This window comes from Carassius auratus, chromosome 8 (assembly GCF_003368295.1).
Source record: "Carassius auratus strain Wakin chromosome 8, ASM336829v1, whole genome shotgun sequence".
NCBI lineage: Eukaryota > Metazoa > Chordata > Actinopteri > Cypriniformes > Cyprinidae > Carassius > Carassius auratus.
The window spans coordinates 14,815,523-15,100,045 of NC_039250.1; the positions used below are offsets into that span (position 1 = coordinate 14,815,523).

Below are 284,523 nucleotides of genomic sequence, written 5' to 3' on the forward strand. Positions count from 1 at the left end.
GCTTGTTTCTGACGCTTCAAGCAACAAAAGGTTATAACTGAGATTTGGGAAATACAGTATAATTTAAGAAGATCCTCAAGGAACTGTGTAATTGATTTAGTTGGGCAGTTCTGGGCCGAAAAACATGTTTACTGCTCAGGCTGAGGAAAAGGTTTTGTGACACTCTTTACCAACAAAAAAAAAGACCGAAACACACATGTCAAACTTAGTGACTCAAGGTCTCTGGGAGAATAATCTAAATATATCAAGAATCTAGCAAGCAATACACTGGCCAGAAATGAAACTGGTAGGGCGTCCAAATCCAAACCATTCTATGTGCACTTTATTTACAATGATTCATTATTATTACAATCTTTAATCTACATGTCACCATCTGCATACAGTCCTGTAGCCTCATAAGTGAGTGCAGCGCATTGGCAAGCCTGGAAATACAGTTTCGTTTTTAACTACAAAAGGTGCTAAAATAAAATCATTTAAAAAAAGAAGAGAACATAATACAAATGAACATACAAAAAAGATTTGATCCATCTTGTTAAATTGTCATATTTTGCCATAGGTCTGCTGTTCTCTCTGTCTTGGCATTGTCAAACCAAAAGAATGCGAGACATCCTTTGTTATGTAATGACTGATGTGTTGTGTTCAGTTAGGTTTATGTAGCAGTTGTTTCCTGGCTCGTACTTGTCTCTATTACGAAGGCAAAAGGGTGAGTTCAGTTCGCACACATTGATTTGACTATGCCACTTCCTTTAAAGCACTGTCGTTTAGCCGCTCCATATAGTTTCGTAGTTCCTTGGAGTCACCAAGCTCAACATCCTGACATACCCACTTAATGTCATTGTCAGAATCCACTCCCAACTTTTCCTTAGCCGGACTAACACTTTCCACTGGGATGGTGGTGAATGTGGTAAACTTCACGCGTTTTCGTTTGGTCGTTGGCGAATCGCCTTTACTGTCTTTCCCGGTGCAGACCGTAGCGGTTTCGGCTCCTCGGTGCACCTGGCCTTGAACGTTCTTCTGCAAAGAGCCGCCATTGAGAAGGTGGCTCCCTTCCTCTAACCCTCCTAAGCTGGAATCCATAATGGTGATGTGTTCATCAGTCTGCGGAGACAAACTTACGTGGCTCTCCAGAAGTTCGGCGTCGTTTCCCAGCCACACCCAGTCGTGGGCGTGGTTCAAGCTCTCCTGGCCTTCAATCGACATTTCCTTGTGTTGGTACTTGAGGGTATATGAGATGCAATTGATTAGAAAAACCAGAATAGCCAAACAGAAGACACCTAATAAAGCGTACATCCCAATTTCAAGGTCAGTAAGTCCATGAGGTATTTGGAGGTCGTCCTCATCCACATTATGTCCTCGGGGAAGGTCTACTTGAGCGGGGAAGTCTGAGAAATCATTGGGAATGCCGGGCAAATGGCTCCCGTCATCTGAGAGCTTGTCTCCGTCTGGCCTCCTGATGATTGCTGTTTTGGTTGTAGTGGTGATTCTTCTCATGATACCGTCTTCCATGTCTGAGATGGAGCTTCCATAGTAGTGGATGTCCATTCCGGTCCTATCCGGGAGAGACGGATTCTGTCTACGGTCTCCTGGTCTGTTGTCCATGTCCTCATCCTGGCCAAAGTCACGTGGTCTCAAGGCGCTTTCGCTACTACCGAACTTCACGCGGATGTTGCAGTTTCCAGCCGCCAGGACGCTCCGGCGCTTAAATTTCTGACACACTTCAGATACCGTCATTTCCACATGCACCAGCAGACCTTGACCCTCGGCTCGTGCAGAAATAACGGGCCACCAGCCTGCTGTGTCTTGCCGTACGGACACGACATCCTCATCCAGAGAGGTAGCGGTCAGAACAAAGTGCTCCGGGTTGTACAGGTCCAGAGGAGCCATGGAGCCGTCACTGAACTGCAGCCATGCACTGATCAGCGCCTCCTACAGAGCGCAAGGAGAAAAACAGAAGATATGTTTGAGTGTAGCAACTATAAATGCATGATACAATCTAAAAAAATATGTTAAAGTAGGGCACGACATACTGCAGAATTTTAAGGATTTTTTTTTTTTTACAGGGGTTTTACCAGTATTTTGAATTTTAAACTTCATTGCATTGTGTTTTAGAGTTAACAGATTGTGCATGTTAATTTGCTCTTTTCTCACTTGGATGACTTCGTCATCATCTAATGTTCACCTAAAGGTAATCTTTAAATGCTATCTTTAGCAGACCTGAATATGAATATCCATTTTTTTATACTGTAAATTGATTAAAATGGCTGATTGTAGGGTTTATTGTTATTTTTAACCTACTTAGACAAAATAGTATTCAGTACAAGGGCATAACTATCAAGTCGAAAATCTCAATGTCTGTCTACAGTGTTTTTAGCCATTATAGGCAAGCAATGCAAAAGCTGCTTGGAATAAATGTCAAACCTCATAAAATGCCTTATTTTGGCCAAATTTATTAGCAAGTCTATTATAAACATATTGGCTGTTTATCAGTACTTATGAAGCACATATTGTGCATGACCTTATTCTACATCCCAAATCTGACCTTGCTTACTATTAATAAGCAGCAAATTTGGAGTTAATTGTTGTGAAAGTCATAGTTAATTGTTTGTTAATAGCACAAATTGGACCTTAAAATAAAGTGTACCAACCTTATTACTAAAAAGTTCTATATACTATATATGTATATATCTGCCATATTGAACATTATCATTTTCATTTGAATAGTCTGTCTCATGAAATAAAAGACATACCAAATGTCTACTAAAGAAAACATCTGCCATTACTTTTTTTCACCTATTAAACTTTTCTAGCATAAAATCAGTAAAATAAAAAAAAGGAAAACAGTTTAATGTCCAATAATGCATATGTACGGACAGTGGATTTTATACATTTGAATAAGTTTAACTGTACTAAAGCCGTGTGAGTGGCTACTCATCAGGTCTATGTAGTGTGCCTATGTAGGCAGTAAACCATAAGTTACTGTAGCTCCTTCATTTTGTTGTGGAGCCCATGTGTCACTGCATGTTACTCTGCTAATATACTGTGTCTGACTCCACACAGCAATCCTTTAATGTAGGCCGTGAGATCAGAGTGGTCTCTGCTCCACTTGGTGGGTCAGAAGGAGTCAGATTAAAAGATATGAGCAGATAACACAAGTGCTATTATGGATATGGGGCTGTATATAGGGATTTGCAACACACACGCATCTTAAGCTCTTCACTTACCAAGACATCAATGCTCGCTGTATGCGAATTACATGCTACAAATCCTTCTACGGGGGAGGGAAAACTCCCAGAGCACTCTAATCATGCACTGAGATGGCAAATGAGGGAGGTCAAAATAATATCTGTAATACTTTAAAAGCATACCGTGAGCTCCAGAGGGATTTTGCAGTGCTTTATAAATTCAGGAATGCAATGTGTTTTAAATGGTTTCTTTTTTTGTTGTTGAAATATCTGATTTTTTTTTTATATTTGAACCCTTTTGATGGCCAGCACTATTGGAAGATGGACTTGTTTGGTATTAATTAGTGCAAAGCTTTATGCCAGCAGCTGAACTGCCATTTTATCACTGGAGATTCCTATGCTGACATTTGCCTTTTCAAAATTCGCCGTCTGCAACTTATATTTCAAAGTGACTTGTATAATGCAATTAACAGCGATTATGCAAAACATGCGCAAAGCAAACATATTTGGTTTCGAGAGAGGTACTTGAGCCCAAGTTTGTTTGTATGGCGCATTTCCCCCATGCAAGTCATTTCAATTTATTTTTAATTTTAATTATTTTGTTTTTAATTTACTCTTGATTTTTTTTTTGTTATCAGAAATGTTTCTTATAATGAATGGCACTATAATTTATGTTTGTTTAATACTTGTACTGTATATTTTTTGGAATAATCTTCCCACCTCCTTCCAGAAACCTCATGTCACATATAATCATTTGTGAGTTGCATCTCCTGTGTGCTTAATATGAGGAACACTATTTGTGTGATGCACTTGTTTATAGCAGACACACTACCTATGTAAGGTGTAACAAATCAGTCATTTATAAGGCTTCGTTTCAACTACAGACATTTTAAACACGTTTTACATGGTGCACACCATCTGGGTGTTCTCAGTTCATTTTCAATAGGAGACACGTGGCAGATCACAGATCAGGGACAACACTGCACACCATGAAAGATAACCGTTACAGCTTGTTGCTCACGTGTCATGGCGAGATCACAATAAAAGCTTACAAACAATCACATACAGTGTAAAATACCATTTAGGTTTTTGAAACCGTTTTAGTGGTAATTGTGCATGAGGATGAGGAAGAATTAATTTCTCTTTGTTTGAAACTTGAAAACTTGAAATTCATGTGTTCATGAAAACAGCTCTGGTACTTAATATCCATTGTTATACCAAGTTCCACTAGAATTAATAGAGCCTCTGAGACACACAAACACATGTATGTCTTACTTAATTGAAAGGATTGAACTAACAACAGCACTGCGCTGATGCTAATCTGAGGTATGTCATATTGATTAAGACTGTCAACTAGAAGATAATTATATTGAGTCCAGGTACTGAAGCACTGCACATTCACCACCTCTCCTGAGACCATTAACAAAGCCATAATTAAGCATGACAGATGTAACCATGGGCAACCGTAGTTACTTTCTTCCATGGGTTATCCATTACACTTGTGCAACAAATGACCAATGTAGAAAAACGCTCCTTAATAGGTTTTTATAGAAAGAGGGAATTGCAGTGAGTTTCAAAGGCGTCATTATATAATGGACTACAGTTTGTGTATTTTCCAGAGAAACGTAGACCAATCGGTTTTCCAAGAGAGTATATCCTACAATGAAACAACATAATCGAAAATAAAACGAGCTAAAAGATGTTTTACATGAACAAAACTTCTGCCCTGGCCATCATTTCACACCGGTTCATCCCATTCCGCGTAATTGTTATAAGAGTGATCAATTAAAAGGGTTAAGTTCTATAGCTTTGTTGTCAAAGGAATTGTGTCTTCAGCACAAGTCATAGACTTCTTTCTCTGATTTGTTAATTTTCTATATGGTTATTTCCTTTTAGAAACCTTATTTGTGTGGTGGGAAACGTCACATACTGAATCGGTGCTCATATTTAAAGGGTTAGTTCACCCAATAATCAAAATTATGTCATTAATAACTTACCCTCATGTCGTTCCAAACCCGTAAGACCTTCGTTTATCTTTGGAACACAGTTTAAGATATTTTAGATTTAGTCCGAGAGCTCTCAGTCCCTCCATGTCCAGAAAATTAAGAAAAACATAATCAAAGTAGTCCATGTGACATCAGAGGGTCCGTTAGAATATTTGAAGCATCGAAAATACATTTTGGTCCAAAAATAGCAAAAACTATGACTTTATTCAGCATTGTCTTCTCTTCCGTGTCTGTTGTGAGAGAGTTCAAAACAAATCAGTTTGTGATATCCGGTTTCGTGAATGAATCATTCGATATAACTGGATCTTTTTGAACCAGTTCACCAAAATCGAACTGAATCATTTTAAACTGTTCGCATCTCTAATACGCATTAATCCACAAATGACTTAAGCTGTTAACTTTTTTAATGTGGCTGACACTCCCTCTGAGTTCAAACAAACCAATATCCCGGAGTAATGCATGCACTCAAACAGTACACTGACTGAACTGCTGTGAAGATGAACACCGAGCCAGATAATGAACAAAACATTGACTCATTCACAAGTCAAGAACCGGTTACATCGGATTTCGGATCACCAGTACTTCTTTCAGACAGTTCGATTCAATAAACCGGTTTAAGAAAATGGATCACCAGTTCAACGTGAACCGTTTCAAATGATTCAGTTCGATTTGGTGAACTGGTTAAAAAAGATCGGGTTACAACGAATGATTCATTTGCAAACTGGATATCACAAACTGCTTTGTTTTGAACTCAATGCTGAATAAAGTCGTAGTTTTTTATTGTGGCGAGTGGGGCGGGGCCGAGAGGCGTGGGAACGAGGAGTGAGGCCAGGTGTAGTGATTGGAGATGAGCTACACCTGCGCCCCACCGCCGGTCTTGAGTCCCCCCACTGTAACAATAAAATCTCCATATACATCGGGAAGAAGGAGGCGGGAACCGGCGGACAATCAAAACACTTTAATATTCAAAATAAACAAAACAGCGCGTCAGCCCCTCACGGCGACTGACGCGCACAAATAAAAGCCAAACACATAAAATAATGTCCCAGGCCTGGTCCTCTCTCGTCCTTCACGGTCGTCACTCCAGTTTTATATCCTTCCATCTCCTACGTGGGACTCAAGACCGGCGGTGGGGCGCAGGTGTAGCTCATCTCCAATCACTACACCTGGCCTCACTCCTCGTTCCCACGCCTCTCTGCCCCGCCCCACTCGCCACATTTATATTTTTGAACCAAAATGTATTTTCAATGCTTCTTTTGGGTGAACTATCCCTTTAACTCTTGTAGCTTCTACAGTGATATTTAATTAGATTTAAGCAGTATAACAGTGGTGTGTCATAGTGGCACCCATTGGTTGTTCAGGAAAACAGTGAATATTCTGTTTTTGTGATGGGAAATTACCTGTTTAGGTTTGCTTAGCACTTCCTGTGTGGTAGCCGTGGCGCTGATGGCTCGGTTACTTCCTGTGCTGAGCTGCAGGTTGAGTGCGAGACCACTGACCAACTGCAGGCCCAGTTCAGTGATGGTCACTCGATCATCCACAACCCTCACCGTCTTCTCTGCCAGGATGGAATCTGACAGCGGGGACAGGACCTAGAGCAGAGCATACACACAAAAGCACATTATTAAATACAAGCATCATAACCAATCTGGGTTGGTGGAGACAGCGCTGCCCACAGGGATTACCTCCAATTACAGGCTGAAACATCAAAAACACAGAGCTGTAAACCCGTCTAGTGATTGATGCAATAAAAAGGTGTTACAGACAGTCTCCAGCCTGCCCACACTTTCACTGCAGACGAGCACATATTAGGTATCTGCTCTCAAAGCAGACAGGAAAAACAAAATAAATCCAGATGACTAACGCCTCCTCTGACACATGTACGCTGCAATATCAGCCCACTTTACTGTAGGAAAGTGAGCTGCGGAAAAGGTAACATCTTAGTACTGGCTGTGTTCAACCTTGTAGAAAAGGTATGCTGGGAGTACCACGGTACAGTGATGGTACTTGATGTACAGAATACAGAGTCAAAGACAAAGAAAAGTAAAAATCTAGTTTAAAATGTGATAAGTCCTTAGAAATTTGCCTTTTGTATTCACGCTGGTTTCTATATGAAAATCTTCAATTTAAAAGAATAGAATAGTCCACCCCAAAATTGTAATTTTTCTGACAGTATACTCACTCTCCGGTCATCTAAGATGTAGATGAGTTTGTTTTTTCATCAAAACATATTTGGAAAAATGTAGCATTGCATCACTTGCTCAACAATGGATCCTATGCAGTCAGTGAATGATAAAAACATCACAATAATAATCTTAAGTATTAATAAGTATTAAGTGACATTTACAAATGAAAACAGTTCTAAGCAAACATATTGGTAGATTTTGATGTGAGAGGACAACATTGGACTGACTTTATAACTAAAGAAAGAGTTATTATGGATTATGGACTCATATTTTGATGACAGTATAAAGTTACAAGTATGTTTTTTTAAAAAAAAAACAGCTTTTCACTACACAAGAAACTAACTGATGGACTGGAGTTGTGTTGATTACTCGTAGAATCATATTCTGACGGCACCCATCCATGGGTATCAAGTGACAATGCTAAATTTCTCCAAATTTGTTTTAACGAATTACATCTTGGATGGCCTGAAGGTAACTTTTAGGTGAACAATGATGCTATAAATGTCGTAACCATCAAATAAAAAGTTAAAACATATTTTCTTTTCACCATGAATACACATTAGTGTAAGTCTTTAAGTGTTTTTTTTTTTTTTGCAAAAACATATTTTACAAATTATAATTTAAAAGAGGTGTTGACTTTGAATTGGCAGACGTGGGGTTTAAAATTATTGAAAATATACAAACCTGAATGCTGGTCATGCCTGTGTCCATACCCTCCAAAACACGTCCCTCTCTCAGCCTAGCGATTCGTGGATTCTCTACTTTCAGGAAGTCCCAGACTAACTCCGTAATATCCACCTGCCAATCGCTGCCCAGCATGTGAGTCACCTGACCTCGTGTCTCTGAGGATTCAGCCACAAAGTGTGTGAGCACACGCACCATGGCCCTCTGGTACTGCAGAGTACATGTTTTTCCTCTCCGCTCTTCATCATCGTCATCTTCACTGTCCCGCGTTGACCTGGGAATGGAAAGGATAAAAGTTGGGATCTGCACCAAGAATACAGTCATTAATATTTGTAAATTCAAACATATATATTACCCAGTTGTGTTTTGTTACATAATTTTTCCATCTGTAACTGCAGGTTAACTGTATCCATGCCCCCTCTGAGATACACAAACTGTAAATATACCTAATGCTTTTTCAGATGTAATGTCAAATGTTTTCTTATGCTGGAATGAAAGACACTAAGTACAGATGAAGTGCTTCTAATTCTTATCCAAAAATACAAAATGGATAACAAGAGTTAAAGCTGAACAAAATCGTGTTACTCAAGCTGTGTATGAATATATATATATATATATATATATATATATATATATATATATATATATATATATTTCCTTCTTTTCCATTTTGCATTTACTTTTACTTTCAATACTTCAGTACGTTTCAGATAAAAAAATAAATACCTTTTGTACTTAAAGTACAATAAATATCACATACTTTAAGATTTTTACTCAAGTAATATTCTAAATGGTGACTTCAACTTCTAATAATAGATATCTGTACTTTACTTGAGTATGGCTTTCAGGTACTTTATACACCAATGAATCAAAGTTACTCCTTTCTTTGTGTGAACATTTGAGCTGTGTTATGCAAATATTTCCACATAGTGACGTAGACGTGGGGGTGTGTTTAAATGAGGTGTTTTAGGAGGGCGTGGTTGACTCTTTACTTTTATAAAGAATATCTCTTTGTGTTTGAGTCTTTGCAACTTTAGGGATCTTATCTGTTTACAAACAGCTTGTAACACTCCAAAGAGAATGGAAAAATTTAAATTGCATCAAATGACCCCTTTAACATCTCTATGAAATTTTTTATTAAAGGTCCCGTTCTTCGTGATTCCATGTTTTAAACTTTAATTAGTGTGTAATGTTGTTGTTAGAGTATAAATAATATCTGTAAAATTCTAAAGCTCAAAGTTCAATGCCAAGTAAGATATTTTATTTAACAGAATTATTCTTAAAAGATGGAGCAGTTCCCTCTTTGTCTGGAGAAGGCGTTGTTTCCAGGAGGACAGCGTGCGCTAAGCTGCTGTCAAATCACAACACAGGAACCGCTGGCCCAATCAGAACTTGTTATGTATTTCTGAAGGAGGGACTTTATAGAACAAGGAAGTCATCAGCCCATTTTTATGACAGTGAAAACAGCGGTATACAGATAGGAAAAGATAGGAAAAATACTGTTTTTTTACACGCGAAACATGAACACATGTTATATTGCACACTGTAAACACAATCAAAGCTTCAAAAAAGTGAGAAAACGGGACCTTTAACTTTTAGTTTTTAGCTCATTTAGTTTTCTTTTTTGTTCTTCAGTTTAACCTGAAGTACAAAAAAGAAAACTAAATTAACTAAAAACTAAATCTTAATAAAATATGACATAGAGATGTTAAAGGGGTCATTTGATGCGATTAAAATTTTTCCATTCTCTTTGAAGTGTTACAAGCTGTGTGTAAACAGATAAGATCCCTAAAGTTGCAAAGACTCAAACACAAAGAGATATTCTTTATAAAAGTAAAGAGTCACGCCCTCCTAAAACACCTCATTTAAACCCCCCCCCCCACGTCTACGTCACTATGTGGGAATATTTGCATAACACCACCCAAAAATTTTAAAACAATAAAAGTATATAAAAACTTAGTTTTTTTATACTTTTATTTTTTTCAATTAATTAATTCAGTTAATGTTCATTTTATTTCAAGTGATGGCATTTTTTTATAGATTTAGTTTTAGCTAATGAATTTGACTGCACTGTAAGGTAGTAACTTTCAAAAACTTCTATAATTATGACTTCCAGGTCCAAAGACCTTTTGGGGACATTTTACATTTAATTATTTTTCCTCAGACTCCAGGTAGTCAAAATATATTGGCTAGTTAAGAACAATAACATTTGCAAAATGATCCAAACACTGCTCTGCGTCTTCACAAATCCTTCTATGGTCTTTACATCACTAAAAAGGCTTCACGAGAAAGGAAGAGATATTAACAAGTGGCATTTTGTGATTTAGCCATCAGTTGTTCTGGGTGAGATCCCAGTGTCAGTGCTCCGTTATTACCTACACAGGAGGTCTGAAGACAATTCAATAAACAATATTTTCCACATAGAAGACATTGAAGTCCCTTAAAGGGGCAACCAGCTCCACATATCTCTCTCACACAGCGTCATTCATTGATATAAACTGGAATAGTCAGACTTTATCATGCCTGCCTGGTGTCGAGAGAACACTGTTAACACCAGGCTGTAAAGTGTGGGCATGCCTGGCACTTTACACACTACAGGTTTGGCACAAGCACAGAAACACTCTCTCTCGGGTCAGTTTCTCTCTCTCGCACTACACGGACCAACTGGCAGCGCATTTGGCAGAGGACGAAGAGCCTTGCGATTCTCTCTCTCATACACACATATAGCGGTAAACAAATGGATCATCAGTGCCCACTAGCAACAAACAGTAATGCTGTTACATCAGCAAGGTCATGCCTGTTATGCCATGATAAATATAAATGAGAATGTGTGGAGAGGGAAATCAGTGGTGAATGCAAAACACACACGCTCCTCTGCCACATTTTCAGACGATGAGCCAAAATTGACATTTTCTCCTCTCTTGCATGAAAAATGTCTCCGGGTCAAGTAAAACAAACGTAAGGTGAATTTGCCGTTTTTAACATGCTCGTTCATCCTTGCTAAACACGTTCACATTGTGATAATCACAGAAAAGATGAATGTACTTTGGCATGCGCTGTGTAGACCGGACTGCAGCTGTGAGAGCCAACTCTAGCTCTGGCTAATGAGCATCTGGGCCGCCGAACACATGTTCATAAACTGCTGACAGAGGCCCTTGACTTTCTGTAGTGCTAGGTGAGCATGGCTAGTGGAGGCAAGCTAATTAGTCGTGATGTGCTGACGATGAAGTCCTTCATTTAACAGCATGTGTTTTAGAGGGTACATGTGGAGATGGAGTCATTTGGGTAAGATTTCAACAACATTTAATGTCCTGATACCTCAAAACAACCTTGCTAACAAGAAACAATTAACAGGAGGCCAAAAACCGATTGGAGGCTCTAAACCAGACTTAGTCAGCTAAAAAAATCCTGCAAGAAATCATGCAAGAACCTCTTCACCTGCACAATTCTAATCTGCCTGAAATGAAAGCTACTTTATTGGCTGAACTTTTTTTAAAGAGATATTCCTTCATCACCATATTCCATCATCATTTACTCACCCTCATGTTGCACCAAACCTGTATGAATCTTTTTCTGCTGTTAAACACACATCAAGATATTTCGAAGAATGTTTATAACCAGTTAGCCATTGACTTGCATCGCATTTTATTTTTCATATTTCTGTCTATCCCTGCTGATACCATTACAAACATTACAATAGATTGACTTTTAACCATTAAAGCCAAAATGTAGTGTGTTTTGGGACATATTCCAGTAGGATTTAGTGTTTTAACAAGCCACCAATAGGTGACCAATTACCAGTAGAAACCGGCTCCATAACAGTTTCCATTAAAACCAATTCAAGTCCCAATAATATCAGTAAAACCATTACAGATTTTGTGTTGGTGTCTGCTGTTTTTAATTTAATATAATATGACCAGAACAAGATAATACAAAAACATGTTACATTTTTGATCAGACATTTCCTGTCAGACTCCTATTGTCCTATGCAGTAGAGACAAAGAAAATATGGTTGATAAAAATAGATATTTTTTTAATGGCTTCCATTTATTAATTTCCTTACTAGAACATAAGAATGTAACGATTAACCATGAGCTGGTTGAAAATCGATTCAAATATGTAATGTTTCAAATCGGTTGAGATGCTAAACAAATCACTATTCAATTAGGATGTAGGAGTTTATATGTATGTATGTCTGAGAGGAGCTTACTGTCTTTAAAAGTTTAGATGGTATTTTTTCTTTTCATCTTGCCTCTGTATAATGCATATTAAAGTTCACAAGGGCAGCACTGCTTTGTTTAAAGCGGAAACCAAGGAAACGCTTTAAGCGCCACCTGCTTGCAGAAAGTGAATCTTCAGCTCGTCTGATGTTTATGTTTCATGCAGATATTTTTATTTATAGTCAAACCATTCAGTTTTTTTCAAATTGTGAAATTATATAATCTAATTTAGATTGAAATCTGCTCATGTTGCATGTATGCAGCATCTTTGTTTGGATCATGATTAAATGCAGTGGTTGCCTCTCATTTGAATGGAAAGAGCACAGACAAAGCCTTGTTTTGTTTATATGAAAATATTTCATTAGATCTTACTTATTTATTTGATTTGGGACTTGTTTTAAAATTTCAATTTAGTTTTGTTATTTACATTTGCATTATATTTAAAATTTGTCATTTAGCAGACGCTTTCAAATTGGGACAATAGAAACAATCAAATCCAACAAAAGAGCAATAATTTGCAAGAGCTGTATTAGTACACAGTATTATTATAGTATTATATTTCCATTTCACAAAAAAATGGCCAAGCAAATAGACACATTTAATTTATAATTTCTGAAATCTCATTTTTTAATTGAATCCAATCGAATCGTGAGTTGAGTGAATCGTTACATCCCTACTGGAAAATAATTTGATATAGCTTTAGCATAAAGAAATCGCTTTCAAACCAAGTTGGTTTTTGTGAATCTTTGTGAAAAACTTGAATCTGTTGTGAAATCTGAAAGGAGATATATTTTGCCTTAACATGAAATCACACATGAAACCATGCATTGATTCCTCTTGAATGGTTAAAATTTTCCCACCCTTATGTGCCAAACAATAGTAAATCTGGCTGCACCAATTGTTTAATTGTGACTTTAATGGGACATTTTATCATTTAAACTCTTTCTTGACATTCAAGTAGTTGACATTCATTGGCCAGGCAATTAAACACTGAGTCAAACATTTCCAAACCCTATACCTAGTAATGTCAGCATGGCCGAATTCATATTCATAAGAAAAACTTGCCATGCCATTTACACTGAGGCCCCCCATCTTCAAAAACAGTGTAAATTTAACCACCCATTTTAAATTATTGTTTGACTGAACTAGCAACACCAAGCAGTGTGTGGGTGCTGCTGAATAACTAGTGTGATGAACACTAGAACGTGAGTGAGTGGGTTCTTGAGGTGTCACCTCGGCAATGTGCATTATTGCCACAACACTGCGACATTAGGATGGACTTTGTGTCTCTGTCACTGAATCAAAATATGATTGCATCAGGTGGCCATCTTGTTAGTGCTTTCCGAGATTGAGGCTGTCTGGAGGACGGCAATCGAGCCCCTCATTAGAGTCCACTCGATCCACACTGACAGACAACCTCCCACTACCAGAGACACAGATCTATGAAGATCCTGCTGGTGTAGGGCTTGCTCGCTTGTCACATTTAAGTCCAACTTAACAAGTGTTGTCCAAAAATCATCATTATACACTGATCACATGCACCTTAATTTCAACAGAGATTTCAAATCCATGCATGACATATAGTACATAGTCGGCAAATACACAAAACACTTTACCATTACAAGGTATCAGCAATAAAACAAAAAACGAAAAACAATCAGAGAACAACTTTCTCTTCATTTGCATTTTTTGGGTGTTGTTGTGGTGTTGCCAGCTAGTTACTAGCTGCTCCAAATTAATAGAGCATATTCTTAAGTTTCTATAATATTTAGATGAATGAATGAGTTATTATATGAGCATTTGGAAGAATTATTTTTAATACTAACTAATACTAATCAACATAAAGTACGAACAGTAATAACAGTGATATCTACTAGTGATGTGCGGGTCGTCTCCTAACTCGGGGGCCCCACGGGTCGGGGCAGGGCGGGTTAAGAAATGGGCACTTTATTTGTGGGGCGAGTTGGGGCGGGTCACTAAAAACATTTTTTTTTTTTTTATCCATTTATGTTGCGTGTAATTTAGTGGTGGACATTTTGATTATTTCAAGAGATTTGTTTATTTCCAATTCGTTCACCAAAATGATTAATTCACTGATTTGTTCAGTGACCATTTCTTCATATTACACAAATACACCACAGCAGGTGGCAACAAAGAGTGTCTTGTGTTATGTCTTAAGTCAACGAACGTATATACTTGTGACAAAAACTGATTTGGCTTTATTAAAGTGTGTGTATCATCACATTAAATAAATAGTCTAAATAAGTTGTTCCGATGAACAAAGCACAAGGTGTTCTTGCATAATTAAAAATTGTAATTATTTCATTAAATTTTAATTTCGAAAACTATTCGTTCACCTAAAATATTTGTTCACGTACGAACTATCACTAGTGTAATTCCCTATAGCCTACAGGTATATTAAATATTTGGAATATATATTTTCTTATTTTATATTTTATCTTTGATAAGGTCACAATACGAAGGTCTAAGCAACAATGTAACAACTTCCGTGATGTCCCCGATGCGCGGGGCAGATCGGGGCGGGTCAAGAAATTTTACTTTATTTGTGGGGCCAAATGATTTCAGAAAAGCGGGACCTGCGGGTTGGAAAAAAAGCCGACCCGCGCATCACTAATGTCTCCCAATTAAAAAAAAATATAACTACAAAACATCAAATCGAAATAAAAACGAAAATGAATAATACATTTTATATTCAAAACTAGTGATACATAAATCTATTTTGTTTTGTAGTATAATGTGATGTTCTTCTGGGATGTTTATTGTACTTAATATTATAAATTCATAAAGTCTGTGATAAATACATCACCTAGAAGGCCATCAGGAAAAAACCACGGGAACCAGATGAGTCCTCTGCACAATCTGACTTTGTTGCAACCTAGAATGAAACTGCTGGTCTCGTCTGGCCAGAGAAGAACACTATTTCTCTGTTTAAAACTGTAAAGCTGCTTTGACACTTTGTGCATTGTAAAAAGCGCTATATAAATAATCATGACTTGACTTTAAAATAAAGTGTGTAAACAGCAGAACTGCAATCATATTTACTTCAAAAAGGCTTCCTGAACCCTTCCCTTAATTGTGATTAGACGATCAAACATAATAGCCCCACCCCAAACTCAAACCATTGGTTTAGCTGTCACAGTGTCGGAATGGGCTGGATGCTCAAAACAAAAAGAATTATACAAACACCTATACCAAACAAATAGCACCACGGAGACACAGTGTTATGACTTGGTCACAATGGTGACAATCCAGTGAAATTGTGTTCATAAAAATATATAAGTCCATAAAAAAGTCAATTTTCCAATATGTCCACTGTCAACAGCAAATTATGAAGCACAAACAGTGGTAAATCTGACTGCACATTTACACTTTTCTGAGAATCCAGCCTACAGTAGGCTTACATTGCATATATTGTCTCTGCAAATTAAATTTAGAGAAAATCTTTACCATAAAAAAATACAAATAAAAACATCCACTTCAGCTTCAACTGTGCTTGATGTTTAATATAAGGGTTGTTTATGAGTTACATGCACAAACCCTTCGTTTAATTGTAATGTTAGAAACACACACATAAATCAAACTGCGTAACAAGCAGGTTGATGCAAAAAAAAAGAAAGAAGTATAAAGCAATCAGCATCCAATATTCATTCTGTGTGTATATATATATATATATAGAACACCTCATTAGCAGTAAACAGCTTTAGAGAGCATATCCATAAATAAACCACAAAACGAGTTATTATGAATACATGAACTTAATCTAACAAACCAGTATACCATGAGTTAGAGCCGTTATCGGGCCATAAGTTAGGCCCGACAGGACCCGAGCCCGACCAGTACATTTTGATTGACAGCTTTGTAAAAGCCCGAACCCGTTTACAGCCCGACATTATTCAAATGTGCGCACACACACAGCTCTTTTGCCTTTTGTCAAGAATGATTCATTTATACATGTTTTAACATAATTTAGTCATAACTAACGTAGACTAGGCCACTTGGAAGTTGGAATACAGAAATAAAATAAGTCCTCTGTGACATCTTAACATCTCAGCACTCTAAATAGACATAGGCTCATTTAGCCTATAAATAGACCATCGCACCAATGAAAACAAGTATTTTTTAACAAATTAAATTAAGATACATTTTAAATTAAGATGGGTATTTGGCAATGATGAATTTAAGATAAAGGCTCATCGGGTCCCGTCAGGGTTCGGACAAAGAGCTTCATATTTTACATTCTGTATTCTCAGCTTCTCACACACGTCATGAATCATTGTGCCACATGGGACGGACGGAAATGGAGGCATAGAGGAAACTGCCTTCATACCTTTAGGAAATCGTATATATTGACTTTATTCTATTTTGAATTCACAAGCCCAAGTGGATCCTTGTAGATTATAAAGAGAGATGTGAAATGTATCCCGACGATATATGACGACAAAATATTAGAGGTGCATGATGGGAAATTGCAGCCAGGAGCATTTGCAATAAGTTTAAAATGATCAACCTCCTGTTTCATAACTCACAGATTTCCTACTTTTACAGATTCACAGACTTTTCACCAGTCCAGGTTCCACCCAAAGCTAGTTTTTCTTTTTACGCATAATTATAATTAGAAATGGTTCGATTAATACATTTTCATACGCTCATTTGAATGTAATCTCATATAGATATGGATGAAATCAATATGAATGCTTGATATGAATTTTTGTTCTATAAGCAAAGGATTATATGATGGTTCACTGCATTGCTGTACTGTCCGACAGAGAGTTTGTTTCATGGTTTCACATTCCAGCGCTGCATCTGTTTCTCTGTGATTGTGTGGGGCTTCTTATAATCCTGCTTCACCACAGGATTTCAGTGCATTTCCACTTTAAAGGTTTAACTTATTTTCTTTTCTAAATGTAATTTTTTTTAATCCCAAAAAATACTAAATTTGTATTATGTGTCTTCATATATCTGATTATTTTGAGTTTTCATGTGTTCGTTAGGGATAGACATCTCCTTTTCTGTGCACATCATTCACACATTTAAAACAATGATTGCAGCATTTTTTTTATTTTTGCCTTTTAAGTTTCTAACTGCAGGATTTTCAGCCTCTGTATTTGTAGAGATGTCAATATTTATGAGCTGGTCAAAGAGACCAACCACTGATGTAATTAAAGGTTTCTGCTCTTTACCCACCAAACATATTGAATAAATGATCTGAATCTATTTACTTACTTATTTAAATAATTTTTTCTAGGGCTGTCAAATTTAATATTTGACCATTCAACTTGACACTGGTAACAATGATAAACATATAATTATATATGAAAGCTTAAAAGGGCTTGTGTGATGAACAAGAACTGCTGAGGTTTGTCCTCACAAGTCAAGCAAGTACAGTTGAGCTTCCATTTTCCATTTTTAATATGTGATAACAAACCTAACTAAAACCCGTTCATAATATAAAGCAATCCTTTCTCTTCAGAAGACTTACATTAAACCACTCAATTCATATTGATTACTTGATTATGATGTCTTTATGAACTTTCTGAAGCATTAAACGTTTGGTGGAGTGGACTTTAGGGACAGAAAAATCTCTGGTGTCATGACAAATACCTTGCATTTTTGTTTTGAAGTTGAATGAAATCTTATGGATTTCGAATGAGAAAATCATGACAGGATTTTTAATTTTGGGTAAACTATTCCTTTAACGCATTTGTTCAGTCTGATAATATAACTCCTTAATTCTTTTTGTTTTTGAAGACCGGTCAGTTCAGGATGACCCTTTAAAGACCATTACACACACATACACACACACACTTACAGAGAAACCACCTGGTTGAAATCTTGCCATAACAGATTGCAAAATACTACAATTAGAGTATGTTTTGAGAGGTACAGAACTGTGAGTGACAGATGTTTGAATTCTGTGGAAATCTGCTTTTCACATGTAGATTCAGCGCAGCTCTATGATCACTCAATATTCTCAGAATCCAACACAAAGGTTCATACCTCTGGGCATTACTGTTTACGGCAATCCTCCAGCCTTTGATCTGACTGAGTTCGGTATCTGAAACTTCGATGTGCAGAGGCAGTTTGGGAATCCAGACCTTCACCTCCAGCTGGGCCCTCAGGTAACCATACGTGAAGTTCAGCAGCATTCGGACCCGTCCTCTCATCTCCTTGCCATTCACGTAGACGTAATCACACCTGTCTGATACCTGAGATCAGAAAAAAGGGATGTCAGTGATGGAGAAGTGAGAAAAGAACAGTGGATTGATCTTCTCAGGACACAACTTCACATTACCAAAATCAACACAATGCATCTGAGCAAAAGACAAGGCATACAGTAAGAAAAGGATTGGCAGTGAAGTCTGATGTTATTGGAAAATATAGCCTTGACTTTATGTCAAAAGTTAATGTTCTGGTATAAGTATTTTCTTTTGTTATGATTTAAAACAAATAATTGACCACAACATTCACCTACACAGATTTAGGTCATGATTAAGATTCCCACTTCTTAACATTTCTGCGGTGTATTTTTTATCTTGGCTCCCACAATCTCTCGATAGAGTTGTTCACTGAAAAGTTGTTCTCATCTCTTTCAGTTGCTCTATTGGTTTGTACCTAAAGGTAAAAGCAGTTCTGCCTCTATCACATTTATCTAACTACAGATACCCATGATGAAAACAGCACCTGTTATCTTGGTATAAAAGACTGAATGTACAACTGCATGTGTGTGTGTGTGTGTGTGTGTGTGTGTGTGTTTTGTTATGGTATGTCAACTAGATCTGATATCACTTTAAAATGTCCTCAATTCAAATAAAAATGATTCATACATTTTTATTCTAAAATTGTCAAACATTTTCTTTCTGGGTTTGGTGTATAATCTAGTATAATATAGTGTTTTTAAAGAACTATGAAATGTCAGTTTAGACAGCCAAGTAAATGTTAACAGGTGATAAGGAAGACAAAGGTGAAGGGAATGAGAGAAAAGTTTTGAAATATTTACAGTAAGACACCACAGGCTTAGCTTGTGTAGATATGTCACTGTAAAACTTGAGTTCAACAGCTCACTGTATCTCCGCTGACACCTCTGCAACTGTCTGTCATATTCACAGGGTGATCAAAGATTACCAGCATGTAAAATCTTTGGAGTGACTCCCATCAGTGCAGAATTATGAAGAATGACAATCTAGAGTGACACATGAATTCTGATATGACTATTCAGACTCAGATCGCATTGCAAAACATATTTGTTATGTGACAGCATTTATGAAAGTTTCTTAAGGGTCAAGATCATGTTATCTGCATGTTCTGCGCTCCATCAAGCCAGTTCCATAATAACTGTCATCACCCGAGCAGGTTTAAGCTTACGGACCTGTTGCTATGACAGCAACTCCGGGATGAGCTTCAAAGAACCAACCAATCCAAGATCATGCCAAATCGTCAACAATCAAATCCAGCTAAATGAGTTAGCGACGTCAAAGAACAGGTCCCTGGTCTGACAACTTGATGGAAACAAAATAACAGCATTACTTTAATTCGAAATAGAAATCTTTTTAAACATTTTATACGTCTGTTCTCTCACTTTTGATCAATATGCCCATGCTCGATAAAAGCATGCATTTTCTATTTATCAGTAAATAAATACAAATAATTAAATAAATATATCTGACTGCCCCGTCATGAGAGAAAAACAAATGTTTGCCTGTTAGTGTCAGTGTGCATGAGTTGGCAGTAAACAGCTGAGCCAAGGCCCAAACATAACCTTTCTTTTCCAGATGGCTGCTGGAAAAATGGGTAGCAGTTTGGTTAATAATGATGAGTAAATAGAAAAGCCCATCACAAGACAGAGAGGACAGAAGGGCGGCCTCATCCTCTTGTCAAGGAGTTATGAAGCTGCATTCCAAAAAGTTGGCGAAATTACTTGGCTCAGTGTTCCCTTCTGATGCGGGCCTCAAATCACTATGACTGACTCGGTCGGACTTTGATTCCTTTAACCAGGATCTGACAGGGATGGAAACTACAGATGCAACACACACCATCAAAGTGTGGCCAGCAGCAGAAAGATAAAAGCATGCAAGCACACACATACTCACACACACTGAAACATGGCTGCAAATCCAAGTGCATAACCCTTTAATATTAATAGAGCTCCTAGGCTGTTTTTTTTTATTTGTCAAAAACATTTATGTTCCCATTTTTTTTTCTCAGAAGGTATATTAGATCTCAGTCTGTCAGGGTTTGAGAATTGCACAATCATGTTATGCTCTCTGAAGAGTAATTAGAAGATCCAGATATCTGCAATCAATGTTAAAATGAAAATAGGCACTTTCCATGTTTAGAGTACACTGACTTTTTTTAAAGCATTACAGGCACAAATCTGACGATATTCCCATGTTAGAAAAAAAAAAAATTATACAACTTTATATTAAATTGTGACACTCAAAATGAAACATGGTTTGGAGCCTTAAATAAATAATCTAATACTTTATTTAATTTATTTTTCAGCCATTTTGACTGCATTTGTCAGTTGTAGTGAGATTTTATTTAGTTTAATGCTACAGAATCATACAAATAATTGATTTAAATTATAGATTTTATCAACAGAGTTAAAAAATAATAATTTAAAGGGTTAGTTCACCCAAAAATGAAAATGAATTATTCCAGGTGTATATAATTTTCTTCTTTCAGACAAATCCAGTTTGGGGTTACATTTAAAATTTTCATTGATTTTTCAAGCTGTTTAATGTCACTCAGTAGGTGTTGCATCCATCAGTCCAAAATAAGTTTCATAAAAGGCACCCATTCATAAAAAAAGTATCTCACATGGCTCTCGGGATAAAATATAAGCCCTCCTGTAGAGAATAATACTGATATTTTTTTTTTTTTACAAAAACATATTGATTCGCTAGTGACACACTTTTTTTATGGATTGGTGCTTTTTATTAAACTTTTTTTTGACTGATGCATGCAACACCCGCCGAGTCCCATTAAACAGCTTGAAAGAAAATCAATTTTTTTTATACAACTCCGACTGGATTTGTCTGAAAGAAGAAAATCATATACACCTAGGATGACTTAAGGTGAGTAACTTGTAGGCTGATTTTTATTTTTGGGTGAACTAACCCTTTAAATTATAATATTTAGTTTTACCTCCTGTGAATTCAATGCTTTCTGAAAAAGTTAAGAAACGTCTTTTTAAAATACATTTGTTAACAAATAATCAATTTCAAGCCTGTTTTGTGCTCTATTCATGGAAAGTAGCAGTTCACTAGCAGAAGAGACTGCTGAATAATGTCATTATACAGTAACTACTAAAAAATTCAAAAGCCATATTCCTGGCTGTGGCTGAACATTACACACACTCCCAGAGCTGAGTGAGACATCTAATCCAGCATCAGAGCATCATGGTGTGTTGCTTTCTACACTTAAGGGCTGTTAGAGCCTTGAGAGTTTGTTTCATGCTTGTCTGATTGATAGAGTTGTCTGCTGTCAGAGTTTCCCCTTGCTCTGGTTCCAAAGCTTTTATCTCTGTTACTTCAGCAAAGTCTGAGCATGAAGATGCTTAGAAAGTTTTATAGGGCTACCAAAGTTAAACTGTTGACATGATGAATTAATAGATTTAAGATTTAAAAGTATTTGGACACTTCAGCCGGACTTAAAAAAATACAACACTTCATTGCCACATTTGTAATTATTTTTAACATTAATTAAATGCAGCTTTTATCATTGAAATCTATGTTTACAAGTACAAATACATTGGAACCACTGTAATAACTCAACAATAACACAACAAAAAGTTCTTTCTCCATCATTTACTAACTAATAACTTCAGGTTCATAAACCAAAAAAGTTTAATTTCCTGGCTTTTTCACAATAACTGATGTCTAGGGGCTATTTAACTACTATTTAAATTTCAAAACAGTCGGTCCACAGTAAAATGCATACAGTCTGCTTAAAGTAGCTGTGATTTTTCACGAACCGTTGTGATTTCCGTAAAAAGCTGACGTCAGTACTACACAGTCACCTCCTTCAGTCATCACCCCGTGCATTGCCAAGCACCCCACTCTCCTTTTGTCAAACCCCCAGACAACATTGCGTCTGTGCCATTGCTGAACAACAGCACTGAAACATGTCGAAAAGGTTAACTTTAACCCCGAAACCAGATCGGCCGACCTGTAAAGTTACATTCTCACTCAAAGGATGGACAATCTGACAGGATTGTTACTATGAGGTGGATCACATCTAACGTGTATCGTAAAGACAAACTCATTGTGTCTATCTAGCACGTCAAGATGTTGAAGATATATATACATTTCAATTTCAGCAGGCAACTATTTTTACAGCTACATTATTGTTCCAGCCACAATAAATCAAAACAATGTATATACAATTACAAATGATTATATATTATACACACACACACACACACACACATATATATATATATATATATATATATATATATATATATATATATATATATATATATATATATATATATATATGTGTGTAATATATATATACTCTTCTGTTTGTTGTTTTACACACATGCACAGACATTTATTCATACACGATATTATGAGATGCAAGAAACGTATGGCAAGAAATCTGTAGACTCATCCATAACAACAAAAGACAATACTTTATTGAACCTTTTCAATAAATGTGTGCTGCAAACACAAGCATTTTAACAAATGTTTCTGTCCAGTCCGCTTGTTTTATCACATTTAACCATAGCTGTCATCAGTTTGTTTGTCTGCCAGTTACATCACATATGCGATCAAATTCCTAATTTGGTGCTGTATTACGTAGATTTTGCCATCCAACATCACAACAAGATGATATTTTAAGCTCCTTGAGTAGCCGAATCTGCTCTAGTTTGAGTGGGCCGTGTCCAGTTTCCCCCTTGTTTTGCTGCCTCCAGCTAGCGCTGTGATGTCATCTGACCCTAGTTACCTGTAGTTGGCCTGCCCGTGCATCACTCAGAATACAACAGGCCAATCAGAAGAGAGGCTCATGAATATTAATTAGACAGGCTAAAATCAACCTGTCCCGAGAAAGGAGCTGTAAAAATACAATGAGATGTTTTTTAGTAATTATCAGACATGGGGACTTGTGACTTGATGACTTGGACTCGAGTCGACTCGAGTCGCTATTTTTAGGACTTGAGACTTGACTCGGACTTGGAAGTTAAAGACTCGGGACTTGACTTGACTTGAATGACTTGATTGTTAATCACATCATGTTTTCATTTTGAATATAAAATATATAAATTATTTTTTTTAATAAAGTTGATTACTCAGCTGGAGCGCAGGCTGAGAATAGCGTCGTGACTGGATCAGGACACAATTTTCAGATATCACATCCCATCAACATGTCAGCCTGAGAGGTACCGAGGGTCATCGCTTTTGTCTTCAATAGTTCGCGCCTAAAAACACGTGGAAAACGCTAGTCGCGCCGCTTTCTACTTCTTTCCAAAACGCTCGGGCAGAAGTGCTCCTGGGGCGTCTGTAGTCGCTAATCATCCATGACACGCTCTCTCTCAATGAAGACATTTCAGCAAAGGATAAATGGATTTGCAGCACTAAAAATCGCTCGCAGTAGCTCTGCTACTAAATTCATTTCAAAATGGCAATCCATATACAGCTATGAACAGCTGTTCCTTCATCTTAGCTGAGCTTTCAACGTTGATACGAGAAAGGATGAAGCTGATTGGTTAGTTATTGTCACATGACCTGCGGTGCGCTTGCGGCATTCTGAAAAGTTTAGATGTTGAGCGCGTTGCTTCCATTATGAGCGCGCATACCGCGCGCCTACATTGGAAATAACGAACTTGCCCGCACAAAAGACGTGATGTGAACAGCCCCTAATGATCCGCTAGCAGGCCGTCAAAAAAACGCGGCGGCGCTAGGGTTGGGCTAAGGGGGCATAACAATTAATCAGAAAAACAAATGTAGCTGCCGCGATTACCCAATCATGACAAGTGCATATTACATATATATATATATATATATATATATATATATATATATATTTATAAGGTAAATAAGGGTTCCAAAATAGGGGTTTTTACAGCAATGCCATAGAAGAACCATTTTTGGTTCCCCAAAGAACCAGTGAACTGTTCAATAAAAACAAACAAAAAAAAAAAACATTTTAATAAGCTGAAGAACCTTTTTTCCCCCCTAAAAGTACCTATTATTCATTGGAAAGGTTCTATGGATGGTGAAGGTTTTGCAATGTCAGCATTGGACCTTTATTTTTAAGAGTGTTGATGAGCATATGTTGATGAGACTATGTTTTACTACAACTTGTCTTTTACTAAAAAGTTACATTTTAGAAGATTCACCGGAACTACTTTGATGAATACAGCACATTTAAATTTTGCTATGTCACTTACTCGTTCCAATGCTGTACAGCTCAAATCTATTGTTACAGACACACAGGCACACAAACACACAACACACAGTCATCATCATTAATCACTGCCATAGGCTGGGGAATCTCACACCACAATACTACAGCCATGACTATTCAGTCTGTAAAATTAACTACCTGTCAGACACACCGAATCAAGCAGCCATCAGAGGAACCAGAGAGCCGGACCATGAACAGGCAGCTCGTGACTGAGCAGGTCTGACAGCACAATTAACCGGGTCTTAAACTACAACTGTGTGGGTCCTCAGCGAAGGAGTTATTCATTATCAAAGGTGAAATATATCCAAGAAAAGTACTTCCAACGTTTACTTCCTCTTATTTTTAACACTTCATCTGCTACACTGGACATGGCTGGACTACTAATGTAGCTCCACATCGACTGTCTGCGTCACTCCTTTCGGGAGAACCTGCATTCTAAACTCACCCTTTTATGCGGTCATCAGTTTTACCTGACTGGCTCCCAATAGTGCTTTACATCAAACAACTCACTGGCTGTATTGAAAGATTCCCGGATAACACTCCCTTGTGCTCCACTCTATACAGCATCAAGGTATATGGCCCAAGAATCATTGATTCCTAATACACACACATACACAAACCCACTTGAATACACACATACTGCTTTCACCCAAAGGTTTGGTCAATAAATGTAAGTTTTTATTGCAGACTTTCAGGTTTAAATGTATTCAAAGATGCCATCTTAAACGGGCGCTATTATTTTATGTGCCCAATTTAACACTACTGATACTGCACACGACCATCACAAGTTTTCACTTCACTGTGTTGACAGAGAGCATTATCAAATGTTCTTGCCATCTACTGTATACATGCATTATATATATATATATATATATATATATATATATATATATATATATATATATATATATATATATCATGTCTCAAAATCTAAAGAGTAGTGTATCTATATTAAGTGGTGGTGCCTGAGTGCTCTCTTGACTTTAAGAGGCTTTTCTACTCTTACGATAAAGCAGATATTAGTCATATTTTTCTGCCTTATAAAGTTCAATATAGAAATGCTCTACAGCGGGTCACACAAAGGCTGTCCCCTGTATACCACACTATTTACTGATTCTTAGCAAGAATATACATATTTATGTTTTATGAATATATATATATATCTTTAACTGGGAATGCTGTCTAATTTGCTTTTTCAGAGATGACAAATAAAACTTTCTTTGTGCATGGCATAAACAAACCAATGAGAATCTCTCCATAACTGGCACAGATTTACTGTTATTTCATATTAGTTTCTAATTCAATATATCATTTGCAGACGGCTACATATATATTTCATTATCTTAAGTTTTATGTTACACCTCAAATTACAAATAATTTATAGCATTGTTAATATTTATCCGGTCCTCAAACTCTTTTTCTCAAATGCTTGGGTATACAGATCACTCACAACTTATATGGACTAAATGCTCCTGAATATATATCAACATTTAAAGATAAACACATATTCACCAAAATGAGTCCATCCTGATTAATGACAACATTAGCATGGGTACAGTATTTTTGACATGTAAAGAAGTTCATATGTAAATCATAATTTAAATCATTTGCATATAAAAATTGTATATTACTGTTATTGATTCATTCCTAAGGTCAGACAGACCAATATAATGACCGATTTGTTTTGTCTAAGTGAACTTACAGGAGAATTAAATACTTTGATTATCATACACTATCATACACCCGGCGCAATGCAAGTGTGTTTGCTAGTTTCAGTCTGTTTCAGATCCGAGTTTCAGTCTCGTATTTTCCTGTCCAGCGCCACGTCGTTTAATTAGCAAATGCATTTGCATTCATTTGTGCGCCCATGGGTGTGCTGGTCTAAAAAAGAGGTGTGTTCAGGCACATTGCTGACGCAATTGCTATTTTAAAGAGCTGAAAATAGACTGCGCCACTCAAACCTGGTCTAAAGTCTAAAGTCAATGGCGCAATATTTTTTTGTTATTTAAAGAGCGTGTTGGTAGAAAATGCACCTCTGGGCGGATTCACAGTGCGCGCTGACTTTGCGCTTTACACACAGGGATACGCATCACACAAACATGCCTAATATTAAAAACAAAATGATTACAGTGTAAAAGAATATTATTGTGTAGGCTACATAAATATAAAAATAGCTGTAGCTAGAGCATAGAGCATTGCGTTAGCAAGCGCAAGGTTGGGGGTTCGAATCCCAGGAAACACATGTTAATAGAAAATTGTTAGCTTGGTTGCAATTTAAGTCGCTTTGGATAAAAGCGTCTGCTAAATGCATACATAGAAATGTAATGATTATAGTCATTATGATGAATGAAATTCTACTTCATCCCACACCTTCTTCACCTCAGGAAGTTTTGGTGGATTCCTGCTTGTCTGATAGATGATCTGCTCGCATTCTTTAACTTCGCGCATGAACAGATTGGTTTCTTCGCTTGAGAAGCATTCAGCTTTTCCGCCAACAAATTCCGCCATGTAAATAGCGATCTGCCATGGCGCGGATGCAACTCACTCTTAAAGGGAATGTGAGATTGCACTCTGATTGGTTTATTGAACGTTACGCCCATTACTTTTCAAGAGAATAGGGACAACCCATTCCAGAAATGCGCCCCGGCACACGGACCATTTTTCCATCGTTAAAATATCAAAAATAGATTTGGACACGCCCTGAGTGCACCTGCGCTGTGCGCTTTACACTTTAAACTTTAAAATAGGGCCCTTTAATTCTCAAAATAAATAAAATACTTTATGTAGTCTAAACCTAAATGATTTCAGTAAACGTTAATAAAATTAAATGCATCAAAGTAACTCAAATGAATCTTAGGCACTTAGCAATAGCGGACTTGAACATACTAAATGCAACTCTTTTTAATGTACACAACAAAAACAAAACTGCCAAAAAGCAATTTCTCATTAAAAGTACAACATTAATCCACCCTTCCTTGAACACAAGCTGTACACATTAACTCCCCAAACCCTACATAACAGAAACTTCCAAAGACCAACATAACGGAACATTAAACATTAAGTGCAAAAAAGTCTCTCCTCTTTCTCATCTTGCTCTAAACCCCCTAAAATAATATTTCATTTTAAGACTAACTCCTCATGCAAAGCATGCTGGGAATGTGAAATCCCAAGCCCAGGTTTAGTTAATGCCAACAATATTCACATGGTCCCAGCACAATTAAAGTAAGTAAACTTCCATTTCACACATTTAAGTGGTTTGCATGGAATTACAAATAATGTGACCAAAACTTTATTAATCGAAAGTGTTGTAAAGTGAATTAAACAAGCAGTTCACAAAGAAAAAGTGTTAGAAAAATATTAATATTATGCTAATAATATACAAAACCTGTTCAAAGGTTTGGGGTATAAGAGACTTCTTTCAAAAATATTACAAATCGTACCAACCCCAAACCCCCAAATACAAAATTGTTCTGGATTTCATACATCCAAGTAAAGAGGATCCAAGTTAACTTTTAGCAAGCACCAAATGTGATTAATAATTAGATTTGACAGGTAAATAAAGTAGCTTTATTGGCCAGATTAATGTTTATGAAGTTTCACAGTTAATTGATTAAATGTAAGTTTTTTAATAACAATAACAATAACAAAAATAAGCACCTGAACACACTGTGTTTCGGATGTTTAGGAAGTGCTCTTCTTTGTACAAGTGCAAATGTCGAGTGCACATAGCTTCCAGGAACTTCAAAACTGAAATATGATGAGTGAGAATGACATACTTTAATCAAGGTCAACTATCAAACACTCATATATGCGCTTGAAGTTCTCAGAAGTTGGAAATTTATCCAGCTGTTTGTGACAAGATTGAAAGAACTTCAGTCGCTTTGATTTGAAGTTGTTGTCAGAATGACCTTACTTGCCAACATTCTCACAATTTGTGACAAAATCAGAAGAGATGTACTTACAGTCTGCACTTCAGACATATTGAGCTGTGTGGCTAGTAACTCAAGCAGGTTACATCAGTAAAACTGATCAAAAAAAGCCAACAGCTAGTCTGGAAACATGCAGAATGTGTGAACCTCATGTCAGCAAACAGCTGCTTCACTTTTTTTTTTTTTTTTTTTTTTTTACATAAAGACCTCCTATTTAAGTCTGCATTTCAGAATAGTTGAAAAAAAAAATGAATTGAACAACTAGCAACAGCACAGAAATGTATAAATAAGTGTGCTTTGACCAATTTTAAATCACTAATAAAGATAAAAATGCTAATGTTTTCTACGTAGCATGTACTAACATGATATAATGCAACACAATATAGCTATTCAAAATGTTGCCACTGGCGCTTAAGCTAAAAAGATTGTGTAATTTAGTCTATTATGCGTTGCATTTATTTTCCTTAACTATTGTTGTGGCTAGGGGCTGGCTGATGGGTTTCTGTATTAAATTAATTGGGAGAAAATGATACAAAATGATCCAATATCCACATTGGTGGTCATGATAGGAAGAAAATTGCTTTCCCCCCCTCTCTTCACTCTCTGGGGAAACAAAATATTTCGAAATCTGAAACACTCCTTATAACCATTTAGTTCCAAAGAATGCAGAGAATCAGTCTCCAAGGAAATGGAAAATTCATATAAAAATGGTTATCTTTCTAACCCACTACAGTGACTGTGATCCAAGCAAATGTATTATGCACTAGCGTGTACACCCAGTCATCCATTATTTAGCTACGATGACACACTTGTCTACATAACATTAATCCCCATCAGTTAAAATGATTTGACATTCTACAAATGTTTCATGGATAAATTTTCACATGATCAGCTGAGGTTTGATTGAGTAATTGCAACACATTATTATATGCCCCAGTTTCCATAGCATGTTATTGTAAAAGTAAGTGAACTACTGAAATAATTTGTTAAAATTGGGACTGTGGGCTGAAAGAAAGGTGATTGTGCATGATGCACATTTCTTTTGGAATTATTTAATGATTTGAAGACATCAGATGAAAAATCTCAGCAAAATGTTGAGACAAAAGTAATAGAAAACCACATTTTAAAATCATCTTAAATTTACAGTAAACAAAAGGGGGGCTGTATACAGTATATACAAGGCTGACACTAAAATATTGAAATTAGCATTAATCAAATAACATTAAATGTCACAAAACATAATATTAATTATTGATAACAAATTGTAATTATAATTCAATTAATTATATAATTTGTAATGCCCTTTAAAAACATAAATGTTAAAGTTTACATATAATACAATGTTAAACTATTTATATTTTCAATATACATATGGTAAGGTAATTTACAGTTAAGCAATTAACAATTTTTTTTATTACTGTAGCATTTTTACATAGTAGGTGATAAATGTTGTGTTGACCTTCATTGTTCTAGTCAGGCCACATAAAGGAGATTCTGTCTCTAAAAAAATGACCGGTTTAAGAAACTTTGGTAAAGTTAACAGTTCAAAGTTAAGTTTTAAACTGGAGGGACACTCTGACTTCAGGCTAAATATGTGCTTCACGTGGTGACATCTAAATTTCCTGGTTTTATTACCTGGATATTTAATGAGAGAATCAGCCTGACTGCATTAGATTTAACCAGCGGAAGACATTTTAAGGATCATATCAGGTAGAAATAGCTCCTTAAGGTAATAACTGCACATCTTCCATTTCCACGGCATATCTGAAGTCATTTTCATCTTCAGCTATAGTCTGAACTGGAATAAGCTAAAACTTTTACTCATAAATATGAATGAAATGTTAGGCTGAATGTTGGATTACTGCAGTCTATGTAAACATATACAACGTTTTGATCATTTGCATTCGACCAGGGCCTTTAATGCTTCTAAGAGAGAGCTTTAGCTGAAGCACAGCTGTGTTTAACTGTGGAGAAATACACTGAAATTAGCAATGAAAAACATTCTTACGAATATCCTCAGCATTAAATCACTCCTGCAGTGGAGGCTGATTGCGTATAAGTCTTTTGGGTCATTTAAAATGAGAGAATTTCATGTCTAAACAACCTCAACTTAATAGGCCCGTCAAACACAAATTACCATCTCTAGAAAAATCCAGTCTTGTTTCGTCTCATGCGTAATCAAACATATCATAATTATATACGCTATGATTGAATCTGAGCTCATACGTGACCGAGACCCAGCTGGAGGCATTTGAAAGAACCCCCCCCCCCCCCCCCAAAAAAAAATTACAGAAACATCCATAATATTGTTGTTCTGTGAAAAATGGTCTTGTCTGAATCAGAAGACAATGGTTTTAAATTAAGATTCCTTATGAGTATGGGTTACCATACATGGCAAATGTCTTGACTTCCATTTTTCACTTTCTTTAATGATGGAGGTGATTCTTACAAATATGCAACTTTTTGATTTACAAGATGTTAAATGATGGACTGGAATTGTCTGGATTTCTTTTGTATTATTGTGAAGTTTTTATCAGCTGTTTGGTCTCTCATTCTGACGGCACCCATTCACTGCAGAGTATCCACTGGTGAGCAAGTGAATTGTCAGCAAATTTTCAAAAATATTACATTCAGTTCACACTTACTGTATATGATTCCGTAGTAACTCTTTTTACCAGTATGCTAAAGTATGCTTCTTTTTCACAAGGGACGATGCATTACTTCTTGCCAGCTTGTTGAAACATGCTGATACAGAAATAGAGAAATGGATCTCTATTAAACAAGTGTCAGAGTGAGAGCAGACAGGTGGAGGACTGCCACTGAGATGCGTTTTCTTTCAAAAGAACTTTCAAACAGATTCGTTCAAGTTCAGATTGATTTTTGAAGCATTTTTACAATTCTAGTAAGTATAATTCTCACCTCCATTAATCACTGGACAAACCTCGTTCGGTTTGAATGAAATTTATTGTGAGCTTCATTTGAATCCTATTATACTGATTAAAAGTCAACATGCTATGGTTTGTTTGTTCTTTTGAGTGGATCAGTATGATTGAATTTCACTCAACGGACTGACCTTAACCACGTCTTGATCGGTGGACTGGCACTGCACAGCGTCTGACACGTCTGTAACCGTCCCGTCTGTGCCCACCGTCACCACCTTCACCGGCACCGCCACCGTCTTCCCGTTCAGCACTGCAGTGTTCAGGATCTCTGTTTCCTGTGACACACACACACACACACACACACAACAAATGTCTGAACGTTCTTCCCGACTTCATTCCATCAGTCTTTGACTAGTTCACTCCTTCCTTTCTTCATTTATGCTTTGATTCATTCTGTCTGTTCTTTTTTTCATTAGTTCAGCCATTCATTCATTAACCAATTTGTTATTTCCTTCTTTCCTCTCCTTATTCATTCCATACTTCATTTATTGGTTTAGTTATTCCTATTTGTATTTCTTTTTAATCTTTACTTCATTAACCCATTATTGATTTGTCTGTTCTTTTCTTCCCTTCATCAATCACTCCTCCTTCCGTTCATCACTCTCATTCTTTCCAATCATTTATTTGTTCTTTCACTTACTCCTTTTTTCTTTCCATCCACCCGTCATTTATTCACTGGTTTAGTGCTATTGTTCATTCATTCCTATTCACTCCTTCTTTATTGATTTTATCCTTCCTTCCATAATTTATTTATCTTTTCTTTCCTTTTTAAGAATGTACTCCTCCTCCTTTCCTCATTCCTCCTTCTGCATTCATTCAATCCTTCCTTCTTTCCATCCAATCGACCAACCATCTGTCCATTATTTATTGTTTCAGTCTTTCATTCATTCATTGGTTCAGTCCTATTATTCATTAAATCCTCTTTCTTTCTTTCTTTCTTTCTTTATTTCTTATTCCACCCTACTCTCTCCATCCATCATTACTTCATTCTTTCATCTGTTCCTTCCTTGCGTTATTCATTCCTCCCTCCTCCTATCCTTTCTTTTTTCATTATTTATTCAATTTACTCCTTGAATTTTTCCATCCATCGATTATTCTTAGTTTTTCGGTCTTTCATTCCTTAATTCACTCCTTTTTCTATCCATCTTTCATTCACTGTTAACTTTTTACTTACACCCTTTATTCATTCTTTCTTTCCATCATTCACTCATTTCTTCATTCCTTCGATCTCTCAGTCATTCTTTATTTCCCTTCCTTCATTCTTTCTATCATTCACTCATTCTTTGGTTGAAACAACCTTATTTTCTTTCCATTCTTCCCTCATCTATTTTCCACTCATTCAATCATTCCCTCAGTCAGTTTACATATGTCCTTCATTTATTGTTTCAGTCTTGTTCATTCATTCATTCATGCATTCACTCCTCCTTTCAGTCCATCCATCATTCTTTTTTCGTCCTTCCTGTCCATTGATTAATTCTAACCTACGTTATTATTTTTTTCACCTCTTCCTACATTTGTCCATCCATCCATCATTCGTTCCTCTTCTTCTCTCCTTTTTAATTTGAACTTTGTTTCATTCCTCCTTCCTTCCTACTTTCCACACTACATCCCCAAGTGAAGATGACATGACGTGAGAGAGAGGCTGTAAAATGACTTTACAAAAGGAGCAGAAGAGAAGAAGTCGAGGAGCAGAGGATAGAGGCAGTGGGGCAGAGTGGTGCTGTTTGACGGTTCGGGGAGGGGGTTCATTAGAAGAGAAACAGTCCGAGTCCTTAACCTTTCAGCCACGGAGACACACTGTTTCAGACAACCACATAATTGAGACCATTACAGTCAGCATGAGAAACTCAGCCCCCATTGTGCCATCCCTGAGAGACAGGCAGATGTGGGTAATGTAGTCAATTTACCTCATTAGCAGATCACTTTCAATTAACCGATCTGCTTGCCCTCAATGTCCAACAGCGGCAGTGCGGTTACTGCAATCAGATGCTATTCATTCACTGTAAGCGCCGTCTATCCATCCTCATTTCTTTCTCTTTATTTTGCTCTTTTATAAGAGAGCGAGAGATGACATAACCTAATCTCAGTGAATGCGTAATGACGCGCTCAGCTTACTGCCATCTCACCAAATCTGCCTTATTATTCCCATTACCACAAGCAGCACTTTCTAGATCTCTATCCTGTTTCTGATAGTTCTCTCTTTCGTACTTTTATGTGGAAAGAGAAGAAGAGAATAAGGAAAAATTAATTCATGCTGACAGCTCTGCTTTTTCCCCTTATGATACTTTTTAAGCCGATCTGCTCTTTACAGGCTGGATACACTGTCATTTCTGTAATGCTATTACTGGAAGACTCTTTTGCGGTTTAATTCCTGGATCATGTCTGTGTGTATCCCGGCTGAAGCGACTGTGGTGTGTGTTTATGCTTTGATCCATTATCTCGTCTCGGTTTGAGCCAGTCCTTTATGCCAAACAGCGAGGTCACACTTCTCACGCGTCCCTCTAAGAATGGGCTCATAAATGTTTGAGATGTTTTTGTGTGCTGAATAATTTAAGGACAGTGAAAGAGAGAAGTGAAATCTGTGAAGGCATTTTACTTGAGACAGAATTCGGCTCAGGGTAAATAAATGCTTATATGTCGACACAAATGGAAAACTCATTGCAGGAAACGGAAAACTTTTTTCACTTTAAAATTAAGAATTATTTCGTTTATTTAGGAACCTCATGTCTCTGCCCAAAAGGAGGTTTTGTCATATTTAGCTAACTTCGGGTGACATTTTTCAGCAATTATGCCCTACAAAAAAATAAAATAAAACAAAACACTGAGTACCTCTCACAGACGCAGTAGTGTTCATATAAGATGCTCTCAAATGTAACACTCAGACAAACATCATTACATTTAAAGCAAAACATGACTTGGCTGATTTAAGAGCATTTCAAACAGGGAGGGCCACTTAAAATTTGGTTTGTTTTACTACATCTTTGAAGACATAAATAAAAAATGGCCTTTGTAATTATAGCTAAACGTGTACACGCATAAATGAGCTTTCCAGGGTACTTGACTCTGATCAAACCAATTACAGACCAGTGCCTTTCTTTTTGCTAAATATATTAGAGCAAATTAAATTAAAATATGTACAGTATCCAAATAATATTTCATGTCAATTTTCAAAAATGTGTCAAGAAATGCATCCATGTTTTTTTTATTTTTTATATGTTTATATAAACATATAAAACAACAACAAACCTGTTATACCATTTTGAACAAAAGTTTTGATTTAATGACTCCAAAAATGTAATGTAAAGTAACCATCAAGTTAGACCTTCAATGCACATCTCAATGATTAATCTCAAATGTTTTTAATATTTTTTTTTTTTTTACTTTAGCACGGTTGCACTAAATTGATCAAAAGTGACTGTTACAAAAGACTAAAAATTACTATTTCAGACAAATACAAATAACTTTCCATCAATCAAAGAATCCTGGAAAAACTTAATAAAAAATCCCAGTTTCCACTAAAATATTAAGCAGCAAATCCTTTTTCAACACTGATAATAATAATATTATTAATAATAAGTGAGCACTAAACCAGCATATTAGAATGATTTCTGAAGGATCATGTGAAGAATTGAGTAATGGCTTGTGAAAATTATTCTTTGAAATCAGGAATACATTATGTTTTAATATATAATCAAATAGGAAATAATTATTTAAAATTATAATAATATTTTACAAAATTACAGTTCTTACTGTATTTTTGAGCAAATAAATGCAGCGTTCTTGAGAATAACAGGCCTCTTTGAAAAACATTCTTACTGACTCCAAATATTTTAACAGTAAAATCAGGTTTTTAGTAAATCACTCTACATCACATTTTACAACCTAAACAAACCTTGCCATGTCATAAAAAGGAATGTACAGTAAATACTGTAAACTACACGCACACTTCAACCCCTTGAAACAGCCTCTTGGGTGTTTAACTCACTTAAGCCCACAATATGAGCACTTTGAGGGAAATCCCTGACTCATACATCACTAAACGCTTCATCCACAGCCCCTCTCTCCCTTTATGCTCTCTGCCCCAAGCCTCCGTCTGCCCTCCTGCAAAGATCATTGCACTTGATGGGCTAAATGGCCGCAGATCTTGGGAGAGAGCCAGAGCATGTGTACGTGCCCGTGTGCGTGCAGATCACTCGTCTGCGTGTTTGGGGTTAGGAGACTCACAGCAGGATAAATGTGAGCAGCAGGACATTAGCTGCTAGCAAGAACGAGATCACTGCATGCTGGTAATAAGCCACAGTGGGACGTCAGTAGAGAGGGGAGAGGGCTGAGATGGCCACCACAATTGGATACAGACACGGCCATTATCAAAGTTGTAGGGATGGACTGTTTACAGGCCTGTCCCCCGATGGGTTTTAATGGGCAAGAAAGAAAGCTTGCTGCAGGGCAAGCCCAGGAGCTAATGGAGGAATTTATGAAACAAGCTCACTCTCAAGGACATGAAGTCAGATGCTCAGTTCTGTTTCTTATGACTGCGTTTGTTCATTTTACGGACCTTTAGACAAAAAGGCTTTTCTGGCCTGCTGCTTGGACACCTGAAAGGTCAATAATGTAGATGACATGAGACTACTCCACTATACACCACTTAAAGTATTTCGTGATGAATTTGGCATACTTGTTTATATATATATATATATATATATATATATATATATATATATATATATATATATAATCGGTAAGCTACTTAATTTATGCATGTCAGTTCAAACTCTATATTTTAGTGATTTGATAAAAAAACATAAAAATTCCAAATTGATTCGTTGTGTTCTCACTTATAGTATCTCTACCATGTTAAATGTTTGAATTTAAATTTATGCAGCTATATATATATATATATATATATATATATATATATATATATATATATATATTAGAGATGTTCCGATAGCCTTTTTCTCTTCCCGATACCGATTCCGATACCTGGGCTCAGGGTATCGGCCGATACCGAGTACTGATCCGATACCTGGGTGTGTATCTGTATATACAGCTGTATATACTACTAGCCCTGTGTAAATTGCTAGAATTCTTTTTATGGTGTGCTTCAGACAGATCCCTCAATAAAACATGAACAAATACATGGTGAACTACTGTATTTATTACAGTATTTTTATTATCTAACATGAATTTGACAGTATTATTTATTTTCATATGCAAAAAAGAACTTCAAATGCAGCCAAAAATCTAACACCGCAAACTAAAAAAGGTATTTAAGTTTTACAATATAACTGTATAAAAAAACTGCAACAAATAAGTCTAGGAATATAAAAAAAGATCTATTAATCAGATAATCTCTTTACAACAAAACAAGTAAAAAACAAGCAACCATCTAGGCATAATTATTATTATTATAGAGACGTATTATTATTACTGTAGGCTACAACAGTAGCTTTATATATTGTCAATTTACTCATGTAAACCAAACATTTATTTTAATGGGCTGCCATGAAGATCTTTGAGTGTCTGTGTTTATGATATGACAGTATTCTCAAATGAAACGGTAAATTCTCATGAAGTGACGGTTTATGCGTTCGTGTCCTCATGACACACAGCAGAGACTACAAAACAGCGAGCTCTCGCGCATCTGTGCCAGTCACCCACAGAGATGTAGATTTTGCGGGAGTAATATTTAAATAGTATTTTGCAGTTTAATATTCACAGACACTAGTATATATTCGGCTACTGTCTGGAGCCCTGCGCTTTGACTTACACGGAAGCGACTGAACGCAGTTGCCGGTACTGAATATACTCGAGAGTCTGTAACTACCGGTACTACAGAGACATACTGCTAACCACTGATCTATAATATAGAAGCGGCTTCACTGTCTTTTGGCAGTTTAGAATGTGATGAGTGATCCAGTCATATATAGATCAGGGCTGCTAACGCGTTTTCATTTCTTCTTCGCTGCTCTAAACAGGGGTTGCTTGTGGCAACACAGCACAACTTCCTGTGTTTTCAATGCATTTTGAGCAGCGAAGAAGAACCGTGCAGCAGTTAGGCAAAGCTTGCGGTCATAACTAGGTATTTTTTAAGAAAATGGTATCGGATCGGTATATGGGTTCATGTACTCGCCGATGCCGATGCCAGAATTTGTTGTGGTATCGGAGATATTTCCGATACTAGTATCGGAATCGGAACAACTCTAATATATATATATATATATATATATATATATATATATATATTTATATATATATATATATATATATATATATATATATATATATATATATATATAATATTTATAAATAGGTGTAATATGTACATGCTCATAAGTTTGACATCAATAATCTTTTTTTTTAGCATTTTCTTTTTTGAATACTTTAATTCAGCAAGAAATGGCATTGATCAACACATTACATTGATCAAAGGTAACAGTTAATATTTATTTATTTATTTATTTTATATATATTCATAATATTATTATTATTACTATCTTTTTCAAGTAAATTTTTTTACATCCTGAAAAATTTATCACAGCTTCCACAAAAAATATTAAGCAGCATAATTGTTTTGACCGTAATAATAATAATAATAATAATAATAATAATAATAATAATAATAATAATAAATGTTTCTTGAGCATCAAATCAGAATATTACACTGATCTCTGAAGAATCATGTGAAACTGTTGCTTACAGATGTCCACAAAAATTAAACATAAAATAAAATAAATTCCTGTATAGATTATAAATGTATTGCAATTATTGTTTATTATACATATAAATATACTATGTATTGTAATTGATGCACACAAATGAAAATGATTAACTCTTGTTGTGTTCAAGTATTAAACATATTCTGTGGAAAACAATGCATTTAAACTAGATTTTAAAATGAGATTCCCTTTAAGCAGCTTGCCATTTGCTGATTTAGGTATCTCCACTTAGGTCTATAGGTTTAATTATGGTCTGTCAGATCTACAAGAAGAAGTGCTTGAAATTTCTTCATTCTATCAGAGACTCTTTTCTTTCTCCTCTTTGGTTTAATCTGCACAACACGGGTAATCTTTCACCCGATTCTGGCTCTGGAAAGCCCAATTCTGTCTTCATTCAGACTAATTCATGATTACAATTCTGCAGCACTATGAAATTTTAAACAGTGATATCAAATAGAATAACGGTGGAAACTGGGGATCTTTCCTTGCGAGCAGCATCAGAAGACATGCAGAGAAAGGTGAGAGTCAAAGCCACTGCATTATAAAGCTCTGGAGAAAACTTGAGCCAAAGTACCCAGCAGGACTCATTCATGAGTGCCTGTCAGCACGGGAATTCAAGCAATCAAGCCATCAAACCGAAATCTTCCTGCTGTATTCTCTGTGTACTCACAGCTGAAAATATAATCTGCCACTGAAACGCAGTGGAAATGTACTTGAAAGATCATAGAGGTTCTTGCAATGCACCCCACAAGATGAAAGCCCAATAAAATTCCCCAACACCCTCTGGAAACTTGCAAGTAACAGGCAGCAGGGCCAATTTTAACCAGATTGGGCAAGTTGCTTTTCGCAGACCTTACAATTAATTGACAAAAATGCTTTTGAACAGGCCACATCTTGCTGCCAATATCTTGTCTAGATTTCCTCAATGGCATCTCATTACTACAAATATCTTTGCTCAATTACTTGAGGGGCACTGGGAAGCACCAAACATGTAAATATTCTGAAATCCATTTTCAAGGCCCCAGTAAAGTCTCTGAGCGAAACAAACCCAGCAGAGTAATAAGCCACGAACGGCGAACTCTAACGGTACAAAAGATCTAAGAAGACCTACCAAATAATAGGATGGAGATTAATGAAATCTCTGAAAAATTGCTTAGACTTTGAATTCCAAATTGGGAGCTCCTTTCAGACAGCTTAAATTGGGCCATGCGCAAATGTGAAGGGATGAGAAAAGGAAGAAAATTACATCTTTGGCACAGAGATGTGTCTTTCAGCCTCCGACCTACCAAAGGTATTCATTCAGTCCCAACTGTAAAGGTAAAAGCCATCAAAAAACTGATACGCGCAGTAATCTCTGCTTTTGAGATGTACTTGAATAGTAGTCAAAGTGCTGGAGTATTATCATTCGCTTGCCAAATTTGCTAGTCAAAGCACCTGATGTCTAGTGCCGGATTCATCTGCTCTAGTGGAGTGGATGTTCACTGTGCTGGAGCTGGAGAACCTAATCAGAGACGGGAGATGCAAGTTTTGTTCATAAGTCACAGACGGATAACATCAGTCCCCATATACATTTACGTTTCTTTATGGCACAATATTACACATCCTTCCCTATGCAAGGTTCATTTATGAATCACAATGAATTGACAGCTAAGAAACTTTTTGAGTTTTCGATAAAACCTTGCCCCTTTTTGGGACTTGTGGTCCCCTCATTCGTGTCTGTGAAATATATGAGGGATTACCTGTCTAGCTACATCACTGGTCAAAAGTTTGGAATCAATCATTCTGAGGTTGGATTTTTTGATGGTAATATTTCGTAATATTATTACAGTTTGGTTATATTTATTACAATTTTAATATATTTTACAATGTAATTTATTTTTGTAATGCAAAGCTGACTTTTCAGCATCATTAATCCAGTATTAATGCAGTAATATGCTGATTAAGAGTTTTTTCTTTTATTATTATTATCAACGTCGAAAAGACTTGCTGCTCAGTGGTTTTGCATAAATATCACATCACTTTTTTTCAGGATTCTTTGAACAGAAAGTTAAAAAGTATAAGAACAGCATTTATTTGAAAGATGTACTTTCTGCAGTGTTATACCTTTACTGTAACTTTTGACTATTTTAATGCATCCTTGAAGTATTCATGAAAGACAATAACAAAAAGCAAAATATGACCCCGATATTTTAAATGGGACTGTATCAATAGCATAAAACTAATATTTGTATTGTTTTTGTTTTTTGTTTGTTTGCTTGTTTATTTTTTTTAATTTTTGTTCAATTCACCATATTAAATTAGCTAATACAACTATTTGATTCCATAAACATTTCTCAATATTTGGCTCTGTGTACAATATGCTTGCTTGCCATCATTCGTATATTCAAATTCATAATGTGTTTTTTGGACAATTAAAGTTTACGATCTTTCAATAAATGAAAGAACAAATGAATGAATGTTTTTGTCCAACTCCGAAACACTGGATTACTTGATGAAAGTAATCACTGTACTGTCACCGAGTCTGTGAGACTGGTTTCCCTGCCAACTGAATGTGTTGAAATTCAGGAGAGCATTGTCAGTGTCCCCCTGTCCTCCTCCTCCTTTTCTCCATCCGAGAAGAAGTAAGATTTATGGTGTCAGCCCCTGTAATCTGACCGGCATGAAAAACAGATGCTCTATCTTCCGTTTCATCTCTCTTTGCTACCCTATATTTGTCCATTCTTCCTTCATTCCTGGCCACTTTATGGCTATCTTTGCTCCGTTATGACATATAAATCCTACTCCATAATGAAATACGAGAGCATGAAATATACCATTATTACGGAAATGTGGCGTATTAAAAAGCGATCTAACGTGAAGATCTTAATTCACCACAAAGCAAAGGGATTTTCTCACACTGCAACACAGAATTAGCTCTGTCTCGCTCTCCTGTTTCTTTGTTCGAAGGAATAATTGAATTATTGGGGCCAATTTTTGTGGCATGCTCCTTTCTTGCTCTGCAGTGTTCTCAGAGCACTGTTGCATGCAGTTCTTTTTATAGCTTTCCTCTTCGAAACTGGTTTCAATTCACAGTCAATGTATGTGCTCAGGAACATGGAAAGAAACACATTATTTCTCCGATGTTAGCCTGGAGCGACACATCAACAATCCCATAAAATTCACTTGTCCATAGCACTCCATGTTCAGTTTGTTCATTTGAGATAAGTTTTTTTTTTTTTTTTACTATTCCTATTCGTTTAAGTTGGTTTGTCAAGTCCAATTAAGTTGCACCATTGTCAGCATCTCTACTTCAAAATGTACATATTTATTTATTTCCAATCAAGAAATAAAAGCAAAAATAAATCCAATAAGTAACTGGTCCCCAAAGCATAGTAAAGGTGGCTTATTGAGAACCTTACTGACTTCTTCATTTGATAGAAGAAGAAGAAGAAGAAGAAGAAGAAGAAGAAGAAGAAGAAGCAGCCTTTCAAGCTGAAACACTGCTAACAAGCAGGCTGAGAGAGTCCGTGACGTGTCCCCTCTACTGGTCCACTTTCTGGGGTGTCCCCCTCGGCAGAAATTGGGGCATGTAGACAGGACCTCAAGGGCACTTTAGTGTCGGACCTCAAAGGGGCAGGGGCTCAAGTAACCCCAACCCTCTGCCGTGAACGCCACTGCATGTGACATTTATATTATTATATATTTAAATGCATTTTAAGGCACTTACATATACATAAAAACCAAGGAATAATCTAAAAACCTCTATAGAATGTAACTACAAAATAACTTTCACTTTCATTATATTTTAAAGTTCTAAAAACAACTTGAAAATTGAAAAAAGATTTGCAGCAAAATGAAAACTCTAAAAGTTCCGACAATCCCTTACTATCACACATAAACAAATGCACAAAGAGATGCAAAAGATACCTCACTCTCTTATTATATGGGTTCAAAGGAGCGCTGTGGTCTCGGGAGCCCAATCACTGCTACATTGATAGACTCCAGCAGTGTGTGTGTGTGTGTGTGTGTGTGTGCGTGTGTGTGAAAGAGATCCATGAGTATGAAAACTGAATGTGTGTATGTGTGCCTGCGGTCGTGTAACCGTGTGCAAGTATTACAACATGAAGTCACTGAATGTCAGCCAGAGTTTGTTCTTTAATGAAGACATATCTCATACTGGACTTCAGTTTCATGTTCTCCTCATCTCACCTCAGGAACATAATTACAGTGAATTTAATGTCACTTCCAGCACATCTTTTCACCATTACTGGACAAGCAATTACTTTCTAAGAAAATTTGCCTTTTATAGACCTTACACATTTCTGTGAGGCTTCTAATGTTCAAAAAAAGACTATATCTACCTATGTGTTTATTTTTTTTCAATTAGGTATCATGTGCACCATAATCCTGGGGAAAAGACAATTTTAAAGTCACCAACACCATCATTCCTCCTGGAGTCAGATTTCTGCATTTGGGAGTGGTGTTTTTTTATGCAGTTGCTGTGTAAATGCATTTATGTCACCTCCGAGCAGCATTTAACTGTGTCAAGATAACCAAACACCATTTCAGAAGCGCTTCTGTGCCACATTTGCCAACAGACATGTTTAAGATAATTTATGAGTGTTTCTTCAACTTTTGACACTGTTAAACTCTGTTAAAACACATTTCATACTTTCACAAGTTTGCTCAATTTTTCCAACAATGTCCAAAAATGTGTTCACATACAGCACAGGAGCAGGACTGGAAATAAAACTGTAAGAATATTCACAGGTGATATTTGCCTTGATTTTTCTCTGTTGTTTCAACACATCACTGACACTGTTGTCTCCTTGATAAACTAGTACACTAACTGTTGGAAAGCAGAAAAAAAACGTTGTGGAGTGTGGTACTGTAAGTATGATAACACAACTGAATGGCTAGATATAATTCACATTTTTAAAATAAAATATATAAATAAAAACTAAACGATTTATTAATGTTTATTTCACTCTTCTGTTGGATTAAATTTTGGATTTTTGGATTGAGATTTATTTTTTTATCATTAAGGGCCCTATCTTGCACCCAGCGCAATTGACTTTGTACACCGACGCATGTGTCATTCCTATTTTGCAGCCGCGCAAAGCGCGCTTTTCCCTCCACAGAAGCACGTGGCTAAACTAGTGAATGAACTTGCGCTCCCTGAGCAGTTCAGCTCAAAAAAGGAGGCGTGTTCCGGCGCAAACAATCCCTGGTGCTATTTTGCTGTTCCATTAAACAGTTGCGCCACTGACCAAAAAAAACAAGGGCCCTATCTTGCACCCAGCGCAATTGACTTTGTACACCAACGCATGTGTCATTCCTATTTTGCACCTGCGCAAAGCGCGCTTTTCCCTCCACAGAAGCACGTCGCTAAACTAGTGAATGAACTTGCGCTCCCTGGGCGGTTCAGCGCAAAAAAGGAGGCGTGTTCCGGCGCAAACAATCCCTGGTGCTATTTTGCTGTTCCATTAAACAATTGCGCCACTGACCAGAAAAAAACTGGTCTAAAGTCAGTGGCGCGTTGCGCTTTGTTCATTATGCTATTTTAGGGGCGCATGCTTGACCATAATGTATAGCGTGCACAACGCGCATACACTTTGCTCATGTAATCTACACAGATGCAACAGTTATTTTTGCAAATCATAAATTGTTACACTAAAAAAAATATTAACACATGAGATGACGGAAATCATGACGCTATTTTGGGTGGGTTTCTCCCATCCCCATAAAACACAACTTCTCTGTCTTTCACTGCTCTTACAAGAACATCAGTCTCCTCGGCTGTGAACCGCTCCTGGCGTGCGCCTGGTAAATTACGCCATAATAATAGCAATCCATAATGGAACTTGCGCACCTGCTTTTAAAGGGAATGTTGGATGAAGTTCTGATTGGTTTATTTCACGTTACGCCCAAACCACACCTATGAATAATGAAGCTACTTCAGACCAACCCATTTTAGATTTGCGCCGGGCGCAAGAGCCATTTATCCCGCCGGGAAAATAGCAACAGCGCCGAGACCCGCCCACAAAGTTACTTGCGCTTTGCGCTTTGACACTTGCGTTTCAGATCGTTTAAATAGGGCCCCAAGTCTAAAGTCAGTGGCGCATTGCGCGTTGTTCATTATGCTATTTTAGGGGCGCATGCTTGACCATAATGTATAGCGTGCACAACGCGCATACACTTTGCTCATGTAATCTACACAGATGCAACAGTTATTTTTGCAAATCATAAATTGTTACACTAAAAAAAATATTAACACATGAGATGATGGAAATCATGACGCTGTTTTGGGTGGGTTTCTCCCATCCCCATACAACACAACTTCTCTGTCTTTCACTGCTCTTACAAGAACATCAGTCTCCTCGGCTGTGAACCGATCCTGGTGTGCGCCTGGTAGATACGCCATAATAATAGCAATCCATAATGGAACTTGCGCACCTGCTTTTAAAGGAAATGTTGGATGACGCTCTGATTGGTTTATTTCAGGTTACGCCCAAACCACACCTATGAATAATGAAGCTACTTCAGACCAACCCATTTTAGATTTGCGCCGGGCGCAAGAGCCATTTATCCCGCCGGGAAAATAGCAACAGCGCCGAGACCCGCCCACAAAGTTACTTGCGCTTCGCGCTTTGACACTTGCGTTTCAGATCGTTAAAATAGGGCCCTAAGTGTCCAAAGATGAAGGAACACACTTATATTAGCTCTGAGACACATTTTAAGACCCATGACTGCAGTAAAAAATTTTCTTATCAAAATGCAAACTTGCCTGTGTGTACACTCTATAGTTTTAAACAAGCGTGTAATAACCAGCAATAGCATTTGGTGTAGGAATACTCCAGCTTTATGTATGTCAGCTGTTGACAGTCATCAGAAGCTTGTATACATGTTTATTTGACAGCTTATGTGACGTGTCCGTGTTGCACCCTATAAGCCAGGCAGGAGCTTATTACCTGTATAAAACTCTTGCAATCCTTACTGCCAACATTAACTCAGCAAAGCATACACGTTAATTGGATTTGAATGCTATGAGACAAGCTGCATATCATTTGAGCTTTAATTCTGTGTTTGAAGAAAAGAGTTGATGCACAAAAAGCCAAGCCCTGATTGGATTTCATTTGGTAACTGCAGTGTTTTTCAGCACACTCTGTAAATTAATGTTGTCCTCGGATGAGCAGCAAGGCCGCCTCATCTGAGTGATTTAACTGGTGAACAGAACGATTCATTGTCAGTCCTGTGCACTTAACTGAGCAGAAGTGATTTAAAAACTCACTATGAGTTCACAAAAGTGCTTCAGGTTTCAAAGACTGAATAGCTGAATATATGTCATACACTATTCATTTTATTGAATTTAAGGGGACATTTTAACCTGCAATGAAAATTTGGTCAAAATTTACTCAACATCACGTCATTTCAAACTGGTTTGACTTTCTTTCTTCTCTATAAAACAAAAGTACACATTTTGAAGAATGTGCTGGTTGTTTTTTTCCAAGCAATTACACTGAATGGGAATTGAAGCATTTGAGCCTTAAAGCAGACACAACATTTACAAATGTTAGTATAAGTGGCAAAAGATAATCAACCACAATTTTAATTTGTAGTATGGAATCACATCTGTTGAATTTGTATAGAAATCATTTAGATTGTTTATGCAAATGATTCATTGAAAACATAATGGGGCAGCTGGGGCAAAAATAAAGAAATTCAGTGAACAATGACTCTAATCTCTTTAAAGTCATCATCATTTGGTTAAAAAAGCAATTGTTTGACTTCAGAAAATAAATACTTAAGTTATATAGACTGCTTTTATGATAATTTTATGATAATTTGTTCACTCCCATCATACCCTTTCACTGCAAGTCCAGCAGTGAGCAAGGGATGTAATGCTAAATTTCTCCAAATCTGTTCAGATGAAGAATCAAACTCATCAACATCTTGAATGGCCTGATTGAGAGTCCATTTTCAGCTAATTAAAATTTTTGGGTGAACTATTCCTTGAAGAAAATCAGTTTTTGTGCTTTACAGCAAACAGAAAGTCATACAGGTTTGAAACAATGTGAGGCTGAGTAAATAATGACAGAATTACATTTTGGGGTGATTTATCCCTTTAAAGCGTGGTACATTTTGTGCCATTGCTGCTTTGTGTAACAGTAGAAAGAGAGAATGGGAGTGACGGAAATAGAGACAATGAGAGGAAAATAAGTCTTTGTATAGTTTTGGTGCTCGGTCGGTGGAGTTGAGGGAAACAAGCTTCTGAATAAAACATGGCAGTTGGTAGCAGCACTATATTTTAACTTTATAGGACAAATCCCCAGCCGCTCTCATGAATACCACACCTGCAATCCACCCAGATCAATGGGTCAGATGGCAGGGCCTGGCAACCCTGGTGAATTTAAACAAGAAGACTTTTTGCAGTTACCAAGAGCTGAACAGTCAAGGTCAGACTCAGGAAGCCAGCAGGGCAGACAGGGGCTGTGTGTGTGTGTGTGTGTGAGGGAATATCAGACTTCTGTTTTCACTGCTGGATGATTGGGGGGATTGAGATAGATACTAATGATTAGAAATCTCAGGTAGTGCAAATGCATCAATTCCCACGGCTCTAGTGTTTGAAATAGCATGTTACACAAATAGGATTGTTTGTATAAATCACATTTCTGTCCATGTAACACAACATCTACAATCTTGTTTAGGTGGTTGATTAGAGTAGCTGGACTACCAGCAACTTGGCAACAGCTTATATTTTATATATTTGATTTGATAGTAAATCACAAGCTTTGGATTCCATTTGATTCCAAAACTAAATTGTTAAATCTGAGATAGATTTTTTTGAAATATTTAAAGTTAACAAATTATACGTCAGGACAAAAATAGCTCTCAACTAATTTTGTAAACATTAAAGGTTAAAATGAACAACAGAAGCCAGAATTATTCAGTTCATATAATCATAACGTGATTAAGTGTATGAGTATTGTATACAATCTGCAGGTAAGACAGTTTTTATTCAAACATTATATTGATATAATTATACTCCACCATATAGTTAAAGTATAAACAATAAACAGGCTTATACATCAAATAATTCATCACCAACAGGTAAAAATGTAATGAATTTAGGATATAATACACATTTTAAAGAACATGCTTCTGTCCAGCTCCTCTCTAGAACTAACACTGCATGAATTCCCTAAAGTAATAATGGCATTTCGTGAATTTGTAAGAGAATTTGTTTTATTTACATCCTTTCAAACATGGTTGAAACATGGTCAGTGCTTTTCTCTGAAAAAATAAAAACCGCAGCATTACAAACTGGCTGACCATCTTGAAGTCTTGTATGTCATGTTTTTGTTTTGTTTTTTCTCTTCTTTGGGAGTCATGTAGGTTTTGGGTTGATACACTGAGAAGTAGATGATCTTGTTGAATACAGAAAACTTTACAAACACTTCAGCATCATTTTCCTGCCGCCCTAGTTTGTTTTATTGAACGCAAGAAAGACATATCTTTCTACTTTCCCCTTTAAACTCTCTCCTCATCCATTTTCCCATTCTGCTGTTCATCCCACTACACAAAAGATTCAATTTTCTTCCTTTCAAGCTTTTCGGATACAAATGGCCATTGTAGTCTAGAACCGGCAATTTATGCTTCACATTAAATAAGAAGTGATCTCATCCTTTACTGAATGAATTATGGATTAACTGATTAAATTATGGATTAAACGAATGGATAACAAGGTGGACGAGAAACCAATGCCTTTCACAAGTTAACACAGGGCTGAAAAAGTATGTGCCAAAAGGAAAACAGCTTCTGAGCAGACTCTGTGAGTTTAAACAGACAGATCGAAGCCAGGCCTGTCACTTACGGCAGGGCTGCCTCCGATGGGACCTAACCTCTCTGCCTCTGCCCTCTGATCCATGCCACTGCTCCTCTTTCCTTTCAGCTCTCAGGTCTGTTTAGATCTATACTGTTGCAGCTCAACCAAGCTCATCCTGCAAGAACCTGAACCGCACACTCACACTGGACATACACGATTTGGTGGTAAACACTCAATAACAGAGGACACGGTGGGCAGCAACAAAAATCACATGTTCAGTAGATATGCTGGTGTACAAATGGGACCTTTTTCAATATTCACTTAAAAAATATTTGCAATTCACTTAAGAAATATTTAAAAAATCTGTGCTAAAGTGGTGTATAAAATATATGTGACCCTGGAGCACACACCCAGTCATAAGCAGAACAGAACAGGTATATTTGTAGCAATGGCCAACAATACATTGTATGGGTCAAATTTATTGATTTTTCTTTTATGCCAAAATGCATTAGGATATTAAGTAAAGATCATGTTCCATGAAGATATTTTGTAAATTTCCTGCCGTAAATATATATCAAAACGTAATTTTGATTAGTAATATGCTTTGCTAAGTACTTCATTTGGACATATTCACCCTCAGATTCCAGATTTTCAAATAGTTGTCTCTCGGCCAAATATTTTCCTATCCTAACAAACATACGTCAGTGGAAAGCTTATTTATTCAGATTTCATATAATGTATAAATCTTAATAGAATAATAAAAAAGACCCTTATGACTGGTTGTGTGATCCATATGTATGCACTGGTGCTCACTGGAAACATGAGTGATACAATAATTTGTAAATAAAAAACAGTTAAGTGGTTAAAGATAAAAAGTCTTAAATCATAAAAACATTAATGGCCAACACATATCAATACCATAAGTAAGGCCATATCAATACCATAAATAAATTAGAAACACTGACCAACATCAATTTAAGATTTAAGCCCAATTTATTGATGGAATTTTAAACCTTTCAGTGTTTTAATCAGATTTATCCTAATTATAGATTTGTTTGCAAAATTACTTTTTATTATATTTTATATTTTATGATTACATTTTCATAGTCTAAAAAAGAAGGGTAAAAAATGAACTGAGTAACATAAATTTACTTTCTATGTGGTTAGGGATTAGGGTTGGGTTTAGGGTTAGTTGCATGTAATTATCCATAATTAATTGTTATTATAATAGTAAGTACATGTAACATGTTTTATTTGCATGTTTTATTATTTACATGTTTTATTATTTAAGGACACCCTAAAATAAAGTCTTAGCAAAATATTTTGTTTTTCTTTACTTACTTTACTTGAAATGTGAATCACTTTACTGTTGATATTTGTTTAAAACATAAATGGTATGTTAGTTTTTAAAAGAAATTAACACTTTTATCTGACAAGGGTGCATTAAAAAAATGCTGAATCAGTTTTTGAAGTAGTTCACAGAAAAAAGCGTCGCTAAAATGAATATGCCTTCTCAGGTGTGTTCTGATGTTCCAGCCACTACACAGATCTGAAATTGCATCTGAAATCTCACTCAGTATCAGCGATGTTAATATTCTGCGTGTGTCTTGGTCTGGCATTCAGAGAGGTGCAACAGCAGAACAGGAGCTCTGCGTTGGGAACGCATTAGAAGGGGACCAGTGAGCCGGTGTGGGCCGGAATAATTGCTGTCATTCTCTTTTCACATATTCTGCCACAATTGGTCTGTGCGCATTCACACACATATACACATACGTGCGGGAACATCGTCTCTTGTTGCCTCAGGTGCAGCTGTCAGCTCCTTTTTCTTCAGTCCGTCACTCGAGATGCTGGCGAAAGCACGGTGTGAACACAAATAAATGCATACATAAATCATCAAACAAACAAATGAGCACTAAATAGAGGGCAGCTTTAGATGCTATGGCAGCAGATTCACTGAGGCCTTTCTCTCTCTCTCTCTGTCTCTTGCTCTTTGACGGAGGGGGAAATCATTTCCTGTTTGGATTATTGGTGTGCTTTTTTATGCAGGAAACAGGATATGATTTTAGACTACATGAATTGTGTTGTGATCAAAAGATGAAACGGCTAAACTGCAGCTCTATTAAGCTTGAAGGAGTTTTGAATCAATGTGCATCCTTTTGTGTCAATTTGCTTAAGATTTCTGAAGTGCTCATCATAGAAAATAATGGAGCATCTGTTGCACAAGTGTTTTTGACCGACTTACGCACACAGGCAAACACTGATGAGCATGTGACAGTGTTCTCTCTTATTTAAAGATAAAAAAATAAAAAAAAATCTCATTCAAGACGTTTGTGAATTGCACGCCAGGATTAAGATGAACTGAATTGAAGAAATGTGTGTGAATAGGACATTATTAATCAGCGCTCGAAAGCCCTGTTCATTAACATTACCTGCGTTATGGCACATATGAACTCCATGGCTGCTCCAATTAACTACTGCACTTTATCATGCTAATTCAACAAGAGAGCAAGTGATCGAGAGGGAAGAAAGAAAGGAGGAGAGAGGGACTAATGGATTAGGCACTAGGGATTCATATTTCAGAGCTGTCATTGTGGAAATAATGTGTTTCACAGCATGCTAAGAAATGTAATATGATACACTTTCATAGTCTAAATCAAAGCCTACGGGAAGAGGAGAACAGGAAAACAAGGAAAGGGGAGGAAAGGAGGGGAAAGGAGTAAGTTGTGAAAAAGAAAGGAAAGGGCGGAGGCTGTGAAAGGAAAGGAAAGGAAAGGAAAGGAAAGGAAAGGAAAGGAAAGGAGAGGAGGAGGATGTGCAAAAGCATGGAAAGGAAGGGGCGGAGGCTGTGAAAAGGAAAGGAAAGGAAAGGAAAGGGAGGATGATGTGAAAAGGAAAGGAAAGGGAGGATGATGTGAAAAGGAAATGAAAGGAAAGGAAAGGAAAGGGAGGAGGATGTGAAAAGGAAAGGAAAAGAAAGGGAAGGGAGGAGGATGTGAAAAGGAAAGGAAAGGAAAGGAAAGGAAAGGAAAGGAAAGGAAAGGAAAGGAAAGGAAAGGAAAGGAAAGGCAAGGAAAGGAAAGGGAGGAGGATGTGAAAAGGAAAGGAAAAGAAAGGAAAGGAAAGGAAAGGAAAGGGAGGAGGATGTGAAAAGGAAAGGAAAGGAAAGGAAAGGAAAGGAAAGGAAAGGAAAGGAAAGGAAAGGAAAGGAAGGAGGATGTGAAAAGGAAAGGAAAGGAAATGGAAAAAAGAAAAGAAAAGAAAATATGAAGAAAGTAAAAATGATAAGAAGGAAAAAGAAAAAAGAAGGAAAAGGAAAGTATGCAAATGGAAAAGGAAATGAAATAAAAAAGGGAATAGAAAGGAACAGAAATTAGGAGGATGTAGAAAGGAAAAGGAGAGGGAAAGTGAAAGGAAAGAAAACAAAAGGAAAGGACATGCAAGTAAAACAGGGAAAAGAAGGAAGGTAATAGAAAGGAAATTAATTGGAAAATAGCAAAGCAAATAAAAAGGCAATGAGAACGTGGCAGGAAGTACAAGTACAAGGAAAGCAAAATGTGTTGAGAAAAAGTATAAAGGAAAGAAAAAAAGAGCATGAAAAGAACAAAGAAAAGACAAGACAAGAAAAGAAAAGAACCTCTGAAAATCTTTTGGTTAATTTCAGGGGTCTGCATAATTCACTATTCCACTTCTGGCATACAGAAAAAAAAAAAATCAGTGTTACAAAAATAGCTACCACAATGCAGAATATTCCACCTTTGCACCGCAGCAGTGAACTCAAACCCCGAAGACTTACACAAAACCCAAACCACAACACAAACATGGTGCATGTAAATGCCAAATCACATGCTATGCTTTCCAGAGAACATCCACTGCAAACTCTGCATTTATATGCTTCCTAGTACATCTGTTCTAAACATGCAGCAAACACATTCTGTTTTTTTCATTCTAGTGTCTGAATATGCAGTAGGGGTAGTAGGGGGTGTTTGTGTGATTGCACTAAGCTGCAAACACATGTTATCTTTACGGGTTATTAATGTGCAGCTGGCAGCACTGGATGTTGAGCCAAGAGAAAAATGACTTTCACGAGAGTGGACCATCAAATCAGGGGCAGGAACTTACTGCTCTGTGAAAGCCCATTTAACCACAGAGTTAAAAACAGAGAGTGGTGAACAGCCACAGATTTTTAGTTCACATACTAGAGAGTGTTTTGTGAGTTCAACTTTTTTCCTGCAGCTCCAAATATGCCAAATGTGTACAATGGCATCTGTAGTTTTGTCTGCAAACTGTTGCTAAACATACTTCAAAGACAGGACAAAAACTTAAAAAGTCCTGTGTCCAATGCAAATGTCACTCATGATGCTATTATATGCAATTGTTAATGTTTGTTGTGATTCTTTCTATCCATTACTTGTTTTTTTTTAAATTCTGAACAAAATTAATAAAGAATATATTTTTCTTGACATGTGACTGCGTGATTTAGGTAACCAGTGAAATTGACTGTGGAGCAGGGTTCATGGTTAACTTAAGAGTCCAATCAACATTCATCTTTGCTCCATTGAAATCAATGGTACATGTTTCTGCTATAGATTCTCAATAAAACACGACTTCAGAGAGACTCTATAGACTGTATGATATCCTACGCACAGATGCATGTAGATTAAAGCTGATCAAGTGGACTGAACGAACAGTGGTGCTGGGTTATATTTTATACTTATTGAATCAAATATTGCAGAGTATTTTGTAAAAGTAAAAACATTTTTTTGTCTTCTTAGAAAGACAGATATTGTTGGATTAATTTCCATATCGTGTTTCTTCATCGTCGGAGTGTGTAATATTGTCCATGTCCACTTTCCTTGCCTGTGATGCAGTTGTAATAATGAAGGCACTGGGCTAATCAATGCTAAAATCATTGCATGAGTGTGTGTGTGTGTGTGTGTGTGTGTGCACGCGCACAAGCCAGCTCAAAGAACAGCCTCCTGCTGTGCTGACAAATCTGATCTGCCTCAATTACCGAGCAGCAGATCTATCTTCACATGACCCACATAACGCATCATATTACACACACACCGGACGGGAGACACACACACACACGGGTGGAAATATCTTTCATCATCACCTTCCTTCACTCATAAGGCTCGGCTGATTTTCTCTCTTTTTCATCCCTCGTTCCATTCCTCTCCTCAGAGTCATTTCTGCCACGCGGTATTGAAATAGATGACAAATTCAGTCTCTGTCAGGCAGCCAAGGTACACCTGAGAGCCTTTCCACCGCTCGCACTGTATGTTTTTCAAAGTGGAAAATTTTCTCATAAAACTTCAGCTCTCTTCATCTGTCCCTTGATGCGCCCTCTCTCTCCCTCTCTTTCTCTCTCTTTCTCGGTCTGTCCCAGAGGTCTGACGCAGCGCATTGAGCTACTGAGCTTTCGAGAAGCCATTAAACGTCCTTTTGTTCAAATTGATTAACAGGAAGGACACCATTAATTGAAAAATATGCACCAAATTATAAGTAAGAGAGCGAGAGAAGACCGATACGGGCCAAGAAAGCTAATAATCCATAAATATAGACGGATGGCACTGGAGCTATGAATCATTTATTATTATTTACGTTCATAACCCACGACCTGCGCAGAGGTCACTCATAAATTGCTGCGTTTAAAAGGATTATTTCTACCCCTCATAACCCTATTAGCTCCATATCACGGCTCAAAGACAATGTGGCCTGTTAGACTAATTAAAACTAATTACTGATGAAAGCTTGATGTAAAGCAAAGCTGAGGCAACACTCTTGTCAACAGAGCCTTGAGCTGTCTCTCTCTCTCTATCTCTCTCGGTGGAGGCCATCTGTTGGAGGTGATTAATCGAGATTGCAGTGACCCTCGGTGTGGGACTCATTCGGGCCGTGGCGGTATCACACTGCCTCGCTGCGCCGGGCTCTTCACGCTCTGCTTAATTCATGTCATCGGGCTCCAAAGATCAGCTCCTACAGGGGGGCTCGTAACCTCCTCCAGGAAGCGCGTCTGAGGAAAGGTCGGTAGTGGTACATCACCGCGCTTCATCTGACATCCGACCGGCTGAGCGCTTGGCTCAGGGGAAACTCCCACACTGACCCGTGAGTGGATTAGCATTTTAACTGAGGTGACTCTCTCAGTACAATGGCTTTTGGATCCCACGTTCACCTCTCTGGTTTCCGCCCGGGGCTGTTCGAAATGAATTACTGCTTCCAGCGGCCAGGTTCTTATGATGTGTATCCAAAACTTCAGTGATTAAATGATTCACTGGAGAGAGGAACGGGTTTATTCTTATTACACAATCACCCAGAATGTACAGGTCTTTCTGGCCTACGTCTGAGGAAATCTCAATATAGGAATTGATTTTGTAGTTATTGGAACAACATATGACCCTTCCTTAAAAATTTGAGGAAAATGATGGGTTGAGATGAATGTCAATCAAAATCAAGTCAAGTCTTAAAATTTGATTGGTTGATAGGAATGTTGACGGATGGATAGAAAGAATTATACATTTTTACCTGTGCTGAACCGGTTGTGAAAGTGAATTCACTACCCAAACAGACACCGTTTTAAGAATAGTGAGTAAAGACAGATCTGGATTATCAAATGAAGATCTATGGAAATAATGTTTAGTGTTGGCAGTTGATAGCTAAAGTAGTGTTCAGGTGGAAAAGCAGCCCTGTCTGCAGAGATGCAGCTGTCTGGTTCATGAAATGAACAGCAATAGAAAAGCATTTATCAAAGGATTGAAAACCCATGAAGGGATGTGGAGTGGAGTTTAATTAGATGTTTGCCTGGGAGGCAGAGGTAACGACTGGAAGTCATCCAGCTACAACACCTTCTTAACTCAAAAGTTCAGCTTTGCTTTGAATTTGATGATGAGTACATATATCATGTATACTGTATGTGTGGTACTGACACCACTTTAAAAGAGCATCAAAACAACATTTATTATTTTGAGTAGTTGAGACTTTGTTTCCCATCAAACATATCACAACAGAAGGCGTACTGTAATTTTTGGATAGCAGGTGGCCTGCAAGTAATCTTTAGTGAAGTTTTGTTCATGCATCAACAGAAAGCAGCACAGACTAATATATATATATATATATATATATATATATATATATATATATAAATATATATATATTCAGATTTAAAAATCATACTGGTTCCTCAAAATGAAGACTGATTAAAATTGATTAATTGATATTGTAAACCCAGGTTTAACTAGAACTGTTAACAAATTTGATTGCTTATTTAGTACAGTGTATTGCATAAAAAGTAGTGAATTAATACAAGATTTACGCAAATTAACACTGCATGTTATTTAAACCATACATATTTCACGATACAGTATGTAACCATTCAACCTTTAGGACCAATTTTCTCTGTCATAATGATCTCAGAAAAGTCACTTTTAATCAATTTAACGCATTCTTGCTGAATAAATGTAAATTATTTTTTTAACAACATTTAGTAAAGTCAATTATTTAAAATATAACGCATTGGGATTAGATTAAGATAAACACAAATTCACAAGTTATACAACTGAACTAGTACATGAATTCTACACTGCATAATTTTCCTCTGGTGAGAGATATTGTCTCCTGTAACATTTGTGGGCTTTTTCAGCAAATACTGATATATGCAAATAATGTGATTAAATAATACGCATATTATGTAATTATATCTTAAAATAATCGGAATAACATTTTTAATTGAACAGTCCTAGCCTATTTACATATAAAATGTTACCGTCAAAACCTCAGCTCAACTCCAGCGAACACACAGCGGATACCTCTTCAGCATCCAAAACACAAAAATTGAGAGAAATCCTTCTGCCTGGTCATGCATGAGTCCCTGAGCTCCTCCACTTGAGACCTCGTTTGGAGCGAAGCGATAGCCAAGCCACTCACTCTGTCCTAAAGAGTCTAGAGCAAGAGCCTCATCCTGGCCAGAACTCTCCCGTTAGACCTCGAATACCACAACTATGTGCCAGACAATTACGGGGTGAACCAACAAGCAGCAAGTGGCACAGGAAACTTGTAAAGCAGAGGCAAAAGCTCTGCCAAATGATTAGCGAGGGGACAGTGAAGTGTGACAGCAAGCACTACAGCATTGAATCCCAGCTGTTGAAGACTTTTGAAGTCCCTCAGATGGCCAAACAGGGTTTCAGATGAGAGGATACAGGAGAGTGATTAATTCATAAACCGTCACAGGTGCTATATTTCACTAATACCTCACAGAAGTTGCAAATATGTTGAGGTTTCATATGTTCAATTACCTATGAATGAGATACCAGTTTGTATATTACTTAGATTAAGTTAAATTATTATGCAACCTTATGGAAAAATATTGGAGACAGAGAACATATTAGAATGAATTCATAAAGAATTCAGTGACTGCAGCAAATTAATTCCATTATTGCATGGACAAATGGACCAATCAACCATTATTGATTTCAGAAATGTAAGAAGTGTGTGTCAAGAGAGATGGAAATTGATCTGCTTTATTTTCCCATATTACAGCACTCTTAACCTTTAAGAGTTAAGAGTTTAAGTGACATATCTAATTGCTATATATTTATTATTGTCATTCTCATTAATATAGCCATTGATGTTTGTGTAGATCCCAGCTGGGGACTGCACATTCACATAGATTTTTCCTTATGATTAATAATTATAACACAAGAATTAGCAAGAAAGGAGGTAGTGATTGATAGTGTATTCATATGCACACACAAACATGATCTACACAATCATTTCAACGACTTAAATAACATTCTTTGAAAATTGACTTTCAAGCCAATTTGATTCAAGCACAATTTCAATACAAATAATGAAATTTAATTATTCTGGAACTCCGCAATAGCACATATCTGAAGAAATAGCAGAGCAACCTCTGAATATTCCTCTGTCAAGGTTGATTGGTGTTCTTAATCAGAGAAAAATATTAAAGTATTACATCAATAAGCACATTTCCTTCCTGCAAGCTGTCCTTAAAATGGTTTCTGTCTGCACTGATTGTTCTGATTAATAATGATTACAAGAGATTAATGTTACACTTTCTTGAATTACAACACTTGTTAGGTATTGGTTAGTTATTAAATGTGAACTTAAAAATAGATGTGATTTAGTAAATATCCTTAGATTGGATATTTCTGTAAATTAATACTTAACTACGGTTCATTTAGATTTAAGAATAAATGCATAACTTTTAATTGACCAACGCAAAAGATTAGACCATAAAACATGCAGTTACAGTGTTTTTTTTTTTTTTTTTGTGAGATTAATCAAGCCATTCATTAGACCCAAAATCTAATTCATTAGCCACATGACAAGTATTCACACCTAATTTTATTTGACAAAATACTCAAAGGTAAAATGATAACATTTACATCTATGAAGCCTGCATTTATAATACATTATAAAGGTATTCTTAAGGCATTATAATAAATGCATGATGCATTATACAAATGTATAATATGTTATATCAACTCATGTATAATCATAACAACAATTATAATAGATCATAATAATTACGTATTTGTGGTTATAAGTTTAAGACTTAAGACCAGGTTTGAGTTGATCTATTTTCAGCTCCTTAAAATAGCAATGCGATAGCAATGCACCTGAACACACCTCTTTTTCAGACCAGCATGCCCATGGGCGCACAAATGGGCACAAATACATTTGCTAATTAAATGGTGTGGCACTGGACGGGAAAATGTGAACGGCAGCGGACTGAAACTATCAAACACACTTGCCATGCGTCGCATTGCGCTGGATGTCTGATAGGGCCCTGAGTGTTTCAAATCATTTAATATATTGTTTGTAAATATTTCGACAAGGAACTTTGATATCCGGCAATCAGATTAGTGTTATCACCTTCATTTAGTTCTTGCTTACGTTAATATTCAAGTAAACATATAGTATCATAACTTTTATTTTACTCAAATATTCTACGTTCTAATTAGTTTAATTATTTTCCATTGTCAAGAGTCTGAATATAGGCATATGTGGGTCGTAAGTTATATTAAAAAATGTAAAACATTTGCGAGCATACATAGTTAAGAATGGACATGTATGTTGTGTGTGTGTAATGTATAAGGAATTTGTATGTACAGTATGTGTGTGTATGCATGCTTATATAATATATATATACTGTAGGTGTTTGGGTACATGTTATACACCCAGTGTGTATGTGTATATATTCATACATTTACATTTCTTAATTATTCAGCTGTTAACTTGGTACACAATATTTATATACTAATATAGTAAGTAAGTAAGTAAATAAATACAAATTGTGGCTTAAAATAATCTGGTTGGGAGAGTTAATATTAGCCACTATTAATACCTTTTGAAAGGATATGACCTAGTGATAGCTATTGTGCCATTTTTTTTTTTTTTTTTTTTTGTGTAGAATGCAAACTGTTTAAGAATATCAAAATAAATGTAGATGCAATTTTAAATATTTGATTCTGGTCACTGGTGTCTTTGAGATTTTTACTGGACCATTGCTTTTTAAAACATGAGATTATGCTAAACTGAAAAATGGTCATGACAACCCAGAAGGTTTCTTTTACATTATATCAAAGTCAACTAAAAAGCATGACAGTCTGCCTCTTTTATCTGTCAGTCCCAGAACTCCCCGAAGAGACCCAGCACCTCTCTGAGAGACCGCTGAAATGACGATGTTCTCACCATCAGTGTTAATTTCGTTGACTAAATATTTTCGTCATTATTTTCGTCACGAATATATTTTTGCTGACGAAAACGAAACGAAAACTAAAATAGAAGGCACTGATGGAGACTAAAACTATGACTAAATTGATTGACATTATCGTCAACGAATAAAGGACGAGACGAAAATAGACTGTGACGAAAATCAAATCAGCAGACGGGAGAGATGCGAGGAATGAGCAAAAGAACCGGCAAAACAGAACAGACTGCATGAGAGAAGAGAACCAATCAGAGCCTGACTTATTGAGACGTGAAGCGAAGGTTTTCGGCATTCGAAGAGGTGATAGGGACTTTAAGCAACAGCCTCTGGTGGAACGGCAACGCCATTCTGGCGTTGTATTGCGCCTGCGCGAATTTAACTGCTACTTTGTGACGTTCTAATTTAACGGTCTACTACGGGAGAACAGCTGATTTGCCAGAGTCGCTACAACGTGAGAGGTTAGGTAAATAAATGTTATGTTTTTAGACTTATTTACATCATACAATATTAAAAACTCCTCTTCTGACAAAAGATTGTCATTTAACGCCAAAAGCAATCCTTCTCTTGCTTTTTTAAATTATATATTTTTTTGGATCTCAATAAATGAATTAATGCTGCGTTGCGCTGTTCTGTTTTACCGTTGCTTAGTGACTTTTACGTTCTTGGCTACAGCGGTGTGACGGCAAACTTCCGGTCGCTGTAGCCGTTCCATTCGCAGCTGTTGCTTAAAGTCCCTACTGTCTAAAAGAGCGACAAAATGTCCACAGCTCACTTCACGTTTGACGACGAACAAAACAAAACAAAGTGTAAAGCACGCAGAGCGCTCATTCGTGGCAAGAACACAACCAATTTGAAAAGACATTTACAGACGAGCCACCTGGGCATTTTCTCAAATGTAATTTTACAACGATGTTCTTTTGTTTATTGAGCTAAGCAAAATTGGAATAGTGCAGTGCGTAGATGTTGTAGCATTAAATATTACGAACTGAAAAGTAATGTAAAATAGCCCCTTCTTCAAATTAGATGCGAGCACAATACTAATACGTAATATCATGATAAATACATTTGATTAATACTAATGTTTAGTATATTTTATAATGTTCTACTTGTTGACAATATCACAAATATTTCTATATTAGTCATGTGAAACATGAATGTTCACATCCTATCATTAAACATACAAATCTAGCAATATTGTAGTATTTAAAACATACAATATTGCTAGACAAATGAATACCTTATAAAATCTTGTTACTTTTTTTATCCACCTAGCTGCCAACTTATTAAATATTTACTTTAAATGTATGCACTTATTGTTCAGCTCAGCTGTAAACTTTAAGGTCCTGGACTTAACTTTATTTTTCTTTTATTGATGGTCAATTGGCAGCTAGTTATTGTTTATATTATCATGACAGTGTTTGTTGCTGCATAAAAGCTTTTGAATCGAAATAAAGACACAGTTGTGTTGAAATAAAGTTGAATTTGTGTTTTATATATTTTGGTTAAGTTTGTTTCCTATACCAGCTGTAAAAAATTGTCTAGTAAATCTGTTATTGATTTTAGTCTTATTTTAGTCGACTAAAATACCAAGCAATTTTAGTCGACTAAAATACCAAGCAATTTTAGTCGACTAAAATAAGACTAAAATTAAAACAAATCAGATGACTAAAACTTGACTAAAACTAAAAAGAATTATAGTCAAAAGACTAAGACTAAAACTAAATTAAAATTTCGTGTCAAAATTAACACTGCTCACCATAGCCAGCGGCACGATGCCGACTAGGTCTTTCTGTGCCAGGTAGATGTGCGTCTCAGTTTCCTCATTGCTGGCCCTAATGCCCGGGTATTCCACCGCCCAGGAAATGGACCTGCTGCCTACCGTACTTCCGACACCGTCCACCTCCAGATCCACCTGAACCACCCTCTGCCAGCCCGGCTCCACACTGAAGAAAAAGAAAGAGAGACAGAAAGGTGTTTTGAAACTGACAGTTTTCTAATAATCCATACCGTGATTTTGATAGAGAGGCCACAAGGTCACGAACCATTCACGTTAAGAATTATCCATTTTTATATAAAAAAATGATACAACTGACACATGCGACCACATAGAGAGTGTCTAAAGTAACAGACTGTGTGATGTAACAAGTCTCCAGAGGAAGCAGGTTTGAAGCCACGTCAAGTCACTTAGAGTTTACCGTCACGAGTCGATCGAGGAACAAGGAGACGCGCCAGTGAGAAGCTTCATAAAAGAGCTGCTGAGTGCAATGACACAGCTCTCAGCGATTACCGCACCGCAACACATTAAAAGAAGGATAGAGAGGAGAAACCCAACAGAGGGGAAAAGTAAGGCAGGAGGTATGAGAAAGGAAGTGATATGGAGAGACAGGGAACAGATGGAGGTAGACACATACAGAGAGTGCAACTGACAGGAACAGAAGAATAAATGAGAGAGAGAGAGAGAGAGGGAGCAAGAAAAAGAAACAAAGACACAGAAACTTCATTTTCTGCCTGAGGTGGTGATCACCTTGCCTCAAATTGCATGCAGGGTTGAAGAACAACAACACCCTTTCTAATGTTTTTCTTGGCTTTACGTCAGTTACTCCTGAACTTTTCAAGCAAGTGGCCAGGATAGGTCCAGATACCAGAAGCGTCTTTGAAAATTTAGTTTTTAAGTTACAAGCTACTATTGATTTAAAGTGGTCTGAGTTGAGCTACTGCTCTGAAAAAAAGATAAGATTCACTACAAGCTACAAAAATTGGATAATCATAAGAAAACAAATTATCCACAAATAACTATCTGAAAGCTGCAATTTGTGGTCAGTTTGTGTGTGCATGTGCATTTTGGGCCAACCCTTTCCACTTGTAATGTCATTACTAGCGCAAAGTAGGCTAATTACACATTTACTTAGTTGTTAGTTGTTCTCTATATTTTGTTGTGGATCATTAAACTGGTATGCTGCCTCAGAAATCAGTTTTTCGGAGGGTACATTCATGGGCAAACGTTGCCTATAAAGTCTGATAGGAAAGTGAGGCAACAAGTCAGCTGCTTAAGCTTAAGCTCATTTTCCTTTCTCATTCTCTCTCTCTCTCTCACTTTGAAACAAAACAGTGATAGGTTTTGAATGATTGAGCAATCCCAAATAGGCTGACAGTGCCAAAATTGAAGAGGTAAATATTTCCTTAACAACATGATTCAAGAAAACGAATGGGACTTTCCTATGAGAGATTTTTCAAAGCTACACATAGATAAGGGTGATATGAATGGACCTTCCAATGCTGCATACTGTATATGAGGACTGTCTAAAAGAACTGAGATTTTTTTTTTTCCAATTCTACATACAGGAGAGGACTGACTGAATGAACAGATTCAGAACAGATTTCCATTGCTACACATTAGAACATTTTTAACAAACCAATTCAATAAAATGAGTCAGACTTTCAATACACTACAAGGAGTTAGAACATACAGATTCATTACAAAATGAATCAGACTTTCCAATGCAACTGATTTAAAACAATAAACCACTACAATGAATCAGATTTATAAATGTCTGAACAAACATATTTACTTTTTAATGTAAATGTTACTAAAAGGTTCTACACAAAGCCCATTTTTGACCAAACAAGTGATTGCAGGTTCTAGACATATTATATTTATAGCAAGAAGAAACAGAGACACATGAATAGCAGAAACATCTACACTCTCAAAGTGCATAGAAGTTTCCTGATTACACATTTACAGAAAGAGGGAAAATGAAAACGGCACCCCAAATCCAGTTTCATTACGACAACTCTATCTCCTGAGAGCATCTTTTACAGAAATTATCATCCTTTCATGGAATAGCAAGAGAGTCAGACTCTGAGTTTGAAAGGAAACATCCCACTTGTGAATCAACAACCCAATTTTCCTGACAAAACAGAGGTGCACTGAGTGGCAAATGAAAATGAAGAAAACGCTTTTCATTCCAGGAACACCGACACTGCTCGTTTGTCTCGTCCCATGGCACACATGTCCTCAAAGTTTCACAACAGCCTGTCAAAACAGATGCCGAGCTGTTCTGAGGACCAACACAATCACAAAGTCAGAATCGGAGTAAAGCAATGAACCATGAACCACTTCATTTGTTGTCTTGTAAATCATTATTAGTTACTTTTGATTAAAATAAGGTTAATGCTGTTCAGCTGAGGATTTTAATTGATTATGATTGTGTGTGTGTGTGTGTGTGTGTTAAAAACAAAATGTGGTGCAGTCTAGTGAGCCATGCCTTGACCTAGAAATTCACCTTAAAATCATTATTTATCCCCTTGGTACATCTTGGAAACACAAATATTGACAGTTTTACTAACTTTTTTGGTGCTGAAAGTAAAAAAAAAATTTTATTTTTTATTTTATTTTACTTTTATCTAAATTCAATATTTGTATTTTATTTCAGCTTTACTTCAATTAAAGGGAAAGTTCACCCAAAACTGAACCAATGTGGAAAATAATTGGACTTCCTCAATCGCCTGAGGCTATGGATTACAGGTAATAATTTTCAGTTCCTTGCATTGACCGATCTTTTCACTTTATAAGACCCCAATATATTGCCGGGAACCATGGTTATAATTTTTTTTGCTCCATGATATCCTTTTTTTTCCATCAAAATGGGTAGCTGCTGACTTGCACTTTAAGAATCACAAAGGACCATGGTTTCAGCTAAAAATCTACCCCTACACATTTAAATGTTACCATAAGACTGGCTTGATTTTACATATTGCAAAAAACAGCATATGAATCATCATAAACAGTAAACATCCTTCAGCAAATTTTGCAGTGCCCCTCTCTCTTTGAAGTCCATGTGCAGGAATACAGATCATGTGCGAGAGGAAGCCAGAGAAAATTAGAAAGAGGAAGACAGAAAGTGTTTTTGGGGATTTGCAGAGATATGAAAGCTGCAACGGCATGTACAGCAGCAGGAAAAGGATGTCAGAATCGAGGGTGACAGCAGTCTTTCAGGGGCGACAGCAAAGGAGCGATAGTGAGCCAGAAGAGAAGAGAGAGTATAAAAAGAGAGATAGGCACCGAGCACATTTAAAACTGTCCCACAACTCTGACAGTTGTGCTTTTCTTGGGGAGAAAATAAAAATAAAATAACTAATGTGAGAAAAATCTATTGAAAATGCAAGTGAGACAAAATATTGTTTGGCTATTTGTAATCATACAAATGTTTGTGTCATACTTATTATAGACGAGAGAAGATTTAGACAAAAGTCAAATATAATAGAAAGGAATGAAAGGAAGGAAAACTCTGCACTTATATGTATATAAAACAATATATTCTTGCACTTCTGTTTAGATGCTAACTGCATTTAATTAGCTTTGTACTTGTACTCTGCATACTGACAATAAAGTTGAGTTGAATCTAATCTAATCTAATCTAAAAAAAAAAAAAAAAAGAACGGCAAGAAAGAAGTGTAGGGAACAAGATAGTAGTGATGGGATTTATGGCTCTTTGAGGGGATCCGGATCTTCGCGATCCGTTCCTTTCAAAGAGCCGTTCAAAAGAATGGCTCTTTTGGCTCTTTTTAAATATTTAGTCAGTTTTAAGAAGCCAGCTTGGGAGCATCTCAGTTTATCCTGGAAATAATCACTGGGAGGTATTATGAGGTGAGATTTGTAGTCAAATAATTAAAGCTCAGATATCACACACCAATATCTGAGTTTGAATTATTCTGAAATATTGATTATTACCTCATTTCTCATGTGTCGACTATATTCCATAGGGTTGCACAAATCCCTCTGCTTAGACAGTGACATCATTATTTTGATTTACCTTTAGTACAAAGTGTGTGTGTGTGTGTGTGTAAAACTACGTTGACTTATGTTATTCATACAATACCTACTCACAAATAAACATAAAAAACAAAGCCGGCTGCAATGAATTTCTGTGCAAAACAGCTTTTACTACAAACACTTCCACACAAGAACATTGTTATCACACAAGAACATTTTGATAGAAAACTAATTTTTTTTTTAAGTAGATAAAATTAGAATAAATAAAATGGAAATGTCTACATACTACATACTATTACTACTGTAAACTTTGCAAATAGGACATCAGCCCCTTCAAGTCAATGAACAATAACAAAGTGGGCTGCAATGAATGTCTGTGGAAAACAGCTTTTAGTGAAACATTTCTATACAAGTACAGTATCACAAAAGAACATTTTTAATGATTTTAAAATAAGTTTTAAATGAACACAAAATGCAATGTAAATGCATGCACAACTAATAACTAATATCATCACGCTATAAAGGGTTGGCCTGCGCTGGGTGCGCCCCTCCCCCTATAACTGTTCTGTCTCCTGGCGGAGCTCATTTGTATGAACACGCATAGGAAAAAAGAACGATAGAAAGAACGGCTCCTCTCCAGTCGCGACTCGGCTCCCATCGTTCATGTTTATGAGCCGTTCAAAAGAATCGGTTCGTTCGCGAACGTCACAACTCTACAAGATAGAAAATTGGATTCTGTTTTGATCAACATTTCCATTCAACAATTCAATGAACTCACTCTCACACACACACACACACACACACACACACACACACACATGGAATACAAATTACACTGAACAAAATTATAAACGCAACCCCCCCCCACTTTTCATGAGCTGAACTCGAAGATCTAATACTTTTTCTAGTACACAAAAGGCCCATTGTTCACAAATCTGTCTAAATCTATGTTAGTGAGCACTTCTGTTCCAAGATAATCAGTCCACCTCACAGGTGTGGCATATCAAGATGCTGAATAGACAGCATGATTATTGCACAGCTGTGCCATAGGCTGGTCACACTAAAAGGCCACTCTAAAATGTGCAGTTTTACTGTATTGTGTGGTCCGAAAACCAGTCAGTATCTGGTGTGACCACCATTTGCCTCACGCAGTACAACACATCTCCTTCACATAGAGGTGATCAGGTTGTTGAATGTGCTTGTGGAATGTTTGTCCACCCCTCTTCAATGGCTGTGTGAAGTTGCTGGATATTGGCAGAAACTGGAATATACGCTGTCATATACACCATATACGCCGATCCAGAGCATCCCAAACATGCTCAATGGGTGACATGCTGGCCATGCAAGAACTGGGATGTTTTCAGCTTCCAGGAATTGTGTACAGGTCTTTGCAACATGGGGCTGTGCATTATCATGCTGCAACATGAGGTGATCTTCGTGAATGAATGGCACAACAATGGGCCTCAGGAACTCATCATTGAAAATGCCATCAATAAAATACACCAGAGTTTGTTGTCCATACCTAATAATTACTATATAAATAACATAATTAATCCTTCAAAAAAACATAGTTTTGAAAAAACTACATTTGAAATTTACAATAATATGAAATGTTTCTTGAGCAGCAAATTATCATATTAGAATGATTTCTGAAGAATCATGTGCCCCTGAAGACTGGATTAATGCTGAAAAATCATCTTTGCATCACTGGAATAAAGTACATTTTAGAGTATATTACAATGTAAAATAGTTATTTTAAATAGTTACTGTTAATTACTGTAAACATGTTGTTTTGTTTATATCATTCCCTGGGGTAATCGACAGCATGCCACAAATGATGCCGACATAGTTTAAGATGCAGTTAACCTTAAACACTAATGCACATAGGTGAATTTGTCATAATAAAGAATATGTTTATCCAGTTCATTGACATGATACCATTTCTTTCCGTCAACATGCAGTGCAGCTTGAGTTTGATATTAGATGAGACTCTGAGTGTTTCAGCAACATGGACAAAGACACAACACAAGGACAACATGCTAAGGTTTATCTTTCAGTATGCAGTCACTAGTAGAATAGAGTTTAGAACAATGCTCATTAAAAGCCAACAATTCTTCTTCATGAATATGTATCCAAAAGAAAGACGGAACATTTATAAAACATGCCCTATTAAATCATGTTTCTGAATCTGAACACTGTGAATACAGCTATTTGTACATGATAGCATCATCTATTAGCACACGTTGTCTCTGTTGTTTTCGCAGCTGATTCACTAAAAGAATTATGTAATCAGGTTAGAGCTGTAGTCAAGTCCGGCTTTGTCGAGTCCAAGTCAAGTCCAAGTCCAGGACTAGTCGAGACCGAGTCAAGACCGAGTCCAAAGAGGTTCGAGTCCAAGTCAAGTCCAAGTCCAAAAGTTTCGAGTCCAAGTCCAAGACCGAGTCCAAATGAAAGAAAAAAGGGTCCTCTTCAAGACCACATACTTAACTACTGATAATGTTTGTGACGCGAGAGAAAGCATATCTCCTATTCTAAGAAAATAATTTTACATTATTATTTGTAATGATCAAAAAGCATGTGCAAAGTAACAACTCTGTAGCACAGGGGTCTCCAAACTACATCCTGGATGGCCAATGTCCTGAAAAGTTTAGCTCCAACTGGCCTTAAAACACCTGGAAGATTAGTGTGTCTAGTAAGAGCTTGATTAGGTTCAAGTGTGTATAATTAGGGTTAAAGCTAACAGGGGCGTTAAACAAGATCCTGGGCCCTATGCATAGGCAGTCCTGATGGGCCCCCATGGCCCCCCATGGCCCCCACCCATGAAAATATCCAGGTAAAAAATATATATTTCAGATTCATACTTTTCAAGGGCCCTCTCTTCCTTTGGGGCCCTGGTAATGAGTACTGGTTTTACCCCCAGTCTGACCCTGGGAGCTAAACTTGGATAAACAAACAAAGTTTGGAACTGTAAGGTCAAATAATTTTTATGTACTTTATTTTTTGTTGACATTATATCTGTGGTCAAAAATGTATATGACAGATGCCTTGGCACAGTGCACAGACACACGCAAAGCTCGGGATATGACAAATGCGCGCAGCAAGGCTAGAATGGATACGTTTGGCTCTACTGGGCATGCGCACATAAATACAGCGAAATTTTTGTCATACTGTGCTAGTGTTTGCATAGACTAGTCGAGCTCTGTCGGAAACAATCGACTACTCCAGCATGTATTAACCATAATGCATACAAAGTGTTTGCAAGTACGACGTGAATTTTAGAATTACACTATTGCGTGGAGCTGTTACTATATGACCTTATCTATGTTGCATGTAAAAATAAAATATGTAATGTAATAATTAGGGTTGTGCCTGAAGCCGAATACCTTATTCGGAATGGCACGGATAATGGCTTAAAAAACGAATAACGCTCAAGGAATAATTCTGCCTGAATACTCGGCTGAAGCTGACACAGTCTGGTGTTTGCTAGACAACAGGTGAGCCAGAGGATCAGCGCCAGAAGTGAATGAATGTAAACTTTATGAGTGAAAAGAGAGCAAATCAAACACCGCATTGTTGTCGCCTCTCTGTTTATCTCTCAGAAATCAGAGCGTTGCAAGAGTAATTTTACCTATAATAATACATCATAGCTACACGTTATATTATTTGTATATATTTAAAAAGGCAAATATTGAAAGCTTAGGCTACCATGATACGAATGAATGGAATAAGCACAGCGCGCTCACCAATCAAACAGCCGCGCTGCGCGTCTCAGTCTCTCAAAAACCAAATCAGTTCTCTCTCAAGAGTAGGCTAATAATCAGCTTAGATACGGATACATTGTCTACTTATCCTACATGTTTGCATATTTACCTTTTGCTGGTTTGCGCGGAACACACACATCTGTTTAGTGAAGTTCATTAACATTAAGACTCGCTCAAAGTGTTCTGCGTAATGAGAATGTGTGCATTGAATGGATTCAGTCGTGTTCAAATGATCACTAAACGTTTGTCATGACATCTCTCTGCTTGCATGATAAATATTATTTTAGAAATTAATAATTATTTCAGTTTAACACGACATACTTGTTCAGTGATAACTACGAAAAAATATATAAAAAGTCATAACAGTCGTATCAAGTAACTGTACGATGTTGTATCCGAATGCAGATAGGAAAAAATTTGTGATTGTTACAGATACAAATACTGGCTGTTACATGAAAATGTAAATATGTAATGTCATATATAGAGTTTTTAAAATTTACATATGTAATTGTTGCATAAGGCTATACATTAATACGCGTTTATTGATAAAAAAAAAAAGGCTATCTAGGTGTAGACGTAAATAAAACACAATCTAACAGGTAGAAAATTAAATTAGAAACATCTAAACTTTTCAGGTCGCAGTAAGTGCACCGCTGGTCATGCACATCCTTTCCCGGAACAATACTGAAAGCTAAGATGGAGAAACAGATGATCATAGTTGTACAAGGATAGTCATTTTTTAAATGAATCTATTAGCAGAGCTACTACAAGTGATTTTAAGTGCTGGAATTCCATTTATTCTTTGCTGAAACTTCTGCGTCATCATGGAGAGCGGGTCATGGTTGCCCAGCAACAGCAGACGCCACTGGAGCGCAAGCGCAGGCTACAGAGTGCTTTGGAAATAAGGAGAGCGGCGCGCCTAGCGTTTTCCACACGTTTTCAGTCGCGACATCATGCAAATGTGGTTTTATTTTGAAGGATACATTTTTTATAAAAATTTTTTGCTGGACTCGGTCGAGACCAACTAGAAGACTTGGCGAGTCCAATGGCCAAGTCCGAGACAAGTCCGAGTGCAAATTCAACGAGTCCGAGACAAGTCCGAGACGACAGAAAAATGTCTCGAGTCCGGACTCGAGTCCAAGACCGGACTCGAGTACTACAGCCCTAAATCAGGTAATGTGAAGAAATTGAGGCTCTCACAAGGTTGTTTAAAATAAATATCTGCCTGCATGCCTACAATTTACTGCTGCCACAACTAGTAAATAATCTTATAAAATAAAACTGTTCACCAGTTTTCTGTGGACGGTAAGAGAGAAATGTGATTTCTTTGTATCGAGCCTTATTTGCATAGAAAGGAGTAGTGTTTGGCCAAAAAAAGAATAAAAATGTATAGTGCATAATTAGTGTATATTCGATGTGAACAGATGCCAGGTTTTTATGGTGAAACAGCATGAAAAAGTTGCAACTGCTTCATGAAATCAGTCCTCACTCTTCTCACTGCTTTCTAAGTTCAAGTAAATTTTCAATATTGGTTGTGTGCAATAAAGAGATGTCTTTTTACATTTCTGCGTTTCTATTTTAAGCAACTTTCAAATGATGAGCGCGGAAATGCGATAGTCCAAAATCGCTTTTCTTCGTTTATCGCCCACCCCTAGTTATAAGATTCTCTGTCACTAATAGTCAAGTTAGCACAGCCTCCCTGAAATGATAACAATAACTTTTCCTTGTATTGTAAATCTCCTAGAGGTTTACAGTTCCTCATCCCAGAGGAGAGGCTATAGACACAGCAGGTCAGATGAGCACCCGGGAAGTATCTGCTGGGACCACATTTAAATGCCATGGAGAATCAAGTGACAGAGCAAATAAACAATTTCCCCACTTAAGTGATTTATTTCAGTTCCAGGTCTCTGGGGACGGACATAATTGAAAGTGGTTGCGTTATCCAGTTATGGGAGTAAAAGTTTCAGCCAGAAGTGTCTTGTGTTTTTGTGTGTGTGCGTTATCGTCTCATATCCTTTTCCCAACAAAATCTCTTGCATTAAAGCATTTTAAGTATTTATGTCTACTCTGACAAAGACATTACATGTATTTTATGTAATTGCACATATGCATATGTTACAGAAAACCTCCAGGTTTAGAATGATTACACATGGGTATAAATCTGAAATATGCGTCATTTTTTGCTATCTAATTAGCAGTATTGAGTATACAGCAAACATCATCTGCAGACACCTCGACTGTCAGTAATAGAGCACAGAATCTTATTAACTACTAAGGATTATCTTTGGAAACAACTCCTTTATATTACAGTGATAACAACTACAACAAAAGGTTTATCAGATTCAAATAGGTTATTTTTATGAATTTGACAATTAGCACCAGCAGTAAATGTGAACAAGTGGTTATCGCATCAAACCAGCCAGATAAGACTCAAAACGATCAACCCACCGATAAACCAATCTATTGAAACTAAGATGCAGACTTGGCTCATTCCAAACTTATGCAAAATTTTGACTTTGGATAGATGAGTACATTAACACGACCACCTACATTTATAGAAGAGAACCCACATTCTACTACTTTGCAGCAGTGGCACTTCTCCAGTACGACAGGAAAAAGGAAAAATATTTCACTCTAGTTGTGAATGCGAGTCTGAATTGAATGTTGTGAGATAAAAAGGCAATGCATTGCAGAATAATGGCAAAACGTTGAGTTGACCTCATTAAAACAAAGTCATGTAAAGGAGAAATATATTGAGATAAAAAGTGTACATGAGAAAAGAAAAAAGATGAGAAAAGCTTGAGAGAAAAAAAATTCAGGACCTCGAAAAGTTATAGGCCAATATTTTGATATTTCGCCAAATGTCCTCAGGTAATATTTGATTGTACAGAAAGCAAATGTGTTTGTGTGTGTTGTAAAATTCTAGATCGGCCAAATCTGACAGAAGAAAATGATAGTTTGGTCTCCAAAAGAGCCCTGAAAAAGGACAAGAAAGGGAGCCGTTTGACATCTGTAAGTATGCTGTTCTCAAGGTCAACCAGCCTGCTGTCACTGACCTTCACACACATGTACATTTTAGACCATTTAAAAAAGCATACAAGCAGCGCAAGTACCCCACATATAGCAGAATAACTACAAAGGAAAGCATTTCTCAATAAGCATAGTTTTAAAATGATATGCCACTATTCAAGACTGGTTCCTTGTCCCAGTAAAACACTCACTCGTATGCTTTTGATGGACCGCCTGGCTTCCTATCAGAGACGCACAAACACACAGACCTATTGAGAAATGTTCCGCTAGGTTGTTTATTTGGCAGTCCGCAACAACTGCTTTCTCGGACGCACACACGCACAAAGACACGGGCGCAGTGATAAATACCTGTGACAGACAGTGTGTTCAGAGGTAGTATGTCTTTGCGAGGCACCAGGCTTGACTAGAAGAAAACCAGACGGCCATCATACATATTCAAACACCCCACAGCCAGAAAGAAACTGCTCCATTTTCTCCTCACATAAATATGAGTGTGTATGTGTGTGTGTTAACTCAGACTGCATAACAAAAAGTAAGTGGAAAAAATGAGCAACGATGGACACAGAATAACCAAAAAGTCAACTGCAAAAAGGATTATAAAAACAAAGTAGGTCAGAACCTATTTGAGTAAAATGCTAGTAGGAACTGCGAGTATGAAGATACTGTAACAATGCTTTGCTTCCATCTTGGAGTAAAACAAACAAAAATAAATAATTGTGAGTTTGTTCCTCATAGCTGCAACTTTATTTCTTGCCATTTGACTTCACACATCACAGCTGTGAGTTTTTTCTTGTAATTGTTACTTTATTTTTCACAATTGTGAGATTTTTTTTTTTCAAGATATGTGACTTTGTATGTAACAATATCTCACAACTGTGACTTTTTAATCTGACAAAATGCCTTGATATTTTACAATAGAGGTTTAATTACAAATGTGTGTTAATCAGAATGAATCCAAACAGATTCCGATTCTGGATGTTCTCTTTATAGACTCTTAGAAAAAGCTGGCTTCTTTGCATGCATATAAAAAAAATTTCATTCTACGTCTTTTGATTCTCAAGAGAATAAAAGCATCATTTCTGAAGTGTGCCTTTGTGTATGTGGTCTGGTACCACAGGGGAACTCCAGGGTGACAGCAAAATAAATACACAGAACAAAAACTGCAGAGCAGTCCTTAGATGCCATGTTAGTTATTTACAGCAATAATCTGACATTTGATCTGCATTAATCTTGCCTCTGATCTTGTACTGATTAATTAGCAGAGTTATCACTCCATCACCTGCATGACATCATTAACAACAGTTCCAACCAAGGTGGTTTCAAGGATGACTACAACATAATTCCTACATTTTCAGGAAAGTCGTGACTAACTATTTACAATAGTTTAGGGTGGTCATATACGCTGTTCTTACGGGACACGTCCATGCAAGGATTTTAATATTGCCTAAAACATCCAAAGCAGTTTGACCAATAACATGCAGGTATTGTACATAATTGACCAATTGTGGGGCTGCGCATGAGAAGGTGAGAACTACAGGGAACGCTCAAAGCGATGCAAAGCATGTGTTTGTTCAGTCGTTTGACTTGAATCATTGTTGCACACCGATCAAAAAAAGACACCAAAGTAGGTTCACGAGAGTGAATCGAAAGCATTAGGAGCTGTCTGCTCTGCTTTCTATAGCTCTCATGAATGTCACACAACCTGGATATTTTAGGCAATATTAAAATCCTAGCTGGGACGTGTCCTGTGTGTGCGCATGTGGCCACCCTATAATAGTTTCTCTAACAATGCATCTGCAGTATGGTAGTTAAACAGTGAGTTATGTCATTGATCATATTATGAACAATATTTACTAACTGCTTGCATCAGTGCAAACCCTCTTTTGCCATTAAAAAATATTGTCAGAATCAGTGTTGGGGGTAACGCATTACAAGTAACGTGAGTTACGTAATCAGATTAGTTTTTACCTAGTACCTAGTCAAGAAACACATAAGGAAATTTAGAAAGTTATAAGGAAATATCTGAGTTACTTTTTCAAATAAGTAATGCCAGTTTGTTTCCCATGTACTGACTGACAACTCTTGTGTTGCCATGTTGAGAGAAATTGGGAGTAAGTGCAAAGGCATCGAGTGCGCTGTTATGTTACTGTAGTTCTAGACTAAATATGAACATGTATTTACTCATGTGTCCTGCACAAAAACAGATTCACTATTCCTGAATGAATGAATAAAAACAGTCAAACGCAAACTCAGAAAATTAAACAAACCTGTAATAATTAAATATTAAATAAGTTAACAAAATTTTGACAAATATTATTTACGCATTTTATCCCATTTTATTAACCACTGGCTACTCACCTACGATAATCCAATTCAACCATACTAAGCAAAAATAAAAAATTTGCATTTCTTATTTGTTATTGCTGAAAAGTGTTGAAATTTCTTATCTTGCTTCATATTCTTCAAGCAATTTGTTTGAGCTGTGCCCTATACTGTACAGATGTGAATTTACATTTATTTCAGCCTGAGGCGCATTCATTTCACTGCATTTTTTATTTAATTTTTTGTAAAAAAAAAAAAAAACAAAGTTTAAAAATATCTATCTATCTATCTATCTATCTATCTATCTATCTATCTATCTAGATAGATAGATAGATAGATAAAGCAAGCAAGCCCTGCCCAGATTTAAAAAGTAACTCAAAAGTAATGGAACACATTACTTTCCATAACAACATAACTAAGTAATGTAATTCAAGATTCAAGATTCAAGATTCAAGATTATGTTATTTTTGCAGCTGATCTTATTACATATTGCAAAATTTGTGGCAGGAGAGTATTTAAATTAATCATGCAAGATGATTTACTAAGGTTTGCAGTAGTCAATATACTGGTATTTGCACCATTGTTTAACAACCAAAAATATGTTTGAACCCCTTTTGCTCTTATGTTGGATCAGATCGGATAGAAGGTGTTTACAGGCTTTTCAGTAAAACTGAGCAATCAATCTGATTTATTATTGATCATTTGTACATGTAAATGTAATTAATGCAACATATTACTTAAAAAAACTCCTACACTCACCTTTTTACTCTGAGGTGGAAACAGACTTCCACATGTGTATATGTTTATAAGCATTTATTTGTAAGCTTCTCTCCCATGCACAGACATAAGATGGAGTTTGTATTGTTACCTCTGTGCTCTATCTTTTTGAGCGAGGCGGCAATTTGGTTAGCTGTGACAATAATAATACATCAAAGCGGAGAATCAGTTCCACTACAAAGGCTTTGTAGCCTAAAACTACAACAAGGGGAGACAGCTCCAGCATTGTATGTGTGTGGCACACATTTTGCAAAAGCATCTCTCCTGTGTGTGTGACTTCTTTAGTATTCAGTTTGTGTATCTAATATACTAAATTTGTTTCTCAACAGCCAAATGCAGTGTGTGTTTGCTGTGGGCATGTGACTATTAAGGTGCCGCTGGTGCGATCAAGAGGAATTTCATTTCACAGGTGAAGAGGGAACTCCGTCTAAAGTGACTGGAGCATGTCCACGCTCTTGCAGCTCTAGCCATGACGCCCCTGGGGTGGGCGGTTGAGGGCAATAGAGTGCAACAGGATACAAGCATCTGACACACCACAACCGAGCACTCAGCTGGCAAACAGCCACTATGCAGAGAAAGGGAGCGGGGGAGAGAGAGACCAACTGAAAAAATTAGAAAAAAAAGGGCAAAGAAGTGCATCATTTAGAAAATGGCAGAGAAATAGGAATGAAAGTGAACCGAAGTCATTGATCTGTGAAGTGTAGCATGGAAATGGCAACGCTATTCTTCAAGAATAAAGCACCAGCCATAGGTGCTTCCTAATGGAAAAACTCACAATGGCATCCAAAGAGACGACAAGCATAGAAAATGTTATTGCTTGGAGGTTGCTTTTTCATATAGCTGAGGAGACTTGAAGAGAATCAAGTAAGTTTGTCTCAGATGTTGCTCTTAAAATTCTGTTTGCAATTAAAATAAACACAAATGAAACAATTGTTTAAATACAGTAAGAGTGCAGAGCAATTATAATAACAAAGCAATGTTTGGATGACAAATCTTGGGATAATTAAATGTTAACTGTTATCCATACCGAGATCTCTGACATTGATTGGAGACCTTGGGGGGTTTTGCAAAATGTTTGTTTTTAGGGGGGGAAAAGTGAAAAAAACAAAAAAACAAAAACACACCTTTTGAGCAGACTAAATGCTAGGTAAAAAAGATAGTTTTATTCACTGTGTAGGAGAACCAAATAAGATATTAAAGATATTATTCACTATTTATTTATTTTTTAAATTGGGTGAGATTTATTCTAAAGAAATACAGAGTAAATCACTTACTTACACTTAATAAAGCATTCAAGACTGTCAGCAATGTTTGTAATAAACAAATACAAGACATTTTTAACATAAAACGAGTCCTCTATCCATTGTATTCTCCAGTGAAAAGTCATCTTGTCTGAATCAGGAAAGAAATATGCACAGATCAAGCACTGTTTACATGCAAAAACTTTCAAAAACAGTTCTAAACAGATATGTCGGTGGGTTTTGGAATGAGATGACCACAGCGGGTGGAAGGTTTACTGTAGAAAGTTTTATTATATTTTGGCCATTTTTTTTAAAATAATATATATACACACAGCTTTTTGCTTCACAAGATATTAATTGATGGACTCGATTACTTAGGAATTCAATGCAGAGGATCCACTGATGAGCAAGTAATGTAATGTTACATTTCTCCAAATCTGTTTTAATGAAAAAAACTTACTCATCTTCACTTTCATTTTTAGATTAAATACTTCGTTGTACGTCGGTACGCTGAAGACAGAAATGAGAAGCTAAGAAACAAGAAGTGAACAACACTGAAATAGAAGATAGAAATAGACCAAGAACAGTACTACATGTAGAAAAAGAGAAAACAGGCTAGAGAGCTCTTTTGTGGCCTATTCCCATTGGAGAGTTTCTATTTCACCTGGTCTGAGAGTTAAGCTTCCAGAAAAAAAGTTTGAATGAGACAGAGAGAGAGGCACACAGGACAAAGAGGCCGATGCAGGACCCCCGTGTGCCCTTGTCAAATAAAAGAGGGAAGGAAGACAAAATAATAGTGATAAATGTCAGTGTGATAGAGCACGCTCAGCCAAAACATCCTCTTTACAAACATTGCTGGCTCATCTATTGTTAGACGGACAGATTTAAGAAGCCTGCCTCTCGAGGGATGGAAGGAGCAGGATGAATTTAGAGAAGGAAGAAAGAAGCAGTCAACCTTTATTTACTGGGACAGAAATTGCTTTACAAATCAGGCAACACTGTATTTTGTTTTCAGAGAAAATGGATCAGCGATCAAAGTAACTGGTAAAAAGTGGAGTGCACTCCAACCGCAAGGCTTGCAGCATCCTTCACATAATTACATTTATTTGGAATTGGAAATATTTTAAGAACACTGATAATAATAATAATAATTTTTACTTGAGCACTAAATCAGCATATTAGAATGATTTCTGAAGGGTCATGTGACACTGAAGACTGGAGTAATGATGCTGAAAGTTCAGCTTTGCGTCAATTAATCAAATAAATGCAGCCTTGGTGAGCATAAGAGACTTCTTTTTAAAAGCATTCTTTAAAAATGTACCGATCCCAACTGTAGTTTAAATATATGTGATTTATTATGAATAACTACTTAATGTACATAAATCAAACTCAATCTTGTCCCTTTCACACAGACAGAAACCCTCACCTCTTCATGTATTCTACCAGGACATGTAAAGTAGAATCTCCAATTAGCCTATGAATATGTTGTAGAAGTGAAATAAAAGCCTCGTATTAATATTCATCAGATTGTGTTAAATGATTCATTTATTATAAAACCTTTTCTAGCAGCTCACACAGAGAGCGAGTTGAGTACTATTAATTATACTACCATAACGAGCCCAGGGCACAAACCAAAGCCGTTCTCACACGGGGCTTTTGCAGATCACAGTGAGATCACATTTCCCAGAAACCCGTCTCAAGCTCACGGAAAACTGTTCAGAGAAAACCTGATGATCAGATCATTATGCATGTATGCAAGCACAAGCTTCATCTACACACATCACCTATTCAGCAGACACTCACTGAGAGGCTTCTGACTTCAGGCTAGAAGCTTCATAAGTAAAGCAGACAGAATCAAACCACTTATCGGGATATAAAAGGCCCTTAGTGTGGCGTTGTCTATTTGAATATTCACTAAACAGCTGCGAGAAATGCGCTGAACATTGTAATGTGCTCTTTTGACAAACTTTGATTAGACTGATATCTGGAACAAAGGGAAAGATACTAGACTGTGTGTTCTTTTGTGCGGGATATATACTCATCCTGTGAAGCACAGCAAATCATGTAATTGACTTAAAATTACTGGTACAATAAATGTTTTTTTTTTTTTTAAGAGATCACATTTGTGGTTTCTCCAGGAACATGTCATCATCACTTGATCGCAAAGTTTCTTGTAGGTCTGTCTTAAATGGTTTATACATTACCATTAAAAATGAATTTCTCTTTGGAGAAAATGAATGAGATATTTGCTTCTGGAACACAACCGCTGTGCTCTATTGGGTATTTTAACAAACATTTTAATCCTGCATATGTCATCAAATTGTAAAAAAGCATTGATTCAGCCATTATATTGTAGAGTGGAGGAAGGGGGCAGTCAGGAGGGAGCGCCAGACATGTCAAGAGGAAGATTGTTAAAATGTGGTCACATTAGTGAAATTGTGAGCCAAAAAGGTCCATTGACTTTTGGGAATGGTGTAGTGAATGTATGAAGCACAGCTCACAAGTCACCAAGCAGATTTCTGCCGAATTCACATGACCAACACATTGTGTAATCTGTGTATGAAAAGTTTGCACCTTCAAGCAACATTTCAGATTGTGTCAATACTGACATTTTTTGATTTTGCATACTTTTTATTTTATTTACAATCCTTTCTTACACACACACACACACACACACACACACACACACACACACACACACACACACACACACACACAAACATACATACATATATATGTCATATCATTTTCTTCAGTCGCAGCAACACTACATTTTATCTTTAGTGCTGATTTAAACAAAATTTGTTATTATTATTATTATTTTTGTCTTCAGTAAGTCAAAAAATATCCGAAAGCACCCCCCTGAGGAAGACACCTTTGTTTCTCAAACATAGCTAACGGCATCTGGCTCACAAATTCATGAGCGAGAGACAGAGAAGAAAATTATATGATAGCTGAGGGATTACAATAGAAAAAAAAATCTAAATGTTGGGTAGAAGTAGGACAATCTGTTGGGTTAATAAAGACAGAGAAAGAGAGAAAGTGTGTCCTTCCTTAATGACAGAGCGTGTCGGAATTCAACCTCAGTTGGCATGGCAACACCGGCGAGAGAACATACACAAGGCCTCATTGACTGGGGTCCTCCTGAGCATCAAATCAATGGCTGCGCCACAGACGAGAAAAAAGCCACAAGAACGGAGAGAAAAGAACTAAAAGCACAATGTGAATAACAGGGGAAGGTTAACTATCGCCCTGTCAAATAAACCGGAGATTGGGTGGCTCAGGCATCTGTTTGAGCGGGCGGCCCATTTCAGGAGGAGATAAACTGTGAAAAGAAGAGCAGCGCAGCTGAACATGTAATTTATCCAGTAATAATAGCCAATTAGATGCTGCTTTCTCAGTAGCCAGCAAGGTAACCAATCAGACTGAAATTGCCTTGGCAAAGATTGGTTGGGAAAGTTTGTTCATCGTTGTCTTCATCACAAAGACAGATTACAGTTTCCTTTATCACAGACAGTAATGATAGTTATAGAAAGGACTGAGATGACCTTGGTGTGTCTTGTCATCTTGCGGGAGTGTGCATGTTGACACGTTGTTAATCCAAAGTCACACACCTCCCATGATTATGGAGTGTGTTGCTAATAAAGATGACTAAACAGTTGTGGCACTCATGTGTGTGACATTTCAATACAAACCCGTGCTTTATTCACAAAATATTGTGCGGTTAGTGAATAAGATGCTGTTTTTTTGTACTTCGGTGGCAGAATCTGGGAAGGTTTGGAGCAATGAATATTTAAATCGAGTCATTGTTATTCACAGAAGTCAACACAGCTTTCCTTCAGCAATTAACTTTGTGATATCACTGCCCACAGAAAGCAGGCTTGAAGTAAAAAAATAATAATAATAATAATTTAAAGAATTAAAAAGAAAAGAAAAAAAATTTTCAAACTGATGTGGGTGCCAGACTTTCAATGTGAGTCCCCCTGACATAAAAAAAAACATATTTATTATAAATGCATTGTTTATTTAATTGTATATATATATATATATATATATATATATATATATATATATATATATATATATATATATAGGATAGATAAAATCCTAATAGTTCATGACATTTTGGGAAGATTTCATGGAATAGGACTGACACTGTGGAACTGATGTCCATCTGTCATTGGGTATTACACTCATAAAGACAGCAAATACTGTAAGTATTAATTTAGTCCACACCATAGTCAGCATTTTATGAGCATAAAGAATGAGTAGGAGGGAGGAAAGAAACAGCACGACTGAATAACAGAATAATCATGAGGGGGTTTATTTTCAGGCCTGAAATCAATGAACTGCAATCAATAAAGACTTAAGTCAACGTGCTGACAGAAGTCTATAGCAGTGGCTAAAAAGTAAGCTGACATGTTGTTAGAGAGCAAACTTAAAGAGCCAAAAGTCATTAATTTTTTTCATTAAGAATTGTTGTTTTATGGCATCATGAGTTACTGAGACCACTGACAAAGCAACAGGGTTGAGTTTAATTTTTACATGAATGCATAAAGAATGCATAAAGATTCAAGCAAAAACCCTTGAAACAAGATACAATAGTTGAAAAACAGCACTTGCTAAAAACTGAGAGTCAATAGCTCTTTATGAATGTTTTAAAAAGCTACATATACTGACAAATCACCTAGTTCTGTTTCATATTATTTAGTTCTAATACATAACACAAGTTCCATATTTACATTTCTCATATCAACCTAATAAGATTATCTCAACTCAATATTTCATTTATTTAGTTATTTAGGTAAGCAGCAGTGCAATAAGTGAGAAAATATACTGTCAGCCATTTACTGTCAGCTGCTCGTATTATTACATTTCAACACTGCTAAGTCTGGAGAGACATGCCTCTACACATTAGCCTCACATAAACATATGAATAAATGCAGCACAATAATGTGTGTTATCCTTCAGTAATCTGTATGATAATCAGAATGACGAGCCTCCATGTGAACCCTTCAATTAGAAAAACAGTATCTAATTGAGTTTAATACAAATAAATCGGCATTTGAAAGAGACGGTAAACATAACTGGCATACATAATAATCGGCAAAGCAAATATTAAAATTTCTATGTGATTAAATTTGCACTTTTAGCAGATACTTTTATCCAAAAGCAACTTCCATGGATTTAAGGTGCACGTCTGAACAGGAATCCAACTAAAGAACTACAGGAATCTAGAAAAAGGAAGAGTAACTGTCTTAAGACATACTATAAAAAGTAGAAGATTATTAACTATAGTTTAGTTCGTTAAAACATGGACAGACAAACAGCATCACCACAACTCTCAAAGGCTATAAACGCTGTTCATGTTCCCGGATGTAACTGGAGCAATGCAACAGGCTACTGAGAGGACACAAGGGATGTTTCAAATAAAGCATTAACAAGTCTGAAAGCACAATGAACAGCGAGACCTGCGATTAGACAAGCTGTTTCAGTCTTGTTTACAAGCTTGCAGTAATCACGCATAAGGCCTGTAAAGCTGCCAGTTTGTTCAAGCTCAGTGTGAACAACACACACCTAAACACTGCTGCTAATGCCTGAGGAACACCTGGAGCAGCCTGGTTAAATCATTTAGTTTAGTTAAGATTAGTAAACGCACAGAGATCCAGTTTACATACACTAGCGCTAATTCCTATTCTTATTGCTAATTTTGTCCGTTGCTCTTCCTCAGAAGCTTTTGGTCTGTGAAGGTGAGTGTGTGCGAAGCATTTTAACTTTCTCCTGCTTTTTATACTAATGAGTTTCCCTACAAATTACTACTGATTTAATTATACACACACACACACACACACAGAGAGGCCTGTTTGTGAGCTATAAGAGAACATTTGTAGATGTTTCCGAGCAAATAAACACATTTAGCAACTATTAGCATGTAAAGGAGGGTAAATGTATCATTTTTGACTGATCGAGCCCAGAATGAGAAAGGAAAAGACTTTGATGTTTGCAGATACGCGTTCAGACACACACTGAGAAACACTGAAGAAGTTTGCACACGTTGTACCCGGGAGGCTCGCCACAGAAATGAGACATTGATTTGTAATTGGAGGCATTCGGTCATGAAATCTGTGGACTAATTAAAGAAAGTGAACTTAATGACAAACATTTACATATTCTTCCTGCGAGTTAGCCTGCTCCACCAGCGGGCATTAATCAAAATCTGCAGCCACGCAAACCGAACCGAAAATCAGCTCAATACATTAGCATTACGGCAAAAGCAATAGGATATTTGTGAGGGTGTGTGTTTGGAGTTTGAAAGAGCAATTCAGATATTATTTTTGAAATATGGAAGTAAATCACATTTGTATAAAAATCATTTCTTTTGGAAATGCATCTTTAACATAAAATGCACAGGATCACAATTCATTTTTGCAATGTGAGCAATCACATTTGTTTTAAAGTTGTATTGAAGTATTTTCCTTATATTAAACTAAATACACCAGTATGTGCTATAGATCATACCATTTATCTCTTATATGGATGCTTATTTATACAGCACCTATGTATCAGAATCGTAATGGTTTATTTACTGTAGAAAACAAGATGACTCAACTGTGTATAATAAAGAGCTTGAACCAGTCCTTTATAACTAATTTATGCCTACTTTTTTAAACTAATTAGCACTTACATCCTCCACAACTACACTTGGCATTGTGACAGTTCTGTTTAATTTATTTCAAATGGCAGAATATTTTATTCGCTGGCAAATTTTTATCTGAATTGTATTACTCCTTATATTGATTTTAGAAGCCCACTCATATATCCAAATAGGATGGCATCATCGTAATGCCACTGTGTCATATCTTGTTCAAATGAAATAATCTTCATACTATCAAACTGGCAGAGACATGTTTTCCTGTCACATGTCATTTACAACATAACCAATTATATATGCTGTGTGTGTGTATACACACACACACACACACACATACACACACACACATATATATATATATATATATATATATATATAAAAGTATATTGTTCTGTGAGATAATGTGTAAGGATAATAATTTGAGTTTGAACTACTGTATTTTAAAACACGGTTATTTTGGTTATCACAATTTTCCTATTTTTGATTAAATAAATGCAACATAGGTGAGTATAAGAGACAAACAAGCTCGAACAGCAAATTTTTTTTTTTTTTTTTTTTTTTTTTTTTTTTTTTTTTTTTACAGTTGTGTAAATACCAGATGAACTGAAAAGATTTGGGTAAGAAAAATTATATTTTTATTAACCTATAGGGGGAGCTAAAAAGTCTACAAAAGGAATTAGTTTTCTTAGAAAATCTTCTTAAAATTTTCTTGAAAAATTAAAGGAATTGTTCACTCAAGATAAAAATCAAATCCTGATTAAATAAAGATTAATAACATAATGTTAATCAAAATACTATACATGTGGTTTTATCTTGGAGGTGAAGGTATCCGTTGTGTTTGTCACCGTGTTCACATCTGTACCGTGGGATTTCTAAACATGACAGCTGGATTTCCGGTCCAGAGATATTCAACTTGGTGAGATTTCTAGGGGTTCTTTCATTGGATGTCACATTTTTTATAAATCTTGACCTCTCTCAACTTTTTTCAATGAGTCAGAATTAACTGCTGTGCTAATATTTGTGCACAGAAACTAACAGCCAAGGTCAGGTTTTTCATTAAAATAATACATTAAATTTCAGTTTGTTCTTCCCAATGATGCTTGCAGCTTATAACACGTGCCACATGGAATCATTCTGTGATACTTTTGCTAGATGTTTGTCACTATTACTTGCCATTACATGGATGAGCTCAAGTGCGGCATTTCTTTAAATTTCTCCTTTTGTGGCCTGAAAAAAGAAGGGTATATTGCATTAGAACAACAAAGGTGTTAGTACATAATGACTTAATTGTCATCTTTGGGTGAAACTAACCTAATTTTGGGTAAGTCCACAATATTTGAGCAATGTTTGAAACTTTTTTTTTTTTTTTTTATCATCCTAGAGGATAGAAATGTTCCTTTAATCAAAGAATCACACATATACTTTTAAAACAAACTACTACGCAAATGATAAAGAAAAAGTCCTTCATATGGAAGCTAATTAGCATCAGGTACGTCGTGGTTCATTTACTACGAACCAGAAAGTTCAGTCCATTTCATTCTGGCTTCTCTGAGAACCACAAAATAACATCCATTTCATGTTCATGATCACTGATCCACTTTTTCAATCAAATATGTTTAAAACACCTGCGTGTGTGTTTGTTTGTGCCTGCTGTGAGCTGTATTATCAGTGTGGCATCAAAATGAACAGCTGATTAAAATGGACCCAGCATGCCTCAGGTTTGCTTGCATGCATAGTAGTCTGAGGTCTGTCTGTGTGCGTGTGTGTGTTTGCATATCTGCATGTGTTGCTTTCGGTGCTCATTTCTGATCATATTTCCCCCCAGGGTTTCTTATGCCATGCATTCAAAAGCAGACAAAGGCAATTTACTTTAGCTGGGACCTGTGGATAAAGCAATCTCCTTGAAGGCAAGCACAGCCCTGAAAATGGGAAACGTTACGGGGAGCAACATGTGGTTTGGAGCTGGAGCAGAGAGATGAGACGGAGAAAGAAAGAGAAAGAGAAAGAGAGAGAGCAGAAAGGTTAGGGAGAGGAAAGAAGAAGGAAGATAAGGCCTAGAAATGGCTTCCCTCGGCACTGGCTTTGTCAGATACAATTTACATCAGCCCTGCTGCAGTTCAGGTGCTGTTCTCCTGGAGAAATGGACTAGGATGTATGTGCAGAGCCTGTTAAGAGTGTGGCGGTGTGTGTGTGTGTGTTCTCATAGTTCTGATGGCCAATTCTGGCTATTGAAGTGTGATCTATTACGCTGTTGTGTAAAGTGTCAACAATGCTTGAAAACAGGGGTCAGAAACCTTTTTGACATAAAGTGCCATTTTTTATCTTTCTTGCTCACTTTGCCATATCAAACCAATTTCTCCCTTTCATTTATACAATACTGTTGATGGGGATGGTAAGATTTTTTGTATGTTTGCTTGATTTTAGAAATTGCAAAGATGCATTAAAATGATCAAAATTGACACTATAGACATTTATTCTGTTACAAAATATTAATTTAAATTAAATTAATTCATTTAGCAGACTCTTAGAGCGACTTACAGTGCATTCAGGCTAACATTTTTTAACTAACTTGTTTCCTGGGAATTGAACCCACAACATTGTGCTACTAACACAATGCTGTACCACTTGAGCCACAGGAATATTATTATTATTATTATTATTATTATTATTATTTATAAATACTGTTCACTGAATTCTTTTATAGGCCTATATAAAAAAATCATGAAAAAAGAAAAAATATCATGGTTCCACAAAAATATTAAGCAGCACAGCTATTTTCAAATTTGATAATAATAAGTGATATTTATTGAGAAGCAAGTCTGCATATTAGAATGATTTCTAAAGGATCACGTGACATTGAAAGCTAGAGTAATTATAATGAAAATTCAGCAATAAATGACATTTTTAAATATATTCACAAAGAAAACAGTAATTTTACATTGTAATGGTGTTGTGAAATATATGAAATTATATTGCATAAACCTTAATATATTTACATTATTTTCAATATATTGACGTATTTACAATATAATACAATGTATAGATCTAATATACTAATATATGGTCTTCTCAGGGCCAAATTCATATATGATCTTGAAATGATTTTAGCAAGGCTTAACAAATATATTACAAAATATAAAAATGTGCACTATATAAAAAATCTCAAAAAAGTGTATCACCAAAATATACTTGAAAGGTGATTAAGACCTTGATTATATGATTATATACAGTATATCAAGTTAACACGTTATTATCACGGAAAAAGTACCTTATTTGTTGAAAGTGTTTGCAAACCAGATGTTATTACACTTTTGTTCATAAAGCAGTAGGCCCAATTTTATTTTATTTTTATGCATTATTACTTTTGTGCATAACAATGTGATTAATTGTGTGTGTGTGTGTGTGTATTAAGCACAGTTTGGAAAAAAAGTCAAATTGTTGAATATATCAAGTAGACAAAAGTGCTGCTTACCAAAACAAATAAATGAAAATTATTGAATGTACAATAGTTTTTTTGGTTACATGATTAATACAGTTAGCTAAACTAAAACCATAAAACAGCTATTGTTACTTGAAATAAAAATACTCTCTAACTAAAATTTAAAAAATACTTCAACAATTTTTTTTAACTAGTTGCCAAGCCAATAGTTCTCATTTTGATTTAGTTTGTCTTAAAATAACTAAAACAAGAACTGGAAGAAAAATATGAGAATGATATAATTATTTTTACAAAATAAGTAAATGAAAACAGAACATATGAATAATAAATACAACTATAAAATAATAAATTTAAAAATTTGAACTATAAATGCATAAAAACAGATTCAAAATATTAATACAAATTATAACAGTATCTCAATTATAATAAATAACTGTGAAACTGATCTCACAGTCTTGTTTGCGAATAATGTGACTACTTTGTTCAAGATCATGTCAACTAGGCTGTGTATGGTTTATATGGCCAGTCCATGTGCTCTTTTCAGTCACGCATAATGCAACGTGATTGGTGTAATCATCCCCTGTGGCGCTCTTGGGTGGCTCTGAAATAAGCCAGCACGCCATCGCAGGTCTGTGTCTTTTGACCGTCCGCTGTGAATTATCTGAACATTACGGCACTAATAACCGCACAGAGCTAATGGAGACAGATGAGGAAAAAGAGGAGTTGATGAAAACTGTTTTGTTTAACGATTGAAACTGGGAGCCTTAATGACACAAGACGTCTCTTCCCCAACTTATTCATTTGTCTTGGGGACACAGAGTAAAATAGTTGACCTGACATTTAACGCATGGGTGACGTCCTGTAGTTTTCTTACATATAAAGATGAATAATAAAAGACCCGCTATCTTGTAAGCACTTATCTCGCAAATTAACTTTAGCAGTCTTTGTGTCCCAGCCTGTTGTCACGATGTTCATGTCCTCGCAAAGACGCTCCTACGTGAAAGCTTTAACACAAACTACCTGTGTGTCGAGTCCTTTGTCAATTTGACAGAAATTACAAAACCATAAAAGGATATTTCACCAAAGAACTGAACATTTGGTCATTATTGACTTCTTCTGTCATCTTTATCATTATTTAAAGATTTTGTTTGGACAGATGTAACTAAAAATGGTAACCTGAGAACTCGGGTAAGCAGCCCAGCATGCTTTTTAAACATTCAGAACACAATGGAACCTTCTTTAGAACATTAAGAGTCAGTCACTTGATTAACCTTAAATCAGTGCTGAACTTGACATTGTCTGTGGCAGATTCATTGACTACTAGTGGTAATGTTACCTTTTAAAAAATACCTGCTAGAATGCTATAAAAAGTACTGTGTGGCACACTTTTAAAAAAGAGTTAATGGTTATTTAACTGTATAATAATAATAATCATGAATTAACACAGATTTGAACTTGATGGAACCCCTAAAGGCACATGATGATGGGTAAAAATTATAGGACAAATTATAATTGAATGCTTTTTCATACTCTGAAACAACAACAACAAAATGATGTTACCCCAAGAAACTTTGCATTCTTGTAAAACTTTTTGTTTAAAAAACAATTGTGTTCGGAAAGATTTTCTAGTTAGATGACAGTATGAGAATTCAAAAGATTTGTGGAAAACTAGTGTTAATATTATAAAAAATATTATGACAAAAAATATTAATTGACAGTCTTTTTTTCCCAAGGCAATAAAAAGATATGATGGCATTGGCATCATTAAACAGTATGATTATTTTAACATGCAATATCACTGATGAAAAAAGATGAGTAAAATGTAGTTAAAAAAATAAAAACTCTTTACACTCAATTTTTCCCCCTATATTTTCTTCAGCAAAACACAGGAGAAAAAATACAAACCTATACGGGTTTTCAGGCTTGGGGTTGTTGCCAGATGTCAAGACTTTCAAACCTTCTTTCAGAGATTTTCTTTTAAAAGCCCTGTTTTAATTTATCTTTGCAACCTGGCAACCATTTGCATACACTCTTTTTTTTTACTGCAGAAAAAAACAAAACATGGACAAATAAAAGTGTAATACAGTTTGCGATGTTAGTGGCTACATCTACCATTCAACTTTCTTAGTGAGAAAATTTAATCTAATTAAACATGGATCTGAACCATACTCTTTGCGAATGAGGTTTCTGAATAACCTCAAGTCAACCTGAATGCTGTACCACAATAAAAAAGCCCTTATTGCTGATGTTTTAATAGAAAAAAAAATGTTATTAATATTAATATTTGTAGCTTTTGAGAGAAAGTTTTGAGTTTTTGTAATGCACACATTGTGTTTGTATTTTTGATAATATAATAAATCATGAAACTAGGTGAGGCCATATAAATCATGTATGAGCTTACAGGTCAAAGTCTAATAATTCTGATGTATTATCTCAAATTACAGCAAGGTTGACCAAATATGATAAACACAAAAATCTGACAGAACAAGCTGAACGAATTGCTACAAAACACTAAAGTGAGTGCAAAGTTTCTTAAGAGAACAGCAGTTTAAATATGATTTTTCCTTGCATTTCACTTTTTTTTCCCATCACCATGTTCCTTTAAAGACTAAATAGGATTTATACTTATATAAAGACAAGGATCTGCAGTGACAATCCCATTCTCCTCTGATAAAAAACAACAACAACAAAAATAGATTCTCAATGGAGATGCTCAACCCTGTACGGCCAGAAGGAATGATAATAGTTAATTAATTGTATGAATAATTATATCAACACATTTGGGACATGTTGATGGCTTGTCAAATAAAGTTAAAGATGGGTGAAACTGCCAAAGCACATGAATATATATATCTTGTAATAAATACTGCAATATTCAATAAAAAAAAAAAAAAGAATAGGCTATTTTGATTTCATTGTGAGTTTAATAAATCTCCTCCACTCAATTCCAATTCCATTACAGAAGTCAGGGTGAGAGATCATGAGGTGTCCTCTCAATTATATTTTCATTGCTTTGTTGCACTGAATTTGGCAGTTGAGTTGAATCAGCACATGTCTTGTTTCCCACAATTCTTGTGAAAGAACTTTTAAACCGTCTCTGAGCTTCAAAGGCCTGTGTAAATCCAGCTTCACCAAAGATAAACTGTCTACGGTGAACGTGCGTGAGGTTTCATATGTCTACGGGACACCCCTGCCAATCTGCACTGGTGAAAGAGACGGTAAACTCTTGTTCAGAACTCATTATTGCTCTGACCTTCCTCAAACAAACTAAAGTTGCCAGTGCAACAGACAGATTCAACAAATGTATATGGCACACTACATCTTGTAGAGAAGCAAAAACTGCTGACTGTAGGCAAACACACCATTACATCCCCTCTCTCTTCATTTTCCTCATGTCATCCATTGCTTTTGTCTGTGTATACATGATGCAGTCTCATTTCTTTCCTCTCTCTGTCTCTGTCTCTCTGACAGTAGCTCTTATTCTCCAGTTACACCTTTCATAAATGGCAGGGTGAAAGGTGCCCACCGAAGGTAATAGCACGCCTAATCAAATTTCCCCCACCAAGAAAAGAACAGGAGAATGTAATAAAGGAAACGAGGTGGGAGCTGGAGAGGATCGACCTGCCCCCTCATCCATCCACAACAGGACCTTGTCCTTCCATCAGTGATGAAGAGAATAAAAAAAATGCAAGAGAATATTGAAGAAAGGAGAAACTGAATGACAGGTCCAGCGTGGTGATGGAAACCGATCCAACACTGGAGTAATGAGAAAGAAAAAAGATGAGAGAGAAGTGAGAGAAACTCACGAAAAATGAATGGTCTCTGCTGATAGTGTCATTTACTTGGAAATGCTGTCTGTGTTGGTTTAGAGCACGGTTCACTGGAGGAAATGATACAAACACGATCACAGTGCAATTTGCACACCATAAATCCAAAATCTGCAATTCGAGCTGGAGTTTAGGTTATTGTATTGTATTTGATACATCAGGCTTTTATAGTCATTTACTGATCATAGCATTTAAAACTCATTTTTGAAGCATTTCTTTTAATTTCCTAATTTTTCATCGTGGACAAAAACAATAGATCCTAATAAATATCTGCATATTATAATTTTTTTTTTTAAACTTTTAATAAACAATTGTAAAATATGGTGGGCATATTACATAAAAAAAAAAAAAAAAAAAAAAAAAAAAAACACTTTAAGTATGCAATTTGTTCAAGATTGTAGAAGTATTGAGTGCATTTCCCATATAGCTAACTATGGTCATTAGCTCCATTGAACTCTATTGGTAACGACAGAACTTGTGACCATAGTTGCTTTTCGGAAATGTACCCCAGACATGCATTAAATATGATACATACAACATTATATCTGGGTAAACATTGTCAGTTACAATGCCCTACTCCATCAATTGATTTTCCTTTGATTGATTACTGGTGCAGTGATCAATAGAAAATCTCATTTAAATGTGTTTGCGCTAAAAAGACAATGACTGATAAAACTTCATTAGTTAAACACAATGGTTAAACTTCATTGTGGGCGGGTAACGAATAAGACACAGGTGGAGCAACTGTTTAGTAAATTAGCCACTGGATATCTACAAAATGTGCTGGATGAGAATAAAAGAGTAGAAAGAAACATACAAAACAAAGAGAGGGAATAGCTCAATAATAAGGGAAAATGCAAAAGAAGCAGATGAAAGAGGGAAATGGATCATACACAGTAAGCTCAGTGGTGCTTCTTTTGTCTTTAAGAAGTGCCTACGCCAGCTGGAGAGATTAGAGCTCTGGACGTCCCAACAGACCTAGATTAAAGCTAACAGGCGTTATTTAGTCCTAAACTCCTGGTTTTAGATCAATGCCGGACTGGATTAAGTATTAAATTTGTCATATGACATGACTAGGGACTCCCTATTACAAAGGCAGCTAGGTAACTCAGTTAACGTTGCATTCAATTTCACAGTATCAAATTAAGAAAGGGTCCATTTCTGTTTGTCTGTGTGATTTTTACCTGCAAGGTTATATTTTTTATTCTGGATAGATTAGACTTTGGTCTAACAACTATTTAGTTTTAACAACTGTTTAAAATCTCTTGACTTCTTTATATATAAAATAACTCCATGGAAAAATTTTCTTTTTAAAATTTGATAATATCACAGTTTACTCAACACAATGCTATTCCAAACCTGTGATAATTTCTTTTCTTTTCTTTCTTTCTTTACTTTTTTTCTTCTGTGGAACACAAAAGGTGAATTTGCTGAGAATATTTTGGCTGCTGTTTTCCATATAGCCTAATGAAAATAAATGATGTATGAGACCGTCAAGCTTCAAAGTGACAAAAGATGCATCATAAAATTTGAAATCTACTTTAGTAGAACACTATATTCCAAATCTAATGTACAGCAGCCAGCATATTCTTCAAAAATCTAACCTTTACATATGGAATAAAGAAAGTCATACAGTTATTATTATGATATTTTTACTTAAATATTCATATAATTAAGCGGAATCTACAACAGCACAGAACAGCACAGCACAGCCGAAAACAAAAAATATTGGACAGCATATTCTAATACAGTAAATAAGCTTCAATAACTGACTGAGTTTGTGCCTGGAGTTAAGTTCATCCATATACTTCAATACAACCTCTAAACAGCTTACAGAGAAGTGGGAGATGACAAAAAAACTGCTTTGAAATCTATTTATATCAGTAACACTGTTGTGTTTTAGCTCATTGACACAGATTTCATCGCCTCAATTCAAGCAGCAACAATTTCAATTAAACTTTTCCGCCATAAATTGAATTTTTTAAGACCAGCATTATTACAACTAGTAGTGCTTTGAACGATTATGTAATAGTGGCATCCATAATTGTAATCGTGATTAGAAATTTGATTGTGCAGCATAAATCGGTAATGGTTCATTAATATTTTAGTACTTTAGTACACTGTTGTTTACACCACAGCTTAGTAGTCTGAATACATACTTATTAACAAAAATAAACAAACAAACCAAAAAATAATAATGGAAAATGAAAATAAATATAGTCACATATAAACACACCGTACAGCATTTTTTTAATGTTTCCAAAGAAGTCTCTTATGAGCATCAAGGCTGCATTTATTTGATCAAAAATATAGTAAAAACTATTTAAATTTTTTTTTCCTGTTTTTAATACATTTTAAAATGCAAACCATTTCTGCAATGCAAGGCTGAATTTTCTGCATCATTAATCCAGTCTTCAGAGTCGCACGATCTTTTAGTAATCATTCTAATATGCGGATTTGCTGCTCAAGAACCATTTCTTATTAGCATAAAATTGTGCTGCTTAATATAATTGTGGAAACTAATACTTTTTTCTAGATGAACAGAAAGTTCAAAATAACATTTATTGGAAATAAAAATTCTTTTTTAGCATTATTCATATTTTCACTGCACTTTTAATCAATTTAATGCTTTTGTAGAAAAATAAATACATTTCTTTAACAAAATTTTTATTGAACCCACATTTTTAAAATGGTATATGTGTATACATAATTTGTTGAATAAGTAAAAAAGCATTAGAACAAAGCAGAGGAAACCATCTTTCAGTATTATTATATTCTGCTTTGGCGGGGAAAAAAGAGAGAAAGAGAAGGAAATAAATGACATTTCTGATACAGACAAGGTGCATACTCTGCTATGCAAAAGGCCTGTTTACTTAGGCGTTTCATTTCTGCGGTGCCACACTGGGCTTCATGATAACACTGCGCTTAATCTTTCAAGTTTACAGACTTCCACCCAACTGCATTTAATGCAGAAAATTACACCTGTCAGTGCAGAGCCCAGTTCATTAACTCTACTTCCAGATCTGTGGAGAAATGCGATTAAGAGTATGATGACACACAAAGACTGCAAATCCACACTTAATTACGACCAGCATGTTTTTTTCTTCTATATCCATCAACACGGTCTCCTATTTTCCAGATTAATTTGAGCATGCAAATAAGATTTTGAAATGGACTAAACAACTTTCGGACGAAGACCCCCTTGGGTCACTGAATCAGTATTCTAATATGGAGGAGAAAGTGTGATGTACTGTTAAATATTGGGTGAGTTTAAAGGGCTAGTTCAACCAATAATGAAACTTCTGTCATTAATCACTCACCCTCATGTCATTCCAAACCTGTAAGACCTTCATTTATTGTCAGAACACAAATGAAGATATTTTTAGATAAAATCCTAGAGCTTCTGACCATGCATTGACAGCAACACAACTAACACACGTTCAAGGCCCAGAAAGATAAGTAAATCTGTAAAAAAAAAACATGTGACATCAGGGGTTTAAATGAAAACAAAAAGTGTTACAATTTTTTTTTTTCCTATTCCTACAGTATTAGAAAAACCTGTATGACAACAGTCATTATTTTTATAATGACTATATTTCCGCTTGGTGACACAAGTGTAATGGAAATGAAGCATTTCGGCTTTTTGACTTTATGCATTGCTCTGACAGCTTTCAACAACTTCAAAGTAAAATCTTTTCCAAAGCAAACTCTTAAGTCCATCACATGGTATTAAAATCCTTCCTTTAATAACTCTGTTGATGTCCAGTTATTCTAATCCCAATATTACTATTTGACGAGTTGAGGAAAATCTGTATTTAGACATATTTAACATTTATAGTGGCCCCAGAAGGAATTTGGACACTTTTAGAAAACTTAAATTAAACTTAAATATCAAAAATGCAAAACATCAAACCCAAAGGCATCTACAAACAAATGCTGAAAGAGTTTATTTATTTATTTATTTTTCAGAACTAACTATGTCAAGGTCATTTTAGAAGATGTGTGAAGTCAGTTCAAATAAAGGCCACTTTCTTTGATATTCTGCTCTGCAATGCAAAGGTCATCTTTGTTTCTCCAATTTCAGACACTTTTATGTCCCAGTGGATGATTTTTAATAAAACTAAGAAAGTTTATCTTTTTTTATTATAACTGAAAATGTATATATATATATTTTTTTACCCTTGTCCCAGAGCCAGACTTTCAATCTAAAAATAAAAAAAAATAATTATAAAAATATGAATTATTAACTACGATGATCAAACAAACAAACAGTGACATAAACCATGTCAATGTTTATTGTGTTAAAATAATTTGTATGAAATGTTCAAAAACTGTGGCTGCCCTTCAATTTTGGTTTGTTTTTTATTTCTCAAAACGTCTGTGTAATGTTTTACCAATGAGAAACGGTGTTAGTAAAGAGATTGGGATAAAACCTTTTAAATAAACTAGTGAGCATGTGAAGAGTATGTTTTAAGAAACATTTTAAACTTTTTTTTTTTATATATACAGCTCCACTGGACCAAAAGCACCCATAGTTGAAGAAATGCGTACATTTTTAAGTGTTGCTTGGAGGGAAAGTTCACCCCAAAATGATGTTTCTGCTTACCCCAAGGACATTCAAGATGTAGGTCACTTTGTTTCTTCAGTAGAACACAAACTGAGATTTTTTGCTCAAACCGTTGCAGTCTATCAGTCTTATTATGTAAGTGGATGGGAATCACGGCTAAAACATACAATAAAACTAAAACAACTTCTTCTTGCTTTATGGCAGATCGCAGACTTAGCATTGCATTGACACTCTATCTACAATCTCAATTAAGAGTGTTAATGGTCCACATGAGAGATAGGTGGCAGTAATGCACTTTTAAGTCTGCGATCCACCATAAAGCAAGAAGAAGAAGAAGCCTCATGTGCCTGCTGCTTGAGGACGCGCTCAGGAGAGTTCTAACAGTTCAGACATTGCATGAATCAGAGGTAAAAAATGATATAAATACTGTTCAGTTTCTTGCACAGAACGATCGTTTTGTTTCTTTACACACCAGTGTATCGTCACGAGCTGCAGGTTTTAATTTGGTTTTGTTTGTGTATGTTTTTTTTTATTGTTTGTTTTAGCTGTGATTCCCATCCACTTACATTATAAGTCTGATGGACTGCAATGGTTTGAGTTAAAAATCTCTGTTTGTGTTCTACTTTGGGTGAACTATCCCTTTAAGTTGACCTAATTCTTTTTGAGAGATATTACAACATCATAAAGGTCCTGCTCTGTCTCCAACAAAAAATAAAAATAATTCTGGTTAAGTCCAAAGTTTGAGTGAGGACCTGATTAGATGTAAATAGACAAAGCTGAGACCAACACAACAATATCTGAAGCTCTCTAATTCTTAGACAACTGCATGCAATTTCCAGCAAGTAAATTACAGGACAGCCTTCATTTCAAACTGAGGATGAGCTAGTTTATGGTAACTGACCTCTGTCCATAGCTGGACTCTTTACGGCGACAATGAAGTGTCACAATCCTGTGACCTTCTGTTCTGACATCTTGACTAACCATCCAAAGTGTGGGGTTACTGGGTCGAGCACCAAGGAACGCCACTCCATCTTTTAACTTCACCCTGCATTTTAGAGAAAGACAAAAAAGAAAGATAAACATCAATGCACTACAGTAAATACTGTACATCACAGAAGCACACATCACTAAGAAAGTTGAATGCTTTTTTAAACATTTTTGACTTTACTGAGTGTTTGATTGGTTGATTCCGACATAATATTTTAATAAACAATAAATCAAACATTTAATAAACAATGCCAATGCAAAAAAAATAAATAATAAAAAAAATAATTGCAGGATCTATCACTCTCTATTTCTGCATTATACTAAATGAGAGATTTATATAGAGCTGATTGAGTCCTGCTGTTGAAGTGCTTCAGTCTCTCTGTGTCTCTCTATGGCCTACACTTGACCTACTGAAGAACAATCCACATTAGTATTGAGCATTTAACCAGAGACCTGATTATAACCATTATAAGCTTTCAGGTTTATTTATTTATTTATTTTATTTTTTTGCCAGCTGAAGAGCTCTCATTGTTAAGTAGAGCCTGTAGCAGATTTTGTACGCACCACTTGAGTTGTGGATAATCTACTCAGACCTATATAGTAGCTAATATACAGACTGGGAAAATCTGAATGTTTTAAGCAGTAGAAATGAAATATTTGAGAGATTTTCCTGACTGACGATTCAGCTTTCACATCAGACAGTGACTTCCTAATCACTTAAACTTTCATCTTAAACAATCTGTCTACATAAGATTCATATAAGTTTCAAAGGTCATTTTACCTGTGACATAATAAAGGAAATATGGAAAGCCATTTTTTGATGATGCCCAATACTGTGTATGCTTAGAATGAGGTGATTATAACAAAACAAGGATTTATATAGCCATGAATTAGCGTGTTATTTACCCATAAAATAGATAAAAATGGGAATACCTTATTAGAATCACACAGATGAGAGAAAAATATATATATTTTAAAGCACAATAAAGCTAAATGCCATTTTTTTTCACAGTATATAAAATAATTTTTGAATGGTCTTATAATCAAAGATAAATGTGAGATGCAGATAAAACCCATAATTCATTTATTCAATTAACCAATAAAGCAAATGCTATTTTATATTTAGTTGTAAATAAAATAATAATAAAAAAAACTGTTATTCATTACAAATTCAAAATCTATATACATTTTGCAATTGAATTTAGGCATCACATCATTATACATTATGAAAATAAATATCAAGTTTGAGACATGTTTGGTAAAACAAATCTCAAAATTATACACATACACATAAGTCTGACGCCAGCAAGATTCTTTCATGTTTTTTAATGTTAATTTTTGTTGTTGTTTCATGTTGAAGACCCTTACGCTCACCAAAGCTGCATTTATTTAATCAAACAATAGTAAATAGTAAATATATACTGTAATATTGTGAACATTTTTTGCAATTTAAAAGAACTGTTCTCTGTTTTATATATTTTGAAATATAATTAATTATTGGGGTGCAAAGCTGATTTTTCAGCAGCATTACTCCAGTCTTCACCGTCACACTGATTTGATGCTCAAGAAACATTTCTTATTATTAGCAAAGTTGTGTTGCTTAATTATAGTGGCAACCTTTTTTTAAGGATTCTGTGATAAAAGGAAAACTCAAAAGAACAGCATTTGTTTTTAAATATAAGTATCTTGTAACATTGTAAAAAATGTTTTTTTTTTTTTGGTGCTGTGCCTCCTGCTAGAGTGTACCATCACTATTCCCAGTAAAAATAAAAAGGGAACACATAGTTAACATTTACTGCGTACAACAGTCTTATAGTGACAAGGGTCTCTACAGTGACTAGCGGGATAAAAAAAAAAAAACACACATACAAAGGAGTCTAACTGAAAGAACTACTGGGAAGAAAGGCGGAGAATTTAGGCCAATTCACCCAGACACACTAGCGTGTCATCTGTAATGAAAAAGCAGAGTGGATGTGAGCTTGAATAGATTCCATTCTCCCCACGCTCTGAACCGCTCAGGGCCAGCAAAAATAGAGAGCAACAGAGGTACAGGCCGGCCACAAGCCAGTAATAGGATGACAAATGGCCGGCAAACAGCCAATCAAAAGACTCGGTTGGGTGTGGAACCGCATTAGCATGTGACAGGGGGCCATGATTGACCCAGGGGAGATAACAGATGGAGAGGCACCCGAAATGAGAGAGGTCTAGCTTGGCCACACATCCCTCATTACTAGCCTCCTCTGATCCTTGCAGACCGGCCCTGTGATTCATAATTGGTTCCACCGTTGGACGACAATGTGCGTTTGTTCGAGTACACAGTGCTTCATTAAATTAGTTAAATCTGGTCTGTGAACAGATGTGGTCAGATGGAGAATAATGAGCTGAGTGATGGCAGTGCAGGTCTGAGAACAGGACACATCAAAAAATATGAGCGTGTTGCTCGTAATGTTTATCTTTACTCTCCAGTCTCGAAAGACTAGGGCAAAAACAACTGCCCCTATATCTGCGGTTGGTCTTTGACCAACATGCTGAAAGTTTAAAAGGTGGCAGATTGTGGTGTCACAGTAGATCAATTCATTACAAGGCTAACATATTCTTGGCATACGCATAATACCCCTGTGGCTGAACCCTAGTCTACAGCTGATGTTTTTTGAATATGCTACAACTCCTTTAAAAACTGTCTGCAGCTCATACTGTATTATCAAGATACAAAAACAGAAAAAATAAAGAACTCAGAAACCATCAAAGTCATCCATAACAAGCCAACTAGTTTGCTTTCCATTGCCTGAAAAATGCTATATGCATGTGGATTGTAAAGGACTATTTTTAGGACCTAAATTTTTAGGTTGAAACATATATAGTGCCAAATGAGCTTGATCTGCCTTACCTTTCTTAACAAGAACAAACTGTGTTTGAATGTGAAGTTGAATGTGAAGCAGAGGTAAGGCCAGAAATATTTAAGTGGGTGGGTCTACATAAAACTGGGTGGGCAAAGTATAGCATATGAAAACTGCATATCAAATTGCCAACAGAAAATACAGCACAAAGATTCAATACACAATACTACTAAAGCATTGAATCAATTAATTTTAATGTCAACATTTACTAATATATTTTTAAAATGAAAAGTTTTATCTGTTAACCATACCGTAGCTAACGAAAAGTTGAAATTTTATTAGTCATCAAAGATTAATTTATACTGTACCAAATGTATTTGTCATTGTTAATGTTAGTTAAGGCATTGCCAAACGTTAAATAAAGTTTACTGTAGACAAAGTATTTGTAGTCATTTGTAGGCGGTCTGGATTCAGTGCGAAGACTTACATTTTATTTCGGAAATCTAATATATACTTTTTAAATTCGGAATGAGGTTTGTTTCACTATTTTCAAATTCAACTCTCAAATTTAACTATTTTCAAACACTCACATCCTCACATTGTTTACATAATTGTGGCAGAAATTGACCAATCATTATTTTGACAAGCGTATGGAAAGCACCTATAGGAAGAGGGAAAATTAATAAACTGCCTGTAATTGACCATGAAAACTTACACTAAATATAGTTTAAAACACATACATGAAGTTATAGTGAAACTGTATACATTTATAATTATCTTTTGATAAATAGCTTCTCACTTGGTGTGACCCAGCTGAAAGTGGGTGGGCCATTGCCCACCCTGGCCCATGCGTAGTTCGGCTCAGTGGTAGAGCATTGCATTAGCAGTGCAAAAGCTTGTGTTTCAATTCCCAGGAAACACACATACTGGTAAAAAAAAAACTAAAAAAACAAAAAACAAAAATACATTATACCCTGAATGCACTGTAAATTGCTTTGGTTAAAAGTGTCTGCTAAATGCATAAATGTAAAATGTCTGTAAAATGCAAATGCATATACCAGAAATGTCAATTTGCCATCAACTGACTGATATTTACCGCCATGTAATGGATTTATTGTAGAATGAATGTGAAAACATATCTAATTTACAGAATGTTAGAACTGACATTAAGTGTGTGGTGGATATTTCAGTATGCTTGACATTAATTGCATTATATAAGTCACTATATTAGGAACACAAGTTTCACTCTTAAGTTAAACTAATTAGATTTAACTTTTTTTATTATAATTATTATTATTATTATTTAATTGCAAATAACATGCATATTTTATAGATTTTAAGCCTCGGAATGTCAAATGGACTTTCTTTACAACTTGCCTGCAGAATCGAGACACCATGAGCAAAGATGGCATATTTCAAATCAAAAACTTTTAAGAGTCCTGCACTAACTGAGCTCCAGCCATTGAGATGACTGTGAATACATAGTATTCTGCAGGTATCACAGATCTCCTTTAGTTATTGTTGTTCAGTAAGCCAAAGAAAGGCATGCTTTTCCAGTGCATATTGGCAGAACACATTTTTAAATAAATCTTAAAATACCATTTATAAAATGAATCTGATTGGTTGAGCCGCATTCCAAGCTGTTGTAAATTACACTACAAACATACACCTTTGGCCAATGGCCACCTTCTGTGTGTTGCTCGGCAACTACTTTGTTGGAACCACAACTGTTTCTGAGGAACTACATTATTTGGTGGAAGAATATTGTTTTTATTTATATCATTACACTTTAATTGCTGTTTTATTCTGTGAAACCCCTTACGAAAGGAAAATATATTTACCAATATATTTCTTAAAATATATTGTAATATATTGTAATATATTATTTTTCCTTTTTATTTTCTAATATATTATATATTTGAATACATTTAATAATATATTAATGATACATATATTATATAATATATTGCCAAATATACAAATGATTGCCGCTTTCAATATATTGCAATATATTGGAAAAAATAATATATATAAGAATATATGCCTAATATATTACATGATATTTTCCAGTATACTGCAATATATTTTTGTTTCATAAGGCACCTTACTACATATATGGAATAACAGTTTAATAAAAGCAATAAGCCCAGTGAAGCCATGGTTTACAGTGAATTTATAACAGATAAGGGGGTTATAAATTCATTTTAAACCATGGCTTCTTGGGGTTGATTGCTTTAATCCACAACTGAAGATACTAATATAAAAATATAACATTTATATTTTATAAAATTACTTTTTTTCACTTAGAAATTGCTACTTAGTTTCACAAACAATTACAAAGAATCTCCAATGGGCATGTTGTGATATGTAAAATTGTGAAGTTAAATTTCTTATAAAACATAATTTTTTACAGTTTTGGTACTGTCAAAGGCTTGCTAAATATTTTCCCATTCATTTAAAAGCATCTGCAAACTGATTTCAGAGGTGTTTAAGGAGTGTACAAACCTTTCATGTCAAGCTTTTTTTTTTCTTTGTTAGAGAAGACTGCATTTGTCACGAACACAAATAGCGCAGAAGCAGTGAAATACTGTCTCTGCAAGACCGCATAGCTCTTAAAATGTAAATTCACCTGAAGCAGAAAATAAAGTTCAAGAAAAGCAGAATAAAACAAAGGGAGGCTATGTGTCTATGTATATACAAATATACTGTGTAAATAAATCTAAATGAGTTCAGGCAAAACAGGATAGCAAAGCAATAAGTTACTCACTATATAAACAGCTCCTGTATGCAACAAAGTACAGTAGGGCAAAGAGGCAGAGTTGTTAAAAGTCCGTTACCGATAAAAAATCTGTGTTATGTGGTACTTTCACCGCCCTGGCTGTTCTACCTTTGATTTTGAACAGGAGGTTCAACTCAGAAATAAAGTTCATATTGAAAGTGTAAATACCCTGAGAAAGGTTCTAGAGCCCATTAGAGGTCCCTGCTCTGACACACACAGTGTGAAACAGCTATTCAAAGAGAGTCAATTGCTGCTGTTATGCATGCCGCTGAAACACCCGATCGCTGTGAGATGTTTGTGTTTCTCAGTGTGAACAAAACTAAATGGAAAGCAACAGCACCCTTCATGAAGTTTTCTTTCTTTCACAGAATTATTAATGCTTTACCTATTTGTGTTCCTCTCTCTCTCTCTGGTGGATTCCTCCATACATAATGATGAGATAAGTGAGATGGGAAGTTGCTCCCCAGGTAGCAGTATGAGAAAATAAAAACACCAGCATAAAATTCAATAAGTCTTGTCTGAGCGCTCCAAGGAGCCCCTCTCTGCGGTCCCCTGTCTGTGAGTTAGTGACTCAAGCTACACAAATGCACACTCTACTCTTGTCTGTGATCAATTTGGTTGCAAAACACGAGTTCAGTCAGTGCAGATTGTAAAAGTCCACATCGACAAAAACTAATATCTTCAGTGGTCCCCAAACATATTTATTTGTTTTAGGGAGACAGCAGAGACGCATGCATAAAAAAACAATCATCAGTTTAACTGTACATTAACCACCTGTTGGGTACTAATAACATATCAGAATAGGGATCAAGATGCATGTTAATGTTTTGTGGATTCTTATTGGCATCTAATAAAATTATTAAAAACTACAGTCAAGCAGTTTTAGTGATACTAATAAATGGTAAATCAAATGTTTTATCTGTCACTCAATTATTTAATTCCCCCATGTCCTACAAAACTATGAAACCGTAGGATACTGTCTTGATCTATACGTGAACTTTGTAATTACTACTTGCTATCGTTTGCTCTCAAGTGTCTTATTCAACTAGTGATGTCAATTACCAATGAAGCAAATCACTCAAACAACAGCATCACAATGAGAAACAAACAACAATATGTATTTATAGGCACATGTGTGATACTGATGTTCACTACGTTTATGCTGAAATAGGTTAACAAACCCCAATATTATCATTTACAATTAGAAACATTTAAAAGGTACTAAAGTAATAGGTACTATGATAATAAACATAATTAGCATTATCACACTCACAATTAAGTTGTTGGTCACAACAATTTTACTCAACACAAAAGTTAATACAGTACAATAGTTAAATAATAAGAAGTAATTATTGAGTAACTTATATTGACATTATGCTACAGGGCCGGTGCATGCTTGAATCTGATTCACTGACCAAAGTTCTAAGGTCTGCAATTATTTTCAGGGAAACGCACGGCAAATTTAGTTCCAGGCTGCTCTTCACTTCGCCAAATGATTTCGGTTATTTCAACAATTTTACAACTGCAAAACAAAAAACAAACAAACACAATGACACTAGCCAGGGCTTGACATTAACGCCCGCCAACCCACCAGATGCTGGTGGATTTTGCTTGGGGCGGGTATAACACAGTGACTCCAACTAGCAATTTTGGTGGGTTGAATAATTGTAGTGTTTTAAAAAGGCATCTGAAATAAGCCATATTGCAATGTGACACAATGACACTACAACTCCCATGAGTATTACATGCACACTATGCATGTGTCTGGGTTTTTTCCAACCTGCTGGTCCTGCTTTTAAGAAATCATTTGCCCCCCCCCCCCCCCCCCCCCCCCAGCCCATCTCGCAAATAAAGTAACATTTCAAACTGCCCAGCTATTTCACTTCAGCACTGAATTTCACACACGCACAAATGAGGATTAGCGCATTTAGCCGTTAAAGTCTTCATCCACAAACAGACGTACACCGTCTAATGATGTGGTGACATATAAAAGGTGTAACAAAACCCGGTGAGCAGAAAACACACATTGACCTGACGATAAAACCAAAAAGGAAGAAGGGACAAAGGAAAAGTCAGGTCAAGAATGGCTGGTATATGATATGAGAGTATATTCACAACAACAAAAAATGTGGCTAGTAAAAATGCTGTGTGGCTAGTTACTTTGGAAAACCACTAGCCACATTGGCTAGTGAGCAAAAAAAGTTAATGTCAAGCCATGACACTAGCCAAATAAAAAAATAAAGTTAATGACAAATCGTTTCCATGTTTTGAAACAAAATGACTTTTTATTATATACATAAAGCACATACTAATTTCTCCCGCTCTCTTTCCCATACAAACGCACACACATACAGTTTGCACTAGCACCAATGTTGTTAGAGCTACTCTGATGCTTTTATCAGAAAGATAGTTTAGCAACTTAAAAGCTACATGACATTTCGTAATGTAGCAGCCCATCGTCAGTTGTTCCTTACTTATATTGCCATGCTGTATTGCCATTTATTTCATAAATTCCTGAATAAATCAACTTTTTAAACAAATTGTGCTAATGAATTATTCCATGGCTCACTGGCTCATACTTTAGTGAATGATTACAAAGTTCACTTGTACCTGAATGATTAAGCATTTTTGAACACATTTATTTTAGTTAATGATTTAATGGTTCACATGCTCGGACTTCAAAAATTCTAACCCCTTTCACTGCCATTACAAAGCATGAAAAAAAGCCAGGACATTTTTTTTTCATATAACTCTAGCAGTTGTATTTGTCAAAATAATAAATTAATATACACCCATAATGACTTGAGGGTGACTAAATCATGGGGTAAATGTAATTTCTGTGTAAAGTATCCCTCTAAGAAATGTGCATAATGACTTAAAGTGCAACAAATGCAAATTAAACTGTAAGATGTCATGCACTCATTCGAGTAGCTTGGATGAAGATAAACAGACCTAACCCCTGTGAAAACATGGCACAGCATTGAGCTGAAGTGCCTCGTATGTGCAGAAGTCGCGTGAATGGTTTGCCGGAGCCACACGCATCTGTAGACTAGTGCAGGTTCTCACACTTTAATAGTATTCATCTCATGTGGAATGATTACCTCAAACTATACATCGGTATGCAGTTTTGCCTATTGCTATATTTTTGCTCGCATTCTAGTGATTCTATCTCTGTGTGCCATAGGGTCGCCAACCCTGTTCCACACTATGGCACATAAAAGGTAACTTGCAACCGATATCATTTTGGCAATAATGAAATGGGTGAAAAAATTTTTGCTTTTGCAAATATAAGCCAGTGTTAATTGTTACACTACTTATGAAAAAAGACTATATATATACAGGTCCTTCTCAAAAAATTAGCATATCATGAAAAGGTTCTCTAATCGAGCTATTAACCTAATCATCTGAATCAACTAATTAACTCTAAACACCTGCAAAAGATTCTTTTAAAAAGGCTTTTGAAAACTCCCAGCCTGGTTCATTACTCAAAACCACAATCATGGGTAAGAGTGCCGACCTGACTGCTGTCCAGAAGACCATCATTGACACCCTCAAGTGAGAGGGTAAGACACAGAAAGAAATTTCTGAATGAATAGGCTATTCCCAGGGTGCTGTATCGAGGCACCTCAGTGGGAAGTCTGTGGGAAGGAAAAAGTGTGGCAAAAAACGCTGCACAACGAGAAGAGGTGACCGGACCCTGAGGAAGATTGTGGAGAAGGACCGATTCCAGACCTTGGGGGACCTGCGGAAGCAGAGGACTGAGTCTGGAGTAGAAACATCCAGAGCCACCGTGCACAGGTGTGTGCAGGAAATGGGCTTCAGAGAAGCAGCACTGGACTGTTGTGGTCCAAAGTACTTTTTATGGAAGAAACCAAATTTTGCATGTTATGCGGAAATTAAGGTGCCAGAGTCTGGAGGAAGACTGGGGAGAAGGAAATGCCAAAATGCTGAAGTCCAGTGTCAAGTACCCACAGTCAGTGATGGTCTGGGGTGCCATGTCAGCTGCTGGTGTTGGTCCACTGTGTTTTATCAAGGGCAGGGTCAATGCAGCTAGCTATCAGGAGATTTTGGAGCACTTCATGCTTCCATCTTCTGAAAAGCTTTATGGAGATGAAGATTTTGTTTTTCAACACGACATGGCACCTGCTCACAGTGCCAAAACCACTGGTAAATGGTTTACTGACCATGGTATTACTGTGCTCAATTGGCCTGCCAACTGTCCTGACCTGAAACCCATAGAGAATCTGTGGGATATTGTGAAGAGAAAGTTGAGAGACGCAAGACCCAACACTCTGAATGAGCTTAAGGCCGCTATCGAAGCAACCTGGGCCTCCACAACACCTCAGCAGTGCCACAGGCTGATTGCCTCCATGCCACGCCGCATTGAAGCAGTCATTTCTGCAAAAGGATTCCCGACCAAGTATTGTGTGCATAACTGAACATAATTATTTGAAGGTTGACTTTTTTTGTATTAAAAACACTTTTTTTTTTCTTGGTCGGATGAAATATGCAAATTTTGTGAGATAGGAATTTTGGGTTTTCATGAGCTGTATGCCAAAATCATCAGTATTAAAACAATAAAAGACCTGAAATATTTCAGTTGGTGTGCAATGAATCTAAAATATATGAAGGTTTAATTTTTATCATTACATTATGGAAAATAATAAACTTTTTCACAATATGCTAATTTTTTGAGAAGGATCTGTATATATATATATATATATATATATATATATATATATATATATATATATATATTAGGGGTGTAACGATACGCGTATTTGTATTGAACCGTTCGGTACGAGGCTTTCGGTTCGGTATGCGGTATGCATTATGTATCGAACGGTTAATTGGACTAATTAATTATATTTGGAAAATAAAAAAAGTGTATGAAATATATTGAAATGCGTTCAACAAGGTAGCGCAATAACCCAAACGATGTAACAGGCAATGCCCCTGACTCCCCGAAGAAGAAAAAAACACCATCTTATATGTTTATGTTATGCTACTCAGTCAGGTGCTCGCTCACTCAGTACGCGCTGAGTGAGCGAACAGTTCATGCACGGTACTCGGTGGCCAATGCGTTTAACAGACCAGAAATAGAAGATCCTCCAATAACCAACAGGTCTGGTGTTTGGGTGCACTTTGGATTCACTGTAAACTATAATGGTGATGGTAAGAGAGTGGTGAATAAAAAAACAACAGTCGCATTTGCTACATGAAAATAGGGTACACCAGCAAAAAAAAAAAAAAAAAAAAAATCATTGAAAAAAAAAAAAAAAAAACACCAGCGGGAATACTTGAAACATGTCAACTCATTTATGCCGACATCACCTTAGTTTGTCAGTATCTGGGAAAAGATGAAAAAAAGGAGAAACATACACGCAACAAACTATCCCCGCAGCATTTAGACAGACATTTCAAAAAGGGCAAAAGATATCACCGCGGCGATTGGTACATTTACGTTACATTTATGTTATAGCCGCGGATATGAGACCTTACTATTTACCATTCATTCTATCATCACCATTATAGCTTACAGGGAATCCAAAGTGCACCCAAACACCAGACCTGTCGGTTATTGGAGGATCTTCTATTTCTGGTCTGTTAAACGCATTAGCCATTTTGCAACAAGCCTTCAGCGCATACTGAGTGAGCGAGCGCATTACTCTGTAGTGGAAAACACAGGTTTTAAGAACATGCAATTGAGCCCCGTTACAATATTCCTTCACGAGCCCATTTCAGCCCGACCGTAATTCCTGCTTTGTTCCAAAAAACATAAGCCCCATAGAGAACCAATTGAGTAAAAACACATATAAAGAGTTATAGAGTTCCATATAAAAAGTTACATCTTTGTTTTTGTTCATAACTACTACAACAATATAACATTTTTTTTTTTTTTATAAATACAACGTTTTTAAAAAATCAAGGAAATGTATCTGGCAAATTTTTTATTTTTGCTGTATCTAAAACGTACCGAACCGTGACACCAGTGTATCGTATTGAACCGAACGGTGAATTTTGTGAACCGTTACACCCTTAATATATATATATATATATATATATATATATATATATATATATATATATATATATACTAACAGAACAGGGGCATAAGAAGATGAAACCAAATACCAAAAAAAATACCAAAAGTTACACAATCCCACTGTGACCTCACAAAACCACATCAAGTTAATTCCAGTGCATCCATGAAACTCAGTATTTTAGCCCTTATAAATCCAGGAAACTCAGTGATGCGCCTCCCCAGACACATTAAAACAACACAAGGTCCCCCGCCGTCTCCTGTCAGGCCAGACAGAGAGACACTCACTTGGCAGACGCTCTGTAACAGTGGTGACATCTGTGAAAGCCAACAGAAGGGCAACGAAGGGTGACTGAGGACGATAAATGGGGAAGATACTTCTTTGTAGTTGTCAGTGTGCTATCTATGGCAAAGTGCCTCACTTGTTTTTCCATTTTGCTGAGGGCAGATGTTTTTGTGTGTGCATGTTCATCAGGGAATATAACTCCTTAGATTTGCTGGTGTACTTCTGAGGTGAAGCTGTGTGTGTGCGTGTTCCTTTAGTCTGCTTCTGAGTTCCCAGGGCGTGACTCTACAGTCTGCTCTGTAAATCGACATCTTGTTAAGGCAATCTGTTCCACTGTATCTTCTCTCTCCCACTCACTCATTCCACTCTACTGCAGGACAGATTGTTTGCTAAACATACACATTTATCATTTATTCATATATCACTTGTTCATTTCAGCACATATATCATTTACCAATATGAAGTTCAGTCCATAATGTTGATGATTCCTTCATTTATGCTGTCTATTTCCTCAATGTAAATCACTCATTAACACAGCATGATCCCTGATGAGCTACAAGAATGGACATCTATGGGCATTTTAAGGGGCGCTCACATCTGTAGCGGCTAGAGAGCTCCATAAAATCTAAATTAAATGTTATGTGATGTCAAAGTCGCGAACTGATTGGCAGCTGCCTTTAGCGGAGCATTTATTGATTAACTCCATAGCATTCGGCATGTTTGCCTGTGAGTGACGTCACCTCCAAAATCAAACACACCTCATAGTATAATCCCACGCCCTTACATTGATTGATAGCTTTCCATGTAGACATTGGAAATTCAAATGCATAAGGGATTGCAATTCCATTTGAGTTTTGACAAGTTGCATGCACGACGCAGATAAGGTGAAAAAGCAAATGTGATAATTAATATTGCTATTTACATATGACAGGCTAATAACTCGTAAGACATGGGAAATACAATTGAAATGTGCCAGTTGCTGCGTTCTCGAAAGCGAAAATGCAAATGGTGATGCAAGATTTGCAATTGCATTTGGATTATGTCACAATTTATGCGCCCACATGTGGAAAACGCAATTGAAAATACAATTTGAAACTGCTTTTGAAAAAAAGTCCTGAATATTCTTCCATAACAGTGACTATCAGTAAGAGTGCAGATAGTGCAGCTGATCGATTTAGGCAAGATGGAGGGGAACTTAATGTTACTGTGAGCAATTTCACTATCTATATGATTCGCCTCAGCCCACATGCAGGATATAATAATAAAAAAGATGAGTGAAAAATGGTGATTCATGCTATGATAACCGTTCATCTTGTTCATGCTATGATGTATTACACACTGCTGCAATGATTTCTCTGCAGAATAACAATTTTAGCAGCATGAAAAGTGATTTCTAGTTAGAGTAGAATGACATCTTATTTTTTACTAATACATCTTATTTCTGATCAGATTTTCAAGATATTAATGTTATGGCATTGTTAGCGGTCAACAGTGTAGCAACCTGCTGACCTCCAGCAATAACATCAATCAGTGTCATCTATCATTTGACATTTTTATGATTTAATTATTCAAAGCAGCTTTTTAAGATGATCAGAGTCACTGTCCTAGACACTGTCATCATCATTCCAAATCAGCTTCTGAGTAGAATTACCATAAACCGCCACAAATTGCACCTGATTAAGATTAAAATTAAATTTACATTTGCCATTTATTTATGCATTTAGCAGATGCTTTTAGATCCAAAGAAGTGATAGTTAAGATTGAGTTTTCATAAGAACATTTTCTTAAATTTAATTGACCTAAATTGTTAATGTACTTCAGTACGTCAGTTTATTATTATTTTTATTTTTTTGTAATTAATACTTTAATTTAGCAAGGATCCAAAGTAAAAAAAAATTACATTTTCTATCATTTTTTATAACTTTCTACTCTGAAAACCAGAAAAAAAATAACCACAAAAATATTAAGCAGTGCAAAAAAATTTAAACACTGATAATATATACCAACCATAATTATAATAATAAAATAGCAATACAAGACCAAAACCTAACTTTTCAGTGTCTCCAAACCCCAAACTTAACTCTCAGAAGAGACTTTTTGCTATTTAAAATTTTTATGACGGAAGGGTTATTTTTTATTTTATTTTATTTATTTATTTTTTTAAAGTTGTATTACTCACTGGGAACATTGGCAGACACAGCAGTTTATTTTAGGTTTTACTGACCTTAGGGGGGCATTCAGGCCCATTCTAACTATCAAAACCAACACACACACACACACAATATTATAATATTCTGCTTTATTCAATCACTGAGCAATATACCAGTCTGCCTATAAATAATGAATAATTCAGCAATGTCCCCTCCTTGAAACTATCCATTTCACAAATGATTATCAAAAAGGCCCCTGAAACCCCTGAGTTGTGACACTTAGTCAATAATTCACTCATTTCTATTTCATACATATCTGTTGTATCGTGTTTAAAATTGATGCACAAGTGTCTGATTGGAGCTCTACTGTGCTGACCTGTTGTAATCCCAACAAAGGCATTTGGCTATGGACCAGGAAGAGCATTTTCTATTTGCTTTATAATGCAGTGCATGGTTAAGGCTATTTTTCTTTTTCTTTTTTTTTTCTTTTTTCTTTTTCCTGGGAACACCATAAAAAGCTTCGATAAGCTTTGATAAAGATTTTCCAACTAAAATGTTAAGGTTCAAATTACTTTAAATCAGGGACTGGGTCAGGAAAATGTATTGTATCAAAATAAGTTGATACTTAATATTTTAACGAAATGCAATTTAACTCAAAACAAAAAGAAAAACACAACTTTCTGTCTTTTGTAGAAATTGTAGAACATTTTATTTTAGATTTTTTTCCCAATGTTGTTTTGATTCCCATTACTTTCATTATTGAAACATTCTTTAAATGTTGTATTTAGTATAACTGACTTGCATTTAGAAAATCTTCACCCTAGCATGATGTTGTACAATGATTTCCTATTTCAGTATTAAACTTCGGGGTCTGAAACCTCAGTATCTGAACTTACTAACATTTGAAATATAATGAATGAGAAATATGCTGCTGCATGGAAGGGTTTGCCAATTAAATCCCTCTTTCTGTGTAAACAGTGAATGTTTGAGAGATCGTCATACAGTCAGCATTTACAATTCATCTAAATTCATTTCATCTGCTTTCATAATCTAGAGAAGGGTTCAGTGATTTCCGCTGAAAATGGGAACAGGTAATTGCATTTGACAGACAGGCAGTGAAAAGGGGGATTTTTGAGAGCAAATTTGAGTCCAAGAGATCAGAAAGTGCCATAATAGTACACGTAAAGAACATTCTGCACATATATGAAAATACATTTATGTTTCTGAGTTTCCTATGTTACCAAATGCAGACAGTGGGTCTCATTCATGAAACATTCGTAAACATACGAGTAAATATGTGAGTGATTTGCACGTAAAGAGAACTTCCCGAAAACTCTTCTCCTGATTCACAAAAACTTCGTAAACGTCAGATGTGATAGTGAAATGTGTGTGTGTGTTAATGAATTCCAATCAGTCGTAAATGGGATGCACGTGCACGCTCATTCTCAATTACCATAAATCACGGCCAGTAAATCCGACTGACAACTATATATGAGCATCATATTATGACACCAAACAAAAGATTTCAACATGTCTTCTCAAAAGCCAATGAAAAATTAAAATTTCTCAGCTGCAGAAATTGAAGTTTTATTATCAGAAGTTCATTCAAAATGCCACGTTTTATTTTCAAGTGTATATAGTGGCGTATCAGGTCCTAAAAAAAGGAAGCTTGGCAGCATATTACAGGTGCTGTTAATGGAGTTTCATCTGTTAATCGAACAGTCCCAGAAGTGAAAAGAAAAACCGTATGTAATTACTATATATAATAATTTTTTCAAAATGCTGTGTAAATATGTACCCGATTATGAATTAAAATGCAGCCGTATTAATGAGTAAAACGTTCAGATGTTAAACGCACTATTTACGTGCGGCTGGGAGCAGGTGTAGATTTATTTCGTACTAACTAACATTTGGAAAATACAAACGTTTTAATGAATCCGAAAATTTACGCCAGAACCACTTTACATGCAATTTACACAAAAATCAGTTCTGCTCGTCTTTCATGAATGTTGGATAAGCCATTTTTCAGTTAATACCCTTGACAGAATCAATACCAAATATCCAGGACAGAATAAATGTCCATTCACAAATCAAAACTGGGTTTTTATTTCTTTGCTTGTGTTTGCACCTGTGCATAAATAGGCCTTATCATGTCTAGCACAACATCCCTGTCAAAGCACAAGTTTGTCTCCACTAACCCGTGACGGCAGATATGGTATACACACTGAAAAGCACTGATGTCTTTCCCTGTCTTGTTCTGTCACACTCTTAAATATTTTCTTTATGTCATACAAGAATTTTCTAATACAGTATTTCCATTAACTCAAAAACTTCACAACTTTTATTATATAAATGAAAATATAAATGCTCAATGAAGTAAAAAACCTAAATCCACTTTTGGTCTGATCATTGCTCATGAATTATCTTCATATTTTCCCTCAGCAAATAATTTCTCAATAATTGTGATTCATAATCATAAAACCCTCAGGATATAATTCATTAGATTCAAATATGAAGCATTCAGTATTGTAATCTTTGTTTAATTGAGATCTCCAAGACTCCACTTCAGCTTTTGAATAGTTGTCATTACCTTTCTTTCTTTTTTTTTTTTTGTCTTGTTTCTTTCATATCATCAAATGCCAAGTCTCACAAATTTCAAACAGGAAAGGGTTTAATGTTAGTGGGACATTATACAGACTCATGCTCAGCCCAGATCTGTTCTTTTACTAAGGCACAATGGACATCATTTATGAAACACAAGCAGAACAAATTTCTATGTAAATCACTTGTAAAACCATTATTACGTCAATTTCCTTTCAAATCAATTCCATTTAGCTGAGAATGGATTTATGATCGATTTGCAAAGAAATTTTTGTTTCTCAGGTTTATGAATAAGTCCCAATGTTATGGCAGAGCTTTTACATTAAAAGACTGATATTTACTCAAAATTGCTCTGAATCTTCAATTTGCATGTGAATTGCTAATACAGTTAGCTGAACCCCCTTTCAACCATCCAGAATCCAAAGGGCTAATCCTTAGCAATTGATTCAGCACCTGTGACTCGTGCGCTTCAGCAAATAAATATTCCCACATAAATGGCTAGTGCTAACAGCTTTAAAATATTGTCCAAATGTTTGCGGCTGCTTGTTATTTATTTATGCAATGTTAACAATGACCAAGAAGGATCTGATCTGACACTTGCATGCAGTTCGTGAAAAGCGTACAACAACCATTTTCAGCACCGATTTCACAAGAAGAGTCTGTGTGTCTCCAATATATTTTATAGACTTGGAATCATCAACACAGAATAAAGTAATATCTTTTTTTTTTCAAGGAAAACCACACACACTCAATCACACATAAACCCTCATAGTTGGCCCAACTCTATTATTGTTAAATGAAAACATATAACATGTTTTTATAATTTTAAAATTATTCAATTACCATTAAATACCATTTATTTATTTTAAATTAATTATGTATATTTGATTAATTATAAACGTATTTCCAACCCTTTCTTTAATTATATATTCTACTTATTCATAAAAAAATAATAATAATTTAAAAAAGCTCAAAGCAATCATGTATTCCCAAATCAGTCTACACTGATCCTGCTGGATTTCCACGCAGCCCATGAACATGACACACCATTAAACATTTATTTTCTTTTCACACTTTTCTCATCTTTCTATCATCACATTCAATTTAAAATGGGAATGCTAACAGCTATCCTTCTCCATGCATTATAGACAGAAAATGGTTCACCTGTACTGAACCTGCAACTGAACATGTAAGAATAAAGAATTCAATGCATTTTAACAGTATAAAAAAAGTATTCCTAACTTGCTTGGGCCAAAAGAGAGCACATGTAAGGTCAGCACACTGTCTGACTGCTAAACAAGATCCTGCATTGATATATTTCAGATCCTGGAGATTGTCTGAGCACAGATATCTCAGGATAAGATGGTGCAGTTTTGCTTAGAGTCAAGCTCATAAGCTCAAGTTCTGCTCTCTGAGTGTCTCCTCTATGTGTGTGTGTGTGTGTGTGTGTGTGTGTGTGTGTGTGTGTGTTCAGGCCAAAGAAAAAGCTATTCAAACATCTCATTCCTGGAGTCTCAGCTGAGGCAGAGAAATCAAACATCAAGAACAAGTGCTGAAAAAAACATAAGGACAGCACTTCTTCTGAATGCAGTGCTATGCTGACTAAAGGGTGTAGTTTTGTCACCTTAAGAAAAAGATCTTTTAAAGAAAAACTAATTTATACAAAAAGTTACATTGTGTTATACCGGGTCAAAAAGTCTAAATCCACTTTGAAACTCTGGGATGCAAAATCTAACTTAAATTTAAAAATGACCTAAAATACTTTTGAAGCATTCTCAAGAAAATGAGGATCACCTCAGTTCACTTGCTTAAAATGTGACACAAATGGCTTGTAAATTATTTGTAGCTATAGTGTCTATTTTTAGATTGATTCTCTCTAACACTGAAACAAAAGATGAACTGAGGTGACAGTACACTCCATGAAACATTAAAACCGGTGAAATGACTGTTGAAGTAAGTGAGATGGAAACAGAAAGCAATATATACAAACAAACAAAAAAGAAGATGGAAAAGACAGAATACTGCTAGAGTGTTTTGTGTGCAACAGGAAGATATAAATGAAAGATTCTGAGCTCGAAAACAGCTCTCATCCATCCATCTCACTCCAGTACTACAGAATGAACATTCGATCCATTCAGCTTTTTATAAACAGGTTAATATATGGATCTTCTATTTCTGTTCCCAGCAGGAGAAAGCTATAATGCATAAACACTCATGTCAATGTCATTAGCAGGTCACTGTTAGTCACCCACTTCCTGTGAAGCCAGTGAGGTGATTCCCACTTCCCTCTTCCTAAGATGTGATTTTTAAGTAATACAACATGAGATTTGAGAGTTTTAAGATTGGAAATCGGAGATGAGATTTTACATAACATGAGAGATTTAAATGTAAGATTTGAGCCTTTTAATTATACAGTTTGAGATAAAAAAAAAGGTGACATTCACAATGTATGAGATTTGTAATATGAGATTCAATACATTACATAAAAGATTTGTGATATGAGATTTGAGATACATTGTCAATTTCTTATCTCAAATTACATACCTGATATCCCATATCTTCTCAAATAAATGAGTTTAAGATATAAGTTTCGAGATACATGATTTTTCCGAGATTCAAGATTTGACATAAAATACAAGATATAACATTTTTGATGTGAGATATAGTACAACTGAGAAATGAGATTTGATATGAGACTTACAAAAATAAATGAAATTGGAGATATAGATATTATAGATTTGAAGATAAGATAAGAGAAGAGAAGAGAAGAGAAGAGAAGAGAAGAGAAGAGAAGAGAAGAGATCTCATTACATGAGTAGAGGAGTGTGGTGAGACCAAAACCAAAATGAGCCCTGAGACATTCCCAGCAAAATTCATTCAATTAGTTATCTGAATTCTATCAACTATGATCCTTGTTTTATAATCACAAAAGAAGTTCACAATCCCCAGCCAAGGCTTTATAAGATGATGTAATGAACTTGTGTCTCTTGATGTCTCTCCTCATCCTTAAAACCCCTTACATTCATTTATCTATCTACCGCGAAGCTGTGATTCATGTTTTGAAGCCAGTTAAAATCAAGCTTTCCGAATGCTGGCGATGAATTATTATGACAGTATAAATAGTAGCAAGAGGGCCACTAGAATGTTAAAAAGCCTCTTTGGCCCACCACTGAATGCGTCTCATTCCCCAAAAGCAAACAAATGTTTCTAAATGAGCCATTTACTGATCCCTCAATACTGGCGCAGAGTTTTAACACTGTCGTCAGTGCAGGGAAATCTAGAATAGACAAACAGTGTCATCTCTGAACAATGGAGGGGCAAGCTGAATAATATGAGGACGGTGGGCAGTCCTAATACCCTAAAATATTAACCGTCAATATGCCAGAACATGACATTGCTTATGAAAATACATAAAATGTTTGAAAACCCAGGAACGTCATCAAGAACAGATTTAATCACTCCAATAAACCATAATAATAAAAAAAAATTCTGGCCATTTAAAAACACTGCTGCATATTCAGATAACTTCACATGGGTCAACAGTCTTTTCGCAGCTTTGAATCCCAGGGCAGTTTGGTAATTTATAGTCCTCCGGCGGATAATTAGAGTTTAAGCCGGCTAGACTGACCTAGATCTATCTATACCTTATGAAATAAGTGTCATCCTCGCTCTGGGCTGGTAAAAATGTTTTGTAATACAAGAATTTATTAAGAAGAGACACACAATTAGACACTTATGAGACTTTAATAGGTTGCTCTCTTACCCATGCTATTTTTTAGGAGAAGAGACCTACTTTTGCATTAAACTTAGCCGGGAGTCATTTTAAGAAGGATATTGTAAAGCTCTCCTCTCCGCTGAAGAAAAACCACGATGAAAGTAAACATTCACATTTATCTCCATCGGTATATTTCCAGAAAGGATGAAAAAGGCCGGTATGACACGGGTACAAGCCACTTAGTGGAGCCAAATTGCACTAAAAGCAGAACTTGACATTTGGATTAAAGTGAATTTTGGAGTCATTATCTGACGAATGCAATCTGTCTTTCCTGTGCTGACTTCTCTCTTATTGAACCAGAAAGTTTGAGCAGGGCATATTGAAAGTCTTGTGCGTCTAACTGGTAAAGAAAATAATCAATTGCATTCTGTTTAAGTCTCATGGCAGTTTGCATCATGGATAAAAGCAATGCAGATAGCATTAGAAACTATTTTGTTGAAAATGTACTCACCCTCAGGCCATTCAAGACTCAGATGAGTTTGTTTCTTCATTAAAACAAATTTGGAGAAATGTAACATTAATTGCTTGCTAATCGATGAATACATTGCAGTGAAAGGGTGCCATCAGAATGGGAGTCCAAACAGCTACAAGTAATCCACACCACTCCAGTCCATTAATAAATGTCTTGTGAATTGCTGTGTGTTTGTAAGAAACTTTAACTTTATAACGTCGGTCTGGCCCTAACTGGAAAAAATAATGCTTCTTCCAGAGATAATGCTACACTGCAGAGGATCCATTGGTGATTAAATGATGTGGTGCTAAATTGCTCCATATTTGTTCTGATGAAGAAACAAAACTCATCTACATCTGAGATGGCCTGAGGGTGAGAAATTATTATTATTATTTTTTACCACATTTTCATTTTTGGGTAATTCATTTTACTACTATGACTACAGACAAAAAGAAAAAAGAAAAAAAAAAACCTTGTTGTGTGTGTAAATAGAAAGTGGACTCAATCCCATGAGAGCTTGCGACTCCAGAGGGTGCCACACAATCTCTCCATAACCAGCAGCTCTACCTCTAGAACTGATACAATCTCTCCCTCCATGTTTCTTTCTTGTTCTAAAACAATTGGTTGTTGATGAGCTCAGGACCTCACTGAAAGGAAGGTGAACTCAATATGTGCTCTTGGTCTCTGTGGGTGTGTGTGTGTCCAGTGTACTTCAAATCACCCTGCACAGGATGTCACATTGAGTAAAACTACCTCTTCCTGTGAGAAAGCCTATGGTCACATTCAATAAAACATTGTTAAGCACATTAAAAATTCATTGTTGAAGCAATCAAGCTGTGGCTATCACAGAAGCTGAATGTAACTTAAAATAAATCAAACTTTCATTAGAAATCAAAATTTCCTTCCAAACTTATCCATTCAAAATCTCCCTGCTCCGTTTCAAAAATACCATTTACTGAAAAAAAGCCAACAAAGTCATTTTATATTAAAATATGAACACGTGACCGCCCACAATTACACATCAACTATGATAATTCCATGTGCAGCTGAATAAGATTCTTTAGATTTGTTTTTGAAAGAAGTTTCTTATGCTGTATTTATTTAAACAAAAATACAGTAAAAAGCAGTAATACTGTCAAGTAATAAGACATTTTTAAATATTTTATTTATTTTTTAATATATTTTTCAAATGTAATTTATTTCTGTGCTGTTAAGCTATGTTTTCAAAACACATTAATTTTCTAAAAAATAGATTTAATTTTACCTAATTTCTAAACGATTCGTGCGTGTCGGAAACAAAACGCCAATTGTCATGACTGAATGACAGCCCTGGAGACTTGTCAATACATGGAAAATATTTCGATTGTACCTCACCAATTCGAGCCGGGGTCTGATGATGAAACGGTTAAACTGGCTGATCAACAAGAGACTGATTTGCAAGCACAACTGGGTGATCAAACAAATTTACTCTCACATCGTAGGATAAAGCATCTTCTCAACATGATTTTAACCACACAGAAATTTTACTATGTTTGTGCGCAGGCAAGTTGGAGGCGTAGAACATGTGCAGACATTATGCAAATGTGTTACTTTGTGACATATATCCGTAACAGAATAAGATCTGAATTTTTGACGACTCGTTTAGGCGATTGTGAGCTGACTCTCTCTTTTTTTTTTTGATAGACAATAACTTTATTTATTGTGCACTGTCGGCTTAAAAACTTTTGCAGATAGTTTATGCTCATATACAGCTGCATGACAAACTGCATGAAAGGTAATATTCAAAAAGGCACAAGAGGGCATAATAATAATAAACCCATGCAATTATACTTTTACTATACTAAACTTGTATACTTAAAATATGCTAATTTAAAAAAATGTTGTGCTTAATGCACTTTAATTGTGTGGACATAGTGTTGAGGTCCACTAACAATATACTGAAGCATATTTGATTTTTGTTAAGTGGAACGATTGCAAGTATTCTTCAGGTACACTTTAAATGTCTTGCATTTAAAAATCTGTATTATTCAAAGATCATACAAACCTCATCAGTGGTGACATTAAAGCACATTTTATATTTAGAAATGTTCATTGTGCACAAGTAGTACTCAGAATAAAGTTTAATTAATTAATTTTTATATCAGTAAGTCTTGAGTGATATGACAGTAAATATGCTGATTGATTTGAACTATACTTACTATGTAATAAATGTATGTTAGGCAAGGCAAGGCAATGCAAGTTTATTTATATAGAACATTTCATACACAATGGGAAGTGCTTCAACTCAGCAGCAGCAAAAAAAGGTAAAGAAAAGGTGTTTCATTCTAATGGTCAAAAAGAGAATTCGAAAAAACAACAAAACAACACAAACATGACTAACATTATAAATGAGCCTCAAGGAAAAATAAAGTGACGATGCTGTATGATCCCTATAAAATAAGTGTAAGGCACATAGGGGTACACATATAGATAAACATAGATAAAAAATTAAGACATTGGATTAATTATTATGAAAATAATTATTAATGAAATCCAGGGGTTAATGCGATGAGAGCCGTTCTCTGTTTAGTCCTCCTACACTCTTGTTACGGAGTCAACTCAATTACAAATTGGCAACACAAATCCCATCCCTTAGCAACAAACCCGAAATAGGAGCTAGTGTTGCCTTGAGACTGATGAAACTCTTGTAAATTCGAGACACTAAGTGCCTCATTTCTGCAGCAACAGCAAAGTCCTCTCATGAAGCATCTGCCAAGCGGCATTTGTCAAATGAGGTGAATTGCAATTTTGATTCAGTGGACACAGCTCTTACAAGAGAAATCTGCTTGAACAGTTACCAAATTGCCATGGTAGACGCTGTTTAAAATGCTACAAGATCTCTGACAAAGCTTGAGTAACAAGAGTCTGTCATCTAAAAGGCACCGAAACTGTATGTTTGTCCACAAACATCCACTTTTCAGAATACTGCCCATCCATGTTCTCAGTCAAAGCCCTTCTGAAATGAATTACACCTGGGAGGCAGGAGTTTGTGTACTTTCCTGTTGGCTTTCCCGCTCGATCACACATCATGAATCAGCACAATTCAGCAAACTCTTCAGACCCCTGGGTGCACATTTCAAGAGCAACAGCGGTTCCTAATGGCTGCAGGGCTCTCCATTAGCCTCAAGGTGATACAGTCAAAATCTGTGAGTTATCCAAACTGTTGGCTTTAGTTAAAAGCCTTTGGACTTGCAGAAAATAAGCTCTTATGGAAATACAGCTTAATTATAAATAAAGTAAAGTTAAAAAATTACAGTATTAATACATTTTTACAAAAGATTTAGATAAAAAAAAAATGCTGTTCTTTTGAACTTTATTTTCATTAAAGTATCCTGAAAAAAGTATCAACGTTTCCACAAACATAGTAAGCACTTTTTTCAATCTCTATAATGTTTTCAGAATATTACTGTTTTATAGTATTTTATTCAAATAAATGCAGCCTTGGGCATATAAGCATAAGAGACTTAATATATATATATATATATATATATATATATATATATATATATATATATATATATATTAATATATATATATATACACTGACACTCTTGGCAATCAAACAACTAACTTATGATAAAGTGGAAGCAAATACAAGATTATATACATTTGGTCCCCACAATGTAGCATAAACAAGAACACACACACACACACACACAAACCCACACACAGACACACACACTGTATGGTCAGCTATCCGCGTAGGGACTCTCCATAGGCGTAAAGGTTTTTATTACTGTACAAACCATATTTTCTATTGCCCTACACCAAGACTACACAATTCTACATATATATATATATATAGAATAGTATGTATACTATACATTATTATATTATTATATATATAAATAAAAGGAATTTCAAAATAAATCTTGAAGGCATGATGAATGTATTAAAGTGACATTCATATGACAAAAGCAAAAGGGGGGAAAACTCTTTGTTTTAATAAAAATCATCTCCTAGGAAACAAAATTGCCTGAATATGAAGAAAGACCTGTATATGTAATATATGCATGTGTGTGTGTATATGTGTGTGTGTAATTTTCAAAGGGATGATAGGAAAATCTCAGATTATTGAAAATCATATCATATCATATCATATCATATCATATCATATCATATCATATCATATCAATCATATCATATCATTCCTCTATACATATGTAATATTATCTCCATTTGCTATTTTAGGTTCTGCGGGCTTTACAGAGATCAAACTGAAATATAATAGATATAAAAACCTTAAACCACACAGCTTGTGGCTAAATTCAATTTCATATGAACATAAGTGTGTTTAGGAAAATGATAGTTGAACAGGAAACTACTAAATATAATAGCCTCTTACCGCAATAATAGACAAGATTATTTTTGCATGTAACAAAACCGATTGTGTTCTACAGTGAATCAGTGCACATCTTAAGGGACATAAGGTTAATGGTCTGTGGGTGCATTTCTTAATGTTGTGTGTCCTGTAGCTCTGGTGAAGGTGTAGATGTGCAGAAACTCTCAGTGGAGTGAGGTCCCGTCCCAATGGCGCTTAGCTTAGTACCATTTCCTCACATTAGAGTGCATGAAATATGATGGATGACAGATGCAAGGAGTATGAACACTGGTCCTCAGGGCTTGTCAGGCCTGGACGAGCCACCCATTAGTCTCTATTTCAGAGAGAAGCTGACACAGACACACACAAACACACTTGCTAACCAGAACACATATTGGCACACTTAATATAGAGTTTACTGTAAGCACTGAGAACTTCATGTATTAAGTTGCTGTGTAATTGTGTTGTTGAAATACTCATTAGTAGATGGACAGACTTTATAGACCTTGGTCTATGACAGAAGTGCAGTTTTTTTTTAATTAAATAAAACAGTTTTGAAATTTGTAAGAATGATGTAGCCCTTTATTCAGTGTGTTGTTGTAATAAAAACTTTAAGTCTATCCCTCACAGTCTCATTTTCAGCCGTGTTAAATTCAATATGGCGCCTAACAAGATTAAGTTCTATTGCACTTTTGATTTGATTCTGAGGTAAAAACTGCAAAAATATCATTATAATGCAAAACTGCATCTTGGGTTACATTTCTGGGTTTGGAAAACTACAGCAGAGTGAACTTATATAGAGGTACAAATGAGAACATAGCAAATATCATTTTTGTGTTCCAACAACAAAAGGATCTACTATTGATTCTTCGTGACTTTCTAGAAGAGGTAAAGTTGTAGAGAGGGACTGATCAGGGCAGTCAGAACAGAAAAAAAAGATTTAAAGTTTACAATCACTTTTTCAGCATCTGCATTAGAAAACCATACGTGTTAACTATTTATTTATTTATTTAGTTAGTTAGTTAGTTATAGGCTAGTTTTTAATTTAATGCCAGGGTAATATAACACAGAGATAAGAGTTATACTTAAATTAAATTTTATGCACAATTTTCAATATTAAAGGTGCAGTATGGAATATTTGGTGCATATCAGACAGAAGATTTATAAAACAATAGAGTGAAATGTTAATTTAATGTAAATGTGATTTTTGCGACTGGATTTCGAGATTCTCTCCACATTTTCCACATGACAAAATCAATCATAAGGCCCTATGAAAATGTCATAACTTTTCTTATTGTAAAAAAAGTTTTAAATAGATTTTAAACATATTTGCTCAATAATAGAAGTCAATGGAAGAGATGCTTCAGTACTCTGATTCAACTGCTTTTGTGTGGAAACAGTTTGCTGTGCTAATCTTTGCTAATCTTCAACATGTTTAGCTACTAATCTTCAATGTGTTGTGCATGAAAATCGTTTTGGAGTGAGCTATATTTGGAGTTTGTTACAGAAAAAAAAACATTTTTATTTCATAAAAAGAGTTACTGTTACCACAGTTTCCTCGTTCTGATGCCCGACCTTGACCAACAACAAATACCCCTGTTTTTCTGGCAAGCAACCAATGTGAAGGGCAGCACAAATTGTCCTTTAAGTCCTTGTGTACCAAAATAAATCATCTCAAGTGGGTTGATGACCAATATTTGAACTTGATATACAATAAATCTCCTCATTTCGCAATGGATTAAACATCTCTGTGCAAACAATGCATGCTACAGTGAGTTTTATGAATCTTCTCATTCATATGCAAATAGTCTAGTGCGTTTACAGGCGTTGATATGATAAAAAGGAGCCAGCGGCTAAACTCATTATCTCAATTCTGTCCTTGTCGTCCTGAGAATTGTCTTAAAGGTTCATAAATAACTCATGTCTAAAGGTCCTTTCTCTCTAGAAAGTCTTTCAGTTCAGCTGTTATTTTGATGATGTGTGGCATGTAATGCTTTAATGATAGCGTAGAGAAAAGAAAGGTGAAAGACATATACAGGCCAACCTAAAAGATCCCAGCATCTCGTTTTCTTTGTTCAGACTAATGTCAGAGAAAAAGATCTATTCACTTGGAATGTGTTTGGATTACGGAGCAAGCAAAGAAGAAAGGCCAAAGAAATAAAGCAAGCAAGTGAGAAGAACAGAGGGTGAGCTGGTGAAGAGCAGATCAAGAGAGAGAGTGAAAGAGGGAGAGAGTATGCGAATCAACAGAGGTTGCACTCAAATTGTTCTCAAGTCCTTTCAATGTCAACATTTTATGAATGTTGGAATCATCTGATAAAATGAGCAGAATCTATTGATCCAAATAAGAAGTCATTATCAAAAACACACACATATATATATATATATATATATATATATATATATATATATATAGAGAGAGAGAGAGAGAGAGAGAGAGAGAGAGAGAGAGAGAGAGAAAGACGTGTGGAAACAGAAAGCACACTTACAGGAACTAATTAAATACATTTGTGACATTGATTGTGAGTCTTTGTACAGAAATTCAGATGTTCTTGCTTCATCTGAAGCTCAGAATGTTCTTTGAATCATCTCAAATCATGCTGCAGATTATGATCATCAGGTTTGACGCATTCTATGCAGTTCATGCAGTTTGAGTGCTGCTGCTATTACAGCAAAGGGGAGACAAATCACACTATTCTAGATATAAAACTACTCTGATAAATTGATTTGCAACTGAAAATGTCAATCAAAGCAAAAATTTTAAACTTTAAATTGTCTGTCTCTGTTAAAAACAATAAAACATTTGAACAATGCAGAACAATGCAATAAAAAAGTTCCAGTCCGGTAATTGTTATTTCGACAGTCAGAAAAATAACAAACAGTAAGAATTCAAACTTTAGAATTCTATTAAGCTCTGTAACTACAGTACATCTTAATTCAGAATGTTCGAAATGTTTGCACTTATTGTCTATACACTTTATGCTTAAACTTTTATCTTAAGTTTCAAATATACCATGTAAAATTCAGTGGTGTTATCATTTACTACACTTAAACTCCAATTTTGTTTTATCCTAAGCATCTTTGAGCCTAATTCAGTACAAGTAAAATATATCTTGGTGATAGCCAATATAAAGCAGATATAATTTTGTATTTTAATTAATATTTAAGAAAATTGGAATCATTTGACAATGGATTAAAACATAAATGTGTAAAATAAACATATAATTTAGAAGACAATGTATTTTTCACCAATAACATTTAACAATAACAATAACATTTAATAGAAATATAATTAAAAAGGAAGTAAACACTGTAACCAACAGGTCACTCAGTATTCTGGGAAGTTTGTGTGAATTGGAAATTTTTCAAATAAAGCCAGGGTAACACTTATTTTACATACAGCACACAGAGAAAATGACATGGATATGACAGTGGGCAGATGCATGAAGCACAGCATAATTCAAAATCACTAGTTTAAAGTTGAAAGTTTAAAGCATTCAATTCACATGTACTGACCGTCACACAGAAAATACGTTATCATGCTGGATAAAAACATGCATATTTCACAAGATCTCACAGCAAGGTTTGTGAAATTAAATGTTCATTAGTCATTCAAAGATTTGTTTAAATTATATAAATATGTATTTGCTTAATGCTGACGGCAAACGCGAAAGTATTTGAATCTTTGCCTTTCTATTACTAATAACATAAAAGCAATCATTATAATACCTTTTGTACATTAATTCCTTTGTTTAACTGTTCTATCTGATTATTAGACAGACTTCTATACGTATGACACAGAACTGTTAACGACGACAGCGAACAAGAGGGATAATGTGAGCACTGTATGCTCAGGTGCTGACGCTCTCAGCTGTCAAAATAAAAGTCCTGCCTCAAAACACATCCGCTAAGCAGAAAAACTTATCAGCCAATGTCGATATTTAGCATTTTTCAATATATCAGCTTGGGCGATGTATCGGTCGACCACTGCTTGTAATGGAGTAATTTAATTTTAATCCATAATTTGTAATCTATAATTTTACATGGTTTTCAGCATGGTTATCAGGTACTCTTTACATCTAAAGTAAAACTACAATAACTTTGCAAAATCATTCATTACCCCCGCCAAAAAAACAACAACAAAAAAATAAAAATAAAAAAACTAAGAAATCGTGTGATAATAAACCTAATCTCACCTTTCAGATCAAACACTGATAAATATGTTCTGGCCATGTTCGTCAAATTGCGGTTCCTTTAAACATTTCCGATTTGGTCTGTGCCTGTTTGCAGCACGATTCTGTTTTTGCAGCATGTTTCTTTATTTGGTTGTGTTGTGAGCATTTGTAGCGCAAGTGTTGTCAAAATGATGAAGATGTTTTCTTCATTTGCTTGTGTTTTAATTATATTCATCTTTTCTTAAAGGTGTTTACATAGTTTACCTGGTCAATTTTAATTTACAAAAATAATGTTTATAGTAGAGGCCTTGCAAAGATTTCATGAAGTCCTTGCGCGGAGAATAGAGAAAGCTTAGCACTCTCACGCTTCTCAGTGGTAGATGTTTGGCTGCTTCTAACAGCAGGGGCAAACTGGGCCATGCTAACCAGTCAAGCCTTGATTTCTGGGGCGTTCAGGGTCAGGGATTTGAGGACCCAGGCATTTGGCAGATTGTGCCTCCCTAGCGAGGATCCATTGATTAGGCCTGAAGGATCAGGGTGAAGAGTGGCACACAGAGGGACCAACCCAACATGGATCAATTTCTCAGGCTGATAAGCTATCCTCTCCTGGCATGCCCTTTGGCCTCTCTTCCTGGTGGCTGGATTTCAACAGCTGAAAAATTGACATTGGAGAAAACGACTCAGTCCAGAAAGGGCAAGACCTTTTGCAAAATGTCAGCATATTAAATAATCCACAGAAATGTGGACGTGTATGTAAAATGCCACAGCATTGTACGGCATGTCTTTTTCATTGTTAATTCCCCACGGTGTGGAAATTTGACTTGACTCACTTAAAGAGTTGCAAGTCTGCATTTTCATTCTCAGTGAAAAGCGAAGAGATTTTAATCAGCAGTGTCTAGTTGATAGTGGCGGCCACTGACATTAAGACACAGTTTAATCTATTTTAAATGTATTATCTTAATACAGCGCATAATGAAATTGTAAACCAGTACCTCTGAGATAAAAACAGGGGAGGCCTTCATTTCAGAAAAAAAAAAAAAAGTATTTATTTACTTACGTATAATCTGTTTGTTAGCATGTATTTATTTTATAGAAGTATTTATTATTATTTACAATAGTATCTTTTCTGGAAATATTATATTAACATTATTATGTAAAATTATCTGAATTATTATATATTACAATTATACTTTATCATATCGTTTAATATCGTTATCGTTTAATATGCAGATACTATCTAGCTGTCTATCTGTTCACGAACGGCAGATGGTGAAAGTGTTCTGGAAAACTTGAATCTGGAAAACAGTTCTGTTCTCTGACACTTTTGGCACAGAAATCTTACATAGCACATTTAATGAACTTTATTCTATGTCAAAGTATAACGCCTTCATTTGCTTTCCGCCAAAACAGGAGTTTTAATTGTTCATTTTAATTGCATTTATCCATGATTGTCTATGTGAAAAAGATAAAACAAAATCTGGGATGAAAGGAACCTAAAGGGAGGGCAAGGTTAATTAAATCTGCCCACTCTAAATTAAGTGAAAAGAGCTCAGATCTATTTGACAGCCTGTAATGATCTATTTAATACACATGTGATGGGAAACGTGTGATACGATGCTCTCGTGTCAAACAAACTGCTCAGACAAAGGGGCTTTGATCAAAAACATGTTTTAAACTACTTCTTTGATTTCCTAATCACGATAATACAACAGGAAACTGCAGTCCTGTCAACAAATAACATGACTAAAATTAGATGAAGAGAAGTCTGAATTTCCTTCATCAAACTCTTTACAAATCAAGTTCGTATCAGGCATTTTGGTGTTGCAAGACAAGGTCATTTAGGATTCATCATGTAAATCATTAATAAGCATTTCAAAACATCACGGAGAGTCATGAGTCAAGGCTGCGATGGTAGAAACGTGAACGATAAGAGCAGCTCTTGTGAGATTCTCTCTACTCTATTAAATGAAAAATCGTTTTGGCAATATAAAGGAGCAAATCATCGAAATGGCCCATTTTCCCATCATGAAAGTAATACAGATATCAAAGGTGGGCCGAGCACAATATGATATTTGTAAAATTGTGCCATCTCCCATCAGCGTGGAGGTTCATCTCTGTGAGTAAGACTAATGAAGCTAGTTTTGCTGTTCCAAATGTGTCTCATCTTTAACATCTAACAGAAAAATATTAGCAATATCGGCTGGGAGATAATGTTGAAAAACAGAAACATTTACACTAATGAACAATATATCACTGTAAAAAAAAGTATATATATATAAATTATAGATCTATATAGTATAGATCTATGAAGCTGAATATATAATACAATGAAAATGTTGGAGAATCAATCTGAGTATTAGAAGCACATAAACAGAAATAAACTCCTATTTCAGAAGGCAGCCGAATTAACAATCCTCAAGGTGACGTTAAGCCTAATGCATTATGATGTTGCCATGGCAAAAACATCAACATTGTTACTATTTCACTGAAATACTGCAAGGCTTTGTGAATCTTTTCATATTCTGACTTTTGCAAACAACAAATAAATTCAAAGAATTATGGAATTATATAACAAAAATGGTGCCATGACCCTATTTGTTAATAATCAATTTGGCCGCCACCTTAAGGTGAATGAAGATTCAGATGTTACAACATGTTTCACATTTAATGAAGCCAACGCAACGCTATGCAACTGGAGAAAAGAAACATTCAGATAAAGTGTTCAGCCTCATTTCTTCTTCCTTTTTTTTTATAAACATCAATAGTAAAGACTGAAATAGGTCAAAGGTGGCTGGGGCGCTTTCATCCCAACAGGTGAAAGCGAAGACGTGTCGAGGTATCTACTACCCCAGATCTCTTCTATCTCAACATGAGTGGAGTCATGAGTGGAGTCAAGTGCACCAAATCCACTTTAACCTCAGGGTGAAGCAAGACTGTCATGCAACACATTTGAGAAAAATCAGGGGAGGTGATGATGTGCTTCATCTTTGACTAATCTGATATTTGAGTGAGGGCTCCTCTGTTGAGGCAGAAGGATGTGAAGGATGGTGAAAGGGATTGTGAAGCATGCCAGTGGGTTTAAACACACTGTACATGGGGGAAGATAACATCACCCAGGTTAGAAGAGATAATCCACTGATCTGATATTGTAGACAGATCTCTTAGACCACCAGAAGTGCACTAAAACCATGAGAAGGGGAGAGTGTAGGGGGGTTATGGTTAAGTGGTTGTGTAAATGCAGGTTCTATGAGGAAACATAATTGAAACAAGAAGTTTGAGACCAAATAGCGTGCAACATTGCCCACATACTTTTTAAGCCATCTGGTGTCCAGTTGTTTCTATTTGTTTAGTTTTTTCCTTCACAGAATTTTTTTTTTTTTTTTAGATCCAAACCAACCAGCTCTAAAATTACAAACTTTCATTTTAAGAGGAAAAAATAATACATATTTGAAAGCTGAACAGGAAGTACAATTTAATGTCTTGCAAATAATATACAATTAAAAAAACAATGATTGTTATCAAAAGCATTTGATTGGACAAAAAATGTATACAAACCCATGAGTGTAAGATATAAAATGCCAATATTTTAGTCTTTTTTCCCAAATAAAGTATACAGTATTATCAGTTTAATGACCAATTTTGATTTCATTGATTCTTTAAAAGTTTTTTTTATAAAACAAAACAATAAAATAATCAAACACAATAAAATCACACATTCAGACTGCAACAGATTAAGTAAACACTGCAATTTAGTTTCATTGGCACATTTATGGCACTTTTCCAGAAAGAGATTTTGTCGTTCTGTTCTTTTCTGCGGATTGTAAGGCACCGTTGTGACTCATTCTCTCCTGAGCCAAGAACAGGAATTATAGCACAGCATAGCCCCCCCAGTGTTTCGGTTTTCTTTCCTGAATCTGTGTCGCCGATATGAGCCACACTGAGAATACATCTGACATCCCAAGGAAATCAAAATAAATAAATAAACAAAAGGAAATAAAAGAAATATGGAACATCGCCAGACGAACATCCTACAAAGCTCATGTGTGGGATTTGTCAGTGCAAACCTCTGTTCAAAAAAAAAACAAAAAAACACCAAGATTAATTTTCTCATAAACACTAACACTGTATTGTAAAAACTGTGCAAGAGTCTATTTAAGAGGTCAAAATGTCTCTCATTTTCATACTAATTAGATCACTACTTTATACTAATTGGTATTTAAACAATAAACAAGATATTACCTTTTATTTAAGGTCTGGTGTTTTACCTTACCTCACATTTAAGGTTAAATTTTACCAACATAATACTCCAATAAATGCTTGTGGCAAGCCTTCCCAGAAGAAACTGGAATGTACCTGTTATTGATGCAAGAGGGGGAAAACTCTATATTAAAGGGTTAGTTCACTGAAAAATGAAAATTATGTCATTAATGACTCACCCTCATGTCGTTCCAATCCCGTGAGACCTCCGTTCATCTTCAGAATAGTTTAAGATATTTTAGATTTGGTCCGAGAGCTTTCTGTCTCTCCATTGAAGCTGTGTGTATGGTCTACTGTCCATGTCCAGAAAGGTAAGAAAAACATCATCAAAGTAGTCCATGTGACATCAGAGGGTCCGTTAGAATTTTTTGAAGCATCGAGAATACATTTTGGTCCAAAAATAGCAAACACTTTGACTTTATTCAGCCTTGTTTTCTCTACTGTGTCTGTTGTGAGAGAGTTCAAAACACTGCAGTTTAGTGATATCCGGTTTGCGAACGAATCATTCGATGAAACCGGATCTTCTTTAACCGGTTCACCAAATTGACTGAATCATTTGAAACGGTTCGCGTCTCCAATAAGCATTAATCCACAAATGACTTAAACTGTTAACGTTTTTAATGTGGCTGACACTCCCTCTGAATTCAAACAAACCAATATCCCGGAGTAATGCATGCACTCAAACAGTACACTGACTGAACTGCTGTGAAGAGAGAACTGAAGATGAACACTGAGCCGAGCCAGATAACGAACAAAAGATTGAATTGCTTGGTTTACCTGCCTTGTCGCGACGGGCCTGTGGACAGTATATCGTACACACATTTTCAATGGAGGGACAGAAAGCTCTTGGACTAAATCTAAAATATCTTAAACTGTGTTCCAAAGATAAACAGGGTCTTACAGGTTTAGAACGACATGAGAGTCATTAATGACACATTTTTGGATGAACTATCCCTTTAATGTCTATTCGTTTAGAATGCAAAATCCCTGTTGAAAGTGGAAATTGTTGTATTATGTGAGAAGAATGAAACTACAAAGTGATATAAGAGATAAGAAACATGCACAGTATAGGAAATAGGCTGCCACTGATAAGAGTAAAATATACATTACTCAATATATGCATTACTTAAAATACATTACTATGTGGAAATATTTAAAAGCAGAAGGTCTGACCAATCCGAATGTATATTTGGTAATAGATGCTGCCTTGTTTAGCAGACAGACAGCAAATAGCATAGCTTAGCAGAACTAGAACTGTGTTTGTTCTATTGATGTCCATTCATAATGACACCTCCACAGCATACAGTTAAGCAATGATGCTAACCTTTCCTAAAACATGCATATCATAGATTTCATTATCAGGATTCTTGCTCTAAATCATCCACCCTTAGAATCATCCGATAAAGACACAAGTGACATATTAGCTCAGGAACAAATCTGGCACTTGTGTTATCCAATCTGCTTGCTAATAAAAATGTAAGAACGTATTAGGCTTAAGTCCAACAAGCGAACTCAGCATAAAGACGCTGCCGCTTTGCTTCACCTCTTGACCCAGAACTATGGCATGTTATTAGATACGTGAGGGGAATGAAGGCAATATAAAATTAAAAGACTTAGCCAGACATGGCTAATGCTTCTAAAACTGACTGAATCCAATAATAAGGTTATTAAGAGTAAAGCCTAAAGGAAATTGATTTCAGTTAGGAAGATACACAAAACTCGGGTGCAACTGGTGAAAGGCATTCAATTGTAAATTGTAAACTGATTCTTCTGCATTTTTTTGTATTGTCTTCGGTTATGAAACAACACTGTTTAAATTATCATGAGCCCCGGTAGAATTATTATTATTATGTTTTTGTTGTTGTCAACAAGCAAACAATTTTTTAAACATTTAAAAATGTAGTTTGAAACACAAGCCAAGTTGTTCAAGTAAGTTGCACATCTCAGTAATAATTTTCTTATGATTAAGAAATTAAAGGCTTAATTATTCTTATGATTATTAATAAATAATAAATAAATATTAAATTTTACGAGTTGCAAGAAATTGAACTAACCATAAAATTGTCAATTTGAGAGATTTTCTCTTTTTTTGTTTTTCATTTTTCTGCATTTTGCTTTTACCACAACTCTGATTTGTGAGTTAGTGAAGAAGTTTTTTTTTCTAAAACGACTTTAAAAATTTCTTAAATATTTTTCCATTCTTAAATTTATAATCAATTATGATTCCAAATAATCTAAAATGATAATTTTGTTATTTTAATATTAATGTATTTAATTTAAGGACAGTTGTATCACCCTGCCTTTTTTGATTCGATGCCTCAATATCAAAATTAATTTTATTTCAGAACGTCTCGGTTACGTATGGTAACCCTCGTTCCCTGAAGGAGGGAACGGAGACGCGATGTCGGTGACCGGCGAATATGGGATATCGCTTCGATAGACCAATCTACTTCGAGGGTAAACTAAACGTGCAATTATTGCATCCAACTGCCTCTGATCACTGCATGAGTATAAGAGGGCAGGTGCAATGCATACCAGTTTTTTGCTGAGCTGCCGGGTTCCCGGCTCAGCTCCTCAGCGAAAAACTTACAGCAACCATGGCATTACAGCAACCATGGCGACGGGACGTGGCGTCTCCGTTCCCTCCTTCAGGGAACGAGGGTTACCATATGTAACCGAGACCTTCCCTTTCAGTCGGTCACTCTCGACACCACTTCAGTGACCGACAAATATCAAAAAGCACCATGGGTGCTGCCCCTTCCAGTGCCCTGTGCAAGCCGCCTGCACCCCTATTAGGTGTAAGCTGGGGCTCAGAACAAGTAGCTCCACTCACCGTTGTCAAAAGCACTACCTCACTGGGTGAGATTGGATAACACTGGGAAAACGTACCCGGTCCGCTTGGAGCCGGGATGCTGCGGAAGCCCCATCCTTCCCGAAGGAGGTCTCGGAGGCAATTACACATATAGCATCCGTTTAGGAGTATACAGGGAAATTTGGGGTGATTAAAACCCTCTTGGGAAGGCAGAAGTCTGCCGGGGAAACACGGGTTCTAAGTCTATACCGTGGACTATACACATACGAGTACCGCTTAGGTCTCAATATGGAACCCACCCTTCCATGGTTCTCACGGATTCATCATGAAGGTCTGGCGCCAGGCGTTCCGCCGCGTCCAGCTGCTTAGGGTGATGGAGGATCTCAACAGGGTCTACAGTACGGACACTCTGGAGTGGTTTAAGCAAGCCGACACTAACCGGGGCCTCTCAGTGCCACTACCCGTTTGAGGTGAGAACACAGAAGGATACCGGCTCTACACAAAGGCTATAGAACCTAGCGAACGTGTTAGGGGTCGCCCAACCCGCAGCTCTAAAAATATCTGTCAGCAAGGCACCACGAGCCAGCGCCCAGGAGGATGCAACACTTCTAGTTGAGTGAGCTCATAACCTGAACGGGCAGGACACACCCTGAGCCTGATAAGCCAGGGTTATGGCATCCACAATCCAGTGGGCCATTCTCTGCTTAGAGACGGCACTCCCCTTCTGCTAGCCTCCATAACAGACAAAGAGCTAGTCTGAGGTCATGAAGCTTTGTGTCTGGTCTAAGTAGCACCTTAATGCTCGGACGGGACAAAGCACAGCCAGGGCTGGGTCTGCCTCCTCCAGGGGCAGCGCTTGTAGGTTCACCACTTGGTCTTTGAAGGATGTAGTGGGAACTTTGGGCATGTAGCCAGGCCGGGGCCTTAGGATTACCTGGGAGTCAGCCGGCCTGAACTCTAGGCACGAATCGTCGACCAAAAATGCATGCAGGTCCCCTACCCTCTTGATGGAGGCCAGTGCAAGCAGGAGCAGAGTTTTCAATGAAAGAAAATTTAGCTCAACTGAATGCAGAGGCTCGAATGGGCCCTGCTGTAGTGATTTAAGCACTAGAGTCAGGTCCCAAGGGGGTATCGAGGGGGGCCGGGAAGGATTTGACCTACTGGCCCCTCTAAGGAACCTGACGATGAGGCCATGCTTATCCAGAGACTTCCCATTCACGGGGTCATGGTACGCAGCAATAGAGGCAACCTGGACTTTGAGGGTGGAGGGAGACAGCCTTCGCTCCAACCCTTGCTGCAGACAGGATAGCATGACCGCAATCTGGCATCTTCGGGGGTCTTCTCGGCAAGAAGAACACCACTCAACGAACAGCTTCCACTTCAAGGCATAAGCGTGTCTCGTAGACAGTGCTCTTAGCGAAGTGATGGTTTTCACTACCGAGAATGCTCACTGGGGGAAACACATACTTGCGTAGGTCCCGCAGCCAGCTGTGTGGCAGTGCGTTCGTGCTGAGAGTTCACTCGGTCAGGGAGTAGAACACCTGGCAGTGAGAGGTCTCTGGAGCAGCAAACAGGTCTACCTGAGCGGCTCTGAACTGCCTCCAAATCAGCTGGACCCTCAGGGGATAGAGTCGCCATTCTCCCGGGAACATTGCTCGAGACAGCTCGTCGGCTGTATGACTGAGCAGGCCTGGAATGTGAACGGCACGAAGTGACCTCAGAACCTTCTGACTCCAAAGGAGGAGGTGGCGGGCGAGTTGCGAGATGCGACGAGAGTGCAGACAACCTTGTCGGTTGATGTACGCAATAGTCGCAGTGTTGTCCACTCGGACCAGCACATGCTTGCCTCGTAAAAGCCCTTTGTGACGGTTCAAGGCAAGGTGTGTTGCTAACAACTTTAGGCAATTGATGTGCCACTGCAGCTGTGGGCCCGTCCAAACCCCTGAGACTGCATGCCAGTTGTACGTGGCCCCCCAGCCGGTGGTGGAGGCATCCGTGTAAACCACACCACAGCATGCCTGGAGATCTGCTCTAGAGGCACCCCTGCCCAGAGAAATGCAAGATCTGACCACGGAGTGAGGGTCTGGCGACAGGCCGGTGTGACTTGGACCCGGTGAGTGCCGCGCTTCCATGCCCACCGTGCTGGAGTGGTCTCATATGTAATAGGCCAAGCGGTGTAAGTGCAGCTGCGGCCGCCATATGCCCCAGGAGCCTCTGAAAGAGTTTCAGTGGGACCGCTGTCCTGCTCTTAAACGTATTGAAGCAGGCTAGCACCGACCGCGCACGTTCCTCTGTGGCGAAGGAAAGTACACATCCTTCAGGTCGATCGTTGCAAACCAATCTTGGGGACGGAGTGCTGGAGTGGTCTCATATGTAATAGGCCAAGCGGTGTAAGTGCAGCCGCGGTCGCCATATGCCCCAGGAGCCTCTGAAAGAGTTTCAGTGGGACCGCTGTCCTGCTCTTGAACGTATTCAAGCAGGCTAGCACCGACCGCGCACGTTCCTCTGTGGCGAAGGAAAGTACACATCCTTCAGGTCGATCGTTGCAAACCAATCTTGGGGACGGACGCACCTGAAAATGCGTTTCTGTGTCAACATTTTGAACGGTAGTCGATGGAGGACCCGATTCAAAACATGCAGATCCAAGATCGGTTGTAACCCACCGCCTTTCTTGGGTACAATGAAGTACGGGCTTTAAAACTCCGTCCTCATATCGGCTGGAGGGACCGGCTCTACCGCGTCCTTCGCCAGTAAGACTGCGATCTCTTCCCGCAAGACAAGGGCATCGGACGCTTCACTGTAGTGAAGCGGACACCGCAGAGCTTGGGGGGATGCCGAGCGATCTGAATTGCATAGTCGAGGCTGATGGTTCGCAGAAGCCAGCGAGACGGGCTGGATAGCGCTGACCAGTCGCTTAAGAACCGTACAAGTAGGACCAGCGGCTGAAGCCGTCTCGCCAACACACAAAGCTTCCGAGAGCGTGCTGAACTTGTAGTTCACAGCAGACACAGTTGAGCAGAGCGATACTAACCCTCGGAAAAGCTGGTATGCATTGCACCTGCTGCCCTCTTATACTTACACAGTGATCAGCGGCAGCTGGATGCAATAATTGCATGCCAATGTGCATTGGCTCGTTTAGTTTACACTCGAAGTAGGTCTATCGAAGCGATGTCCCATATTCGTCGGTCACCGACGTGGCGTCGAGAGTGACCGACTGAAAGGGAACTGAACATACTCATCGTAGAAAAAAATAAAGATGTATCAAGTCAATGTATTTATGAATTGCAATTTCTATATATATTTCTATATAAATTAATCCAGACAAGAAGTCTTCTGTCACTGACCTGGATACTTTATGTGTGTGTGAACACACATGCATGCACACATTACTTCAAAGTATTATGATGCTTGATCATCTAGTAACTATAGATGAATTAATCACACAAACAGGCATTATTACAGGATTTAATGCAGGATGATAAAACAAATAATAATAACAACAACAATGATGATTATTTGCATTTCCAATTATGTCTTTAAACACTAATTGGTAATAGTAAAGGCTGGTTGATCCCACTAATAATTAAATCATAATCTCCTGAATATGTGGGCTACATCAGCATGCTTTAGAGTCATTTACTGGATTTAACAAAAATTAAGGAAAATGCTGCCATGAATATTTGGTCCTAATAAGAGGCAGCTCATTAAACATTCTTTATGCAAATCATTGACATAAAAGGTATTTAGATCACTTAAGTGTTTATAAAAAATGGAGCCAGCATAAGTTAGTACTACACAACTGAAAAAATAACACACCGTGGCACGACCCGAAGATAATAATATTGATACTGTAAGACATAAAAGATATGCAGTAAACAAAAAGTTCATTTATGGCAAACACCCAAAATAATAAGTCAGATAAGAGAAGAGCTTTAGTATACTCCAAATCAGCGCTGCATCTTCCCATTATACAGAAAAAGCGAGGCTATGGCGCGAAGAGGCTGTGCAAACACTCATGAGATCTTCTCATCAGCGGGATGCTAATCTGTTGGTTTTGGCTTATTCAGTTGCTAGGATATGACAATGTTACAATGTTTGGCAAACTACTTTGTCACATCACATCTGTGGGAAGCCTGAGAGAAAGACATTCATTCTAATGTTCTATAGCCATTAGGAAAGAGGAGAGGGAGAGGGTTATAGGATTTACATTAACCAATAATTTAGGCTCTGTATAACTTCTTTCTATTGGGTAGAAATTTAATGTGAATTGAGCTTTTTTATTGTTTTTGATTGTTCTGTTTGCATGATGGATTCTGAATGATCTATCAGATGGATTTTATAAAGATCTTTAGAAAACAGGTAGGGCCATTTTTTATTTATTTTTTATTATTGGCTTTAGCTGATATTGCATATACATTGTCTTATGTTGCATATTTAATTGTATATGCTAATTTGCCAGTTTTTTTTACATTTAGATTATCTCTGCTGTAGGCTATTTTCACTTAAAATTATTATTCAAAAAACAAATAATAATTCATGAATAATATAATAGCAGTTAAATGCACTCTTTAGCCAATCTCAAAATGAATATCTACATGTTAGGCTGTATATTACAATGTTATGATTTACTTGTATCATTTACAGTACACGTTTGAATAAAAATGATTAAACAAACAAAATCAATGTTTTATGTAGAAAAGATTTGAGTATGGCTTACGATACAGAACAGCTGCTGCAAACTGACTCTATAGTGTCTGGATCTTTTTTTTGTAAGTATCCACAGCGCACCTCATCCTTCATATCCCACAGATGTTTGACAAGAGAAACGTTTCAGTTTCATGAAGCTCGTTTCTGCCTTTCACCGCTAAGATTCTTCTTAGCTCTAACTACAATTACCTAGCAACCAGACTATCTGTATATACGGGTTGATGTAATTTCCAAAGAAACTTGGATGTGACTAAACATCACTCAGTATACAGAAATAATGAGCTCTCGCTAGCCAGTCGTAATCAAGTATTCATCAGTGTTAAGGAATAGTTCAAAATATGCAGGTGCTTGAGCTGGTGCCAGTTTGGCTCTGCTCGTTCTGTTAATTAGATGGTCCTGGAGTTTGAACGCATTAGTGAGGGTTTCTGAGTTACGATGAGCTGAAAAACAGAAAGTAGAAGAATCAGATGTTGATGAGAGGCCAGAGGACTGGTCGTGGCAAGGAATATAGCTGCTGAGCAAAGGGTTTCCAATTAGCAGTTGTTTTATTAAGTAGGAGTCCATTTGTTTTCGTAAAGGGCAAGTTCCTTATGTTTGAGGACAAGGATCTTTTAGTGTCAGAGAACAAATATTCAGTGACTCTAAATGAGACTGCAACATTTTTTTTTACATTTTTAAAATAAAATCAGGAGTGTCATAATTTTGAAATTGGTAATGGTTATGAAAACAGTTTTGATGTAAGAGGATTTATTGAAGAGTTCAGATGCAAAAGCCTCTAAGTGCCATTTGAAATTTTCATCTAAAATTAGGATTTTTATCAGGCTCCTATATTTATATTCAGTTATTTCACTTTAATATCCTGGAAAAGGACCTCCACATTGCCATTTAAGTTAAATGACTCAACCTAAGCATAGGAGCTTAATAAAAATCCTAATTTTAGATGAAAATTTCAGATGGCATTTAGAGGCTTTTGCATCTGAACTCTTCCTATATAGACACACACACACACACACACACACACACTGTAATCCTACATTTCTCCAATTCTTTTCTGATGAAGAAAGTCATCTGCAGTACATCTTGGACGGCCTGAGGGTGAATACATTTTCAGCAACTGTTTCTTTTTGAGTAAACCATTCCTTTTAAAATTGCATTTCCATCATAAGGGACATCATCAAGGTTTTCAAAACCAAGGACCCACAAAAATAACTCTCTTTCTGAAATACAAAGGCTATTTAGCTTCAGCTATATAATCTATGATTCATTTTGTACTAAAGTATTTCAGAAAAATAATGAGTTTAATATATTATGAACATTAAGAACATTGTTTAAAAGTTAAATTAAAAACAACATTGACATGTTTGTTCTGATTGTACAATACTAAAGCAAAATAATAATAATAATAATAATAAAATACAAAATATTATTAAGAATTATATATATATATGATATGGTTGATTAGGACCAGTATTTATTGTGGGAAAGGCCAATACACTGAATTTAAATACACTGAAAGGGAAATACACTGAATTTAAAGGCCTTTTCCACAGTAAACACTGGTCCAACTCAACATTTTTTCCATCTCCCTAAAATTTCCAGCAGACTCACTAGTACCTAATTGCAACCCTTAGGGGTTCCCTGTGCTACAGAATATATCCGTTAACATTTACATTTATGCATTTGGCAGATGCTTTAATCAAAAGTCACTCATAATATATTGATGACATGCGTACTCTGAATTGAAATCCACGACCTTAGTGTATTAATGCCATGCTCTACTATACAGAGATGTCACTATAGCAGTCAGCTTATACATTTTAGCATGACTTCAATTCTGTATTGAGCATTCAGAAACCAGAACCCCAATCAATTTCATAATACTAGTTTTAAGTCTGTTTTGAGTGTTGTTACATGCTGTGAATTGGTTTTTGCACAGATGCTAGACATTTGTTATGAATAATCATCTCTTTTGTTTTTTGTCCAAGTTCCAAGAGAAAATCATCAAATGAGATGAAGTAGCTTGTGTTATGTGTAACACATCCAGAGTGCTGGCCAGTGCACTGCAGCTGTTGACGGGTCCAGCTGAGGGTCACGTGACTGCAGTAGCTAACTGTGCCTCATTATACACACTGATGGACAGCAATCATAGATAATGTGCCCACTGATGCACTTCCTTTTAAAGATGGGGCAAACTGATTCCCTTTAAGTAAGCTCTGCTTTTGCTATTCAAACACTTGCTTGATGAAAACACGCACACACACACACACACACACACACACACACACACACACACACACACACACACATATATGAGTATAAATCTCATCTCACTCTTTTCTATTAAGCACAGCCCGACAGCCTCTGAATCAAATGTTCAGCATCCAAATGCTCTGTAGATTGTTCTTAGAGGGGGGTGAATGTTTAAAATAACAAAAACTGTTTGAGAAACACAAGTATTCATCCTGCCAGCTCTTTCACAGCCAAAGTATAGCAAAAGACTGGCGAAATGCCACAAATATTCAGCCAGTAAACTTAATAAGGTACTATTTTAGACTTCAAAATGTCATGCTTAAGTCATTGTGTTACTTGTTTCTTTTTAATTTCAATGAACAGTCATTATTATGACTGGATACTTATGAGCTGCAGCTGTAAATATTTACCCCCCTTAAAGTGTTTATTGCTAGTCCATCACCCATCATAAATCACACTTGACTTATGATGCCTGCAGAAGTGCCATGATTTTGTGACCTCATTGATGGACAGCTTTTCAGAAATCATTGTATAATGGATAAATCTTCTGGATGACTGCCATTGAACGTCACGCTGAATTTCTGAACATCTTTGTGGAACACAATCAAGCCCAATTCTGTTTGAAAGACTTGTTCAAAGAAAATTGGAAAGATTGTCATCATTTTTTGTCTCGTGTGATTCTTTTTCAGTGAATCAGTTGAACCAGTTTAAACAGTTTAAATCAGTGCAGTAAAATGCATGCCCTTAAACCTGTTATTTTTGTTCTGGGGATCACAAAAGGGAACAGGCTGCATAGACCATACTTTTACAGTAGTTTATGTCCTTTTTGAAACTTCAGTTACAGTATTAGGACAAAACGATCAGTACAAATGTAAGGATTTTCACAGAAGAAGATATTAAGAAAGAAACTCAAATGGGTTTTAACTACATGATGGTGAGTAAAAGACGACAGAATTGTATCTTTTTTACTCACTGAATGAAAATGTAAGTGAAGATTGCAAGATAAAGGCCAAGGTTTGAAATAAAGTCTCAGTGTGGTCAATGAAACTCAGCAAAATTACTCTCATAATACAGAAAGTGACCTTAAAAGATATAAGGAAATGTTACATTGATTCAAATCTGAACAAGGTCATAATCCTAGACTAGTTATTCATGGTCTTGTTCGTTTATCTCAGATGCAGGCTATTTTCATGTAATGTAGTCTGTATTCCTTCTCTCTATCAGTAAGCAATATCCAAAGACAGTATGGTCGACTTTAATGATAAGTTTAGATTACTCATAAACATTCATGCATTTCTACCCCTTTTCATAAATATGGTAGGATTACCTATTTCAGTCTAGTACAAAAGCTGCTTTTGAGGAGGAAAAATTATTATTCTGTTTATGTCAGCCATTTATGATTACCCAAATGATGTATAATTCACACTCAAGCTTTAAAATGGTATAATTTGTGACGCTTCAGTAAAAACATAAAGTAAAATAAAAAACTCTATTTTTATATAGGGTAAAATACCAGTGGGGTTACCTCAGCAGACACAGGTGACATAGATAAAGAAGACAGATTAGAGTGCAATGTTGACACACAACAAAAACTTAGAGCAAACCGCCAGATCCAGAACAGGGAGCAGATTCAAACAAGCATTTTCTTCCCTCTTAATTCTTTTTTAGAAACTCAAATGGCTCGTTTAAATAGTTTTCTTGCAAAAGTCAGGAATTTCCTTTAGTCAGCCATGAGAATAAAAACAGCCTGCATATAAAGCATGGGGAATAATAGTTGCTGCTTTCATCTTGAAGCTGAAATTGAAAAATTTTGCTGATAGACACGGAAATAAAAGCAGCTTAGCAACCTACATGCAATCCTCCAGTTACCTTCAATCAGAACAAGTGTATTACAGATAGAGCGATGCAAGATTTAGCTATTGATTGTGATGAGGGAAATAAATTAATGTGAAGTGTGTTGTGTTTCAACAATGCCTTATATATATATATATATATATATATATATATATATATATATATATATATATATATATATATATATATATATATTTATAAAACAGATGGTACCTATTGGATGCCATGTCATTTGATAGAAAAGATTGCACTAGACTGCAAGAGACTCAAATACAGAGTCAGTACCAGCTGTGACTCTGTGCCTGAACCTTTATTACTTCAGTTTAAGTGCAGAAAGGTGCATAATAAGTTGCTTAAAAGAGGTACTGAAATTGAAAATCTATTGTCCTTTATCAGAGAGGAAGATGCTTGCACACGTTTCAAGCGCTGAATGTTGTAGTGGGAATCTAATTGACCAATACAGTGTCCGTGCCCGGTGACTTAAGAAAGTTGGATTTCTATATCTGACTCTGACTCTTTAGTAGAGAACACACTCTTATGTGAGCAAAAATATATATTTTTTTCTTCAATGAAGACAAAAAAGTACTATTTAAAAGTAGGCTTTTACTCCTATAAAAGTTATTCTGACATCCATATTTGATATAATCTACAGTTCAAATGTTTGGTGTCGGTCAGATTTGTAAAGATATTTTTGGTCTTTTATGCTCAACAAAGGCTGTGTTTATTTAATCAAAGATATAGAAGAAACAGTAATATTGTGCAATTTTACATTTAAAAAATAGCTTTTTTTTATTTTAATATACTTTAAAATCTATTCCTGTGATGGGAAAGCTGAATTTTCAGGATCATTACTTCAGTATCACATGATCCTTATATGGTTTATGTTTAATATTTTTGTGGACACTGTGATAGATTTTTTTCAGGATTCTTTGATGAATAGAAAGTTCAAACTTCTTTACAGAAATAAAGTAAAGAATTTTCATAAAAATGTCTTTGATGAATTTAATGCATTATTATAAAAAAAAAAAAAAAAAAAACTTATCCCAAACCTTTGAACACTGGTATACAAAAAAAAAAAAAAAAAAAAAAAATCTATAATTTACATTATCAGACGTTATAAACATTGCATTTCCCTAGTTGCATTGAAAATATTCACCAGTATTTCACACTACTTCACACTAAATGCAGATATTCAGCAATAAATTGCATTTACTAGAACAACCAGGTACATACTATTTCAAATACAGTATACTGAAATACAATTCTGCAGATGGGGTGAGGTTTACATTTGATCACCTTATAGTAAGCTAACACGCATTGACAGCCATAATGATTATATTCACCAATCACTGTAGAGCTATTAAACACAATGGCAACAGCAAGATAAAAGCACCATTTCTGAACACTGTATGACTCACAGTTTCCAAGCTTTACAGTAGCAGGCTTCAACTAATTATGTACAGACGTGGTGCATTGCACTCTGCAGCAGTAGTAGATTATATGTTCATTTTTTAAAAGCTAATGCTTCTTTCTGAGTTGAATTTCTGCCAAAATGATTTTAAAAGTGGACACCTTTTGAATCAAAAAAGCAATGACACCTCCACTGAACTAAAAGGATTATGCATGAGAAGAGAAATAAAATCATTTCAACAAAATTGCTTTCTGTATCTTCATCCACCCGGTGAGTGTGTGTGCATCAGTCTTTGCCTATATTGTGGATTGAAAGTCAATATAAAGTCCCCATTATGATAGAAAAACAAATGTGTGCGTAGATTCAGAGTTACTGAAGATTAGCCCTCTTCCAGCTAGAATAAGACTCTTTACTCTGGGATGGACTGATTGCTTATTTTCGAGTAAGGGGGTGGATGTTTCACAGGCCTGACTTAATACAGTATCTGTGGGACGCTTTCCACACAGCCTAAAGTAATAATTATTATAACCAGATTTGGATGCATTTCTTCATTTTTTTATTTATTTATTTTTTTATTTTTTACTGCTGAGAAAACTTCAAATAAATAACCAAAAAAGATACAGTGAAAAAGGTAGAAAAAAAACATCCAGCCATATACAGAAATTTTGTCATAAAATCTTAGTGAGTGCCTGCTAAAGCAATATGCAGTATATAAATAAGCAAAAGTGATTTTAGAAAACATAGGCAATTTTAATCTAATTAGAAAATAACTGTAAAGTAGATTAAGCAGCAACGGATATGAAACTCAAAATAACAAAATCCAAATATTTTGTATGGTTTGCAACATGAATATTATTTATGGTAATTCAAGCAGACTTTAATTAGTCTGTGTCAAATTTTCATCCAGAATAGATATACGAACCACTCTCTCTTCACACTTAAAAAAAAATAAAAAATCATGAAACATTATGAAAACAGACGTCATGATATCATGGCTCAATTGAGACTTACATACTCAGCAGCTCATGAAAAACATTAAATGGATCATTAATACTCAGAATTAGTGCATTTGTTTCTTTCAAGTTCCTTTAATGATCTTCTGTAGGCTATTTAATACTGATTTAATTTAAAGCTGTACATCAATAATTCATCAGATGATAATGTTGTGCTTGAGATAATGAAAGCACGGTTTTGCTGATCATACAGAACTTTCAACATGCATATTGCATAACTACACAACCACAAATTATTTTATTCATGAAAACCGGTCTCGTTCTATCAGCTCATCTTAGTATAATCGTTGCTGATCACTAAACATATCTTTAGACAAACCAAACATAAATGCATTCACACAAAAGTTGGCACGAATACAAGTACATCTCTGATTTGCCCTTTCACACTATTTTCTTCAAGTTTAGCCAAGGAGTCAGCAGAAAACCCCAGATGACATTTATATACAGTCCTAGCTGATTTTCTTCAACTCTTATCTCTGCCAGTGACTCTTAGCTTGCGTTCACATGCAAGGTTAACAAATTGGCTTGACCTCTTGTCAGGTTTGGTCTCATATGGTTTATAAATGTTCTCGCCCACTGTGATTACAATCGGACGAGCTTGCAGTCATTAAGCTAATGGAGGCGCATTCTAATTGATGGCATCCTCATTTGCATTGTGTGTTAATTACCCAAATCACTTAGCCGCATCTGCTAATTCTAATTAGTACCCGCAGATTCAGTGCGGCTGGATGTTTTCACCTGAAAATGAAGATGTCTTTCTCTGTGCCATGGTAAACAAAAAGCATAGTTAAATTAAGTAAAGGAACCATGAAGTGAAAATTCATCTCGGGCACACAAGCCGGAATTAATCACAATCATTTCAAAAGCCAAATGATTACGCCAAGGAAAATATGCGACCAAATATGGAGATCCAAGAGGTGCGAAGTCTGATAACTGGGCAGAATATGATTAGTTTGTATTAAAATAACAGAATAAAAAAAACACAGCAAATGGCTTTAATACATCTGTGAAGCTGTATAGCGAATTGTTATTTAACTTTGCTGATAAAATGATGTGACGTCAATAATAAAGCTTTCAGTGGCATTTAAAACCTTTACTACGCTCTTAAAATTAAACATTCCAATCGTTATGGTTGCCAGAACATCCAAAGAACTTCCAATGCACAAAAGGTTCTTTAGATTGTTAAAACATTTGTAACACTAAGAAAAATTGTTATTTTAAGAACTCTATACTAAGGATGTAATGATATCAAAATCTCATGATACGATAATAATGTGTTATGAATCCATGATATGATATTTACTGCAATATTTAAATAAAAATAAAAAAAAAACATTTTAAAGTAAATTTTTCGGTCTAATGCATTTTGCGAGTTCAAAATTGAGAGCTCCAACCCATGCTCTTAACTAAGAAAACTTAAGTCTGAATTTTTTTTTATTTGAGATATACTTTCTCAAACTAAATTAAATTCACACTGGTGTTTTAGGAAGGAAAAAAAAAAATAGAATATAATAATAACAACAAAAGCAATGACAGTAATAAAAATATATTTTAAAAACAATTGCACTGTAAAATAAATTAAAACAAATAATATATATGTATATTATTTTTGCCATACATTAAAGTAGGGAAATTACAATACTTCTTTCCTAATTTCTACCCTTGCAAGAGATATTTTGAATTTGGGCTACATTTAAACCGCTCTGTGTCTGCAGTTCATACTGCACTTTTAAGTTTTAATTTGACGGAAATCTCCAGCTTCAGTGAAAACATGCTTACAAAAACGCGAATCACTACAAATCTAGTGAAATGCTGTAATCATCTGCCGTGAAAATGAAGCATAGATAGTGGCCGTTGTGTTCCCAAAAGTGTGCTAAACTCGCAGCACATGTGATAAATGAGTTGACTGCATTCATCCATTCTGAGGCACGATCGCCATGATCAGCTGATCGCCTGAATGACGTGCATGCTTGATGTAGGGATTACTCCATATTGTACTTTCGGATTTAGTTAGTTTGACAGATACTATGTCAAAGCATAATAGCCCAAAACACAACTTTTATGTTAGAATAAGAAGTTTCAATGTATTTAAAAAACTAGGCCTAAATTTATTTGCCCAGAAGACCTATCGTTTTATGTCGTCATGTGAATGGTAATATCAAGTTTTGTTATCACGATATTGATAATATCGTTACATCCCACTCTAGACTACCAGACACAAAGTCCCCTGGTAAAGTTGTCATGTGGATAATTATCTGCTAATGCAGCAGAGATGCTTGCATCTGAAGATCTCTTACCTGAGAGTGAACATCTCCACAGGTGAGTACGGCGAAGCTGCAACATATGCTGATACTGTGTCCCTTTGCCGAACTGGTGTGGATGGTACCAACACTGCAAAATTCCCATCCAAACGCTGCTCTGATAATTCCGGAGCAGATGGATTCTGGAATAATCTTACACTCCCAATGCGCCTCATGGGTGTAGAGGTCGGCGACCCAAACAATCCCTCTTGTTCCGAGTGAGCGGAGCTCTTGGCCCCTAACTCCTCAGAAAGACAGCCTCCTACTTCTACGGCCCGAAGGCTGTAGTAAAGCTCAATAGGCGTTCCTTCAGACATATCCGGACCCCTCTGGCGTCCAGGGACAACACTAGGAGGGGCAAACCACCCAGGAAGAGGCTCGAGCTCAGCGACGCAGACACCGATGTCCCCTCGCAACCTGCAGCTCCCACGGACCTCCTGGGTTTCGTGGAATGCGAACATCCGTACGCAGGGGAGTTTGTCCACGGTGCTGTAGTCATCCCAGTCCCTCCCAGTGATGTAAAACAAGACCTGAACCTTGGGTTTGTTCAGGTAAATCCTTTCGTTGAGAACAAAGGTTTGTACTTTCCAGTTGAAAGTAAAGAGGGTTGAAGAAGTCACAAAGGAGCCAGGCATCTGGAGGAGATCCAAAGGAATAGGCTCTTCCACCGCAAGGGTTCCATACGTGGCATTGATGATGGGAGGTCTCCTGGCCTGGTGGATGAAGAACAGCTCTGTTCTGGAGAGGAAGCTAGAGTTGCGCATGAAGTCCTGGGTGGCCTCCTTAAGAAAAAAGGAGGACTCTGTGTTGAGGAGCTGGTAGTTGACAGGCAGGTAAGTTGGGGAGGCATAGCGCTGAAGATTCTCCAGGATACGACAGTCTGTAACTGACACAGAAAAGAAAAGAGATGTCAGAACTAACTGGAATATTAAAGTGGGTCTCTACACAGGAAAAAAAAGGTACAAAAGCTGTCGAAAGCTTTGCACCCTTTCAAATTAAATAGTCTTGAGTCTTTAACTCACTGTAGAGACCTACTTTAATATTCCTTTGTATCCTACTGACCCAAAAAGGCTGCTTATTAAAGGTACGTATATTAGTATCTTAATGTTACATCTTAGCTCATTTTGGAAGGGTGCCACAAAGGTAATTATAGCTTTGGGTTTTTAATTGAGTTTTGATTTTTATTTAGCTCTCAAGTTCAGGCTTTTTTTAGCTTTATTTTTTCAATTAATTGTACTTTTTCTTTTTCTTTAGTTCATCTGTATCATTTATTTTTTAATTGTATTTCTATTTCAGTAACACATGAGTTAAAGACTCAAGTTTAAATTTTTCCCCCTATGCTATTTATTTAATTATTAGTGTTAATTTTTTTTATTATAAATATCACAATTCCGATTGATACCAAGAAGCTGATAATTATTTTTATGATATGGATGATAACGGGCAATTGAAAATGATATACTATTTTGTCTAAATGAAATAAAAATAAAAAGCTAAAAACTAATGCAAGAGATGAAGCAAACAATTACAATGTAAAATGTTAAATATATATATATATATATATATTTTCACATCTGTAACAGATTCGATTTAACAGTGTAATTAAATTATCAGTGTTTCAAAGATTAATTTGAGTTGAAGTGAGTGTTACAGTAGATGATGGAAAAGATAAACTATAAACAGAGGTAATGAGAATGGACAATTAAATTGTACAATATAACTCTGCAATACATAAAAATAATCTTATTTGCATTTGTATTTTTATTGTGGAAAGCATATCCATATTACCTTGTGCAAAGAAGCACAATTCGTGATTACCACTGTTGTCACATTTTATTGCTGGTGTGAAATGTGACAAACATTAAAGAGATTTAATTCTTTCTCCATTCAAGTATAGGGAAGATGCACTTGTTTGACGTTTGTCTGCATAGAAAATATCTGCCCAGAATCATAATCAAGATAACAGACGAGTAAACTGACTTCAATGAAACTCTGGACTTCAAAGAACATTGTAACTTATTCAGCACTTACCTGCTATAAAGCTACAAAATGTGCTCGATCTGCACAGAAACATTATGTTCTGTTTTAAATGTTAAATGTTTCAGTTTCTATATCCTTTCAAACCATAAAATGGAAATCAGGTTTACAGTATGTGAGAGTGGGACACTAAAGTTCTTTTGATGCAAAATGACACGGACAGTACAAGTGAATAAGAACACTTTAATGACCATAACTTGAGCTAACAGACCTCTGATATTGTTTCAGAGAACGGAACTAAAGTTCAACTTTTTCACTTCTTTTCTCAAATCTATTGCATCATAAAAGAAGTGCCAAAGTTCTTCACAGAGCAGGCACTGCTTGTATCCTATATGTGATATCTCCCTCACAGTTTCTGGAAGACAGCACTAGCAGTGGCATGCTATCACAACCTCAATAGCAAAGCCTCCAGCAGAAACATCGATTTCACCTCAGACAGAAAGTAATATGGAGACTGATGAGACACTCCGATATGAAGAAGTGGACATAAACCAAAATAGACACAGATAGGAACTTTACATTTTATCTGTGAGAGTGAACGTATGACCCATTATATATAAAACCGTGTCACTGTTCTGGGAAATTTTTCAGCCAAAACAAATTATTCACAAGCCAAACATGAATTTTGTTCTTTACTTTTTTAACAAACAACCAGTTTAAATACTTTATTGTCTGGGAACCTACAATGATGGCTACAAAATGTAACATTTCTTTAAAATATAGTATTGAGTTTACTAGTTTGAGGTGAAAAAAAAGATTTGGGAAGAAAAAATCTATGTGATTTTTCTGATAAAAACTGCAATTGAGATAAAAAATAGCACACTCTACTTAAATTCTATTCTTAAAAAAACTTTGCTCTTTCAGACTTGCACTCTATTCATTTACTAACTGCTTGTTTTCTTAAAAAAATACTAACACTAGCTTATCTATTCTTTTTTGTATTCTACAGTATCTACAGTATTTGTTTTCTTGAGACTTTTATAGCACTTGCATATCTTTGCTCTTTTGTTGATTTTGATTGCTTCCATTGTCTTTATTTGCAAACTCCTAAGCTCTTCTCATTAAAATATTGGGAAGACACACATTACAGGTGACTTACTCACATCACTTACAGATTACTGCGAACTGAACTACTTTGAGACACTGAAAATACCATCCTTCTCCACTCAAATATAGCTTAAAGGGACAATAAGTAACTTTTTAGGTATTTTATTATCTAAAATCAATATTTTTATTCATAAATATGCCCTCAATGGTGTACAAATACCTATGCCAATGTTTAAACTAATCCTCGTAAATGAAGAATTTATTATCTTTATATACATGGGACGGGTAGGTCCACGGAGGCTTCCATGTAGTTCCGCCATCTTGCAAAACTATAATAGCAGAGAGGGACAAAAAGTACTAAGCCAACGCGTTTCCACAACGCATTTCCGGTCGGAGCCAGAAACGCAGGTGCAGAGCAGTGAGAGGCGCTTGAAACTGCACCGGCAAGTTTAAAAGTCTGGATTGCATTCTTATTATGGACCATACATATGCCGCGCCACAGGAGAAGAAAACATCGTCGCCAAAACAGTCAAAAATAGAACGTAAAAGGAAACGTGACCGTAGATTACAGAAAACAAGAGTTAATGTCGGGGAAGCTTTTTCTAGGTGGAAAGAGCTAATGCTGGATAAAGATTTCAAAAGAGACGCTGAAGTGGCCAGTTTTCTTCTCGACAGGTAAGTCAGTGTTACAGTCTATATTATAATATTTTTTTTATATCTAACAATGCACATTATTCAGAAAATATAACGAATAAAGAAGACATAACTACTAATTACAATATTTCATGTTTTCCACAGTCAGTAATTCATACTGTAACATTCGTTTGTTAGTTGTCATGTTGCAGTTTGTTTGAAATAACACACCTGTTCACCTGAAGGAAAACTCGACGAAGTGCTATTAGAAGACATCCCGTCAAAGCTTTTTGGTACATATCGCCTACCGTAGTTGCAACGCGCATTTGAAAAAGCGAGGCGCTGGAGAGCAAAATTAGTTTGAATGCAAAATACAATTTCACCACTAGATGGGAGTAATTCCTACTTAGTTTCCCTTTAAAAATATAATCTTAGAACATTTTATCCACATAGTATTTTAAAATCATATCTTAGTCAATCATTAGTCTTTGACCTTTAAACTGAAGAATGTTCTGTGTTCCGATTAGGCTACTTTCCTCTCTTTCTGTGCTCTGCTTTGACCAAGGATGCAGCAATGAATGACCTGCTTGTGAATCAGAAGGAATAAATGACTCATTTAGGGGGACTGGCTATGCACACACATGCACGGCCGCACACAGACACAGCTGGAAAAAAAAGAGCTTTGAAGGGGACATCTTGTCATTGCAAAACAATCTAAGCGATTCGCTGAAGCAATTGAGAGAAAATACAGAGAATTTTTTTTTTTTTAATTTCAGGCTCCATTTTCACTGTTTATAAGATTTATCAGCCTGTCTTGGCAAAATAAATAGGATTTGCATACAGTAGTAAATTTAGGCTGTATCCCAATACACATGCTTCAGATGTGATAACTTACATACAGCACACAATGCACGCTTGGTCAGTAATCAACACCCGCTGACAGATGTCACAGTCAAGTCCAGATGTTTCTGGCTGTTTTTTAGTGCTAATAGCTAGTTAACATACAGCAGACAATATGCAAATGCCACAAGGCTGAATTACACATGGCAACTTGTGGGAGAAGAAAAATCCCAGACAGCCTGCAGTGTGAAATACAGCGCAATGTCTACTTTGGCAAAAAACCATTACAGATTTTAATTTATGACTTACAAGCTCCGTTGACTTTGTTTAATTTCTAGAGTGGCCAATTCAAAGAAGTTGTGAATGTCTGCTACAAAAAAAAAAAAAAAAAAGTAAAAAAGAGAGAAATTGTTAGCGAAAGTAATGAATGAGTCCGGGCTTAAATGAAATTACGAACATGACCAGCAACCCGGAAAAGGGACGCCATTAATCAGAATCTCTTTAATGTGCTGTGTGGCAGTAATTTCGGGCTGTGCGTAATACAAAGTGATACACTTATTTGAAAAAGAAAATGAAATATGGGAGTAGAATGCCACTAAACGTCTGCAAATTCCTGCTAGTTATTTAATTTAAGTCAATTTCATTTCATTCAGTTCAGCAATAATGAAATATACAATTTCGGGGGTGTACCTTTTATGATAGCAGGCATCTGAATGAGGGACAAAGGAACATTGTTTGTACTTTTGCAGCTCTATTATGAAGCACGACACAATGAACCATTAATAAATTCTCACTGAACAAAAATTGAACTGGCTTCAATGTCTTATTTAAAACACACAGCAAAAAAGCCTCCATAGTCTCCACCTGTCAATCATCATCACTGCCTGCTTTTCTGTTCCTTTTGCCTCTTTCTCTTCGACCACACTGCTGTCACGCTGATAGATCAACATGAGCCGCTGGTTGGCCCTTGTAGGGAGGCTCCAGACAAGGGGAAGGTCTTCTTCTGACTGCCCAAGCAGGACAAGGTATTAGGGAAGCCTGACAGGAGGGCTGCCCAGAGGAAAGCAGCCCGGGCCGGAGAGGGCTTTCAGAGTCACTGCCCCCTAGTCTGGCTGTGGACGAGAGCGGCCCTAATGATATGTAAGGCTACAGGAGGCAGTGTCAACCTGTCCATGGCCTGTCAAAGAGTGTGGTGAGAGGGCAAGATTGGAGAGCGAGTCACGCAGGTGTGAGAATGAGAGGGAAAGGGCAAGGCTGAGAGAGACTCAAGGCCAGTAAGAAGATAAAAGGAAGATGGAGGGATAAAGGACAGTGAGAGAGAGAGAGAGAGAGAGAGAGAGAGAGAGAGAGAGACTGAGAGAAATCAGTGTGGTTGTCAGGTGTTTATTGAAGTGGAGCAGCCCTGTCTCCTGTTGAATCGGCTGCTTAGTTTTAGAGGACTATCTAATCCCATGATGCTTTGCTCTCACTCCAGGTTATGACTAGGGTTGGGAACCGGCAAGAATAATTAAGGATCACTGCCATTAAAAAATACATTTTTTTTTAAGCATCTGCAGTTCTTCTTGATGAATCAAAATCATACAGGGTAAGCAGTGTAGCCTGATTGCTTAAAGGGTTAGTTCACCCAAAAGTGAAAAGTATGTCATTAATGACCTCCGTTCATCTTCGGAACACAGTTTAAGATATTTTAGATTTAGTCCGAGAGAAATCATTCTGATTTGGTGCTCGAGAAACATTTATTTTGTCGTGTTGTTTAATATTTGTTTGTGAAAACTGTAATACGTTTTTTCCTCAGGATTCTTAAATGAATAGAAAGTTCAAAAGAACAGCAAAAAAAAAAAATGCCTGTACTGTCACTTTTGCTGAATTGAATGCGTCCCTGTTGAATAAAAGTATTCAAGTTAAAATCTCACTGACCCCACACCTGTAAATGCAATTCAATATTTAATATAATAAGGACTAATTCATTTACTGCATTCATTCCACCTCTGCATTCATTAAAAAAAAATTGCCAAACAAATATTTGGAAGGAATTTAATTTATTTCTGATGTGTTAAATCTGTTTTGCTGAAATCTGAAATTATTCACTCATTTGGCAAAAGACAACTGAAAGCAGTTAATGCCATTTTACTTTCCTAACACTTATTCTTCACAAGGACTTAAAGAAAATAGTGAATTATTAATGAACCAGAAGCATTGATTTCCTCTGATTCCCATCCTTACTTGGGCCTATACAGTTCCCTGATCCCCTTCACACCTCCCTGACACTCATCTCAAAGCCAAACCCTCTCTTAAATAAGAGCAATAGGCTTATGCTGTTTTCCCCCATGTCCCAATGTATTATTCTTGCCATACATTACATCAATTGTAATTAATAAGGGCTATTGACTTTGTGCTGGCCTGTCAAAAATAATTCATTGAGCTTTTGCTTTCACAAGCATCATTTAGGGAATGATATATGTGGGCTCGCCTTAAAACAGCCAGAAAGGCAGTTAAACCTATGCTAGGAGCTGTGAGGAGAATCAATATATAATACAACATTATGCCTGTTTAAAGTTCCCATAGAAATGAATGATATTGAAAAATGAGTATGTTCATCTACAGAGACTGCACAGAACTAATGATTTACAAAGCTGGGTTCTTTTAGAGGTCTATTCATAAAGCCCTCAAGAATACTGCAAGGTGAAAAGCTGAGACTCCAAACCTACACTCCTAAGTACTTTTTTTTTTCTCCAACTCGACAGTTTCTAGGAAATCTAGCGCCATCGCTAAGCTTATTTGTGTTACCTAAAGGCACCCTGCGCTAGCAGTAATCATATTTTATCCTCTCTTGCAGGACATTTTCTTAAAAGAATCGCTGTACAGCTGCTTGGAAGTCTACATTATGGAGCGTTGTGCATTAAACTCCATCTAGAGTGGCCTGTTATTTGCGTTCGAGGCACCGAGCAGCTGAAGTGCGATGGAGAGCGCTCTCGTTAGGGCTGCTCGGTGCCTCCCTACATCACATGCTTCCTTTTAAGAGCTTCCACCCACAGATGCCTTCTTTTTCGGCTTGGTAATGGCCTCTCATAGACAGGACAGTGTGCCGATAATGAGGACTAATGCGGGTGTGGAGCAAATCTGTGTCATCAATGTTCATCACCGATGTCTTTAAGCTTTAAAGAGCTATCGACTGTGGAATAAACACCACGTGATGAGTCCTCCTTTCATTCTCTGCTACTTACACTTCATTCGCAATGACCGAGTTGGAACTGGCTAGTCAATTTTTGTCCTGACCTTATCCATGCTTTAAACTTTAGAACTTGACCCTGGTATGTTGGATGCTGAAAATTATCTGGGCAATTAAAGATGGTTTTAATACTCAATCAGCAGCTTACAGATGCCTGGCTGCTCATAGAAGCCACTTAATTACACTAAACTCAGGGCAAATTAAGAAACATGAACATGCACAAAGGAAAAATAACTTACTGCAGAAGGACTCTAATTAGGATAATGAGTAATGTGCTCATTAATCTACAAAACAAGATGAGGCAACTTGCCTTTGGTAAGTCTCTGAATATGGCAGTTATGGGTTTCGTTCACACATCAGTTTAGTCAATTTACTTTTGCTGTTCAACTTTCTGTAGAGCATGAAAGAATGGCATTTTTGATATTCAAAATCATTAGCACAGTTTTTTTAATGTTTTGTGGTTCTTTGAAATTGCAGATTGCACAATTCTTATTCAAAGCAGACTCGCCAATACATTTCACCTACTGATGAAGGATGTACAGTACAGTATCTAAAATGCTTAGTGTGATACACAGACATAATATTGTGTGGTATAGAAAGTAATCTTACAAAAAAAAATGATAATAATAATATGCATAGAAAAAAATATGAAATGAAATTGCATGTAACATAAAAACTAATTAAATGAAACTTGCATATAACAAATATTTAAATGGTGTAAAAACAACTAAATAATTTGACCAGAGTGTCTCACACGATGTCTGAAGACTGCTTCGAAAAATGTGCCAAAGCAATTGAAAAAAACTGTATTAATTTTAGTAATGGTGCGAAGTAATTTGTTTGGCTAATTTGAGTGTATTTCTCAATGCAAAAGGTCTTGATAGATAGATAGATAAAGAAAATGAGGCCACTTTTGGCAACCGTGTGTATGGTTGTCCTTGGATCAGTAATATGTGTTTTTAAGTTATTCATTTACTATGTTTTCTCAATCGATCATCGCTGTCACTTTCGAGCTCTCGATTCCCAGTGTGCTGCTTTCAGGAAGCTTCATTTAAGTGAGATCTTAAGGACAAGACAAGCACAGATCAGAGGGCCCATCAGTATTCCAAGCGCCTCTCTTGGACTTCACTAAAAACCTGGACAGGCTTCCTAATGAATCTCTTCCTGCTTCGGTGTGCCCTTTATGGTGCTGTGACATCATAAATCAGCAGCAACACTGAAGCTTCTCATCAGGTGGGGGAGTTTCAGTCCCTGTCTGGCAAATGGCTTCCGTTTATCAAGCGTCGTTCCTTATGACTACTGATGTCAAATCATCAGGGAGGTGAGAGCAGAATGACTTGGGGATTTTTGAAAAACTGTATTATACTCCCATGTATTTACACCCTGTGATTAAGAGGATGTCCTTGTCTGGGCCTTCAGGAAGCAATGAAAAATAAACAAATCAGAATGAAATAAAATCATCCTGGCAAACATTACGAGTTTGGGTAATTGAAACCGAGAGTAATGGAAGAGTAATCACAGCCGTCATAATCATAAAACAGCCCATCACAATAAACCGTACAAGGTTCAGCATTCAACATCTGACCCATTCAAATTCCACTTGCAGCATCCCAACGTATTACCATCCAATCAAGACTCTCCTAAAAGTTTTTAAAGGAACTCCACCGGAACTTACTTGGACTGAAATGTCTTCATATATTACTTGAAATAGCATTAAATGTGAGGACATTGAGGAAAAAGCTTAAAAATCAAGATTGGAAAGTAAAAAGGCACAAAGGGTTTACAGTGCCCAGTCTCCTATTCTGTCAGGCACCAACCAAATCTACCCTAATAATGTTTGACCTTGTCAAATACAGATGGAAGCGAAGAAGCTTTTACCTTTTCTGTGGGATAAAAATCGCTTTTCTTTTAAATTGTGTGGCAGCAGTAGGGTATATAGCTAGTTATATACTGGGATCTTTAGATGGTGGATATAATTATTATTTTAATGTTAAATTTTGAATATTCAATGATTAGTAATAATAATAATAATAATAACAAATGTTTAATTGCAGTTTTAAATATTTAATTGTTGCTAATTCAACATTATAGCATATGATGATCATTTAGTGAATAAAGGATATTTAACATTGATTAATAATACAACTTTTTAATTCCTAATTCGAATATCAGCGTAAAGATTTGAGAGTCACACAAAGAGTATCTTGAGCTTCAACGGTAGCAAAAAAAAAAAAAAGAGGGTTAAAATGATCCCAAATTCACTGAATTTATTGGTGACCTAGAAAGAGTTTAAAAAGTGTTCTTTAATAAAAATATTTAATCAAACCTTTGTTATTTCCATTTTTATATTAGATTTTGAATGCAAGATATGGTCTCAGATTTTGGAACCCTGTATCATTTCCCTTCTTTCCCATGCATTTACTATGCAACAGAGAGAAACAGAGAGAAAGAGAGTCCCTTGTCTTTGTTGCCCTATAGTGTGAATTAGATGGCAGCTCTGGGTGATGGAGGGGCAGAGATTGGATGTGCCAGTAGTGCTTTACTGAACTAAACCCCTGGGTCCTTCTTCACTGATACTCACATAGTTCAAACACCTGCACACACACACACACACACACACATTCCTGTGGGCTTCTCACACTGCGGCGGTCCAGCAGCAACACTGAAAAGCAATCTAATACACCACTGAAAATGTTTACAATACACACTGTTCCTGCAATCCTGGCTGAAAGCTGACATGATTAAAGGTGCCACGGTTCACACTTTTCTATGTTTTTTTTTTTTTTTTCTCTCTGCTGAAGTGCACTAATAATGTTAGTCAAGGTTTCTTGTACTAAAAACAATCATAGTTAAGCTTTTCACAAACATTTTTCACCTTCTCTCAGACTTTAAAAAGCTGTTTGTGCTTTTACATCAGCAAGATTTCTATAGGCAAATGACCTCTGTTGTGATTGGCTAATCTCTGTGTACCAAAACAGTTCACATCCATTATTCATCACGATGTTAATGCGGACATATGCTAATGTACTCACGGTTCTGATGTAGATACCATGATAATCTTGTGAAGCCAGACCGCTGAGTAAGTGACACCAAATATGTTTCATAATTTAAAATCATGGCACTAGAAAGGTCAAGGTCATGGGTTCGAATCCCAGGAAATGTGTAAAATACTAATGAAATATATACTATAATTTCAAGGTGCTTTGGAAAATATAATAAATTTAATTGGTCAATGCATTCTGGCCAAGAACTGCCATCACTTCAGAAAATTGCCCAAAATAGAGGATATAACAATAATACATTGCCTTGTATATATATACAGTACAGACCAAAAGTTTGGACACACCTTCTCATTCAAAGAGTTTTCTTTATTTTCATTACTATGAAATTGTAGAGTCACACTGAAGGCATCAAGGGCTATTTGACCAAGAAGGAGAGTGATGGGGTGGTGCGCCAGATGACCTGGCCTCCACAGTCACCGGACCTGAACCCAATCGAGATGGTTTGGGGGTGAGCTGGACGGCAGACAGAAGGCAAAAGGGCCAACAAGTGCTAAGCATCTCTCGGGGAACTCCTTCAAGACTGTTGGAAGACCATTTCAGGTGACTACCTCTTGAAGCTCATCAAGAGAATGCCAAGAGTGTGCAAAGCAGTCATCAAAGCTAAAGGTGGCTACTTTGAAGAACCTACAATATGACATATTTTCAGTTGTTTCACACTTTTTTGTTATGTATATAATTCCATATATAATTCCACATGTTTTAATTCATAGTTTTGATGCCTTCAGTGTGAATCTACAAGTTTCATAGTCATGAAAATAATGAAAACTCTTTGAATGAGAAGGAGTGTCCAAACTTTTGGTCTGTACCGTAGACGTTACATCTCAAACTGTGTCTGTCTGAGATATCAGTGACAGCATACGTCTTCCACACTCCTCAGACAGCACTCTTGGACCTGGAAGTGAAGTTTGTGAACAAGTGTTATTAAACTAGTGGCAGAACTCCAACCCAGCTGGAGACACAAGGCATGATGCCTGCAACAAAAGAAGGAAGAGGAAAAAGGAAGAGACAAGAGCAGTTGTTATAATTACCTCTGAGAACTGCTGTAAGTGCTGAGGGAAAGGGTTTTTCTTCTGCTCACGGTGAACGTTTAAATGAGGGGTAACTAACTGAAGACTTTCTTCTAACACACACTCTGTCTCTCTGCCCGTTTGGTCTGAAATATTGGTAAACTTTCCTCAAGGTCATCGGCTGGTGGTGTAATAAATTCTACTTTGAGCTTTGCTGACAGTCCTGTTCTCCGCGCTGCTTTCTTAAAAAGCCAGGGCTCCGCTGGCATCCACCTGGACACTCTCTGCACCGCAGATCATCTGTTATCATTACTAGCTCATCTAGAAGTCTTCCCTTGCCAATCTACAGGTCACCATCATCACTAGCCCAGACAGAAGCCTTTCCCAAATCCGAATGCCAGCACTATAATAGTACTGCTGCAGTTTATTGATAAACTCCATGCAGTCATTTATAAAATGTCCCTGACACCCTCCACAGAGCCTATAATAGATCTCATGATTGAGTGCCACCATTACAAGCCAACACTAACCTGCATGCTAACAAGTTCAAACACGGTTAATAGGGCAAACATGCTGTTTGTTCTGTGGTACGTCTGCCCACAGCAAAGAAAACAATCACAGATTGGATTTCTTTAATAGTTCAAGGCTGGCTGCAGCTAAAAACTATTTTGATGATCGATTAATTTATCAATAGTTTGTGTGATTAATATATTTTAAAGCCAAATCCTTTCTGCTGCAATTTACTGGCATAACATTTAAAAGTTTGGGGCTGGTAAGATTTTATAAAAGTTTATTTATTTATTTATTTTTTTATCTCTATTCTCACCAAAAGTTTAAAAGAATGCCATTTGTTCGAAACAGAAAGCTTTTGAAATAATGTAAAAGTCTTTACTGTCACTTTAATTAATGCATCCTCGCCGAATAAAAGTATTTTTAGTACTACTGTAAAGTGATGGTCACATTGATGGTTTCCCCACATAACACAAACTCAATCAATCTGTAATGATTAAACGGAATTCTTCCGAAAATATATGAGTGTGCAGCTGATGAGTTTACATACCCCTTGCAGATTCTATGAGATGGGATGAAAGAAATGAAAAAAGTTTAAATTGAGAAATTTGCCCTGAAGGAGATAACAGATATTTAACTACTCCCAAGGACAAAATAATACCTTAATTTTCACAAACGATTTTCATGATTCTCAAATGTTTACACTATTGCAGTGAGCATCAATGACTGCTTGTAGCCGTTTGTGAGAGTTTAAGTGTCAAAACTGGATCTCAACATCATTAAGGCACCGTGGGGAAGAACTCAAGCTTGCACAGCATGCTGGGAAACCCGAAGACTGACAGGACCCGGAGGATTTTGTCAGGAACTCAAACCAGGGACTCATTGATGCTTTAGGAGGAAACGTACAATATTAAAAATAAATGGCTAATATGAATGTATAATAACAGTAAATACATTTAGAATGTTAAAAAGATTTCAGTTTTATAAATGTTGTTTCTTAAAAAAAATAAAAAATAAATATATATATATATATATTAAAAAAATACTAAAGAAAAGATAAAAACAGTTATCAACATTGGTAATAATTAGAAACATTATTAATAATTTAGTAATGGTAATGGCTCCTGAAAATTCCAATATTGACTATTGTTCTTCAACACTTTTCACCATTGGTAATACTAATACCATTTAACATTATATTTAGTGAATCACTTTCTGACTTCCTTTCACCTTGCAAACAATATTAACCCTCTGCCCACTGAACATTAACCAAAGATGAAATTTGTCTTATTGCACATGAAATTGTATGTGCTGTCTCTTATTTTTATTTCCTGCCATTGGCTACCATGACAATAGCAGAAGTAATTTCCCTTGAGAGCAATCAACTTAAATTCATCTTGTTTTGTTTTAAATCACTCGCAGATGTGCATGAAATGATTGGAGCTGAAAAAAAAATTGAATAAACAAACTGGAAATAATTCTTATGAGCTTAAACGGCATGTGTGCTTCATCTGTGAGACAGTGGTGTGATTAAAAAAAAAAACACACACAGTAGCGGAAATTGCACTCTTTTGAAAGAAGCCATGAAGCACAACAAAGAAAATCCCAAGTTGTGTTCGTGCTTTTCGAAGATGTTCTCACCACCAAAGATGTGCATGCTGTCCTCTGCGTGCCCCTTGGCACACATACATGACTATGTGTGTGTGTGTGTGTGTGTGTGTGTGTGTGTGTGTTTTAAAGGAGCTTTTGTGGAAGCTCCAGATGGAGTCTCTAAATCTGTGGTTTAACCTTGAATGCTGTCAGACTGGGCATTCTCTCTAGAAAGTGATGGAGAGCCATTAAGACACTGGGAAGAAGAGGATAGATGGAAGAAAAAACTGTAATGGTGGGAAGGCACAACAGAAATGGATAAAAGAAGAAAGTTGAGACGCATGATAGATGGGGAGAAGGACATCCTCAGGAGAGAAAACATTACGTTCGGACAGTAATTCACAGGGGGATGAGGGAGCTGTTATGCAACTTTATTCTTATAGGCAATGACATGTACAAGCTACAGCTACATATGGTTGTCAGGGTTCTTAGAACTATATTCACAACAGTTATTTATGGAAGTGACAGCAGCATTTTCTCAGAATTCACTCCTTAAATATGAAAGACTTAGAGTGCCACTTAAAAAAGGAAGTCAACAATCAATGTATTAAATCAAAAATAAAAATGAAATGTCTTTTCAAATCGATAAAAATATATTTTATTTTAAATGTCACTTTTAAACAAGTTTTAACTTCAAATTGCCATCATGCATCAAAGATATCTGTCTGTTCAGATAGAGATTCACATGTGAATTGCCAAGTAGCATTTTTTTTATGTGATAGACAAAAGGATACAGAAAAGCAATTGGCCAGTGCTTTGTTATATAAAAAATACAATATAATATTTGCTTTTAAAATGTTTCTGTATTATTTTTTTCAATGTTTAACTAACATTTACACTGTAACATTCAGTTAACCTTTTCTTTTTTATTTTGAAAATGTATTTAATATTTTAATTCTGATATATTTTATAAACACTAACTTATGTAAATTATTTGTCACAAATGTATTTTTTATTATTATTTTATTTTACTTAATAACTTGACAATACATGTATTTTATTTTAAGTGACACATCTTGTCCTCAATTATGTATATGATAGCAGTTTAAAAAACTGTGACATACAATAAAGCCTGTTTGCTAATATTACTTTGTTCATCTAACTTCAAACAGGTTAGTAGCAGTTCACACACAACACAATTTCCCATGTCATTGCTCTGCTTTTCCATTGTAAACATGCAACAGATCAGTGGAATGAATTTTTCTCTGTTCTCTTCTAAAAGAAATGCCCTTTGAGCCAAATACCCAAATGCTCATTACCAGCAAATGTGTTTTACAGCACTTTCAAAGATTTTCAAAATATATTTTGGTCCAATACATTCATGATAAACTGGGATAATGATTTGGTCAGAAAACAAATTACCACATGACCCTGCTGTTGTCAGAAAAACAGTAGGTAATCCACAGAAGACCGTTTTTCTCTGAGAAAAACAGACATTTCCTATTCAGATGGAAATAAAATCACAGACTAGCACCCATAAATACTGAAATTACACCACAACCACATGTGAAACAATTACCATCCGAATATAGTTTATGCGTCTATGTACTGAAAGATGGAGATTTGTTTCTGAGAGCATCTTCAGAGCTCACAGCCACCAGGATGGACAGCACAGGATATGGGAAAAGGATGCTTTTGGGTGGATGTGCTAGTTTTTCATCTTTCCACCTGCATGACAAGAATTATTCACAGAAGCACAAAGGAAAGAAAAAAAAAGAAAGAAAGGACATCAGCTCTGCTGGACAGCTGAGCAATGAATGGAACCATAAAAAGGGCAGAGGAAAGACTGATGGGTTTTCTTGTAACAGCAGGCATAAAATAACTACTTGATGCGCTTCAAAAATGTATTATTATTTTAGTTAATTTATTTTATTGAAACAAATAAGTTAATTCCTTCAATTCAGTTGATGGACGAGTTAACTTAGACCTTCAAATAACAAAGTACACATTTCACTGGTGATCATAACATAAATCTATTAATATACTTCTCATCTTACTGAGCTAACCTGTCACATCAATTTAGATTTAATGTGAATTGTTACAGATTAATTCTTGCAAATAAAAGACTTTGACCTGAAGTGATACATTTTAATTGTGAAAACATTTTAGAAGAAGTTCAAATAAGAAAACAGTTGGTGATCAGTCTAAAACCAGCTGTATGTCTGAAGTGTCAATCAAATATACCATTTATTTTAAATTCAATTGATTTTGTCCATTTAAAAATTTAGGTTAAGTTCAGTCACATGAATAAACCTTTCTACCTCCACTCAAGTATGCTTTTGGTGGAAAGAGTACTGAAAATTTGTACTACAAGTACTGAAATAATAATCAATTCAAATTACAAGGACTGGCATCAAAACAGTACTCAAGTAAAAGTACAAAGCACTCCTCTCAAGAACTACTCAAGACTACTATGAGAGAGTTTTTGATTTCATGATGACCAATCATATTCAATCTCATTGGCAAAACTTCCACATACTGTATTCTGCTAAATAGATATTTTAATATATATATATATATATATATATATATATATATATATATATATATATATATATATATATATATATATATATATATATATATATATATATATATATATATATAAAATGTCCATCCATTTTTTCAAGGCACTCATTATTTCAAGCTTTGAAATTAGTTTAATCCAAGTCATTTTATATGATGAACAGATTTTATATAGGCTTTTATTTACAGACATATAAGTACTGATCAATTGCCATTACAAAAATCTCAGTCTTAAACATTTGCTCATTCTGTGTATTTGTGTCTTTAAAACAGAGCAACTTTGTTACAAAAGCTTACAACACAAGGGAGCTTGATTTCAAATTTGATTTCAAACTGAATTGGATTTTTAAAAAAAAGACAAGTACACAGTCAGTCATAAAATTATAAAACAAATGACCTCAATTCAGTTGAGGTATTCAAAATATGAAGACAACATTATTTTTTTATAAGCAGTGATTTAAAAGTCAAATACAGTATGTTTACATATTTAGAGTGATGGAAAATCAGACAGCTTTGATATGTAATTTGACATTCAGACTCTGTAATCGACAGAACAGGAGGCGGATGCGTGTTAAACTCTATGTCGGCAAGGAAAGAGAGACACAGCTTGTATATAGCAGTATATTCTGTATAGATACTGTTGAAATTGAATAATTAAACAGTTTCAGATATTTCAGTATCGGTATCAAAATATAGATATTTATGATAACACTGCCATGTAGTTTGTTTCTCCAAGCTCTGAGTCCAGAAATGATGCTGAGCTCCATCTCTGTCTGATCAGCTCTTCACCCGCTGCAGCGGTTCAGATATCAGCGCTTTTATTGGTCCCTTTACGATCGGATATCTTTATTGGCTACTGAAGTGCCGTCAAAGGATTGAATATCAATTTAAAATTGTGGGTGTGTAACAAACTATGATTTAAAGGTAACAAAGTAGATTATTTTGCTTAATTTGTATTTAAGGACAACTAAAAGTACAGATTAAAAAATATACTCAAAAAAGTACAAGTAACCCCCTAAAAAAAAAAAAAAAAATGACTTAATTACAGTAATAGTGAATAGTTGTAATTCGTTACCTCCACCACTGCTTTTGGCTATAGCTTAAGGCTATGGGTGCCATCAGAATGAGAGTCCAAACAGCTGACCAAAAACATCACATTACTTTGCACAAATCCAACAATTAACATTTTCTCAAGGGAAAAGCTGCATGCTTATAATAAACAAATCCATCATTAGAACATTTTTAACTTGATCCAGCTAAAATTCGAGTCCTCTTTCTGTAACATTGCTTTCTCTTTTGAAAAAGTCATCTCGTCTGAATCAGGAGAGAAATACACACAGATCAAGGACCATTTACGAGCAAAAATAATCCAAAACAGTTCTAAATAAACTTGTGTCAATGGATTTTAATGCGAGAGGACAACTGCAGGAAGTGCTATTATTGGTTATGGACTCCTGAAGCTGCAGTGTTTTTCACTTCAGAAGATGTTAACTGATGGACTGGAGTGGATTATTGTGATGTTTTTTTATCAGATGTTTGGACTCTCGTTCTGACAGTACCCATTCACTATAAAGCATCTACTGGTGAGCAAGTGATGCAAAGCAAAATATTCTGCAAATCTGCATTTTTGCATGAACTATTCCTTTGTCGTTTGAGGACAATGTGAGGGGATTTCAAATACTGTGTTGGAGAATGAGAAGCTTGCAAGTCAAAGAACTACTGCTTAAAACAAATTCTCCCTTTTCTCCCACTTTTTGCATGAATACATCTTACAAACAAATATGCTTCATCATTTGGTGTAGTAAGGTTTTAATACTACTAAGGATTGGCCTGATGGTAAACACCTTAAGGTCTTTGAAAGATTTATTAAAAAAATTACATATAGAGCATATAGAAGATAAAAGCAAAGAAAATAAGGGAAGGTCAACATGGGCTGTTAAAAAAAAAAAAGTGATCTCGACAAAAAGGGCAAAAGGCTTTAAAATGACAGTTCCTTACATGTGATGATCTTAATCTTTCCGTGCACCTCTTTCCAAAGCGGCTGAAATTAGCACCTAGCCCTCAGGATCCGAGAGAGAATGAGTGACACATGAGTCGATACACTGAGGTGAGGCAGAGAGAAAGCAGAGGTTGCCTCTAATGAGAATAGAGTGATTAATGTTTTATGTTTAGAGATCCTGAAGGTAGACGCCGCATCTCACTGTCTGTGTTTGGTCTCATCAGCTGTCTGTGTCACTGACATCTTCTGTGAAAAAGTATGATAAATAAATCCTGACTGTAAGATCTTGCAGCTCAAGGAAGAACAAGAAAAGTATATTTGATACAGGTGTTAAAAACAGTTATAAAAATAAGTAATACAAAAAATTCGTTTAGCTCTTTTAGCTTGAAATACCTTGCATTCTATTTCAGTTTTTATAGGAACAGACAAATACAGCCACATCTGATGCCAACTTTTTACTTAATATAATAAAACATTTTTATTTCAGTCAGTGCTATAGCATGGCAAAGTGATGCAATCTTTCCATTTGTGAAAGATTGCTATGAAATGATCCATAGCGAAGGGCACGGTCCACATCGTCCACACTGAACTCACGTACATAAATCACAACCCAGGGGTCTGAAAAAAAAACCTTTCTGGGACATTTATTTTGCTGAAGACCACCGAGGGAGAAGCAGAGGTTGTTCCGTGCCTGTTACACTGTGCATTTGTGTGTGTGTGTGTGTGTCGACAAGATTTGCGTATGATTTAATGTCACGGTTCTTCTCACCTCAAACCCTTCTTGTGCACAGATTTAAAAAAAGTACAAAATACCCTTAAATGACACTGAAAATGTAGATTTGGATATTTAAGCGACTCAAAAATGTCTTAATAGCATTGCATTAGACTAAAATCACCTATTCAAATATATATATATATATATATATATATATATATATATATATATATATATATATATATATATATATATATATATATATATATATATATATATATATTAAATTTGGTATCTAATAAAATATAATTCAGAATTGTAAGTGAGATTAAATTTGTAATTTGTATTTGTAATCACTTCTTACAAATACAGACACATACTGAGATGGAAGCATCTCTTCAGCATGAAGGAAGTTTTGTAAATCTGCTCTGTGTCACATGAGTCATTCAATTCCACTGTAACATTCTTCTGTTTTTTAAAAAAAAAAAAACCCTCTCCATTTCCTAGATTCATCCTTTATTTCTTTCTTCTTTTTGTATCTCAGACTGAACAAGATGAAAGCTTGGAGCTCATCCAGCAGAAGTTTCTTGCTTTCTTTTCTCTTGCACTTTAGTTTTATTCCCCTTTTCATATAGACATAGAAAAGTTACCAAAAATAGAACACATGAGAGCAGAACCTCTAGTCACCAAGTGATGTAGAAAGTGGAGAAAGAGCTGGACAAAGACACGGAAAGAGGTTTAATCTTGACAATAAAGTGTGCAAGTGGACATCTATTTTTAACATTCAATTAAACGAGGGTTAAAGTTTATGTGAATGTAGAAGAGAAAGTGTGTATTTCAGAAAGGCTGTTGTTTCTGTAGCTCAAATGGTAGAGCATGCCACTAACAACACCCAGGTCAAATAAGAAAGATAACAAGTTGAGTTTCCAAGCTAATGAACTGATAAAACGTTTATCTGGAGTGCAAGTCACTTTGCATAAATGTACCTGGCAAATCCATGAATGTAAACAAGTTCAATTAGTGCAACAAAAATGATTAGCAAATACTGATATATGCGACTAATTGGGGTTCATTTGAATAATTGATTTCAGATAATTAAATGTTCTAAATAAAACGTCAGCCCTGGTGTGCTTTCATCTAGTCTCTAAATTAATATATATAGTTATAAAAGATGCAAGTACAATAATAATTAAAAGCTTAAGAGCATTTTACATTGTAAAAAAAACTTTTGGAGTAAAGAAACATGAAAATACTGTTTCAGTTTTTCTTCTTCTTGTAATTGTGAAATTATTTCTACATAAATGTACTGTTTATTCATCAGTTATAATGTCACATGGCAGCAAATGTAAATACTGTTATGACATGTCAAATGACATTTTAATTTTGACCTGTTTTCTGCTTTTATTAAAAGGATCGTAAAGAGAGGACAGGTGATAATGGAAAGGAGCTCGACTCAAACTTGCATGGTTGACACAACTCCAAGACTTTAGCATTCATGTATCATGACTTTTTTTTTTTTTTTTGCCTAAAATGTTAAGGGGGGGTGAAATGCTATTTCATGTATACTGAGTTTTTTACACTGTTAAAGAGTTGGATTCCCATGCTAAACATGGACAAAGTTTCAAAAATTAAGTTGTACGTTTGAAGGAGTATTTTTGTTCCAAAAAAACCTCTTCCGGTTTGTCACAAGTTTTGGAAAGTTTTTTTCGAGTATGGGTCTGTGTGACGTTAGATGGAGCGGAATTTCCTTATATGGGTCCTGAGGGCAAGTCTGCTGGAAGAGCGCGGGCTCCCGTATAGCAGAGCACTGAGAGCACAGACATTCACTGATCAGAGCGAGAGCGTCGCGAAATGTCACAAAAGAATTGTGTTTTTGGTTGCCAGGGCAAGACAACCCTGCACAGATTACCAAAAGAGAAACAGCATTAAGGGACCAGTGGATGGAGTTTATTTTTACAGAGCATTATGGAGTTGTGCAAGTGTTTTTGTTTGTTCCCTGCGTTTCGAAGATGCTTGTTTTACAAACAAGGCCCAGTTTGACGCCGGATTTGCACATCGTTTATTTCTTAAGGATAATGCAGTCCCAACGAAAAAGGGTCACGATCGTGTGTTGGAACCGCAGGCGGTGAGTAAAACTGCTTCAAATATCTCTGTGTTGTTAACTTAGCTATCAGCGCGTAAGCACATCAAGTAAACAACATGCGATGTTGTCATCAAACTGCACTTTCCAAATGTACACCTTAAAAAAAAAAAAAAAAAAAAAAAGACGACATAAAGTGGAACTTGGTCATTTTCCAAAACCGCTAAGCAAATATATACAGTTTCAGTACATACCACATAGAGACGCCTTTGCTGATGCTGCTCTCGTTAAATTTCAGCCTCTGGATCTGTGCCACAGCTTCCAAACGCTCTCAACGCAAAAGCTTACTGGTGCTCGTGATTCTTTAGCTCCGCCCACACGTCACGCCTCTGGGCGCTCGTGTTTTTCCGGGAAAAATCGGTACAGACTATCTTTCTCTTATAAATATAATAAAAATAAAGACTTTTTGGAGTTATGAAGGATGCAGTACTACTCTATAGGTACTCAAGATTAACAGGATATTGAGTGAAAATGAGCATTTCACCCCCCCTTTAATCTGTGTCAAAATCACTAAACAAAAGTTCCTATAGAAACAATTTCCACTCAGAAATTGAATAACACAATGAATTAAACATAACATTTTGAAGTAAAAACACTTAAATGTTATTTTCTTGTAAAATATAGATTGAAACTTTTTTTTTTTTTTTTTTACAGTATATCTTTCAAAATGCCCTTGCTATTTTAATCAAAGCATTTACTTGTTTTATGCCAAAACTCATAGCAAAGTCTAGAAACCAGATGAAAGACAGGGCCAGCAGTCATGTATTCAGAGGAAAGTCAGACCAGGAGAGGTGTTTCTGAAGACAGGGCACATATTTGAAAGAGTAATGGAGAGAAAAGGAGCAACTGAAAATATGAGTAGCTGAAGGGGGTATCACTTTGACACCTGAGCTCGACACTGTGCTTTTCTCCCCTAACAGAAATAAGCTGGAGGCTTCACGCTGGCGCATCAAACCCGAATCTACTTTTACGAACAATGCAGGCCAGAGGATACACACCGGGTGCTTTCATCTATCCACGACGCTGTGGTGGCATTCACACAATAAATCACAGCTGGAGGAAGGTACATATTCACACATACCGCTGAGAAAACAAACATGAGAGCCGCTACACTGTTAGCTGCGAAACGTTCACATATTCCCAAGAACTCACATATTCACAGCTCGAAAATAAGGCTAACTTTCAAGTGCTCCGGAATGAGGAAATCGCAACAAGGGTTTTCATCAAATTTCATCAGAAACCTCATCAGAGGTTTGGCGACAAACAAACAAGGAACGTACTGAATAAGCAACCTAAAGCGATCTGACATAGCGATTATGTGTCAGTTTAGAAACACATGATGAGCTTCATTATGATATTTAATACGGTGAGGATATAAACAGGCACAACCGGGAGGGGAATATTTGATTTTGATGTGCTGCAAAGACTTTGATGTCTTATCTGAATTATGAGTAGCGCTAAATTCACAAAATTTCCTCCAATTAATGTTTCTCAGATTGCGGTTATTTTTGTAAGTTAGTTAAAATTAGTCTTGATTAAAGCTAAAGCTAAACTGATTGCACATTAAGGTTGTTGAAAGGCTTTTAAGCAAATGCAATCGATTAAAATGTTATGAAACACAAGACAGAAAAACAGAAATATTAAGCTAGTATTATGGCCATATAAACATAGGTTTTTATATGTAACAACTTGCCCCAACTGCATACAATATTTTCTACCATAATTGTAAATAAATAAATGAATAGATAATCGTTAGTAGTTGAACACACACACACACACAGACACACGCACACACACACACCCAAACTGGTAGAACGTTTGTACAGCATTCAATTAAAGCATTATGAAAAAAACAGCCAGTATTATGGCTTAATTAAACAAACAAGTAAATGTTTATATGTGACAACTTTCCCAAAATATAATCAATTTTTTAACTTCATTACTATTATTATTATTTATATCAATAATGATTTATTATTTTAGTTATTTGTTGTTTGGAGGATTGAATACACAAAATCTGTTGAAAAATTTCTACAGCAATCACCTAAAACATTATGAAATGCCAGCCAGTATTTTATTATTATTATTATTATTATTAATATTATTATTATTATTATTATTATTGATTACAATACAAATATTATCACTGTAAAAAAAGTGGCAAATGACTGGCTGCCAAACGAAAAACGTAAAATTAAAGTAAAATATCCTAATTGAAACAAGGAAAAATCTGTAAAAATAAATAAATAAAATTCTGTAAAATCTTTAATAACATTCCTGTAAAATTATTGAATTTAATTTCAATTAAAATATTTTACTTTAATTGTATGGTTTTTTGTTTGCCAGCCATAGCTGCTAGTCATTTAATATATATATATATATATATATATATATATATATATATATATATATATATATATATATATACATATACATATATTCATTACATTATTATTTTATTTATTTGTGGTTTGGTGGATTGAATACACACAAAAAAAGTTTTGAATATTTTTACATAAACCTTAGCCTTAATTTTCTGCATGACAACTAGCCTTAAAATGACTTAACTGACTTAACAGTTTAACTCCCTTAAACTGATTTGTGTCTTATTAATTTTTACTATGCATTTGTTTTCCTGCTTTTTGGATGTGATGAGAAGCTGAATAAAAGAACACAAATATTTTTTAAATAGTACAAGTAGATCCATTCTCATATTTGCACGAATATCCTATAAAGTTAAACTTAATCACCAAATAATCTCTTTGTTCAAACTGAAACAACACAATATATCCTTGTTCAGAGAAAATCAAAAAGAAAAGCTGCAGGCATGCACACACCTTCACTAATACATACACCTCTAATCTTAATAAGCTCTTGGAGCATTTCATCTCAAACATTAACAAAGAGATCTGTGGGAAATGAGGTTTTTTTACTTTCTATTACATTTGGCTTTGTGTCTATATTGCATTTCCCAACTGCCTCAAAACTGACCTACAGGACTGTCACTGAAATGTGAGTCAAGACACTGGGAGAGAGATTGCAAGAGGGAGCCACAAGAACGACACAAGCAGTGGAACAAATGCAAAAACCTTCCATGTCTTATCTGGGCCTTCTGAAGATATTTGTGTGTGTACTTGCATATTTGCTTATGCTTTGAGGTTTTAGGCTTTATGTGTGTGCAGGTATGTTTTTTCATGCAGGCAGTCTGGATTACGATGTCAGTTTGGTGCTTAGTGTGAATATCTGGAATAAGAGTTAAACAATTATTTATCCCCTGGGTGACACAAACAAACTCACATATAACACACACACGTACACACACACACTTCACAAGCTTTACTGTACAAAGACAAAAATGACTGGCACTTGAGCTGCCTTTGTTTTTCAGCCAAACACAGTAAGGATAATTCTCATCACCTAAACAATACTTAAACAATATTTCTGCATTTTTACATTTTCATTATGATATTTAGTATGTATTATATTTAGTGATGGGGCTACATTTTTAAATTTTGGTAATTTTACTTTTCAGCACTTTGCATACTAAATTGTTTAAAATGTGAGCTGACAATTCGAATAACACTAACTGTGATATGCAGACATAGCCCTAAAATTCCTGATATGGGTCTACAAGTGAGAAATTGGCTTGGTTGCCAGGTATTCCTTTCAAGGACCAATACACATTAATAGCATGGTCTATTGTAATTTCTGTTTGTCTACAGATAAACTTTTTATTGGCTATGGTACATTTAAAAAAATAAAAATGTAACCCAAGACTGATTTTTTTTTTTTTTAAATGGTGCAGGAAAACTGTGACCTTGGCAACACAGTTAAAAAAAGAAATAAGACTAGACAGTTTTTATATAAATACACCTTCAAATGTATGAAGGAAAGAAAAGTATACATTTTTTAAGTATATGTTTTTTTTTATAGAAATGTTAAATATTGTTTTAAAATATTAATAATAATGTATACATTTAATAAATAAAAATATTTATTGAATATTAATACACAAATATAACGTTATGTGAAAATAAATAAAAATCCAACCCCCCCCCAAAAAAAACCATTCAAATATAAAATTATTGGTAAGCTGTAGCTAAAAGGTCACTAGTGGGTGATTAGCTGTAGCACAGAAGGTGTGTGTGTGTGTGTGTGTTTTCATAAAAAAGGGTGTGCTTAAGAGTATGCCAAGCAGCCCCCAGCCAGTAGAGGTGTGTGGGTTTGTTTATAAGTGTGTGTGTGTGTGTGTGTGTGTGTGTGTGTGTTAATGCCATCAAGACAAGAAAGAGCTGCGAGGATGCTGTCCCCTGGCATTAACACGGGCAGACACACAACGCCCGCCTATCTAAACTGGAACTGAAAGGGAGAGAACACTTCAGTCTGAGAGGAAAATAACACTTGCAGGGAATGAGAGGCGTATATTAGAATTGTTAACTAGGAAAATGTGAAATGCCTATTAGCTCTCAAAAAATCCTGGCCTGGTCTTGCAGGACAAAATATTAAAATAGCTGCTGGCAACTTACAGACCTGTTTCAAAAAAGACAAAACAACAGAAACCTTTGCAAATTAATTTTGCTAAGTAATATTTAAAAGCCAAACAGTTCTTCACTATTTTGCTTGTAAAGGAGGCAGTGAAGGGGCATCTGAATCAGTGGTGCAGCCACAGGAGTGCCAAGGTGTGCCTGTGCCACCCACAGTGACAGCTGGCACACCTAAAAATAGATGCAGAATTATTTTTTATAGTCTCAATAAAAATGTTTACTAAACTTGGGCTATTGTTGTTTACTTAGAATATATATATATATTTAAATCAACCCTTTCACGCGTAAATTACAAATATTTTAACCGACCCCTTGTTTCCATGGTGACGCGTCATGATTGTCACGTGACACACCGCAGCTACTAACAGATATATCGTTATTCGTTTTATTTAGTTGTTCATTTTTTTTATTAAAATACATACACAAACTTGCCTACCATGTCAACTATCTGATATTCCGATTCGTCGTTTAAAAACCTTTATAAATTATCTTGATCTATAACGAGATGAGCGCTGCAGTTCAGAGTCCTGTCAGCCGGATTTAACGTACAGCACTTGAATTCCCCAGTTTCTCCCGAAATACATGAATGTGTCGGCTGTTGGCTGTTGAACTGGACGAAGAATAGAGTAAACTTTATTGTTCTGCTATGCATGTCTGATATATGAATAAAACACGTCTGCAAATTACATTTGATTAGATAGTTTTTGCTGCTTCCATAGACATCAGTGTGTATTTTACAAACTACCAATGTATTGTTTTACTAGTGATTATGTATATTTAAATATACAAAACCTAAAATAAACACTATGTGGTTGAAAACACAGCATATTAATTGTGATATATGACAAGCGCTGAGCGCGTCCGTCTCTGGCTCAGCTCCAGCCAACGCACGAAAGCAGTTTGAATCTGGCAGTTCTGTAACGCCACTGAACATTCTAAATCATACTCTCAGGGCCAGGGGCACAGAAATAAGAATCCAATATATGGTGCATTAATGCTAAAAATGTTAAAATGTAATTTACATTTTAAATTATTTTTGTTAAAATATATCTGCCGACATTCGAACTGCCAACCAATCAGCAAACAGCAGCTGTCTGTGACCCCAGCAGTCTATGATATAAACAGATAATTTTGGATTGCACATTGCTAGCTAGTAATATGTCGGAGAGCTCCTTTCTTAATTGTTTTAGCAAAAAACCTTGGGTTGATGGACAGCCGGACACGAGTCCTAACCTTACACCTGATGAGGATGCTTCTCTCTCCCCGGACCCCGGGCCCAACATCAACAGACAGTGTTGCCAGATTGGAAATGTCCAAGTTTCATACCAGAACTTCAAAATTATTGTATTTGAAAAAAATTATTACATTTAACAATTAACTTCATTTTGACACGACCTGCAAATTACCACTAGGAGTATGGCTGGACGGAAGCAGTGCCACAAAAATACTATCCCATAATTTTGCACAGTAGCCTAATCTGACAATAAATGTGGCACACCCAGATTTTCATATGCACACCCAAAGTCTCTTTTCTGGCTACACTAAGTGAAGTGAAGTGAAGTGACATTCAGCCAAGTATGGTGACCCATACTCAGAATTTGTGCTCTGCATTTAACCCATCCGAAATGCACACACACTGTGAGCACACACCCGGAGCAGTGGGCAGCCATTTATGCTGCGGCGCCCGGGGAGCAGTTGGGGGTTTGATGCCTTGCTCAAGGACACCTAAGTCGTGGTATTGAAGGTGGAGAGAGAGCTACGCACTACCCCCACCCACAATTACGTCCGGCCGGAGACTAGAACTCACAACCTTTCGATTGGGAGTCCAACCCTCTAACCATTAGGCCACGACTTCCCCAATCTGGTCTTCTGCATTTCGGATGGGTTAAATGCAGAGCACAAATTCTGAGTATGGGTCACCATACTTGGCTGAATGTCACTTCACTCACTCAATCAGAACTCTTTACGTATTTCTGAAGGAGAGGCTTCATAGAACAAGGAAGACATCAGCCCGTTTTTGTGACAGTGAAAACAGCAGTATACAGATAGGTGAATTGTGTGGAAAAATACTGTGTTTTTTTACACACGAAACATGAACACATGTTATATTGCTTATTGTAAACACAATCAAAGCTTCAAAAAAGCATGTGAAACGGGACCTTTAATATACTGCTCACTTCTTTTTATAAAGATATTTAAGGTGGAGTTAATTGCTTAGTTCAAACAAAATTTTTTATTCTGTCATCATTTACTCACCCTGGCATCATTCAGAATCAATGAGACTTTCAGTTTCAGAACACAAATAAAGATTTTTTTTATTAATAATAATAACAATATTTTTTTTATATAGCAACTTTAAAACTTCATTCTCAAAGCACTTTACAGTTAAAGCTGCGGTAGGTAACTTTTGACGCTCTAGCGGTTAATAAACAGAACTGCTTGCGTCTTGCGGAAGAAAATCGTAGCCGGAACTACTTCTCTCTGTTTATGTCTATGAAGAATCACAAAGGTACTGGGTTACTCCGCCGCGGTATCCCCGAAGCAATCTAAAATAGTCAGAATATAAACACTTATTATAGGTGTACCCTAGTGATTCAGGACAAGCCAAAAACACGGTTTGGAAAATGGATTCGTTGTGTACTCGCTTATTATATACATTTTTCTACATTTTGAACACAAACAAAGTTACGGACCGCAGCTCTGATTGATTGATTTCTTACCGGGAGCGGATGACTTTCTGCAAATGGCAATAGGACCACTGGGAGGAGCCAGAGGAGCTTGATTTTTTCACAGATTATCTGTCTCATATTCTACTGTCAGGACATAATGACAGATATATTTTTACAAAAGTTACCCACTGCAGCTTTAAGAGGATACAAAGTTTAAAAGAAAAAGAAAGTAGAGTGGTAACAACAAAAGCAATTCAAAAAAAATATGAGAGAAAAACAATACCCCTCCAACCCCCCCCCCCCCCCACACCTTACAAATCACAGATTAGCAAATCTAAAGGCCTTTCCATACTAAGTACGAAAAGTAAAACGATTATAATACGCGATAACGCACTGGATTTAAACAATAGATTTCTATGGATGCATTTTTTTTTCCTAACAAGTCCAACGAATCTTCTCAGTTTCGCAAAGAGAAAAAACGGGCCATCCAATGAGCTAGGATCACGTAACCGGAGCAACTGCTGTTGCGCAAAAAGGCAAGAGTGGTGGTGCTGTTTCAAAAACCAGTGTAAACAAACTCAGAAGAAGAGTATCCCGGATAAGAGAAGAGATTGGATGCTGAGTTCTTGTTTTCATTGGTATTTCAGGACAGATTTATTCTCATATGATCTTTATAACATTTCTATTAAATGTCCACTGAATTATATGATCTGTAGAGCACCGTCTGTTTTCTTCCACGTGTGCAAGTGTTATGAGTCAGAATGCATTCAATCTTTTTCTATACATGCAATTTGAAAGCAAATAGACATGATTATGACAATATATTTTCTGTATGTATTTTGTATGCAGCTCATAGTATTTTTATACAAGTTTGATGTGAAAGCTCCATTCAGCTGCGTTCACACTAGCAATGACTTTGTCGATGGGTTTGCTAGTGGGCATTCTCACTATTGGTTGTCTTGACAGTGAATAAGGTTTCTTGCAGCTAAATACAAACATCTGGGAGGCAAAAGACTAAATTTAATATAAATATGATTTCAATCTGTACATACAAAAAAAAAAATAATGAGAAAAACTGCCTACTTTTTTTCCATTGCATATATGTGGTTTTATTAACAAAGTTCGGGAGAAGCACGATCAGATAATCATCCAATTTGGCACAGGTGCATCTCGTTTAGCTAATCATCTTAAATAGCACGCAAGCGTATATACTGTATATCCAGTCTTCCTACCTACTGTCCCACGACAGTTTTTCGGCATAGACCGTCTGTCAGCATTCGGTTCGCTCTGTCAGCATTCGGTTCGCTCTGTTAGCATTCGGTTCGCTCTGTCAGCATTCGGTTCGCTCTGTCAGCATTCGGTTCGCTCTGTCAGCATTCGGTTCGCTCTGTCAGCATTCGGTTCGCTCTGTCAGCATTCGGTTCGCGCTGTCCGTCATCTTATCACAGGCCCAATCTTCCTTCCGACGAAGATATCTATCCGCCGAACACCAACAAGCGTCATCGAGTCAGCTGCTCTTCTCGCCAAGCCACACGTTGTGGCCAAAAGCTCGTGCAAATCCTTGAGCTCGCCTCACTCGGCAACACGATTTTCTCGCCAGGACCGGGCTCTATTATAATGCTGGATCGCAGCCGTGCTCCAGTTCTCCCCGCAGTAAACCTCTCTCGCTTTTTCAGCCGTGTCGCAGTTCGATGCTGCCTCCACTAGCGGCGAAGACCGTGCGTTGTTGTAGTGGCATGTCGTTCGTGAAAGAATCGTTTTTCCGAATGAATCTTCTAGGCGAACGAATCGTTCTCGGTTTACACTCATTCATGAAGAATTTTTCAGAGTTGTCATCCACAATGAGCGAGTTTCATATGAGTCTCAGAGATCGAGAGCTCTCATTCGTGAACGAAAGGACTAAACCGGTATACATGTCGAGTTGATTAAACAGATACATGTCGTTCGTAAACGCAATGAACTGGTATATCTTATCAATTTTGTTAAGATGAGAGTAAACCGGGTCAGTTAGCCATTTAGCATGTCAATCTTGCAAAATGTAAAGTGCAGTTATAGGTAGGCTACTGTGCACATATGCTTGTTTACATATTTAGCATACAAAAGATAAATTCCACGTTTAATCCCCGATTTATGAACGTGAATATATATGAACCGTCTGACCAAACAATTAAAATGCTAATCATGCAATAAAACCTCGTGATTTGCTCATCTGAACAATTTAAAAGACGTTATATATAGAATGCACTTATGAAGACGCCAAAATTTGTTAAACGGCATTATGACTGAACTCAAAAAAAAAAAAAGGCTTTTTGCAGAGTTGTCATCCACACCGAAATGTCTAAAGACATTACATTTGCTTTACTGTGCATGTTTAAACCTCACTGAGATGATACAGACATAAGTTTCATGTAATTATTCCGGCAGGATCAATTATTTAGGGACATATTTCACCATTTACTGGCATGATTATTCAGAATTTTTCAAAAAACGCAACTGCCTCATGTTTGGCCGCAGAACAACAAGTGTGAGTAAATTTTCTATCGTTTTTTTAGGACTGTTATATAAAAAGGCATGCAAAGTAAATGTCTTTAGAAACGGCTTGAATTTGAATATCACATTACTGCAATTAACGTTACTGCTATAGACATGTCTATTGGTACAATGGTTTGTAAAACTAAACATGCTACATCGTTTCAAAGCCTCTATTTTCACAGTCCTTACTACAACAGGAAAACAGCATCCCAAATTTATCTGCTCTGGAGGCTGTTTAAAAGGGCAGGAAGGCCAAAACGAGAGGAAAAGATGCTTTTCCAACAGGACTGTATTAATTCAGACAAGGTTTGAGCAATTTTCAAATCAGCCAACTACAGCAGCCAAAGCAAGCATGAAGCTACTTTTACTTGCAACACAGGCCTGCACATCTCAGTATTTCCATCCTGTTACTTCTGCTAGCAGTACAGGCTACACAGGTTCGTCAAGACATCACACACCCCAGCCCAGTGTTAATTTTGACACGCAATTTTAATTTAGTTTTAGTCTTAGTCTTTTGACTATAATTCTTTTTAGTTTTAGTCATCTGATTTGTTTTAATTTTAGTCGACTAAAATTGCTTGGTATTTTAGTCGACTAAAATCAATAACAGATTTACTAGACAATTTTTTACAGCTGGTATAGGAAACAAACTTAACCAAAATATATAAAACACAAATTCAACTTTATTTCAACACAACTGTGTCTTTATTTTGATTCAAAAGCTGTATGCAGCAACAAACACTGTCATGATAATGTAAACAATAACTAGCTGCCAATTGACCATCAATAAAAGAAAAATAAAGTTAGGTCCAGGACCTTAAAGCTTACAGCTGAGCTGAACAATAAGTGCATACATTTAAAGTAAATATTCAATAAGCTGGGTGGATAAAAAAGTAACAAGATTTTATAAGGTATTCATTTGTCTAGCAAGATTGTATGTTTTAAATACTACAATATTGCTAGAATAGTATGTATAATGATAGGATGTGAACATTCACGTTTCACATGACAAATATAGAAATATTTGTGATATTGTCAACAAGTAGAACATTATAAAATATACTAAATATTAGTATTAATCAAATGTATGTATCATAATATTACGTATTAGTATTGTGCTCTCATCTAACTTGAAGAAGGGGCTATTTTACAGTACTTTTCAGTTCGTAATATTTAATGCTACAACATCTACGCACTGCAGTCTTCCAATTTTGATTAGCTCAATAAACAAAAGAACATCATTGTGAAATTACATTTGAGAAAATGTCCGGGTGGCTCGTCTGTAAATGTCCTTTCAAATTGGTTGTGTTCTTGCCACGAATGAGCGCTCTGCGTGCTTTACACTTTGTTTTGTTTTGTTCGTCTTCAAACGTGAAGTGAGCTGTGGACATTTTGTCGCTCTTTTAGACATCACCTCTTCGAATGCCGTGTCTTCCCGGGAGCTCATTTAAAAACTGAAAACCTTCGCTTCACATCTCAATAAGTCAGACTCGGATTGGTTCTCTTCTCTCATGCAGTCTTGCCTGTTCCGTTTTGCCGGTTCTTTTGTTCATTCCTCGCATCTCTCCCGTCTGCTGATTTGATTTTCGTCACAGTCTATTTTCGTCTCGTCCTTTATTCATTGACGATAATGTCAATCAATTTAGTCATAGTTTTAGTCTCCATCAGTGCCTTCTTTTTTAGTTTTCGTTTCGTTTTCGTCCGCAAAAATATATTCGTGACGAAAATAATGACGAAAATATTCAGTCAACGAAATTAACACTGCCCCAGCCCCCTCCCATGACCCACAGCTACAGCAGCTGAAGCAAATGTGAGGCCGCCTCCATTCGTAAACGCGCCCTCAACTCTTCCGCTCCCTCATGCTACTAACCATTTTTCTGTTCAGTGGCCTCCAGCTCCAGATTTGCCAGAAGGCAGAGGGTACCAAGACCTATTAGTGGTCAGGCCGATTATTTTATTTATTTATTTATTTATATATTTATTTATATATATATATATATATATATATCTATCTCGAACCCTCTTCAGCCAACCCCTCAAACGCCAGCTCATCCCCTTTCACTAAAAACTCCTAATCTACCATAGCTAACTCTTCTATCATGCCCAATCTATCTGTAACGGTCAATCCTCACTTCAGCCATCCTTCCGCAGGAGCTTTCTCTGTATCTCCCCACCACCGCAGCATTGACCGCTCCCGCAGGAGCCTTCTCTATATCTCCCCACCGCCGCAGTATTGTCCGCTCATGCAGGAGCCTTTTCTGTTTTTTCCTCACTGCCGCAGTAGTCTCCGCTCCCGCAGGAGCCTCTACCTATATTTCACCACTGCCGCAGCAGTGTCTGCTCCCGCAGGAGCCTCTACCTATATTTCACCACTGCCATAGCAGTGTCTGCTCCCGCAGGAGCCCTTTCCATCCTTCCCTACTGCCGCAATTCTCGCTGCCGCAAGAGCCTCAAAAGAATTTGCCTACATCATTTTTTGTAATCGCGTTACTCGAGGAATCGTTTCGGCCCTAATCTTAAACAGCTCAAAAGGGGCCTCTCACATAATCCGATAGATGCCATCGGTTGTTGTTCATCAGACATTAAAAAAAAAAAAAAAAAAAAAAACTATTCCTCCTTAAATCATGTTGTGTACTTGATTAATAGAAGCCTCTCAGTTATCGTTTCTTCGGCCAAAGTAAGGGCCCTCCAGCCATCGTTACAATCTCCTTGCCTATTTCAGCATTGGACAGGGCTCTCCCTTCCGGTGCAGCTGGGCAGTGGCTCCCTTCGGTCGCAGTGTGAGCCTTTCATCTGTCATTGAGTTGCGCTGCGCGCTCAGCGGCAGATGGGGGTATCCCTCCCGGTGCAGCAGAGCCACAGGCCCCCTTCGGTCGTTGTGACAGCCCTCCATCCGATGCATCAAATTAAGCCGCTTATACAGTCGCAAGGGGGACTCTCCCTTCCGGTGCAGCAGAGCCGCAGCTCCCTTCGGACGCAGCGAGAGTCCCTCCATCAGTCGCGTTTTCTTGCCTACTCCGTATCGGACGGGGCTCCCCTACCGGTGCAGCAGACCCACGGCTCCCTTCGGTCGCAGGGTGAACCCCCCCGTCTGAGTTATGTTGCATGCTTAAGGGCGGACCGGGATCTCCCTCCCGGGGGAACACAGCCGCTGGCTCCCTTCGGTCGCAGCAGGAGCCCTCCATCCGATGCATCAAACCGTGCCTCGAATCTTCTTGCCTATTCTGCATCTGATGGGGCTCTCCCTTCCGGTGCAGCAGACCCACGGCTCCCTTCGGTCGCAGGGTGAACCCCCCCATCTGAGTTATGTTGCATGCTCAAGGGCGGACAGGGTTCTCCCTCCCGGGGGAATAGAGCTGCTGGCTCCCTTCGGTCGCAGTGAGAGCCCTCCATCAGACGCATCAAGCCATGCCTCGCATCGCAAGGGGGACTCGCCTTTCCGGTGCAGCAGAGCCGCAGCTCCCTTCGGACGCAGCAAAAGTCCCTCCAACAGTCGTATTCCAGTTAGCGTCAATCAGGGCTCTCCCCTCCGGGGCAGCACTCCTGCTGCAGAGTTGCGAACCCCCTACGGAGGCTGGGAGAACCCTCAGAGGCAAAAAAAAAAAAAAAAAAAAAAACGTGCCTCCATAAACCCGCAATGGGGGACTCCCCCTTCCGGTGCAGCAGAGCCGCAGCTCCCTTCGGATGCAGCGGGAGTCCCTCCAACAGTCGCGTCTCTTTGCCTTCTCAGCATCGGACTAGGGCTCCTCTTCCGGTGCAGCAGACCCACAGCTCCCTTCGGTCGCAGTGTGAACCCCCCATCTGAGTTATGTTTTTTGCATGCTCAACGATGGCTAGGGATCTCCCTCCCGATGGGGTACAGCCGCTGGCTCCCTTCGGTCGCATTAGGAGCCCTTCATCCGACGCGCCAAACCGCGGCTCGAATCTCATTGCCCATTCAGCATCTGACGGGGCTCTCCCTTCTGGTGCAGCAGACCCACGGCTCCCTTCGGTCGCAGTGTGAACCCCCCATCCAAGTTATGTTGCATACTCTATGGCGGCCAGGGATCTCCCTCCCGATGGGATACAGTCGCTGGCTCCCTTCAGTCGCAGTGAGAGCCCTCCATCAGATGCAACAAACCGCGCCTCGTACTCAGCTGCAAGAGGGACTCTCCCTTCCGGTGCAGCAGAGCCGCAGCTCCCTTCGGAGGCAGCAAGAGTCCCTCATTTCTTGATATCCGGCATTGTGCTCCTCCCATAAGCGGCACGGAGGGCTCGCTGGTAAGACGTTGCGAGCCGCAGCTCTCGTCGAACACTGTGAAATGTGGTTTTATTAACAAAGTTCGGGAGAAGCACGATCAGATAATCATCCAATTTGGCACAGGTGCATCTCGTTTAGCTAATCATCTTAAATAGCACGCAAGCGTATATATATCCAGTCTTCCTACCTACTGTCCCACGACAGTTTTTCGGCAACCCTCCTCCACCCCAACTCCTCACTTCTAATCTATTTATCCCAAATTAGGGATAGGGGGAGTTATTTAGGTTCGGGCTATGCTCCGGGCCCGGACCCCTCCCCCAGGACAGCACGCCAAAATATGCCTACTATTTGTCTTCAGATTAGATGTAAGGGTGAACTCGTGAAGTTCATCTATGGCTAAGAGGAGAACAATCACATGAGTTCTGCCGTATTCTTTCTTAATGGCTGTCGCTTCTGAAAATCACGCTTCATTTGCATAAATCTGAAGGATTTTTAACTTTGTCGCATTACTTGACACACCCCATCCTTCCCCAATGGCCACTGTTGCACTTGTTGCCGGAAATTGCCATCTCTCTATTTAAATAAATGGATTGTGTTGCTTTGTCGCTTGTAGTGTGAACTGGGCTTTTGTCACCAATTCACCTCTCTTTTTTGCATCTCGAGATTACCAAGAAGGAAAATATACATACAGAAAAGTAATGGACTCAGAAGTGATCCCTGGGGAACACCAAATTTGACTGAGCCAATTTTAGACTTGTATCCACCCATGGAGACAATCTGCCTGCGGTCTCAGAGGTAAGTCTTAAACCAATTTAATGCAGTCTCCTTAATATCAAACACGGATTCCAACAAGAGAATGATCAGCCGTGTCAAAGGCAGCAATGAGATAAAGAAGAATCAAAATTGACAGGAAGCCAGAGTCCACATCAAGTAACAAGTCATTAGCAACCTTCACCAATGCTGTTTTTGAAATCCAGTTACGGAATCCAGACTGAAAAGGCTTAATCAAATTATTAAGTGTTAGATGGATATGTAATTGAGATGCCACAATTCGATACAGAATTTTGGCCAAAAAGGGAAGATTTGAAATGGGACAGTAATTATTAAATTGTCCAGGTCAGTGTTAGTCTTTTTTGGTACAGGGGTAACTGAAGCAATTTTGAAACACCAGAGCCCAGGGAGTCATTAACAATACTCAACATGACAGTGCCCACACAGGCAAAAAATGATTCAAATAAACCTGTCGGAAAAGGGTCAACTATGGTGGTGACAGACTTCATTTGTGAAACTTCTTTGCCAAGACATATTACATCAAGTGTGGAGAAATTGAACGAGGGGCTCCAGAGAATTGAATGGTATTGAGAGCAAGATCAGCCGAAACAGAAGTAATACTCGTATAGCTTCGAGCCTTATTGATCTTAGAACTGAATAAATCAAGGAGTGTATCACAGTTATTAGCCATAATGGGTGAGCTGGAAGAACCATTGCCTTTCAGTATTTTGTTAATGACATTTGTCTGGGACTTTGATTATTTACAATTATCTGTGAGTATAATACTGAGACCTGACAGATGCAGTCTCTGCCTTATATTCATTTAAGTTGTCCTTCCACACTAGGTGATGAACATTCAGGCCAGAGAGTCACCACCTATGCTCCATACAACCCTCTACATTGTGAGTAAATCACTCGCATATGCAACTAAATCTGTTGTAAATCTAAAGTTGGAGGCTAAGTATAAGTTTAGCACAGATAAATTTTCAGTCACTGAACACTCTGACTGAGCGCTTCAGAGGCTGCATTTACACTTGGCATTAAGATGCGACCTGTATCCAGATGTTGTCCACATACACATTAAGGCCATGTCCACACGGAGACAGAGCTTACCCCGATCCGTTCTTTTTTTTCCTCGTCTCAAGAAATATCTGCGTCCACACGAAACCACATAATGATGTAGTATACATGCCAGACCAGTATGTGGCACTGTAATTCTGCCACAGATATACACTAAAAACAGAGAAGAAGACTTGGACTATGCTCATAAACCTTGCGCGTGGTACACAAACGAACAAGGAACAATACATTTATTAATCAGTGTTAATGTTAGTTAATAAAAAGACAATCGTTCAGTGTTTGTTCATGTTTTTGTTGCTGTTACGTGACGTAGAGGTGTCTGACTAGGGGGGAGACATGGGCTGATGATATCATTGTTTCAGAAAATATACGGATTAGCCGTCCAGACAAAAACGCAAAGACGGCGTTTTCAAATTTATCCACTCTGGGACCCGGTTTCAAAAAATAACGGTTTCACCTTCTGAAAACGCTGGATCGGTGTGGACGAAACGCCTATCCAATAAAAAATTTGTGCGCATTCACAGAAATGCGTCTCCGTGTGGACGGGCCTAAAAAGACAAGTGTAAATGCACTTTTGATCAGAGTGTTATCTAGCACACAACTTCGCAGTCTCTTTGACTAACACACACACAGAGAGAGTGAGAGAATTGACACGTTACATGTAAACAAAATTCTTTGTTGTATTTTCTTTTGTAAAATCTTCACCATTTAAGAACTGCCAGGTTTTCCTGTAGTAGGTGGAACTAATATGCAAACGGCAATCTCATTGGCTGGCGCTCACCTATTATCATCCTTGTGTTGATTTCAGCAAATCAGTTTGAGCAAACACACAAAACCTGATTAATATTCATGAATCCAGCAGCTCATTAATCCTTAGTAATCCTTAGTGTGTTTTATAGTTCTTATTAGTAGAATTCGTATCATTATTATCTTATAAGTTTTCCCTATTTTTTTTTTTTTTTTGATTGTTTTTACAGAATCACTGAATGTCCAAAAAGCACCACCACCACCCCAGTTAAAATTTTCAGTTAAAATAATAATTAAAAAAAAAAGCCACAAAGTCACTTTTACAGATTTTTAAGTAAATGTTCCCTCCTGATGGAATGACCTGCCCAACTCAATCCGAGCAGCTGAGTCCTTAGCCATCTTCAAGAATCGGCTTAAAACCCATCTCTTCCATCTTTATTTGACCCTCTTTAGCACTTTAGCACTCACTATTCTAATTCTATTCTTTAAAAAAAAAATCTTTTTGTAGAAAATCTAATCTTTTTGTATTCTATTTTCATTTATCATACAATTATATAAAAATTCCTCTAACATTAACTTGTTCTATTCTTTTTCTATTCTATCTGTTTTCTTTTCATTTATTATATTATTTAAAAAGCCCTTGCTATGTATACTGCGTTACGCTAACTGAGACTTGTTATAGCACTTACAGTACATATCATTACTCTTTTGTTGTTTTGATTGCGTCCATTTTCCTCATTTGTAAGTCACTTTGGATAAAAGTGTCTGCTAAATGAATAAATATGCATGACTTAATATGCATTCAAACATGGTTTTCAAGTTTTAATTCAAATTACTAAAGTTCTATCATTAAATAATAGTTGATTATCATATTATGTGATATACCTGCCATACATTGTTAATTTCTATATTTTCGTTCCTTATCTACCTATTTGTATTTGTATTTTTTTTTTTTTTTATTCCATTTAGTGTTTTTGTTCTATCACTGTCATTATGTTGCACTGTGGAGCTTCTGTCACGAAAAACAAATTCCTCATATGTGTGAACATACCTGGCAATAAAGCTCATTCTCATTCTCATTCTGATATTATAATGCTTGAAAGACTGATGTTAAGAGTGTACTTTCAGTTATCTTCAAAAAAACTGATTTTTTTTTTCAAAAAGCATAGAAATCCAAAGATCAAATGATTTCCATTTACAATAATGTACAGTTTGTGTAGATGACATTTTTTAACATGACAGTTCCATATTAAAAAGGATAGCCAAATGATCGGACAACCCTAAGGCTACAGAGGTAAGCACTGACAAAAATGAACTATTGTTAATTACTTGATCCAAAGTATGACCCTTGTTATGAGTAGAAACGTCCACTAGTTGTTTCAGATCAAAAAAGAGACAAGAAGTCTTTTTTTGTAAACATGGATGTTAAAGTCCCCAAGGATAAGAGTTCTCTCAATGTTAAGGCACAACATGGACAAAAATTCAGCAAATTCCGATAAGAAAATGTAATTAGACTTTGGAGGTTTGTAGATAGTAGCAATGACAGTAGTAAAGGGTTTAGAAAAGGTCAAAACCATACCAATCTATGATTTTTTTCGCTGAAGTGATGGCACCAAGGTGTAATCCAGTGAGGAGTGAGTATCCTGTGCCTCAGTGTGCGGTGTGTATAACGTGGAGGTCACAGAATATAGACATTTAGGCACAGTCCATATGTGTTGTTAGATAGATAATAATTCCTCTTTAGGTTCAATAGATTGCGAACAGTGTACCTTAAGGCCACGAAGAGGGAATCCTCAGCAGCAGAAGTCTTGTTGCTGTATAAATCCTGATACCAGCAGCAGAAGTGATCCCCACTTGGTTACAGGGTTGCAACCCAAAGAATATAATAGTGTAAGTATTTTTTCCTGCACAACATAAATTAAATATCTGTTGACTCAGTAAGTGCAATTCCCCTTTACTCCTCAAGGTGGCAATGTAAATATGCTACTATAATTACTACTATTATACTATTATACTACTATACTACTATTATTAATATAACATATTATTCATTGAATAATAATATTTAATAAACAACAACAACTACAGCCATCATGAATGTTGCTAGGCAATTCAGTCAAAGGTACAAAAGCGGCACTCTGACATACAGCATTAAAGTTACATAAAATATAATGTGATGAAATTTTGCCCTTAGTCAAATCTATTTGTCTACAGAGACATCAGAGCGAGCAACAAATTTCAGAAGAGCTGGCCGACGTAAGGCCCTCTCAGCTGCTTCATGATGCGCTGAAAAGCCACTGACGCCCTGGAGCTAACATCTCTACAAATAGTGAAGCAAATTTTCAAATAGACATCATCTTTATTAACAAACTACATATTTTAAGTTTAAACAACTACATTCTTGCCTTAAAACTCTTAAAACTTCATTTTGTGACACAAAAACAGTTTTATTTATAAATTATAGTGAATTTGGCCATCCACCACGACACTCACTGTGAGAAATACTGCAAGCAGAGTGATAAAAATGGTGAAGCGTTTGGAGTTCTGAAATCACTAGAATATCGCACGTCTCTCAGCCAATCAGATTTGAGGACCAGAAAGAACTGTTGTAACTGTTTTTTGTAACTGTTACCAAGAGAGTATTATGATATTGCAGCAGTCAGAGATCCATCCATGTTGGATATATATGTCAAGGTCACAAAAGACCCGAGTATGTAATAATGAATGGTGAAATATTAATGGTTCCATATTGTCAAATACACAGTCACCTCCTTCAGTCACCACCCCGAGCACCGCCCAACGTCCCACTCTCCTTTTGTCAAACCCCCAGAAAAACATTGCATCCATGCCATTGCTTAGCATTGAGCAACAACAGCACTGAAACATGTCGAAAAGGTTAACTTTAACCCCGAAACCAGATCGGCCGACCCGTAAAGTTACATTCTCACTCAAAGGATGGACAATCTGACAGGATTGTTACTATGAGGTGGATCACATCTAACGTTTATCGTAAAAACAAACTCATCGTGTCTATCTAGCACGTCGTGTTGAAGATGTATATACATTTCAATTTTAGCGGGCAACTATTTTTACAGCTACATTATTGTTCCAGCCATAATAAATCACAACAGAGTAAATACAATTACAAATAATTATATATAAATCGTCAGTTTGTTGTTTTACACACATGCACAGACATTTTTTTCATACAGGACATTGTGAGATGCAAGAAACATATGGCAAGAAATCTGTAGACTCATCCATAACAACAAAAGACAATACTTTATTGAACCTTTTCAATAAATGTGCGCTGCAAACACAAGCATTTTTAACAAATGTTTCTGTCCAATCCGTTTGTTTAATCACATTTAACCATAGCTGTCATCAGTTTGTTTGTCTGCCAGTGGCATCAGATATGTGATAAAATTTCTAACGTGATGCTGTTTTACATCGATTTTGCCACCCAACATTATTTTAAGCTCCTTGCGTAGCCGAATCTGCGCTAGTTTGAGTGGGCCGTGTCCAGTTTCCCCTTTGTTTTGCTGCCTCCAGCTAGCGCTGTGATTTCATCTGACCCTAGTTACCTGTAGTTGGCCTGCCTGTGCATCACTCAGAATACAACAGACCAATCAGAAGAGAGGCTCATGAATTTCAACTAGACAGGCTAAAATCAACCTGTTCTAAGCACACCTCCCGAGAAAGGAGCTGTAAAAATATAATGAGATTGTTTTTGTTAAGCATATCACAAATATATATTATTGAGGACATTAAAACCTAAAATAAAACTCCAGAAAAGTGTACAATATGCAACCTTTAAAGCATTTTAAAGGGTTAATTTGGATGTGACCCTGGTCCACAAAAAACAGTCATAAGTCGCACGGATAAAAAATACATTATATGCATCAAAATTATGAATTGTTCTTTTATGCCAAAAATGGTTAGGATATTAAGTAAACATCATGTAACATGAAGATATTTTGTAAATTTTATGCCATACATTTATGAAAACGTAATTTTTGATATGAAAACATATTTTTTGATAAGTAATACACATTGCCAAGAACTTATTCTGGACAACTTTAAAGGCGGTTTTCTCAATATTTTATAATTTTAATAATATTTTAATAAATAAATAAAAATTCACCCTCAGATTCCGTATTTATTCAGCTTTCAGATGATGCATGAATACTTAAGTATTTTTGCATTAATATTAATTAAATGTAAAATATCACTACATAGTCTTCACTGTAAAAATTAAATATACAATCAAAGCAAAATTTATTCAGACACCTTCAACATTTCTCACATTATCACAGTTTATTTGCTATAGTTTAGAAAATGGTAATTCAATATGACAAGAACTCAGAGTTAAACTGTGTCAGAACAAATTAATCTTGATAATGTAAGGTATATAATGGATTACAATCAACCAAAACTTCAGACAACTGTAAGTATGACAATATTTACAAAACTATCAATACTTTGTTGACCGATTACCAAGCAATGCTTATTTTTTTTTTCATTTTTTCATGGTGTGAAAATTTGCATTAGCAATTCATGAAAAATCACGTAAGCAAAACATGGTGAGGTCAAAGTGTCTGAAATTATTTTTGGTCCCAATTGATTTACGTACAGATTTGTGGATTTCTACTCTATATAGAACTGTGCATATGTACTTGAGAAAGGCAATAATTAAAGATGTAGAATGATTTACAGAAATTAATTACAGAACACAGAATTACAGAACACAGGTAATGTTTCATATGTTAGCTGTTTAAGCTGGAGATGGCATGGGGGAAAAACTGTTTTTATGTCTAGATGTTCTAGTGCCCAGAGATCTGTAGCGTCTGCCTGAGGGGAGAAGTGCAAACAGGTTGTACCAGGCTGAGAGGGGTCTGTGATGATTTTACCTGCCAGTTTCTTCACTCTGGAGTTGTACAAGTCCTGAAGACTGTGAAGGAGCACACCAATGATCCTTTTCTGCGGTCCTAACAGTCCATTGCAGTCTTCTTAAATCTGATTTGCTGGCTGACCCAAACCAGACAGTAAGTGAAAAGCACAGAACAGACTTAATAATAGCCCAGTAAAACTGTGTCATCTGTGCCTGTGGCAGCTTGAACTTTTTCAGCTGATGAAGGAAGTACAACCTCTGCTGGGCCTTTTTCACAATGGAGTCAAATGTGAATGTCCCACTTGCGGTCCTGACATGGTTGTGCCCAGGAACCTGAATGACTCCACTGCAGCCACAATGCTGTTCGTGATGGTGAGTGGAGGGAGCGCAGGGGGGTTTCTCCTTAATTCCTGGATTATCTCCAAAGTTTTGAACGTGTTGAGCTCCAGGTTGTTGTGACTGCACCAGACAGCCAGCTGCTCAACCTCTCGTCTGTAAGCAGACTCGTCTCTGTCCTGAATGAGGCCTATGACTGTGGTGTCATCTGCAAACTTCAGGAGCTTGACAGAGAGGGTCTTTAGAGGTGCAGTCATTTGTGTAAAGGCAGAAGAGCAGTGGGGAGAGAACGCAGCCCTGAGGTGCTCCAGTGCTGATGGTGCGGGTGTTGGATGTGAGTTTTCCCAGCCTCACTAGCTGCTTCCTGTCTGTCAGCTGATGATCCACTGACAGATGTGGGTGGGTACGGAGAGCTGTGTGAGTTTATTCTGAAGGGTGTCGGAGATGATGATGTTGAAAGCAGAGCTGAAGTCCACAAAAAAGATCCTTGCATAAGTCCCATGTTTGTCCAGATGTTGGAGGATATAGTGCAATCCCATATTGACTGCATCATCCACAGACCTGTTTGCTCTGTAAGCAAAATGCAGGGGGTCCAGCAAGGGTCCAGTAATGTCCTTCAAACAGGCCAATGCCAGTCTCTCAAATTAATTCATGACCACAGATGTTAAAGCAATGGATCTGTAGTCATTAAGTCCTATGATTTTTGGTTTATTGGGTAAAGAGATGATGGTGGAGCATTTGAAGCAGATCAATATTTCAATATATCAATAAACTCTTGTGAATGTTTAAATGGGCAAGGCTTAAAAAAAAAACGTGAAAATGATAAAATTTCATGAAGACACGCCCTGCATAAATATCAATTTCGATAAAATATTTACCCTCATGACTAGTTTTGTGGTCCAGGGTCACAAATATTGATCAACGTACATATGTAGACATCAAATCTGGTAAACAGAAGCTCAAATGTTGAAGTAAAATTAAATAACCACTAAAATTGTTATTATTATTACAACTGTTCTTACTTTTCAGGGAAAAATCTTCCTACGAATGTCCAAAGTTGCTTCAGCACATTAAACCTTGATATTAAACAGTATTTTAACACTGAAAAGCACGAAACAGAACTTTGTCCTGGTTTTTATTACTTACATTTAGCAAACTCTTGAACAAAAAGTCAAAGTGAATCCTGTCGTCTTCTTTTTGAAACTAAGCAAAAAACCTCTTGGTTTTGTTTTGTGGGAAGTTATTTTTTTACTTAGACATTTTTTCTTTTAGCAAAATAATCAAACAGAGTCTATGTGTAACTCAGTTTATTAGAAGTGTTGTTTACAAAGCACTTAATTCGGGGGTGGTACTTTTGTCAGTGCTCTTTCAATCTCACAGAAGAACTTGATGCAGTCTATACGACTTCAGCATGGCTTTGAGGACTCTGTCTTTGAGTTAGCTGTCTTGCTTTCATATAGACAGAGGAGTGTGTGGGTAAAAAGGTTGCGCTAACACAGGTTGACACTGTTTGATTAATCTATTTTTGCTGAAAGTTAAGCAGAGACACATATATGTTAATTAGGGCTACTGGTCGTCATTAGCTGCTCACTGATTATAGAACAAACACACACACATACATACACATGCACATATCTTCTTTGTCTTTCCTTACAGAAGATTTTTTCAAGGTTCCTAGCCTCGGGTCTTAGCACTTATCCACACAGATAAGCGGCCGGCATCTCGCTTGCAATCTTTCTGCTTTCATTTGGTTTATTTGAAAGCAAACGTTAATGTTGTTGTCTGTTGTCTCTTCTACATGATGGCCTCTTCTGCTTCATTGAGCTAATAAGTCCTCTTGCAGATTGCCTCTGGATCGCATTGCTAACAATTTCAGACTGCCAAATTGCATCAATAGAGCTGGAAAAAGCAAATATCCTGTCCCTACCTTATTATGTATTTACTTAAGAGATAACATCTGGCTTATCCATTGCAAAATAAAACAATGACAGAGCTTTGCTTATTGTGATAATGAGAATAAACAATGACATATGCAACTCTGGTTTAACAATACGCCTGGGGTAAAAGCATGAACGTCTCCATGCCTGCTGAAACATACCAGTACAGTACAAAATTACTAAGCAGGAGATATTTCGGATTTTTTTTTTTACTGAGGATGATTATTATTTTTTTATTTAATTAAAATAAAGAATAATTTATTAATACTAGCTAATATTAATAATTCATATTATAATGTATTGTTTAACAATTCATATTATTAATTATATTGAAACTAATTTAATACTTCAACAATTAATGGTTAATTTTTCACTTATGAATAAGTGGATTACAGGAAATGATGCAAGTTGTAATACAACAAAGATAAAGAGAAGGAGTTCGTTACCATTCAGTGTGTGTGGGGGTTAACACTTTTAATCAGCAAAAATACATTAAATTTACAGTATATACATGCATAATGTTACAAAAGGTTCCAATTTCAAATAAATCCTGTTCTTTTGTACTTTCCACTCATCAAATCAGCATATTAGAATAATTTTCTTTCTTTCTTTTCCTTTTTTTTTGGCATCACAGGAATACATGCCATTTTAAAATATACAAAAATAAAAACCTGCTATTTTAAATTGCAATATTATTTCACAATATTAATGATTTTACTCTTTTTATCTAATAAATGCACCCAAATGTAATAATCTATTCTTATTGACATGAAACCGAAATAACACAACTTACACAAGACTGTTACTACAATTTACATGCCAGCATTTTAAAATCAGGTAGGCTAGTCGTGCTGCAGATTGAACTCATTCATACTTTTACAGGGATCTTACACACATTGACAAACAGACCAGGTCAAACAATTAATGCTGCGTTTCCACCCCAGGGACTTTACCCAGGAACTAGGGACTTTGGCCTGGTACTCGGTGTGTTTCCACCACAGGAACCAGGAACTAAATAAAGTTCCGGGTAAAAAAATGCCCCTCAGAAAGTCCCTGCTGGCGAGGTGGTACTTTTTCAAAGTTCCGGAACTTTCAGGGGCGGGACTTGAGCGCTAAACATCCTGATTGGTTGAGTTCACCCAGCATTGGTTGAGTTCAACCACCATTTATTCAGATCATTTTTTAAATATTACTGTTATTGTGTCATGAAATTAAATTTTTAAAGTATTTCAGGTGAGAATGTAATTGTTTAAAAATCAAATCTGTGGTTTATTTATAAAGACAGCGCCTATTTAAAAGTGTGTTTCGCCGAGTTCGGAGACGATCAGCGGGAGCTCAGTCCTCATGTATCCGCCGAGAACAGCCTCACCTCGGCTAGACCTTCTGATATGTGCCGCTGACTCTGATGTCGCTTTAGTGGTTAAACATAAAATATAATTCATTTTGGGTAAATCTAACAGGTTATCTTTGGTCTGTATTCAATTTATCTATATGTTAAAATGAAAATAAAAATGTATGTAATATTTTGTTTCATTGTAATGGCTGTATATACAGTATACACGTATCCCTGAACTAAGTACATTTCTACAGCTGTTATTATGTTTAAATGAAAACGAAAGGAGGTGTTTGATATCCTATTTCGTTTTATTGTAAATATACAGAGAGGAAAATTGCAGTAGCCATGGTCAGCTGACTGAAGTTATCAAGTACGCTGCTGTTTGCAGAATTACCGGATCTGCGTCATCGCGGATCTCACACTCCCGAGTCGAATGCACAAAGTCTGAACTACTGAGGATGCACGTCCAAAATAAGAGTACTTTGTATCAAGAAATGCATGCAGACCTACGTCACCAGTCTATTTGCCAAATCTTCCCGATACTTTACACCGCAGTGGAAATGCAGAAAGCAACAGGTCTGGGGGGGGGGGGGGGTGTTCCTGGTACAAATGTTCCAGGTAATTGCGGTGGAAACGCGGCATATAAATTGTCAAATGGAAAAAACGAAATATGCCATGACTGTATGCACTGTGCAATCATATGCTCCGATAAAGAAGAAGAAGAAAAAAAACACAAATAATAATGATAATTTTAATTTATATAGCGCCTTTCCTATCCCCAATGTCGACTTACAGTTTTAAGGAAACAGAACCAAACAAACATCAACATCAAAGCACAGTAGCTACACATAGCAAGGGCTGAATGTTATATACAGAGCTCACTTACAAAGAGGATTTAGATAAACCTCCAAAACAAGGCACAATTTACAGACCGATAACTGAAGAGTAATATTCTGAGTATAAAAATAAATTGTTTTAAGAGGTTTTTGAATGAGAGGAGGGAGAATTCTTGACAGTTGTCTTGGGGAAGATCATTTCACAACCAGGGAGCCACTGAAAGACCTGGCTCCCATAATCACCTGACGAAACTTAGGGGGGACTAATAATACAACACTAGAAGATCATAAGAAGAGAGCAGGAGCATAAAGCTGAAGTCAGATAAATATGCAGGACAAAGGTTATGAAGAGCTTTAAGATATAATTAGTACCTTATAGTTTATACACAAGAAAACCAGAAGCCAATGAAAGCAGTTTCAAAATGATTAAAGAAGAATAAAGAATAACAATAGGGGAGAAAAATTAAGATTTGCTTCAATGTCAGTAACATTTTTCCACAGGAGGAGAGATACATAACCTTTGTTCACTGCCAGTCTCAGCCCACTTTCAAAGCTTTATTAGAACAGGCACAGTAAAGCCAGTAAATCCAGCATTACATCTCACTGAAATAGACCCACTGCAGAGCAATGCAGAGAGCCGCTTCAAATTCCAGTTGTTTGCCTCTTAAGCCAAGTGGACACTTGGAATGTGTCGACTACCTTTTATTTCCATAAACATTCATCTCAGCACACGCTGACAGAACCACTGGGGAGAAACTCTGTGCTTTCTGTCGCCTATCCCGAGGTCCTGCCTGTGTGCAGCACAGCGGGAACTTGTGCTGCATTGCTGCCTGCATTTATCAAAGCGATTTCTCAAGCTATTTTCTTCTGCAGAAATAAAAATGCCATAAATTCAGACACTAATGTCACATAAAGGAAGTAAAATTGGCTACTAAAGAAAAATGTTAAAGTGTGTTTGTCAAAATATGAAAAAAGTCTCAACAGTAATCAACAGTATAGTGTTTTACTCGCTTTTGCAACCAAGATGTAAAATAAAAAAGCTCTAAAAAATATTATAAAATTTAAGATCTTAAGTCTTAAATACCTTAAATGTTACTCAAATTTAGTTAGAATTCTAAGACGTCTCAAATTTGGGGACGGAAAAATAGGAATTTTAATAAAGCCAAATAAACTTCAAAATACTATCTTTTAATAAAATATATACATGGGCTGTAAATTTCAAAGTAAAAACATTGTGATGTTGCATGTTCTACAGGCTTGCACTTTCAGAGCAATCAATAAATGATGAAGCATTACAATATAAACACTAAAAGTAGACACTGACATGCACATGTTATCTACCTCATCTTTTTGAATAGTGAAGCATAAACATTTCAAAATAGGGTAACAGTGTATTTCAGCTTTCCCAGCAGCAATTTTTTATTTTGTTTATATCTTTCTTGAAAAAGAAAAACATGAATAACAATTAAATAAGCAAAAAGATTAAATGTCATGGAAGAATATTTATGGGTAATCCACTATTCTGTAGAGGGGTCCAAACAACAGGGAGGTAAAAATGATTTTAGAATGATGGCAGCATTTTATTTTTACACAGAGACTGATACAGTAGGTCTATTAGTAAAATCTGTTGACTTTAGGCATCTTTATTGCATTATATGCCAACATTGATAATTTCAGGAGGAAATTGGGTAACACTTTAGTTTAGGGACCAATTCTCACTACTAACTAGTTGCTAATTAACATGCCTATTATGAACATATCAGCTGTTTATTAGTAGTTACAAAGCATTTATTCTGCATGGCCATATTCTACAGCCCTAATCCTGCCCAATGCCTAAACTTAAACTAAACTAAACTATTTATAAACAGCAAATTAGGAGTTTATTGAGATAAAAGTCATAGTTAATGGTTTATTAACAGAGAGAATCGCACCATTAAATTAAGTGTGACCGAAAATTTTGACCCCCTTCTACAAAATAGTGGATTACTAAGGAAAAAATCATCCATGACGTTTCATAAAAGTTTTTTTTTTCTTAAATTATGTTTTTTAGTTTTTCACTAGGAAGAAAGAAATCAATATTTTCAAAACATTTTGGAATGTTGGAATGACCTTAGTACTTTCTTGCATTCTAATAAACTAAATAGTTTGCTTGCAAATGGCTCCTTGTATCCCCTAAGGAAAAACACATCATTAAAAAATTCTCATTGCATAGTTTTATAATGTCCCCTTAAAAATTTCAAGCTAGAATCTATGTGCCCCTTAGTAAAAAAAAAAAAAAAAAAAAAAAAAAAGAAACAAGAAAATTCAGCCCCGATCAAACTTTGTTGCAAAACGAAAAAAAAAAAGAAATCTGATTTAGAAAACCTCATTTAGGTGAAAGAATGTAATTGGGCCAAAAACTTGCTTAAAGCAAGTTTGTTCACCCAAAAATGAATCATCAATTACTCCCCCTCATTCTAAGCTAATATGACTCTTCCGTGAAAAAAAAAAAAAAAAAAAAAAAGAATTTCACTGCACAGTTTTTTTTTTTTTTTTTTTTGTACACATGCATTAAATGCTGACCGCTGCGTTTGTGCCCTACAGTTTTGTAGAGTTTAACACATGACACTGCATTCTTAAATTGTGGCACTCAAATCAAAAGATAAACTTTATATATATAAGTTTAGCTTTTGATTTATATATATATATATATATGTGTGAATGTGTGATTGGCCTCTTAAAAATTATTCTTTAAACTTTTGTGGTGGGAAAATCATTTGGGTTGCAAAAGACAAGGCTGAACAAATATGTGTGGGTGAAATATTATTTGATATTTTTAAATAATGAAAGAATACATCATCAGACATAAACCATAAACCCTGCCACTAAGACTCAATTATTTAGAATGTTTTCTCCTGCAGCCTTTTTTCTCTCTTTCAAATATGCAAAAACTGTAGAGCTTAATTTCCATTTAGCTTTTTCTACATTAACCTAAAGACTCAAATTACTAGGAAGAAACAGAAGTGACTAGATCAAACCATATCCAAAACCTGCAGATCATTTTATATTTCCCAAAACTGGGATGCAAACCAAAATCACATTACACACGCATGTCTCCCTCCTCCCATACTGCTTCGTAACTCCAGCTACAGCTACAGATAAAATCTAAAATCACACTTCCTTCTTTCACAACAAGAATGCACATCTATATTTTAATCATATAGAGATGAATGCACAGGGTTAGTCAGGTTAAAAGATTTTCAAGCATGCATTTTTTTTATCAATATTTAATATTAGGTTGTGCTGGCGAAGCATTTTTCCACCAGTGGCATGATAGAAAATAATAACAACACCATCAATACCATAATGAAAACGTATTACTTTAGCAGTTTAAAAGGGACATTTGAATGCCTGCTGAAGTCTTGAAAGCAGTTTGTTTAGCGAAAAGACCATGAAAATTATTTATTTTGAAATCACTCGTATGCACACACAAATATCAAGGGGAAAAAAATGCCATTTTTAATTGCCACCCTATTGGATTTATTTTTCCATTAAGCTTGTTGCAATGAATTCTGGGATTGACTTCTCTATAAAGGATACTGCTTTGATATTTTTGGTTAAATCAAAGCATTTTAGGAGGCAGCATAATTAAGCTCGCTACCTTTTAAAACAGCCTTGGTGCCTGTAGCGCACCCACAGTATGTAGCCTTATAATGCTCCCTCTGTAGTGCCCTCACTAGACAATCAAGTGTTTATTTGTTAATTACTCAACTCCGTCAAAAAGCTACTCAATCATAACATACTGTATACAGCTAGGTTCGCAAACCCGCTGGATGAGTTTGGAGTCTGAACCTGTGACCTGATTAAATTAACTTCTACCAACCTGACACGCTGAATAATTAAAGCAGCAATATGTGTTGCTGTAGCTCTCAACTAAGTGAGCTTAATGGGCCCCTAGAGATCCATTTACGGCAAGTGAGTTTTTAAACCTGTTGGGTGGGGGGAAAAACCTTTAGTAACTGCAGTCAGGATATAGCGTTATTTATGGTGTCTGAATGAACATCTAGGCAAGATCCAAGGCCAGCGTCTTTAATTGCAAATTAATTGCTAAGTGTTATGACCACATACATAAATCAATTGCCTGTTTAGTATTATGTCTATATAGAACAAAAGTGCAAAATTCCCTGACCTCTCTCACAAACACTCATTATAGAGAAGGATGAGTCAAAAAAGCTCCAATCAGATCGATTTGTCTTTTTTCTTTAAGTCCTAGATCCTTTAGAAAAGACTAGTGAAAGGCTAGTGCAAAGAGTAATTACTTATTTTGACTGATCTATAATAAAGAAGTAATACAGATTGGCTTTTCAATGGCCTTTTCAGATTTCAAGAATGATTCATTTCAATTAACTTGCCTCTCATTCATCATGATCTTCCACTCTTTTAACCATGTGGGCACTCTGAAGAGACTGTTAAACTCTTTGTTATAGCACAGGCATGATTGACAGACAGGTTTTCTTTGGCGAGCTGACGCTTATTCTGAGACTCATTCAGATCCTTAAGCTCACAGGCCCTCAGCGACAACACGACAAGGCCATGGTGAAAGTACAGTAACATTACAAAATGGCGAGATGACGTGCTGTTGCATTTACATGCCACTGCTGACTTCTGAATAGCGCCGTGATGAATGTGCTGGTCATTTGGGGTTTTGGTGATTGAAGGATGAAATTGATTGATTATGACCCTCACACTCTAATCAGACTCATTAAAGCAGAGAAAGAGATGTCTGAATTCCCTTTTGAACATGAAATGACATTCCCTCACACATTCAGCACATAAAGTAACATCTTTTGAGAAGTAGCGTTGACCTTGGCAAGACCAGGCATAAGGTGTCCCAACAGAAAAATTAACATGAAACAACTACAATTTCCACATAAACATATTTCAATAAAATGTTAATAGTATTGGTGATTCATGCACAATAAGATCATTTTAGCCTGGGTGCCAGCCCGAACCCCGCCCACAACATTTTTTGGATGGGAAGTTCGGTCTGGACTCGATCCATTGAGGTGTAATTATGTTCGGCTCCCAGAAGGCCGAGCCAATCAAATTGCCAGGGCGGGCTTTAATCGATGATGGACAGGCTATCTGCGGTTACGTAACCACCCACGTCATCAAAGAGCACTTGAGCGCTCTTTCGTTGTCTTTCCATTTTTTTAAGTTATTCAAGTCGCATTGCAACCGTGTAATAAAGTTGAGACAGGGCCGACAGATGCAATAATATTTATTTTCATTATTGTCGAGATCTAATCCTAGACAGAGATCTTGTCCGTATATACATACACCTTTAGTGTTTCTCTCAAAAATGTTATTCATGCTTGTAAGTACTCCGCAAATTCTTAAATTCTTTTTACAACAGCGGCAAAGATCGTTTACACTCATTACTTTCCTACTTCTTCCAGTTCCAGCGTGCGTGCGTGCAGTTGAACTCTGTTGACAGTTATGCGTCGCTCAACATATGTCACATACTGCGTTGCTCTGATTGGTTGTAGGTCTATCCAATTGAGTGCAGAGTTTTTTTTTTTTTTTTTACTGGTTCGGTTAAGACACGCCCCATAATTCAAGTGCAATGGAGCAGTATCAGACTCACATTCTGCCTAGAATATGAGTATGACGAAGTCAGGCTAAGATCATTTAGTACGAAAGTAAAATGCTTGTGTTTAAAAGAAGTTGCTCTCCCAAAAGAGCCTTTCTCTCTTTGTAGAAACAAATAAAACTAAAATACAGAAAAAAGACTTTAAAAAAATAATTAAAATTGAGGTGGTGTGTGTTCGGTTTGAGTACCTTGCCAGCATTTTAATCTATTTTTTTATGTTTCTTGAAAATGTGAAAAGAAAGAAGACCCCAAAAATGATTATTTTAAACCTTGTTAAACGTGTTTGTGACAACAAAAAATCTGCTATTTAACTCAAACTGTTCATTTACATCCCTGACCTGTCTTGGTAAAACTGAACAAATCAATGAACGGGCGAACAAAAATTCAATAATTTTCAGTTGTGTTCTGAACATAACTAATATTATCACTAACTTTCAAAGCTATAACTGGCTGTTATGGCATACTCATAAAAATAAAGGTGCTTCAAAAGATTTTTCAAGTTTGGTTTTTGGTTCCACAAAGAAACATTCAGTCAAATGTTCTTTAAAGAGTCAAATGTTCTTTAAAGACCATCTCTTTCTTACCTTTTTGCAATCTGAAGAACCTTCTTTCGCCACAAAGAACTTTGTTTTAAACAGAAAGGTTTTTCAGATGTAATTTTTTCTTTATGGAACGATTTACACAAAAAGGTCCTTCTATGGCTTTGTGAAGCACCTTTATTTTTAAGAGTGCAGTTGCACTTATTCTGAAACCACTGAATGTGCTAAGAATGTGATATGATTAATTTAGTGAATGATTAAAAGCTGCCAAAAAGAGGGATTTCAAGAGAAGAACCCACATGGAACCAATATGGCAGCCTCCATAACGCTACAAACTCCAGGTAAAATAACACACTTGTTTGGCTACAGATAATGACTGAGGCAAACATAGGGCCCTAAACACGGTAAGCAGAATGTTGGATTAATAAATCAAAATGAGGCCAGTACATTAAATCAAAATGAGATATGGACTACTGTCTATGAATATTAAGCTGCAAAGAAAAAAAAGGCTATTTAAATATAAATCCTGCATGTTCTTTGCTGTGTATTTACTAGAACAATTTAAAAAACGCAGTATTCCTGAAAAAAGAAAATACTGTATATATATATATATATATAATATATATATATATATATATATATATATATACGTGTGTGTGTGTGTGTGTGTCTTTGTGTGTGTTTGTGTAATAAAATCGATTAATTGGAGATGCTTTTGATTATTTAAATTTAATGAAACTGTTAAAATTGAAATCCAGAAAATTTATGAAAAACTATAAAACAGATTTTGAGAAAGAAATTAAATGTGTTTCATAGGGCTTTAATTTTTTTTATAATTTTGTTAATCTCTTAATAAATAGCTGTTAAATTGTGTGCTTCATGATTTCATCCAATTCGACATGCTTTCTGATTAGGATTCTTTACATGTAACCATTAAAACAGAGTCTAAAATAATAATAATAATAATAATAATAATAATAATAATAATAATAATAATAATAATAATAATAATAATAATAATAATAAAGGAATTTTTGGAAATGAATTAAATGAAATTTGGGGAAAAATAAAAGGCATTTAATAGGGTTTTATAAACGCAAGTACTAGTGTTACATCCTGGGACTAGCACAAGCACCCCTAGTGGCTGTAAGCATTATTTCTGTGGAAATACTAACACAACAACAGCTAAGCATGTGACACATCATCTATTCTCAATCTCAGCACTCACTACCGAGCTCCACAGTGCCTCTGGATCCAATATCAGCACTAGAGTATTTGCCGGGGGCTCCATTAAACAAGTTTCCAAGGGCATTCAGCTGCACACGAGACTGAGATCCATACAAACACACTCTCTGGAGTGCTCACAAATCACACACCACACCACACTATCTGGCAGTCTGACAGCACTTGCTTAAATGCACATGCCAACTGTAGAGTTTGGTGGAGAAGGAAAAATGGTTTGGGATCGATCCATGGTGCAGAACAGGACTCTTACACTCCAATGAGGGAAAAAATTATTTAAAATCAACAAGATGCAACTGATACTGAAGATTATTTCTCTCTTCCAAGTTTGGGGATTTTGGGGGTTTTAGCATTATAATGTCCACACACACACACAAAGTGTAGCCCAGAAATGCTTTTAAACATGAGTTTTAGACTTTTGTTAATTCTGATGATGTAACAACACAACAGCTTATTAAACGTATGAATGATGCTATTCAAATATATCAAAATATTACAACAAAACTCATGTTTGAATGCTGTTAGCTAGGGGAGGCAAATTGCCCGGGTCACTTAATATATTCTAAATGAGTCTATTATATACTGAACAGGACTATACTGTAAGTGCAGACTTCAACCAATCCAACTTATTTGATAACTGCTTCATTATATTCAGGTTAAAAGTAAAATCTTGGATGTAGGCTAAATGATACAGTTTCAGTGTAAGGATAGTGTCCTCTTATGAAGTGGAAACATTAGACAACCACAGCAGAAAAGATTCTTCCATCCTTCCTTCCTCGAATACTGTACTTCATTAAAAAAACACACTAGCTCATGTTAAATGTTATTCGCTGTGGCAAAGACACACGGACCAAACGAGGACAGACAGTCTTCCACAGGGAGCATCTGTATCTTTATCTGTTATAATTATAAGCCATTATAAGCGCCATATAAAAATATCTGAGGAAAGTGAAATACACGACTTAATAAAAAAACAAAAAAACAAAGCCATCAAATATTTACTCAGGGAAAATAAAACGACATTAGGTTATCTCTGTTCTATACCTGAATAATATTTGATTTAAAAAAGGGGCATCCTCAAGAAACACTGGTGTCATTTGCATCTTATCTGAAAATTATTCAATCCACTATTCAATATTCAGTCCACCCAAATATTCAGAGTAGTGGTCATGAAATATGGGAATTTCAATGGCTAATATACTCCACCATTCAACTCTGTGGTTATAATTAACCAATACCAGAGCAAATCACAGTTTATCATTAAGGTTAAAATGTCATAGCATATCACAGTTCAACAGAAAGTCAGGGACAGAGACGAATACTCAATTTTCTTAAAATATGTTTCAAAGAGTTTACGAAAGGCCAAAGTAAAATATAATAATTTTGTATTTTATAAAACACAGTAAACAGAGTTATATTTGCCTCTGACTCCCTGTAAAAAAAAAAAAAAAAAAATTTATATATATATATAGTATATATATAGTAGCAAGGCAAAGGCAAAGGCAAAGGCAAAAAAAAAAACCCAGCACCATTTCTTAAGAATGAGCCAAAAAACTTAAATACACCTGAAATTTAAAAAAAACACATTTAGAAAACAGGACTGGAACAATCATACAGCAATATTGCTATAATAATTGAGGATTGAGAAGTTAATGGATAACAGATGGAAGTATGGGATAGGAAAAAGAGAAATGATTAGAGTTTATAATGGTTATCATTATTAAAGAAAAAGAAGAAAAATGTTGCATTTAAACATGCCCTTAAGATAAATTCAAAACAAGCTAATCAATGTCACTAAGTGGGTCATATTGCCATAATAAGCTACATGCAATTCAACAAACGTAAATGAAAAATAAATCCAAAACATCAAAACAGTCAAAAAAGCACATTTTGTTATCTTCAAATTTCAGTTGAGTGTTTCCATTGAGGGTAATCACTTCGATGAATGTGTCTTATTAATGTTTAATGAGCAATCACTTGTAATGGTATCAAACAGATAATATGAACAGCTCATCACATTGCTAATTAAAGACTGAATTCTCTAGTAGTGAATATCAGAGAACTCAACAGATTCCTTCCACCTGATTGCTATATGTTAACGTAATGAAATATTCCAAACATACAGTTGAGGTCGAAAGTTTACAAACACCAAGCACAATTAGCAAAATTTGTATTTTTTTTAACCAAAATAAGAATGATCATACAAAATGCATGTTATTTTTTATTTAGTGCTGACCTGAATAAGATATTTCACATAAAATGCATTAAGTCCACAAGATAAAATTGTACTTGAATTCATAATGACTCCGGTCAAAAGTTTACATCCCTTTTTTCTTTTCTTTTATTTTTTAGTAAAAGTTGTTCGTGAGTCCGTTGTTTGTCCTGAACAGTTAAACTGCCTGCTGTTCTTCAGAAAAATCCTTCAGATTCCACAAATTCTTTGGTTTTCTAGCATTTTGTGTATTTGAACCCTTTCCAACAATTACTGTATGATTGTAAGATGCGTCTTTTCACACTGAGGACAACTGAAGAACTCATATGCAACTTTTACAAAAGGTTCATACGCTCACTGATGTGCTCAAACTCAATTCATTAATTTATTTTAATTTAAATGTGATTAATCGTGATTAATTATTTGACAGTCCTAAAAAACATAGCTGTGGATCAGTCAGGTAACAACACAGTATTAAGAATCAAGTGTGTTTTAAACAGGGTCATTTTTAACAATTCATCTATTATTTTCTTTATATGAAAATGTCTTTTGTGATATATCTTGTTCAGGTCAGTACTAAATAAAAAATAACATGCATTTTTACTGATCCCTTTTATTTTGGTAAAATAATTAACATTTTGAATATTCTGCAAGGTGCATGTAAACCTTTGACCTCAATTGTATCGATCTAAATATAGTATATGAATAGTGTAAGTGTGTAAAAAAAATGTCTGTTAACCTAAAACATGCACTTCATGTGGTAACATCTAAAATAACAATTTTTATTCAAGTCAAAAACATTAGGAACTGGACTCCAATGGAATGAATACACCAATGGAAGTAATAGACCGTTTACACATTTCCATCTTTTACTGACCAGATCCTTCAAAGTGAAATAACGCTTCACTGCCATACCTGTCACAAAAGCAATATATACTACCATAAGAAGCAATATCTTTGAAAAATAACCCTGTGTGTGTGCCCTTTAACATTCAGCATTTTATCAGTATAGAATCTCATTGGTTAGGTGAAGGACCTTTAATTGATTATCCTAATTGACTATAATTATCTGTAAATGTCTCCCTGAATAGGTATTAGGAGAGACTTGGAAGCGCCTGAATCAGCAAACTCTGCAGCACAGGTGATTAAATAACCATTCTCATTTTAAAACCTCTTTATTTATTCTCCAAACTGTTTTTAGCCAGTAATTCTTGTAGCAACAGGATAAAATGTGCACTCTCCCAAGTGTAACATTTCCAGTGAGATTGCATTTCAGGACAAATTACACAATTTACCAATTTGAATGGTAAAATACTTTCTCCTATCCCATCTTAGTGTGACTGTCCTAACTTAAGCTTCATAATAGGAAGGTTGATTTTTTTCTGAAGAGCAGCTATTATTACAAGTGGATGTGTAAAGCAACTGTCGCTCAAACATAAGGTTACATATTTTTTTTAAACAGTAACCCAACCATCCACATCGTGTCATGAGATACAACCACACAGAACACCTTAGAACCCCTAACAAAGCCTGAAAATTACCAAATAAGTTTAGTTAAAATCTAAGTTACTTATTCCGGCAGTAGCGACTGGCGTCTCTACACTTACACAACCTGACCTGGGACATAATGTTTGCAACATATTGCGACTCTTTGTGTAATTACTGCATCTCTTTTCTCCTGGGTGCTTTTAAAGTAACTTCTAAAGTAATTATTATTTCTTGTTCAACCACCACATTTCTCTTGAGAATATTATGCAACAAGTTTTTAAAGAAAGATCACAAGAGGGAGGTGAAGGTATTACTGGACATAAAAAAACTAAAAGTGTGCCACTGAACTGTATTTTTTAGTCAACACCGCATTGTACACAGGCATTCGTGAAATGCATTTTGATAGTGAAATCTGTCCCAGTAGTCCTGTAATCTCAGTGGGCAGTAGAGCATCTCTAGGGTAATGAGGCAGACTGAGCAGGATGGCTGGTTTTAGTCCCAGGTGAGACAAAACGCTTAACCATGGAACATGCTTTTCCATGTATAAAACTACAGCTTACATGCTTCAGTACTCTTCAAACATAGTAGAATAATAAGAATAAGAATAAAGTCATACAGTTTTAAAGTACTATGCAGTGCTTGCTTTGACATTCAAGAGAATATACTTTTTTGGCCTTCTCATCATGTGAGAAACCATTTGAAACACATTTTATGTTACTTTTTTTTTGAGTTTTTTTTTGAGTTTTTAAAATAATTTATTAACTACTAGATATAGAAACTAAAGTCAAATTAGCATTTCCGTAACATATTTTGATGAAATGTTGCAACACTGTTAACAAAATAACTATTTTTGTCTTTCAGGTCCTATCTTCTTTGCACACATCACTGACAAAAAGCAAACTTGACGTGACAAAGTCTGAGAAATTATTCAAACAGATGTTTAAAAATGCACTCTTTATAGAATTCCCCAGTCACAATCAAAAAGTAATATTTTAAAAAGAAAAGTACTACTCAAAGGCATAAACAGCTGCACTCATTCTACAGACACTAATGGAGAGTGAGTTCAGCAATGATCTTAGAGAAGCAATTGTTGCTGCCATCAATCTGGGAAGAGTAATATGGCCATTTCCAAACCAGTTGAAGTCTGTCATTCTACAAAGACGAAGATTAATCACAAGAGACATTCAAAAGAGACACCGATCCTCCAAGGAGTGGACATCCAAGGAAATTCACCCCATGGTCAGACTGTATACTACTCTAAGAAACTGCAGGCAACCCAAGAACTATGCTACACCTCAGACTCTACAGGCCTCCGTTACCATGTTAAATTATAACGTTTGTGACCAGACCAGGTCACAAAGAATTGCTCAGAGTAAACCCTTTTCTTTCTAAAAAAGAACATGGCAGGATAGCTCTGATTTGCTAATTTGCATCTCAACTAACTATATAAGACTTCTAGAACAATGCCCTTTAAACAGATGAGCCCAAACTCCTCAAAGTATTCTAGAGTCAAATCTGAGGTCATCCATCCGACAGCTAAAGCTTGGCCAAAATTGGGTGATGCTTTTAAAACGTGCGGAGATATGTTGATCTGATATGGAAGCCCACAGTTTCGGAAGTGATGAGGGAATATTACTGTATTTATTCGCTTTCTGTTTGGGTATGATTCTGTATGTTCATCTGTTGATACTGTAATGACGCTTGCAAACTCGCGCTGTGCCGCAAATCAGTCTGTTTTAAAACTAAAAGACGGAAAACAGAAGTTTTTTAACAGTAAGAGATAAACAGCTGTCAGTGTGTGAGAAAATATCAAATATGATGTTAAAAAGGTAAATGATACAGCAAGCTATTCTCTCCTATTCTCTGTTTTTATTTAAGATCCATTAGATGAGACAGCATTTAACGTACTTGCTTCTAAAAAATAACACTTTTAAACATTGTGCCTAATGTTTGTGGATGCGAATGCATTATCATTCACAAAATAATATTTGTAAAGTGCACTGCTTACAGACTATGGTGTTTGTTAAATTTGCATGGTTTCCAAACATTAAGTTCTGAGATTTATGCTAATTTTTATGCATGAGGCCTCAGGACTATTATGAAATGGAATAACCTTGTCTTTGTCCACTGGATGACAAAGATCTTGTTGTTATAACTTTTCTTGAATATTGAAAATTGTATTTTAAATGCCATTTCACAGCTAAAACCACATACAAAATCCTTTTACCAAAAATAAATAAATACAAATAAATACCTCTAGCGTTACTTCGCCTTTTAAGGTCAGCACAAAGTACAGGGTGTCATAATTAAACATTATGTACTGCTGTAACGCAATACTTCTCCAAGCAAACAGGTTCATCATAGCTCAATAAAATGCACTCCATTAAAGGTCTGAGTAGAACATGTTTTACACTGAAATGGTGATGGAGAAAGACAAGTGGCATTTATGGGCCATTTTATGTTTGAATTCGCTGTAATTCTAACAATTTACTGAAAGATTTTGTTCATGACAAGGGAAGTGTCATATCCATGTCTTTAGAAAACTCCTGAGGAAAAAACATAATGAGAATTAAATTAAGATGTTAAAGTCAAACTGTGTTCATTTACCCCAACAGCTCTCAAACAAATTAAGTCTTGGCCTTGACATATTCTTTTTAAAAGAGCTGATCTTAATTTCAACATGTCTAAGGCGCAGTGCTGGGTGCAATTACTCTGGTGTGACATAACACATCAAAGGATTTCATTCATTTTGAGTTTTAAAGGCTTTTAGCTGTAGGGGTGACAATGGTCCCCAAAACAGCTTTGTAGTGACTTTTGTAATGCTTATGAGGTGTGCCCAATCCTAAAGGTGTTCAGATTAGGTATGCACAATATATTGGTTTTGTATTTGTTTATCATATACTTGAGATCCGTTAATGTATTAGTCTCAGTAAATATTAGAATTAATTATGCATGCTCATTTTCAAAGATTTAAACATTTAACTTACATTGGCTTTCAACTATAGTGTAATTGTTTTTTTTTACTGCAAAAATACGAAGATTGGATTATATTTTATAATAAAATACTAAATATTCTACCTCAATCTAATTAAATGCATTACAGTGCATGCTGTTTTTCATACTTAATTGTGAAATTTCTAGCAATTTTTTATGTGAAATTTGTTTCTATGCCATTTTTTTTCACTAAAATGTAATCTTTATAAACACTAATAATTTAATTTAAAAATACTGTTAACTTAAATGTAATTTTAACAGATCTTAAAATCAACCATTCAAATTTGATTAATTGAAAAAATACACACATTAAAAAAAGATCAGCTTATCAGTATCATATTGGTGCATCCCTAGTTCAGGTCATCTCTATTTCTCTGCAGTATTTCAGTTTCACTCATTATTGTAACTTCAGCAACAGTGTGCTGTTCCAGAAAGCTCATACATCTCTCCAACCTAATGAAACTATCCATTTCTTTTTATCTCAGTTTAAAACACTGTGAGTAATGTGTGGGCCTGCTGAACATCAAGCTCAAAGACCTGGATAATTCCAAGGTCATTTCAGCACTAACTACTACATGTTCTGGTGCAAGACTAGACCACTGAGGTACAGAGGGAGGAGGAGGAAGGACAGGCAAAACAAGAAAGGAGGCTGAGGACCAAATGCTCCCCAGCTCACAGCAAGAGTGCTCTAGATTAAGTGATGAGAGTGAAAGGTCATTTGATGCATAGATGCCCCCATGTTTGCCCCCACACCTGATCAAGCCATATGGACCTCTTTCATAATGGATACATTTCAGCCGCGTTTCAACAGAAGTAAATTCATGTAAATCAGACCACATTCGTTTTAAATGTCAAAAGTGCCTTGATTTACCCGACTTCACACTGTGTAGTGAATCACACCATAAACATCCAGACAGAAAGCTACGACGGCTCTCTGTATTTCTCCCTTCCCTAAATGAGGTAATGCTCACAATCAGGAAAAGATACTGCACTTTCTACAATTATGAAATAAAACTATGAAAGGTCAGAACTACAAAACACATTTTGTACGACTATACTTCTACTTTAAACGATGAATGAATTAAAACTACAGTACCAGTGGAGAATGAGTATAATAGAAAGTGAGGGTTTGTGTGTGTGTGTGTGAGAGAGAGACAGAGAGAGAAAGAGTGTGTATGTGCATTAGAATCCCAGCAAGTAATGAATCGAAAGGAATGAATTCAGTGATACTTTCACGTAATTATATCGGCATTTGGTTGTACAGGTGCTGGTCACATAATTAGAATATCATCAAAAAGTTGATTTATTTCACTAATTCCATTCAAAAAGTGAAACTTTTTATATATATATCAAATGTTTATTACTTTTAATGTTGATGATTATAACTGACAACTAAGGAAAATCCCAAATTCAGTATCTCAGAAAATTTGAATGTTACTTAAGACCAATACAAAGAATGGGTTTTTAGAAATCTTGGCCAAATGAAAAGTATGAGCATGTACAGCACTCAATATTTAGTTGGGGCTCCTTTTGCCTGAATTACTGCAGCAATGCGGCGTGGCATGGAGTTGATCAGTCTGTGGCACTGCTCAGGTGTTATGAGAGCCCAGGTTGCTCTGATACTGGCCTTCAGCTCTTCTGTATTCTTGGGTCTGGCATATCACATCTTCCTCTTCCCAATAACCCATAGATTTTCTATGGGGTTAAGGTCAGGCGAGTTTGCTGGCCAATTAAGAACAGGGATACCATGGTCCTTAAACCAGGTACTGGTAGCTTTGGCACTGTGTGCAGGTGCCAAGTCCTGTTGGAAAATGAAATCTGCATCTCCATAAAGTTGGTCAGCAGCAGGAAGCATGAAGTGCTCTAAAACTCCCTGGTATACGGCTGTTTTGACCTTGGACCTCAGAAAACACAGTGGACCAACACCAGCAGATGACACGAAACCCCAAACCATCAGTGATTGTGGAAACTTTATACTGGACCTCAAGCAATGTGGATTTTGTGCCTCTCCTCTCCTCTCCTCTAGACTCTGGGAACCTGACTTCCAAAGGAAATGCAAAATTTACTTTCATCAGAGAACATAACTGTGGACCACTCATCAGCAGTCCAGTCCTTTTTGTCTTTAGCCCAGGCGAGACACTTCTGATGCTGTCTGTTGTTCAAGAGTGGCTTGACACAAAGAATGCGACAGCTGAAACCCATGTCTTGCATACGTCTGTGCGTAGTGGTTCCTGATGCACTGACTCCAGCTGCAGTCCACTCTTTGTGAATCTCTCCCACATTTTTGAATGGGTTTTGCTTCACAATCCTCTCCAGGGTGCGGTTATCCCTATTGCTTGTACACTTTTCTCTGCCACATCTTTTCCTTCCCTTTGCCTCTCTATTAATGTGCTTGGACACAGAGTTCTGTGAACAGCCAGCCTCTTTTGCAATGACCTTTTGTATATTGCTCTCCTTTTTCAAGGTGTCAATGGTCATCTTTTGGACAACTGTCAAGTCAGCAGTCTTCCCCATGATTGTGTCCCCTACAGAACTAGACTTAGAGACCATTTGAAGGCCTTTGCAGGTGTTTTGAGTTAATTAGCTGATTAGAGTGTGGCACCAGGTGTCTTCAATATTGAACCTTTTCACAATATTCTAATTTTCTGAGAAACTGAATTTGGGATTTTCCTTAGTTGCCCGTTATAATCATCAAAATTAAAAGAAATAAACATTTGAAATATATCAGTATGTGTGTAATGAATGAATATAATATACAAGTTTCACTTTTTGAAAGGAATTAGTGACATAAATCAAATTTTTGATGATATTCTAATAATATGACCAGCACATGTAATTATTACATGCAGTGAAACGTTTTAATAAAGCCATATATGAAAATGAGTAGGCTAATTAATTACGTAGGCTAAAGAATTTGTTTAAATCCCACTTAAGACCTCTAATAATTTACGTTTTTGTTTTAAGTTTACTAATTCAAATTTAAGTTTTCAAATTATCCAACAGGTTGTGCCACTAAACTAAATTAGGCTAGGCTACTTCCCAGATGACCAACCTAATGAAAGCAACACTTTTCACTCCTTCATGAACTACATAAAGTGCATAATTAAATGTTATAATTATAATTTTACGTTATAATTAAAATAATATTGTCTTTGTTCAAGCCCTCAAAGTCGTGACTTGTATTCTTATGTGCATGTTTGTGCACCGCGTATTTCAGTCTTTACGATTTCTCAGCAAGATTTCCAGCTATCGGCTTGTTGACAATCTGGAACCGATTCAGTCCGATTCACTAAAAAGATTCATTAAAAATAAACGACTCGTTCTAGAATCGGACTTCGCTCATCCCCAGCTGCAGCACGAATGTGTCAGTCAGTGACCGTGATGTCGCGCGCGGCGGTGAGGTTCTCGTTTTTGTCGCACGTTCACAATAACACACACTGAGTTAAACTGATAAGATTCACCAATTTGGATCCAGATAACAGCTTTTAGATTTAAACTAGGAATTTCTCTTTACGATCTAACATTTTAATAAGGAAATCTTGTGCTGCTAGTGCCACATTAATATAAGGTTCATAAAAAAATTAAATACAAATAACCAAGAGAACTCTTTTCTTTAACTTACCTCTCATCAGCATTACAATGAAATGCAGAGCACGGAGACGCAACATGTTTGTTCTCCCCCCGTAAGAAACTTCCATCTTGCTGGATGGCACAAAAGGGCAGTGAAAGTGAAAAAGGTTCCCTTTGCGCGCGGAGAGATGATCAAAAAATTGCGCGATTAAGTTCCAGTATCTCCTTCGGAGGATATCCACAAGAATTCATCACAATGTTCTTCACTTCACACCGAGGTCGGGTTACTTTACTTCAGGTCAAAAAGACCGGAGAGTCCGAGCATCCCGTCACGCATTAGAAGGGATTTATAAGGCTCTGTCAAGATCCCGAAGGATGCCAATGTGTCTCCTCGTTACGCGACAGATCCTTCACAAATATTGTGCTTTTCTCCCAACCGAAGTATGTTCCCATGCGTCGCTGAATCCAACTGCTCAGTCTGCGGTATCGTGGTGTTAGGTAGCAGCGAGTGAGTTTAATTTCCGTCCCTTGGCTACTTTTGTCTTTCTAGTAAAGTCTGGCGGGTTGGGTGGCGTTGCTGTGGGATTTTCCCCCCGATGCGTGATTCGTAAGGATCTGTGTTTCCTCTGCATCCGCTCTCACATCCTCTAATGCGGAATTATCCTGCACATCCTAAAAGTTGCTCAAGCGCACGGTTGTACCATTTGCGCTTTCCACATCCTCAGTGTCGCTCAGAATAACCCACAGAGATGAAGAATAACACTTGGCTGGGTTCCTTCCTCGGGAGATGATGTTAGTAAAAAAGAGACAGGCTTCATCTGATATTCACGAACGCATAAAAGAAAACAAATATCGTCAGCAAACGTGTGCTTTGAAATAAGTGCATGAGGGTTTTCTGCGCCAACCTCTCCTCTCCACTCCAGCGCAGACACTGGCGAGTCCAAAGTGAGGTGCAGGGTTAAAGCATCACCTGAGGCGCCAACATTCACATCAAGGGCTCCCCGCAGACTTCTGTGCAAATAAGCTTTACCTGAACATCACAGTAGATATCATAGCACATTTCAGATTATTAATAGACCGCAAAACGTGTTTACTAGAGCAATCGAAAGAAGTTTGCCCTTGGAAAAAAAAGTTGGAGACACAAATAGAAAAAGTTTTTGATAGTTAATGGCTTTCTGTGTTCCCAAGTATGTAAGTAAGTAAATATTAATGCCACATGGCAGAAGTTCATTCACACTGTTTAGACGATAATTATAAACGGCAATAAATATGGTCATTTATTATCAAATTTTAATCACAGCATAGCAACAGCGACCCCTTGTGAGCACGATGTGCGTATACGTGTGTGGGTGAGGTTTTACTCATATTTAAAAATTGTCAAATCTGGAATGACCTAAATATGGTGACCAGCCAACAGTCTGGGAAGAAAATGGCTTAATAAACGTCTAAACGAACAATTAAATGTGCAACGATATCAGTATGAGTTAGGGAGTCTAAAATATAATTAATTCTGTGAAAAAAAACAAAATAATGGAAAGATAATGGAAAGTCCACATCAACATGCAAAACTGAGAGGGCAGACAACATTGAATAAAACAAAGATTACTGCAACTTGTGGTTTAAAAATATATATAATAATAATTAAGTCCTAACTGGAAAAAAAAACACACTCTTCAATCAATGTTTTAATTGCCATCTCTTTGTCATTAGTTTTAACATTTTTCTGAGGGAAAATAGTTTCTGCATTTATTTATTTTTATTCAGTGAACAGAAGGACACAAAGACACAATTGTGACAGATGATCTAAACAGATGACAGGCTTGTATGTGTAGTGAGCTGCTTACATTTATTCTCTAACTACTTATTCTGAAAATAATTTTGCATCCTGGAAGTCACTGTATTGTGTGCTACTGTCATACACACAAAAATTTACAAGGATTGATCAGTTTCATATGCAATGCATCTAAGGCTTAGGCTTGTTAGGGCATTGCGGAATGTTTTTGTACTAAGTTTGCATTTCAAGACAGGTTTTATCAGACTCATTGGGTTTGTTATAAAAAGCATCCATCAGGCCTGTCAGATAAAACTGTCGAATACTGAGTTAATGTTCATGCATCAATCAATCAACTCCTCCGCACTGCAGCTTGAGTACAATGCGGTTAACAAAATTATAGGACATAACACAAAATTCCTCTTTTTCCATGTCTTTAAATTATATAGTATCTAGTAAATGCTTCTGCAATAACAGATGTTCGGTTTCCAGACACTGATTACAAGGGGCAATACTACACATCTGAAATACACATACTTAAGAGATGATTGCCTCTGGAAGGAAGAGACAAAGAAACTATTGCATCTTCAACAAGCTACTCAACAGATTCATGTGTAATACTCCTTTAGCTGACACTTCACCATTTGTCCAAAACCTTCTTGAACAAGAAAGCAGCACAGAAATAGACAGACCTGACAAGATACCCCACTTCCCTGCCATCACAGCATCATCACATCCTTCGAGAACCCTTGAACGCAGGCTAAACGTGGCCTCACACACATTGAGATCAGATTGCATCTATACGCATGTCTATCTTATGCTTAATTAAGTTAGCGAGCATCGCGCTTGAATCCTAATGAGAATGCTCTCCCACATTACCAAATGATAGAAAAGAAAGCTGGCAGTCGGCCCGATTAGAAAAGAGAAAGGAGAAAAAAACGATTGAATACAAAATGCAATTATAATCAGCTGCTTCATCTACAATCAGGCTTTCATGTAAGTCTTTTGCACCTCCATTTGTTGATGAGGGCCTTTGATGTCTCGCGACTCGAAAAACAGATCAGAGGCGGGAAAAGGGGATTGGGGATCAACAGGTTGGGTTAAATGAACAGCGGTGTTATTTACTAAATAGCGTGCTGCAGGATCCCTCGGAAACAGAAATGTTTTATGCTAAAGTTGTCTCGACTTCATTAGAGCTGAAATAAACAGACACCTAAAGTGTGACTGCACTGAAAATAGTCGAAGCTGCTTTAAGCTGGTCTTGGCTGGTTTAAGGCAGTCTTCCAGCTTGGCCAAGCCTGTTTTAAGATAGTCTGAAAAAATTGACTGGCTGTTATGTTACCAAAACTCTTTTAAAACCATCCAGCAGATCAGACTGAACAGACACATGCAGATAATGTAACATTTAGAGTGTATATATACAATATATAATAATATAGAAAAATATTATCATACAGACAAATCATGGGTCACAGGAGGGGATGCTCCTGACCAAATTATTTAGGCAAAGCATTAGCATTCACAAACCACTGTCCACTGATATTTTTAACATAAAATAATGCAACAAATTCATAATCACCACTTTGGAAATAGGATGTTTCTGATAGCACATGAAGACGACGGAGAAGTGCTTGCTCAACACAGTGGAGTGCATTTTTTTTTTTATAACTTTCTGGTTTATTATTCTGAGTCGTATGGGACAATACATCGCTTTACATATCTATCACTTAGAAATATTCACACACTCATGCAGCACGTATCAGAAGATCTGTGTTCTGGCGTGGATAGTGCTCACACTCACTGATCTATATATATAAAAACCATGCTCTTGCCCACCTCTTACCAGGTCCTGCTAAACGGAGTGATCACACTAGTCAATTGAACCAGGGTAATTGCGATTAATTGCAGACAATCATGCGATTAATTGCGATTAAACCGTTGCCCAGCACTAATATATATATATATATATATATATATATATATTATACATATAATTATGTATATGTTAATATTTATGGACCTGAGCTCACAAGAAAGAATTTGAACAAAGATTAATAAATACTGTAACAGATGTAATGCTCATTGTTAATGTTTGTTAATGCCCTAATATTAGCTAATAAGACCTTATTGTTAAGTGCATATATATATATATATATATATATATATATATATATATATATATATATATATATGTATGTATGTATGTATGTATATATATATATATATATATATATATATATATATATATATATATATATATATATATATATATATATATATATATATATTAGGGGTGTAACGGTTCACAAAATTCACGGTTCGGTTCGGTTCAATACACTGATGTCACGGTTCGGTTCGGTACGGTTCGGTACGTTTTAGATACAGCAAAAAGAAAAAATTGGCAGATAAATTTCCTTGATTTTTTAAAAAATGTTTTATTTATTAAAACTAACAAAGTATGTGTTTTTTTTACATTGAACAATGATGGAGCTATTCTTTACCCATCTTCTATGGTGTTTTCTTAGCAGCATACTGTATAAAACAAAAATAGCTCCTTATAATTTTTTTTTAAAAAATTAAATGTAATATTGTTGTAGTGGTTATGAACAAATACAAAGATGTAACTCTTTTTATATGGAACTCTATAACTCTTTATATTTAGTGTGTTTTTACTCAATTGGTTCTCTATTTGGGCTTATTTTTTTTGGAACAAAGCAGGAATTACGGTCTGTCTGAAATGGGCTCGTGAAGGAATATTGTAATGGGGCTCAATTACATTAAGCATGTTCTTAAAACCTGCGTTTTCCACTACAGAGTAAGGTCTCATATCCGCGGCTATAACGTAAATGCACCATTCGCTGCGGTGATGTCCGTATACGGAGCCCGGGACGTCACCTGTAGGAGAAAAAAAAGCAATCCGTGGCGACGGTTTTGCAATCCGTCCCCTCAGTTTATAAACACGAATTCATAAACTGTTCACTCGATTTAACAAATCGTGCCCACGGATTAACAAACCGTGCCCACGAATTTCCAATCCGTGCACTTAGATTTTGTAAACCGTACCCTCGGTTTTTGAATCCGTACCCACGAATTCATAATCCGTGCGCAAGCTTTCGCAATCCGTTCCCTCGGATTTGTAAACCGTACTCACGGATTCATGCAGCAAACTCCTACGTGTTAACATACAGTTTTATTGAATATTATTATGTGGAATAGGTTTACAGCAAAGTGTCTTAAGTGATTCTCTGTCAAGTGTAGTACGAGGTGGAATACAAAGATTTAATAAGAAAGATGCGCATTAAAATCTTGTTCAATTGCTGATAATCTATAATAGCACTTGATTATTATTGTGCAATAAACCTGGCATTGTGACTGACTCTGGAGTAATTTTTTCCTCTTTTGTAAGTTATTTTGGATAAAAGATTCTTATGCATAACCTGTTTAATAATATATAATAATGATACAAATAAAAATAAAGTTATTTTTTATAATTTTAATTTGTAGGCTAAATAAATGAGTACAAGACAGTAAAAATATTTGTCATAAAATAATTTGTGAATTGCTTTATTTTTAAATAACCTTTGGACAGTTTTGGAAATGCTTGTGTACAATTCTTTCTTAACATGAAGACTTATTTTTGTGATTTTATTATACTAAGCTCCACCAAGTTGGTGTACCGAACCGAAAGCCTCGTACCGAACGGTTCAATACGAATACGCGTATCGTTACACCCCTAATATATATATATATATTAGGGGTGTAACGATACGCGTATTCGTATTGAACCGTTCGGTACGACGCTTTCGGTTCGGTACGCGGTACGCATTATGTATACCGAACGGTTCGTTGGAGTAATTAATTATATTTGAAAAAAAAAAAGAGAGAGAAAGAAATATAATGATATGCGTTCAACAAGGTAGCCCAATAACCCAAACAACGTAACAGGCAACGCCCCTGACACTCCCGAAGAAGAAAAAAACACCATCTTATATGTTTATGTTAGGCTACTCAGCAGGCGCTCGCTCACTCAGTACGCGCTGAAGGCTCGTTGCAAAATAGCCAATGCGTTTAACAGACTAGAAATGAGAAGATCCTCCAATAACCAACAGGTCTGGTGTTTGGGTGCACTTTGGATTCCCTTTAAGCTATAATGGTGATGGCAAGAGAGTGGTGGATAAAAAAACAACGGTATGTCGCATCTGCAACATGACAGGGTACACCAGCGGGAATACAAAAAAAAAAAAACCAGCGGGAATATCTGGGATATATGCGTCAGTACTATCTGGGAATAGACGAAAAAAAGGAGAAACATGCACGCAGCAAACTATCCCTGCAGCATTTAGACACTATAGCTTACAGGGAATCCAACCCAAACACCAGACCTGTTGGTTATTTTAGGATCTTATATTTCTGGTCTGTTAAATGCATTCGACATTTTGCAACGAGCCTTCAGCGCGTCCTGAGTGAGCGAGCGCCTTAGGGGCCGTTCACATATTGTGCCTAAAAACGCATGGAAAACGCTAAGCGCGTCTTTCTCCTCCTTTCCAAAGCGCTCGGGCAGAAGCGCTCATGAGGCGTCTGTCTTTGCTAAGCAACAATGACGTGCTCTCTCCATGAGACGCGGAAATTTCAGCGAAGGATAAATGGATTTGCAGCTCTAAAAATCGCTTGCAGTAGCTCTGCTACTGAATTTATTTCAAAATTGCAATCCATATACAACTATGATCAGCTGTTCCTTCATCTTGGCTGAGCTCTCAACGTTGTTACGGGAAAGGATGAAGCTGATTGGTTGGTTCTTGTCACATGACCCGCGGTGCGCTTGCGGCATTCTGAAAAGTTGAGATGTTTTTACATTTTGCTGTATCTAAAACGTATCGAACCGAACCGAACCGTGACATCAGTGTATCGTATCGAACCGAACCGAACCGAACCGTGACATCAGTGTATCAGTATGTATATATATATATATATATATATATATATATATATATATATATATATAGTTTTTTTATTGTCATTTTTATAGTTTTTGGGGCGGCTGTATGTTGAAAATGCAGTATCTTTACAGAATTAAAATAGTTTTAATATTTAGTTCAAACAATAAGTTGCTATACATAATATTCTGCGACAGAAATTAAATTTTAAGTGAACTTCAAACATTCAGTTTAACCAACTGGAAGAATTATTTAGATAAAATTGGAGAACAAAAAATAAATGCATTCACTCCAGTAATAGGATTTGAAATGGATTTGTCGTAGAACAAACAGAGGATATGGATTAAATTTTGGCTGTTTTGCATTGTGCCATTATTTCACACTTTGGCAAAAGGCAAATGCACAAAGGCTTGAGCACACACAGGAGGCCTGATCTGTACAGAAATAAGAGCTTAAACGTTTGCTGAAATGCACATGCACACACAGACACACAAACATCGCTGTATCCTGCTGAGAATGCTGCGAGTCAGAGATTAAGCTCTGCTCAGATGTGGCATAATTCTGCCATCATCCATTCAAACCTGAGTCACTGTCTTGAGCTGTCTAAAGACAATTATAAATCCCAATTGATTACATTCTATTTCCCCTGGAGCCATCTAAATGACTGATATTCACTCTACCTGCTTTCCTCACGTCTAGATCACTTTTCCACTACCACTTATTCTCAAATCCACCTAATGTACTGTTCTGTCTTCATATGTGAGCTATTCTTATATATATTCATTCATATGTATATATGAATTGTGGAGGTCAGAGTGCACACGTTCATGGGTCTCAGATCAGCTGGAAAGCTCATCAGCCTGGTAGTGATTTGGGAATACCACATGAGATCAGAGAAGAGGCCATTTCCTCAGGCTGTCAGTCAGAGCATGATGTGCCAGACTAGAAACAGAAAGGTTTAAAAGCTTCCCGCTAGTGCTGAAGGCTGATTCAAGAGGAGGTACAGACCAAGGGAATACAAATGTACAATACAAACACTTTTCAGTTCAGTATGATAGAAGAGTGAAACTGTACTTAAATGAAATCTGCCAAATATAGCTGTATAATAATGACATATGCTTACAAGGACACCAGAGACCGGGCCGCTGCTTCTAGAGTTACACGGACCCCTAGGTGTGGGTCTCCACAAGACCCCATCCAGACTGCTGTTAAAGATATTAACTCTATTCTGTTATGACAGAGCACCTTTTGTTCTGTGTGGTAACATGTTTTTGACATTCACACTGGCAGCTATGGAGTGTCTGGACCATATTTTGGACCATATTGAGGAAAACTGAGAGGAGACGTTTGCTGGAGGTGCAGTACACATGAGCTTTTTATCGAATGCAATGTCATTTGTCACGGATTACAGTTTTGTTGTATGTTCAACTCTTTGGCAGAACATTGAAAAATTGATAAGTCTCAGATTCATATCTTAAAGGTAATATTGCAGCATGTGGAATTGCAATAATCTAGACCAAAAGTTGCTTAAAATATTATGCAGGCTTTGCATGTTCATTCTAGAGGCTATTTAGATGACACAAGAAGTGATTTCATAACAGTTGCAGCACTTCATAATGTGCAGTATTTCAGGGAAAAGCACTGATATCAAATTTTGCCAATAATTAAGTTTGGGGTTGGTATTGGTTTTATTGCACTTATGCTCACCAGTGTCAGGTTTTGGTAAGGGAGGAACTCAGGTGCAGACAGGGATTCTCAAACAAAGGGTTTATTACAAAAAGGGGAAAACAAAACCCACGAGGGGGAAAACACGGAGCAAGGTAAAGACTAAATAACTAAAACAGGACTGGACTAACAAGATAAACAAGGACTCTAAATACTAACTATAAACAAACACTCACGGTAATACAAACACTTCTTTAAGGAACAATCACAGAGTGGAACAATCACAATCACAGGTACAAATCTCAATGACAATGAACCGACGCAAGACAGAGCACACTAGGAGATCTAAATAGGGGTACTAATCAAGACACGACAGGTGTTACAGATAGGACAATCAAGACACGACTAGGTTAACAAGGGGGGCGGGGCAAGGGAACGAGACAACACAAGCACATGGCCCAAAGACAAGGCCATGCGCTTGTACACAAAACAAGGGTCTGTCATGATCCTGCCTCAAGACTAGGAAAAATCAAGGACACGAGGGCAGGATCATGACAACCAGTGCATTTATTTGATCTAAAATACAGTAAAACGGTTATATTGTTCATTATTAATCAAGATGCTCAAATAAAACTACAAATTACAATATACTGTATAAAGCAACACACATAAAACTAAAATAATACAATAGAAACCCACACTAAGAAGATGTGTTTTAAGTTTTGATTTAAAAGAGGAGAGTGATGACACCATCCGGACCGATACTGGTGGGCTATTCCAGAGTTAAGGCCTGCTATCACAAAAGCACGGTCTCCACGATGTTTAAACCTTGATCTAGGAACAGAGAGCACTCCAAGGTTGCCGGATCTAAGTGACCTGGATTGAGAACCATTTGAAGGTGTCCAATTGATGATTGGTTTTCTCCATAATAGACTGAAATGCAGTAGTCAAGGCGTGAAGTAATGAATAGGTGGATGACTATTTCAAAGTTCTTTAGAGAAAGAAAAGATTTAACAATCCGATTTAACTGTTTTGCTGCTCAAGAAACATTTCTTATTTTTATCAATGATGAAAACTGCTGTACTGCTTAATATTGTAGTGAATACAGTGTATTTTTTTCAGGATTTTTGATTTATTGAAAGCCCAAAAGAACAGCATTTATTTGAAATATAAATATTCTGTGATATCATGAAAATATTTATAGTATCATGAATCCCTAAACCGCCCACAATATTTACTAACCATCCGCAATACTTTATACTTTCATGGCAAAAAACCTCAGGGCAGATTTATAAAGTCAGTCCACCTCTTTACCTTGATATATTGTGTTTGTTTCGTGTTTGCTTATTAAAGTTTCATGTTATTGAGTACGTTGGGAGAGCTTACTGACACATAAATAGATGAACAGTTTCGAATTCGGGTACTTTAATGCAAGTCAAGGGTTATGTCCTTCAGTCTTTACTTTTATTCAGCCTCTTTATCTCCCTCTCTCTTTAGCCATGAGGGTTTCAAGCATCTGTCATAGACCATCTCACTTCAGCTGTCAGTATCTGATCTATTTCAGCTCTAATAAAAACTGCATAGACCTGACCAAAAGCCAGACCTCACAGCTCATGGCTTTACACATCCGCGCACACACCAGGTAAAGACAGATAACTGTGGCCCATTTGGAGTCCCATTTAAGCTATATTTACTTATCATCCCCTGCCATGGGCGCTCTTTTGTTTGTCCACAGGAGAGAAGCACAAGGTGACCTTCAGAGAACTAACACAGTGTACTCACACACACCACAGTCCTTAGAGATTTGAACACCTTGTCTACATTCACAAAGCCACAGAATGCACTTGTCAGTCCTGTTTAAAAGCTAAACACAGTTCTGTTCATAAACAGTTCAGGTATGACAGAGTGACAACTGCATTTAATAACCAAAGTGACAGGAGCCACAACCAAAAATTTGAGAGTCTGTCACACCACTGACACAAGGAAATTGTATTTTGTCAGAACACGACTGCTTTTGAATGGCTGCCTGTGTTAGGGCTATCTACCTAAAAATAAGGATATAGGACCTCCTAAGCGATTGAGGAATTATGTTATTGGATGCAATAATGAACATATCAGTCACCATTTTCTCCCAACATCTGAGCTGCTGAAGACGCAGTGGGTTACTTTCTTTTTGAAGGGAATGCACCCTTCGATCCACCTTAATGCATTTATGTTTGTGCAAATCATTTTACAGCAGACTGCTTCGTAAATGAGGGTCAGTATAAAGCAGGTTTTGTTTTTGTTGCTGGTGGATGGATAGATACCAACTGTTTATGATCCAGCTTCACCTTTAGAAGAAGTTATTATTTATTTTAAAACAAAACAAAATTCATCTTTGCAAATCTCCAGAAGAGCAGGGTGGGTTGAGCAGTAGCTCATTAACATTTAAAGAGGAAAGCAATGAAATGGGTTGCTGTGAACAGAGCTGTTTTTTAACAAGGTAAATAAAGGGGTTGTTTTACACTATATTGAGAAATTTTAGCCAAAGTATGTTACAGATTTTTCATGAAGACCCTAAAGAATTATATCAACTTGTGAAAAATGGGCATCCAATCCCGTGAAGTTTCATTAGCTCAGCACACGTAATAGCAGAAACAATGCTGCTTTCAAAGAGGTTTTCTTATCTACTTGAATTTGTTGTAGACATATAAGGGTGTACTGCATCCAAGTTTGGTACACGTAGCACAAATAGACACTGAGTTAAAAACATGTAAATAAGAAACTTTCCCACAGTCACTCCTTCAAAAGAAAATCTCTCTCATTGTAATCTTATTAGCAATTAGTGAGTATACCGAATGTATGCGTATTGTTCTCTAGTGATCTAAATCTGGTTGAGTGAAAGTCAAATCTGAGCAAAGTAAAATGTTCTTTGATTCTTCTATACTGTAGTGTAGGTCATGGGCTACTTTGCTCTTTAAAGAGTTGTTCCTAAAATAACCTCATTCTAATCTCTCTTTCACAGTCCATTACTTTGACTGGCAGGTGGGTCATTCTGACATAGAATGAGATAATGGAACATGCTGGTCTGCCCTCCCTCTGTTTCCGTCTGTCTGTTGCTCTCTCTCTCTCTCTTTCTATCTTTCAGTTTTATTATAGAAATGAAAGAGGTCGAGACCCGCTTACGGTGAGCTTTAACTTTCTAGGACTTTTTTGCGGTGACTGATAAATTCCCCCTGAAGTCGCCCATTCAGTATTCCAACTAAAGGACATCTCAGCTGCAACCAACAAACTGATAAATCCTTCTCCTAAAGAATAACACTCTACTCATTCCCCTGCTTTCCCCCACCCATCCCATAATAGTTACTTCAATGTCGACCCTCCCTATGAGGCAAAGCTTAGCTCTAGACAGAGTGTATTTACTGCTTCACTCCATTGTGAGATTTAAAGGTGAACTTCGCCGCCTTTCACCACTAAATCCAATTCATCCAGGATTATGCCAATACCAATATAAGTAGAATTGATTGTTTTTTCCACAGTGAGTTTAAAAGAATTATTTAACAAAGTTTTATTCGATGCTCTTTGTGAGTGGTGAAGCTCAACAATGCAGACATTGAGGGTTTGCCATTTGTACTCTGTAAGGTTGGCTGTGCATCTGTGCCGGAGGTTACAATGGCTGATCGCTTGGGAGAGTGAGGGATAAAGAAAAGAGATTGTGCCTCGAATAATCACCCACATGAAAAATAATTTTCTGTATCTCAGAACAAAAGCAATAACAGACCCGTTGCCATGGCTACTACGACAACCCTCTTTAAAGACGAAACATGAGACTTCTTCCTCATAAACACCTCTCATTTTCTCCTGTTTCCCTCACTCTTCACCTCTTTCTCTGATGAAGGAGGCAGACTAAACAATGGTCTAATGGATGTGCGTTTAAAGCCCCCCACACCCTGGTAATCACAGCTTCTACGTGGCCACATCTATCACTGCGGCAACAAATATTACTTCTCATATATCCTGTGCTCGTCTCTCTATGGGAGTCGGTGTAAGAAAGTGTGTATGTGTGTACAGGACAGTTTAATGGAAGGACCCTCTATCAGGAGACAGGTTGTTTTGACGTTGACTCCAAACAAAGTCATTTAGACCACAGTTCTTGCATTGATTGCAGGAGCTGAAAGCAAAAAACCCCCCAAAAAAACAGGAGGATTAGAGATGGCAAAAACTGGCATGCAATGTTCTGGAAATGTTTTAGTTTATATTAGTAAAACTTAAATATTAAAGAATGTGAATGTTCATAGATTTTTATGGATTTAGTTAAGAAATTTTTTTACAATCATTTTTAATTGAGCGAGGGAGCTTAAATGAATGAATAAATGAATGAATGAATGAATGGGAATGAGAGATGAAACATGGCATGCTTTTTTTGTTGTAATATATATAAACAATAAATACAATAAAAAAATAATATCATACACATTGTTTTATTTGATTGTTTTTTTTTGTAATTTTTTTTTTTAAATTACTCTTCTCTTTTCTATAAAATAGTGTGTGTGTGTGTGTGTGTGTGTGTGTGTGTGTGTGTGTGTGTGTGTGTGTGTGTGTGTGTGTGTGTGTGTGTTTTGTTTAGTTTTTTTGCTAAATTCTAAATTCTTATCTGAAAAGCCTACACTAATATATACAGGTGATGGTCATTTAATTAGAATATCATCAAAAAGTTGATTTATTTCACTAATTCCATTCGAAAAGTGAAACTTGTATATTATATTCATTCACTAAACGCAGACTGATATATTTCAAAAGTTTATTTCTTTTAATTTTGATGATTATAACTGACAACTAAGGAAAATCCCAAATTGAATATCTCAGAAAATAAGAATATTGTGAAAAGGTTCAATATTGAAGACACCTGGTGTCACACTCTAATCAGCTAATTAACTAAAAACACCTGCAAAGCCTTTAAGGGTGTACTCACACTAGGCACGGTTGCCATGAACTGGGCCCGAGTGCGATTGACCCCCCTCCCCACTCCCCCTCTGGTCGCACTCACATATAGGGTTTCAGCATTCGTGCCGGAGCACGCTTACGTCATTATGGTGCGACGGTTTCGGGATAAACAGGAAGAGTGGCGCTCTTAATTTTTTTGTCGTTTGGTCCACAGCCCTCTCACAGCCTGTTGTTAAACAGATATGTCGCCTTAGTGGCGCGAAAGTTTTCACGTAATCGTGCTGCTCGTATGAGGATGTTTGCAAGGTACCAGCTGAAGTTCAGCAAGGACTTTGCAGTTTTTAGTTTTTATGCGTTTTGCACCTCTGCCGTAGACCAAAGCGACCCTTTCCCTGCCATGTTGGTTTTGGAGCGTCGCAAAACCGTGACGCAACACATCCTTTTCCATGCTCCAGCACGGTTAGCGCTCACACTGCATGCGAACCGCACCCGAGTCCAACTGAACCGTGCCCTGGCCCACCTCTTCCAAGCGGGCCAGGGCCGGCTAATCAAGCCGCGCCCGGGCACAGTTCGGAGCACTCACACTAGTCAAACGAACCGTGCTTTGGTGGTCAAACACACTCGGGCACGGTTCAAACTGGCTAGTGTGAGTACACCCTAAATAGTCTTTCAGTCTAGTTCTGTAGGCTACACAATCATTGGGAAGACTGTTGATTTGACAGTTGTCCAAAAGATGGCCATTGACACACAAAAGGTCATTGCAAAAGAGGCTGGCTATTCACAGAGCACTGTGTCCAAGCACATTAACAGAGAGGCGAAGGGGAAGGAAAAGATTTGGTAGACAAAAAGTGTACAAGCAATAGGGATAACTGCACCCTGGAGAGGATTGTGAAACAAAACCCATTCAAAAATGTGGTGGAGATTCACAAAGAATGGACTGTAGCTGGCGGAGATTCACAAAGAGTGGACTGCAGCTGGAGTCAGTGCTTCAAGAACCACTACGCACAGACTCATCCAAGACATGGGTTTCATCTGTCGCATTCTTTGCGTCAAGCCACTCTTGAACAACAGACAGCGTCAGAAGTGTCTTGCTTCAAAAAGGACTGAACTGCTGCTGAGTGGTCCACAGTTATGTTCTCTGATGAAAGTAAATTTTACATTTCCTTTGGAAGTCAGGGTCCCAGAGTCTGGAGGAAGAGAGGAGAGACAAATATCCACATTCCTTGAGGACCAGTGTAAAGTTTCCACAGTCAGTGATGGTCTGGGGTGCCATGTCATCTGCTGGTGTTGGTCTACTGTGTTTTCTGAGGTCCAAGGTCAACACAGCCGTATACCAGGGAGTTTTAGAGCACTTCATGCTTCCTGCTGCTGACCAAAATTATGGAGATGCAGATTTCATTTTCCAACAGGAATTGGACCCTGCACACAGTGCCAAAGCTTCCAGTACCTGGTCTAAGGACCATGGTAATTGGCCAGCAAACTCGCCTGACCTTAACCCCATAGATTTTCTATGGGGTATTGGGAAGAGGAAGATTCGATATGCCAGACCCAAGAACGCAGAAGAGCTGAAGCCGACTATCAGAGCAACCTGGGCTCTTATAACACCTGAGCAGTGCCACAGACCGATCGACTCCATGCCACGCCACATTGCTAGCAGATCAACGTGCCTCTTCATTTCTCTCCAATACAGTAGAAAATCAGATTTAACAAAATGTGGATGATGCTAACTGTGAAAAGGTGACTGACAGTTACAGACAGTTACAGAATGTAGCATGTAGAATGTTACAGAACTAAGCAACAGAGTGACCGTTAAAAAAGTAGCTATGACGAAGTAGTCTGTCCTAAAGCTTGCCTACTATTCTTCTACATACTCAAGAGTAAGTAGCCTACTTTCAAAAAAAAATTGAGTAGCCTAAATACTTTTTGGGCATAGGCCTATTATAAGTAGGTGAATTGGGACACAGCATCAGTGTCATTTTATATCAATAAAACATTAAAATTAAGTTATTTATTATTTGGAGTAAGATGAGCAAGTGGAAAGTTGACCGACACTCTGTATCATGCCAACTTTACACTTTCACTGTCATGTGATGTGACCATATATTTTGGAACCACCCATTATTTCTGCTAGACTGTGAAAAAAAGACACAGGGGAGGAGTGGAAGGCACCAATTTACTTTAAAAACTGTTTTTTTTTTTTGTGTGTGTTTTTTTTTTTTTTTTTGTATTTAAGCATAACAGATGTAATGGCTGTTACATCAAAGTAAATGTATCCAGGTCTAGGAAATTTTATGATGCATATAATTGATTTAACAACATATAATAGCTAAAAATTTGCCTGAATTGGTAAACAAGCTATAGTGTTTTTCCAAAATCGCAGACATGTGGCAAAATGAGCCAAATGCTGTGGGGTAAATTGAGCCAGCATTTTAATTTGATGTAGTTAAACCTCTGAAGTATAAACTAGTATTTTAATGTGATATTACACAACTGATTTAGTTTATCATATTTATAAATATTATTTGTAGTTTATTCAATAGACACAGTGTACGAGTGCACCAAATTCTTCTCTGATAAGAACCCAAAGATGCTTTTCCTCACATTATAATCATCTATATCTTTCCACTTTTTTAATAAGAAGCCATATGTTTAGAACCCTTTGTCATATATACATTGTGATCATTTTAAATGATAGGAAACATCCTGAAATTACTTCTGATACTTTCCTTATACTTTTGCATCATTTCCCCTTATCTGGAGGACCACATAAGTAAAAAAAAAAAAAAAAAAAGACTCATCTTACAATGCTGTGTTTTTATATAAAATTATGGAAACCTCTTGCAGTGCTGCAAAACTATTAACTTTTTTCACTACAAGAATAGCAATGTACAAAGAAATAATTGATAGTCATTACTTTTATATTATGTTTTGCCAATATCCTATTATTATAGTTTTAACTGAGGGTGCTTTTAATTGCTTAAGAAAATGTATGTGTGGCGTGAGAGCGTGAGGAAAGTGTCAGTTGCGTGAGTTGGCAGCCCTGTCACTTCAGTGTGTGTGCACTTGGATGGGTTAAATGATAATGGGTTAACAATAATAATAATTAGCAGGGTTTGTGATTATAATTAGTGAGATTTTAGATCCCCCCCCCACACTAGAAAAATAAATAAATCTGAACATGCAGATTTTTCAAAACTGTACTATAATATAACATTACCTAAATGCTGATAAGTATAAACACAAATAAGTAGTAAATCAATTGTGATAAATAAATAAAGATATTGAAGCAACTTGTAGGTATTTTATGAGTGAATCTGTTAAAATAGCCTATAGAAGAGCACAGACATGAGCTACTCCCACAACTATGCCTACAGTGACAAGTACTTATTACAGCACAGAGAAATATGAGTAATATGAAATGCTTAAAATGGTCTAAAAGACAACAAAGGCAAAAAAAATAAAGGTTACATTTAGTAATTTATTTGAAGATGTTAGCCTGCTCGCTAGCTAGTTAGTCTAATTAGCATGCTCATACCTTTCATTTCAATTATTTGCATACATTGGAAAATTGCATATCTATTTCATTTTATGAATGCCAGATTATAGTCCTAGTCATGGTCTTTTTAAAAAGATATTTAGACACCTTTTGGTGATTTAAAAGCAAGCACTAATGTAACTGAAATCTAAAACAACACTACAGAAGCTTGCATTTGTTTTAAAGAAATTAAATTCAAATTAAATTAACTCGAGCAAAAATGTTCCAAGGTGTCAGTGTTGTCAGTTAAGATTTTATAAAAGGGCTATTTCAAAATACTATAAAAACACATATGATGTAAAATCACACCAGAATAATTTAGTACAAATACAACCCACAGCCCCCCCCCCCCCCCAAAAAAAAAGATGGCATACTTTCATCATTCAAATTACAAAAAACACATTACAAATCAATAACCTTCTTAAATATTTTAATAACCTCATTCACTAGATAAATACAATTAATAATTTTAAATGAAACCGTCCTCCCCATTAATTTCCTGGAAGCGGGAATCCCAATAACTTTTAGCTGGGGGTATCCTAAAATGCCAAGAAATCTGTTTAAGAAAAATATTATTAAATTTATTATCAATAATACTTATACAATCTAACTTTAAATTTTAGTCACTAGTTATATTCAAATCAAAAGCATCAGTAGCCCACAGCAATTGAGCATCAAAAACCACCGCATAATCCTTTGCAGAAATGGGAAGTTTAGATTTATTTAAAATATTTCCTTTTGAGATTACGAAGACGAAACAACTGTGTCACCAATAAAATATTATTTCTGAACCAATAATCAAAATAAAAGTTTCTTATTATTTTATTTAATATCTTTATTGTTCCAAATCAAACACATGTGGGGAGAGAACGTATGTTTGTACACCATGATAACAGGGCTTGTCTAAGTTAGTCAGCTTAATGGGAATTATATTAATATCAAAGTTACAACTGAGGAGAAAATTAATACCACCAGTTTTGTCGAAAACTAAATTTGGGATATAGGACATAATTGGTTATTATAGATTTAATACAATTCTGAATCCATTTAATTTTAAAGATAGCATTAAATACTCCAAAGTCAATAGTATTTAAGCCACCTTGATGAAATAAATTACCTAATATGTTTCTATATAAATAATTTAGTCTATTCTTCAAAATAAAGTAATACATTCTCGTATTTATTTGCCTAATAATTAAATTTGGAGTATCCAAAACAATTCCTGGATAAAATAATCTTGAAAATCCTTCAGCTTTTGATAGTAATATTCTACCATTCAAAGACAAATCTCTAATTAATCATGTACTTTATGAATCAATGGAAGATCATTTAAATCAATTATTTCCTTCTGATTTTTACAAATTTTGATTCCCAAATAAGAAACATGAGTTCATCTGGTATACCACACAATTCCACCACATCAGGTATTTATTCCAATGGAAACAGTTTGCATTTATCGATATTTACAGTTAAGCCTGAAACTGATGGAAACATATCTAAAGTGCTGCATCTATTTCTCTGTTACTTCTTAAAAAATAGTTGTCTCATCTGCAAGCTGTGGGCATGTTATTTCTTTGTCAAGTATACAAATACCCTGAAATTGATTATTTTTAATGTGAAGACACAACACTTGCATAACTAATAAAAATAAAAGAAAGGAGCTGTGGTGTCTCTTTATTTTAAGCCTCTAGAAGTATTAAATCTGGGAGTTGTTCCAAAAGGTAATTTAATAGAAGTATTGCAATTACAGTAAATCGTACACATCGCTCTAATAAAATTATTGCCAAAGCCAAAGAAACCAAAGTCTCCATCAATAATAAATGGTCCACAGAGTCAAAGGCTTTATAATAATCAACAAATAAAATATAACTTCTTCATGAATTAAAAAAATTATAGTCAATTAAATCCAAAACTAACTGAATATTATTTCCAATATATCTGCCATGCATTAAAGCCAGACTGGCAGTCATCAATAATTTTATCCAAACAAAGTTTAAAACTTTCTGCAAATATAGTTGATAACAATTTATTTATTTTAAAGCGCCTCCTTTAAACACAGCCTAAGCATGAGGCGTCTTCTTTTTCTTGCTTTATGGTGGATATAAGTGCATTACTGCCACCTATCTCTCAAAATGACCATTGACACTCTATATACAATATCAGTTAGGGGTGTCAATGGTCCACTTGAGAGATAGGCGGTGTTAATGCATTTAAAAGTCTGGGATCCACAGCAAATAAAGAAGAATAAGACACCTCATGCTCAGGCTGTGTTTTGAGGAGGGGCTCATACAGTTCAGGCATTGCAGTGCATCAGAGGTAAAGAAAAAAACGACATAAATACTGTTCAGTGTCTTGCACAAACCAATCCTTTTGTGTCTTTAAACAACAGTGTATTGTCATGAGCTGCAGGGTCTAATTTGGATTTGTTTGTGTATGTTTTTTTTTTTTTTTTTATTGAATGTTTTAGCTCTGATTCCCATCCACTTACATTGTAGGATGGACAGACTGCAACGGGTTGTGTTCTACTGAAGAAACAAAGTCAACTCCATCTTGGATGCCCTAGGGGTAAGCAGATAAACATTACATTTAAATTTTTGGGTGAGCTATCCCTTCTGTCTTTGGCTATTTTTTTCCAAATCCGATGGCGAACTTCCACAAAAACTCTCTCTTTTCGAGCTGGACATGATACTTCAGATGCCCTTCTTGCTGTGTCTTCAACCTGATGTTCGATTTTGTGAACTGGTTCAAAAAATGATTTGTTTAAGAATCAGGCATCACTAGTGGGATGAGCTAAAGCAAACCAAGTAAACTCAACTAAAATTAGACATGTCCAAATAACCAAATAACAGGATTCAATCACGTGGAACCACTTTCCATGATTGAATCTTGTTCAATTTATTTCTATCAATGATATATATTTTTTAAGTGATAAGGAATTTTTATTCTTCATCATCTGACTCCTTTAAAGTGTGGTATTAACTTTTTAGAATCAAGTAAATATGTAGACCTACGGAGTCAACATTTTCTTAATGCCATAAATTGCTTTTAAGGTTTTGATCGGCTAATCTTATAGGATCCTCTGCTGGGTCACCTGTATGTTCTTTCTAATCTGTAAATGAATTAGTAATTCAATCAAAGGCTGTTTGCTTCCTCACAGAATCATGTTGCTATGTGAAAGATGAAGTGAATCATTATAGATTCGCACTAGCGAGATTAACTGATTCCTTCCGTGTAACATTCGGTGCTTTGAGTAAATCAAAAAGAATGTGTCCATTAATTTAATCTATTTTTCTGTTGTGGTGCATTCATGCATATTTCACAAACCGTGGTTCTCTATCAGTGTTTTTCTGAAAACTTCCGAAAAGGCCTCAAGACGACTAACCTAATTTTAAAAGTTTGATTCCTACACCTGGAAAGCTATGTAAATAAAAGAAAATGGTCTTACATTTTTATAATAAACAATATACACTTCTAGTTATCTCAGGCTTTAAAAGTTCTATCAGGTATAAATGGAATATTTTTCAAATCCTTATCCTTAGTCATCAATCATACTGTAAATCACCATGACCGGAAAACTGAAGCAAATTCTTGATTTGAAAAGAGTGGGACCCCTGAAGAACATCCAGCTCTTTAAACTTATGGATAACATAAATAACTTATTTGTAATTGTTATTGCTTAGGCCTTGCTTTTGAATATTGCTGTAGACAATGAGAAAGACACAGAAAGACACAGAACTGTTATTTTAGTTTTTAACATATTGCCCAAGCCAGCATAGATCCATCTATATTTCCCCAACTCTGTGGGAGAGCAAGAGAAAAATAAAAGAAACTCATGAATAAAGAGAAAGAAGTGTATGAGAGAGATGATGGTTGATGTGACATACAGTTTATTGTCAAGATCTGAGCTCTCCCCTGCTGTGTTTGTCAGACTGTCTCTGAAAGTTAATAAAATCTGGAATGCGCGGAGCTGGATTCAACTGTAATTATTAGTTTATGAGAGGGGTAGCATCCATTATAATCAAGAGGAAATTACATTTCTTGATTCATCACCCCAATTTTGCAGAGATAATTATTTACTTTAAGGAATACCTCATCACCTTTAAAACTATACACCCTGACGTTCTTCATTATAAAATAGGTATTTCAAATCACTGTTAAAAAAAACAATGGGTATGGAAACCCAAATTGATTTTGATTTTGATTTGACAAGCTCTTGATTCAATTTGTACATGCAATTTATTTATCAGGGAAACTTATTTCTCAACTAGTCTAAACATTTGAAACATTACTACAATATCAAAGGTCAAAGTTAAAGGGTTAGTTCACCCTAGAATGAAAATTCGTCCTTCTTCTACTCACCCTCAAAGACTTTCCTCCTTCAGAGGAATCCAATCAAACTTATATTAAAAATTGTCCTTGCTCATCCAAGCCTTTCAATGGGGAAATAGCATGTTTGTTGTCAACAGTTCAGAAGTCTTGAAACAAAGTGCACAAATCTGTAATAAAATGTTCCTCAAACAGCTCCAGGGGGTGAATAAGTCCCCCTGTAGTGAATCCATGAATTTTGTAAGATAAATATCCAGATTTCAAACGTAATAAACACTTTTTTTTATCTCACTTCTGCTGACTGGTAGACGTGCAGGCGGAAGACGTGTGCATTGCGCGCACCTCTTGGAAATGTAGAACAAAGTTTCCTTACTTTAGCAAAGGAAAACCAGTCTCCTCTTGGCTTAATTCGAAATCTACAAAACATTTTTTTTACAATCTTTACAAATCCTCATTTTGTGCTTCTAATTCGTGACCAGCATTTTGTTTTGTTCTCTTTCCGCGCTCGTCACTAACCATGCAGCGTTGACGTACTACAACATCTGCCTACATGTCTTCAGCGTCACAACAGTCTGCAGAAATGAGAAAAAATGTGTTTATTATTCTTGAAATCTGGATATTTATCTTACCAAAATGCATGGATTCGCTACAGGGGGCCTTTATTCAACACTGGAGCCGCGTGAGTGATGTTTTATTACAGATTCGCGCACTTTATTTCACGTCTTCTGAACTGTTGACAACAAACACCCGCTTATCCCCATTGAAAGGCTTGGAAGAGCAAGGACAATTTTTACAACTGACAACTGACAACTTTGATTGGATTATTATGAAAGAAGAAAGTCACATACACCTAGGATGCTTCGAGGGTGAACTAACTATTTAACAACCGTTAATAGTCTCTAATTGAAATTGATAAATATTACATTCATTAAATAATACATATATTATTTATTAAATAAAAAATAATGAGTGGTTGACAGTGCGATTACTCACAAAAATTAGTCACACCGGCAGAAAAGTCGCAGTCTGGAGCCCTGATTTCAGGCATAATGGTATGGTACAAAAAAACATTGCTGTTGATTCATTTAGAGACAACAGCTACTTTATTGTCTCTACTGTCAAAAATAATAAGGAAATTCATACTTTTTACTTACCAAAAAAAAAAAAAAAATTGCATTATTTCCTTGTTAAATCTAATCTTTCACCACAATACTAACTTACTACTGTTCTCTATTAAATGTACTACTATTTTTACATAAGACATACATGCATAGTATGTCCAGTCTGCTCAGACTTTGAGACACCTCCAAGGTTTCCCTTGATCCTCAGCGGGGTTCCTAATTAATATCTTTTGGAGTGTGTGGGCATCTGTGTATATGGATATGTTTGAGCATCAAGGTCCACTCTTGGGGACTAGAGTACTCAGGAGCAGATGCTGCATGTGTGCTTAGAGCTGTGGAGAGAAATGAAACGATACCCCTAAACAGATGATCTGGCAATAACATCCATCTACAATCTCATCTCATCACATTACATTACATTACATTTCATTACTTTACAAGACCACAAGAACAGACTGCTTGTGTATTAGTGTGCGTTAAATGGGAAGAAAAAACTATGAGGAGACTTGCTAATTACAGTTTAGGCTATATGATTATTATGTGCAATGTAAAACAGAACAACATGCCCAATGATAATTTGAAGAAGGGCCATTCTATGATTGCAGTCGCAATGCAGCTGTAAATGATTCTCAAAAAGAAACGTTTCAATTATGCATTAATTATACCTACCATGCTTTTTTAAATTCATTGTAATTTATGCACAGTCACAATAAAAATTTGGATTTCAAAATGTAGGCTAACTTACCAATGGCTTTCTCTGTGTTGCTATGTAATGCTATGTAATGTAACACCTAATTAAACGTCATCAGTCACATCACATCAGTACTTATAATTAAAGTTGATTTTCAAAAAAATTAAATAAAAATAAAAAAACTGAAAAAAAAATGGATGTATTAATATCCATTCAAAAGATACCAACTCTTCCATTCATTGCTATGGTACAGTACTATGGTGTCACATTAATTGCTCACCCTCGTTACAGAAGTTTTCATGGTGAAACACAAATAAGAGGATGGAAAAAGTGTAACTATGAAGCTCCGAGAAGTACATAAAAGTATTCCAAAAGAAGTCACTCTCGTTTTTCATAAGTTTACTGAAGCCCAAACAGACGAAAATATGAGCTGTAATTCACCCAAAATCTTACCCGGCCTATCCGCATTAAAATCTGGCGCGCACGCGAGAATGTCTGTTTGTTTACGTACGTAAGCCAGTGAGCGAGCTATTCACCAACTAAGGTAAAGAAGGCGGAGAATAATTTGGGCACACAAACCTCATTGGTTCTCGCTTCTACCGTTAATGTAGTATACTATATTCTATATCTATAGATTTGAATATGTGAAAATAGTCCTTTTGGATAAAAGCATCTGCAAAATGATTAAATGTAAATATAATTCCTGATGTTAAATAGAAGTGTAGACATTTCGTTTAACTGGTTCACTTTTTTCATTCCTTTTTTATTATCTGTTTTATATCTCAATTTACTCATTTATACAGTTGGTCAAAAATCTGAAAATGCTCTGAATTCTGAGGGTGAGGATGTGTCAAGCTCATCATTACCAATTTACCATTTGGTGCAAATCTTTTCAGAAAGGATGGATCTGAGCAAAATCAAGAAATCAAAAAACTCATCAACAAATCATTTGCATCAAGCACATACTATTTCACATTGTATTTTTAAAGCTAGAATGAAACATTTAGGATGATGATGAGTAGCTAAAAGCATTATAAATAGTGTGACATTTAACAACAAAGTTAGTGCAGAAAGCACATTGTAGCCTATAGCCTTCAGTAAAACTGTTTCTGTGCTGCCATCTAGTGACAGACTGTCAGAATGCCTTTCATTTCCACAGGAGAATCACGTGATCTATTTACTGTAATTCATTTATACTCCAGTATGTGTTTTCTCTTAAACCCAAATGAAATTATGAAGACCAAATGAAATTATGAAGACCAAATGAATGTTGTCCTGAGAAAAACCTCTCAGTAGTCTCACAAGTGACTACTCATACCATTCAGAAATGAATTTTAAAATAGCACAAACTGTAATAAAATTGGTCAAGACACCAAATTCTTTAAAGAAAAGTCTTGACATAAATTCAAAAATTATAGTCTCATTATATTCTGAATGTGCAAAATTATGGCACAGCAGTGAGAGGAGCTGATGACTCAGAGGACAGACAGCCAGAGTCTGTGACGTCACCAATACCGCAGCCTTGCCTGTGTTTACTTAACATTCATAAACACCCGCACGAGGAACACAAAACAGCTGAACCAAGACATCTCTACACAGATTGTAAGTTTACCACACAAATTATATGATGTTCAACTGTATGCTGTTTGTTTTTAAGATCATTTATCAATATTCAAATATGAAATGTTTTATGTAGTATTTACTTTTTGAGAGTAAGATGAAAATACATTTTAAATAAATATAACTTAATAATACATTCATGAAATATGCAAATGTACACACACACACAAACTGGTCTCCATGTTAAATTCCCTCTCCCCAAACTTTCCTCTCACACAAAACTTTGTGCATTTTTAGATTTTGCACACACACATATATATAAAAACCCTAAATTTATGTATGATTTATAAGCTTGTTTCCTCATGAAGACCAGAACAATGTCTCCACAAGGTCAAATTGTACAGGTGTTTCTATATGTATGGGGGATCTGGTCCCATAACATCGGGAGTTCCAAACACAGACACATTTCCTCCACTAGAGATAAAAGTAATTATAAAGATCGTTATTGTAAACATGAGATTTTACTGGAAGAGGCTTGATTGCGTCAGAAGTGTCTGATATTTATGTCATTGCTAGGTACTGTGTAATTGTTTACAGAGACACGTGTTGCAGTTTAAAGTAGCAGCTATTTTAAGAAAATACGTTTTCCTTAAGAAGCTCAGAGTCTCTTAACAACCACAGAGGAATACACAAACAAATCATTTTCTAACTAAAAATTCAAAGTACCAAGAGAATGAGTCAAACTGTAAGTTATCCACACCCAATTTGTATGAATCACTAATTCAAGACTAAATGTGATGCTGAAATTTATATTAAGTTACATCTTTTCTTTTTTTTGAAATAGCTTACTATTTTAAAATCCAGTTGAGTAATTAAATAATACCTGAATCATCTGCTGCAACCCTTATGAAACAAAAATATATTGCAGTATATTGGAAAATATCATGTAATATATTAGGCATATATTCTTATATATATTTTCAATATATTGCAATATATTGAAAGTGGCAATCATTTGTATATTTTGCAATATATTATATAATATATGTATCATCAATATATTATTAAATGTATTCGAAATATATAAAAATATATAAAAATCATTTTTTGAACCAAATATATAAAATATTAGAAAATATAAAGGGAAAATAATATATTACAATATATCATAATATATTAAAAAATATATATATTGGTAAATATATTTTTCTTTCGTAAGGGAACATTGTCTTTTCAGTTTATTTTGGACCTAATATACAAGATTATTTTGGAAATGCCATTCAGAGAGGGCTGTTAAATTATATTTACAGTGATGTAAAGCAAATAGTTTAGAATATGTCATTCTGAGGTGAAGCTGAAATGAAAGCAGAAAAAGTTCTGCTGGGAAGACTCAATTGTTAGCGTCATCTTCTCGCATTACCTTCTCAATTGTCCAATCACGTTCTAATAATAGAAGTATAAAGGACCTGTGCTTACACTTGTCTGAGTTTGCAGATGCTGAACGCTTCACTCCAAATACTTATCATATATATTGCTTGCTGGGTCATTAATAAATGGATGATTTGTTACAATATCTTCTCCGAGTCTTTCTGGTAGAGCTGCTTTTCATGCTGCTTTCTGTGTCAGTAATATGACCTGTCAATTATAGTCTATTTATTTTATTATTTTTTACCATACAACGTCATAAGCAGAAGACTGTAGCTAACAACAGCAAACAGAGCAAAACAAATCTTTTAGCAAAAGGTCATAATGCTGATTACTGTAAATTCCAACTGAATGAGTCAAAGTATTGTCCACGCCCAGTCACCAATCACAACAAGTTTATCACCACAGCAAACACTTATGTTGTAGTGTTGAAATCCATGACATGCATATAACATTATGAATTAAGGTTATTGTGAAGAGATTAGTGTTTATTATTTCAAAACAACAAAGCAGTGATCTCAGATAAACGTGATGTAAATGTTCAGCACGAGTGAATGGGAAAATGCTCTGGACCTTATCAGGGAAAACTGTTATGGCTGATATATTATCTTTATAGGTTGAATACACAAATGTATCAGATTGAATAATAGTAACACATTCAGTTAAAGTGACCTGACAAAAAACAAATTAAATGAAGCATTTATGTAAACATTTATTTATGAAATCAAAAGCATTTTAAATGAATTAACACACAAAATGAAAATATGAAATGAATACAATGAATCCAATAATAGAGACAATGAGACACATTGTGTAGACTTGAGCAATATTGTGGTCAATGATATTGCTGTATGATTGCATCAGTTTTCATATGTGGTGACTTCAAATGAATGTCTGGATGCAGGAAAAGCACCATATATCTTTGATATTATGATGGAACAATGGAAACTAAAAAAAAAAAAAAAAAAAACCTGTTCCTAAAATAAACACAAAACCAGTTCTTATTAAAATGAAACAAGCCTACCAAAAAAATGTACACCAATACTTGGTGATAATATTGCATGGACTGGTGATTTTTGAATGAAAGCATCACAAGTGTGATTTAAAAAAAAAGTTGTACAAAATAAATGCTTTTCAAAATAAATGTATTGGTTAGACATTAGAGCATGCTAGTACGATAAACAGTGAAATTTATTTCATGTTTTATTTAATATCAATAAAATTGTCAACAAATAGCACTTTTTTTCGTACAATGTGTCAGTTAAAAAAAAATCAACACAAAACCAGTCCTTATAGAAAGAAAACAAGCTGATAAAAAGATTGATACCAATATTAGGTGATAATATTGCATAACGAGATTTATAATTTATTATTTGAACGCAGTCATTTTTGCAGGAAAACCAAAAGTGTAATAAGTTTGAATAAAATACAAAAATGTTTTAGTTATGCTCGTTGAAAAAAGTCTGTGAATCTTAGTCCAATGCGATAACATTATGTAACATTTTCGGGAGAAAGAAAATTCTCTCTGGGTCAAAATGACCCGAGGGTTAAATAGATATATAAATGCAATTTACATAGAGAAAATACTAAAATGATAAAGAAATTTTTTTTGCAGATTTACAAAACACACACACACACACACAAAAATCTACTAGAAAATCATGAAAAACAGCAAGTCACATTCTTCCTTGTATGATACTTATTTGAAGCATATTCTGGAGTAATTCTTATTGCTTAACAATCTTTACAATTTACACAATCTTAATATGCACAGTTTTGTCATGCAAAAGTGACACAGACAGATTAACATTCATTTTAACACTGTTCAGGTTTAATGTTTTAAAAAGCAGCAGTAAGCAGCCTTAACCTTATGCATTAAATAAACATAGAAATAAATAAATAAACTGGATCTAAGTGGGTTCTACAACAATTTTTTTTCTATATTTTCTTTTTAACTTCACTTTATAACTTCACTTTCATGAGCATTTTTAATTGTTTCAATCAAGTATTATCAAAATGATTTTGAAGTTGATGTAATTTCTCAAGTCCACAAAGTTGCCCATTCAAATCAATCACAGTTAAAGGCTCATTATAATGATTTAAATGATTTATTAATAAATGTGCGATTAGTTGACTAATGCTTTACATAAATGACTTCTAGTCGAGGGCAGCCCTATTAAAAACAAAAATGAACACATTCTTAACTGAGAAAACTTAACCCGTTTCTTCAAGAATTTATGTCCCGATGGTTTTTACAACCATGGTTTCAAGATTGCAGATGACCCTTGAGCAGTCGAATGAGGCACTGATACATATCTTTGTTAGCTGCTTCCACTTCATTTTGAAGTCACTTATCTCTTGCCCATACTTTGAGCTGAACTTGTTGACTCTGTCGAAAAAGGACCTGAGCGTGTCTACGTAGTTATGTAAAGAGACCAATATCATTGACAAAACACATGTTAATTGTTCTGGCATTTACACATGCTCTGTGGCTTTCCAGAGTGTGTCTTGTATAACATACTGCAGACAAGTATGAAAGAAATCTGGAGAAAAATTGCATCCTTGATAGACACTGACTATTTGGTGAAACCAGTCTGTTTGATAGTCCTGCTGAAACATCATCCTTGCTGGTCACCAGCATAAGGTATGTTTTGCATGCTGGGTCCAGCATGTGATGCTGGTTACTGGTTTGCTGGTTCCCAGCATGGTAAGCAGGTGTGCTGGTAGACCAGTATAAGGTATGTTGTGCATGTTGGGATGCTGGTGAACCAGCACTTGTTGTATTTGTGTGCTGATATGACCCCAGCAAGACCACTACAAAACTTGTGTATATAACATGTCACGTCTCTTAGTGTGTGTTCAGAGTAAAAGTAATTCTGAAGCAGTGTTGTAGTTAGTGAAATAAAGTAGATTTACTGAATTCTACATTCTACAAATGATGACACCTACAGTTAGCAAGCATAACCACTAAATATAAAAGGGAACATCTCACCAGTGCTTCAAAAACAGAATTACCAAATTCACTTACTGCAAACCAGTTTGGCATTAATTCTTTCATATTCAATTCAATTCAATTCAAGTTTATTTGTATAGCGCTTTTTACGAAACAAATCGTTACAAAGCAACTTTACAGAAAATTATGTTTCTACAATATTTAGTAGTAGCTAGTAGTTTGTGCACATTTGACAGGATTTTATAAAAAATACAAATAATAATAATAATACAAGACGTAGTCAGCTAGACGATGAACTATCAATATTATTAATTAAGTTATTAAATGATTCAGTCACACATTTAGCAATAATTGTTAGTTCTGTTTGTTGATTCAGGGTTAGCATCATCTGAGGTCCTCTGAGGGTCAGCATCATCTCTTCTCAGGTGTTCTGGATCCAGACTGGAGCTTGGCGATAAGATAGAATGTGATGTGATGTGAATGTAATGTGAAGTGACATTCAGCCAAGTATGGTGACCCACACTCAGAATTTGTGCTCTGCATTTAACCCATCCGAAATGCACACACACAGAGCAGTGAACACACACACACACTGTGAACACACACACCCGGAGCAGTGGGCAGCCATTTATGCTGCGGCGCCCGGGGAGCAATTGGGGGTTCGATGCCTTGCCCAAGGGCACCTAAGTCGTGGTATTGAAGGTGGAGAGAGAGCTGTTCATGCACTACCCCCACCCACAATTCCGTCTGGCCCGAGACTAGAACTCACAACCCTTCGATTGGGAGTCCAACCCTCTAACCATTAGAATCTCTGTCTTATCCGAATTTAATTGGAGAAATTTATTTGTCATCCAATCTTTTACATTTTTAACACACTCTGTTAGCTTAGATAATTGTGAAGTTTCATCTGGTCTCTGAGTATCATCAGCATAACAGTGGAAACGAATCCCGTATTTTCTAATAATATTACCAAGGGGCAACATGTATATTGAAAATAGAAGGGGACCTAGGACGGATCCTTGTGGCACTCCATATTTTACTGATGATAAATGAGATGACTCCCCATTTAAGTAAACAAAATGGTAGCGATCGGACAGGTAGGATCTAAACCATCTTAGAGCCTGCCCTTGAATACCTGTATAGTTTTGTAATCTATCCATGAGTATGTCATGATCTATGGTGTCGAACGCAGCACTAAGATCAAGTAAGACTAGAAATGAGATGCAGCCTTAATCTGACGCAAGGAGCAGGTCATTTGTAATTTTAACAAGTGCAGTTTCTGTGCTATGGTGGGCCTAAAACCTGACTGAAATTCTTCATACAGATCATTTTTATGCAGGAAGGTGCTCAATTAAGCAGACACAACTTTTTCAAAAATTTTAGACATAAATGGAAGATTTGAAATAGGCCTATAATTTGCCAGTACACTAGGATCTAGTTTTGGTTTCTTAATAAGAGGCTTGATAACTGCCAGCTTGAATGGTTTTGGGACGTGACCTAAAGATAACGACGAGTTAATGATATTGAGAAGCGGTTCTTCGGCTACAGGTAACAGCTCTTTCAGTAATTTAGTGGGTACAGGATCTAATAAACATGTTGTTGGTTTAGATACAGTGATAAGTTTATTTAGCTCTTCCTGTCCTATGGTTGTAAAGCACTGCAGTTTATCTTTGGGTGCGATGGATGAAACTTAAGTGTTAGATGCTGTAGAATCTACATTCGCTATTGTATTTCTAATGTTATCTATTTTATCAGTGAAGAAATTCATAAAGTCATTACTATTTAACGTTGGTGGAATATTTGAATCAGGTGGCGTCTGGTAATTTGTTAACTTAGCCACTGTGCTAAATAAAAACCTTGGATTGTTTTGTTTATTTTCAATGAGTTTGTGTATATGCTCTGCCCTAGCAGTTTTTAGAGCCTGTCTATAGCTGGACATACTGTTTTTCCATGCAATTCTAAAAACTTCTAAGTTAGTTTTTCTCCATTTGCGTTCAACACTACGAGTTACTTTCTTGAGAGAGTGAGTATTACTGTTATACCATGGTACAGTACGTTTTTTTCTAACTTTTTTCAATTTGATCAGGGCAACAGCTTCTAATGTATTAGAGAAAATAGTGCCCATGTTGTCAGTCATTTCGTCTAATTCATGTGTATTTTTGGGTACAAATAGCAGTTGAGATAGATCAGGCAGGTTATTTGCGAATCTTTCTTTGGTGGCTGGAACAATAGTTCTGCCCAGACGGTAACGCTGAGACATATAGTTAATATCAGTTATACGCAGCATGCACGATACAAGGAAATGGTCTGTAATATCATCACTTTGAGGTACAATATCCATAGCAGTAAGATCGATTCCATGAGATATAATTAAATCTAGTGTATGATTAAAACGATGAGTGGGCCCGGTGACATTTTGCTTGACTCCAAAGGAGTTTATTAGGTCAGTAAACGCAAGTCCTGATGTATCATTTGCATTATCAACGTGAATATTAAAATCTCCCATGATTAGCGCCTTATCTACTGTAACTAGAAGGTCTGAGTGGAAATCTGCAAATTCTTTTAGGAATTCTGTATACGGCCCTGGTGGTCTATACACAGTAGCCAGAGCAAGAGATACATTAGATTTCTTTTGCATGTCTGACAGTGTAACATTTAGCAGAAGTATTTCAAAAGAGTTAAACCTGTATCATGTTTTCTGGGTAACATTGAGAATATCACTATATATTGTTGCAACACCCCTGCCACGACCAGTCTGACGGGGCTCATGCTTATAACAGTAGTTTGGTGGAGTAGACTCATTTAGACCAAAATAATCATTTGGTTTTAGCCAGGTTTCAGTCAAGCAGAGTAAATCAAAACTATTATCTGTGATCATTTCATTTACAATAACTGCTTTTGGTGTGAGTGATCTAATATTTATGAGCCCAAACTTTAAAATTTGTTTTTGTTCATTTACTTTTCTGGTTTAATTACGATAAGATTTTTTCTAGATCCTACATTATATTTATATTTTGACCTCACTATTCGGGGAACAGACACAGTCTTAATAGTTTTTACAGCACAAGTACTTTTAGCATTTAAGCGAGTGGAACAAAACTCATCATAATGGTTAATTGAGAATTGTATTACTAGTCACATGGAGCGAAGTGTCCTGGAGATGTTGTCAGAGAGCAGCTCCGCTCCAATTCTGCTGGGGTGCAGGCCATCAGCGCGAAACAGTCTAGGACGCTCCCAGAAAAGATTCCAGTTATTAACAAAAAGCAGTTTCTGTTCTTTACACCATGACAACAACCATTCATTTAAAGCAAAAAGTCTACTGAACCTTTCGTGTCCTCGTCAATACGTGGGCAGTGGTCCTGACACGACGATCGTCGCCGCGGGCGTCGTGCTGCGAACCGTCTCGATCAAGCTCCTGAAGTGCCTCTTCAGCATCTCCGTCTGCCGCAGCGTGGTGTTGTTAACCCCGCCGTGAAGCACGACCGCTCTGGGGCTCTCGTCGTCCTTCAGGATCGCGGGTATCTGCGCAGAAACATCGAGAACACGAGCACCAGGCAAACAATGAGTGTGCACTTTACCTTCGGCTAACGTAGCACTTACGTATCGGACGATGGAGTCTCCGATGATCACAGCGTCGCGTCCTGTCTCGCGGAAGGGAGTGAAGTGGTTCTGGATGGAGATCTCGAAGGCAGGAGGGGGAGAAGTCGTCGCCCAGGACCCGGCTCGCGTCCTCCGCTGTGGATGCACCCAGGGTCCGTGGTGTCCCGACGTCGCAGTGAAGGACATCTGGGAAGATCGCGTCCTGGGTGCACCGGTCCTGTGCAGAAAAACACACGGAGTAGACGTGGTGGTACTGTTAACAGCACGCTGTATACTTACCCCGGACTTGTGAGCGTCAGCCCGGGATGATTCCAGCGCGGCTCTCCGCTCTCTCAGCTGGGCCTGCCTCTGTTCCAGGTCGCAAATCTGCTTCCCCACGGCCTCGAGCTCGAGCTGCACAGAGTGGAGACATTCATCCGCCATTAAAGCAAGTAACAGTGAGTACAGCAGTGGTAATGTGTGTGAATAGAGTATTAGCAATGTAAGCGCAGTTAGCGGCAACCACGCTTGCTGATGCTAACTGGCTAAAAGCTAATAGCGGACCCGGGAGATCAAATAAAACTAGTGATAGCAAGGCGCTCTGATTGTTTTTGTTGTAGAATACAATAGAGGATATATTCACACGTTATATAAACGGAAACGGTGATGAATAAAATAGATTTTTAAGTTAAAAATAGTCAATGAAAAGAATATAGTGACGGAGCTCAAACGCAGTACAGCCGTCAACAACAAACAGGAAGTGACCTGTACAGGTACATGGTACATGTACATATGCAAAGGTTGCAGAATGATGGCACTTGGGCAGAACGCTCCTGTTTGTCAAATCTGGGCTAAAAACAGGCCATAGCAATGCCACATGTCAGCCAAGATTAAAGAAATTAACCACACTAACCACCTTATATGAGCCACAAAATCTTGATATATTATTTATTTAGTCTTCTCAGCTTATTTAAATTTGTTAACAAGCAAAATCAATAAGGATCAATAAAAAAGTGAAACAGATAATAAATAACTACAACTGACTTGAGCCACATCCTTAGAGTTTTGTTTGTGTGTGTATAATGAGTAATATTCCTTGAATGTAGGAGGACAAATCAAAAGACATGGGTCAGAGAGCACTCGTTAAAGAATATTCTCAAACGAGTAATCATTAACTAACAGTCTGATCCAGATAACCTTTTCAGAAACAGTTTGTACATTTATAGTAGGCCTATTCTGATGGGTAAAGTCTCTGTATAAATTTAACTAAAGCAAAGCACTGAATCATGGACTTTTAAATCTTATTTTTACAGTATGTGGTATTTAGTAGAATGTTTTTGTAAGCTTAAGTTAAATTTACATTCACATGCAACAACTGAATTCAAACTAAAAACATACAATGAGTATTGCTCAACAATTGTGTTTGGATTTAAAAGATCACTGCAAAAAACATTGTCTTTTACATGATGGTTACAGTGGGAAATAACATTGTAGACTGTGGAATAACAAATCAGGGATGGTTTTAAATGCTAGTATTGCTCGGTTATAATGAATACGAACTGATGTTGTGTAAAATGCAAAAATAATAATTATGCATACACTTCTGTTGGTCAATACACCTGCTATTACTAGGGTTGTGTACCGAAACCCAACCGGTATGTAACAGAGTAAGAATGCAGATTTCATTGCCTCATTTCGGTGCCACTCTGAAATGGCCCTATAAAGGATCACCACCACACGATCGCTAGTTAAAGGGGTCATATGCTGCTTTTTCAAAGTTAATTATTTTGTGTATTTGGTTTTATGTTCAAAAAACACATAATTTTTCAAATACTGTACATTATTGTAGGTATTCTATGCCCCGCCTCTCTCAAACACGTCGTTTTCTGCAAAGTCCCTCCTTCTGACAACCGCAGTCTGCTCTGATTGGCCAACGGACCCAGTGCATTGTGACTAGCCGAACAACCGCAAGCACTTGCACCTTTCCATAATCATGAGCTTCATCTTTTAAAATAAATGTAAAGACAGTTAATATTTTCCTTAGTTTTACCATCAGTTCAAGCCCAAAACAGGAACAGGAGTCGTGACAGACACAGTGATGAAGCTACCTATACTGACAAAAATTAACTTGCTCTGACAATACAAATCGAAAATCTTTGTAATGATGTTAGTGTTTATTTTGATTTCACATTATGAATTGATTGCCTACGTAGCCTAATAAACGCTCAAGTGTACACATAAATCTTGCCACAGCACACCGCAGAAGTACTGATTATGAATGTGTCAGGGAAAAATAACGTTCTGTCCATCACGAACTGTGTGACTTTGACAATGTTTTCTTTGATTTTCTCTTCTGGCCAACTAAAGAAATTATGGGACAGCCCTACTTTTTAATAGTTGTTAACTCAATATTATTGGTTTTTAAACTAAAGTACCTTTAAAATTCCTTAAATTAGCAAACTACTTTGTCTTGTATTTTGTTAGTTTACCGAAAGCATCTTCTGAGACAGGTATCTCCTGAAAATATAGGTGTTCATACATACATATAAGTAGTTGCAGTGCAGATCCTTTGACAACTTGCTCTCCAGTGTTCACGGACATTCCAATATGGCGGATGGCTTACATATAGCAGCTCATAGAAACAGCCGCTAATAGAGGATCTACCTATGCCAAGTACAAAACCTGAGCGAACAGTGATAAAATAATGGAAGGAATGTTGTTCAGAGAGAAGGAATTGCTGCATGTGGCAAGATTCAAGTATCTTAGAATGACTCTGATTGCAAACTATGACTACTGTACAGACATCAGAATAAGAACAGCCTTGAAAGCGATGAGCGATCTGAACTATATCTGGAAAAATAAAACATCAAGAATGAGACCGTACAGATCCCTAATACTCCTGGTTGCCTTTTATGGTTGTGAATCGTGGACACTTAGGAGTGCTGAAGAGAAACAACTACTTGAAATTGGAATGGCAACACTTAGAAAAATATTTGGAATTTGCATCAAAGACAAGATGAGAAACAATAACATCTGAAAGGCCCTCAATCAGATTGAAACGATCATGCAAAAATTACATGAAAGACAACACTAGTGGCTTGGTCATGTACTTTGTTGGCAATCCTGTTTTTATCCATACATAACATTGCACGTAAAAGTGGAAGGTACCACGAAGAGAGAAAGTCCAAGAATAACATGAATGTCATCAGTGCTGGTGAAATACAACATTGGACCACAAGTTCTAAACAGAATTTTGCAATATAGAGACCGATGGCATGTTGACTTATACGAGAGCCCATGCTGAAGTGCAATAAACTGCATGGAGATATGATATGTAGTAATATTTCATGTAATGAAAGGTTTATTCATTTACAATACATGGTCATCAATGGAGAAACCTGCTTTTTGCCATCTAATGGTGGAGTTACAGGATCTACCAGCTGGGGCAAACTACCAATGCTGACCAACAAAACCCTGACAATATAGTTCCATTCTGCATGGCCTGTGGCTCATTGCTTGCAATATACATTTTAACTAAAATTGGCAGCCTTGATACATAAGCATAGAGACCATATTGGGCATGTTCTTAAAGCATTTCTCAACTGGGCTGCGTTCAGCCCCGACAAAACGTTGCACAACGTTTTTTTAAACAGAAACGGTGATGCGTTGAACACACTGTTCTGACGACGCAAGAGTTGCAACTATGGCAGCTGAGGAGGCCATTCTTTGTGTTCTTTGTGAAGAATTTTCGGAGCCATCTATTTAGCCTCACATACTGACTTTATTTGTAGTTCATAGGGTTTTAATACCCTGTATTTTCTTTCTCATTTTTAGGAAAAGCACTTAATTACACTTCATTACAATGTCATACACTTGCAATGAAGCTAAAAATATAAACAACTACATCATTATGTTGATATCCTATATTTTTACAATAAAACTTACGACAAACATGCCTTCTTATATCCTCAGTATACCGAGCTGCAACGAACACATTTGTACATTATTTTCCTTGAAGCCATTGTGCGAGTTCACTTTAATACCGCATGCTTTTTATACACGTTGCTGCTGATTGGACTGCAGTTTTGACACACCCACCAAACAAGAGAAAACGCATCTCAAACCCCGTTGCACACCGATGCACGCCGAACCCGGAAACCGTAGCAAAACTTTGCGCACCATTTTAAATTTGAACATGCCCATGCTGTTTGCATATTTGAATATTGTTCATTAAATATTGAGTCAATTTGCAATAAGAATAATTGTTTATGTCAAACTCAAAATATTTCATTTATTAGCTGCAAAGAGAATGAAAGCATCAAAACTTTAAACTTTTTAATACTTTATGCCTGCACACATAAAAATGAAAATGCTCTAGTTAAACTTGTTACTATGTCATGTTAATAATTTAATCACAATTCATTAAAAAAAATCACAAAAAGACAAAAAAAGATTAATATTTTAAACAAGTTTTTGTTATATAAACAAATGTGTGATATACTTTACTACTGCTTTGATATGTATTTCAGAGGTTTATGAAAACATGTACAGAACTTCACCAACTGAGTCCTCAATGTATATGTGATAACTGACTGCCATTTCCTCAGGCAACTTTGACAGATTCATGCAAGTCATCTCCTAAAATGCATGACAGGAGCTTTCAGCTGAATACTTTCACATTTGAAAGCTGCTCTGTCAACAGCTATGTGATTATTTGTGTGAGTGTGTGTGTGTGTGTGTGTGTGTGTGTGTATGTGTGTGTGTGTGTGTGTGTGTGTGTGCATGACTAAATGAATAGAAAGATGTTGTTTATACACAGGTATTACATCAGTTAGAACATAAGCACAACACAGACTGCAGCTGAATAAAAATGTTCCTTATTCATATAAAAAAAAAAAAATCCTCCAAAAAAGATTATAGTAATAATTATCTCTTTTCTTTTCAAAATTATATATATTCAAGAGAGTTACCCATCGTTTTCAGTAAAACATATTAGTAATGTTGCCATGTGCTCTCATGTCAATTTTTTCTTGTCCCTGCCCATGCTGTTTTCTGATTATTGGTTAATTTGCTCCACCTGTCTTGTTTTGTTTAATTGTATTATTAATAAAGCCCATTCTTTTGCGCAATTAAATCCTCACCTCATCCCTTACCCACCTCACCCTGACAGTAAAGGTAAAAGATTAACACATGCTGAATGGTTAATGTGTTTTAATGATCTTACCACTGTAGGACATCACATCAAAAGCATTTAACATTTGTTTCAGATTATGAAGGTTATGAAATTAAAAGCATTGACTTGTTTCTGACTTGATGTTTTATACGATCAAGTAGGGCTGTGCAAAAAATCGAATGCGATTTTCATGTGCATCTCATCAGTAAAGATGCTCCTGTAATTAGAAGTATATCCCCAGCACGTGCGTTCAGATCAGGGTTGCCAGGTTTTCACAACAAATCATGCCCAGTTGCTTCTCAAAACTAGTCCAAGAAGAACGCTTCCAGAAGGTTTGCCGATAAAAAAAATTCCCGGGGTTAAAATATACGTTTTTTAGCAGGGTTGCCTTGGTTGCCGACGCATTCATTTTTTCAGGCGCGTCCGCGCCGCATGAAGTTAAAAACATCTCAACTTTTCAGAATGCTGCAAGCGCACCGCGGGTCATGTGACAATAACCAACCAAACAGCTTCAACCTTTCCCGTAACAACTTTGAAAGCTCAGCCAAGATGAATGAACAGCTGACCATAGCTATATGTGGATTGCCATTTTTAAATAAATTTATTAGCAGAGATACTGCAAGCATTTTTAGTGTTACAAATCCATTTATCCTTTGCTGAAATTTCCGCGTCTTCACAGAGAGAGCACGTCATGGTTGCTTAGCAACGGCAGACGCCTCAGGGCGCAACTGCCCGAACGCTTTGGAAAGGAGAAAGCAAAACGTCTTACGTTTTCCACGCGTTTTTAGGCACGATATGTGAACGGCCACTTACACAGCAATAGAAATTGTCAGAAGACAGGGGGTGAGAAAGATGGGGTGCAGCAACATTAGCAGCTAACAGGTTTAAGCTAGCAAACAACGTGGAGAAATGGCTGACTTGGAGCTGATTCTGCGAGGACTAAGAGAGTTTCGCCAAGAGTTTTGCAAGGATGGTGGGGTGGCAACTAAATAACAATTAGAGACAATAATATAAGAAATTGTGAAAGTGAATGCCAGACTGGACGAGGCAGAAGGGCGAATTGAGAAAGCAGAAGAGAGGATACAAAACACAGAGGAAGTCATCATGGCCATGCTAAGGCTGCACACTAAGATGGAGGACAAGCTGCTGGATCTGAAAAGTCACTCCAGATGCGATAACATAAGGATTTACGGGGTGCCAGAGGAGGCCGAAAAGAAATCAACAACGATGTTTTCGTTTGTGGAAAATTTACTACATGGGGGTCTCAAGTTAACTGAGGACATGTCCGACCTGCAGATCGAAAGAGCTCATGCGGTCGGTGGATGCGCCACCACGCTCCATCATAATTAAGTTTCAAAACAAAAAAGTCAATACTTCGCAAGGCATGGCAGAGGAAGGGGTTTACCTGGCAAGAAAACCACATAAACCTGGATCATGACTATCCACCTCTGATACTCAAAAATTTAAGAAAATATTCAGAGGTCCGCAAAGTGTTGAAGGAAAAAAATAAGTTCCATTCCAGACCCTCTTCCCAGTCAGGCTGTGCATGAGACACAACAACGGAACCAAAACCTACGATGCTACAGAGGAAGTAGCAATGCTCTCAATTACATATCCCAAGAAGTTGACAGAACTGACATGAAATTCAAACTTCTCCACTTTTACAAACAGTTTGTTTTCGAGAAGCCTTTGCAGAACTAAAAAAACATGGCTGATAAGTTCAGAGATAGTGTGGGAAAAGATTAAGATGTCATCCAGATATACAAATATGAAGTTGTGAGAAAGCCTCTGAGGACATGATTGACCAAAGCTTGGAACACTGCTGGGGCATTTGTAAGTCCAAAGGGCATCACCAAAAAGTATAAGGGGCATGTTAAAAGCGGTCTTCCATTCATCTCCTTTTATTCTAACCAGATGGTAAGCATTCTGCAAGTCCAGCTTAGTGAAAACTTTATGGTTATGAGTAATCTCAAAATATTTTAATATTTTATTTAATATTCGGGTTGCGGTTGGTCGGGTCGTTTGAAATAAAGATGCCAATTAAACCTTTGTAATTTATATAATACTATGAAATACATAGGCCTACACTTTATTGGCTGAATAACTGGCGCCATTATAGAGTGATCACCTGTCCCGCTTTATGTTGTACTGTACAGCAATTTTACCCTTTGTCCCGCTTCACACAAATTCAGCATCTGTCCCACTTTTTCATTAGACCCTGCCTAATAAATACACGGATACATCGATAGGCGCACTGTTAACGCTCTCAAGGCAGACGTTGCTGATTTGCAACAGTTAAAAACTAAAAACCTTATTACTCCAGATACATATTTTATGTATCTGGAGTACTAAAAGCTTTACTAAAGGTTACTAAGGTTACTAAGTTACTAAAACTTAATTTGAGCCTGAGAGGGTTAACTTATGCCCGATAGTTCAGAGGAGAGCAATTAAAGCGTTAGTCAATAGGCTGAATCGTACATCAGTCAAACTGTTGACTGTTGCACGAATGCCTCCTCAACAATCTCAAATTGGAGAGCGCACGTGCTGTCCGGTCAGATTAAGCAGATATGGCCAGTGTGGCCACGAAAAAGAGAAGATGCACTTTTAATAGCGAATGGACCACAAAATACTTTTGGTTAAGACCTGTAGATGGCGAAGCAGAGAGAGCTTGCATTTTATGCAAAAGCAGTTTTTCTGTGGGACATGGTGGAGAATACGATGTGAAGCGACATGGTGAATGTGAGTACCACAGTAAAGAAGCACATCATTAAGAAACATGCCGATCAGTGCAATCGTTTTCCAATAAACCAAATGACCAACAGGCTGACAAAGTTTCGGCAGCAGAAGTGACGAGCATTTATCATGCCATACATCACACACATTCATATCAATCTACCGACTACAGTAACAAGTTAGCCCAAGTCATTTTTCCAGATTCTGAAATAGCTAAGAAAAAAGCTGTATAAACTTTGGGTGATATTTTGGGTCAGGTAATGTCTTAATCTTTTAGTCTGTGGGTTTTAAATGAAAATATTCAAATAAAAATAAATAGGCTACTCTTTGATTATGCAATCTATTTTAAATGTGCATTTCTCTCTGGCATTCATGGCGAGTCCACTGCGAAACACCAGTTTATTACTAAACAATTAATTTATCCTTGTTAATTTAGACACATTCATAATCATTACCGGTTCTTTGTGGCAAGCTTTATGTGAGTGGTCATAACACTTATTATGCTGTAGGTTATAGCCTATTTAAGTAATTAAATTAATATAAAAGGAGGACGCATTTACTACTTGTAAAAAATGTTTTCTTTTTCTTTTTTTGCGGTCCGAGATGCGGGTGGGTTAGTTAAAAACGTAGGTCGGTTGCGGGTTGTTTATACATTGACCCAGGCATCACTGGTAAGGAATCTTAATAGTTATGTTATTGAGACCACAGAAATCAATACATGGATGTAGAGTGTGATCTTTCTTTGCCACAAAGAAAAAACCAGCCCCAAGGGGAGAGGAGGCAGACCGAATTAGACCAGCAGCAAGGGAATCATGAGTGTATTTCTCCATAGCCTCCGTCTTAGGTCGAGAAAGGTTGTAAAGTCGACTAGTAGGCAGGGGAGCTCCTGGAAGCAGATCTATTGAGCAGTCATAGGGACAGTGGGGTGGCAAGGTTAGGGCCTTGTCCTTACTGAAGACAGCACCAAGACCATGGTATTCATAAGGAATAATAGACAGATCAAGTGGTTCTGGGATGGAAACCACTACTGCAGCCTCAGCTGGTGGAAGGGCAGATTTCAAGCAGGAAGAATGGTAGGGTACACTCCAATTCATCACCCTTCCTGAATACCAGTCAATATGTGGATTATGAAGTCTCAACCATGCGTGTCCTAGAACCAGAGGAGAAGCTGGAGAAGAAATAATGTTCAGTTGGATGTACTCAACTGAACTGAAAAGGGAAAACATATAAATATTTTCCCCACTGTATTGTAATAAATCTGAGGTTATCGGGCATTGTTTTCCAACCTTGTTCCCGGAGGCACAATATCAGTACACATTCTGGAATTTCCCGTATCCAGTCCATATTTTTAAGTCTTTGGTTTTCTATTAATGAAATGGTGACTTGAATTAGCTGTTTTTTATTTTATTTAATAAAAGTGTTGACAAAAAATACCTCGATGACCTACAACTTTCATCAAGATTCTGAAGTTTGCATACGGTGGCCACTTTCCATGAGGCCAAGGAAGAGGATTTATGAAGTGCAGTAAAGAGTAAACTGCTAGATAATGACAACATGACAAATGTAGCAACTTATTTGAAGAAGTTCAGGAAAATGGAAACACCCATACTACTAATTTTTAATAATATTATAAATCAGGTTGGTTTGTATTGGTGACGTAATATGTAAACGAAATGCGTGTTGCCCACAAGACTTACACCTGGACCATAGTGTGGCCCAGTGGAAAAAAAAGGTTGAGAACCACTGCCCTAAACGTACCCATAACAATTTCCTAAAACTACATCCTGTTATAAATAAATGAATAACAGACAAACAAGCATAAAGTTAATCACAATCATTTATATTTTGCCAAAATGTTAAAAGTGGTACCAAAAGAAGTTCAAATGATGATGAGTGCAGTCCTCTCTGGCAGTAATAGTTTTATAGGACACAGAACAGAATTTAATTTATTAATCTGTGAAATTTTGTATCTCTCTTCTCTCCGTGAAGGCGCGATACACATTTCAAATGTCAATCAACTGAAACATGGCACATTGCAATCTGACAAATTAGGTGAGAACAAATGAGGGTTCGATATCAGTGCTGTAAACCATGTCGTGACGTTTCTCGAGGGTAGCGCGCTGGCACTATTTTCAAATTCGAATCATAAGGACAAAAGCACAGAAGTCGCTCTTGCTGAGAATGAAGATGCAGATCGATTGATAAAGGGCTGAATTTGGATCTGTTCCTTTGTAAACATATGGATTCTAAAGATATGGAGTACAGCAAACAAATAAAATGGATGTGATTTGTAATTTTATGTTATGCTTTGGTGTATCCTATGGTTGTATTGTCAGTGACTGCATAGTAGAAAAATCGCACAGCAATATATTACAAAATGGCTAAACAATTACTGAAATTGTATTCATTTTAAGGTTTCAGAGTGTAATCACATTTAACATTATGTTAATCACTAATGACAACATAACAGGTGACACAGGTGAAGCAATAATGACGGAACAAGGATAACAAGGGGGCGGGGCCAGGAAACGAGACAACACAAACACATGACCCAAAGACAAGGCCATGTGCTTGCACACAAAACATGGGCCTGTCATGATCCTGCCTCAAGACTAGAGGAAAATCAAGGACACGAGGGCAGAATCAGGACAGTACCCTCCCCCTTTAAGGAGCGGCTTCCAGACGCTCCTCAAAGGGACATCAAACGCGGCACATGACTGACTGAGATACAGACACTAACCAACAAAACATGACAAATAACAATAAAGGTAAACACGAAAACACCACGATAGGGTTTGGGTGACAAATCAGGAAAAAAAAAAAAACAAGGAAGGGGAGGAGGCGGGACAACAAAGTTAATGGGGGTGGGGGGGGGTGGTTCTTAGGTAGACGGGACAAAGGCTGACGACGAGGGGTCCGGGCAGGTCTGGGTGGCATAGAGTGGGAAGTGATCCTGGGAGAAACAGTGCAGGTTGGGCCATGACAGGGGGTGCAGCAGGCAACTGTGAAGTGGGAAATGGTCCGGGGCTCACAGAAACAGACCCAGAAACAGAGCTTCCATCCGAATCCACACTCATCTCTGATTCAGCAGCGGTATTGACAGAAGCTGGCTCTGGAAAGGAGCTCACTGCAGCTGGTTCGGGAACAGCGCTCACTGCAGAAGGCTCGGGAAAAGCGCTCACTGCAACTCTAGGAACGGGGTCTGGGGACAAGACAGGTCTGGCAGGGACTTCTAGGATCTTGACTAGGCGTGACAAATATTCTGACAGGGTCTTGCCAGCAATAACAACAGGCATCTCTTGACGAGCCGAAACAGACTGCAACACCGCTTCAGCAGCAGAGTCGGCCGCGGCTCTCTCCTCTGCACACACGACTGCTGACTCAGACACAGTTCTCTCTGTTGCTGGTTCAGAAACCTCCTTTACTGAGGAAATCTCAGGAACAAAGCTTTCCAACGCAGTCTTCGGAACAGCCTCCTCTGCAGCAACCTCTGGAGCCGCGCTTAAAGCAGAATGCTCAGGAACAGCGCTCTCAGTGACAGCAGCAGGTTGGAGAGGCATCACAGACTCAAGGGGAGACAGGGACGGAGGACCAGAAGAACCCTTCTTCCTCCTCTTTCTCCTTGGCCACGGAGCAGAGGAAATAGCCGGATCTGTGACTGGTTGGGGAATTTCAGCAAGAGCCGTGACTGGTTGTGGAAGGACAGTCTCAGGCAGGGTGGACTCCGATGCAGACTCCCACAAGAACCTTCTCCCTCGTTTCTTGCGGAGACTGAATGGTGTGGAAGGCACCTCGGGAGTCGGGAAGGGAAGAGCCTGATCCCCCAGTGTTGCAACGGCCAGGACACAGCCCTCTGAGATCACTGGCAGCTTGACAGAAGGTGGGGATCTCGAGGGGGTAACCTGCAGCTCCTCCCGGGAGAAACTCTCCCATAGTCAGGCATAGTTACTCAGGATCCACTCACCCTGGGACGAGAATGGGAGGGTGACCCTCTTCTTGTCAGTGGGGGATGACAACCAGCATTGCCTATGGGACTCCAGTTGTCGCTGAAGTTTGGAGGGCATCCTGTCTGCTGAGTTCCTTCTTTGGCAGTTCATTCTGTCACATGGGGGTTTGGGGATGAACTCAGGCGCAGACAGAATGCACTACACACAGGGTTTATTAGTGACAAAAGGGGAAAAAAAACACAAGGGGGAAAACAACAACAAGGGCAAAGACAAACAACTTAACAAGACTAGAAACAAACAATATACAAAAGACTCTTCACTCAGGAACTCTTACTACAGAAAAGCAATCACAGATCTCACAACACTTCTTCAAAGTGTAACAATGAACCGCACTAGACAGCAAACACAAGGGGATTGAAATAGGGACACTAATGACAACATAACAGGTGACACAGGTGAAGCAATAATGACGGAACAAGAATAACAAGTGGGGCGGGGCCAGGAAACGAGACAACACAAGCACATGACCCAAAGACAAGGCCATGTGCTTGCACACAAAACATGGGTCTGTCAGGATCCTGCCTCAAGACTAGAGGAAAATCAAGGACACGAGGGCAGAATCATGACAAAAGCACCATCTTTCTTTATTATTTTTATTTTTTTACGGATTTCGATATCCTGGCATGGAAAAGAGGTCAACCTAGTTATGAGGTTTGAGATCGAGTTACAAAGCTACAAAGACAAGTTACTGTGCTTTCAATAAGACATTCTTGATAGTAGTTCTCTCTTTCCTCATAATGTATCCTAAGAGACAACAACAAGTAAAAAGACCCAGGCCTTACCTCAGAATGCCGGTCTTTGTTTTGTTTTGCTAATAGTTCATGTAAAAATAAATCTTCTATCATTGTTTTCATTGTTTTTATGTCATTCTAAATCTATATACATTTCTTTCTTCTATGAAATATATACATTTTGAAAAAAGTTTCCATAGTTTTTGTCAGTTGAAAGTGGCATCCAAAATCACATAATAACAATACAAATATTTTCTATTGCATCTTTTTCATTCCCAAAAGAGTTTCATGAGGAAGGAATTGTTGTTTATGTCATGTATGTCTGTCATAATCGAGGAAAATATTATAATCTAGAAATCGAGTTGGTTTAGATATAAGCAAACTGGAAACAATTATATTCTCATTAAAAGAAAATGTAGCGCATGTGGGGATAGCCGAATAAGCACGGGGGAAAATGTGGTGCCCTTTATCAGGACTGAATTAAATGTGTTCTCACACCTACACACACGCATTCTTAGCTTTACAGGAATAGCATAGTTTAGACTACTGAAGGATTTTTAATAAGACTTTGAGACAACCTCAAACATCCTTTCCAAGGAAAAGTCACTGATACGCTTATACAACACATTAAGAAATCAAGTTTCACTTAGTATACTCATATGATCATGGGGATTACACTGGGAAGAAAAATGAACTTGAACTTGCTAGTAAATTTCACAGTTTCAAAGAAATGGCAATTAACATTAAATTGAACATCACATTTTGAAGTAGAAAAACTAATAGCATTTTATTGTAAAACATACTGCAAAAAATCCTTGTTTTATTTACAGCTTTGAAATTTTGTTAGTGCACACATAAAGTTTGTTTGTTTATTTATATAGACAAAAATCATTTAGACAGTTTTTCCCTTTTCACACCATTCTTTGTAAACCCTAGAAATGGTTGTGCGTGAAAATCCCAGTAACTGAGCAGACACCAACAACCATGCTATGCTCAAAATTGCTTAAATCAGGTTTCTTTCCCATTCTGACATTCAGTTTGGAGTTCAGGAGATTGTCTTGGACAGGAACACACCCCTAAATGAATTGAAGCAACTGGCATATGATTGGTTGGTAAGATAATTTCATTAATGAGAAATTGAACAGGTGTTCCTAATAATCTTTTAGGCGAGTGTATATACACACACAAAAATATATATTGAAGTAATCTCCACAACAATATTATTTCATCATAATTCTTACTACAGTGTATCACTGTATAAAGTATGGGAAATCCCTGGAGACAGTATTTGTGAAGTGAAAAAAGCAGTGAAAGCACAGGCCTTGAAGCATTGTTTAGAGGTATGACATGCAGAGTCACGGTTTCATTCACACTAGTTTCTGTTCTGTTCAAATGCATTAAGGGAAGTGCTTTGATTCAATCAAACAATCAGCACTGTAGGTGTACATTTCTTCAAAAAGCAAAAGAATGTTTGGAATCCAGAGCAATTAAATCACTGTAAGTGAAGTTTCTGGATCATTCAGTCACAATGAAGGAATTTAGAATTTTCTTTAAACGAACCTTAAAACCTTTTGATCTGAATGTTTGAAACAATTGGTAACACGCCTTTCTTAATGAGGTTCATGTTTAGAGTGAACAAGAAAAAAGGATTTAAATATTTTGGTTAGAATAGGTTAGAGTTATGTTCATGTATATTTTAAAAACTGCTACAAAAAAAAAGTATTAATCAACATTATAACACAAATAGCTCAAACACAAATGGAATTTCTGTCTGTTACTCACTCTAATGCCTTTTCAAACCTGTAGGACAATTTATGATGAGTAAATAACAGACTTTTGAGGTAAATAATACCTTATAGTCACTTATTGAACCAGCAATATATCTTTATCGACTGAAGTATTTTAGAAATCAAATGTTTACTTAATAATGTCAAATACAAAACAGAGATGTAATAATAGAAATGATGACCACTTTAATCTTTGTGCATTTTATTTCTACTTTTGTGATGTTATATATCAAATACAAGCAGAATTGTGATAAAAAATCATATTATAATCCAAATTAAATCAAATTAGAATCCAGATTTAATCACAGATTTATTTCTATTTACTTTTACAAAATTTTCAGTAACATCAGGGGAGCTTTGGACATTTCCTGTCATTCATTTCCAATTTCATAATTTTCTAATTTTCACACTTAACTGAATGTATATATTATTATGTATAAATTTTTTATGTCTTAAAATTCCTCTTTAATGCAACAATAACCCTTAATGGCATCTCATATGATAGCAGATTTCAAAGTGTCTGCAAAAGCAATGCACAGAGCATGTCATCTACAGCAGGATGTTATTGCATCACACCTTACAGTGACTCATGTGCTTGAAATCCTTTTCATGTTATTCCACACGGGGAGTGTCACTTTCACAAGTCACAACTTTATAATTACTCAGTTCACTGTGTCAGATATAGCAAAACTTTATCAGACAGGAAGTACTGTATATCTTTATATGAATGTGTCAGTTGTCTACATAGTAAAATGCAAGCTTGCCTTACTGAGTTTTTATACTTTTGTTCATCAATGAACTTTTGTCAAATTTATTTTTCATAAATGTCTTGACAGGTAGATAATTAGATTAATATAATCCTTGAATAATTTGTAGTAATATGCTGAAGTCACACACAGACGGGAATCACAACAATGGTAACAATAAAATAGCATTTATTTGTATCAATAACCATTTCATTAGCTCTTTTTGTTGTGCTACTACTGATACAAGACAGCAAATCAAATTGGCAAATAAAACAACTAAATCTGTAATCTGTAAAAACAAAAACAAAACAAAAAACTGCATTATTTTTTTTCTTTCGCAATGCCCTTTGGGAGTCAGTGAGTAGCTATACTAAGTCATGAGTAAACCTAAATTAAGTGATGAAGTACCTCCTACATTTATTTTTTTAGTTTCTAGAAGAACTCTCGTCTAAGTAAACTACACTGGATTTGTCAGTACAACATACTATTTCTATTTCATTTTACTTAGTTTTTGCAAGGCAATTTTTTTCATGCTTTTTTAAGTAGGCCCAACTAATAAGATTTTACAGTGCATGTGTAAAGCTTTAAAAACTGAATTAAAACACTAACCCCAGTGTAATAATGAAATCTCCATAATCATCGTGAAGAAGGAGGCGGGAACCGGCAGACAATCAAACGTCATTTTAATAACAAAAAAAAGTGCATCAGCCCCACACGGACGACTGATGCGCGCAAATAAAAAGCCAAACATAAACTAAAAGCCCAGGCCTGGTCCTCTCTCGTCCTTCACTGTAGTCGCTCCAGTTTTATATCCTTCCATCTCCTACGTGGGATTCGAGACCGGCGGTGGGGCGCAGGTGTCGCTGATTTCCCAATCATTCTGCCGGCCTCACTCCTTGTTCCCACGTCCCTCGGCCCCGCCTCACTCGCCACATACCCCCATTGCCCCTCTCAGGCCGGGGGCTACCCTCGAGACTGCGCTCTACTCCCCCCCTCCACCCTCCCTCAGGGGGGGCCGCTCACGGGGACCTGCGGGAACCTGGGGGTAGGACAGACGAGGCGAGAGAAAAGGAGATAGAAGGAGGAGCGACAGAGACGAGAGAGGGGAGAGAGGAAAAAAAAATCCGCTTCCCAGACGCACTGCTGCTCGGCCCTTCACCAGCTGGGTGATCTCCTCCACGGTGCCTGGCGGTGGCACTGGACGGCCCTCGGCTGACAGCACGACACTCCTCCGCCGCCCGGTGGACAGCGACGGCTCCTCCGGTTTTGGGCAGCCGGCAGGAGTCCCCCTTTCCCTGCTCCTCCCCGTTCCAGCGGATGGCAGCAGGCTCCGGCCCCCTGGCGAATGGCGCTGACTCCTCCGCTCCCTCACGGACGGCAACCGCCCCTCCACATCACGGGCGGCCGGCAGCGAGCTCGCCCGTCCCCGGCAACTCGCTCCAGCCCACCGCCTCGAGCGTCCATGGCGGCACACTCCTCGCCTGCTCGATGGCACCACGGATTCACCACAGCGGCGAGGGGATCTTCAGCAGCACGTCACTCCTTCTCCCGGGTTTCGGCACCACTGTAAAAATGTAAACTCCATAATCATCGAGAAGAAGGAGGCGGGAACCGGAGAACAATCCAAAATGAAACTTTAATAATCACAAAATAAACAAAACCGCGCATCAGCCCCTCACGGACAACTGATGCGCACAAATAAAAAGCAAACACAACTAAAAGCCCAGGCCTGGTCCTCTCTCGTCCTTCACTATCGTCGCTCCAGTTTTATATCCCTCCATCTCCTACGTGGGACTCGAGACCGGCGGTGGGGCGCAGGTGTCGCTGATTTCCCAATCATTCCGCCGGCCTCACTCCTTGTTCCCACGTCCCTCGGCCCCGCCCCACTCGCCACACCCAGGTTCACAGACAAGACGTAAACCTAATCCCAGACTAAAATGCATGTCTTAGCTGTGTCAACTGAATTAATAATCAACTGAATCACATTCAATCATAACTTTGAGAAAACCTTGCCAGAATGTTGCGAAAGTTTTGAGAATGTTCTCTGTTAGCTGGAGCCCTCTTAACAACATCTCACATGAGAGTGCATCAATTAGCAAACAACGATCCAATCAGTTCCTAATGGACAAAATCAAGTCCCATCGTTCATTTTTCATCTTTCGACAAGCCATTCACTCTGATATACATAAGCATAAGAAAGTAAGATGACTTCATGCCAAATTTAAAGCTTACTGAAATTAGTGAAACTTTAATTTAATAGTTTAGTAATGCATGAAGCAATGTTGGTCAGCATGATTAATTCACAAATTCAAAGTTCAACTTACTTGAATTCATTGTGAAACCAGGGGAAAACTTCCCAGTCTCACATGTTCTTTGACTGGAATGAATTAAATGATAACATTCTCCCCGGGGAATTTCACAGCTGAAAGGGACATTCCAAACGACTATAAACAACCAGAACTCTTCAGAATGGGCCCTTCTACAAGGCTGCTAGCTAAATTCTACATGGCATGTTCACTTCAAGAAAGTATTTTTGCAATCTGTAGTCATGTTGTGAGATAGATCATGTTTAATATATTTTATTTATTATTATTTTTTATAGTTGTTATAGCTGCACCGCAATCTATTTGATTTTAGCATTTCCTGAGTAAATGTGGTTCTGATACTCAGTGGAGAGAAGACAAAGGTAAAGATGCTGTGTCTATTGTACACTACTAATCAATAAAGCATACAGATTGTGAGCAGACAAAAGTTACAGGCCGATGTTGCGTGTTTGGTTCGGAGTTCATTGGGATTCTATGTTGTATTTCACTCTGTGTGTCATTAAGTGTTATTCCTTGTTATCTGATAAGTTGTGTTATTTGATATATTTCCTCAGTTATAAAAGGAATGGTGAAATATTATTTCTCACATGTTTGGCTGCATGAAGTTATAATGACTTTTTTAAAGGGATCTTATTAGAAAAGTAATTGAGTTTTTTTCTGTTTTATTGTAGAACCACACACAACATGAATCTCATGAATAACACTAGTGCTGTCATCACATCACACACCCAGCATCTCATGATACATACATTGTTTGTTGTTTTGCACAGGCCTATGCGATTTTATTTAATATGGAAAACATACATTTATGACAATTTGCGGTAACACTTTAGAATAAGGTTCCATTAGTTAATGTTAGTTAATGTATTAATTAACATGAACAAACAATGAATAATAAATTTATTACTGTATTTATTCATCTTCGTTAATGTTAGTTAATGAAAATACACTTATTCATTGTTAGTTCATGGTAATTCACAGTGCATTAACTAATGTTAACAAGCACAACTTTTGATTTAAATAATGCATTAGTAAATGTTGAAATTAACATGAACTAAGACTTATAAATGCTGTAGAAGGATTGTTCTTGCTTAGTTCATGTTAACGAAAGTAGTTAACTAACATTAACTAATGGAACCTTATTCTAAAGTGTTACCCAATTTGCTACAAGTGTGCATAACTAGTACATTCGCAATTTGATCTGAAGCAATAAATTGAGTGAATCTGATTATTTTATTGCACACTTTATTATTAATTATTATTATTATTATTACTATTATGAAAGTCAGTTGTTCACTGGCTCTGAATACACATGAAGACAAATCATGGGTCACAGGAGGGGATGTTCCTGACCAAATTATTTAGGCTAAGCATCAGCATTCACAAACCACTGTCCAATGATATTTTTAACAGAAAAGAATGCAAGGAGCTCGTAATCATGACTTTATTTATAAATGGGAAGTTTCCAATAGCACGTGAAGACAGCAGAGAAGTGCTTGCTCAACACAGTGGAGTGAATCATTTTGTTAACTTTGTGGTTTATTATTTTATTTTATTATTTTATATTAGTCATGTGGGGTGCGGTAACACACGTCCTTCACACAATATATTGCTTTAAAGATCTATCGCTTTTGCTGCTGAAAAATATTCACCCAATCATGCAACACATGTCAGAAGATCTGCACTCTGGCATGGTTAGCGCTCACACTCACTGATCTATATATAACTTGACTGCACTCTTACCCACCTCTTCCAACCAAGCCAGGGAGTGCTAAACGGAGTGATCACACTAGTCAAACGAACCAGGCTTTAGGGTTTGAGACTGCCTACTGTGAGCACACCCAAATTACAGGTGCATCTAAATAAATTAGAATGTCATGGAAAAGTTAATTTATTTCAGTAATTCAACTCAAATTGTCTGGTGATTTTGGTTCACATTTAACAAAAACCCACAAATTCAAAAAAAAAAAAAAAAAAAAAAAAAATATATATATATATATATATATATATATATATATATATAATAAAAAAAATTGTGAATTGTTGGCCTTTGGAAAGTATGTTAATTTACTGTACATGTACTCAGTATTTGGTAGGGGCTCCTTTTGCTTTAATTACTGCCTCAATTTGGCGTGGCATGGAGGTGATCAGGAATCTTTGACAGTGGCCTTCAGCTCATCTGCATTTGTTTGGTCTTTTGTTTCTTATTTTCCTCTTCTTCATTTTCCTCTTTCAGGTCTGGTGAGTTTGCTGGCCAGTCAAGCACGCTAACACCATGGTCACTTTTTGCAGTGTGGGTAGGTTCCAAAGCCGTCAGCAGAAGGAAGCATAAAGTGCTCCAAAATTTCTTGGTAAATGGGGGATACTGTCTGTGGTTCAGGAGGAATTCAACAACTGTAGCAAAATTCCTTGACATGTCTGTATGCCTTGACCCCAGCCTCAGTCCATTCCTTGTGAAGTTCACTCAATCGATTTTGCTTGAAAATCCTCATAAGGCTGTGGTTCTCTCGGTTGGTTGTGCATCATTTTCCTTTTTCCTTTCCCTCAACTCTCTGTTAACTTGCTTGGGTCCAGCACTCTGTGAACAGCCAGCTTCTTTGGGAATGAATGTTTGTGGCTACCCTCCTTATATGGGAGGTGTCAATGATTGTCTTCTGGACAACTGTCAGATTAGCAGTCTTCCCATGATTGTGTAGCCTAGTGACCCAAACTGAGAGACCATTTTGAAGGCTCAGGAAACGTTTGCAGGTGTTTTGAGTCGATTAGCTGTCTGTCATGTCACCATATTCTAATCCAGCGGTTCCCAAACTTTTTCAATTCGCGGCCCGCACAACCGAAAAAACATATGTTTGCACGGCCCACTGCAAAAAAATTAACTGACCCCACTATTGTTGGGTTAATAACTTAGTACTCAGAATCTAGATTGTTAACTGTATTTATTGAATGAACTGGCAATGAACAGAAAATAACTCGGGTAGGCACGGCTTGACACAACTGCTGTTGTGCTGTAGCATATGCAGCAAAAATATCTAAGATAAATTGGCAGTTTATTCTTAAACCAATCAGCGAGCTCAAATAGTGGCATAGTTACAGTTAAAGCATAGTTACAGTTAAATATTTAATATTTAAAAAAGTTAATATTTTTCTTATTTAATTATATATATGAAATGATGTTATGACTTAGACATTTTTACATATATGAACAATATTATTATTTATTTTAATAGTGTATTTACAATAGTGTATTCTGTAAAGCCTTGCAGAGAGTTGTGCGCTTAGCTGAGCATATCTCTGGGTCTGCTCTCCCCTCTCTGCAGGAAATCTACCTCAAACCCTGCCAAAGCAGAGCTGTTATAATCATCAAGGACTCCATCCACCCCAGTAACCATTGTTTCACTTTGCTGCCTCACATTGACATACTGACAGTGTCAACCTGTTTGCACATTTGCCTTGTACATGTGTATCTTAATATTTAAGACTACAGTATAATGCACATATGCAGATTGCCTCTTGTACATCCCTGGGTCTCTTAATATTTAATAATACAGTGTACTTTCATGCACATTATTTTCCAGTCTATATTTACTTCTACAGTATACATATTTTTTATATTTTATTCTTATTTTTTATTGTTTGATTTTATTTCATTCTTTCATAGCTATATTTATGTATATTTTCATCAGTGTAATTGCACTGTCCATGGAGCGAAACTGACTTACATTTCACTGCTGGTTATATATGCTCTATATAATTGTGTATGTGACGAATAAAAATCTTGAATCTTGAATAGTAATTGGCAGCCCACCTTCAATACCATTGGACCACAGGTTGAAAAACACTGTTCTAATCTGTTGAGATGATGAATTGGTGGGTTTTTGTTAAATGTGAGCCAAAATCATCACAATTAAAAGAACCAAAGACTTAAACTACTTCAGTCTGTGTGTATTTAATTAATTTAATACACAAGTTTCACAATTTAATGTGAATTACTGAATTACTGAAATAAATTAACTTTTCCACGACATTCTAATTTATTTAGATGCACTAGTATTCTTCTGCATCCCGCCTACACGAGTCTCTACCTGCCCATCAAGTGTTGTCCCGTGCCACACTCTGCTGCGATGGATCCCACGATCGTGCAGGTCTCTAATAGGAATGTGCCTTTTATAATGTTATGATCGAGGCTTTGGACTCTGAGCATAACTAGTTTTTCTATAATAAACTATAAAATATTTTCTATAAAAACGTTAATGTGTTGGCAGTGACAAATAGCTTGTTCTATATTTAATTTAATTAGATTAATGTTATAAATTGAGATTTAGGAAACAATAAATATTTTAACTGCTACTATGTAAAAGGAACACTGCTGTAAAAGGCACCTTATACGTTTGAAGTGTTTGCAAACAAGATGTTATTAAACTTTTTTCATATAGCAGTAGGCCTACTTTAAAATGAAAAAGGTGCACAATACACTACTTTAAAATGCATTATATATTTTTTGCATAACAGTATGAGTAATTGGGATTAATCGCAGACAATAATGTGATTAATCGCGATTAAAATAATTTAATGTTTGCACAACAGTTATATACATAGGATGAATAACATCACATGTATGCATGCCCCATATTTCTCCAGTAATTTACAACAAAATTTGACATTTTATAATTGGCATTTCAGAGTAATATGAGGATGAAGTTAATCAAAAACCAAATGTGATTTTCCAGCACACTCATCCTCTGTAATTATGTCTGCTATGACTGATTTTTCATTCGAGGAATGAAAGGTAGGACTGTATTGCATTGAAAAAATATGCAGCTAATTCCAGTTTGGACATATTTCGCATTATAACTGTGATTAAGTTATAAAAGTCAACAGTCATGCTATTTAGGACATAGTATTTGTTATAACTGTTTAACCCTATGAAGTGTGTAGGGTTTACATTCATTCATGTAGGTAGGTTTGTATACAATGATTATGTGTCACAAACAGTACTCATTTTATGTCCATTTTACAAGTGTGTGAAGATCTGTGATTCCATTGTGGCTTCAAGCCACATGGCAAAGCTTGTTTTTCCTCATTCCATCATTCACACTCTGGGAAAGAAATCAGGAAGAGAAAAGCAGTTCCTGTTTTGGGGATCTCAATGTTTGTTCTTCTCTACAGGTTTGTCAACTTGGATGAAAAAGGCATCTTTTTGTTTTCCACAGAAACCTGTTACAATTCATTTTCCACACATGGCTTTTTCCACTACAAAAAAAATTATTTTATCATATTTGATTCAAGGCAACCGTGCCTAGTGTGAGTATACCCTAAAAGTTCTCCTAAATAGCAGCACAAATTATTTGCTAAGAGTTTCCTCTTAAACCCATTCACAAAGCTTAAACCCATTCAGGGCACTGGATGGCAGGGTTACACCCCTACTCTTTTTCGAAGGACATCCTGGGATTTGTAATGACCACAGAGAGACAGGACCTTGGTTTAATGTCTCATCCAAAAGACAGAATGTACATTATGTGAAAAAAGAATATATATATATATATTCAGGTGGACTATGAGTCATACACACACACCCATCTACATCGCTGAGCTGTAGTGGAGCGTGTGTAGAGTTTCAAGTTCCTTGGCATCCACATTTCTGGTGACCTTACCTGGTCCAATAACACCTCCACCCTGGTCAAAAAGGCCTTTACTTCTTACGTAGCCTTAATAAAGTTTACCTGAGTCCCAGGATCCTTGTGGAATTCTACCGCAGCATCATTGAGGGCATACTCACAAACTGCATCACAGTATGGTACAGCAATTGATCCGCATTTGACTGCAAAGCTCTATATTTATGTGGTGAAAACTGCTCAACGGATCACCGGCACTCAGTTAACTTCCATTGAGAACATTTATGACAAGCACTGTCTGGACAGGGCAAGAAACATCATCAAGGATGCCTCTCACCCTAACCATGGACTTTTCACCCTCCTTACATCCGGCAGGCATTACCGGAGCCTACACTCTCTCACTAGTAGGCTTAGGAAGAGCTTCTTTCCCCGAGCCTGTGACACTTCTGAACGCCACACCACCAATCTAACCTGCAACTGCTTTAATACTGCACTGGTCACAGTACTTTATATACATGTATTTGCAATACTCATATTTTGTACAGACTGCACACTGTTCTAGCTATTATTGTAAACTGTCTAAAGTTGTTACTGTACAACGCACAGTAAACTATTTCTATAAAAAATATCATTGCACCACTGTTATTATGCATAGAATACATTGTTTAACAATACTTTTGCACACTCATCCAACTGTATGTACTTCCACTGTTCTCATGTTGCTGCTGTTCATAATGTGTATATATATAATCCTACATTGCTATGTCCATAATGTACATACAATCCCTAAATTGCATTCCTATTTATATTCTGTATATACTCTGCTCAATACTGTATATAGCAACTCCACTGTACATTCTGTACATCATAGCTTCACTTACTCTGCACTTATATGTATATAAAACTCTATATTGCACTTCTAGTTACATTACATTACATTACATTTATTCATTTAGCAGATGCTTTATCCAAAGCGACTTACAGATGAGGACAATCAATCAAAAACAACAAAAAGAGCAAAGATATATAAGTGCTATAACAAGTCTCAGTTGGGTTAACAAAGTACACGTAGCTTGGGATTTTAAATAATATAATAAATAAAAAGAAAACAGAATAAAAAAAAAGAATAGAGCAAGCTAGTGTTAGAGGTCTTTACACATACTGTGACGGTGGGTGAAAGGACAGTCTGGAAGCAAATGCGAGTTAACAAGTTTAATGGGAAGATATGAATCAGAGTACACAAACAAAGAGGGACGATAATCCGTGGTGATGGTGAAGAGGTGAGGAATCCAGTTGATGGCGGAGAGAAGGTGAGTAATCCAGATGACATCGACGTGTAGGCAGCAGGAGAGAGTGGCACAGGAACTGCGGGGAATAGAGCCGAAGGTAAGTGTCTGTGGCTGAGTGAACGTGCGGAGAGTGAATGAGGTTCTAGAGAAACACAGACATCCAAACGCAAACAACACTTGAGAGCCAAACGAACAGGGGAACCACATCAAACATAAGACAACGATTTCACAAACACAAGACGTGAGACAAGCCAATATATAGTGGATGAGTAATGAGTGGCAGCTGTTGCTGATACAATTAAAGGGGGGGTGAAATGCTATTTCATTCATACTGAATTTTTTACACTGTTAAAGAGTTGGATTTTCATGCTTAACATGGACAAAGTTAAAAAAAATTAAGTTGTACGTTTGAAGGAGTATTTTTGTTCCAAAAATACTCCTTCCGGTTTGTCACAAGTTTCGGAAAGTTTTTTTCGAGTATGGCTCTGTGCGACATTAGATGGAGCGGAATTTCCTTATATGGGTCCTAAGGGCACTTCTGCCGGAAGAGCGCGCGCTCCCGTATAGCAGAGCACTGAGAGCACAGACATTCACTGATCAGAGTGAGAGCATCGCGAAATGTCACAAAAGATGTGTGTTTTTGGTTGCCAGGGCAAGACAACCCTGCACAGATTACCAAAAAAAAAAAAAAAAACAGCATTAAGGGACCAGTGGATGGAGTTTATTTTTACAGAGCATCAACGGAGTTGTGCAAGTGTTTTTGTTTGTTCCCTGCATTTCGAAGATGCTTGTTTTACAAACAAGGCCCAGTTTGACGCCGGATTTGCACATCGTTTATTTCTTAAGGATAATGGAGTCCCAACGAAAAAGGGTCGCGATCGTGTGTTGGAAACGTATACGGTGAGTAAAACTGCTTCAAATATCTCTGTGTTGTTAACTTAGCTATCGCCGCGTAAACACATCAAGTAAACAACACGCGATGTTGTCATCAAACTGCACTTTCCACATGTACAGCTTAAAAAAAATAAAAAAGACGACATAAAGTGGAACTTAGTCATTTTCCAAAACCGTTAAGCACAGTTTCAGGACATACCACATAGAGACGTCGTTGCTGATGCTGCTCTTGTTAAATTTCAGCCTCTGGATCTGATTCTGGATCATAAATATACGCTGAATCTGACTGTTAGCCATGGTTTGTTTTGGATGGTTTTTTCCTCACGGTAATGTCACAGCTTCCAAACGCTCTCAACCCAAAAGCCTACTCGCGCTTGTGATTCTTTAGCTCCGCCCACACGCCACGCTTCCAGCCGGTCGTGTTTTTCCGGGAAAAATCGGTACAGACTATCTTTCTCTTATGAATATAATAAAACTAAAGACTTTTTGGAGTTATGAAGGATGCAGTACTACTCTATAGGTACTCAAGATTAACAGGATATTGAGTGAAAACAACCATTTCCCCCCCCCCCCTTTAACGGAGACGCCCACAACTAATCAGTGCAGACGCGGAACACACAGAATTCACCACAAAGTGTTAACACCCCGAGATCACGGTTTACCAACCACGCACGCACGCACGCACGCACGCACGCACGCACGCACGCACGCACACACACACACACACACACACACACACACACACACACACACACACACACACACACACACACACACACACACACACACACACACACACACACACACACACACACACACACATATTGCATAATAGGGGGAAGTCGTGGCCTACTGGTTAGAGGGTTGGACTCCCAATCGAAGGGTTGTGAGTTCTAGTCTCGGGCCGGACGGAATTGTGGGTGGGGGGAGTGCTCTCGCTCCACCTTCAATACCACGACTTAGGTGCCCTTGAGCAAGGCATCGAACCCCCAACTGCTCCCCGGGCGCCGCAGCATAAATGGCTGCCCACTGCTCCGGGTGTGTGCTCACAGTGTGTGTGTGAGTGTTCACTGCTCTGTGTGTGTGCATTTCGGATGGGTTAAATGCAGAGCACAAATTCTGAGTATGGGTCACCATTCTTGGCTGAATGTCACTTCACTTTCACTTTCACTAAATGAAAAGAAAATAGAATACATATAGTTAGATTTTTTTAAGACTTGGTGTTTTTGAGATGCTCTGACTCAGTCTAGCCATGAATCATTGACTGCTCATTAATAATTGATGGTTTAGTCTATTTTCTCTTTATTTATTTTTTTATTATATGAATGGCTATTTTATGCCTTTATTGGGACAGAAGAGTGGAGAGCTAACAATGAAAGCATTGGGTGGAGAGAGGCGGTGGGAATCAGCAAAGGACCTCAAGACAGTTACTGAACTCAGATTGCTACAAGTACAGTTGTACTGTATAAACCTAATATAAATGTATCATGTTTATTTAGAATCAATTTACTTTTACTCAATGCCAACAGGGCTGCTTAATAAAAAAAGAATAGAGCATATGATACATTGTTATTTAACAATGATAAACAACTGTAAACCTAAACCTAGTGTGTAAATAAACTATACTGTATACAGTAGTTTTCTAATGAATTGAACAGTATTTTTGCTGCATGAATTGAATGTCTAGAATATTATTCTTTAATTAAATATCTGCTGTCTGAAATATCTGAAATTTAGCAGAAAAAATATTCCTGATATTCTGTAAAAAATCTGAAAAATATTATAAAGACAACTTTATGTAATAGTATTTATTGATTCTTCATGGTCAAAGAATGATGTCAGTATGAAGATGTATTCAAATACATGAAACAATCTTTAATACAAATCATTATAAAGGTCATATTTGGTGATTGCAAACCTATTCATTACAAAGTAACTTACAGCCTACAAATTCCAATGACAGCAACCACGATGCACCTCAAAAACTCACTAGGGAACAGAGCAATACAGGGTATTGACCACTCTCTTCAATCCGTAATGTTACTGAACCTGTAACCTTTGCATCAACAGCCCAAATCCTTAATCTGACTATAATAACATACAAAAGCATATTACAATAGCATTGTAGAGATTACAATAGCATAAATAATATAATATGCAGTATTTTAATGCATACAACAGTATATTTTCATACCAAGTTCAATCAAAATGCATCAAAAATACAACTTCATTATTAAATTACAATTCCTCCACAGTTGTAGTGCTTAAAAATGTTTTAAAAACCCAAGCCAATGCCTCTTTTGTCCCCAGCCGTGAAGCAGAGCAGTCTTCTCATACAAAAGAAAATACCAAAAAATACTGTTAGAAGGAATGATTTTCAGTACCATAGATGATATCAAAGTACCCTGGTATTACCTTGTGACACCATTACTGTACAACAGTATTTTTTTCATAAAGGTTTTATTCTGTACATACCTCTGCTATTGATTATACAAATAAATCTGAGATTCAAATTATTATGTTGACAGAAGAGGAATGTGTTTAGACCACAAGGTCCTTTCAGATGAATATGATACTTCATGGCAGCCCTTTTGATTTTTATGCAAAGCTATAGAAGAAATGGCCTTTTTAGTGAATTCTATATTCACCATATCCTCATGTGGAAAAATGAGGATATGCCACAAAGGCTGTTTTTTGCGAAATTTGCCCTTTAAAGTCAATGAGTTTCCGATTGTTGGACCACACCTTGAGTCTGTCCCCAGCTTTGAGAGAAAAAATACCCTCAGAGAACAGAGTTTTCGTCCAGTATTTGAGGTTGACTGTTTCACAGTGGACGAGCAGGGTCAGGGCTCCATCATATGCCTCAGTACAATGACGAATATCATGTTGCAGAAATATTTCACTTGTGTTTTCGCTGAATATTTTTTTGTACGTAATCTGAAGAGAAACCTTGTATGTTCCATCGCGAAGGACTTTCAGAGATTCATTATTGTCATCCAGGATGAAGTATCTGCTATTGTTTGGTGTCGGATACTCTGGTGTATCCATCCACGGCACATATCCTTCTTTTTCAGTGAAGTTGGCATTGTCTTGAACTACAGAGAAGGGAAATGTGTGAATACACTTGGCCAAAATATTTTTACATGCATAAGTATCTCTGAGAATTCAAATTGCATTGCACTTTTTTTTAAAGAGTGTAGACATAAGTTCTCACAACTCATGCTTACAGTTCATCTTAACTTAATGATAATAGTTTTTATTAACTTCTACTTGTGCATTATGTCTTACTGTAATCAGTGTATAGGATATACTTTCTACCTGTCAAACGAGTGAAAGATGTGATTCTTTGTGTTTGGATTGTTTTTTCTCTGCTATGCCATTCAACACCTTGATACTGCATTCCTATATGGATAAAAAGTGCAAGATTTTTATTTCTGTGAATTTACATAACAACATAAAGTAGAATTCAACTTACCAAATGTAGCTGTCTCCTTGGTTCCATTTTCCTACAAAAAGAGAGCAATTGTTTAATACACACACAATGAATCCTTAACTGATCAAGATATTGTGGGGAAGTCGTGGCCTTATTTTGTGGCCTAAATTTATTTTATTTTTTGACAGCACACAAAACACATTACAGCAAGGGAGAGAAAACATATTTAATAAACCACTACACACCCCATGGCACCCCAGGACCCAGACAAACACAAAAGTAAAAAAATATAAAATCAAATAAATATATAAATATATATAAAAAAAAAGATTTGGTAAAAATATTAACAACAGAATGACAAAATAGAAAGAGTAGCAGGTTTTGCGTGATTAGTCCATGCAGATGACCTTTCCAGATATAGTATTTCCAATAAGGAACTAATAAATTTAACTTTAATTTTACTTTTAAGTAATCATATAGTGAGCACCATATTTTTCCATTACACTAGTAACTCCACTCTTAAAAATAAAGGTGCGTAAAAGGTTCTTCACAGCGATGCAAATAAAAGAAAAGTTTCAATCAAACCATTCAGTCAAAGGTCTTTTATCTCTCTTACCTTTTTGTAACCTGAAGAAACTTCTTTCGCCACAAAGAACCTTTTGTGAAACAGACAAAAAGGTTCTTCTACAGCATCGTGAAGCACCTTTATTTTTAAGAGTGTATGTATTATTACATATCTATTAAATGCTAGCACTTATTCCTTTTTTATTAGTGATTATCCAACAAGTCATTATCATATGCCATTAATACTGGTAACACTTTTTACAAAAATGTGCCATTGGATTCTCTGTTCATCAGAGATTCATTTTTGACCAGTGTGCAATTTACTCCTGGCTACTTGTCTTAGTTTCACAGGTAACTTATTTCTTTGTTGTAGTGACAATGGTTATTAGTATCTATTTCAGGCTCATGAATTATAATTCAGTCAGCACATTCTCAATAAATAAATAAATCTGAAAAATCAAGTAGAGTGGTAACACTTTAGTATAGGGTCCAATTCACACTAATAAGTTGCTTATTAGCATGTCTATTATTAACATATTGGCTGTTTATTAGTGCTTATAAAGTACATATAATGCATGACATCCATAATTCTACCCAATACCCTTAACTTAACAACTACCTTAAAACTATTAATAGACAGCAAATAAGGAATTGAGGCAAAAGTCATAGTTAATGGTTAGTTAATAGCGAGAATTGGACCTTAAAATAAAGTGTGACCAGTAGGGTCAGGTAAGGTATTGACATGTTATATAAATACTGACTAATGGAAAACAAGAAAAAAAAAAAAACCGTAATAGAAATAAACACTAGCTCTTTTGACACACTTTTATTTTACACAATCTGTGTAAAACCGGTTATAACATATTGTACTGTACGTGTTGCCATGTACGAATATTAAATATAAATGAAGACAATTGCAAAGGTTTCTAAAACACTTTCAAATTTCATTGAGTAGTAACGTGACTATTATGCGTCTTACCTTGGAGGTCGGCGGGAACGCGTGATACAGGAGCGTGAACACGCAGCAGCTGAAGCACAAGAGCACGCTGATGGACTGGATGAGGCACACTTGTCTCCGCAGTGAGTGGTACTTTGCCCTCAGACGGCTCACGGGCTCGGGCTCGGGCTCCATGAAAACTGCGTGGACCTGACAGGCTGCCTCCTCGCTTGTCATCTCCATAACGGACCGTTTAAAAGCGCCGCTCCATGCTCTCAGACACCTCAATATATATGTATATTTCTCCCACGTGTTTTCTTCAACGCCCAAAATAAACAGCCTACTCGTGGAGTATCGATACTTTGAAAACATTAGGCTCTCAGTCCAGTCGATCCAGTGTCATTTCCTGCTTTGCTCATGCAAGACCTGCTTGACTCCGAGCCAAAATTCTTCAAGTCTGAGGAAACAAATAATTACATGACGCGTCGTCATAGTACTGTAAGTGTGTTTAAAGCTGTGTAAAACAGTGCTTATCTGACCATACAAATCCATCCAGGTTCCTTTTCACCACTCCACCCATTTAAATTACTATTCTGTATATTACTGTTGATTATTATTCTGTTTTTGTAATACGAATATAAAATGAATTACTGCTTTTGAATGCTGAATTTGAGTCAGTACTGTACTGTAAGTCAGTACAGGTTTTAGTCCAATGCAATTACATTTTTGCAAAACAAAAAATTACCCCTTGAGGTCAAAATGACCAAAACACAAAATTAAACTTAAACCGTGCTTAATGACTCAAATACGAATTGAGTTGTGTTGAGATATACTGTACAATCAAAGATTAACATATGAGCCCTGTTAATATTATCAATCATTATGTTTTCTGTGGGGATCCAAGTTCAAAACCTTGCTTAAACTATGCTTTATACGGATAATAAACACAATGCATGTTTCATAAACAATATTGCATGGGGTTAATTGTCACAAACTTTACCTATCTGGAGAGTTTCTGTATTTGCACATACTATAATCTTGTAGAAAAATAGGGGGCTGTGGACATTTGTCCCAGGAGAAAAAAAAGCGACCTTTTGAACTTTTGTGACAACATGCATTAGAATACACCATATATGGGGTAATTTGTCACAGTGGCAATGGAGATGTTAAGAAGAACAAATACAATGCACTGTTGATGTGGACCAACAAATATTATAACAAACAGTATTACTATTTAATATTATAACTAATATAAGTTTTAGGATTTTCTGAACAGTTTCTAGGAGTATTCTAAGAAATCAAATGAGATTTTTTTTTTTTTTTTTACCAGTAAGATGCTTTTCATTTGTTCACTTCATTTTACCTTGGATTTGTTTTTAAACAAGACGCACCTCTTGGCGATGATCCAATACCATTACTGGATCTGACAGCAATGTCGCAACACGCACGTTTGATTAACAGTTTTTTATCATGTGTCACTGTTTTCTCTGTTACAGATCATTTGATATATAATGGGTTTTCATACGTTTTTAACCAAAATGACGCATTCGTTTTTAGAGTACTTCACAACGTTGTCCATCTTCTATTTTAATATACAAAACTGTTATCCAATCATAGCAACAGGCATTTGCTTCCAAGTATTGAATGCAGCACACCTATAAAAATCAAAAGAAAGCTAAAGAACCAATGATGTAGACGTAGGTGTTGATCATTTGCAGAGGTGGTCTTTCCACACACTATGACGTCATACTAAAGCGAAATACGAAACAAGGCTGAATTCCAGTAAAAAAAATTATGCCCTTCACTCGCAAAATTCCCTCCGTCTCGTTTACTCGGATGTCCGTCATAATTACATTGCAAAGGTGCCCACTTCTGGTGGAACAATTGGAATGGGCTGAACTTGAACGTTCTAAGCCCTTGATCACTTAGAATCCACTATGGAGTTGGTTTATTGTTTACATTTCTCCCTTTACTAATTTGTTTAGTGCAGCATTCTATATTTATAGGTATGCTTGGGCTGTTATAAATGTAAAAAAATATATATATATATAATAATAATAAAAGAAATATTACAAAGTTGTTTAGGGTGAGGATAAATTAAACGCGATCTGCAATGACGTCATTGTCGTGTTGCATTGTGGTATATAGAGCAGCCTGAAATGTGCATATGAAGTAGACTCGCTCCCTTGGTCAAAATCAAGGGGTTGAGTGTATGTCCACTTCCCTCATCCGCTTCACGAAGTGGAACGAACTTCTAAATGGTGGTGGGGATACCCCAGAGGGAAGGCGAATGGGTGTCTAAAAGTGAACTTGAACGCAGCCCAAGTCTTGCTTTTTATTAGAAGCTATTTTTATATTAATGGGGAAGTGGTGAGTTCTGAAACTGACAGGATGTTTTTACAGTAGCCTACAGTGACCTCTTACATTTCAAGATTTTACAAGATTTTGATTTCTCAGTTGATGACTTGAAAAGAATACTTTCCATTAAATCACCATGTGAGATGATTCACTTCACAAGCACCACTCAGAATATTAAATAGCTACAATACTTTCTCAAGACAACATACTTAAAAAAAAAAAAAAAAAAAAAAACAATAGAAAATGTATCGCACAACTTGATATTTATAAACAAAACGCTTGTCCACAAAACCTCTAACCCTTTTTTATTATTTTACAGCAGCACTCTGTAGGAGTATAAGAAGATATGTACAGGAATGGCACAGGGCCAGGAATGACACATTGCCATGCATGTGGGCTATTACATACTGTATGTAAAACAGTCAAACAACTTCTGCAAAGAGAAAGTTATTGTAAAACGTGTTGATTACATTATCAGAAACTGCTTGTTTGCACAAAGCTCCAAAACTGTTTTGTCAAGTTGTTTATTGTTTGTCAAGGGAAAAAAAGATGTAGAAATGTGAAGAATTTTTGTGAGTAATGGCATTTCCCCCTCCTTTCAGTTGAAGGGTTTGGTGTACTTCAGGAAATCACATGTCCAAGTCTGCATTAGACATTTCATTTATGAGACAAGGCCTGTTATTTTGCTAGATATTTTTTTTCATTAAACATTTAAGACCTCATTTGTATTAATTAGGTTGTGGGTCCTCTTATTGGAAGCAAAATATAAAATGCTTGGTTTTTGCCTAATTTCTTCTTTTTCCACATTCATTAAACATCTCCTGGTTTTCTGTCTTTCACTTTTACTGGGCATGTATCTGTTACAGTGCTTGACACAATCAGCATTTTATCTCGGCCCAGATTTTCCATTTAGGTAATGGAAGCTTAGATCAGCTTGCAAAAAAAAAAAAAAAAAAAAAATGCTGCCTTTCAGCTCTATTTCCATCCTTTTTGTAGTGTTTATTATAATTTTTCTTATCATTATTAAACAATAAATATTAAACCGTGAGTGAATGAGGTAGGCCATTCATAGCATTCTTGTTGCTATCCGAGTCAGGTCTGAAGGTAATTCATAGTTTCTATGACATACTGATATAACCTGATATAACCTGTCACTTTCAGTCACTTTCAACTTCACCTCATTTGTTACATAATTGTCCAACTATTCATTGCAGCTCTTATCATGGCGATACGTTAAACTCTTAAATTACCCCTTTAATAAATGTAACAGTGTACAGACAGATACAATAAAAAAGTGTGGCTGTATCACTATCAAGGCTGATTTATTGAAGTGATTCAACACTGTTTATATGTCAAAGATTTCCATTGGATTATAAACCGCAGCTACAACTAACTGCATTCTTGGCACATTTTTCTTTCCTTTACTAATCTGCATTTCTGATGCAAATCACTGATTCTGTATGAAACGTATAAGATCACGAATGCAAATGTTGCATTCTCTTGGTTTGTGCTAACAATTTGATCAGTAATTTGCTTATTTCATAAACTTGTTAAAAACCTGATGATCACATTGACAGAATGACCATAAAGAGCAAGAACATCTGATCGTCCAAGTATCACAATTTTATTTATTTGGTTAGTGACCTAGAAATAGTGTAGTATGCAGCATTTCTGCATTTACATTACATTTTGAATCCCAGATTATGGGTTGGGGCATATCATTTATTGCCACTGGATATATACTGTCAGTTCATAGTATTTGTTCATAGTATTTTTTAATGCTTTGTGCTTTGTGCTTGATATGCCTATAAAAGAAAAAAAAACTTTGAATGATTCACATGTACATTTACCCATCAGGAAACAATACACACACAATCAGTCACTATTATTCAGTCATATCAGTATAAAGAGTCCAGACAGATGGCCGTCATCCAACAGCTCTCGCGTAAAAGAAAGGTGGGTTCAGAATTACTCATGGCAAAACTGGATGGAGCTTACACCCTTGAGGATCAAAAACTTCCAATTGGCTAATTTTATTTAGTTCACTGTAAATTCAGATGCCTTCTGATTAGCAGTTCTATAGTAATTTTTTGTGTACTACTGGGAAAGTATGGTGAAACCGAAACACACAGCTGCAGGTTGATTGGGGTTGCAACAATTTGCAAGTTATTCTGCTAATTTGTTTTAAGAATTATGCAATTAAAAAATCAAGTTACTAAAAGGGCTTTTTTCTCTCTTTCAAATGACAAAATCTTAGATTAAAGGCACGTTCACACAAAAGACTATAATGATAATAATAAAGAGAACTAGAGAGAACTAGATAGTAAAGACACATTTTAAATTGGCTTGAAAAAGCCTAGCCAGAAAGTTTGTAAAAGTTTTACAAACTTGAAGGTTTTCAGTTTGAAGGAGTTTGAAATACTTGAAATAGTTTTAAAGATTTTAATGTTTTGAAGGCAATACAATCTATCAGAAGATAGATCAGATCGCCAGAGTACCTGGACAGGCTTCTAGGGTGGTTTCTAGAGTACATGGAGTAGTTGCTAAAGGGTGTGGGTTCTAAACTGTTGCTCTGCAGTTGTTTAGATGCCCGGCTGGTTGCTAGGGTGCTGCTATGTGGTTGCTAAAGTGTCCAGTGTGGTTGTTAGGTTGTTTCATTTAGGGGGGTTCCTAAGAGGTTGCTATGCAGTTGCTAAGTGGTTACTATGTGATAACTAGGATAAATATAGTTTTAAATATTTTTTTTAGAATATACAAACACAAAATGATGGTGGAAATTATACTTTTAAACTAAATTAAAAAGCCAGTAGGTGCCAGTAGTGTTTGATGACTGAGTTGTTCATTCAAATGATTCGATCAAATGGCAGATTGATCAGATGTTTATGCATCGGCTAATGACATTTTTTGTCATATCGATTCGTCCAGAACACGGAATCATTCAGCAATGAATCAGCTGGTTGCTGTGAGATGCGCTCTGGTTCCACCTAAAGTGTAAGTGATCTAGTATTATTAGGTCATTTATTGAACCTTGCTTATTGAACTGTTTATTATGCTGATGATACACAGTTGTACCTCCCGTTAAAGCTGTTGATTCCATTCAACCATTGCTTGAATGTGTCTCTGATATTAAAATTGGTTATCTAATAACTTTCTCCAACTCAATGAGAACAAAACAGAAATTATTGTTTTTGGTCCCCCAAAAATAAGAAAGGATATTATTAAGGAGCTGGACAATCACTTCCCCTCCATTTCCTCACAGGTTAGAAACCTGGGGATTATCATAGACTCAGAATTATGTTTGTCCAAACAAATTAATTCTGTCATGAGGAACAGCTTTTCCCTTTCAGTCGGTCACGTTTGACGTTACGAATGGGATCTCGTCCAAGAGCCCAATCACCTTACAAAATGAGCTAATGGTACACAAAGTACCTTGGTCTGCGGAATTTGCATCACGAGCTCTGCCCTGCAGAGCGGGAATATAAGGAGCAGCATGAGCAACTCGCATTCAAGCTTACGCTTCGGAGCTGAGCACATCGCTTGCTTCTTTCACCGGAATGCTACAAGCAAGAGTCACTGGTGTTGGTGTGGCGGCGCGATTCAGCGGTTCGTCTGGGTTTCCTGCGACAGCTCCCGCGTTCCCCTGAGCAGTTCAACACCTCTGAAAGAGCTTATTTGCTTTCACAAAAGAATACGGGCCGATTTCATATTTTTTTAGATTTCATTTCACCTGAGTGTTTCTGGGTGCGGTCGATACATCACTCCTTGTGACGGTCACGATCGCTGTGTCACGTATCTGGGCTTCCAGCACGCTGAGACTGCGTTCATTGATGGCTCATGTTCTCATTGCGGGGACATGACCATCTAGGCGTTGAGATTGAGACTCGATTATCTTAAAAGGTAAAGAGTCCCCTCTGCCACACCCCATTCTAGCTCCTCTTCTCGTAAGGTGGGTGATCCGAGGGTTACTGTGTGGGCTTCCCGACGAGGCAACCTCTTTGGGCCACACCCCCCTCACATACGCCGCAGCAGGTTGAGTTTCTGGATGAGTTAGCTGGACCCTCTCAGGCTCTTGACATCTCATTCGGGGCTGGTGAAGAGGACCATATGTCGATCGCCGCATCGCAAGACGGGTTCGGAAGTGCCAGCGTTGTCCGAGTCCGATCCCGAGCTGAGCCGGCTGTGCTTTCCCGGGCAGCGGAGAGCATCGGGCTTTAGTAGAAATCCTCCGCCCTGTCCCGAGCGCTCGAGGCTGGATGATTGGTTCCTGGGGGCTGCTCATGCGGATCGCCAGCACCCCCCTCTGGTTCCTTTCTTTCCAGAAGTGCATCAGGAAGTAACCAGTTCATAGAAGGCACCTTTAACTGCCTGAAACCATTCTGCTACTTCCTCTGCCTTCACTGCCCTCGATGGCGGGGCGGGTAAGGGGAATGCGCTCGTTGGGTCAGGTGATGTCCACTTTGGTGGTCCAGGAGCGCCACCTATGGCTGAATCTGGCAGACATTAGGGAGTCTGATCGGGCTCAGCTCCTCAACTCCCCGGTCTCCCAGGATGGCCTCTTCGGCGAAGCGGTAGAGAACTTTGCCCAGCAGTTCTCTGCCGCCCAGAAGCAGTCTGAGGCCATCAGACACATCTTGCCCCAGAGGCCCACTGCTGCCTCCACCCTGCTGCCGGTGCTGCCACCTCAGCCTGCTTGTCGCTGGGAGGACGAGGAGCAGGTCCTCATGGTTTCGCCTTTTTGGCCCGACTGGATCTGGTTCCCCGAACTTGTACTCTTCACAACAGCCCCTCCCTGGCCAATTCCTCTGAGGAAGGACCTTCTTTCTCAGAAACGGCACCTCTGGTACCCACGTCCCAATCTGTGGAACCTACATGTGTGGGTTCTGGATGGGTCATAGAAAGTTTAGGTACCCTGCCACCAGAGGTGGTAGCTACCATCACTTCAGCTAGAGCCATGTCCACCAGACATGCCTATGCTTTGAAGTGGAACCTCTTCGTCATTTGGTGTTCTTCACGGTGTGAGGACCCCTAGAAATGTCCGATTGGGTCAGTGCTTTCCTTTCTTCATAATACATTGATTAACAATACTACTGCAAACTCATCCAACTGTATTTATTACCATTGTTCTTATGTTGCTGCTGTTCATAATGTACATATAACCCTACATTGCTGCTGTTCATAATGCACATATAATCCCTGCATTGCATTCCTATTTATATTCTGTACATACTCTGCTTAATACTGTATATAGCAAATCCACTGTACATTCTGTATATCATAGCTTCACTTACTCTGCACTTGCATACAACACTATATTCTTGCACTTCTGGTTAAATGCTAACTGCATTTCATTAGCTCTGTACTTGTACTCTTCATAATGACAATAAAGTTGAATCTAATAACAAGTTACTAGCATGTTGTTAGCACGTTTCTAGCATGTTGTTAGCATAAATAGCAAGTTACAAGCATGATGTTAACATGATTAGCATGTTGCTCATATTATCTAGCATTTTTAGCATGTTACTAGCATGATTCTAAAAATTGCCCAAAACCACTTTAAAACCATCTTGGGAGACCAGCCAATAAATTTAGGCTGGTTTTAGTGGGTTTTTTGGTTTTCAGCAGGGAGTTGGCAGTAGATAGCTTAAACACATCATATGATTTATTGTATAAAAATTTTCACTCCCTCAATGAAAGTTCGTGATTTTAGGTGGTTTATGAAAACCATAAGCAGGATTAGTTAGCAACCCGAGTCAGGACCATCTGAAGGTCTGACCCGAGTTTGGTGGTCATAGCTTTAAAAGTCTCGTAGGAGATACACTATAAAATTTGGTCTCAGAGGATAACGATAATGGCACTGAATGGCATAGTTGGAATTTCTTTCAGAGTGATTTTTTTGTTGTTGTTTTTCAGCTAATGAATGGTAAAAACACTGACAGCCAATCAGAATCCATCCTGCTTTAAAGAGCTGAAGCATTTAAAGCAGTAGATGACAAAACTGTAGCATGTTAAAATAAACAAAACTTTATCATCCATTGTTATGGATGCTAACATAGTTACCATTCTTGAAGTGAAAAGAACTTTAAACTTAAAATGTTAAATGATGTATGCACATGTTGAACAGTTTCCATATATATATATATATATATATATATATATATATATATATATATATATATATATATATATATTTTTTTTTTTTCAAACCAATATAATCAATGTTTGACTTTTGTGTCTGTATAAAGAAACCCAGGCCCCACTGACTTGTACAGTCATGCCCACAAATATTGGCACCCTTGGTAAATATGATCAAATAAGGCTGTGAAAATTAATCTGCATTGTTAATCCTTTTGATGTTTTATTTGAAAATTTCACAAAAATGTATCCTTTCATTGGATAATAAGAATTTAAAATGGGGGGAAATATCATTATGAAATAAATGTTTTTCTCTAATACACATTGGCCACAATTAAGGACACCCTTTTATTGAATTATTTTTTAAACCTCCATTTGCCAGTTTAACACCTCAAAACTGTCTCCTATAATGCCTGACGAGGTTAGAGAACACCTGACAAGAGATCAGAGAACATTCCTTCATCCAGAATCACTCCAGACCCTTTAGATTCCCAGCTTCTCCTCTTCAGTTCACTCCTCTCATTTTCTGTACGGTTCAGGTCAGAGGACTGGAATGGCTATAGCAGAAGCTCAGGCTTTTTGGTTTTGAGCTCAGTGACCCATTTCAGTGTTGTTTTTTAGGTTTGTGTTTGGATTTTTGTACAGTTGGACGATCCAAACATGACCCATAATAAGATTTCTAACAGAGTCAGTCACTTTTTGATTTTTTATCTGTTGGTATTTAATAGAATCCATGATGCCATGTGTCTAAACAAGATGTCCAGGACCTCCAGCAGAAAAATAGGCCCACAACATCAAAAATACAGCTGTATATTTCATTGTACACATGGGGTACTTTTTATCCCTGTTTTCACCAAACCCATCGTGAGTGTTTACTGCTAAAAAGCTCATTTTTAGTTTCATCTGATCATAGAAGCCAGTCCCATTTGAAGTTCCAGTCATGTCTGATAACTGAATGTGCTTTAGTTTGTTTTTGGATGAGCTAGGAGAATTTTTCTAGAAACCCTCCCAAACAACATGTGTTGATGTAGGTCCTGTTTGACAATTTATTTTTAAGGTTTTCTGAACCAGAAACTCAACTATTTTCTGCAATTCTCCAGCTGTGATCCTTGGAGAGTCTTTAGCCACTCAAACTGACCTCCTCACCATGCATTAGGACGATATAGACACACGACCTCTTCCAGGCAGTTTTCTTACATTTTCTGTTGATTGGGAATTCTTAATTATTGTCCTGATGGTGGAAATGGGAATCGTCACTGCTCTAGCTCTTTTCTTAAAGCCACTTCACCAATTTGTGAAGCTCAATCATCTTTTGCTGAACATCAGAAATATATTATTTTGTTTTTCTGATTGTGATGGATGATTAAGGGCATTTGGGCTTTGTTTTCCCTCCACTTTATATTTCTGTGAAACAGGAAGCAATGGCTGGATAATTTCATGTTTATAATCATGTTGGAGAGCTCAAAATTGTGAATATGAATGGGAATATACTTCAGAGATATTTTACTCATAAGAATTTCTAGGGGTGGCAATAATTGTGTCCAACGAGTATTTGTGAAAAACATTAATTTCATAATGATATTTCCCCTCCTTTTAAATTCTTATTATCCAATGAAAGGATACATTCTTGTGAATTTTTTAAATAAAAAATCAAAAGGATTAACAATGCAGATGAATTTTCACAAGCCTTTTTTGATCATATTTGCCAAGGGTGCCAATATTTGTGGGCATGACTGTATTGTATGGAAAAATAAATAAATAAATAATAATAATAATAATTAAAAATAATAATAATAATAATTTTATATATATATATATATATATATATATATATATATATATATATATATATATATATATATATATATATATATATATATATATGTATATGTGTGTGTGTTCCACAGAAGAAAAAAGTCACAAAGGTTTGGAGTGACATGATTTACAGAATTTTCATTTTTGGTTTTCCTGTTAACATCAAAAAGAAACACATGCTCCCACTAACAGTCTAAAAAAAGTGTCATCTCATTGAAGAATAATCCTTTAATTTCAGTAATTTGACCTCAGGAACTCAGGAATCAGAAAATACAGTATCTCCCACCAACATCCCGTTGTATACCGTGTGTTATTGGTGCGTAACCTGACTAAATAAATTAGAAAGAAAATAAGAGAAAATAAGACTTCCGAAACATCTTTTGAGGTTGTGCTCACAACTTGGTCTACAGAGTTTGCATTCGGTATGGTACACTGTACAATGCAGCATGAAGATGGAAAGACATCAATAAAATAAGACCACAAAGACAAATAAAAATTATAAATAGGAATTAACAAGACAAATTTGAATAAAAACAAACAAACAATACACAATAATTCAAACACAGTTTGTCTGTCCAAATCATCAAAATGAGCCTGAATCACATTTAAAAGGGTCCTTGCAGATAAATGGAGGACAAAAACACACCTTGTCCACCGTCGTACCTTATAGTTTCCCAAAAACAGCCTTTCCACTTGACAAAGTCCTCTGAACACGCTCCTCCTGGGTCATATTATGCTTACATGGCTTTCATATCTACAATATTGTGTCGAACGTTTTATCAGTTTTTGTGAAACTATGCAGAAGAATCAGTCTTTTTGTACATTCCTGTGTAGAATCCAGCTCTACACAGTTAGATCTGAAACTGTTCCCACACACAACACCAGCTCTCTCTCTCACTCTCCCATGCATGCAAATACACATCCACCCACTCACACATAAATACAATAAGGCTGAAACAGGTGCTAGTGGTACAGGTATGACTGTTATGTTGCACGTTCAGTTTGATTCCAATCAGTGACAGGAATCGTGTAAAGGAGTGAGACTGCATTCCAAAGAAATCCAAAGTGCCGCCATTGTATGAAATAGTATCTGTCGAAGACATACGCACACACGTTGGACTTGAAACTGGCAGTCTTTGTTTTCTTTACAAAAGCCGATTGAATGAACTTCTTCTGATTTCCATTGAAATTTTCAAAGCAAATGTGAATTTCTCAGGTGGTGCAATAGGGTCAGACTGAA

The 284,523-nt window shown here is 36.6% G+C and overlaps 2 protein-coding genes across 3 annotated transcripts; both read right to left on the reverse strand.

Moving 5' to 3' along the window:
• Window positions 1-283: 283 nt before the first annotated feature.
• Window positions 284-211,176, reverse strand: LOC113107395 (transmembrane protein 132C). Of its 2 annotated transcripts, XM_026269881.1 has the most exons (9): window positions 210,318-211,176; window positions 145,272-146,160; window positions 95,128-95,271; window positions 60,594-60,780; window positions 31,713-31,856; window positions 18,297-18,505; window positions 8,059-8,332; window positions 6,589-6,780; window positions 284-1,926 (listed from the first exon to the last, which is right to left on the reverse strand). In XM_026269881.1, the coding sequence occupies exons 1-9, from the start codon at window positions 210,391-210,393 to the stop codon at window positions 733-735; spliced, it is 3,309 nt and encodes a 1,102-aa protein (XP_026125666.1). In that variant the 5' UTR covers window positions 210,394-211,176; the 3' UTR covers window positions 284-732. The 2 variants fall into 2 exon arrangements, with proteins under 2 accessions (XP_026125666.1, XP_026125667.1); XM_026269882.1 differs by lacking the exons at window positions 31,713-31,856; window positions 60,594-60,780; window positions 95,128-95,271; window positions 145,272-146,160; window positions 210,318-211,176 and adding an exon at window positions 27,081-27,209 and having other exon boundaries at window positions 287-1,926.
• Window positions 211,177-269,837: 58,661 nt separating this feature from the next.
• LOC113107939 (uncharacterized) lies at window positions 269,838-273,221 on the reverse strand. The gene is made up of 6 exons (XM_026270771.1): window positions 273,146-273,221; window positions 273,021-273,069; window positions 272,094-272,133; window positions 271,520-271,550; window positions 271,363-271,446; window positions 269,838-271,139 (listed from the first exon to the last, which is right to left on the reverse strand). The coding sequence occupies exons 1-6, from the start codon at window positions 273,219-273,221 to the stop codon at window positions 270,700-270,702; spliced, it is 720 nt and encodes a 239-aa protein (XP_026126556.1). The 3' UTR covers window positions 269,838-270,699.
• Between the last annotated feature and the right edge of the window lie 11,302 nt (window positions 273,222-284,523).

Excerpts from the sequence above, each read along its gene's own strand:
- LOC113107395 (XM_026269881.1), bottom strand. The coding sequence starts at position 210,393 with ATGGAAGTTTCTTACGGGGGGAGAACAAACATGTTGCGTCTCCGTGCT. Across the intron at positions 95,272-145,271 it reads GTGGAGATGTTCACTCTCAG|GGTGAAGTTAAAAGATGGAG; the intron begins GTAAGAGATCTT and ends TCTAAAATGCAG. Across the intron at positions 1,927-6,588 it reads TGCTAAGCAAACCTAAACAG|GAGGCGCTGATCAGTGCATG; the intron begins GTAATTTCCCAT and ends TGCGCTCTGTAG.
- LOC113107939 (XM_026270771.1), bottom strand. The coding sequence starts at position 273,221 with ATGGAGATGACAAGCGAGGAGGCAGCCTGTCAGGTCCACGCAGTTTTC. Across the intron at positions 272,134-273,020 it reads CGTTCCCGCCGACCTCCAAG|GTTCTTTGTGGCGAAAGAAG; the intron begins GTAAGACGCATA and ends GTTTCACAAAAG. Across the intron at positions 271,447-271,519 it reads CAAGGAGACAGCTACATTTG|GAATGCAGTATCAAGGTGTT; the intron begins GTAAGTTGAATT and ends TTATCCATATAG.